The 256610-nt window shown below is 41.9% G+C and overlaps 1 protein-coding gene, 1 long non-coding RNA gene and 100 other non-coding genes across 104 annotated transcripts; 2 read left to right on the top strand and 100 right to left on the bottom strand.

Annotated features, from left to right (window-relative positions):
- Positions 1-9268: 9268 nt before the first annotated feature.
- Positions 9269-63373, top strand: dicer1 (dicer 1, ribonuclease type III). 2 transcript variants are annotated; one of them, XM_033643673.2, is made up of 30 exons: positions 9269-9424; positions 19824-19871; positions 20175-20288; positions 27496-27696; positions 30164-30326; positions 30534-30664; positions 31282-31416; positions 31520-31680; positions 31898-32066; positions 33701-34173; positions 36469-36601; positions 38158-38400; positions 38587-38741; positions 40076-40208; positions 40412-40487; positions 40591-40730; positions 42559-42738; positions 42873-43086; positions 43197-43350; positions 43477-43659; positions 44824-44929; positions 45355-45530; positions 45940-46702; positions 49205-49357; positions 50914-51549; positions 52571-52826; positions 59204-59472; positions 61448-61610; positions 61752-61827; positions 62885-63373. In XM_033643673.2, exons 4-30 carry the CDS (start codon positions 27583-27585, stop codon positions 63048-63050), a joined length of 5721 nt encoding a protein of 1906 aa, XP_033499564.1. In that variant the 5' UTR covers positions 9269-9424; positions 19824-19871; positions 20175-20288; positions 27496-27582; the 3' UTR covers positions 63051-63373. The 2 variants fall into 2 exon arrangements, with proteins under 2 accessions (XP_033499564.1, XP_033499565.1); XM_033643674.2 differs by lacking the exon at positions 20175-20288 and having other exon boundaries at positions 9286-9424.
- Positions 63374-93719: 30346 nt separating this feature from the next.
- On the bottom strand, positions 93720-93793 carry trnai-aau (transfer RNA isoleucine (anticodon AAU)). The gene has a single exon. It is a non-coding gene; the product is annotated as a tRNA-Ile (tRNA).
- A 6130-nt stretch (positions 93794-99923) lies between these two features.
- On the bottom strand, positions 99924-99997 carry trnai-aau (transfer RNA isoleucine (anticodon AAU)). Its single transcript has one exon. It is a non-coding gene; the product is annotated as a tRNA-Ile (tRNA).
- A 1108-nt stretch (positions 99998-101105) lies between these two features.
- On the bottom strand, positions 101106-101178 carry trnar-ucg (transfer RNA arginine (anticodon UCG)). The gene has a single exon. It is a non-coding gene; the product is annotated as a tRNA-Arg (tRNA).
- A 1121-nt stretch (positions 101179-102299) lies between these two features.
- Positions 102300-102373, bottom strand: trnai-aau (transfer RNA isoleucine (anticodon AAU)). The gene has a single exon. It is a non-coding gene; the product is annotated as a tRNA-Ile (tRNA).
- A 672-nt stretch (positions 102374-103045) lies between these two features.
- trnar-ucg (transfer RNA arginine (anticodon UCG)) lies at positions 103046-103118 on the bottom strand. Its single transcript has one exon. It is a non-coding gene; the product is annotated as a tRNA-Arg (tRNA).
- Positions 103119-104247: 1129 nt separating this feature from the next.
- Positions 104248-104321, bottom strand: trnai-aau (transfer RNA isoleucine (anticodon AAU)). Its single transcript has one exon. It is a non-coding gene; the product is annotated as a tRNA-Ile (tRNA).
- Positions 104322-105943: 1622 nt separating this feature from the next.
- trnai-aau (transfer RNA isoleucine (anticodon AAU)) lies at positions 105944-106017 on the bottom strand. The gene has a single exon. It is a non-coding gene; the product is annotated as a tRNA-Ile (tRNA).
- Positions 106018-108319: 2302 nt separating this feature from the next.
- trnai-aau (transfer RNA isoleucine (anticodon AAU)) lies at positions 108320-108393 on the bottom strand. Its single transcript has one exon. It is a non-coding gene; the product is annotated as a tRNA-Ile (tRNA).
- A 672-nt stretch (positions 108394-109065) lies between these two features.
- trnar-ucg (transfer RNA arginine (anticodon UCG)) lies at positions 109066-109138 on the bottom strand. Its single transcript has one exon. It is a non-coding gene; the product is annotated as a tRNA-Arg (tRNA).
- A 1129-nt stretch (positions 109139-110267) lies between these two features.
- trnai-aau (transfer RNA isoleucine (anticodon AAU)) lies at positions 110268-110341 on the bottom strand. The gene has a single exon. It is a non-coding gene; the product is annotated as a tRNA-Ile (tRNA).
- Positions 110342-111963: 1622 nt separating this feature from the next.
- On the bottom strand, positions 111964-112037 carry trnai-aau (transfer RNA isoleucine (anticodon AAU)). The gene has a single exon. It is a non-coding gene; the product is annotated as a tRNA-Ile (tRNA).
- Positions 112038-112702: 665 nt separating this feature from the next.
- On the bottom strand, positions 112703-112775 carry trnar-ucg (transfer RNA arginine (anticodon UCG)). The gene has a single exon. It is a non-coding gene; the product is annotated as a tRNA-Arg (tRNA).
- A 1121-nt stretch (positions 112776-113896) lies between these two features.
- On the bottom strand, positions 113897-113970 carry trnai-aau (transfer RNA isoleucine (anticodon AAU)). Its single transcript has one exon. It is a non-coding gene; the product is annotated as a tRNA-Ile (tRNA).
- Positions 113971-114642: 672 nt separating this feature from the next.
- Positions 114643-114715, bottom strand: trnar-ucg (transfer RNA arginine (anticodon UCG)). Its single transcript has one exon. It is a non-coding gene; the product is annotated as a tRNA-Arg (tRNA).
- Positions 114716-115844: 1129 nt separating this feature from the next.
- On the bottom strand, positions 115845-115918 carry trnai-aau (transfer RNA isoleucine (anticodon AAU)). The gene has a single exon. It is a non-coding gene; the product is annotated as a tRNA-Ile (tRNA).
- A 1108-nt stretch (positions 115919-117026) lies between these two features.
- trnar-ucg (transfer RNA arginine (anticodon UCG)) lies at positions 117027-117099 on the bottom strand. The gene has a single exon. It is a non-coding gene; the product is annotated as a tRNA-Arg (tRNA).
- A 1129-nt stretch (positions 117100-118228) lies between these two features.
- Positions 118229-118302, bottom strand: trnai-aau (transfer RNA isoleucine (anticodon AAU)). Its single transcript has one exon. It is a non-coding gene; the product is annotated as a tRNA-Ile (tRNA).
- Positions 118303-119410: 1108 nt separating this feature from the next.
- Positions 119411-119483, bottom strand: trnar-ucg (transfer RNA arginine (anticodon UCG)). The gene has a single exon. It is a non-coding gene; the product is annotated as a tRNA-Arg (tRNA).
- Positions 119484-120604: 1121 nt separating this feature from the next.
- On the bottom strand, positions 120605-120678 carry trnai-aau (transfer RNA isoleucine (anticodon AAU)). The gene has a single exon. It is a non-coding gene; the product is annotated as a tRNA-Ile (tRNA).
- A 665-nt stretch (positions 120679-121343) lies between these two features.
- trnar-ucg (transfer RNA arginine (anticodon UCG)) lies at positions 121344-121416 on the bottom strand. The gene has a single exon. It is a non-coding gene; the product is annotated as a tRNA-Arg (tRNA).
- A 1121-nt stretch (positions 121417-122537) lies between these two features.
- trnai-aau (transfer RNA isoleucine (anticodon AAU)) lies at positions 122538-122611 on the bottom strand. The gene has a single exon. It is a non-coding gene; the product is annotated as a tRNA-Ile (tRNA).
- A 665-nt stretch (positions 122612-123276) lies between these two features.
- Positions 123277-123349, bottom strand: trnar-ucg (transfer RNA arginine (anticodon UCG)). The gene has a single exon. It is a non-coding gene; the product is annotated as a tRNA-Arg (tRNA).
- A 1121-nt stretch (positions 123350-124470) lies between these two features.
- trnai-aau (transfer RNA isoleucine (anticodon AAU)) lies at positions 124471-124544 on the bottom strand. The gene has a single exon. It is a non-coding gene; the product is annotated as a tRNA-Ile (tRNA).
- Positions 124545-125209: 665 nt separating this feature from the next.
- On the bottom strand, positions 125210-125282 carry trnar-ucg (transfer RNA arginine (anticodon UCG)). Its single transcript has one exon. It is a non-coding gene; the product is annotated as a tRNA-Arg (tRNA).
- A 1121-nt stretch (positions 125283-126403) lies between these two features.
- Positions 126404-126477, bottom strand: trnai-aau (transfer RNA isoleucine (anticodon AAU)). Its single transcript has one exon. It is a non-coding gene; the product is annotated as a tRNA-Ile (tRNA).
- A 672-nt stretch (positions 126478-127149) lies between these two features.
- Positions 127150-127222, bottom strand: trnar-ucg (transfer RNA arginine (anticodon UCG)). The gene has a single exon. It is a non-coding gene; the product is annotated as a tRNA-Arg (tRNA).
- Positions 127223-128351: 1129 nt separating this feature from the next.
- trnai-aau (transfer RNA isoleucine (anticodon AAU)) lies at positions 128352-128425 on the bottom strand. Its single transcript has one exon. It is a non-coding gene; the product is annotated as a tRNA-Ile (tRNA).
- A 1108-nt stretch (positions 128426-129533) lies between these two features.
- Positions 129534-129606, bottom strand: trnar-ucg (transfer RNA arginine (anticodon UCG)). The gene has a single exon. It is a non-coding gene; the product is annotated as a tRNA-Arg (tRNA).
- A 1129-nt stretch (positions 129607-130735) lies between these two features.
- On the bottom strand, positions 130736-130809 carry trnai-aau (transfer RNA isoleucine (anticodon AAU)). The gene has a single exon. It is a non-coding gene; the product is annotated as a tRNA-Ile (tRNA).
- Positions 130810-131917: 1108 nt separating this feature from the next.
- On the bottom strand, positions 131918-131990 carry trnar-ucg (transfer RNA arginine (anticodon UCG)). The gene has a single exon. It is a non-coding gene; the product is annotated as a tRNA-Arg (tRNA).
- A 1121-nt stretch (positions 131991-133111) lies between these two features.
- On the bottom strand, positions 133112-133185 carry trnai-aau (transfer RNA isoleucine (anticodon AAU)). The gene has a single exon. It is a non-coding gene; the product is annotated as a tRNA-Ile (tRNA).
- A 672-nt stretch (positions 133186-133857) lies between these two features.
- On the bottom strand, positions 133858-133930 carry trnar-ucg (transfer RNA arginine (anticodon UCG)). The gene has a single exon. It is a non-coding gene; the product is annotated as a tRNA-Arg (tRNA).
- A 1129-nt stretch (positions 133931-135059) lies between these two features.
- On the bottom strand, positions 135060-135133 carry trnai-aau (transfer RNA isoleucine (anticodon AAU)). Its single transcript has one exon. It is a non-coding gene; the product is annotated as a tRNA-Ile (tRNA).
- Positions 135134-136241: 1108 nt separating this feature from the next.
- Positions 136242-136314, bottom strand: trnar-ucg (transfer RNA arginine (anticodon UCG)). Its single transcript has one exon. It is a non-coding gene; the product is annotated as a tRNA-Arg (tRNA).
- A 1121-nt stretch (positions 136315-137435) lies between these two features.
- On the bottom strand, positions 137436-137509 carry trnai-aau (transfer RNA isoleucine (anticodon AAU)). The gene has a single exon. It is a non-coding gene; the product is annotated as a tRNA-Ile (tRNA).
- Positions 137510-138174: 665 nt separating this feature from the next.
- On the bottom strand, positions 138175-138247 carry trnar-ucg (transfer RNA arginine (anticodon UCG)). The gene has a single exon. It is a non-coding gene; the product is annotated as a tRNA-Arg (tRNA).
- A 1121-nt stretch (positions 138248-139368) lies between these two features.
- Positions 139369-139442, bottom strand: trnai-aau (transfer RNA isoleucine (anticodon AAU)). The gene has a single exon. It is a non-coding gene; the product is annotated as a tRNA-Ile (tRNA).
- Positions 139443-140107: 665 nt separating this feature from the next.
- trnar-ucg (transfer RNA arginine (anticodon UCG)) lies at positions 140108-140180 on the bottom strand. The gene has a single exon. It is a non-coding gene; the product is annotated as a tRNA-Arg (tRNA).
- A 1121-nt stretch (positions 140181-141301) lies between these two features.
- On the bottom strand, positions 141302-141375 carry trnai-aau (transfer RNA isoleucine (anticodon AAU)). The gene has a single exon. It is a non-coding gene; the product is annotated as a tRNA-Ile (tRNA).
- A 672-nt stretch (positions 141376-142047) lies between these two features.
- Positions 142048-142120, bottom strand: trnar-ucg (transfer RNA arginine (anticodon UCG)). Its single transcript has one exon. It is a non-coding gene; the product is annotated as a tRNA-Arg (tRNA).
- Positions 142121-143249: 1129 nt separating this feature from the next.
- On the bottom strand, positions 143250-143323 carry trnai-aau (transfer RNA isoleucine (anticodon AAU)). The gene has a single exon. It is a non-coding gene; the product is annotated as a tRNA-Ile (tRNA).
- A 1108-nt stretch (positions 143324-144431) lies between these two features.
- On the bottom strand, positions 144432-144504 carry trnar-ucg (transfer RNA arginine (anticodon UCG)). The gene has a single exon. It is a non-coding gene; the product is annotated as a tRNA-Arg (tRNA).
- Positions 144505-145625: 1121 nt separating this feature from the next.
- trnai-aau (transfer RNA isoleucine (anticodon AAU)) lies at positions 145626-145699 on the bottom strand. The gene has a single exon. It is a non-coding gene; the product is annotated as a tRNA-Ile (tRNA).
- Positions 145700-146371: 672 nt separating this feature from the next.
- On the bottom strand, positions 146372-146444 carry trnar-ucg (transfer RNA arginine (anticodon UCG)). Its single transcript has one exon. It is a non-coding gene; the product is annotated as a tRNA-Arg (tRNA).
- A 1129-nt stretch (positions 146445-147573) lies between these two features.
- On the bottom strand, positions 147574-147647 carry trnai-aau (transfer RNA isoleucine (anticodon AAU)). Its single transcript has one exon. It is a non-coding gene; the product is annotated as a tRNA-Ile (tRNA).
- Positions 147648-148755: 1108 nt separating this feature from the next.
- On the bottom strand, positions 148756-148828 carry trnar-ucg (transfer RNA arginine (anticodon UCG)). Its single transcript has one exon. It is a non-coding gene; the product is annotated as a tRNA-Arg (tRNA).
- A 1121-nt stretch (positions 148829-149949) lies between these two features.
- On the bottom strand, positions 149950-150023 carry trnai-aau (transfer RNA isoleucine (anticodon AAU)). Its single transcript has one exon. It is a non-coding gene; the product is annotated as a tRNA-Ile (tRNA).
- A 672-nt stretch (positions 150024-150695) lies between these two features.
- trnar-ucg (transfer RNA arginine (anticodon UCG)) lies at positions 150696-150768 on the bottom strand. The gene has a single exon. It is a non-coding gene; the product is annotated as a tRNA-Arg (tRNA).
- Positions 150769-151897: 1129 nt separating this feature from the next.
- On the bottom strand, positions 151898-151971 carry trnai-aau (transfer RNA isoleucine (anticodon AAU)). The gene has a single exon. It is a non-coding gene; the product is annotated as a tRNA-Ile (tRNA).
- Positions 151972-153079: 1108 nt separating this feature from the next.
- On the bottom strand, positions 153080-153152 carry trnar-ucg (transfer RNA arginine (anticodon UCG)). The gene has a single exon. It is a non-coding gene; the product is annotated as a tRNA-Arg (tRNA).
- A 1121-nt stretch (positions 153153-154273) lies between these two features.
- On the bottom strand, positions 154274-154347 carry trnai-aau (transfer RNA isoleucine (anticodon AAU)). The gene has a single exon. It is a non-coding gene; the product is annotated as a tRNA-Ile (tRNA).
- Positions 154348-155012: 665 nt separating this feature from the next.
- trnar-ucg (transfer RNA arginine (anticodon UCG)) lies at positions 155013-155085 on the bottom strand. The gene has a single exon. It is a non-coding gene; the product is annotated as a tRNA-Arg (tRNA).
- A 1121-nt stretch (positions 155086-156206) lies between these two features.
- trnai-aau (transfer RNA isoleucine (anticodon AAU)) lies at positions 156207-156280 on the bottom strand. Its single transcript has one exon. It is a non-coding gene; the product is annotated as a tRNA-Ile (tRNA).
- A 665-nt stretch (positions 156281-156945) lies between these two features.
- Positions 156946-157018, bottom strand: trnar-ucg (transfer RNA arginine (anticodon UCG)). Its single transcript has one exon. It is a non-coding gene; the product is annotated as a tRNA-Arg (tRNA).
- A 1121-nt stretch (positions 157019-158139) lies between these two features.
- On the bottom strand, positions 158140-158213 carry trnai-aau (transfer RNA isoleucine (anticodon AAU)). Its single transcript has one exon. It is a non-coding gene; the product is annotated as a tRNA-Ile (tRNA).
- Positions 158214-158878: 665 nt separating this feature from the next.
- trnar-ucg (transfer RNA arginine (anticodon UCG)) lies at positions 158879-158951 on the bottom strand. The gene has a single exon. It is a non-coding gene; the product is annotated as a tRNA-Arg (tRNA).
- Positions 158952-160072: 1121 nt separating this feature from the next.
- trnai-aau (transfer RNA isoleucine (anticodon AAU)) lies at positions 160073-160146 on the bottom strand. The gene has a single exon. It is a non-coding gene; the product is annotated as a tRNA-Ile (tRNA).
- Positions 160147-160818: 672 nt separating this feature from the next.
- Positions 160819-160891, bottom strand: trnar-ucg (transfer RNA arginine (anticodon UCG)). The gene has a single exon. It is a non-coding gene; the product is annotated as a tRNA-Arg (tRNA).
- A 1129-nt stretch (positions 160892-162020) lies between these two features.
- trnai-aau (transfer RNA isoleucine (anticodon AAU)) lies at positions 162021-162094 on the bottom strand. The gene has a single exon. It is a non-coding gene; the product is annotated as a tRNA-Ile (tRNA).
- Positions 162095-163202: 1108 nt separating this feature from the next.
- On the bottom strand, positions 163203-163275 carry trnar-ucg (transfer RNA arginine (anticodon UCG)). The gene has a single exon. It is a non-coding gene; the product is annotated as a tRNA-Arg (tRNA).
- A 1129-nt stretch (positions 163276-164404) lies between these two features.
- Positions 164405-164478, bottom strand: trnai-aau (transfer RNA isoleucine (anticodon AAU)). Its single transcript has one exon. It is a non-coding gene; the product is annotated as a tRNA-Ile (tRNA).
- Positions 164479-165586: 1108 nt separating this feature from the next.
- On the bottom strand, positions 165587-165659 carry trnar-ucg (transfer RNA arginine (anticodon UCG)). Its single transcript has one exon. It is a non-coding gene; the product is annotated as a tRNA-Arg (tRNA).
- Positions 165660-166780: 1121 nt separating this feature from the next.
- On the bottom strand, positions 166781-166854 carry trnai-aau (transfer RNA isoleucine (anticodon AAU)). The gene has a single exon. It is a non-coding gene; the product is annotated as a tRNA-Ile (tRNA).
- A 672-nt stretch (positions 166855-167526) lies between these two features.
- On the bottom strand, positions 167527-167599 carry trnar-ucg (transfer RNA arginine (anticodon UCG)). The gene has a single exon. It is a non-coding gene; the product is annotated as a tRNA-Arg (tRNA).
- Positions 167600-168728: 1129 nt separating this feature from the next.
- trnai-aau (transfer RNA isoleucine (anticodon AAU)) lies at positions 168729-168802 on the bottom strand. Its single transcript has one exon. It is a non-coding gene; the product is annotated as a tRNA-Ile (tRNA).
- Positions 168803-169910: 1108 nt separating this feature from the next.
- Positions 169911-169983, bottom strand: trnar-ucg (transfer RNA arginine (anticodon UCG)). Its single transcript has one exon. It is a non-coding gene; the product is annotated as a tRNA-Arg (tRNA).
- Positions 169984-171104: 1121 nt separating this feature from the next.
- trnai-aau (transfer RNA isoleucine (anticodon AAU)) lies at positions 171105-171178 on the bottom strand. Its single transcript has one exon. It is a non-coding gene; the product is annotated as a tRNA-Ile (tRNA).
- Positions 171179-171843: 665 nt separating this feature from the next.
- Positions 171844-171916, bottom strand: trnar-ucg (transfer RNA arginine (anticodon UCG)). The gene has a single exon. It is a non-coding gene; the product is annotated as a tRNA-Arg (tRNA).
- Positions 171917-173037: 1121 nt separating this feature from the next.
- Positions 173038-173111, bottom strand: trnai-aau (transfer RNA isoleucine (anticodon AAU)). Its single transcript has one exon. It is a non-coding gene; the product is annotated as a tRNA-Ile (tRNA).
- A 665-nt stretch (positions 173112-173776) lies between these two features.
- On the bottom strand, positions 173777-173849 carry trnar-ucg (transfer RNA arginine (anticodon UCG)). The gene has a single exon. It is a non-coding gene; the product is annotated as a tRNA-Arg (tRNA).
- Positions 173850-174970: 1121 nt separating this feature from the next.
- Positions 174971-175044, bottom strand: trnai-aau (transfer RNA isoleucine (anticodon AAU)). The gene has a single exon. It is a non-coding gene; the product is annotated as a tRNA-Ile (tRNA).
- Positions 175045-175716: 672 nt separating this feature from the next.
- trnar-ucg (transfer RNA arginine (anticodon UCG)) lies at positions 175717-175789 on the bottom strand. Its single transcript has one exon. It is a non-coding gene; the product is annotated as a tRNA-Arg (tRNA).
- Positions 175790-176918: 1129 nt separating this feature from the next.
- trnai-aau (transfer RNA isoleucine (anticodon AAU)) lies at positions 176919-176992 on the bottom strand. The gene has a single exon. It is a non-coding gene; the product is annotated as a tRNA-Ile (tRNA).
- Positions 176993-178100: 1108 nt separating this feature from the next.
- Positions 178101-178173, bottom strand: trnar-ucg (transfer RNA arginine (anticodon UCG)). Its single transcript has one exon. It is a non-coding gene; the product is annotated as a tRNA-Arg (tRNA).
- A 1121-nt stretch (positions 178174-179294) lies between these two features.
- trnai-aau (transfer RNA isoleucine (anticodon AAU)) lies at positions 179295-179368 on the bottom strand. Its single transcript has one exon. It is a non-coding gene; the product is annotated as a tRNA-Ile (tRNA).
- Positions 179369-180040: 672 nt separating this feature from the next.
- On the bottom strand, positions 180041-180113 carry trnar-ucg (transfer RNA arginine (anticodon UCG)). The gene has a single exon. It is a non-coding gene; the product is annotated as a tRNA-Arg (tRNA).
- A 1129-nt stretch (positions 180114-181242) lies between these two features.
- trnai-aau (transfer RNA isoleucine (anticodon AAU)) lies at positions 181243-181316 on the bottom strand. Its single transcript has one exon. It is a non-coding gene; the product is annotated as a tRNA-Ile (tRNA).
- A 1108-nt stretch (positions 181317-182424) lies between these two features.
- trnar-ucg (transfer RNA arginine (anticodon UCG)) lies at positions 182425-182497 on the bottom strand. The gene has a single exon. It is a non-coding gene; the product is annotated as a tRNA-Arg (tRNA).
- A 1121-nt stretch (positions 182498-183618) lies between these two features.
- Positions 183619-183692, bottom strand: trnai-aau (transfer RNA isoleucine (anticodon AAU)). The gene has a single exon. It is a non-coding gene; the product is annotated as a tRNA-Ile (tRNA).
- A 672-nt stretch (positions 183693-184364) lies between these two features.
- On the bottom strand, positions 184365-184437 carry trnar-ucg (transfer RNA arginine (anticodon UCG)). Its single transcript has one exon. It is a non-coding gene; the product is annotated as a tRNA-Arg (tRNA).
- Positions 184438-185566: 1129 nt separating this feature from the next.
- Positions 185567-185640, bottom strand: trnai-aau (transfer RNA isoleucine (anticodon AAU)). The gene has a single exon. It is a non-coding gene; the product is annotated as a tRNA-Ile (tRNA).
- A 1622-nt stretch (positions 185641-187262) lies between these two features.
- trnai-aau (transfer RNA isoleucine (anticodon AAU)) lies at positions 187263-187336 on the bottom strand. Its single transcript has one exon. It is a non-coding gene; the product is annotated as a tRNA-Ile (tRNA).
- A 1622-nt stretch (positions 187337-188958) lies between these two features.
- On the bottom strand, positions 188959-189032 carry trnai-aau (transfer RNA isoleucine (anticodon AAU)). The gene has a single exon. It is a non-coding gene; the product is annotated as a tRNA-Ile (tRNA).
- Positions 189033-190654: 1622 nt separating this feature from the next.
- Positions 190655-190728, bottom strand: trnai-aau (transfer RNA isoleucine (anticodon AAU)). The gene has a single exon. It is a non-coding gene; the product is annotated as a tRNA-Ile (tRNA).
- A 2302-nt stretch (positions 190729-193030) lies between these two features.
- trnai-aau (transfer RNA isoleucine (anticodon AAU)) lies at positions 193031-193104 on the bottom strand. Its single transcript has one exon. It is a non-coding gene; the product is annotated as a tRNA-Ile (tRNA).
- Positions 193105-193769: 665 nt separating this feature from the next.
- On the bottom strand, positions 193770-193842 carry trnar-ucg (transfer RNA arginine (anticodon UCG)). Its single transcript has one exon. It is a non-coding gene; the product is annotated as a tRNA-Arg (tRNA).
- A 1121-nt stretch (positions 193843-194963) lies between these two features.
- trnai-aau (transfer RNA isoleucine (anticodon AAU)) lies at positions 194964-195037 on the bottom strand. The gene has a single exon. It is a non-coding gene; the product is annotated as a tRNA-Ile (tRNA).
- Positions 195038-195709: 672 nt separating this feature from the next.
- Positions 195710-195782, bottom strand: trnar-ucg (transfer RNA arginine (anticodon UCG)). The gene has a single exon. It is a non-coding gene; the product is annotated as a tRNA-Arg (tRNA).
- Positions 195783-196911: 1129 nt separating this feature from the next.
- Positions 196912-196985, bottom strand: trnai-aau (transfer RNA isoleucine (anticodon AAU)). Its single transcript has one exon. It is a non-coding gene; the product is annotated as a tRNA-Ile (tRNA).
- A 1074-nt stretch (positions 196986-198059) lies between these two features.
- Positions 198060-198132, bottom strand: trnar-ucg (transfer RNA arginine (anticodon UCG)). The gene has a single exon. It is a non-coding gene; the product is annotated as a tRNA-Arg (tRNA).
- A 1121-nt stretch (positions 198133-199253) lies between these two features.
- trnai-aau (transfer RNA isoleucine (anticodon AAU)) lies at positions 199254-199327 on the bottom strand. Its single transcript has one exon. It is a non-coding gene; the product is annotated as a tRNA-Ile (tRNA).
- A 672-nt stretch (positions 199328-199999) lies between these two features.
- trnar-ucg (transfer RNA arginine (anticodon UCG)) lies at positions 200000-200072 on the bottom strand. Its single transcript has one exon. It is a non-coding gene; the product is annotated as a tRNA-Arg (tRNA).
- A 1129-nt stretch (positions 200073-201201) lies between these two features.
- On the bottom strand, positions 201202-201275 carry trnai-aau (transfer RNA isoleucine (anticodon AAU)). Its single transcript has one exon. It is a non-coding gene; the product is annotated as a tRNA-Ile (tRNA).
- Positions 201276-203578: 2303 nt separating this feature from the next.
- On the bottom strand, positions 203579-203652 carry trnai-aau (transfer RNA isoleucine (anticodon AAU)). Its single transcript has one exon. It is a non-coding gene; the product is annotated as a tRNA-Ile (tRNA).
- Positions 203653-205526: 1874 nt separating this feature from the next.
- On the bottom strand, positions 205527-205600 carry trnai-aau (transfer RNA isoleucine (anticodon AAU)). The gene has a single exon. It is a non-coding gene; the product is annotated as a tRNA-Ile (tRNA).
- Positions 205601-206272: 672 nt separating this feature from the next.
- On the bottom strand, positions 206273-206345 carry trnar-ucg (transfer RNA arginine (anticodon UCG)). The gene has a single exon. It is a non-coding gene; the product is annotated as a tRNA-Arg (tRNA).
- A 1129-nt stretch (positions 206346-207474) lies between these two features.
- Positions 207475-207548, bottom strand: trnai-aau (transfer RNA isoleucine (anticodon AAU)). The gene has a single exon. It is a non-coding gene; the product is annotated as a tRNA-Ile (tRNA).
- Positions 207549-208213: 665 nt separating this feature from the next.
- On the bottom strand, positions 208214-208286 carry trnar-ucg (transfer RNA arginine (anticodon UCG)). Its single transcript has one exon. It is a non-coding gene; the product is annotated as a tRNA-Arg (tRNA).
- Positions 208287-209409: 1123 nt separating this feature from the next.
- trnai-aau (transfer RNA isoleucine (anticodon AAU)) lies at positions 209410-209483 on the bottom strand. Its single transcript has one exon. It is a non-coding gene; the product is annotated as a tRNA-Ile (tRNA).
- A 672-nt stretch (positions 209484-210155) lies between these two features.
- trnar-ucg (transfer RNA arginine (anticodon UCG)) lies at positions 210156-210228 on the bottom strand. Its single transcript has one exon. It is a non-coding gene; the product is annotated as a tRNA-Arg (tRNA).
- Positions 210229-230836: 20608 nt separating this feature from the next.
- LOC144467064 (uncharacterized) lies at positions 230837-236421 on the top strand. 2 transcript variants are annotated; one of them, XR_013493436.1, is made up of 5 exons: positions 230837-231107; positions 231850-231968; positions 235626-235797; positions 235885-235962; positions 236089-236421. It is a non-coding gene; the product is annotated as an uncharacterized LOC144467064 (long non-coding RNA). The 2 variants fall into 2 exon arrangements; XR_013493435.1 differs by lacking the exons at positions 230837-231107; positions 231850-231968 and having other exon boundaries at positions 235587-235797.
- The last annotated feature ends 20189 nt before the right edge of the window (positions 236422-256610 follow it).

Below are 256610 nucleotides of genomic sequence, written 5' to 3'. Positions count from 1 at the left end.
GATGCTGTTGGATAGGTTCAAACAAAGTGGATGTTGGGAATCAAATGTTGACTTGCTGGGAATTAATAGTGTTAATGTTAGTCGATTCAGGAAATGAAGGGAAAATAATTGATTTGCGGCACACTTTTTCAAAAAACATACTTTTTAATCTGTGGGTTTGGGGGAAGGTATTAAGTATTTTCAAGTCAAAGGCTCAAGTACAGGTGAAGTCATTGGTATTAGAGTCTGAGTTGAGTTGCAAGTCATTTTTGACTTTAAGTCATCAAATTTGTGACTCAAGTCTTACTCAAGTCCAAGTCATGTGACTCGAGTCCACACCTCTGCAAATTACTTTATAAATGTACTGTCTAGGGGACAGGCTTGTAAACATCAGCTGGGCTCAGTCTGCATATTGATTCAGCTGGATAGACTACATACTTGGTATTTAGTGTGGAAACAGGACACATCTTAGTTTGACAGGAATTTTAGTCAGTCCTCACTTCAACCAAGGGCTAGTTTAGTTTTCAGGTGTATCTGCAGCTGTAATTGTTCCCTGCAATGTCTATTGTAAGATGTGAAATAGACTAGAATTTCAGGTGTTACATTCATGCTAAAATTAAAACATATTCATGTATCATTTGGATGGTGACAAAACAAAGCTGGTGATTGTGAGATATGTTCCTCTGTCAAACCTGGCTATGTTGAGATCAAAACATGATGATTACAATCATCTCATGATCCCAGTTTTTAAAAAAAACAGAAAAAAAGGGCAGCCTTGGTCTTTACAAATTTAGAGTTAAGGTTAAAATTGACATACTGTGCATTAGGTAAGAATGAAAAACAATTCAACATTTTTTATAGGTTTAGGATTTAGATAAGAATTAGGTCTGAGTTAGGGCAAGGGTTAATCTATGCTTACAGTGGAACTTACAGTTACAGTTGCGTGCAAACGTTTGGGCACCCCTGGTCAAAATTTCCTGTGTATAGCTAAGCAAGTAAAAGATGACTTGATTTCAGTATTTCAAGCAAGATTATTTTTTATTTAAATTTTTTACAGTTTCAAAATAACAAAAAAGAAAAACGGCCTGAAAAGTTTGTGCACCCTGCATTGTCAGTACTTAGTAGTGCCCCCTTTGGCAACTATCACAGCTTATAAACGCTTTTGTAGCCAGCTCAGTCTTTCAGTTCTTGTTTGGGGACTGTTTGCCCATTCTTTCTGCAAAAGGCATCTAGTTCTGTGAGATTCGTAGACCATCTTGCATGCTGATGATCGATCCACCCCCGTGTTAAACAGTTGGACAGGTGTTCTTTTCATGAAATTCTGCACCTTTTTTTCTCCAAACATACCTTTGCTCATTGAGTCCAAAAATTTCTATTTTAACTTCATCAGTTCACAGGAGTTGTTTCCAAAAAGAATCAGACTAGTTTAGATGTTCCTTTGAAAACTTCTGACACTAGAATTTTTTGGTGAGGACACAGGAAAGGTTTTCTTCTGATGACTCTTCCATGATTGTCATACAGTATTTGTACACGTGTCACTGCACAGCAGAACAGTGCCCCACCCCTCGAAAGCCTGCTAAATCTTCCTGCAGGTCTTTTGCAGTCAGATGAGGGTTTTGATTTGCCTTTCTAGCAAACCTACGAGCAGCTCTCTAGTCTTCTTTGTCTTCCAGACCTCAGCTTGACCTCCACAATTCCTGTTAACTGCCATTTCTTAATTACATTATGAACTGAGAAATACTTCGCTGTCTTCTTGTAGCCTTCTCCTGCTTTGTTTTTATAAAGCTTTGAAATTTGCATCACATGGCCTTTTCTAACGATGACTGTCAACAAGCCAATTAAGGTTTGAGATCCTGGTGGAAGTTGTCTGAGAGTTCAGACGTCTCAGATGCCCAAACATTTGCATAGTGTTCCTTTCCTTTTTTCTCTCTAAAATTGTACAAAACAAAAATTAATACAATGATCTTGCTGAAAATGTTGAAAAGCATGTTTGATCTCTAACGTCATGCCTTTTGAAGATCAGCACATCTTCTACTCTTTTAAATATTCACAGTAAAATAACTTTTGACTAAGGGTGCCCAAACTTTTGTATGCCACTGTAAAATGAGAAAAAGGATTAGATTCAGGAGGCTCAATGTGCAAGAAAACGTGATCAAGTGCCCTCTAGGTTTGGAACTGTTTCACAATAAATGCATCAACTTACTGCAAGCTGGTGCCCTCTTTATTTATTTATTTTTGCCTCTGCCTCTCAGACAGCCTGAGACTGCAACTGCTGGGTAAAGTCACTCGCTGGTCAGAGTCCTAAAACACTATGGTAGTCCCTCAGAGTCTGGGATTGGACTTAAGGACAAAAGGATGATAGTTTAAGGTCTTTACAAGGATACAGTAGACTGTGTGACTGTGTGTGTGTGTGTTTGTGTGTCTCCAGTGACCATGGCCATCGTACCATACTAGCCTCCCCTACCACCAAAACACTGAAAGGCCTGACCTAGTAAAATTATATTAGCTTTTGTATTGGAACCTCTATTGTTGTAATTGTTTCAGCAGCACCAGTCAAGTGCAATAAAAAACCCTGTCTCTTCTTGTGTGTTTTGTTTTGACTTCTTAGGGTATTAGCAGAACCTAGATGTCTTTTGAATAGGTATAGCTATTTAAATACAAAGCGTAAAATGAATGAAACTGCATTAATCGATATTTTACATGAATAATGGGTCAGATGACTGTGTTATGTGAAAGGGGTCCCTTGTTGTGACTAAACCATAGAGAATGATCACCTGACACTGTTAAGTTCCCCTCAGATCTACTGAACTTTTTAGCCTCTTTTAGTTTATTGTTTTAGTTTTACAACCTTAAAGAAGTACTGTTTTGTTTCAGTCTTAGTGCTCTCATCATGATGGTTTCCAGCAGCAACAGTCGGCTGTTTTCAGTGAAAATGCTATGACAAATCCAATGTGCACTATCTGCTCAACAGCAAACAGCAGACAGACACAGCTAGAGAGCCTGTTTACACCTGGTACTGACATGCATATTGGGTGACCCAATCACAAGTGGACAGCTTTAAGTAAATCTGTTTACAGCTAGCATTTGAATGTGTCTCCACGTGTCTTGAGTGACCACTTGCGATTGGATCTCACTTCCCCGCTCAATGTGCAAATAAAAAATACATAATTTCATTCACAATCATTAGGACACTGCAGGAGTGTGAGCCCTATGCTGGGGACAGTAGGTGAGAGTCCGCCCACATACTGACCAGGCTAACTGTAAGCATTGCTTGTTACCTAATAGTGGCTAATGGGTTAAATGATGGAGTTGAGCCATTTTGGTGTTGGTGTGAGTTTGTTGGGACGGTTTAACAGGTGCTGCTGTCCACGCTTGCGCTAACCAGACAGAAATTGAACTGACATTTGCTGAGAGGACAGCAGCTCCGGGGACGGTCCTTCAGCTCTAACACCTGGGCTGCACTGCCTGCGTGAGCAGCGCGTGAGGGCTACTTTGCTGAATTACGGCTCCCACGCATGTGGTGTTAACACAGATAGCGCTGTTTCTGTGGCATCACTGCTGCAGTGCTGCCTGCTGAAGTAACTACTGTATTTCCACAATTAAAGGTTGGTACTCCACTCCTTGATGGAGCTCTGCAAGCCACCGCGTTGTCAACATGGTCATGCAAATATTTCAAAATAAAAAGCCTTGTGTTAACAAATGAAGGGGTTCTGTCCACAGACATGTTATCACAGCACTTTTTTTTAAACAGAAACACAAAGTGTTGAGTTAAAAACAAGTATTTAGATTTTTGAAGATGTTTTTGCTGCAAACTGCAAGCATCACATGGAAAAAAAAATCCAAGACTCCTATTCTCTAGCTCACGCAGGCAGTTTGGCAACTCTAACTGGTTAACATGGACACTGAAAAAATAATACAAGAGGTTCTGCAACATGCACTGCTCACACAGTCAGTGTGGCCCAGACATAAGTCTAACTGGTGGAATGGCAGCAACAGAAAGTTTGCTTATCTGGCAGGGAGTCAGAAAGCAGGGACATCAGCTGAGAAGACAGTCCTTCAATGTGACCCAGGACACATTAGCATACACACTGCTGAAAGACCCAGACCCACCTCCCAACAAAAGGTTGAAAGAACACGGAGTTGCTATTCCTTCAGCCTTTTTCTTTAAACCAAGAGCGCCATCTAGTGAGGTCAGAAAAAGAAAATGGTTCATGAGGCTTCATTTTGCCATTACTAGTTAATAAATGGTGTAAACAGGGCCACAGACAAGCTGGTGAGCATAAGATTTAAGATACACTTTGTTAATCCTTGAGGAGAAATTCATTTTTTCATTCTGTTGTCATATACACACAAGCCTGAAACACACACACATGCACAAGCAGGACTTATTGGGTGATATCAGGGTGAGGGGGCTGCCTTAGACAGGCACCCCAAATGCAATGCCTTGCTCAAGGCAAATTGGCACCAATTATCAAATTGCATTCAGTGATCTGCAGTCAAGCAGATAACATTCATAACTGAAATGAATTGTTATGAACTGTGGTTAAACACTTGTGATTTTCTTGTCCTTTATGATATCAAGGCTACCATGCCTTTAAACTGGTAACAGCAATTTGATCCACAGTCGTGTTTACATTTTTTGTTGTTATATTTGCTTTAATAAACTGAGATGAAGCTTATGGCTCCAAGTTGTTATTTTCCAGATTTCATTCTTCAATCTAAAGTTTGTCAATTTTTTTAATGTGAAATTGGTCTTAAATCCAGATCCAGTTCCAGGTAGTGTTAAATAGATTTGAGAGCACTGAGTCTGCCTCTCTAAAATGTACAGATTTTCTTATAGTTCAATACATACTGCACACGTATTCAAGGCACTTTGTGGGCCTGCTGACTGAGCAGCAATGTGCATGTATAGTAATGCTGCCACCTAGAGGACATCATGTAACACAGTCAGCAGCTTCAGCAGGGCTGAACAAATGTGTAGGCTAAAGCATCCAAAGTGATCTGTTCTACTGCTACACTGTGGCTGTGCAACCTGGGCCTGTTGGATTGGGGAAAAAATATCTTCCTTTTTCTTTTATCTGCCAATGCAAATGTGAGATATGTTCAAAGTATTCTCTTAACAATTTGTTGATAATCTCTCTAAGTTTTACCTCAACATCTAATTCAGATAGAATTCCTTAAAAAAAAAAGTTAAATTAACAGCCCGAAATACACTCACATGCACAAACAGGACCTACCTGCTTAAATAGAGAGATGTCAGAGCAAAGGGGCGGCCTTGGACAGGCGCCCATAGCAGTTTGGGGTTCGGTGCCTAGTTCTAGGGCACCTCAGCAGTGCCCAGGAGCTGGCACTCTCCAGCTGCTAGTCCACACTCTATATATGGTCCGGATGGGGACTTGAGCCGGCTACGCTTCCGTTCCCAACCCAAGTCCCGATGGACTGAGACACTGCCGCCCACGTAGGATTGGATGCTTCAGGGCTACAGTGGAAACACGGCATTTAACTGCTATCATTAGCTTAATGTACAGGAGTGAACATCAGCATTTACAGTACAGTATGATATTGTAGATAATATTATCTGCATTATCGTACAGAGTCTGTCTGTTAGGAATAAGTTGTGTTCTCACCGTGCTAGCCTCCTTACATAAATTTGAGACTACTCACTGAAAACAACATTTTAGGCATGCTTGATAAAATTACAACCAGCAACTGAGAATGCTTCACTTGTCTGTGGTAGCCATTGCACTGTTTTTTTGTTTGTTTTTGCAGTTGTGTGCCAGGTAGGTGCTGACTAATTGACTGATTTAATTAGACAATTTCAGGATAACACAATAAAGCCCTATGGCTTATTGCATTATGATCTCTTTGGGTATGGGGACATCTGTAAGTTAGGGGTATAAGACAGCAGATCTGACGTGGCAAGAATGACACACAAAAGTATTAATCATAAAAACAATAATACAATACAAATTCATACACACACATACAATACAAAATTGTGACCCATGCCTGTACTGTCAATTCATCAAGTTAAGGGCACAATCTTACACCATGCACAACTCTGTCTGAGAGACATGTTCCTGTACTTTCAACCACCCAAGGTTCTCAAAATGAGACGGGTCATGTTGAGTTCTCATAGAGGGATAAAGAATAACCCTAACTACCCTGTTTTGCTTATGAAACCAGCAGACTTAACAAGCGGGCCAGGAAGACCAAATGTGTCGTTGAATTGGAGCTTGACAGTCTGGAGGTGGACATGGGACAAGACCCTCAGACAACCTCTCTCACCCTCTCTGTGATGACCTGTGGCAAATGTGCAGCTCACTTAGTAGGACTATTCATCCAAGTACACATTGATTTATGCGCACTGCATTCACACTACACAACAAGAACTGTTGCTGTTGTTGCCCACCCGGGTTCCAAATTTGTTAAAATCCACATTACTGAACACTTCTCCTTTTCCGAGATAATCCATTGGCCTGGCAGGTGTGTCATATCAAGACACTGATTAAACAGCATCATTACTACACAGATTTTCCTCCGGATGGTCACAATAAAAGGCCACTCTAAAATGTGCAGTTTGATCACACAACACAATGCCACAGATATTGCACATTTGTTGGCATACTGGCTGTAGGGATCTTTACTAGAGCTGTTGCCCATAAAGTGAATGCTCATTTCATTTTCATAAACCATCTCCAATGTCATTTCCATGGATTTGGCAGTACATCCAACCATCCTCATAACCACACATGTTGATTACGCCGGCAAACTGACAGCAGTTGGACAGTAGCTTGTCATCATAATCAACTTTGGTGGTTGTGAAGCTGGTTGGAGTGTGAAATGAACATGAACATTCGGTTCACTTGCTTCAGCTCTAGTGGACATTCGTGCAGTCAGTGTAACAAAAAAAAAAAAAAGTGAAATCTGTGGTATTGAGTTATGCAATCAAAGTTTACATTTAAAGTGGTCTTTTATTGTGGCAGGCCACAACCCACCAAGTAATGATACTGTTAATTTCATTGTCACATGATCAAATGGAGACTTGACATTGGTTAGCATCAACACACATATTACCCAGAAATCATCATTGCATATTAACCCTCCTGAGACCCTGTTTCTTCATACGAGGATATCACATTTTGGGTTTACCGGATGTTGTACTTCATTCTACTTAACTTACACCTGTTGTCCTTGTTGATGGACACTTTTTTGTGCCATCTAGTGGTAGTAAGTGCACAATACATTAATCCATGTAAAAACAAGATGGCAGCCATCTCTGCAAAGCCAGTCTGCAGCCGATCCAGACACAAAAGTGGACGAGGATCAAAACCTGATCCAGTTTTATGGTAGTTAATTTATCGTTTATGGGGGTAAGCATATATTTTATAACATATTTTGCTATAGATTGTTACTGGCTGTCTAGATAGATAGATAGATACATAGATAGCCTATACATCGTCTGCAGTGTTGCACTACAACACCCCTACAACCATGCACCATCACCATGCACAGATATTTGTACAAAGCACAGATCATTGTGCACAAATGATGCATATGGCTTACATGCTTTAATGTACTGTATAAATGATCTTTTGATCTTTTGATTGCTTCAGACAAAGGACTCGTCTCTGTACTTGTTTTATTAGATCTTAGTGCAGCATTTGACACAATTGACCATCAAATTCTGCTACAGAGACTGGAACACTTAATTGGACCAATTTCCTGATGTTAAATTCAGACAAAACTGAAGTTATTGTTCTTGGCCCCAAACAACTCATAGACTCTTTATCTGATGACATAGTTTCTCTAGATGGCATTGCTCTGGCCTCTAGCACTACCGTATGAAACCTCGGAGTAATATTTGATCAAGATTTGTCTTTTAATTCTCATTTAAAACAAATCTCACGGACTGCATTTTTTCATCTGCGTAATATTGCGAAAATTAGGCCTATCCTGACCTGAAAAGATGCAGAAAAATTGGTCCATGCTTTTGTTACCTCTAGGCTGAATTACTGTAACTCTCTATTATCAGGTAGCTCTAATAAGTCTTTAAAAACTCTCCAGCTAATTCAGAATGCAGCAGCACGTGTACTAACAGGAACTAAGAAACGTGATCATATTTCTCCTGTTTTAGCTTCTCTGCACTGGCTCCCTGTAAAATACAGAATTGAATTTAAAATCCTACTGTTAACTTATAAAGCCCTAAATGGTCAGACTCCGTCACATCTTAGAGAGCTCATAGTGCCCTATTATCCCACCAGAACACTGCGCTCTGAAAATGCAGAGTTACTTGTGGTCCCTAAAGTCTCCAAAAGTAGATCAGGAGCCAGAGCCTTCAGCTATCAGGCTCCTCTCCTGTTAAATCATCTTCCTGGAGGCAGACACCATCTCCACATTCACATTCAAGACTAGACTTAAGACTTCCCTCTTTGATAAAGCTTATAGTTAGGGCTGGCTCAGGCTTGTCTTGTACCAGCCCCTAGTTAGGCTGACTTAGGCCTAGTCTGCCGGAGGACCCCCCTATAATACACCGGGCACCTTCTCTCTCTCTCTATCTCTCTCTCTCATGTCCTGTTACTGCATCTCACTAACTCGGCCATACTGCATGTCACTAACTCGGCTTCTTCGGCTTCGGCTTCCGTTAAAGGGGTTTTTTGGGGAGTTTTTCCTTATCCGCTGTGAGAATCCAAATGACAGAGGGATATCGTATGCTGTAAAGCCCTCTGAAGCAAATTGTTATTTGTGATATTGGGCTTTATAAATAAAATTGAATTGAAATTGAATATAATGTGTACACTGTATATGTAAGGCTTTGACTGTAATATGTGAATACACCCTCTGGGAAGTATTAAGGTCGTGGTATTTTCTTTTTTTTTCATATTTGTAATGCAGTAATCAACATATAGTCATGTGTTTAATTTATAATTGCTTTGCTCTACTTATCTGTTTATGATATATTTTATTTGAATGTCTGAGTGCCATTTAGCAAAAATCAAGTGTTCCTGCACCTCATGTTTTTTTTATAGATTTTTGTTTGTTTAATAATAAAATATAGAAATTCGTGCAATGTCAAGAACAGCTGCTAAAATAAAATAAAATCATATTATATGCAAGAGCAGTCCGACAACGGTTCCTTGAGTGTTTTCTCTTATGAGGCCGGTGGCGGTGGAGCTGTAACGTTAGAGACCTCCAGACTTTCAGCACATTACGAAGGGCATGGATTCTCGTTCACTTTAGTAGAACGGCGTGTCTGATTACGGATGGCATTTACGGAGTTTGCGTTAATGTTTTGGCGTAGCAGAGGCCCGGGTGAAAGGAAGTGGTCCCACCGTGAACAAGTAGCTACCAAATCGGGGCAGCAAGACTGAATGGCAGTGAGGATATCCAACGAATGATTTGAAGCATTTTTTGCCAAGACTATCAATTGAAACACATACCCCAGGTGAGATTATGTATCGAATGATATGATTCGTCTTTCTGGAATAACGTTTCTCTCCTGCATGTGTTGGCCTTGCTAGCTGTTAGCTAGCTAGCAAGCTGCCTGGCTGACATGGTGATGGTGCATGGTGGCTGCAGTCACTGTCCAGACGTTGTGTTGCGTTACACGCTGTAAATTTTTGGTGAAGCCATGTTTCAGTTCTTTGGAAGTCACTCAGTCGGGACCAAGCAAGTACACTCAGACATAACTACATGCCTTTGACCACTAAAATAGTCAGGTCATTAACGTTAACTGGTTTCAGACGGGCGCGATCCGTTTGATTTAACATTGGCTAGCCATGCTAGGTTAAGTTACCCTGTTGAACGCTGCAGGAGGGTTTCCATTGCAGTTATGTGGGTCTTTGCCCAGTCGGTAACGCAATGTCAGAGGCTAATAGGCTATCTGAGACATTATTTGGTTTCTCATTTGTACTAAGTCTTTCCTTACAGCATAGTATCGGCTCCCGTAAACAAGCTGATTTGTCGTTTGGTAACGTTAACGTTAGCGCCCAGTTGTTTGTTAATGTACGCTAGCGTCACCGGTTCATACTTGGCCACCAGTAATGAGGCCAAGGACCTTCAGAGGCTTTGTTGCTCTTTAATGTGTAGGTAATCTTCTCTGGCAGGCATCTCCAAATACGTGTTGTTTTAACACTATAGTTGTGTATTGACTCAGCTTCTTATCTATAACGTCAAATGCTTGGCAGAAACAGCTGCTTAGGGACTGTTCTTTACTTATCAGAGGAAAGGGGTGGCAGAGTTATGAGTGTTTTTTTTACCCTCCTCAAAGCCACAAATATTTTTCTCTTGAACCTCCCTGAGTTACTTCAGAAAAATGGAAAATGCACGACCCTTCCTCCACCAGAGAGTAGGTATTAGATTTTTAAAACTAATCCTTTGATGTGTAAATGTTAGAAGTTCACAGTTGGAGACGCAATCTTGGAGTTGTAAACAGCCCTGGTTTTTCCACTCTTGTGCATGCTGGTTAGTTTGTGCACGTGGTTTATTTTTGGCCATATTTTAAATGAGATGTGAAATAACGTGATATTGATGAAACATAACTATTTAGAGCTTAGATTTGGTTATTATTATTTTTAATCTGATGGAAATGTTTGTTGCACATGATCCAACAATAATTTCTGTTTTTATAGTGTCTGGTTTCTGGTCAGTAAAATAAATAGGAAATACAATACATTTAAATTTAAATTTGTATACCCCTCCCCTAAGCCAAAATGGAAAACATAAGTCCTCCCCAGTGTTTAAAAATGATTTAACATGCCTCCCCTTTTTGCACCTTCACCTCTTGCCTCATAAATAATGAACACTACCTTAGTTACTAATTAGCTAGCTAATGTCACTCACCATTTGCAAATCTTGTTGAAAATCCAACAGTATTTTCTATTTTTACTGTTTCTGGCTATGATAAATGGTGTCATTTTTTGGCTTTTTTTTATATTTAAAGAAAACATGCCCTTGAAAATGTAAAACACTGGAGAGGATTTATGTTTTTCATTTTGGCTCATAATCAACTGGTGAAAGTGATATGTAGGCTATATATGGCATGATACTTTATCATATGATTTGGCATAATGAAAGCATAGAGATTCAACAAGAGGGGTCCCAAAATGGATCCCTGTGGAACGGATTTGATGGATGACCGAGACCGATATATCCACCTTTTCCCCCCACCTTTTTTAGTGATCATCAAGTCTCTTCTGTAGTGTAATTAACATCATATTATGCATGCTTACTCTTATTTTGATGGCCCATTAGCAGATGGAGACATGAAATGCAATACTTTCTAATGTATGGAATATTAATTCATTGTGCAAATTAACAAAAAGCATGCTGGCTCTTCATTTTAAAGCCGATACTCGCCAGTACCGATGATGTGCCGATATTATCAGCATGTTGGTCGATCCCAATAGTTCATTTTAAGGCCAATATTGGGCGATACCACTGACCTACCAATATTATCAGCATGTTGGCTGATTTCAATATTTAATTTTAAAGCCTTTATCTTCCGACCCCGATATTATCATGTATCCCTACTGCCATAAAGACTGCCCTTCTTTAGGAATAACAATATTTTCTATTTTTACTGTTTCTGGCTATGATAAATGGTTTAACTTTTGGGGTTTTTTACTTAAAGAAAACATGCCCTTGAAAACTGGCAGTAAAATGAATACAAAATACAACCATTTAAAGTTTCATGCCCCTCTCCTAAGCCAAAATAAAAACACAAGTCCTTCCCCAGTGCTTAAAAATTATTTGACATGTCTGCACCTCCACCTCTTCCCACATAAGTAATGAACAGTCCCTTGCTTATTAACTAGCTAGCTAATGACTCTCTGTGGTCTTTGTTAGTAACTTGCAAATCCTGTTGAAAATCCAACGATAATTTCTGTTTTTACAGTTTTTGGTTATGATAAATGGTGTCATTTTAGCAAGTTTTAAAGAAAACATGTCTGAAGGCATGTTTTCTTTAAATATTGACAGTAAAATAAATACAAAATACAGCCATTTAAAGTTGGATGCCCCTACCCTGAGCCAAAATAAAGCTAGTCTTTCTTCAATGCTTCCATTTTTTTTTTTTTGAGTGTGCAGTTTTTCATTCATCTTCATATTTTCAGTTTGAGGAAGGAAGCTGCTGATACAGTGTTAACATAATGGATTAATTCTGTGTACTGTGTACAGGGAATTGTGGAAATGATCATACTGGCCCTGGGTTATAGGGTTAATAACAGCCATTGGGTATGATGCGGTGAAAATTAATAATTCTGGCTAATGTTGTGGACACTGAGTCCTGCATGCATGTCTAGCCTTGCATGATATAGCATGATATACCAGAGGAACTTTGCTCTTTTTCTGGCAGCTGCAGCCAACCTTGTTTCGAACTGTGGGACAGTGGCAGGTGTGTTGGCATGTCAATATGAGTTCACAGGTGAGAACGATTAAGTCATTCAAACCTGACGTTAGGATCAATTTAAACCCCTTTCAGACTAAAACTTAATAAATGTTCTTACAATTTGATATATTGCTAGATTTGATTGCATTTTGTTGCCATGGCAGTCAGTCTACTTTGAACCTAGTATTTCTGTAAGTCTTCCTGCAAGACTTAAGCCTGTATCCAGCACAGTCACATTAACAGATACACTGTCTATGCATAGTGTTATGGTAAATATTTGAACATACAAAGTACACCTCGTAGTGGAAGCTTCTTAAGATGTGAATACATTTCACATACATAGGCCAGCTGATTAGTTCTTATGCAAATATGTTTGCTAAACAAAATAGAGTGAGTCTGCCATTTATAAGGTAAGGAACAGAGGTTCTCATGTCTTCATGTCAGGTAGAGATGTTTGTGGAGTGACATAGAGATTAAGAACTGGCTGATGGTTTTATACTCTTGTTCAAGTGGCATGTTGTGTCATTGACTACGTTCACATGCACACTAACATTCCACCATTATTCAGAAGATGACAGTAGTCTGAATTTGATGCAGGTCGTGTAAACAGTATATTCCGTTTAGATATTCCGAGTTGGGCCTTTTTCTGAATATAGCATATTCCGATTAAGAAGTGGGATATGCTGGTATTATTTAGGTTTTAATAGCACTATTTGAACATGTATACAGCACATTGGGAATATGCTTCTTAATTGGGGTTATTACTAGGGATGTGCATGATAATTGTCTTAATGATTAAACATCCGACAGTTTGCAACGTATGGCCTGTCATTTACAGGAGGCATATATGTACTATGTATAATGCAACGCTTACATTTTTAAGACGGTGGTTGAAGGAATGAAAGAGCGAGGCTGTGCTCACATGGTCCAGCAAGTCAGCCACTGGTGGCAAACTATTTTGATGCAAAGAAGCAAAATGACAAGCGTTCCCTCTTTCATATGCTGATGTGATAAACAACATGTTAGGGTACGTCAATAGGAGTGTGCACAGCTGCATGTAAACAGGAGTATCAGTAGAATATTCATTTTCATTAGCCATGTAAACAGCTTAGTAGGAATGTTTTTTATTATTGCTGTCACTGCCATATGGATATTTACTGATATTTGCCACTGATGATTATGTTATGCCGCTAATGTGAGTGATTTTTTTTTAAAATTTTTCCCAAGGGGATAAATAAGTACTTCTTTTTCTTCTGCCATCATATACAGGTGGCGTGCCACTCTGTTTTAATGTGCAATGCCCACTTTTTAGTCGTATCTGTCTTTGACAAGTGGTTTGTAAACTGATGTTCAACCAGCATATGGCACATGAAAACGATATGCTACTGTTAGTGTTGGGGCGGATGTGGCTCAGGAGGTAGAGCAGGTCATCCTCTAATCCCCGGCTCCTTCCGTCAGCGTTTCAGAGTATTCTTGGGCAAGATACTGAACCCCAAATTGTTCCCTATTGCTGCACCCAATTGGTGTGTGAGTGTGTGTGAATGCTTAACAGATGGTGGCACCTTGTATGGTAGCCTTGGCCACCAGTTTATGAATGCGTGCATGGATGGGTGAATGTGGCATGTGGTGTAAAGGTGCTTTGAGTGGTTGGAAGACTAGAAAGGAGCTATACCATCCCTTAACCATTTATTGTCCTTCCAAATACTCATCATATGGGGCTAATAGCTATGGATATCAGAAAAGTATAGCATTCATCAATACTCTTTCAGTATAACATCATAGCATGAGCTCCAGGTTTAAAAAAAGCTTTTGCACAGCACCTGTCAGTGGAACATAAGTACCATGTTTTTAGATGGCACAAAGAAAGCACCTGCACACCATTCTGGCACTTTTCCAAATGCTTTGAAAATTGCAGTCATCAGGCCTCTCCTAAAGAAGGGGAGTCTTTATGGCACTAGGGATACACGATAATATCGGCATTGGAAGATAAAGGCTTTAAAATGAAATATTGAAATTGGGCAACATGCTGATAATATTGGTAGGTCAGTGGTATCGGCCAATATTGGCCTTAAAATAAACTCTTGGGATCGACCAACATGCTGACAATAATGGTACGTCAATGGTATTGGTGAGTATTGGCTTTAAAATGAAGAGCCAGCATGCTTTTTCTGAATCAGTATTACATACATTAAAAAGTATTGTATTTCATGTCTCCATCTGCTGGCGGACTATCACAATAAGAGTACATGTGATATGCTAGCAAAACACCAATAATAACAATAACAGTAATATCAGCGACATACCATTTAGAACCTGCATGTCACACTAAAACAAGAATGGCATACCATTAGCCACTGTTCAGTCTTGGTGCTGCTGGATATCCGAAGATCTTTTTATGCTTCCGCGCCGGCGATATCTGTATCATTATATTTTAGGGATGTCCATCTGTCTGTCAGATGTCCCATGCTTATGAACATGATATCTCAAGAACACCTCAAGGGATTTTCTTCAGATTTGGCACAAACGTACACTTGGGCTCAACAATGAACTGATTAGTTTTTGATGGTCATAGATCAAAGGTAAAGGTCAGTGTGACCTTGTCTGCTTCATTTTTGTGAATGCAGTATCTCAACAACGCCTCAGAGGAATGTCTTCAAATGTGGCACAGATGTTAGCTTGGACTCAACAATAAACTGATTAGTTTTTGGCGGTCAAAGGTCAAGGTCAGTGTGACCTTACACCTGTTTCATTGTTGTCATCCCAAGAACCCCTTAAGGGAATTTCTTTAAATTTGACACGGACGTCCACTTGGACTGAAGAATAAACTGATTGGCATTTGGTGGTCAAAGGTCAAGGACAGTATGACCTCACAAAATATGTGTTTGGCCATAACTCAGGATTTAATATGCTTATATGACAAAACTTCACACAAATGTCTAGTAGGATAAAATAATGAAGTGATGACATTTTATTTCCAAAGGGTCAAAGGTCAACTTCACTGTGACATCATAATGTTCTGCAAAAACACTTTTCTGACCATTACTCGATGTCATAACTTAGGAACAGAAGGTGAGATGTAGGGTTGTCACGATACTAAAATTTCAAACTCGATATCAATACCCAGGAAAATATTCAATACTGGATACCATTTTCGATACAGCAGCAAAAAATTAAGAGGCATGTCATTTTTTAAATAAAGATCAGAACAGTAACATCAATAATAACAACAAAAAATCCCCCCAAAATAAATAACAACCAGAAACAAGATCTGTCCATACAAATGTATTTATGTACAGCCCTGTTTATTTTCTGTGCTTCTGGTGAATTGGCACCATATTTTCATTGCTGATCAAATAGAGTTGTAGTTTAGGCTCAGGATGCTCCTGTTTCTACCTCACTATGTGATCAGAGAACCAGGGCTTATGGGAGAAACCAAACGTTTTTTCAGCTTCAATCTGTGACTTTACAGTTAACATAACTTCTCAGACACACATAATTGTGTTGTCCTGTTAAACTAACATTGTCTATTAATGTTACAGACGGGCATGACTGATAAAGTTTTCTACTTAGCTCCCACATTATCGTTAAGCTTCATTTTATTTTATTTTGATGCTGGCGACACCAGCTGCTCAGCTGCTAGTGAGGGGAGGGGCTGTACCTGCCGTCTGCAGCGTGCTGTGTTCACTTCACTAAATATTTCCAAAGAGCGCTTTTTCCTTTATCATTTTTGACCAAAACTGGCTGCTCTGATCCTCCTGCAGCCGCGCTGGCCGTATTACAGCAACAGAAATGTGTGCATGCATGCACAGCGACGACAACAAGCCGGGTTGCAGCGAGGGCTCTGTGCCTGCCAGACGCTGCCTGCACAGCACGTGTCTGTCGGACCCGTCGCACGCACCCGACAAGCGCTGAGGTGGCGTGCACTGTTAGTATCGATACTTTTGTAAATTAGTATTGTATCCGGATACAGGGTTTGAGTATTGATACTTTTGACAACCCTAGTGAGACGTTTGATCACACATTGAATTGGTGACACTAATCCTGAAATTGTGCTGATTGTATAGATTTTCTGTGTTGTCAGGGGGAAGATGTGTTTGAAGCATCCATGTTTTCACAGACAGGGATGCAAACTGTAAGAAAACTTTGACTTGTACAGGGAGGCATACAACCACAGGGCCGTAATTCTAGTTTTTATTATTATAATTATTATGGTATGGAGCAACAGAAGAAAGTGATTTTTTTTTTAAACGTTGGAGGATGAAAATCCGACAAAGTGCTCTCACCTACAAAAATAAACAGCATGTAAGGAAAACAGAATTTAACAGTCTAAGCTCAAATATGACGTACTGTCCATTTTTAAAGTCCTCTTATGGTTTTATTGCTGCTAAATGTAATGAGATAAGCAGCAAGATTCTGAAGGAAAAGAATGAATCATAGTACAGTAGTTGGGATGTGGCTATGTGGGTTGAATGGGTTAAAATGGTGACTTTTCTGGCACATTAGCACTTGGAAATAGGACAGTAATGTATCTTGGCATGGTGGCCACACATCAAACTGTGATGACACCTGTTGCTGCCGCCTGCTGTGTGCCACCGGCTACTTACCAGTTGTCAGTGTTGCATCATAGGTCCAGAATTTATAGTCATACATTTTTCACCAGGAGCTTGTTATTTTCTGGAACACTTTTGGTGGCAGCAACAAATTTATGTGACCTGCCTTTGTGGTTTTGATTAAATTGTCATACACGCCTGGTTATTATTACTTAGTTATATCACTCATGGTATTTTTGACAACTGAAACATAACAGATTTTGAAATTTTCATACCTGGGCTCTACAGTGAGCACGGTTACATGCGCACAATAATCAGACAACTGGGAATAATCAGGTAATGGTAATAATCTGATTTGACGCGTTTACGTGCACTTCAGTAATCTGATAATCAGAAAAACCTGGTTTACATGATTGAGTCCTTCAGTTGGATTTCTCCCCAAGTACATGACATAAAACTCAAACTTCCTGTTACAGTAGGTACTCATATCCTATCAAGTCATATATTTGCAAAATAAAGCACTCATCATGCTGACAGCTTATATTCTTACAGTACTGTTTGTTTTTATTATTAACAAATACATGTGAGAGCATTCTAATGTATAGTTTATCAATGTGGAGCCAATTTTACACACTTTGGGTAGATTCGGAGTAAAAGTACTGCAAAGTGCAATATACAAGTGTATTATATATAAACTTGTCACACAAAGTGCATAACATATAAGTAAGATAAAATAAAAGTGACAATTTAAACACTGAGAATATAAAAATATATTATTTTCTGTAAAATCTTTATATGAAAGGAAAGAAAAGCTGTCAGATTAACGTAGTGGAGTAGAAAGTACAATATTTCCCTCTAAAATGTAGTGGAGTGGGAGTATAAAATAGCAAAACCCGAAAGAAACCAGATTAAAGGGTATACATGCACCGAATAATCTGACTATTGGGGAAAAAGCTAGATGTGTTTATCTGATTTTTCATAATCAGATAATGGCTTTTATCTGATAAAGCCTATCGGATTATGCCGTTTACATGACCACTTGAATAATCAGGTAACTCCAGAAATCAGATAATGATCGGTTTGTTAGTGTGCATGTGAACGCGCTCAATGACCAACCAAAATCATGGTACTGGAATGATGAAGATATGTCTCCTCTGATTAAATTGTGATTTTGTAGTGCAGAAAATATGCAGCTCCAAGCAGCAGTAGCTTGGTCCTGGAGGTGGACTTGCTCACATCGCAGGCCACATTGAGGTTAAACCATACTGGGCTAGAGCTTTCCTTCTGAATTCAGGGTTTCACACACATTAATTTATTTGTGGTGCCCCGCCACGATTAAAACATCTGCTGCCACTAGGGCTGTCAACGAACATTCTAAATTCGAATTTAAATTCGAATTTGGAAAAAAAAATGGACCTTCAAATGTGAAAATTGCTATTCGATTGTGGAGGGGAAAAAAAAAAAAAAAACACCACCGCAGCTGTCCTCTTTTCAAGTGGGCGTTGGCCTTGGCCGCTGCACTGAACGCATTGCTTGACACATTCGCTCGCGGCTCGCGCAGAAAATAGACCAGACGCCAAAACGATCGCTGCAGGGCGCGAGCCGGCCACGGTGTGGATGACACAATCGGTTAACATGGGCGCCGAAAGGAAACTGGCTCCGCTTCGAGGCTATTCACAGCGCTTCCGCGGGCAGTGTGGCTCTGGCGTGACGGGTCAGAGAAGGGGGGCGAGCGAGAGGTCCACGGTCGTTGATAACGTAATGTTATAGATAATTGTTTTATGTGTTTTAATGTGTAGGTATGTAAATGTTTTCAAAGATGTTTATGTTGAAATAAAAATACCTACAAGTAGTTATGTTTCCTTGTATTAATACATATACAAGTATGTTTCCTTGTATTAGTTTGCCCTCTTGTGGACATAATGTGAAAAAAAAAATTTGAATGGTTCGATCCTATGAGTTATATTTAGAAGGAATATTCGAACGTCATTTTTGAGCAATTTTGACAGGTGTAGCTGCCACATTTTGATTTTCTATTTTTGGAGCTGTACCATTCAGTAGGCACACTGCTGGAATATATACCGTTCAGTTATTTATTGCTTTATTACTTATTGTTTTTTATTGCTCACAGCACAGAGAGTACTCTAGGCACAGACAGAGCAGCAGATCGCCAGGCGCAGTGAAAGTAAAACTTAACTGCTCATTGTGTTGGGTCTAAAGTCTGCTTTCACTCACAAACAGCTGCTCCTCTCATCCATCCATTTGATCTGATCAGCATCGATCGAATGAGCGATCAGTAAAAAAAAAAAAAAGTAGAGTTTCGCCTGTGCTGCGTTCACAGATCTGCAAAAACCTTCAAATTTTGAGAAGGGACACAGACTGATAAACAAGGACCCAAACTCCTCCAACCACCTCAGCTGTCACCACACCTAGATTCTAATTCTGTTGACAGCTTGAACATTTAAAATTTGAAGGCATCTACTGAATCAGTAGTGTGGTCCTGCTCTGATTCAATACATGTCTTTGTCAGAGAACTGACTTCAGAGCTGTCTCACTTCGTTTTGGCTCTTACCAAGAAACCATCAACTTCGATTTAAATAGCTGCTTGACTAAAGCGCCATAGATGAACATCAGGTTGCGTTATGTTTTTAATCACCATTAAATGTGAGTGGCTGCATTATTCTAAAGCCTGGTGTGTTTGCTGCACCAAGCTGACTGCTGGGATTGGTTACAGCTGTGGGGCTCAGCAGTACTCACAGTAGAGTCATGTGCTGTGGTGGCGATTTTGCGTTGTGTCAAAATGTGTTGAAAAGCTTGTCTCAGTCTGCTCAGTGCTACCTTCATCAGCATCTGGCACCCAGCAGTACCATACTGTTCTAATTCTGCTCTCTGCTTTGTTTGTGCAGAGCTGGAGGACCCAGTCACAATCCCTGCCACTTTCCATCTGTGTAAAGGTGAGATATTTTACCTGTGAGTGTAACAGTGCAATCACAGTATCAGCACAGCACTAACCCACAAAGTGTCTGTGGAAGCCAAGATAACTTGAATGCTTCCTACATTTTATATTCATGATTGAAGAGGTTCTGGTTTAGGCTCGTATTTATGTTGTTCAGCCTGTATCAGTTTCTATTGCTGCTTTCTACAGCCACAGTCACTTTTACATTGTCGTTTATTTACTGTTGTATTGACTTCTGTACACCCGTGCCATGTCTGAAATCCATGATTACATGCTGTATTCTGTGTTTGTGGTTTCTCAGGTCTGTTTCCAACTAAATGTGGGGAAGCATCAGGAGCATCAGATTAAGAGATATTTTATCATGAAGCCCAGATTAAGTGTTGTCTGCTTATCCAGAAAGTCTCAGTTATTACCTGTAAGTATATTTTCTAAGGCATTCATTCTGTTAGTTTAGTCCAGCCTATTCACCCAGGCTACGTTCACGTTACAAGCAAATGTGTCTCAAATCAGATTTTCGTTTGTTCTCACTAGGGTTGGGACTCGTTAGGATTTTAACGATTCCGATTCCTTACCGATTCCTTCTTAACGGTCCGATTCCTTACCGATTCCTCTTACCAATTCCTACATTATATTCATTATACTTGCTATACTTAAACAAGTAAACACAAATGCAATCATACAAATACAAAAACTTTATTCTAACTGTTGCACAGTACAATTAGATGAAAATACACATTTGTGTGTGGTGTGTATTTCAGATTTAGAGCTTGTATCATCTCCCTGAGAATATGTAACAACAAAAAGTGATTCTCTGATTTCTACAGTAACACTATTACCTCAAATTAACCACAACAATGTAATAAAAAATACTTATATGCATTCATGCTTGGGCACTGTTATTTACGTGACAACACCTGAACAGAACACACACACACATTGGCTGTTTGTTTCTATCTCTCCCCTCGCTGGAAGTGGACCTCCGGCCGCCCGCCTCCGCCTTGATTAAACGCTGAAAATTAAATAAAAGAGGGAGACAGGTGTCTCCTATTTTATCTTATTTTGTTATATTTCTATCTCTCCCCTCGCTGGAAGTGGACCTCCGGCCGCCCGCCTCCGCCTTGATTAAACGCTGAAAATTAAATAAAAGAGGGAGACAGGTGTCTCCTATTTTATCTTATTTTGTTATATTTCTACCACTCCCCTCGCTGGAAGTGTCGGACCTTCCGCCGCCCACTCTCGCCGCACGCTCCCGCCGCACACTCCCGCCGCACACTCCCGCCGCACGCTCCCATCTCAAACACGGAGGTCTCCCTCTCTGCTGAGCGCCCGGTGCATGCCCGGCCTGTTAAATAGCCTGTAACCATGACAACTGTGTGACACAAACTCAGTGCTTTAGTGATTAGATAATGTCGGGCTCGGTCGGGTTCGGACAGAAATATGTGGCCTGTGCCGCACTCTAATGGAAATGCACATGACGTTTTATTTTTTTTTATTTATTTTTTTTTAACAATCTAGGAATCGTTTGCAGGAACCGTTACACCAAATGTGATGGAACTTGACGGAACTTTGGACCCGGTTCCAAAAAAGAACCAGATCCGGATCCCAACCCTAGCTCTCACGTGAAACATATCGCATCTTTCAGAGTAGTGTGCACACACAAATCAAAATGTTTTCCATCAGATCTCGGCCACTTTCATATAGGGTCCTAAATCTGACATATATTTGATTTTTGCCATGTGACCGCTGTGAGAACGGTCATATTGGAATTCATGTGTGTTTTTCCGATACATCCATGTTTTTTCCATGTCAGACTTTACTACGCAGATGCAGATCACTCACCATACGGTCAGTACATTTACATGACATTAAAGAAAACTGATTCATTGTGTTAGTCTCACTAAAACCAGACCAAATCAAATTTCTCAAAGTTGGACTAACACACCCAGATACTGCAATTAGGAGTCAAATTATTCCTGTGTGTATACATGCAGTTGGACCAAAACTGGCTAAGGCGCTTTGCGCATACTCCGCACTTTCCGACCCTGGCTTTGACCTGGAAGTCAAATAGCATGAAATGCATAATAGAAGAAGAAACTGGTAACCACATGGCGAAATCTACATCCAGAGCCATGCATTTTTGGCCGAATGAGGAGACACAGTTCATGCTGTGTCAGCTGACAGAATTAAATATTTAACAGCACAGACAAAATGTACAGAGCTGTTAAGTTATCCGCCATGGTACCAGTTTGACTAGCTAACTGTAGCTAACTTTTTTGTTGGCTCTTTGTAGATGTAATGGGTCAACCGGAAAAAGGTCCAGTACTAACAAACTGAAAGGGGGCATATCGCCACCTATGGTAGCGGAGTCTGACATACTTCTGTAAATAAATCGATTCCCCTCCCATGCTTGTGTACTGGGACAAGGACAGTAGTCCAATTAAATGGCCTTGTTGAGCTATAACTGTAACTCCACTTAACTGTGCATGGATACGTACTAAGTTTTGGTACAGTCTGTTGAAGCTACAGAAAGCTGCTGTAAATATACTGCAGCTGCAGTAGGCCACCCCAGTCTCCAGCCAATAGAGACTGTCTGACTCTCTCTGACAGGGTCAGCTTGCCTACATGTTGTGACGTCACTAGGGCTGTAGTAAACCAAAGAAAATCTTAGTTGTACATAATCTGAAACTAGTTGTACATAATCTTAAACTAATCAATTAGTCGTAAGCATTTTTACTTCTGCGGTGGTGTGTCTGTGTCACTCTGCAGTTACTGAAAAAAATGAAAAACCCTCGCACACTGCAGGGCTCCTATTTAGTGAGATTTATTTCACCTAGTCTGCAGTTACACCTCCAAAACACTAGTTGGCGGTGGATGACTCTGTTAAGTTTTGTAAAGTTTAGTTGATTCAAAACACACGTTAAATATAGCTTAATAGAGACAATTTCAAATACAAGTACGCAAATCAGCTTCAGTATAAATTAGGGCTGCACAATTAATCGTAATAAAATCGTGATCTCGATTCATATGCATATGCGATCTAATTTTTCAATGATGGCGATTCTGCCGGCCCCGCCCGTGCCGGGAGTCGGGACATCTGCATGAAAACAAGCGCTCCCAACGATGCAGCGTTATACCACGTGATGCAGAGCGACAGCTGGCCGGCAGTTTGGAAAGCAGCGAGACGGGGGAAACACACTGCTCACTGTAGCCTCAGTTTGTGCCTCATACAGATCTGCTGGTGAAGTTAACTTAGCGTTAGCAAGCGTGATAAAAGACGGCAGAGAGGCGACGTGCAAATAAACCAAAGATTTATTAATTTTCTGTAGCAGTAAACACTAGGGATGGGTCACGATTTTCGAATTTTCGAATAGTCGTTTTATTTTGAAAAATCGTTTTTTTTTTAATGCGACTATTACTATTCACCGTCTTAATTCCCCCCTTTATTTGACATGCAATTCAGCTCCTAACCGCACGAGGGCAGTATAGGATTGCTACAGCGGTGTGAGATGGGCTACCAGCTAGTTTGATGCTCTTCTACAAACAGGAGAAACATGCAGAGACTACTACAGTCATCAAAAAGTTCCGTGTGGAACAACTTAGACAAAATAAACGAAAATGAGGTGCAGTGCAAACTCTGTGAGGCAAAGCTTGCGTATCACAAGTCTACAACAAGTATGCACAGTCATTTGAGAGCGAGGCACGCAGGAGGCGGCGATTATTCGAAAAATCGTCGAATAGTTGCCATGATTTTCGAATAGTGTTTTTGCTTGTGCTGCCCATCCCTAGTAAACACATGGGCTGATAACAAATGTGTTAACCAACTATGCTAAAGTTTTACAAGCTATTCAGGGCTGCCTATGATAACATTAACATGACAAACAGCAAGGCTACGGCAAGTTAACATACTGACACTCCTCAGACAGACAGACAGACACACACACACACACACACACACACACACACACACACACACACACACACCGGACAGCCTCTCAGTTCTTAGCCGCTAACGTTAGCTCATGTACAACACAGGTACCACACAAAAACTTTTACAAAGGGTCATAATGTGCTTCTAGTGACTGTCAAATTGCCAGCGAAAGTTGTTTACACTGCCTGCTCTCATGGGACAAAGATCCTCTTAGAAGAAAGACGGATCACTCTGCTCTGCCGCCAGAACAAAGTGGGAGGCAAAGATCCTCTCTGAGGAAGAGGGTTCACTTTGCTGCAGGGTTCACCAAAACATTTTTAGGGGGCCAAGCCCGAGGGGCCAAGCCCGAGGGGCCTAGGACCAGCGGTGCTAGGAACCCTATTGTTTTTGTAAAGATTTTTATTTTTATTCTTCCGTAGGTAAAAGTGGTGCTGCAGGCTAAACCGTGCAAGGGAGGGCGGTGCAATTTGGAGGGGTGGTCCAAACCCCTGCACGTACCTCAGACGCAAAAAAAACTCTGCCTGCAGGGGGCGCTATAACCTAGGCCAATGCGTTTTTGCCTATAGCTTCCACACCGTATGTTGCACATTCAAAAATCTTGTATCCCCAGCTTCCCTGAATAGAGCTGAATCACTTTGCTATAGGCCACACCCACTTGCGCCTAGGAAGTTTTTTCGCAAAATCGCGAAAACTGGAAAACCTACTTTTTCGAACTTCTCCTTGGGATTTTGTCCAATCTGCGTGAAACTTGACATATACACTCTTCTACTGGACCTGATCTACAGTTATCAAAAGAATTTTATTCGGTCAAAAAATGCGCAAATTATTAACAAACAAACTTCTGTAGCTACCTATAAAAATGCAAACTGTTGGATATCTCGGTCAAACTAAATGCTATTAACACCAAATTTGAGATCATTGGTTGGCATAAGACTGTGAGGGTATGAGCCGAATTTGGCGAATTTTGGCAACTAGGGGGCGCTACAAATATGGTAAGTTTATATCTCAGGTATGATGTAGGGCCAATTCTGAGGTCATATCTTGAAGTTGGTCATGACTGGTCAATGTGGGCGTGGCTTATTACAAGATAAACAACAAACATTAATTTCAGCTAAACTATTATGCTGAGGGCTTTGAAATTTTAAGGGTACATATAGAATAGGACACAGATCTTCCGTACCAAAAATTGCAGATGTACTCCACTAGGTGGCGCTATAACGGATGCAAACGCGTTTTTGCCTGCAACGTACACATTTTAAATGACACTTTCACAAACATTATATCCATGTGTTCCCTGGTTAGAGCTGGGTTTTCTGACACAGGCCCCGCCCACTTCTGCTTTACATTCTCTTTGCTAATTCGCCACATGTCCAAAACCTACTTTTTCGAACTCCTCCTACATTTTAAGTGCCACCTGCCTGAAAATTTGCACATAGAATCTCCAGATGTGTCTGATGAAAAGTTATCAAAAGAATTTTGGCACTCCAAAAAATGCGCTTGTTACAACCAAACCATCTTTTTTGCTAGCTAAAAATCACACATTGTTTCATATTTCGCTCAACGTAGATGCTTTCAGCATCAAACTTAAGTCACTCGTTCCCGAGGTCATCCAGAGGCTTTGTGCCAAATTTGTCGCAAATTGGTCTATAGGTGACGCTATAATGGATGCAAAGGCAGTTTTGCCTGTAACTTCCACATTTTAAATGACACATTCATAAACATGCGCTCGCCCAGAGCCTTGTCGTCCTTCGGGGACAACTTCCATGGGCTCCGCGGGACGCGGGGACCGAGTCGCACGGGGGGGCTTGGCCCCCATTCATAACTGCTTGCAGTTCTAGTTTTGTTTTTGTTTTTAATAAATTGAACACACATTAAAGAACATACAAGATCCTGTAGAGAATTAATACCTATAATACAATACGATAAACATTGTCAAATTAAATGAAGGAAGAGGATTTTTTAAAGGCAAATAAAATGCTGGGGATTTATGTAAAAATATACATAGAGACATATAAATAATTATATAATTAAAGATGTAGGCTATGTTAGGTGAATACTCCTGTCAAATGCATCGTGTTGAAACGTTTAATTTTGACTTAATTCCAGGCCTGGAATACCTGCCTCAGAAAAATGTCGTTCAACATTGATATTATTGTTAAAATTGTTCAAAAGCTGTAAGAGAAGACTGCCTCACTGTTCTGCATAAAATGTACGATTGTAGAATGTGGGGGACAGAGTGGTTTTGCCTCTGAGCCAGGAATGGGCGTAGTAACAGCACTGAATCAATGACTGTATAAACAGGACAGCTGGCAGGACGGGATCATGGGTGGCACAGGTGTGACAGTTTGATGACATGTTATGTGTGTGACCTACTGCTGGGAGATTTAAGAAGTAGCTGCTAGCAGTTAGCAGCTCCTCTGGCAGCAACTCAGCGTCTCTCCCTCACCTCTCTCGCTGTGCACACATGGGAGTCGGTGTAATGTAAACCATGTGACGCTCGCGGCTCGACAATGAACTACATATATGTAAATGTGCAATAGTTATGGTAGCATAACAACTTGTCGCAGGTTACACAGGTGATGATTAGAGGAGAAATGGCAGAGCATAAAGGTCCAGGTGGACAAAAAAAAACAACTCAGTAATTTGGGATTTTGCTAAATGAGAAGGAAATCACCCGTTGATTTATTTACATATGTATGTACATATATATATATATATGGATATATATATATATATATATATATATATATATATATATATATATATATATATATGTATATGTGTGTGTGTGTGTGTGTAAATGTGTGTATATGTATATGTGTGTGTATGTATGTGTGTATATATATATATATATATATATATATATATGTATATGTATATATATATATATATATATATATATATATATATATATATGTATATGTATATATATATATATATATATATCCCAGGGTAAATGTTTTGTATTTGGGAGCTGTTAAAATGTGTAATTTGTGGTAGATTTTATTTTGTTGTACTATTAATATTCTGAATCTCACTCTAAATAACTGTTGTTTACAAATGAAATGAGAGATCGTTTTTCTTTAGTTTTTACTAAATATTTGAAAGCAGACTGTTAGGTTGACATGTAAAACTGTATCACTTGTATCACTTATTTTGTTGCAATTCTGGGTTCTTCAGTTACTTTTTTTCTAATTTGTCATATCATTAAGAATATCGTTATCGCAAAAATACCTTGAAATATTATACTGATATTCTAGGGCCATATCGCCCACCCCTACTTCAAACATGAATGTGAACAATCTTGGCAAAAAAAGATCAGATCTGGGGAAATAATTAATGAGCATTAAGCCCTGTAATGTGAACGTAGTTTAAGTAATCTTATCTTTTAGCACTTTTGGTCTCAAGCTTGAAACAAGCTATTTTCAATCTCTAAACAAGCTATTTTCGATATCTCAACCAGATGTTTAGGCTGCAAGAAAGCTCAAAGCAAGGTGTTCTCACATTCTAAAGAGGCTCCAGACAAGTGGTTCTCAAGCTCTAATAAATCTCTAAACATTGTTCTAGGCACTGTGTCTAGTCAGTTAACTGTGACAGAAGGTCTTTGTCAAAGATGATGGAGACTGTGTGTGTGTAGACTGCTGTAACTACTGTCTACAGCACATTAACATAGCACTCTCATCTCCCCTGCCAGTGAATTTGTGAAAAGAAGAGGATGATGATATGAGATAAAGTGGACAACCGGAGGAGCCCAGCCCCCTCACCTCCATCTCTTTGAAGCATGGCAGGCCTACAGCTTGTCACCCCTGCCACTTCACCCATGGGGCCTTTCTTTGGCCTGCCATGGCAGCAGGAGGCTATCCACGATAACATCTATACACCTAGGAAATATCAGGTAAGAAGGCTGTTGTCTCTGGGTTTTCCCTGGAGGTTTCAAGACAAAGCTGGCAAAGGCTGGAGAACGTGGATGGCAGGCTCAGCTTACACAGTTTGTGCTCGCACCTTCAAGGGCCGTCTACACCAAGAATAATACCTACAACTATAACTACAAAAACACCATTTAAAAGATTGTCCTAACTGAACTGGATGGCTGAACAAACACCACAACTTAAACTACAACAACAGACAAACAATATTGGTGGGATCCCTTTCAAAGTGATATGATGAAGGACAGGACCACAGACAGCCAATCAAAATCCAAATTAATTTACAGGCAGTCACAGCTGTGCAGCCCTTTCTTGGCGCCAGTGTTTACACAATATCATTAATCAATGTGCATGCGTTATCGTTATAGCTAATGGTAATGTTCTCAGTGTGGACGGTCCTTTATAACATTTGCTTTTTTTTAAATCAACATGATGTGAGGGATTGGCTTTTTTTGTGGAGTACACCATCCCATCAGACGTCTTCCACAGCCGTGACTTTTAGGCCAACATGCCATGACCAGATAAACACTGTTAAAAAAAAATTAAGGAAACACTTAAATCACACATCAGATCTTTATGAACGAATTATTCAAGTTGAAAATCTTAAAGGAGCTATATGTAAGAAATCTAAAGCAAATAGATATAAAATCCTCCTAATATGTCACAGAGACTAAGGAATAATGTTCATATAATATACTGATCTCACCGACAACAATAGTACAGCCAGAATATTTGCATCTAAAAAATTTTTTTGCAGTCTGCAAATCATGTTTATGTTTTGAATTTGTGTTTTGGCCTGTTGCGCCACCCACCGCCGTCTACCAGTCACGCAGTCAGAGTAGAGTCTCAGCATCAGTTACAGTTACGACTACGACTACAGCAGCACGGCAAGCAGCATTAGCATTGTCCCAGTACATAGCATTAGCAGCCGGCTCCTCAGCTGTATCCCGGCAGCAGTGTTAGCAGTGTCCCGTTACATAACATTAGCAGCCGGCTCCTCCTCAACTGTATCCCGGCAGCAACGTTAGCAGTGTCCCGGTACATAGCATTAGCAGTCTCCTCAGCTGTATCCCAGCAGCAGCATTAGCAGTGTCCCGGTACATAGCATTAGCAGCCGGCTTCTCCTCAGCTGTATCCCGGCAGCAGCGTTAGCAGCAAAGAAGCCGGACTTGCTCGAACGGTCCGCTGGAAAACCGAAGATCAAGGACGCGGCGACACGGCCCTGCCACGGCAGCCGCCCGTGGGCAAACAAATCAGTCTCCAGCAACCTCGAATCTGTAGGGGAGGGGGGGGGGGGCAGACACGACTTGCGGCAGTATTTTGAATTTGAGTGCAGTAACCATTTTGGCCACATTCTTACATACAGCGCCTTTAACTGATGTACATTGTATAATATGTTGAGAACAAAATGACCTAATAATAATTATTATAATAATAATAGTATTACTAATAATAATAATGGTCAGTGGAAACCAAAATCAGTAACCCATCGAGGGCTTAATTCAAAATCACACCGAAAATCAAAGTAAAAATTAAAATCCCAGCCTGATCCAACTTGTGTGAATTTTGTCATTGGCAACTTATAATATGACTCAATAGTGTGTATGGCCCTCATGTGCCTGTATGCACTCCTGACAGTCTGTGGTGGTACTTGGCGGCGTTGGATGCACTGATACATAACATCACATAGGTGCTCAATTGGATTTAGGTCAGAGGGGAACAAGAGGGCCAGTCGATGGCATCGATGCCTTTGTCATCCTGGAACTGCCTTATCACTCTGGTCACATGAGGCCAGGCATTGTCCAGCACCGGGAGGAACCCAGGGCCCACTGCACCAGCGTAAGGTCTGACAGTTGCTCTGAGGACTTCATCCCAGTACCTAACAGCAGTCAGGGTAATGTTGGCTATGACATAGAGGTCTGTGCAACCCTCCAAGGATATGCCCCAGACCATCACTGACCCACAGCCAAACAGGTCATGCTGGATGATATTACAGGCAGCATAACATTCATTACGGTGTCTCCAGACTCTTCCCCGTCAGATATGCTCATTGTGAACCTGCTCTCATCTGTGAGGAGAACAGGGCACAGATGGGGACCTGCCAATTCTGGTGTTGTGATGTGAATGCCAATCGAGCTGCAAGGTGCTGGGCTGTGAGCACAGGTCCCACTAGAGGATGTTGGACCCCCATGTTCTTAACAAATTATACAATGTACATCAGTAAAGATCTTCAACTTGAATAATTTAGTCATCAAGATCTAATGTGTGAGTTAAGTGTTCCCTTAATTTTTTGGAGTAGTGTGTAAGAGAGAAAAATGGCAAATTTAGAGCGATTCATTGCTGTAGTTTTGTTCTCTTGGATTAGTATTGTATTCATTTGAGCGGACACTTTCCTTCCTCAGCTCACTGTCTGTGAACCTTTACTCTCTTCCACAGGTAGAACTTCTTGAAGCAGCTCTTGAACATAATACTATTGTCTGCTTGAATACTGGCTCAGGGAAGACCTTTATTGCAGTACTTCTAACAAAAGAGCTCTCCCACCAAATCCGTGGACATTACCAAGAAAATGCGAAGAGGACTGTTTTTCTGGTGAACACAGGTACCTGCAACACACAACACCAGCTGTTGTTTTTGATGCACCACAGAAGTTTCTATGTGCTTTTGGTGTGCCATTTTGTGAACTATAAAATACATTTTGAAAGTGGCATTGTTCATTCACCCAGCTCATTGCTCATGTAAATTGAAACCCATGGAATAATTAAACTTTTCGAAGTAGTTCATTGTTTGTGTGGTCTACATTGTCCAGCTTTGTCTGTAGTTCAGCAAGCAGCTGCAGTCAGGACTCACTCTGACCTCCAAGTGGGAGAGTACACAGATCTGGAGGAGACCTCAGCATGGACTGACCAACGGTGGAGTCAAGAGATAATCGAGAATCAGGTGTGCTTATCATTCTCATTGCCTTTGGCAATATTTGTCTTAATAAGTCAACACCAGCTTCATACTATAACCCAGATTCCAAAAAAAGTTGGGATGCTGTGTAAAACCTAAATAAAAATAGAAAACAATGATTTGCAAATCCTTTTTGTTTGTCTGTCCCTGGTAAAGTTATGTCAGGTTTAACAATAGGCAATGGTGGTTGATTAATACAGGTGGCCTTAGTGGTCTAGCTATAAAAAAAAAACATACACTATTAATGTTCGTTCCAATTTCAGCACAGTCACATGCACCATGATCAAGCAGCCACCTCAAAGGGTGCACAGTCCATCCGCATTTGGGTTACACTCAGTTCTGTACATTTTTCATATTTAGTTATTTTCATTACAATTATGTTGGATGTAAATTTTAAACTAGGTTTGAAAAGCCTTGTTGCATTGTTATACTGTGTTGTCCTATTGACTGACTAATCAAACTGTACATTGTGCATAGACTGACAACATGCGGTTTGACTCAGGACTCTTAAGTCGAATTGTTGACTTTCAGTGTCATAGTCAAACTGAATAATGCTATGGTCACTGTTGATAATAACATTCTTTTCACTCCTGTCACTTTTACAGGTGCTGGTCATGACTTGCCACATATTCCTGCACGTTCTGAGAAATAAAATCTTACCGTTGTCTAAAATCAACTTGGTGGTTTTTGATGATTGTCACCTGGCCATCACAGACCACCCTTACTGTGAGATAATGAAGGTGAGATTTTGGTTGCAAGTAAAATTCATGTTTCTTTGCAGGACTGGCAAACGCTTATTCCAGAGAATAGTGAATGACCTTGCTCTCCTTTCTCTCTCTGTAGCTGTTTGAGGGCTGCTCCTGCAGTCCTCGTATCCTGGGTCTCACAGCCTCCATTCTGAATGGGAAGTGTGACCCGTCAGAACTGGAGCAGAAGATCCAGAATCTGGAGAGAATCCTGAAGAGCAACGCTGAAACTGCCACTGACCTTGTGGTCCTGGACAGGTACTAAAAGTGATTATATACCAGAGGTGAACAACTTCATCTACAGATTTTTGAAAGTTACAACTAAATTTTGCAACAGCTTCATAAAATCACTCCATGAATGAAAATCAATGGCAGCAATAAATTGGCAGCCAGTAATAGTGACCCATAGATGTATCCTGAAGTCTAAACTTGTGCTGTTTTTTTTTTTTTTTTTTTTTTTTTCCCCCCCCCCCAGATATGCCTCCCAGCCCAGAGAAGTGGTGCTGGACTGTGGCCCCTATGTTGATAAGAGTGGCCTCTCTTCCTGCCTTCAGGCAGAGCTGGATGAAGCTCTCCACTTCCTGAATGACTGCAACATATCTGTTGCCAGAGAGGACCGGGACCCCACGTTCATCTCCAAACAGGTCAGAGCCGTGTCATTATTTGATCATATGATTTTCACTTTCTTTTATGCCTCCGCTCCAGTGATAGCCATGGCTGGAGGCATTATGTTTTTGAGTTGTCCATCCGTCTGTCCGTACGCAAGTACATCCGTCTGTCTGTCCGTCCATCCCGTCCTTGTGAACACAGTATCTCAAGAACACCTCAAGGGAATTTCTTCATATTAGGCACAAATGTCGACTTGAACTCAACAATAAAATGATTAGATTCTGGTGGTCATAGGTCAAGGTCACTGTGGCCTTGTCTGTCTTATTTTTGTGAATGTGAGATCTCTAGAACGTCTTCGGCAATATCTTAAAATTTGCCACATATATTCACTTGGACTTAACAATGAAGTGATTAGATTTTGGTGGTCCACGGTCAAGTCCATGTGACTTCATCTGTCTCAGTCTTGTGAACGTGATATCTCAAGAAAACCTAGAAGGTTTTCTTCAAATTTGGCACAAATTTTACTTGGACTCAACAATGAACTGACTGGATTTTGGTGGTTGAAGATCAAGGTCACTGTGACCTCATCCAGTGCATTCTTGTGAATGCAATACCTCAAGAAGGCCTTAATGGAATTTCTTAAACTTTGACTCAAACGTCCACTTGGACTGAAGAATAAACTATTTTGTGGTCAAAGGTCAAGGTTGCTGTAACCTCACAAACTATGTGTTGGCCATAACTCAAGAATTCATGTGCTAATTATGACAAAACTTCACACAAATGTCTGATAGGATAAAATAATGAAGTGATGACATTTTTTATCCAAAGGGTCAAAGGTCAACTTCATTGTGACATCATAGTGTTCTGCATAAAACACTTTTTCTGGCCATTATTCAGTGTCATATCTCAGGAATAAAAGGGGAGACATTTGATGAGATACTGATTTGGTGACACACACCTTGGGTTCCCACCTTGACACTGTGCTGACTGTATAGAGCTTCTGTGCTGTCGGGGGGGTCAACGGGTGTAAAGCATCTATGTTTTCACAGACGTCAATGTAAACTGTAAGAGAAAGTTGACTGGTGTGTGTAAAACAAATGTGTTGACTGAACTATACTTGGCTCTGATGCAGTTGCCTTTCTCTGTCTACAGTCACCATTCTGTAGCCTCGCTCAATGTCCCGCCCACAATACTATCTGATTAGTTACATGTCCTAAGTAATAGTGAAGGCTACTGTGCCACAGTGACCAAAGATCTTATAAACCAACTCAAAGCTCCATTGTTAGTCTTTCTCTTTTGTTTTCCCACTTTCTCTCTTTGTCGTACTTTGTTTGACAAGTTGTCCTAATCTTGATACTACCGTCAACAACTGAGTGCTCACAGTGTGAGTGAGTGCTGTAGAGAAGTTGTAGCAGCCTCAAGGCTTGCGTTTGACCAGTCAGTGATGCCATGGTAGTCCCTGGTTCGTTGGAAACTCCTGCCACTGAAGCACTGACTTATTGGTGAGAAGGAATTATGCGCTAAGTGCTAAATTTAGACCTATTTTCCTCAGGTCAATACGCAGTCATGCATCATGGGCTCATAAAAAGGTTGCTGGAAAGGTTCCTGAGGCTTTAAGTAAGAAGAAAACAAATCAAACTGCTGTTGACAGTGTCTCTGTCCTCTCCAGGTCCTCAGTGACTGCCTGGCCGTGCTGCAGGTGCTGGGACCCTGGTGTGCAGATAAGGCAGCAGGCATCATGGTGCGGGAGCTCCAGAAGTACATCAAACATGAGCAGGAGGAGCTCAACCGCAAGTTTCTACTCTTCACCGACACCATCCTGCGCAAAGTGCATGCACTCTGTGAGGAGCACTTCTCTCCTGCCTCGCTGGATCTTAAGTTTGTCACCCCCAAGGTCCTCCGGCTGCTCGAGATCCTGCATGAATACAAGCCCTTTGAGCGGCAGCAGTTTGAAAGTGTGGAGTGGTACAACAACCGCAACCAGGACAACTATGTGTCCTGGAGCGACTCTGAGGACGAAGATGAGGATGAGGAGGTGGAGGCCAAAGAGAGGCCCGAAGCCAACTTTCCCTCACCGTTCACCAACATCCTCTGTGGGATCATCTTTGTGGAGAGGAGGTACACAGCTGTCGTCCTCAATCGGTAAGTCTTTGTCATCTTCATGGTTGTTTGCCCTGTGCTGTGAGTTCTACTTACTATACACAGAAACATTGAATTTTCTTTAGTTTATCTAACTGTACTCAATGTGATGGTTGGTGGCCTTTAATGTGAAGTCACTAGCTTTTGTCTGTTGTCTTTTTTATGCCTCCATGCCAATGATAGCCGTAGTTGGAGGCATAATGTTTTGGGGTTGTCCTTTCATATGTCTGTACGTACATATATACATCCGTCGGTTCCATCCTTGGGAACATGTTATCTCAAGAATGCATCAAGGGAATTTCTTCAAATTTGACACAAACGTCTACCTGGACTTAAGAATACATTGGTTAGAATTTTGTGGTCAAAGGTCAAGGTAAGTGTGACCTCACAAAATCTGTTTTTGACCATAACTCATGAATTCATGTGCTAATTATGATAAAACTTCACACCAATATCTAATAGGATAAAATAATGAAGTGATGAGATTTTATATCCAAAAGCTCAAAAGTCAACTTTAATGTGACATCATAATGTTCTGCATAAAACACTTTTCTGGCCATTATTCAACGTCGTATCTCAGGAACAGAAGGGGAGACATTTGGTCAGATACTTAATTGGTGACACTAATCGTGGGTGCCCTCCTTGAAACTGTGCTGATTGTATAGATCTTCTGTGCTGTAAGGGGGAAAGATGTGTGTGATGGACAGTGTTGGGTAAGGGTTACTTTAAAAGTAATCAAAGTACGTTACTGCGTTACTTTTTAAAAAAAGTAACCAGTTACTTTACTGCATTACTCCCTGAGTAAAGTAACTCAGTTACTTTAAAAGTACTTCCAACGTTACTCCCTGAGAAAAGTAACTCAAGCACTTTTAAAGTACTTTTGAGTATTCTACATTTCCTATTGGGCAATGGACCACAGGGCACTAAGCCTACATTTTTTTGTCTCCAAAATTAAAGTTATGGACCACTTGTCCTTCACTGAGATCCAATTCTCCCTTCACAGCCATCACTTGGACCAGTAGAAACACAGAACGATCTGCTGCCGTAGACAACTGTATGACAACAACACCCCAGCATTTTTAATATTTCCTCTAGGGATGTTACCACACAGAGTAAAAGGGGGAAATGATGGTGTGAAACAGCAGAGGCACTTTGTCAACCCGCTGAGTTAACGTTACTGTCATTAGCATCAAGCTAACTAAACAATGGTACATCCTCACGGTCAGACATAAAGTAATAACATTAACAAATAGCGGCGGGGCTTTTACTCACCACAACTGCAGAGGCTCCCAGCTTCATTTGAAACAAACTACATTATAGACGGTCGGTTATTTATTAGTCCCTCTCTAAAGTTAACATATCGCACCGTCATTTCAAACTCAACACTTGTTTCAAATTAAAAGCCCCTTATAACCTCGGCTGAGAGAATCCCTTCATTTTCTAAATAGGCTTTTATTTTGAAACATTTGTCAGAACTTCCTGTGGAAGATACAGTAGCTTGAATGTTTACGTATGGCGCTTCAAATGTAGCTCCTGCCATCTGCTGACGCTTTTAGGTGACTACAACAACATGTCGGCTGGCACATGAACAGACACAGTGACTCAAATAGTGAAAGTAATAAAAATAGGACAAGAATAACCCGATGACATCACACACCCTGTGAAAGACGACCGGGGATAATTGGTGAGTACCAGCGTGTAGTGTGTACCAGACATAATGCAAGTCCTGAGTCTGAAATATGTCTGTCAGCGAGTCCTACTCCACCTATTTAGACTCCACCGTAGACAATGGCAGCATTTCTCTGACCACGTAGCGAGCCACAAGCTCCGTGGCTTCTTTCAGACTGATAGGTTTAACGTTATCTCCGTTATTAGAACCAAATGACAGCCGCTGCTGTTTCAGAACTGAAGGACCAGCGTTCTAAAAGTAACGGAAGTAACTGATGTCTTGTTTGAAAATGTACTTAAGTATTTGATTACTCAAACAGCAAACTAACACGTTAGGTTACTCGTTACTGCAAAAAGTAATCAAAGTACTCTAACGTGTTACTTTGTAACACGTTATACCCAACTCTGGTGATGGATCCATAATTACACAGACATGGATGTAAACTGTAAGAGAAACTTGACTGGTGCGTGGAGGCATACAACCGCAGGGCCGTAATTCTAGCTTAACTAGAGCCTTTTTAACACAGAACTCAAGAGGTCTGCTGTGAAACTTTATGCATGCAGAATAATTGACTAATTGATTTAAGAAGAATGATGGTCTCTGACATGCTGTGTGTGTTTCTTCCTCAGTCTGATCAAAGAGGCGGGGAAGCAGGACCCAGAGCTGGCTTACATCAGCAGCAACTTTATCACGGGTCACAGCATCGGCAAAAACCAGCCGCGGAACAAGCAGATGGAGGTGGAGTTCAGGAAACAAGAGGAGGTATACGGACAAAAAAGCGATGTGGACGTATTAGACAGTGGAGACACCAGCCTCTCTTTCGTATTGCCATTTACATACATGTCCATGTTTCAAACTCAATGTCACTACAACTTATGTCATATATGGATATACATACAGTTTCTGGCTGCTACATTGCTTTCCTGTGGTTTCTTGTCTTTCGTGGACAATTGAGTTACAGTACAATAAGGTTTTGATTTGGGATCAATAATTGTCTCCCTAACTCGAGAGTCAGCAGGCAGACATTTCTCCATTATCTGGCCAGGAGCAGCTGAGATTTTCACTACAATGTCAATAGCTGGTCCACCTTAACAGTTTACCTTAAGGCCCTGACACACCAAGCTGTTTATGGGCCGTCAGTCAGTGTTGGGCTGTTGGTGAGTATCTGTTGCTGTTGTCGGTGCAGTGTGTCCCGCACTGTTGGCCCCAACTGGAGCTAGTTGGCTTTTTTTCTCACAATTTAGCATAATGAATCTGCGTTGGCTAATGAAATCACTCTGATTGGCAGTTCAGCTCAGAGCACGAGCAGATAGATTCAAGTAAGAAATGTAAACAAAGAGCTAAAGTAGCGAGAGAGTGAGACCAAAACAAACTTGTTATTGGAGGTAAGATTGTTTTTCTTCACTGAGTGAAGTCAGTCACTGAGCTCTTTAGCAGAAACATTTCCTGATGGTTCGTGTTCTGGTTTACTGGTGCACGGTTAATATGCTCTGTTAGTGCAACATTCATTTGTGTTGTTAATGTGCTAATTGGCTAACTAGCGTCATGACAATATTTCAGTTTCCCTTTTTGGATGATGATTACAGACTACCGCCGTCTGCTGGTGTGGAGGGGTATGTCCTCACATGCAGGCGCAGAACATACACACTTGCTGGCTGTCAGTTTGGTGTGTTCATGTGCAACTTTTTGGCCGAGACATTGTGAAGTCAGGCAATTCGGCAATTCTCAGAAGTCGTATTAATGTGTCTGGGCCTTTAAAGGAACCTGAGAATGTCCATCTCGCACGGGGCGTCTAAACTGACAATTGAAACGCAAGTCAACACGGCATGTCAGCATGGCAGGATTTTCCGTTGCAGCAAAGCGTGACCGCGGTGAAGGCCCACAGTATTGTATGTATGCTACTGCGGTAATTTTATTCATCTCACAGGCTGATTTAGTGTAGCACGTGCAGTTTATAGACTGATGTCGCACTGTAGCCTAATTAACATACAGATTAAACAGAGTAGCAGCACAGTGTCTCTCTGTGTGTTGCTGGAGAACTTCTGGGTGAGTGCATGGGGCGGAGCTGTGCGGAGAGTGTGAGAGAGGAGAGATGCACAGTGGTATGCCTTATGTAACGCAATTTGAGTATTTCGATATGAATGGTATTGTGTAAATCAATATCTTGTTTGAAAATATATTGATATATGGTACCGAGTCATTATATCGCCCAGCACTAAAATGGCAAATAAAATAGTTTGGAACACATTTGTCAACATATTATCAAAGCAGTATCAAGACTCCGGCCTGTTTGTCCCCCACCTCCCCTTCTCTCGCAGGTTCTTCGCAAATTCCGGGCTCATGAAACCAACCTGCTGATTGCCACCAGCATCGTGGAAGAAGGCGTGGATATCCCAAAGTGTAATCTGGTGGTGCGGTTTGACTTGCCCACAGAGTACAGGTCCTACGTCCAGTCCAAAGGCAGAGCTCGAGCACCTGTCTCCAACTACATCATGCTAGCTGACAGTGAGAGAACCAAAGCTTTTGAAGAAGATCTCACTACCTATAAGGCCATAGAAAAGGTAACATTTTCTCTTTGTTTCTTAGAGTAAGTCAGTAGTTGGTTATTTGAATAGTGTTAGGAGGCATCTAGAAACTGTCAGTGTTAAGTTAGTTTCCAAACCTGTTTAATGAGGAGAAATCATATCTACTATTTGAAAGTGAAGAAGAGTGAGGTAGTGATGATGATCTCGTTTTACTTTGAGCAGATCTTAAGGAACAAGTGCTCCAAGTCAGTGGAGGTGAGTGAGTTTGAAGTGGAGCAGGTGATGGACGATGACAACATCCTCCCACCCTACGTGCTTCGATCTGAGGATGGAGGTCCCCGGGTCACCATTAATACAGCCATTGGACACATCAACAGGTATGGTGATGTATGTTTAAATCCTCAATTCTTTAAGCTACAGTAGGTACCTTTTTAAAAAAATTACTTCTGTCATATTTGCTGAACCAGCTACTATATTCTGACATGAGATCGATAATCTGTGATCAGAAATTAGGTTCCTTTGGTTTCCCCTTGTGCTCCTAATGGCATTTGCAAGAATCCACTGCGCTTGAATGAAAACAACAGATCAGAGCCAGGAGGAGTCTTTAACACACTATCAGTCACTGGTCGTGCACACGCTGCACAGCCCCTCTCCCCTGTGCATGCTCTCACTCAGTCAAGCTCAGTATCTTCAGTGCGCTGTGTCAGGAGGGGCTTTGCAAACACAGCTGAGAAACAGCAAATTTGGCACAAGAACTGATTAGAATTTGGTGGTCAAAGGTCAAGGTCACTGTGACCTGATGTAGGTCTCAGTCTCTTGAAAGAGATATCTCAAGAACACCTTGAGAGAATTTCTTAAAATTTGGCACAAACATCCACTTTGAGTCAAGGATGAACTGATTAGAATTTGGTGGTCAAAATTCAAGGTCACTGTGACCTCATCTGTCTCATTCTCGTGAAAGCAATATGTCAAGAACACCTTGAGGTCACTGTGACCTCACAATACACGTTTTAACCATAACTCAAGAATTTTTATGCTAATTATGAGAAAACTTCACACTAATGTCTAATAAGATATAATGATGAAGTGATGATTTGATATCCAAAAGGTCAAAGGTCAGCTTCACCGCGACATCATAATGTAAAACACGTTTTCTGGCCATTACACAATGTCCTATGTCAGGAGCAGGAGGAGACAAAGAGGAGACATTTGGACAGATACAGACATCGTCCTTAAGGTCAGCCATGTCTGTGAAAACATGGATGTAAACTGTAAGTGCAACTTGAAAGGTTTGCAGAGGCATACAACCACAGGGCCGTAATACTTTTGATCTCAGGCTTGGTTTAAGTCTTTCTTTTTAGTTTGCTTTTCATTATCAGGTCTTTTGTTTACTTGTCTTTGCCATGTATGCTGTTGTTGGCAGCGCAGTGTGCACAAGCAGTGATCGAGACTGTGTTAGTCTCCTTCTGGCTCTGATGGGATATTTTTGTTCAAGTGCAGTGGATACAGGAGCCAGAGCAATCTGATTTCATAGATTTCATAGATTATCTGTCTTATTTACTTCTGTTAGGATATAGTGAAAGTTTAAGACAGTATGACAGTTCCTTTTTTAATAAAAAATTATCTACTGTAGCTTTAAGAAAAGAACATGAACAAACAAAAATCAGCTTTAGAAAAGTGTTGTTAATGTCTTACTTGCTCTGGTGCTCAGGTACTGTGCTCGGCTGCCCAGTGACCCATTCACCCACTTAGCACCCAAGTGTAAAACTACTGAGAAGCTGGATGAACGCTTCCAGTCCACACTCTACTTACCCATCAACTCCCCTCTGCGAGTTCCTGTTAAGGTGAGGAAGAAGAAATTTTAATGAATTTTAATGCACAAGCACTTAAGTAGGTGTGTCCCGAATGTTCATCAGTTCCCCCAACCTTTAACACTGCACTGTTAATACACACTAACACAGTGAACTGTTTCTAGCCTCCCTCCTGGAATTTACTCAGACTGAATCATATTCCTTCCTCTGTTATTAATGTGTCATTGTCTTTACAGGGTCCTACAATGAATTGTGCCAGACTGGCAGAGAAAGCAGTTGCACTAGTATGTTGTGAGAAACTCCACAAAATAGGTAAAACCAGAATTGAAATTTTGCAAATGCATGATTAGGAAACTTACTCACCATCAGCCTCCACAGATATCTGAGCATGTTTATTTTACTTCCTTCTCACCAGGTGAGCTGGACGATCACTTGATGCCGGTGGGAAAGGAGACAGTGAAGTATGAAGAGGAGCTGGACCTTCATGATGAGGAGGAGACCAGCGTACCAGGCCGGCCTGGCTCTACCAAGAGGAGGCAGTGCTACCCTAAAGCCGTAAGAAAGTCATTCTGCTAACGCCTCATTCATTAAAGCTCACTGTCTGATCACAGTTCACTGACTCTCATTGAATGCTGAGGATAAGCATCTCAACACAAAATACAGTGTTCATACTAGGGATGCTGTGATCCAGATCGCGGCTCGAAAATATGCTGTGATCCAGCCAAAAAACGTATCGCACTGCAGGGGAAAAGTGCGATACTAGCACTCCATTCCAGAAATCCGCTCCAGCTTTTCCATCCAGTACTTAATTGTAACACACGAAGAAGAGAGGAGAGCGGGAGGGGGAGGTTACGTGATAACAACAACCGGGTGAAAAACAGCGTGGATAGTTGAAAAAAATGTCAGCGGTGTGGCAGTACTTCCTTCTGAAAAACGGAAAAGATGGAATGGCCGAATGCAGAACGTGTATTAAACGTATAAACGTGTAAAAATTTAAATATCTAATAAATGGTTCACGTTTTGTCATAATAACCTACTGTTGTGGACTATTCATCTCGGGAAGTATGTTATTCTCATTTTGAGTAATAGCACTTGATCAAGCCTTTTCTATTATTCCACATTACAAAATAAGTACTAAAAAAAGTGAACCTATTGGTCAGAACAGAGAGAGAGAAATATGCGCTGGTATCGGATTGGTACTAGGGCTGTGGTATCGGTATCAGGTCGAGAGTGAAAAAGTTGGATCGCAGCATCCCTAGTTCATACAATTTCTTTTCATGGTTTGTTTCATGGGACAAACCTGAAATTCTTTTGACTAGTGATGCTTCCATATGGATTTTTTCAACCGATGCCGATAACCCATAATTACCTGCTTCTTATGGCTGATAACCGATAATTTCACATTTTTGTATTTTAAAAAGAAGTGTATAACCTGTTAACTATTGTTAACACAACAAAAGCAAAGAACAGTCGAAAAAGAGGGAGCTTGTCTGGGATATTGTCAAATGGCCTACCCTCAACTCCCCTGTGCCCATATAACCCTACACTACAGATGAACATAATAAATGCAAGGATGTGAAAGTAAAATGACTTTTTAGTCAGTATTACATTTATAGTTAATGGTAAGAGAGAGGGAATTTGTGAAGCCCAGTGTTACTGTGTAATTATCTGGTGTGTCAGTAAAGTGTATAAACTACCCTGCAGAGTGGAGTCTCTACTAACAGAGACAAACGGTGACAGGTGACTCATATCAACGGGATTGAATGCGCATCAGCAGGTCTGTGTTACATCTGGTGTATGAAATATTTTTTTCGTCACGCTGCATTTTTTTAAATGCACTCGCCATCTCATTGTCCTGTGATAGACTGGCCTACAGCTACCAAATAGAATAGTGGTCGGCTTTTGATTCACCTCACACATTAATTCTCAACTCAGACAAACAAGCTGCTGTGTCTCACACTATAAATGCTCAACCAAAAGGGGTTTCCTCAGGTGAAAAACACCACGCTTATACTTTTTCCTTAACTGTTCCCCTGAGAATTCTTGGAACCTTGGTGCTATCTACAAACCAGCCCGCATTTCCACCAGTTTTGAGTTAAACCATTATAATCAAGGATTCATCATGAACAGAAAGCATTGCACAGTGCACAATGGACATAAATCGTAGTAGCAAGATGGCAGATCGCATTGATTACCTGAGATCTGGTATTAATTACAGATATTTGTTTTATCTCAAAAACAAGCATGGGTCAATTATTAAGGATAGTCAGTCTACATTTATTTATTTAAGTTTGTCTGACTATTCATGTCAGAAACAGTGAACATATAGAATGCTCCTGAACTTTGTAAATAGTCCGTCCCTTTTCTTTTTTGTCCTCTCCAGATACCAGAGTGTCTGCGGGACAGTTATGCTGTACCCGAGCAGACTTACTACCTATATGTGATTGGGATGGTCCTCACCACCCCTCTCCCTGATGAGCTCAACTTCCGCAGAAGGAAGCTCTACCCACCGGAGGACACCACCAGGTGCTTCGGCATCCTGACTGCCAAACCTATACCTCGAGTATGTCACCTGGTTAAAACCTCCTTGTGTTCTCTCAAACATGTTTCCACTTCTTTTACTCACTTACCATAAGAAAGAAGTGGCTCCAGCAGTGTCCTCTCACCATTGGTTATGGATGCTTTCTGTCTGTCCAGATTCCCCATTTCCCGGTGTACACCCGATCGGGTGAGGTGACCATCTCCATCGAGCTGCAAAAGTCTGGTTTCACGCTCACCACCGCCCAGCTCGACCTCATCACCCGCCTGCACCAGTACATCTTCTCCCACATCCTCCGCCTGGAGAAACCTGCACTGGAGTTCAAGCCCACGCTGGCTGACTCGGCTTATTGCGTTCTACCTCTGAATGTTGGTGAGTAGAATCACTCAGTCAGGCTTGGTGGATGACTTTTTCAGATGTGTGGACATGCTTATGATATTCCTTCCATTATCCTCTCTGTGCTGCTTCATTGGTTTGTTCAGTTGGGGACTCCAACACACTAGATATGGATTTTAAGTTCATGGAGGACATTGAGAAGTCTGAGGCCCGCACTGGCATTCCTACCACTCAGTACACCAAGCAGAACCCCTTCACCTTCAAGCTGGAGGACTACCAGGATGCTGTCATCATTCCAAGGTACCACTGCACCATATGAGCATACTGCACTTTGACTGTGTATAAATGCTTCTGATTTTTGAGGAACAAACTGACTTGGAAAGTGATTCGAGCTCCATAATGACCATCACACTGCTTCTCTCCCAGGTATCGTAACTTTGACCAGCCTCATCGCTTCTATGTTGCCGATGTGTACACAGACCTGACGCCGCTCAGTAAGTTTCCTTCACCAGAGTATGAGACGTTTGCTGAGTACTACAAAACCAAGTACAACCTGGACCTGTCCAACCTGAACCAGCCGCTTCTGGACGTAGACCACACCTCCTCCAGGTCAGCAGCAGTGGAATCATGACAGTTAAATAAAGCTGTAGATCCCTCTCCATTTTCTATCAGTGGCATGTGGTGGTCTCACTGATAGAAATTTACAAAGCTCTAGCTTACTGTTTTTTGTCTTTTTTCCTGAGTTTGTTCAAAAGAACAGGTTTTACACATCATCTGTTTCCAGGTGCTAAGGAGTACTACTGCATATGTGGGAAGAAGTAGCGTAAAACCTTTATTGTCTCCAGACGGAGCTGTGTGAAGTCTGGTAAATATTATCAAATGATGTGACTGAGTCAGTTAAAATGTTTACATGCACAGTTAAATCGAGCTAAGGTTAGAGGGAATTGATTTTTTGACCAAAGTATGTCCACTATGATAGGTGGCAACATGCCACTTTTCAGCTTGTTAGTATTGGACCTTTTTCCGGTTGACCCATTACATCACAGACCAAACAACTGACAAGCAAGTTAACTACGGTGAGCTAGTGGAAAAAAGGCACCATGGTGGAAAACTTTACAGCTCTGTACATTTCGTCCAATCCATAATGCACAGCTCTGGATATAGATTTTGCCATGTTGCTACAGGCTTCTTCTTCTATTACGCATTTAATGCTGTTCAACTTCGGGGTCAAAGCACGGGCTGGAAACTGTGAAACATGCGCAGAGCGCCTAGGCCAGTTTGGGTGTGATTGACTGTATACAGGCAGGAGTAATTCAGCTTCTAGTCGCATCGTCTGTGTGTTAGTCCGACTTTGAGAAAATTCGATTTGGTACAATTTCAGTCAGACTAACATGTTTACATGTATTTTAAAAGTCTGATTATAGTCAGATTTACATAATAAATCAATATTCTCTAATGTCATGTAAATGTAATGTCGGTTTGGTCCGAAGACTACAAGTTTGAAAAGTAAAAAAATCTGGAGGTGTGGAGTTTGAAAGAAATAAGCTTAACATAAGAGATGAGCAGCGGTGGCTCAAAACGTGACGACTTCAGCCTGTCGCTGAGCACACCTGATATTATGACAGAACTGAGGGGTTAATAAATTGTGGGTCTTGTCTTCTGGTGTGATTAGCATTAGCTAAATTTTACTGACAGCACTTAAGCATCCCTCATTGTACACAAATTGCATTTGAACTGGTATTAAGTTTAGACTCTTGTTTCTTCTTCTCTCAGACTGAACCTGTTAACCCCTCGGCATCTGAACCAGAAGGGCAAAGCCCTACCACTCAGCAGTGCAGAGAAGAGGAAGGCCAAGTGGGAGAGTCTACAGAACAAACAGGTACTCTCTGCTGCTATGGTCACACTGATAGAAGCACCGGGGTGAACCACACAGTGATTTGATGTTTGATAAACCTTCATGCTCATGAATCTATTAGTTAAACCTTCCTGGTTTACATTTTATGCACTTATCAGCACCTGAAACAATTCACCTGCACCAACATAGACCTTTCCATTTCTTAATGCTGTCTGAATGCCCACTTAGACCCTGTTAAGTCGAGTCTAGCCTAGTTTGCATCAGTCTGTCTTTATTATGCATTCATAATTTTCTATCTTCTGAGCATTCTGAGGCAGATGTCTCCATCTTTAAGTAAATAAATAAATGAAGTCAGCTGCGGTGAGTCTGTGTGAACGTTACCTTTACTACAGAAATGACTTTCAGCTACATCACCTTCCATACATTGTGTACTGTGTTGTGTTTGTCAGATCCTGGTTCCAGAGCTGTGTGCCATCCACCCCATCCCCGCCTCTCTGTGGAGGAAAGCAGTGTGTTTGCCCAGCATCCTCTACCGCCTCCACTGCCTTCTAACCGCTGAGGAGCTTCGAGCCCAGACAGCCAGTGAAGCTGGAGTGGGAGCCCAGACCCTCCCCCCTGACTTCAGGTCCCTGTTACATACTGTACACTACACAACATATAACATCAGTGTTAAATAAAAATGAGTCACTCTCAGTTATTCCATTTGCTGAATCAGGATTTTTCTTGAATAGTGAAACAATGGCCTCACACCATTATACTCTAATGTAACACTATAACTGCATACAGGTATTTTATGCGTAATCGCTACAATACAGCATATGAAGTATGCTGGTAGTGCTTTTTGCAACTGGACAGCCATGTGCACTGAAAGAAGGCAGGATGATACAGACAGATCAAAACATGCCTGAACCACTGCTGACAGGAGAGATATAAGTCTTTTTCTGCACTCTCGTCAAGATTTTGTTCATTTGTAGGTATACTTAACCAAAACAGTTTCCTAACATTCTAATATAAATATGTTGTGTATGTGGCAGATATCCAAACCTGGACTTTGGCTGGAAGAGATCTATTGACAGCAAAACGTTCATCTCCTGTCCCGACTCCTGTAGCGAAGATGGGGAGGGCCACTGTAAGCACCAAGAGACTGTAACCCCTGAAACCAATTCCCTGACACATCCAAGTAGTCACCACTCTTCTTTGCCCGAGCAGGGGCCTCTCGCGGCCCTTGAGCAGCAAGAAGACACATGCACGAGGAACCTAACCAACGGCACTGCCCTAGTCAGCGACTGCGATGACGACGGCCACCGACATGAGCACCTTCACCAACATGACAATTGCCAACGCTCCCAGCCCAGCTCCCCTGGGCTGCAGAGCCCTGAATCAATACAAACCACTACCTCAGTTCCTGTGCAGCCCTCTCACAGCTTGAAGAAGCCCAGCTCCAGTCCTCCACAGCCTAGTGATGAATGTACACCAGGGAGGACCTCAGACCACGCAAATAAAGCTACCTCATTCTGCAACCAGGCAGCCACAGGTCCCAGTGTTCCCACAGCACCTTCTCTTCTTGTCGCTGTCCCTCAGCACAGAGCCCAGGTAGGAGACTCCCCCAAAAGCCTGGGGCCAAACCCAGGCCTCATCCTGCAGGCCTTGACCCTATCAAATGCCAGTGACGGCTTCAACCTGGAGCGGCTGGAGATGCTAGGAGACTCTTTCCTTAAGCATGCCATCACCACATACCTGTTCTGTACCTACCCTGACGCTCACGAGGGACGACTAAGCTACATGCGCAGCAAGAAGGTAAGTACTTTTTCGCTTTAAGCTGCTATTACCAAAGACTGTGACATGGTTTTTCAGGAGCTTTAGTCCTTTGTCCTTATTTTGTGGCTTTCATCAGTGGATGGAGTTTGCTCATTTGCTATGAAGATTACATACGCAGGTTACATGAAAACACTGACACCATGTCAATGGAACAAACTTCAAGACATGTCTGAAAGTTCCGCCCCAAAAAAATTAAACCAATAAATAACTGAAAAACTGAGACATTTACATTAGCCCATGTAAATATTAATGTATTATTATAAACATAATCTTTCTTGCTTGTTGAATTATATATTTGCACATAATTTATAATTGCACTTAAAAGGACATTCATCTGATCTGCTGTGCACTGACTAAAAGCCTCACAGTTGCACTTTCAATTTATTGGAATAAGTTGATTAGAAAAGACAAATCAAATGTTGTCTTCATTATTAGTAACAAATTAAGGCCCAGACACACCAAACTGACTTCAGAGAAGGAGAACATGTGGCGACGAAGGCCAGCTGTTGCGTTGCTTCATGCTGCCTGTGTCTCAGCCAAAAAAGTTGCACTTGAACATGTTTCAAAAACTACAGTCAACGGGCAACTAACACATACGCTCTGTGCCTGTCTGACAGGCAATAACTCTCTATAGCAGCAGACAGCAGTAGTGTTTAATAGACATTAAAAAAAGAAAAGGTAATTACAAACCATTTCTGCTGAAGAGCTCAATGGCTGTAAATGTAATCTTACCTAATATAACATGTTTGTTCGATTAGGACCAGACTGTGTCTAATTTTCCAAACCTTCCTGAAATTTCACTTGGGTTAATGGTATATGATGGTATTCGTGTATAGTGCAACCCCCCATCCCCATGGGTAAGTTTGTTACGTTTTCCTTATTAAACAGAGAATTACAACCGTGCACCTTCTATATTTCCCTCTTCCACCGAACTGAGACTAACATTGCCTTGTTACCTCATTCTAAAACACATGTCATTCAAACTTGACAGAAACAAAATAAAACTCACCAAAACTGTCTTGATTGTCAGTCATCTAGTTAGTTAGTCCACTGTTCCAACAATCACCAACTCTGTTTTGGTCAAAAGAAATCTGTAGTTCACCCAGTTAGATGGGAAAAAATGCTGGTTTTCCCTGCGGTCTCTCTCTCTGCTGTAGCTGGCCAGCTGCAGTAATGTTATCCCCACCTCCCAACAGCCTGACTCCCAGTGTCTGTCAGCTCAGCTTCCTGTTCCACCTGTAGAGACCAGAGACTGACCTCTGGTGGTGCGTGATGTGCACTACATGCAATGAGTTTAATAGAAAGAGGAGTGCCTGTATTTTTGATGGTATTGAAAATCATACTGTTGGGATTTTTATATACCCAGGCTGGTAGACTGTCATATCGTGATGGCGCCCAAGCCTAGTTATGATCTCACACCTTCTTGACTCTGGCTGTTTGTTTTCTTTCCTCACTTCTCTTTCTCTTCCGAACTGCCAATTAGAGTGATTTCATTCACCAATGGGCTCCCTCATCTCTGATGTCAATTCAGCCTGCTGAATTGGCCAAAAAACAGCCTAGACAGGGCAACTAGTGCCAACGGCGCCAGACATAATGTAAAGCCTAGGTCAACAGATGCTCACCGATGGCCTGATATTGACCAAAGCCTGACGGTCAGCTTGGTGTGTCAGGGCCCATACATCGTCCTTTCCAGGAACTAGAGTTGGGGGAAAAAATTGATACAGCATAGAATCACAATTTTTATGTGTGGCAATACCGTATATTGATTTTTATTTTTATTTTTTATTATATACATTTTTAATTCTACAAGTAGAAATTTAACTTGTGGTGGCCTACTAGAATAATAGAATCAATTAATTTCTCAGTTCACTAGATACATTTTGCTGCAATAAAAATCATCGAAGTGAGATGGACAGACTAAAAACTTTCTGTCTTATTAGATAAAACAGATGTTGATTAAGTTTTCCTTAAGGGACACAAATTATGGTTGAAAAAAGGTAATATATCGCAATATATTTTATCGCATTCCTCGACACATTTGTTGATCATGATCATGATATCCCAGTAATATTGCATCGTGACAGAAGTATCATGAAAATATCGTATTGTAGGGCCTCTGTTGATTCCAGCACATCTCAGGTACCCTCCTAAGAAATCAGAGTTGCATATCAGTATCTTTCTAGGAATTATTAACAACTATAGGGTCCATAAAATAAAGTGTTATCTACTGTTGTATGCACTGCTCTGCAACCGAAAGTTGCTGCACAGTGGCACAACATGCAAATGGGTTATTCATTCATTCAATTACTCCGTACAGCTTCTGATTGATCTCCACTTAGTTTTCATTAGTCTCATTTATTATCCAGAAAATGATTGCACTTGATTGTTGTATAAAAGCTAACTTTTCTAATTCTGCAGTATACAAGTGATGATGGTGTGTTCAGATGTCAACTCATCCCTCTGTGCTCTGCTCATGTCTAGGTGAGCAACTGTAACCTGTACCGTCTGGGGAAGAAGAAGGGACTCCCTAGCAGGATGGTGGTGTCCATATTCGACCCCCCTGTTAACTGGCTGCCTCCTGGCTATGTGGTCAACCAGGACAAGAGCAGCATAGACAAACTGGATTCAGAGGAGGTCAGTGTACTTCCTGCTTCTCTCTGACTTCTTACTGCATTGCTGTATACACCTGCTTCTTTGACGAGCTCCATTAGGGTTTGGGATTTAAATAAAAATTGTCAGCAGGTATGTGGAAGGGTTAGACCTTAGACTTTGATAAAGCTGGTGGTTAGTGAAGGGGCATTCACAGTATAGTATTTTTTTAATTCCTTCATGCATTTACTTCTGTCATGGATGCTGTCAGTGTTATGATGTTATCAGGCCACTAGAGGACAGGCTTCCACCTGCTCTGGCAATACACCATGTTTGCATTATGGTGTGAAGTCCCACAGCCATTGAGTCTAGACTCTACTCCTACTTTACTATAATAAATGTTATAATTAAAAGTAAAAAATATATGCAATGCTTTTACACTAAGATGATGTTGATAATGCACTTTGTATGATAAAGCAGCTTGAAATGTGTTAAAAAGACAATAACACAGTTACAGGGGAAGAATTTAGTCAGAAAGAGAAGGCAGACAATTTATCAGTTCATCCTAACCCAGTTTAATAACACACCACTGCATATACATTTAATGACTGTCACCCTTATGAAGTACAGGAATTAAGGTTTGTACTAACAAATTTACAGGAACAACCAGAACAACACCTCTGTAGGGTTGGGTGTGGGGCTGAAATGATTCCTCTAGAACTGAATTTGACTAAATAAAACTCATCACTCTTGGTTTAATCTATATAACTATATACAGCGCACTGTGTTTGGTGTTTTTTGCCTTTCTCTTAAGCGGAAAAGTGATGGTAGGGTGCTGGGGAGCGCTTCATTATAGCACTTAATAAAAAAGCGCTCCCAGTGCTTTTTTAAACGACATGCTCCGCATGAGTATGTTTCTATGACAACAATATCTTGACGCTAACATTAGCTAGGTAGCCAATGTAATGCTACATTAACAGGGGGTTGACTGCACAGTGAACAACAAGCTTACTAAGCCAACCATGATAATCAAACGGCTCCCAAAAAATGAACTTTTCTTTACCTGCTGTGACAGCAGACAGTAGCTCAGCTAAAGAAATGGCAGCTAATGTCACTGGTGCCTTTCTGAAAGGCTCAGAAATTTCCAACTAGATGCACTCAAAGCAGCTGCACAAAAAAGGCAGACTCTTTGGCTGACAGAGCTGAGAGCAGCCAATCAGGAGAGACCCTTTTGGGTGGTTGCTTGGCTGGTGACTGTACTTTGACTATAAGAAGGCCATAAATAATGTGTTGAGAAAAACATCTGTAACAGCGTTGAGTATTTTAGAAAACAATAAAATATTTATAGATAAGAAAAAGCAGGAATTACAAACACAAGTTGAGTGCAAACGTATGTTGAATCTTTGTAATCTGAGTTTTACTCGACATCTCTACTACATGAGGACTCATTGGAACTCCTACATCAGGGAGGTTCAGGTTTAATGAAGACAACTAAATGTGTGATAACAACTCTTCAGATCGATTCTTAATCATGACTATGTCTTTGTAATTTCCTTTTTAATTGAACTCTGCTTTTCTTCCTGTTTGTTTCCATCCTCCAGGCCAAAGAGGAGCTTCTGGCCAACGGGCAGTCTGGAAATGACTACGATGAAGATGATGAAGAGGGTGAGGATGTAGATGAGGATGGTGAGCTGCTGCTGAAGGATGAGCCAAAAGATGAAGTCAACATGGAGGACGATCTGGAGTATTACAAGGAGCACATCAAGTTCATCGACAACATGTTGTTGGGATCTGGAGCGTTTGGTAAGAAGATCTCCCTGAGCGGCTTCCCTCCATCTCTCACCCCGGCCTCGGGCTCCTCTCCCGCCATGGAGTCTCCATACGAGTGGAAGGCTCCCAAGAAGCCCCTCCACCCCACCACAGCCCACTACCCCTCAGAGCCGGTGCCCAGCGGGCCCTCTGCCGAGGAGTTTGACTACAGCTCGTGGGACGCCATGTGCTACCTGGATCCCAGTAAAGCTGGGGAGGAGGACGACTTCGTGGTGGGTTTTTGGAATCCGTCTGAGGAGAACTGCGGCGCTGAGCTCGGCAAACAGTCAATATCTTACGATCTGCACACGGAGCAGTGCATCGCTGACAAAAGCATCGCTGACTGTGTGGAGGCTCTGCTGGGCTGCTACCTGACCAGCTGTGGAGAGAGAGCAGCCCAGATGTTCCTCTGCTCACTGGGCCTCAAGGTGAGCTGGGAATTCCCACAGTGTTGCGTTTCTATACTGTATGATTAAGCACAATATGTAGACAAGTGACACATTTAAAGAGATAAGGAAGTAGGGATGCACCGAGTATTCGGTAACCAAATATATTCGGCCAGATATTGCAAAAAAACACACATTCGGTATTCGGTGGAATAAGTTAAAAGCAAGGCCGAATAATAGCGGCGTTTTGATAACGCAATCAAACGGTGTGCCGTGACGGGCGGAATAAAATGTCGGCAGTGTGGCGATCAGCCCGTCACCACACTTGCATTTGCGACTAAAAATAGTTTTGAGTGAGCAAAATAGGCTTAAATCATTCAGCACGCTGTGCAAGCAGCCTACAGATTTCAACCAGCAGCAGAAACAAAAGGCGAATCCCATCGGTTGTGGGTTGAACGGGGGTCACAGACACAGACAGTAATGTATTCCTGTCAAATACGGCGGCCATTGGCTTACCGGCGAGGAGAAGTCGGTTCCAATAATATCCTCTTCTTGGCGTCATGACTGCCCAGAAGTACCTGAACAGCCGAGCCAGCCGAACACAGGTATGTGACGTGTCAGAGGAGAAACGAGCCGTTAACATTACTCTTTCTGGCAGTAACGTACGTGGTATCGTACAGCGGGATCCAATTTTGGTACCGTGACAACACTAATCTGGAGGGGGTTCATCTGCAAAAACTAATGAAAAACTAAACAATGATATTCGGTATTCGGTACTCGGTATTCGGCCAAGCGTTTAATAATATTCGGCTTCGGCTTCGGCCACAAATTTTCATTTCGGTGCATCCCTATAAGGAAGATTCATAGCTAAGGCATGGATAGCAAGGCATCCTTAGTGACAAAGCAAGCTTTATAAACTGCCAGCAGGGCCCTACCAAGCAGCCATCAGGCTCATAGTGTATAACAGATAAGCTCGTATGGAGATGCTCCTCTAAAGCAATGTTTGTCAAAACTTTCTGCGAGGATTTACATAAGTATTAAGAGTTGTTTTTGATGAACGCAGGTGTTACCACTGGAGAGAGGGACCCTGACAGGAGCAGTGGTGCAGAGCAGTCAGAACATAGCCATCGATCTGTGCTACGGCTGGCTGAAGATCCCGCCGCGCTGCTTACTGGACCATCCAGACGCAGAGAGAACTCTCAACCACCTCATCTCTGGCTTTGAGAACTTTGAAAGAAAGATCAACTACACCTTTCAGAACAAGGCTTACCTCCTGCAAGCCTTCACCCACGCTTCCTATCATTACAACACCATTACAGGTCAGACTGCACTCCACAGCATCAGGATACTTTTTTCAGTGTTTACTGCACAGTTCAGGCTATTTTTCGTGTTATTTACAGTACACATCAGAATAATGTGTCTGTGAATTAGAGGTATCATCTGGGGGGGAATGAAGAAGTTGGCAGAAGTTGGAGCTGGGTGAATTGGTCATCCATCAATCCACTGGAATTGATCATTGCACAATATTATTATTGTGATATGTTTTATTTTGTCTTAGGGGAGGGGCACACAAATTTAAATGGTTGTATTTTGTGATAATTTTAGTATTGATAATTGTATTGGTACAGTGTATATTGACGGCGTTAAATGTCATTTTGTGTGCGTGTGTGTGTTTGTTGATGAAATTGATGAAGCAGTAAAAAGGGAGAATGAGTTGGAACAAGAGGAACAGTCAAAGTGGAAAGAGTAAAGGGTGTTCACTAAATGTACATTTACACTAAATTGAAACTGATTGTACCACATATGCCAGTTCTTACATAGATATTAGATTTGCAGTGACCAACTGTCAGATGGAACTGTTGTGTAGCTGATTGAACCCACTGTCAAAACTAGTTTTCTAATGTATGTACAAGAGGTATTGTTTGATATTGTCAACACATCAGACCTGCCACTTGATCAGAAAGCATTTAAATAATGATCTAAATTGGGGATATATTGTCTCTTACTTTAAACAAAAAACACAGCATACCTCAAACTACAAAATGCTACAGCAGTAACTAAATGAACAAAATATTTTCATTAGATTAGCATGGATACCACACATTTAGCCAGGTATGCAGATGACAGTAAAACCAAGTCATAGCTACATTTATGGATTTAAATAAATCCTTTGGCTTCCTGAAACTATTGTTTTTGGAGGTTATGTCAGAGTTTGTGATGCTGCAGTCACTTTAACTTTTGACTTAACAGCACTACAGATGTTTCATAGCTACTCATTTACACATTACTGAAGTCTTTACTGACAAAAACACTTCCTCATTTTTAATTTTGAAACCCAATTTATTAAATCATTGGTTTGAAACATGCTTAACGTTACTAAGAACTTAGAGAGGACTTTACACAAAAACCTTGTAATGGATTCCTGAATAGCTGTTGCAAATCCTGATGAATCTGAGCCCAGTATTCACTCTCCTTTTAGCGCTGGTTTGGTTTCTACTAAATTTTGACAAAGTATGGAATTAGATTTAAGTTATTTCTCGGCCTGAACAAGTAGAGTAACAAAAGAAAAGACTTGCTCAGACTTAGTTACTCCCGTTCCTATTGGAACATTGGGCGACGAGTCCCTTCCATTTGCCCAGGTCCCTAGTGACCCTCCTTGCACCATGCCAGCTGACACCCATCTCCCTTAGGTCTTTCTTAAACGTCTTTCTCCATGTCTTCTTTGGCCTCCCTCTCTTCCTCTTGCCGCCCTCAGGCGTCCAGTCCATTGCCACAGTCGCTGGTCTCCCTCTTCGCAGTCAGAGTACGTGTCCAGCCATTCTTCTTCTCCTCTCAGAGACTGTGTCAGACGGTAGTGCCACCCCTGCCCTTCTCATCACCTCATTGTTGGTGATGTGGTCTCGCCATGAGATCCTCAAGATGATTCTGAGGCATTGTCAGTGGAAGACATCCAACATGTTGGTAATACTGCAGTCCTCATCCACGTCTCACAGGTGTAGGTTGCTGTTGGAATGACCACTGACATATACAGGCGTAGCTTGATGGTCGTAGTGATAGCTTTGGACGACCATATGTTGCGGAGCCGTTGGAACACTCCTGCAGCTTTGCCGATTCTCGTTCGTACATCTTTCTCCACGTCTCCTGTACCACCATGTTACTGCCAAGATGCAGGAAGTTCTCGTCGTACTCGATGTCATACTCACCTAGAGTGAGTGGTGGGTGGTGTTCATCCTGTCCGACGAACATGGCCTTGGTCTTCTCGTGGCTGACCTGTAGACCAACCTTTGTTCCGTGCTCTTGGAGATTGCTGGTCATCTCCTGGAGTGCAACGTGGGTATGACTAATCAGAGCCAGGTCAGCCGCAAAGTCCAGGTCATGCAGTCTGCCCTGTCCCCACTTGATGCTGAAGTTCGTCCCAGCGAGGATCTTCCTCATTGCAAAATCAATAATGATAAGGAAGAGCAAGGGTGACAGGATGCAACCGTGTCTTACAACGGTCACAATGTCAAAGTCATCGGTTGTGCCGCTGCTGGTTCTGACACAACAAGTGGAGTTAGGGTACAGGGCCCTGAAGATGTTCACGTATTTGGACAGCACGCCATACAGCTGGACAATCTGCCATAGTGATTCCCGGTGAATGCTGTTGAAAGCTTTCTTGAAATCAATGCAGTTGATTATATTGGCACTGTTTTATGATGTTGCAAAGAGTGAAGATCTGTTCAGAGCAGGACCGTCCCTTTTGGAAGCCAACTTGCTTTCCCTTAGGACGTTAACCACCTCGGTTTTTTAGGCGTTGGAGCAGAACACTGCAGAATACCTTGCCAGGGATAGACAGCAGTGTGATGCCCTGCCAGTTGTTGCAGCACACTGTGTTTGGTGATTTTTAACCTTTCTCCTTTAACCTGCTCCTAGAGCTGGTTAGCTCTCGCATGATCCCGTACAGTGTCCTCATATTGTTCTTCTATCCTGCCTCCTGTGCCTCCCTTTTTAGCCATCTTCCCTAGTCATTTCTGTAGCTCTTTTTCACTTCCTTGTTTAGGCGCCTGTACTCCTCATCTTCTATTCTCCATCTCCGGAGCCTTCTCTTCTGTTATCTTCTTATCTTGGCCATCTTCCTTTCATCAATCAATTTTCATGTCCCGTCTGTTATCTATCTTTCCTTGTTGGAACCCCTTCTTCTTCCGAAGACTGTCTCCTTAGTCTCAGAAATGGCTCGGGAGAACAAGCCCCACTGCTTATGAGTTGGGCAAAGAAATTTTTTTTTTCCCAGATTGTTGCCCAAACGAAATTGGAAATTCTAAAATAAAAATGACCATACAAGTAGAGTGTTTTTCGTGTGTGGAGCAGGCAGGCAGCACAGCCAAAATATTCACCCCTGATTGAGAATGTGCAGGCCAGAGCAAGCTTGATGTTGTCAGAGCAAGGCAAGAAGTATGGTAGGGATGTACAATATTGGAGTTTTGTACATATCTGACATGTGGCTATATAACAGTTTAACTGGCTGATAAGATATGCTGTTGTTGATATATCCACTTTTTTCCCCATTATCAAGTCTCTTCTGTAGCGGAATGAACATCATATTTTGCATGTGTACTCTTATGGTGATGGCCCATCAGCAGATGGAGACATGGTATTCAGTACTTCTCTGTGTATGTTATATTCATTCATTGTGCAAAATAAGAAAAAGCATGTTAACCAATTCTGATCATTCTTTCATTTTAAAGCCAATATTGGCCGATACCAATGATGAGCCGATATTACCGTGCATCCCTAAAGTATGGTATGCTACTGAATGTGCACTCCTTCATGGAGCTGCCTCCACTGCCTCTGTACGTCGCAGCCCACAAAACAGCTCTGCCCTAAGTGCCTTAAAACTGAACCAAATCCAGACATTCATGACCAAGAGAGTTTGAAGACGTTGCTGCAGTATCTTTAGCATCACAGATAACCAAATATAAAAGTAGTCTAGCATTTACACCTACAGGTAATTCACAGTCACCAATTAATCTAACATGCATGTCTTTGGACTGTGGGAAGAAGCCGGAGCACCTGGAGGAAACCCACGCTGACACAGGGAGAACATGCAGACTCTGCACAAAAGGGCTCCCCCACCCTGGGTTTGACACTGCCAACCACTGCACCTCTGAGTAGATTTAAAATTTGTGGATAACAATAATATATTAATAATTCAATATGTTAAGGGACAATAATATGAACATAGGTTGCAGTGGTTAGTGAACTTCCCCTCTGGGCAGAGATGTCTTGTCTGGTTGTGTAGTTATTTGACAAGATATTAGCATGCATAGTCAGAATGTAGCGTACATGTTAACAGTTGGATTTTAAACCCATTTATTTACATAATAAACTAGCTATTGTACTCAGATGTCAAATGTGCTCAAAAAATCTGCAGAGAAGTCTGATAATCTACAGTACAGGCCAAAAGTTTGGACACACCTTCTCATTCAATGCGTTTTCTTTATTTTCATGACTATTTACATTGTAGATTCTCACTGAAGGCATCAAAACTATGAATGAACACATGTGGAGTTATGTACTTAACAAAAAAAGGTGAAATAACTGAAAACATGTTTTATATTCTAGTTTCTTCAAAATAGCCACCCTTTGCTCTGATTACTGCTTTGCACACTCTTGGCATTCTCTCCATGAGCTTCAAGAGGTAGTCACCTGAAATGGTTTCCACTTCACAGGTGTGCCTTATCAGGGTTAATTAGTGGAATTTCTTGCTTTATCAATGGGGTTGGGACCATCAGTTGTGTTGTGCAGAAGTCAGGTTAATACACAGCCGACAGCCCTATTGGACAACTGTTAAAATTCATATTATGGCAAGAACCAATCAGCTAACTAAAGAAAAACGAGTGGCTATCATTACTTTAAGAAATGAAGGTCAGTCAGTCCGGAAAATTGCAAAAACTTTAAATGTGTCCCCAAGTGGAGTCGCAAAAACCATCAAGCGCTACAACGAAACTGGCACACATGAGGACCGACCCAGGAAAGGAAGACCAAGAGTCACCTCTGCTTCTGAGGATAAGTTCATCCGAGTCACCAGCCTCAGAAATCGCAAGTTAACAGCAGCTCAGATCAGAGACCAGATGAATGCCACACAGAGTTCTAGCAGCAGACCCATCTCTAGAACAACTGTTAAGAGGAGACTGCGCGAATCAGGCCTTCATGGTCAAATAGCTGCTAGGAAACCACTGCTAAGGAGAGGCAACAAGCAGAAGAGATTTGTTTGGGCCAAGAAACACAAGGAATGGACATTAGACCAGTGGAAATCTGTGCTTTGGTCTGATGAGTCCAAATTTGAGATCTTTGGTTCCAACCGCCGTGTCTTTGTGAGACGCAGAAAAGGTGAACGGATGGATTCCACATGCCTGGTTCCCACTGTGAAGCATGGAGGAGGAGGTGTGATGGTGTGGGGGTGTTTTGCTGGTGACACTGTTGGGGATTTATTCAAAATTGAAGGCACACTGAACCAGCATGGCTACCACAGCATCCTGCAGCGACATGCCATCCCATCCGGTTTGCGTTTAGTTGGACAATCATTTATTTTTCAACAGGACAATGACCCCAAACACACCTCCAGGCTGTGTAAGGGCTATTTGACCAAGAAGGAGAGTGATGGAGTGCTGCGGCAGATGACCTGGCCTCCACAGTCACCGGACCTGAACCCAATCGAGATGGTTTGGGGTGAGCTGGACCGCAGAGTGAAGGCAAAGGGGACAACAAGTGCTAAACACCTCTGGGAACTCCTTCAAGACTGTTGGAAAACCATTTCAGGTGACTACCTCTTGAAGCTCATGGAGAGAATGCCAAGAGTGTGCAAAGCAGTAATCAGAGCAAAGGGTGGCTATTTTGAAGAAACTAGAATATAAAACATGTTTTCAGTTATTTCACCTTTTTTTGTTAAGTACATAACTCCACATGTGTTCATTCATAGTTTTGATGCCTTCAGTGAGAATCTACAATGTAAATAGTCATGAAAATAAAGAAAACGCATTGAATGAGAAGGTGTGTCCAAACTTTTGGCCTGTACTGTATGTGTAGAAAAGAATGGAATTTTAAATGGGACATGTGTATGAACTCTGTGCTGAAAATGTACCTGTCTCTAGCTAATAAATGCTCCTCTGTATTTACCAGCTAGTCTTTAACTGAGCAGATAGCGTGCGGTTGCTTTGTCAGAGCTTTGTCACTGAAACCAGGCTGATGAGAGTAAAATATCATGGAAGAATAACATGCTCAGTAGAGCTGAGGGAAACTGCAGTTTTGGTGCCATTACAAGTGACACCTTTCATATATTTTATCCATTGGTAGTTAGTGCTCAAATGTACTCATCTACCCACAAATCTGACTGTGTGTTTTTATGCCTCCACGCTAGTGATAGCCATGGCCAGAGGCATTTTATGTTCTGTGAAAAACCACTTTTCCTGCGATTACTCAATTTTATATCTCAGGAACAGAAGGGGAGATATTTGGTCAGATACTGAATTGGTGACACTAATCTTGGGTGTCCGCCTTGGAAATGTGCTCATTGTATAGATTGTCTGTGCTGCCGCGAGGAAGATGTGTGTGAAGCATCCATGTTTTCACAGACATGGATGTAAACTAACTTTAACTTGATTGGTTTGAGGAGGCATACAACCACAAAGTGGTAATTCTAGTTTTCTTTCCTCTTCAGATTGTTACCAGCGGCTGGAGTTCCTTGGTGATGCAATTCTAGACTACCTCATAACAAAGCACCTTTATGAAGACCCGCGGCAGCACTCTCCTGGCGTGCTGACCGACCTGCGCTCAGCACTCGTCAACAACACCATCTTTGCCTCTCTGGCCGTCAAGTACGACTACCACAAGTACTTCAAGGCCATCTCACCTGAGCTTTTCCACGTCATCGATGACTTTGTGCAGTTTCAGCTGGAGAAGAACGAGATGCAAGGCATGGACTCTGAGGTGAGTTCTGTTTCTGCCAGAAACACAGCTAGCATTAGTACTGAACAACAAAGCCCTGTAGCAAGAAACCTAGTCTCTGCTGTTGTCATTTTTTCCCCCCCGAAAATAATAGTCCGTATTCACAAAGATCTGCCCGAGTAACAAGGCTGTCAGCTTTTATGAATCTGTTTCATATTCCAATGAGTTCAGCAGTGAAGAGAAAATGCAGTTGGATTTAATTTGCCTGGAAATGGCTATCTTGGCACTAGATCTCCTCTCATTCTGCTGGAGAGGTACTCTTTGCCTGAGGGACAGCAGGCACATACACAAACATACAGCTGAAACAAAAACAGAAACATGCTGCAGTAATATGCGTAACAACAACATGATGAAGCTGCAAATGCAGCATGCTTTCCTCAAAGATTTTCATTTAAATAAATGTCTGTTAAGTTACTATCGCTTAATGAGGTAACAGTATGGCCCTGGGTCTCAGCTGATGTCTGTGGAAAAAATGCCGTATCAAGTTAATGCTAATGCAAACCCAACACTTCCTACTGCTGCAGCTTCACACTAATAAAACATTTCACTGGCAAAACATAAGTTGACTTTTGTTATGAAGGGGTCACAAGAAATGCAGTGTGTTTTGCAATGAGCTTCACACTTACCACTGTCATTCATTAAAATGCATGGACTACACAAGACAAGGGCCATTTTCGGCATTTGTTGACAGCAGATTTGTTTTAAATATCACAGGGAGTGAGGGAAAAGTCAGGAGCAGCCACAATGAGCAGTTAGATGAAGAACTGCAGGCAATAAGCTGCACACCTCCAACAACTCCTTTCACTGTGCCCTACTGTCTGCAGACTCATGCTGTGTGCAGCAAAAGGCCTGACGTCTTTATTAAACTGACAATAGTTTGTTTAGCAGCTCCCAGAATTGTGTGACCTGTTGTATTAAACTACATCTGCTGTTCCCACCAATAACTACAGGTGTCGACAAATCAACCAGGATGGAAATCATAGAGATCGCCACTTTAACAGTCAGACTGTCAGTGGATGATGTGGGTGGAGAATGTTGATAGGCTCATATTTGATTCTTTTATAAAAGGTTTACGGAGTAATTTTAAGCTACAGTTGGTAAGTTTTATAAAAAATACTTTTATCATATTTGCTGAAGCTGTCATTATAATTACCAAGCACTAAATGAGACAGATAGTCTGTGAAAAAAAAATCATAGTCCTCTGCCTACTCTATTGTCTTGTAGCATTTCTAATAACTTTATTGCATGTAAAGGAAACAACCAGGCACAGGGTTTTTAAAGTAAAACTGAGCAGAGAGTTATTTTCTTCACCGCAGAAATATTTTAATTTGGTTAATGCTGCAGCGTGTCGGTCAGGCAGTTTACATGCTGATCGCTGCTCCTATCAATGTTATTCTCTAAGTGATGCCGTAAAGAAGTACTCACAATATACTTCACGTTCGCTACACAAATGTAATTATTTACACATTAAATTAAAACAAGCTTGCAACTGCTGTTTTTTGTGAAGATGAATTAGTGCAAGTTTACTTAAGCTCATCTGCGCTGTAGACTGTCGGGGTGCTACACTGACTTTCAACATCATGTCACGTCAACATCATGTTATGAACAAAGATTTACATTAGCGATTATTGACATAGGGAATCAATGCAGAATTGTCCACGTCCGCATCACGATGCATCTAAGAATCAATTTTTCCCCCACCCCTACTGAATAAGTAACTGATGTAAAAAGAAGTAACCACTGCTACATTTTTCACAGGCCTCCAGGCTGCTTTCTACTGTTTACTAACCTGTTTTCCAGCATTTGTCATGTCAAATGTGGGACACCAGTAAAAAAAAAAAAAGAAGAAAAGACAGTAAGGCAGCTGGTTTACCCCTGTTTAAATTGTGTGTGTGTGTGTGTGTGTGTGTGTGTTATTATTGCATCAGCTAACAGCTTGGTGTGTTTTTGTAATCAGCTGCGACGCTCTGAAGAAGATGAGGAGAAGGAGGAGGACATCGAGGTCCCTAAGGCCATGGGGGATATCTTTGAGTCACTAGCCGGAGCAATCTACATGGACAGCAGGATGTCATTGGAGACGGTGTGGCAAGTGTATTATCCAATGATGAGGCCACTTATAGGTGAGGAAGAGTGAAAGTACATTTATTTACTGATGTTCTTTTTAGTCATGATTGTTGAACAGTTCATGCAGGTTAGCAAACACTGTAAGTCTATGGATGTTTTTTTTGTACCTCACCTCTCCACCCCCTCACCACTTCCAGAGAAATTCTCTGCCAATGTGCCACGCTCTCCCGTGAGGGAGCTGCTTGAGATGGAACCAGAAACTGCCAAGTTCAGGTAAGAGATCAGCGCTTACACTTGTCTATATTAAGTGGCTGCTTCTGCTGTCACATTTCTCATATGGAAATATGGAATAGGCCGATGTCGATTTTCTCCTTCCTCACTTAGACAGAAAGTCCTGTGCTGATTAAATCTATGTTTATTAAATGTAAATGCAAACTATCCAGTGTAGTCTGCCTTTGGCGAGGGGGAGGAGGGCTCTCTGCATCAGCTGTGTGCTTGGCCAGCAAGTGGTATTTGGGCTCGACGTACTCCGGTGGTTACTCATTTACATACAGACATACAAACCTGTATCAAAAGTTACTACAATATTGGGAAAACTTATCTCTGATGGAATATTGACAGGAATTAATCTGCTCAAAATTCACCCAAATCGCTCAATTTACACAAACTTAAGGAAAAGGAAAAAGGTTGGGAACCACTGGTATACAAAAATAATACTGCTACTTAAAGTTTGTTTTCAACATAACACCTTAATGAAATGCACTTAAACAAATATATCTGTGACACATAAAGGCAATTTATTATTTTGGCAGGTAAAAATATTCTTGGCCAGTGGATTTTTTTCATCTACCAGTCCTGTTAGCAGATGAGTCAAAAAGTTAATGTCAGACAGTGTATACATTATATGAACCCCTGTAAGATTTTTAATGTGAAATCTCAGTGTTGAATTATTTATATTAACTTAACAGCAGTTCAAAAAGTAAAGCAAAGTGAAAGTAACTGGAAATAACTACTTTTTTTTTTCATTAGAAAGATATTTTGTGCTGTAAATAATTACAAGAACAGTTTGAGATAACAGAAAGGAAACAGACTGCAATGATGTCAATTATTAGAACAGACTACAAAGCACAACTTCTGATGGAATTAGTGTTGTGGAAATATACATCATACTGAATTTATCAAGACAACAGGTATGTGTTTGAAGACTCTGCATGATACAGTGAACGGAGGAAATTTAGAACAAAGGTCTGTCTCTTACATCACTTTCCTCACAGAGACTGTATGATATACAGCGTTTGAAACCCTTTTGCTCCTTTTCCTCTGTGTGCAGCCCTGCAGAGAGAACGTATGATGGGAAGGTCCGGGTGACAGTGGAGGTCGTCGGTAAGGGCAAGTTCAAAGGAGTCGGCCGCAGCTACCGGATCGCCAAGTCGGCCGCAGCGCGACGAGCTCTGCGCAGCCTCAAAGCCAATCAACCTCAGGTCCAAAACAACTGAGCTCCTCCTCCGAGCTCTCAGCATTAGCATCTAAGCTATTGACGCTAACGGAGAAAAAGCAACATCGGCTTTCCAACACAGCGCGACGCTAGCCCTGCATCTTCAGCCTGTGACAGCACAACCAAGGCAGCCAGGGAACACTGTGTGGAGACGCAACAAAAGAAGCAGACTTATCTCTCAACAGATTTCACATCGGATCTTTTACCTTTTTTTTTTTTTCTTTATTTGCGCAAACACAATCTTTGCTTTCCCCCTCTGCTTTGTGTAATCACATGAGTGCTTTATTAACGTTTAGCAAAGTGTTTAAAAAAAAAAAAAAAAAAGGTCAGGTCGCAATGTCTATTCCTCATCGTTTTTGTTTTTTGTTAACCTCTATGTCGATGAGACGAGGCTTATGCTTATTGTGTAGTATTAGATTGTATATAGTTCAATCAAAGGTGTAAATCAAAGTATGTAGGAAAAAAAACAACAAAAAACGCTAAACTCCTCAGCCTGTGCACTAGTGCCAGTCAGTTTCAAAGCGGTTTTGAAAACGCTAATGGCAGACATGGCTAACAGATACCACTGGAGCAAAAACCTGGTGGCACTTCTGTCTGAAATCTGTCTTGAAATGGTATTCTTAATCATTTTTGCACTTATTCCATTAGGGTCTGTTACTTTGAGAGTTGTGTGGTCACATTGACACCAAAATCATATACGTAGCAAAGTATATAAATATATATAAAAAAGAATAAGATACATGAATGATATTCTTGGCCTTGGATGCTAAGGCTCACCCTCATATCCTGCAAAACGGATAGGAATTTCAACATTCCCAGTTACTGTAATTTAAACTAGTTTTTAACCGCACTTGAGGTTGCATGTTCTTGTAGCTTATGTATAAACCACGACAACTGGATTGCTTCTATAAATGTTCTAAATCTATGGATATATCTAGAGTGTGTGAGAGCGAGATTTGATGTTAATGGCATTATCTTGACGATTTGGTTTAACATGTTTTGATACCAAGAATGGATGGAATTGAATTAGTCATTCTTGCGCACTAAATGTCTTTCCACGGAGCGAATCATCCAGTTTTGATATAAGAAGAGAAAGACATATCACAAGTTCAATATGCTGCAGACTTTTCTACATTGGATACTCGTGTAAGACACAGAATCTTTTCAAATACAGTCTTTGTGAAAAAGGCCAATTCATTTCAACACACTAGTGTTCCTCACATCCCGTACCTACCAAAGCTATAACAGATGTGACACTATGAGGTTGAAGTCAATTCCTAGGGATAAGGATACCAGCCTTTTTTTTTCGTGGTTCCGATAAATTTTGCTTCTCGCTAAATGTCCTTTTTTTTCTCATCAATAAGCCCTTTTTTTTCACTTGAATACCTCAGTTAATTGCATGCATTTTCTTGTCTTTATATTTTTTTCTTTTTTGTTTGGTGCTATGTTTTTGTATTAAGCTTGAATTTCTCATCTTTTTTGCACTGTAACTATAATACCTCTTTATTTGACCTTTTTTGAATGATTGGAAATCTGTTTGATTCGGTTGTCCCATTCGTCAGCCATCACGCTGCAGAGGAGGAGCTGCGTCGTCGTCTCTTCCCCCTCCCATACTCGAGGTTGACACTGTGTGGGGGGGCAGGAAATGTAATCTCTGCACATAAGCCTAACTTCTTTTTTCCTCATTCACTAGCTATTAATTTCATCAGTTGAGAATCTGTTTTTGAATTGTGGGTAAAAACAAACAGAGGATTGATTGATCAGATGGGTAGAGGCTTGTAGAGGTAATCAGATTGCACTCTTAAACTTTTCTCTGACATTAACGCCAAAATATAGGCAGAGGGGAGTATACTTGACTGATTTCTACAAAATTATCTTCATAAATAATGCTTGGAAGAGACACGTACCTGTGTGGTTTGTAAACTGTGTTAATATAGCTATCTGAAATCAAATTCACAGTCATATAATCCTACCCGCAGGTGCTTCTACCTCAAAAGACAGTGCACTCGCCGTTCATTTGTGGACAAAACTGCAATTCAGCTCAGTAACTCTCTGACAGTGACATGCTGTAGTCCTTTTACTGTGATAACTTTACCGGCTACGTCACATATCTGTCACTGAGTCGACATTCCCTCACAGTAATTTGTGTCTCATGTCTTGAATAGAAACAAAACTCAGTGCCTTCTCTGTGGGAGATCAGTGTCAGCACAGACTAGATTTCAATCAGTTAATCCAAATTTGAGTTAAGAGAGTAGAGATATTCCCTGCCTCATACTGTTTGTTAAACTACACTTTGGGACCTATGACAATAAAAAAAAGTCAACTGACCCAACAGCAGCTGAGCCCAAATTCCTACAAAGTAGTTGCAGTTAAAGATTCTCGTGCTTTGTCGAAGGTTGGATAATCAACCAGGCAAAACAAGCACAAACTTGCTTAATGGCCCAGGACCCTTTGAGGGACCAAAGGGACCTGGTTACGGATTAGCAAACCCTAGGATAGCAAAGGAATAGCCTGCCTTACTCTTCCTCCTATTGGCTTACCCTGACGTTCTTACCCCAACCAATCCCTCTTGTCTTGCGTAAACCGAACCAGTCTAACCAATGAAGGCAACAAGTACTAGCCAGTTGCATGGAGCGTAGGGCGGCTCATTCATGCAAATTTGCTTCCTGGTTCACTATGTGGCACCAGTAAAGCAAAAAATTAACTCGAGATCAAGGGACCTTGAGGGGACACCTGCATTATTATTGTTTAGGGCCCCATGTTGTATAGGTGACCATTGTCAACTTTAACGGCCTGAAACATTTCAGTTTATATTGTGCTTAAAGGGTGCATTTCCCTAAATAATTGTGTTTAAAGAAGTTACCACAAACACTTACTGGTGAGTACATGATGCACAGAGTGAAAGAAACGGAGGGCAGTAGGGGGCCCGTAGTTATACTTTTTGCCCCCACAGAGGCTTAATCCGGTCTTGATGGTGCCTCCAGTTTGTCTAAAATAGGCAGCTTATCCATCCCCCAAACATGTGATTTAACAACTTCCATTTGCCAGATGATCTCAGCATTTCTGCAGGGTGAACAGTGTTAATATGTTAATTAAAAGCATAAACATGAAGATATCATTTGAAAGGCCTAGAGTGAAATAACTGTGCATGGTGGAGACAAAGTCAAGCTGACAGAAGACTGTTTTCAGGTGCTGTTAGTTCCACAATAACATTCAGCACAGGCTAGAGACCTGTAGCAAGCTAACACCAATATAGACAGGAAAGTTAAACCCAAGACCCACTTTGGGTCAGGTTCTCAGGCTGCAGTCAAGAATGAAATGTTAGCTAATAAGTATGGGTAGACGTGGCAGACTGTCACTTTTTGATTCTAGGCTTATTTATTCTCCCTTTATGTACGAAAATGGATACATCCGTTTCAAACATTGTGAACGTCACTGCCCTCATACTTCCATGTGTCCTTTGTGATGGCATGGATACAGCCAATAGATGGCACTAGAGGGAGAAAGTTTCACACAACAACTACGAGGTGACAGTGGAGGAGGTCGTATTATTGTACCGTTTAACAGAGGCAGTGTTGTAGATGGGGGTGGTCAGTGCACTCATTAAATAAATCCCAACATGTGGACAGAGAATTCTTTTAACTATTTTCACCATGTGTTACTGTTTATTATTATATATTACTGATTCATTCTGTTCCGTCTTTATGTAAATGTTTCAGTTGTCTCCTACGGACGTATCTGGCTTGAAATAAGCTACACTGCCTCCATGATCTCCAGTAGTACAAGGGATGCACGATAATATCAGCACGTCATTGGGCGATACTGATTTTACAATGAACTATCAGAATGCACAATGAATGAATATTACATACATTGTAAAGTATTTTTATTTCATGTCATCTGTGGGTGGGTTGTCACGAAAAGAGTATACATGCATAATATGATGTTAATTCCTCTACAGAAGAGACCTGATGTACACTAAAATTAGGTGGGGAAAAAAGTGGATATATGGGTATCGGTTATTGACCAAATAAGTTCTTATGTATTGGCGTAACAGATATTGGCAAAAAAAAAATCCAATATTGTGCATCCCTAAGTGGTACAGCTGCGTTTTGCCCGTAACTGCAAGCTATCAGAATACGTGTACAAATACAGACAAAATGACAGCAGAGGATGGACAGAAAACTCTGCCCATCTCCGTATGTAACATTTAGCATAAATGAGCCTCAGCCTTAATTTGTCTTCTCTAGGGCTTGATGTTGTTAAAAAATTACAATACTAGTACCAATACCAGTATCCTCTGTGTTATACAGGTACCAATTGGGTGCTTCATTTGATACTTTTCTCTACTTCATTCAATACTAATCATATGAATGGAAGCATGCAGTTGCATAAAATACCGCCAGACACCACAGGCATGTAGCATAGCTATACTTTGGAACGTTTTGGTGGCATTTCAGCATGCTCAACTGCTAAGTCTGTCAAATACATTGTGATAGACTTCGCTACATGAGCTGTAGCTTCTGAGGTAGTGGGCCAATCACACGTTGCATTAAATCAAAGAATGCTTGTGGTGACTGGCTGCAAGCGAAACCATACAAACACTCATTTTTCTTTCCAGATCTGGGTAAAAAAAACCCAAAGGATTCAATGCAGGTATTGTTTGACTAGGTGTCGGTACTCCATACCTTTAAGGTATCAACTGAAATAACTCAGTACCAAGGAGTATCAAAACATCTCCAGTCAAATGATACCTGCATTCTTTCCTTTTTGTGCCGGGGGTCTGATCCCGGGCTGTCCTGACTTCCCTTTGGATTAGCAAACTTTCTGTTGCTGCCATCACCAGAGCTGCTGTCCTCCAAACAAATGGGCAATTCAAGTGTCAATATCACTTTAAGAGTATTGTTATTGGTACTGATACCCTAATTTTTTTTAAAAAACACCCAGCCCTACTGCAGAAGTTTCAATACAACTTGGTACTGCATTGTTTCAATACCCAGCCCTACAGTTCTCTGTGTCCCTCAGTGTGTCTCAGAGTTGACAAACTGTATGTGAAATTACAGCTCTAGCATTCAAGTTCATGATGTTAATTTCAAATTTGTTAAGTTGGTCCATGTAAAAGAAAAGCATCAGTGTAAATCCAGTCTTTTTTGGGATTTTTGTCATTTGCCTGCAGCTAAATGTCTCTCAGATCTCTCTTTGGGTGCCATACTTTTGATACTTTGGGTCCGACAGATAACCATGGGAACACTGAAGTGTGAATCTTTGAAATTCTTCATGTTAAAAATCAATGTGAAGTCAGTTACCCCATGAAACTTAAGTACATCTTCTACAATCAGTTAAAAAGAGTGCAATTTGTCATTATTTCTCAAGTCTACAGACACACAGGAAACCCTTAAATGTGGGATGTGCATTTAGTTTTCCCCCATTAGTGAGACGTTGCCAGACTTGGAGTGTATCTGTACAACCAGTCATACACCCTCCAACACACACACACACACACACACACACACACACACACACACACACGCAGCCATTAGACTTTTCCACCGATTCAACACACTAATTATGTGTAAGTCTCTAGGAGGGACGGCGGGGGGCGGGATTACAAAAAAAAGAATGTGAAATCACTCATACGGTGCCACACCCACTCTGTTTTTGTCTGTGACTGATGAAAATAAGGATCACCATTAATCTTGTCATCAATATCCAACAGCCTCGTATGTTGGTTTTTTTTTTTTAATTGAGGAGGGAGGTGTGTGTGTGGGAGTGCTGAAGTTGAGGTAGTCCTACGTTATTCAGAGCGGACTATGTTTTCTCGTACTGGCAATTATGTTTTCTTTTTTTTCTTTTCGTTTTGTACATGTAGCACAATTGAGCATTGCACTTGGGCGCCATACTTTACCTCATGTCAGAGTGTGAAAGGGAGTGAAAGATGGAGGAGAAAAAAAAGAAGTGTATATATGATGCCGTAATGTTAAGAGGACTAACTTGTGGTTCAGGCTTTGCTGCTGTTTCAATTGCTGGTATTACACAAACCTATTTAAAGAGAGAGTAAAGGGCTATGGGAGGGGAGACAAAATGTGCCTGCAGGTTATCATCTGACAAATACACTGTAAAAAAGTCTCTGCAATTTGGGGCTAAAATGTCTGGACACCGACGTCCTGCCTTACACAGCTGTTTGGAAATGAATTGTCAAACTAGCAAGTCCAATCGTGACTTGAATGATGAACTGACACTCTTGGTTTAATTCTTCTCTGACTACTTTGATATGGACATGTCATTCAAGTGATTCTCCCAGCCTCTTTTTTCGTCCTGTGGTGTGTTAGTTTGGAACACAAGAAAAACCTCCCCCAGCCCTTTATTAGGAACTTAAAGGAAAAATCCACTCAAACTTGCGTCTGTACTTTGTGATAAATCACAGGCCATAATGATGTCACATCACGTGCTGTATCAGTGTTCATACTCGTCTTTAACAGGCCAAGTCAATTTATACACCAGTTTGTGAATTCCTGTGAACTGGGACTGTCTGCATATAAATGCAGATATCTGATAAATTAAAAAATAAAGAAAAACACTGATATAAAACTAAATCATCATCAGATCATAGCCAAAGGCTTCCAAGATTGCATTTAGGCCAAGGCATTCAACTTCTTTTACTAACCACATGGACTCTTTACCTGCCGCACAAATATGATTGTTTAATACTACTCAGATGACAAAAGGAACCCATAATGTTTCAGACACCAAAGTCTTCTCTCTTTGCCCACAGAATCTTGTTGCCCACAAAATCTCATAGCCTACAGAATCTTGTTGCTTACAGATTCTCGTTGCCTACAAAATCTCATAGCCTACAGAATCTTGTTGCCCACAGTATCTTGTCCCATTGCCCACAGAATCTACATTCATATGCAGAATCTGTTTATAGCATGGATGCATAAAGAGAACTGGATACAGTGTTGGAGGCAGGATCTCGGTCATTCCTACGAAATTTGCTCAGTTGTGCACATAGCCAAAAAGGTTCATCTGCCATGCATGAAATCACTCAGATGAGAGCTAGTGCCCATAGAGCAGGCTTACTAGAGACTTCCGCAGGCCGAGCTGGCTACCTTTGGTTTAGCGCTCTTTTAACTTAAATGCGGATAAAAAGATTTAATCACCTGGCTCTTGTAGACTTTCAAAATGTTATTGTGCCGAATGGATCAGATCCCAGTTGTGAGAAAAGTCATATTGAGGGGGTTGTAAAGTTCAAAACATTTTAAAATTTATCCCCAATTCCCAGACGTCTCTTCCGCCATGTAAATCAATGGGGAAAAATCTTTCTGGGCTGTAGGGTATCATGTGACTGTGATTTTACACTATTTAGCCACTAAAAAAGTTGGCATCAAAGCCCAGCTCACTTCCAGGGGGCCTGGTTTACAGAAGTTGCTACAAAACGTATGAAATCAAAGACATGCAGGATCATTTTTTGGCTTAGTGCTGCTACCGGTGGCCAGAAGTTAAATAAAGAAGACTACTGCTTTATTTGGCAATTCAACACTGTAATATATCTTCATGTTTGTTTCAACCATAAGAAGAGACCTGTCATGGTCTTACACAATCCCAACACGTCATTTTCAACATTCCTCTAACAAATTTTATGAGTTGATGTCTGTGTTCAGGGAGACAGTGATGTAAAATTGTGACACTAAGTACGACAGTCCTGGATCCAAGCTAGCAACATCCACAACCAGTGGAAACATTAGGTTTACATGCAGTCCGTTATCCGATTACATATATTTGATCCTAATTTAAATCAGTTTGACTTGGTGTTGTTTGACGTTTTAAGTTAGCAACTGTCAAACCTAATCTGAAATACATCCACTGTGATTCAAAAGTCCTTAGATTGCTTTTACTTATTTTAGGAACTGTATCTGGATGTGATGTCATGTGATGTCATTTGGCCTGGCATTCACAGGAACTGAAAAACCACCAAACCACCAAAAAAATCACCAAACCAGAAAATGAAGCCTATGCCTGTCTGTTTTCCAACAGTAGGGGTGTTTTAGGGTGGATTTTTCCTTCAAGTTTGTGTTCAAGTGTGATCAGTGCTAACAGAGAACTGAAATGCCTTTGATAAACAATTAAAGTGGGGTGGGGAGGGAAGATATTGGTCTCATAAAACCAGCTTAAAGCACCAACAGTGACTGTTTGCAGGGGGGGGGGGAGTAGGGGGTGAGGCAAGGGGTGGGCATGGTCACTGAGCAGCAGAACACCAGCAGAGTGGAATTGAACAGATGGAGTGATGAACTGTTTATCAGTATGGGGAATTATGGGCCATCACAACCTGCAGCAAATGTTTAAGGGACATTGGAATAGAAATTGAACTCCTCACTCATACTGTATACCGTGCTGCAGTGGTTTGCGGTCTGCACCTTATGGATCACAAATACCTTTATTTTTTTTTTTTGTTTGGATTTTTTTTTTCTTTTAATTTTTCTTTTTTTTTATATATAATTGTAGCCCAGTATATCTACAATAAAAGTAATGGTATGGTCATTCATCCTTGGTCCTGTGCAATTATTTCATACATATACATAAATAATAAAATAAATTGAACTGTGTATTATGTCTTGGCAACTATTGGCAATATTTCTAAGGTTCCCAAGGCCATTAAGATATTAAAAAAATGTTTACCAGGCCTGAAAATGCTTGGGAATTGAGAGAATGTCTTGGAAAAGTTTTGAATATATATTGTTTTGGCTATTACCATAAAATTTAAGTTAGTTCAAGCTCAGCAGGCGTTAAACAGCTAACTATAGCTCAAGTGAGTAGTCAACAATCCAGTTTTATACTTTCAAAGAACTTATAAACATTACTGCTTGGCAACGAGACTAGGCGTCTAATTAAGACAGGCTTTTGTCAAAATGTGTAGACACCAGGCTAGAAAAGGAATGGGTATTTAATTGACCTATGGCTAAGCCACGCCCCCCTCCACTCACTCAAACTATCAACATTCAGTGACTGGCGCTATGGCAGGTGTCACAGCACACGGCATGTTGCAAGAGGCAATTGATGATTTTTGGAGACATAACGATCAGATGTCATTGAGAAGTAACCAGAAGGGCCTAAACTATGCATTGGAGGGATATATTCATCATTTTATTGTTGAGAAGGTCGATGAAAAGCTTAAATTACAAACCAAAATTTACAGGTCACAGTGTACGTTTGTGAACTGCATCTCGTTGCCGTCGCCATCAAAGACAACAAGTTCAAGTGCCACTTAAGTTAAGGTTTTTGGCTCAGAATATGAGAAAAGGATAACGGCCTTTTTACCATCTTTACCAAGAGTGTCTCTCCGTTAGTTTGGTGCTACAGTATTTACACTAAATCATTCAGCATAACGTTTGCCAACCTTTGTTATCTCTGCGATTACAGCTAAATTAATGAAGCTAAGCTCCAGAAGTTAACGTTAGCTTAACTAGAGCCCTTTGGACAACAGCTAACAATGTACGATCACCAAAGTACAAAACTAGAACAAAATAGGCTAATGAACTCCCAGCAAACAAGGTGAAATGATGAACAACGCAGCTAGGAGCTAACGTTAGGCTAACTTTAGCTAACGTTAGCTAGAGATGTTAAAGATAACTTTATATTTCTTTCCAGCAAAGTTACAATATGTTGGCTCAAACACAATGTTGACTTACCTTAGAACAGATGTAGACATCATTGTTAATCTTATTCACGTTGAGCTGATGTTGTGGTCTAATGTTACCGCACAACTTTATCCAAAGGAGACACTTTTCTCGGTTGAGATGTGGTTTAGGAAAGGGTAAAAAATATAAAATACACACCCAGCCTCTCAGGATACCTTGTGTCAGAGTTGCATGTACGGGTGCGTATCTATGTTTCCAGGGTTCTATGTTCCCCACTTAACCCTGCAAAATAGGTTCTATGTTCCCTGCTTACACAAAAAAGGTTCTATGTTTCCCGCTCATCCAACCTTTTTGTGTAAGCGGGGAACATAGAAGCTTTTTTGCAGGGTTAAGTGGGGAACATAGAATGTCCGAGTGTATGAAAATGGCTATACGCACTGTGATTGTGTTTGAGGGCGGGGCTTAGCCATAGGTCAATTGGGACAAGGCTTTTAATTAAAGTTTTACAGTATTTAAAACAATGGTTCCCAACTGGCGGGTTGCAGTCTGCCCTTCAGAATGGCATGTCAAGTTTAAAAAAAAACACTCTTTATTGGCTAGTAGCTCAGTCCATAGGGACTTGGGCTGGGAACCGGACGGTCGCCGGTTCAAGTCCCCGTCCGGACCAAATGCGGAGCGTGGACTGGTGGCTGAAGAGGTGCCAGTTCACCTCCTGGGCACTGCTGGGGTGCCCTTGAGGAAGGCACTGAACCCCCCAACTGCTCGGGCGCCTGACCAAGGCAGCCCCCCTCACTCTAACATCTCTCCACTTTGTGCATGTATAGGTCCTGTTTGTGCATGTGTGTGAATTTCGGAACTGTGTTAATGACAACGGAGTGAAAAAAAAAATGAATTTCCCCTCAGGGGGATTAATAATGTAAATTAAATTAATTAAATTATTATTAAGTTAGGGTGACCATATTTTGATTTCCAAAAAAGAGGACATTCGGCCGGCCGCGACACAGCCTACTTAAATGATACTCGCAGTTTACTCAAAGATGCCTTATCATTTTAATATATTTAAAATTTATATGTATGGATAGAAAATTCAGTTATATTACAAAATAATATCTCGCAAAGACAGAAATTCAGATAGGCCCCAACAGGGGACACATACACACACTAGAGTGTGGCGATCCGAGCCCGACGGTACTCAACGGGTCGGGCCTGGTTTGGTTAAAAATGTAGCGATAAATTGTATCGGGCTCGGGTCGGATTCGGTCAACTTTCAGTGAAAATGTAGTGTAAAAATAAATAAAATCCTATTGTCTGTCCTGTTTATTGCTTGGGCACTGTTATTTATGTGACAACACCTGAACATAGCACACACAGACACACATTGGCTGTTTGTTTCTACCTCTCTCCTCGCTGGAAGTCTCGGACCTCCGGCCGCCCGCCTCTGCCTTGATTAAACGCTGAAAATAAAATAAAAGAGGGAGACAGGTTTTTCCTATTTTATCTTATTTTGTTTTATTTCTCCCTCTCCTCTCGCTGGAAGCGTCGGACCTCCTGCCTCCCGCTCCCGTCTCAAACACGGAGGTCTCCCTCTCCGCAGCTGAGCACCCACAGCGCACGCCCAGCCTGTTAAATAGCCTGTAACCGTAACAACTGTGTGACACAAACTCAGTGCTTTGGTCATTAAATAATGTCGGGCTCGGTTCGGGTTCGGACAGAAATATGCGGCCCGTGCCGCACTCTAACACACACACACAAACACACGGAAAACCGGACATTATCATCAGTTTATAAAAAAAAAAACGGACGCCCCGGACGGGACGTGAAAAGTGGACATGTCTGGGCAAAAGAGGACGTTTGGTCAGCCTAATTAAGTACAGTGAACATAGACATATATACATAGACGCCGCATTGACTGCCGCTGCCTGTTGGAGCCGACGTCCTCGCCGGCCGCCATCTTGGATGGGTCTCGCTTCGCCTCCACAGTGCATTCACTTCTATTGAGGAAGGATCTGTATGCACAAGTAAAATAGAATAACTCGCTGAATTTTCAACTGATTTTCACGAGGTTTGGTTTGTTACAAACGGCACACATGTAGTTATGATACAGGATGCTTTCGTACATTAAAAATGCGGGATTTCATGCTTTAATACTTTCTGCAGATAGCAACAGCAAGTTATTTGTCACAACACAGTGCTTTTATTCACCTCAACCCCAGACTGGGATAAATATATATATATATGTATATATATATATATATATATATATATATATATATGTATATATATATATATATATATATATATATATATATAGTATTTATATGCTGTATAAACATACTGTATAAACACCATATACACAATACAAAACACAGTATAGCATATTATGTATGGCATAATATGTAGATCTGAGGTTTGCTCAAACTGTCAGCTCCTTTAAATCAGGGCTAAAAACACTATTGTTTACTGAAGCGTACTCTTAGATTAAATACTTACCTGCTGTATTCTGCTGCCCGTACTTTTTAACTACACACTGCTGATTTATGCCTTTTATTATTTTACTTCTTTTCTTATCCTGACGGTTCAATGTATTGAGCCTGTTTTTATTTTATGTTACTGTATTTTATTATTATCACTATCATTCTCAATTTCTATTTCCCTTTTCAATCGACTGTTTTTATTGTTTTAAATTGTGTCTTGTTGCTTTTAATGTCTCTGTAAAGCACTTTGAATTACCTTGTGTTGAATTGTGCTATACAAATAAACTTGCCTTGCCTTGCCTAGCACACCTTTGTGCACATATTCACTTTTCCACCAGCTGTGCTGCAAATATCCCCTGCTGCTCATCCTTCTGTATCTTTTTTCAAATTATCTTGACCACAGTCCCATTTTCATAGTTATAATACCAATACCAAAATTAATTTCAGTGTTTATGTAAATACTGAAAATGTTTTTTACTACTTTTGAGGGATCACAGCAGTCAGTGTAATAAGAATAACTTTACTAATCCCCGAAAAGAAAATTTCAAAGAAGTCTGTAAGATCATCTATTTAACAAAGAATTATTAAGTCTGATGGCTGTGGGTATAAAAGAGAGTGAGTGTGTGTGAGAAATAAACTCAATCAACAATAGAGCTTTTTCTTTATTAAAATATATTAATAAATTTATTAATATGCTATACTATGTTTTGTATTGTGTATATTGTGTTTATACAGTGTATATATATGTGTGTGTATATCTATATCTATCTATAGCCTATAGGCTATATATATATATATATATACATACATACATATATATATATATATATATATATATGTATATATGTATCCATCCCACTCTGGGGTTGAGGTGAATAAAATAACTGTGTTGTGACCTAAATAACATGCTGTTGCTATCTGCAGGAAGTATTAAAGCATGAAATCCCGCATTTTTAATGTACGAAAGCATCCTGTATCATAACTACATGTGTGCCGTTTGTAACAAACCAAACCGCGTGAAAATCAGTTGAAAATTCAGCGAGTTATTCTATTTTACTTGTGCATACAGCTCCTTCCTCAATAGAAGTGAATGCACTGTGGAGGCGAAGCGAGACCCATCCAAGATGGCGGCTGGCGAGGACGCACTCAGGCAGTTGATGCGGTGTCTATGTATATATGTCTATGACAGTGAATATCCAGTACAGCCTTTATTTTTAAGTCTCGTTTCCTGCTGTAGAGTGAGTGACTAAGGGACAGCCAGTATGACACTGAAAGTATTAAACTGTCTGTACTTTGATATATTGACTAAAGAAAAATCTGGACCCCGATGATCAACTAGTTGGGAACCACTTGTTTAAAATATGCTCATAAAAATCCCAAAACATGTCTAATGTTGCATAAAATATGATCTTTGTATTATTTATTTAAATTCTAGTGCTGCACACCGACTGCTGAGATGTCACTAGTATCACCTGATACACACAGACCAGACCGGCATAACACCATCGCCAACTCTGGGCCCCCTTTTGTATGAAAGAAAAGTGCTGTATTAAGGAGAGAAAGAGGAAAATGCCAAAAAACTGCTGTGTAGTGGGTTAACCAAGGCTTTCACACTGAGACTTGTGGCAGATGACATATGTTAATATTCAGTATCAGTGTGCCAAATGTCTAAATGATGCTGGTTATAGTTACTACCGATGAACAGCCAGCTTGAGTGGGAGCCTGCTGCAGTACAATCAGACAACACAGCCTCCAAACAAATCTCAGCCTGTAGGTCAAACAGTGACTATTAACACTGTTTTTTTACGTACAACACTTTAACATCTCTAGCTAACGTTAGCAGTGGAAAAAAAATCTCACATTCCTTTGAAAGATGAGTAAAGGTTGATAATTAATTTTGTCTAAAACAAAATGTACGCACCTACTGTTGATGCTTTATACATACATAACAAATTATTCTAATTTGTATATACTACTATATATACAGTAATTAATATACAATTATAAAGCAGCATAGAGGAATGGTTTTGTATAGATAAAACAGACAAAATTAATTAGGCATCAACCTACAGTATACTTTTACAGCTGCATTGAAACCTCAAAATAATATGTACAAAGCTCTCAAAATGCCTTTAAATGATCTCACAACACACAAAAAACAAATATGCAAACGTTACTTAAAGTTTAAGAGCACAAACACTTAAAGGGCCAGTGTGTAAAATGGGTTGAAAACAGTGACATCAGTGGTCAAATTCTAGATTGCAGGGCTCACTCGCTCACCCCTCCTGTCGGGTAAATGACGGTGGCCTCATAGGGACAAAAAAACCTTGCAGGAGTAGGTCTATCTAGCGACGAGGTGAATATTTATTTAGAAATCTAAACCATGTTACGATATTGTAATGAATCCCTCATGAGCAGGAGACCAGAGTAGCGTTCGGGAAAAAGGCCAGTTTATTTGAGCACTCGAAAAACTCTGGTAACACTCCAGGGGGTAAAAGACTCCGTCCCAAACTCTGACTCTTCTAGCGTAACACACACACTTCATACACACATACTCATTTGCCATACTGAGTGGGGACCCCCTCCCCTCTCTGCTCCACCAATCTCCAGCCCGCACACTGACTGACAGCGTAGCCTGTAAACAGAGCTCAGCTGTTTATTTAGCCTAGCAATATCTCCGGACTATAGTAGCTGCAATGGACGACTTTGAACGCGATTTTGAAGAGTTTCTTGTAGCAGACACAGACCCAGAGCCATACCTGTTTGAGCCAGAGCACACAGATGAGGAACTCCATGTGTTTGATGCTGAGCGGGCGAGAAGAGAGGCTGAATGCACAGAATGGGATTCGGTGCTATTGCTACCATCGTTGGGGAGATATATCATCAGGAGGAAAAGCGCCGCAGAGAGTGCATCACAAGGAGTGAAGTTGCATCTTCTTTTCCTCGCAGATGATGGTTCGGGTTCATTCTCTCCTGTTGCATGGTAAGTGTGGTCCATTCGCAAACTTTATAACTAAAAAAACTTTTCACTACTCTCCATCGATGAACTACTAACACTCTCTGCTGTTTCCTCCTCCTTCTTCCTTCCTTCCGCTGTCTTCTTCATTGGTTTATTTATACACGCGAAACGCATTCTCTGGCTCGCTGGATTGTCCGCTCGGTCTGCCGTACATACATGGCGGCGCAAGATGGCGACCTCTCTAAAGCAAGGCCCTTGCTATATATAAAAGCATAATTATAAGGCTACGAAAACCAAACGAATTTTATTTTATAGCGATTATACACTTGTATAAACATATTAATGGGTAGAATATTCAGATTCAGATTCAGATTGACAATAAACCATGCCAAATATTACACACTGGCCCTTTAACATACATACATGAAAAGAGCGGGGGAAATCGATCTTCTTCTTCTTCTTCTTCTCCTCCTTCTTCTCCTTCTCCTTCTTCTTCTGAGTGCAATCCCAGTGTCAATTGGGAAAAAGCGCCACCAACATCCAATGTAGCGGTCGGGAGGTGTACTGCGCATTGAAACAGGGACTTTTTTTGTTTTGGCTCCAAGGGCGTAGGTTTGATTTTCACATTGGTAGGGACATAAAAGTGCTCCATGGCGGCAACCTGTACGTTGGTGATTTTTTAAATCACAATTTGCCTCACAGGGCTTTACAGCATATGACATCCCTCTGTCCTTTGGACCCTCACAGCGGATAAGGAAAAACTCTCCAAAAAAACCCCTTTAACGGGGAAAAAAAACGGTAGAAACCTCTAAATACAAGAATGTCTTGGTTAATGTATTCTCTAATGTTATCAGTTACATGAATATACACTGATAACTTCACCACATCTGTCCGTATGTGCTTCCCAGGGTAAACTATAATAATAATAACAGTATACTCCGAAGGGGCTTAACTTCAGTACCAGCCTGCGGTCTGCAGTTGGGTTGGTAACAGAGTCCTGCAGGGTCCAGTTTTCAAGATCTGCCCCGAGCCGACCCAGCGATGTACAAACCTGCACCCGAACCGCAAACCCGTGCATCAGGCCAATTAGTACCGCAACCCGGTCCAACCCATTGAAACAAGACCTGTTACCCGGATTTAAAGTAATCATATTGGGTCATATTGGCTGAATATTGAAGAGCACATCACCACAGTTAAGGTGCCAGTAAGTAAACAACGACCTGAATGAAGCAGCTCTCACAATAAAAACCTGACTTCAGCTCCATCATCAACCCTCTGTGTTCTTCTCCCATACGAGTGTAAAAGCACTCGTTTGTTACGTTTAATGCTTTTAAACTTTTAATCTCTGTAAAGGAACTTTACATGTGTAATAATAGACTTACTTTCTGTCCAGAGCGACGTTCAGCAGTTACGAGCCGTCACGTGTTTTTAGAATCCATCGAGGAGAGAAGTAATCCATCAGGGAAACACTTCAGAAACATTATAAAGTGATAGCTGTACGTTTTATCCACTTATTTCTCAAATACCTAAATAATTATTTACTGTTTTGGAAGCGGCGCTTGTTAGACGGTGGCAGCCATGTTGATTCTGTCATCCAATCACAAATTGTTTTATTAGATGGTGAAACGCGTGTAAACAGCTGAACCAATGACCGTTGCGAAATAGTGGAGGCAATCCTCAGAGAGTAAATAATGACCAAGATAGTTATCTGTAGTTTACCGAACTAATGACTGATGTGTTTATCTAAAACCCGCAATCCAACCCGCATGTTATTTTTTCCACCCAGATCCGAACCCGGGAAAAAATGTTTTTTAAAAACCACCCGCAAATCAGCTGTTTTTGCGGGTACCCCCCGTCTCTCTTCCATTTCCTTCTGTCTCTCTTCCTGCCTCTCCTCCTCCATCTCCTCCATCTCCTCCAGTCTCTCTACTACTTGTCATCTGACAAAAAATATATTGATGCAAGACATGTGAACAGTGGGACAATCTGAGATGCAACAGTCATAGATTTTGATTGTTGTAGCCTGAGGAAAACATACTGTATGTTTTACAATTGTGTAATTCATTAAACAACATCTGAATGTATATAGGCTAAAGAACAGCCATAATGTCACACAAATTAGTCAGCTTCATCATGTTAAACATAAATAAAGTAAATCAACAAAAATGTAAATGCTCCAAAATCATTATAATACAACTGTGTGCAAAATGTTGCACTTACACCCAATATCTATTACATAAATATGACTCAGTGTTGGTGTTTTTACTGGGAGCAGTGGATCTCTGTTCTCCTAAGTCTCTCCTTCACACACCATGGATGCTGAAGACTGTCACTGAAGGAGCTATTATTTATAGTGTTTACACTTTATTTATTCAGACTGTTTCTATCATGTCTTCTTACTGCAAACATTAATTTGAACTGTGTCATCACTACATGACATCTATGATTGCTGATGGAACATGTGAAGTGGAATTTCATGTTCTCTGGCATATAATATTGATCTAGTAGTTGCCAAACTTAGCTCAGCTAGTAGGCTATTAGCTCATTAGCATCTCATTATCTAGCAAAGAGTTGCCAAGGAACGCCATTCAGTTAGCCTAACATTAACAGGTGTTTGAAGCTTATTTATTGAACCAACCGACTCACCGTTCACACTCGGCGCTCCGCTGTGGAGCGTCTAACGGTGACGCGCGTTTATGTGTCGTTCCATCACGAAATGCCGTGAGTTGTACGGTGACGCGCACCCACAAAGTCAGTGGAGAGAGCGGGGCTGGGGAGGACCAATCACAAGTTACCAAAATACGGTAGAGCCAATCGATGAGCAATACGAGATTAGAGGCGGGACGTATGGTAGACACCAACGACTGTTAACCCTTTGTGTACCATATTGAGCGGACGTCGACGGCCAGCTCAGAGGGACACTTCAGCGTGAGACATCGGGGGTGTGGCGTGAGAGCGTGTGAAGCCAATCAAATGCGTGTGTCTCCAGGCCAATGCGTGAGAGTTGGCAGCCCTGCACGGTGACCCCTCTCTCCAGTTCTGCTGTATTAACACTGGGTTTAAAGCCTCTGGAAACCCAAATCCACAATAGCCTTCTAACTATGTAATTTAGGGTCTTATGTACATAATATTAAATATGTATAACAATTAGAAATCAGTTTCCATCCAAATTCGAAATATCTGTCTTTTAAGTTTCTGTACATTCCTGAAATTGGGTTTGATTTGGCCGTGGTTATCTCTGAGATTTATTACGCAATAAATTGCAAACCAATCATAAATCATCAGTCAGTTGTCTCATCCCGCCCCCCAGTGGCAGCGCAACAAAACCTTTCTGCTCCAGCTAGATCTCTTTGAGTCTGAGCCAACTTGTCTTTCTAGTCTGATGTTTAGAAAATACAGATCGTAAACTGGCTGAACCATTCGGCTGCGACCCAGCGGAGGCTCTGCCTCCGGCGGGCTCCCAGCAGCACTCGAATCAGGTTGACTGGCTCCAGAGCCCGGACAATCCGAGCCTTTGCAGCTCGTGGAGCTGCAGGAAGAGGCGGCTTGTGAGTGGCCGGGCTTGCCCCCCAGGCCCGGTGCCAGTGTCGGCTCGTGGGGAGGGGACGTCATGTGCACCCTTCCTCACCCCTAACCCCAACCCCAAGCAGTTAGCTTTGCTACGCATAAACATATCCCCAGTCGCGGAGGTGATGCTGCGGGAAACAACACAATTTTAGCCGGAGGGGAACATTATTTGAGGCGGGCAAATACTTATACACAACGCCAGAGAGACGGCGGGCCGGCACCGGTCTCTCCCGCTTTGACGGTCGGTGTGTGTGTCAGAGTAAAGACATATTTAATCTATTAAGACTGGATGTGTTTGAATGAAAAAGGCTATTATCAGAAAAATGGAGCAGATTTATGTTTTCAATGAAAACGTATCTCAGTGAAGAAAGGCAAAGCGCTAGCCTCCCGTTGTCATTCATATCAGCTAACAGCCGGGCTCCACCAGGCACGTCTGCAGCGCGAGTCCCGTAGCAGCTCGCCCCCCTGTTAATCAATTACAGTGGCTCCACCGGCAATGGGAGCGGCACGACATCTCTATTTTACGCCGCTCTTCTATTGTTTATCCGTGACACTGCGTCCGTGGCGGACATTTGAAAGGGAGTAGATGACAAACAGTACAGTAAACTTGTATATAACTCAAATATATGTAATAACTTAGGTGGAAAATGCTTTAACATTTCATGCAGCCTACGTGCAGCCTCTCGGCTCAGCAAACGGTAAACAACCCCGCTGGCTTCTCTACGTGTCGCTTCCGTACGCAGTCAGTGGAGCCCAAATGAATACACCGCAACGCTACGCTCTGTATGTTTGCAGCCGGTGGAGCCCAGCCATAACATTGCGTGTAAAAGTTATGCTAACTATTCTACGAAGTAACATTAATATGAATCACGAAACATTTTGAAACTTACCATTCAGTGACCACCTGAAAGGAATCATTTTCAGCTTCTGCTTCGTCCTCTGAATCATTAGAGGGCTCAAACATGTACAGCTGGATTAAATTTGTGGCAGCCATTGCTGAGCCAGGGACCTGTCAATCAAAACGAGGGAGCTGTCAATCAGAGTGTTATCTGCCACGCCCCCTCTGTCCTGGCAAGTGGTCTAAACAGCAAAATGAGCTGTTTTTAAACCAGGTTTTCTAATAGTTATTAATGGTTATTTTCACTCAGACTTTTGTGGATGATTAATGAGACACTCGACTTTGATATAATATATGCATTTTTACTATTTCAAGCTGTGTTTCCACAGGCTTTAATATATTTTGCTTCCATTTCTCTGCCCTGCTCTACTCTACTTCAATGCTGCTTAGCTCTCTCTCTACTCTACCAGTAGATTACCACATCCACCTGTTGCACAAAATGCACACAGCAGTGTTTCCCCTAGGATGGAGTTGTAACAGCGGAGGTGAAGCACACACATGAAAAATAATTTTCACATGCGTTAAACTTTTTTGTATGCTTGCAAAGCACAGCCTGCTGGGATGTTTCTATGTATCTACTGGCACCAGAAGGGCTCTTTAGGACTAAGTTCAATTCAATTCAATTTTATTTATAAAGCCCAATATCACAAATCACAATTTGCCTCACAGGGCTTTACAGCATACAACATCCCTCTGTCCTTAAGACCCTCACAGCGGATAAGGAAAAACTCCCCAAAAAAAACCCCTTTAACGGGGGAAAAAAAAAACGGTAGAAACCTCAGGAAGAGCAACTGAGGAGGGATCCCTCTTCCAGGACGGACAGACGTGCAATAGATGTCGTACAGAACAGATCAGCATAATAAATTAACAGTAATCCACATGACACAATGAGACAGAGAGAGAGAGAGAGAGAGAGAGAGAGAGAGAGAGAGAGAGAGAGAGATGCAGGTAATGACAGTAGCTTACAACAACATTAATGAAAGTAATAATATTATAGTTATAGTTCTGGCTACTGTGGTACAATATGTTGAAAGTATGTATTAATATCAGACAGCATACTTGTGTGACAATAGTCATATGTGTATAATAACAGTAGAAGTATGACTAATGACTAATGATGGCAGCAGCAGCAGGAGGCATCTGGCAGGACCACGGCAGCAGCACAACCACACACGTCACACTGTCCAGGCACCGCTGCGGTATGAGTTATTCTGAGAGACAGTGGAGCACAAAGGCTCCGGAGAAGAAGCCGAGTTAGTGACATCCAGAATGGCCGAGTTAGCAAGATGCAGTAATAGAATACGAGAGAGAGAGAGAGAGAGAGAGAGAGAGAGAGAGAGAGAGGGAGAGAGAGGGAGCCCGGTGTATTATAGGGGGTCCTCCGGCAGACTAGGCCTAAGTCAGCCTAACTAGGGGCTGGTACAGGGCAAGCCTGAGCCAGCCCTAACTATAAGCTTTATCAAAGAGGAAAGTCTTAAGTCTAGTCTTAAATGTGGAGACGGTGTCTGCCTCCCGGACCGTAACAGGAAGATGATTAAGACTAAGTACATACAGTACATGTGTGCACAGTAATGAGCAGGTGAAATGTCTGTCTAGCTTACATATGAAGTGTCTCAAAATTTAGGAACATACAATTTTATTGAATATAATAAAGTAAAAAGTCACTTGACATGCTGCTGTTTTGTGCTATGACCTATTTCAATCAATCAATCAATTTTATTTATAAAGCCCAATATCACAAATCACAATTTGCCTCACAGGGCTTTACAGCATACGACATCCCTCTGTCCTTAGGACCCTCACAGCGGATAAGGAAAAACGCCCCCCAAACAACCCTTTAACAGGGGAAAAAAAATGGTAGAAACCTCAGGAAGAGCATATTTAAGTGCTTGAAGTTGTTATTTACGTGACAAAGCTTGAACGCAACACAAGCTCTGCACAAGTGCTGTGCTGCGCTGCTGTGCGAGCAGCGTGTTTGTCTGTGCGTAACAGCATTCTGTTGCTGGTTATTTACACAGTGTCCATAACAATAACTTTGTCAGCTGACAACTGCACCGGGCTCGGGTCAGGTTTTGGCAGGAAAATGTGGCCCGAGCCGCTCTAGCGTGCTCACCTGTGTGTGTGGCGGAACTCTGCTGTGTGCGATACAGAGAGCAGAGCAGAATTGTTAACGCATGACCGTGTAGAGACAGAAATGACACGATGACATAACACCATAAATAGTATACTGTTATGTTATTATATGAAGCGCCCACAGCGTCCTGTGGGCAGGACATTGTTACACAGCGTGTGCCTGTGACTTCAGGCAGAGAGACCGCTGCATCAGAGCAGAAGGAGCACATTTTAAAATACATTTATTTTATCAATTAGTTATTAACTTTTAATATTTTTAGCAACTTGCCCAATTGGGCAAGTGAGTTGTTAGTTTACATGCCCGACCTTGAGTTTTATTTGCCCCGGGCAATCGGGCAATCGGGCAATCGGGCAATCCTTATTGTTGAGCCCTGCATCTAATCAATATCTCTCCAAAAATCATCAATTGCTTCCTGCGAAATGCCGTGTACTGTGACACCTTCCATAGCGCCCTGTCACTGAATGTTGATAGTTTGTCCGAGTGAGTGGAGGGGGGTGTGGCCACTGTTGCCAACTCCTCAGTAAGAAAAGTAGCTATTGACTGTCCTAAAAGTCGCTAAATGACGTCATCACCTAATTTGCATAATTGTCCATATGCATGTAATTGTAATGGCTGCTGTAGGAGAGAGGAATAACGTCGTGGGAGAGACAAAAACTGAGTAAAAAAAACACCCTGAATATGTTTAGAACTACAAATGAACCTTCTTTCAGTGATTTATATTAGACAAAGAAAATTTTACATTTATATCCCGCCCTGACTGTAAACCAAGTCAGGATCAGCCAGCAGCAGTTCCGCATATGCGTGATTCACTTGCAGTCTGGATGTGGAGGGGTTAACATGTCCTGCTCTGACTGCTGCTGGGAGGGAGGACTGGGCCGTCTGTGAGTGCTTTGGGGCGAGGGAAAGGCCCCAAAGTCGCTAAGTTGGCAACACTGGGCGTAGCTTAGCCATAGGTCCACTGTTCTTGTCCCAGTATACAAGCAAGGGAGGGGAATCAATTTATTGACCAAAGTATATCTGAATCCGCTATGATGGGTGATATGCCCCCTTTCAGCTTGTTAGTACGTTACCTTTTTGCGGTTGACCTATTACGTCACAGATCAAACAACTGACAAACAAGTTAGCTAAGGTTTGCAGCTATGTACATTTTGGCCATCCAAAAGTTTTGGCTTCCAGGTCAAAGCCCGGGGCGGAAACTGTGGAGCATGTGCAGAGCGCCTAGGCCAGTTTGGATCCAATTGACTGTATACATGCTGGAGGAATTCAACTCTCAATCGCATTATCTGGGTGTGTCGAACTTTTAGAAGGGGGGGGGGTCACAGCTACTGTAATGCTGTGTTACCAGTGTTCACACAGACACCATTGCTTCAGAGCTGCCTGCTGCTACTCCACACATATATGGAGTCATGCAGCCACTTCATTATCAACAACATGGTCCTGCAAATATTTCACAATAAAAAGCCTTGTGTTAAAAAATCTTGAGATTTTGTCCACAGAAACATTGTCAAGGGACTTTTATGTTGAAACGGAAACAGGAAGTGTTGAGTTAAAAATAAATACTTGTATTCATTTCATGTCATTAACTGATATAAACACTGAAACTGTAGTGAAAGATGGTACAGTGTCATTATGAGTGTCAAAATACCATTTTTACTGCCTTTTTTTTCTGAAAAAGTGTGTCGTGAAAAAAAATAGGTGAACCACGAGACTGCTATTGTGTAGATGTTCTGCAGCTGAGCAGCAACCAAGCCCACCTGTGGTCCAGGCGTTAGCTGTCTGTCAGTGAACTGCACAGGCTAACGTTACCTTTTTCTAACTGGAGATCTCATCACCACTGATTCCTGTTTAAATTAAGGATGAAGAAGCTCACTCTGATGCTCTGGATATGCGATTTTCCTTCCACTACTCATCAACAACAATCCCACTCTGGAAGGTATCCCGCCATCTGCTGGTTTGACCAGGTCTGATTCAAAACCGTTGTTTCTGGTGGACTTCAAACCCTGGACACGGAGGTAGAGCAAAAATACTGGGTCCAGGAGATGTCTCTGTTCGTCTGTGAAGTGTTGAGTTTAAGTGTAAAGTCGTCATTAGACCGAGCAGTGCTAACAAAACAAGGTAGCCCCCCATTGTTTTTGTTTCCAGCATGTGCTCATTACACAAAGCAACAATAAGCATAGGCAATTCAAGAAGATTACATCATCATTTTCCAAATGCTCCATTTTACACGTCCACACAAATAAACAGAAAACAGAGTTTTGATAAATCTTTAACTTATAGGGTGTTTTAAAAAATCTTTGTTTTAGTTACCTAAAACTCTGTTTGCATGTGGACGAGAGGCCCAACGTAGAGGAAAATATCCGTTTACAAAAATATCTGGATACGCATCCACCTTATTCCTGAGGGCACTACAGTAGAAATGGTTATGGGCGCAACTTCCAGTGAGATAGTGAAAGTAGCAGTAAGCTAGTTAGTCCCATAGACTATCTGTGGTTAGTCCTAGTAGCTACTCTTGGTGGCTAACTGCCAATGCTGGTTCTTTTCAGAAGTAATTTGCCTTCAGTTTAGCAAATACTGATGTTTTTTTTAACAAAATTTAACTAATGTTAATTTAGCATTTTATAAAATGTCTTTGCGGAGCTCTGGTACCTGTTGCACTGTCCATGTCTGTAACGACTAACAACCAGTCTAAGCTAAATTTTTGTCTTCAGCAACTGTGTGTTGAACATGTAACCACAACAAAAAGGGATTGTTCCTGTTGCCTAAGGTACCATTGATATGAGAAATAAAACCACAAGAGTTTCACGAGACATAGCGAAAAAGTCTTGAATCGGAATTTGCAGAACATGACATCTAGACAGACAGGTCCGTCACTCAATGTCAGTACATGATATCCCTGTCTTTCCCCATCTGACTTCATTCTCAACCTACATTAGAAAATTGCTCTTTATAAAATATACTCAGCAACCTACTTTGACATATGTATACTGCTCAAAAAATAAAGGGAACACATAAACATCAAAGTGGCTGTTTCAAAGTCAATCAAACTCCTGCGATTAACCTGTCCAGTTAAGAAGCAATACTGATTGTGAATCAATTTCACTTGCTGTTGTGCAAATTCAATACCCTGGAAATCCAGAGTTCTCACTAGAGCACAATTTGAATTTGCTCAGCGAGTCACTCTGGCAATCAGTAATGATGCTCATTACCCATGCCGTTGGAGCCAAGCTGCACCAATCACATGGGTGTATCTGATATAGGCGGGCCAGAGGCGAGCTAAACAGATGACGACAGCGCTGCGACGACGAAGTCCGGAATCAGTCAGTTAACATTGCAAGATGGCTACGGATGAACACCAGCTGTCTGAAACGGCTTTGGCCGCTACAATGAATGAGTTAGACTTGGCTTTTTCTCTAAAACAGGAACAGAAGACGGCGCTCGAATCTTTCCTTTGCAAGAAGGATGTTTTTGCTGTTTTGCCGACCAGATACGGCAAGAGTCTAATCTACCAGTTAGTTCCGCTGGTAGCTAAGCTCTGGATACGTCACCCCGTGTATTGTTCTGATTGGTCGTAGTGTTATCCAATTGCGTGCAGTGATATTTTCAAATGCATGCTTGGTGCCGCCCCTCGAGTTGGGCCATTTTCATAGCCAGACCCTAAATCTTTCTAGATTTGGGTCTGGATTTCCAGGCTACAAATTCAACAGACAACAGGATGAAAGGAAAGACAATTACCAAGACAACCCCTATTTAGGAATGGTTTTGCAGGCGGTGGCCAGTGACCATTTCCCTCTCTGCGTCCTTTCTGGTTGATTCTAGTTTTGCATTTTTCCAGTGCCCTCACTACTAGTGGTATCATGAAGCGGTATCTGCAGCCCACAGAAGTTGCTCAGGTAATGCAGCTACTCCAGGATGGCACATCCATATGCACAGTGGCCAGAAGGTTTGTGTCTCCCAGCACAGTGTCAAGAGCATGGAGGAGACACCAGGAGACATGCCACTACACCAGGAGAGGTGGAGGGGGCCGTAGAAGGGCAACAACCCAGCAGCAGGACCGCTATCTGCTTCTTTGTGCAAGAAGGAACAGGAGAAGCACTGCCAGAGCTCTACAAAATGACCTCCAGCAGGCCACTCGTGTGCATGTTTCTGCCCTAACTGTCAGAAACAGACTCCATGAGGATGGCATGAGGGCCCGACGTGCACAAATTGGGCCTGTCATCAGGCCAACCACGTGCTAGCCAGAGGTACCCTGACTGCTGTTAGGTACTGGGATGAGATCCTCAGACCTATTGTCAGACCATATGCTGGTGCAGTGGGCCCTGGTTTCCTTCTGATGCATGACAATGCCCTGCCACATGTGGCTGGAGTGTGTCAGCAGTTCCTGGATGACAAAGGCATTGATGCTATTGACTTGCCCACCCGTTCCCCAGACCTGAATCCAATCGAGCACCTTTGGGACATCATGTATCGTAGCATCCACCGCAGCCACATCGCACCACAGACTGTTCAGGAGCTGACTGATGCCCTGATCCAGGTCTGGGAGGAGATCCCCAAGGATCCATCAGGAGCATGCCCAGATGTTGTAGGGAATGTATACAGGCATGTGGAGGCCATACACATTACTGAGCTGCATTATGGGTTGTCCTGAGGAAATTCACAGTTGGATCAGCCTGTGATCTGATTTTTCCACTTTGATTTTGGGTATGATTCTGAATCCAGTCCTAAATGAGTTAATGATTTTGGTTTCCATGGATTGCTCTTACATTATTTTGTTCTCAAAAACACTATGTAATCAATAAAGATTTTCATCTGGATTATTTCATTCATCGAGATCTGGGATGTGTGATTTAAGTGTTCCCTTTATTTTTTTTGAGCAGTGTATTTAGTCATTAAGGTTGAGAATGTGTAACTGTTTTACCGTACTTCCTTTACATCATATAAAAAAATTAATGCCAAAAGTTATTTCTTTTACTACTACTTTATATTACTATTTCTGAAGTCTGTTGCTAAATTCAGCAACATGTTTTGCTCAGAACAGTTTTTAATAAATCAGAAGTAAAAAAAAAACGTGTAAACTGCGTCTTTAACACAGACAAGCGGAGGATTAGCTGAGAAACATCACATTTATTCATTTTACATGGAGCTACAATTAATACTGAATTATGTTAAATGTTTGCTGAATGTGTTTGTATCTCTTAATAAGTCATCAGAAATCAGAAATCATCTGTAGAAGGAGCAGGTGTTTACCTTAAACTAGCTCAGGCCATGTTAAAGTTAACAATATTCTAACAGAACAAGGCAAGCTAATTGCTAGAGTGCTCGGTTGAAAAGGAAAAATAAACAATGTTTTGAGATGGCTGTCAGAGATGGCAGAGGTATGATCACATAATCCTGTTTGAGCTACAACAGGTGCAGTGTTCCATATTTTACTTTCCAGTTGCTCTTGGAAAGAAGAATAGAGTACTGTAAACAAACTGTCACCATTGGAAATCGCCGGTTTCAGTTCAACGCCGGAAGTTGCACCCATAATTCATGCAAGGTGTCATGGGGGCCAGGAATAAGGTGGATAGACAGGGCCTAAAACTGAACTGAAAGTGAACCGTATCTGTGCTCTCTTTTTTTAGTGTTTGCAAAGTACTTAGAAAACAACTGGACAAATGAGATAGTTCTGCACAAGATGTGTGAGAGTTTGGTCACGGATGTTTTGATACAGTTTTTATGTTGTTAAACGTGGTCCCCAACCGATCAATAAATCAGTTGGTCTATGTTTGGCATTTATCCATGGAGACATGCAAGAAAAACAAGGTTTCATGACAATTTCAAGGTAACACTAAGCATGACTTAGTGATTTACAAATTGTCATATTATGGGTGAGCACCCTTAAACACACCCTTGTGACTAACCAGGGTTTGTTTACACTAGCCTGACTTCTTGATTCTTTACAACTCTTTTTATTTGTCTTAGCATTTTAGGGCTTCTTGTCAGTGTTACATTGAAAGTTAAGAGCTGCAGAACAAGCAAGTAAATGCACTGTGAGTTGAGACAGGTTTGTAAAACTGCTGTCTCCATGGTCAACAATAAACATTCAAACTGAAGACCCAATTAATAAAAAACTGAAGAATACTGTAATATAAAATCTGGACAGTATTTACGACAACACATGCAGGAATGAAACAGCCACAATCTCCAATGAACTTGTTGCAATGTACTGATTAAGGTCTACATATGTAGGTATATTCTCTTTTCTATTTATAAAACAAAACAAACAATATAACTACTCATTCTCATTTCATTTATAATTCTACAACCATTTCATTGTATATTGTATATATTTCAGATTGTCTACTTTAATATTTTATCTTATTTTATTTTAATGTCTACTTTAATATTTTATTTTATTTTATTTTATTTTAATGTCTACTTTAATATTTTATTTTATTTATTTCGTTGTCTATTTTAGTATTTATTTATATCTTCATCTTTATCTCTTGTTTCCATTCATGCTGTATTTCTATTTCTACTTTGCACGGAGCACTGGAACAAAAACAATTTCCCCCCAGGGATTAGTAAAGTATTCTGAATCTGAATCTGAATTTTCATGATGCTTCAAATCCATGTCTTCTGGGCATGTTGAAGTGCTCAGTAGAGAGACCTGTTTTCACTCCTTCAGCTGTGTGTGAGCACAGCATGCCCATCATCTGCTCACTTCCTGCAGTCTGCTGGCTCTGAGGCTTGTCAGCAGCACCCACTATATTGGCTCTGTCTGAGGTGCCTGCTGACTATACACCACGGCAATGTAAGCAGGACAGCAGCTTTAGTGTCCCCTGGAGACCAAACAGCTGAATCAGTAAGAGAGCAGGTTCACCAAGAGGTTTAAATTTCAGTCTGGACTATACACACTTACAGTTAACTCATTTTTCCAGCTGTAGCCAATGATGCTCGTTTGACATTCACAGTTATTGATCTTTTCCATTACTAAAACTCATTATCATAAAATGTTATGAAGAATGTGAAGTTATGTCATCCTGTTTGGGGTGGGGGCGCCATCTTGTGTGGTATGTGCACTGTTAATCTCTGTTACCAAAGTGTATGAACTCAGTACAAAACAAGAGTTTACAATGTCTCGGTGAGTGGATGTAGTGCATTGGGGTCTGTAATCTAGCCTTAAGCTGCCCAGTCATATGGATCTATGTCATTTTTCATGATTAGTTTGTTCAAATACTGTTGCTTGAACACCATACCAGGCATAAGTAACAGAGCACAGTCCTCACAAGATGATGCCTAAGTCAGAAAAACAAAACAAAACAAAACAGAGCATCACATCAGCTTCACAATCTCTATTTTATCCTTCTTATATTTATCTTAAAAGTTGGAGTTATCAACTAAAATAAAATGATTGAGTCCTTTAATATTTTATTTCATTTTGGATCCACACTGGTAGTTAATTTGTTGTGTTTGGGAAACAATCTAAATAGTGCACTAACCACATGACACTCCTTTTTCACCTTGGGAGAAATTCCCAGACTCCCTTAAATAATTGCTGAGTTTTGTGGGTTATTAAAGTAGGGCAAACTTTATAAACATGCTGAAACGCTGTCTGACAATTTCTTGGTTAGCCTATTAGTCTTGTAAATTCAACAAATGTAACACATTAAGTTGTTCCTTTCTTTGAATTAAAAAAAAATCACTCCAAACAAATCCAGTTTGTCCCAGTGTGTTGCAGTACCAGCTTGTAGAATAAAATTACAACAGAATAGAATTAAAAGATTTGTCAACCAATAAGACAAGTATTTGCACGCATTTTCCTGTAAATGATCTCATTTGCTAAACTGCTCATGTTGCATGGGAATGTGAGAGAAATGAATGTCTACTTCCTTTACTAATCAAACAAAAAGGGATTCAAACTTTTTACCTTCTGATCTGAAGTCAGGCGTCTTGTCCAACATGGTGTTGTGGAGATAACCTAAAAGAAAAGCCAAACAAAAGTACGGGCGCTGGTGAAGAGTCGAGATAGAGAGAGAGAGCGCGGCGTCAGCCAGCACTGTTTATATCCGTCCACGTACCGGGCCCAGGTGCTCGCGATCAGGATAATGAATCGATAAGCTGTTTACCTCAGGAGAAAGACAATACAACAACATGTCACCAATTACTTCATCACAGACAGCATGACAACCCGCTGAACCAACCCACGCAGCCAAGCAGGGGCAGTCACACCACAGGGGCAGTTTCTTGGTCTTTTTTGGTAGCAAAATAAGAAACCAAACAAAAGAGACTCCATTTGGGACTGTTAGTAAGGTGGGGTCACCTTCCAAGTTAGCATTAGGAAATTAATTCAATTGGTGGATCACTCACATTGCATGGGAATGTTAATAGAATTAATGCCTACATTCTGTTCTGATCAGGCAAGAGCTTCCAGCCACAAAGGAACAGGAATCCTCAATACTCTGATTCGAAGTTAGACGCCTTGTCGATTAGGCCACGTGGTCCCACAAAATTTAGTGTTTATGCTTGAAAAGTTCCATGGTTTAGCTGCTAAGTAGGAGATAGCTAACCATTGTCATGAAGGCAAACTGTATGGCTGCTGGTTCGTTAGCTTCTGTGGGGGGGAAATTACCTGAATTGGTAGACCGCGTATGAGAGACTTTGTGGAACGAATACCCACCTCCTACAGAATATTTGTTTTCTGCAGAGCAGCGTATGCCTTCTTCTATCAAACACTGCATCATAGCCTGGGAGGTTGAAATGTCACATTTGTTTTTAATCATTGGCCAGTATGGGGATAAAGCCTTGACCTTGACGTTTTTGGCAGCACACTCTAACCATCTGAGGCAACGGCTTCCCAGGTTGGTGTCAGTGGAGGGGAATCACTTTAATTTGAGGACCGCTCGCTTCTCATGGGAGACTGAGTGGACTTAATGCCCAAGGTCTCCACAGAATAATCTTCTTATATCAATGTCTGTAGAGAAAACTGAGCCATGGAGCTCATTAAGCATTAGTTCTTGTCATTGGCCAGTATGGGGAGTGAACCCATGACCTTGGCGTTATTAGCACCACGCTCTAACCATCTGAGCTAACCGGCCATGTTTTGAAGACTGTTGGTTGTAAAACGTTTCTCAAACTGCCAAGACAGAGTACAAAAGGATGTAGCTCCATTTGGGATATGCAGTGAGGTGGGAAAACCTTCCAGGTAAGAGTTGGTAAAGGGGAATGACTAATTGGTAAACTGCACATGTTGCATGGAACTGTTAGAGAATTGAATGTCTACTTTCTTTACTAATCAGGCCAGAGCTTTCAAACAAAAAGGGATTCAAACTTTTCACCATCTGATAGTCATCAGACCTAAGGTCCTGACGTGCTGACGTATTGCGGTAAGCGAGCTGTGTCATTTCCGGTGTTTCTGTGACAGTGTCTCTGTACTGCTCTGGTGAATTCTGCTAGCCTGCTTTCTCACCTCAGTTGCTTTAACGCTGCTTTAACGTCTACTTCAAGTCATAACCCACACTGGTTCTGTTTAAGCACTTATAGCTCTCCTTCTTTCTACGACTTTCTCGCTAATCTCTTAGCTGTTGTTTGCACGCTCTTAGCCTTGTTAGCTACTTTAGCTTAGCCATGGATTCTCCTTCTCCTGCTCTTTCTTGCCCGGTGTGCCAAATGTTCAGTTATGCCTCTGCCTCCTTTAGCGACAGTGGTAATTGTAATAAGTGTAGCTTATTTGCTGCGTTGGAGGCGAGGCTTAGTGAATTAGAAGCGCGGCTCCGCACCATGGAAAACCATTCAGTAGCTGCGGTAGTTAGCCAGCCCCCTGTAGCCGGTGCGGAGCCACATAGCATAGCCTTAGCCTCAGCTAACTGTCCTCCGGTAACTCCCGTTCAGCCGGGAGGTTGGGTTACGGTTCGCCAGAAGCACAGCTCCAAGCAGAATCCCACGGCTCACCACCAGCCTGTTCACGTTTCCAACAGCTTTTCCCCACTCAGCGACACACCCGCTGAGGATAAAACTCTGGTTATTGGCAGCTCTATTCTGAGGAACGTGAAGTTAGCAACACCAGCGGCCATAGTCAAATGTATCCCTGGGGCCAGAGCGGGCGACATTGAATCAAATTTAAAACTGCTGGCTATGTGATGACATGTTTAGCCGCATGTCATCATTTAACCGCTGGCTGTCCAGGTGGTGTCCAGCAAACGATGTGGGTTTTGTTAATAATTGACAAACTTTCTGGGGAAAACCTGGTCTTATTAGGAGAGACGGCATTCACCCCACTTTGGATGGAGCTGCTCTCATTTCTAGGAACCTGGCAAATTTTATTAGTAATTTAAATCCCTGACAACCCAGAGTTGAGACCAGGACAGAGAGTTGCAGTCCTAAACGCCTCTCTGAGCTTCTAGTTCAGTTACCCAGCCATAGTTTTCATAGTTTTATACAAAAGATGTCTGTCCCCCGACCACCTAAATTATTTAAATCTAAAATTAAACAAAGAGGAGTTGTGCATAACAACCTCATAAAAATTAAAACCTCTTCTGTGACAGAAAGACAAAACAGGAGAATTAAATGCGGACTGTTAAATATCAGGTCTCTATCGTCTAAAGCAGTGTTAGTAAACGAATTAATATCAGATAATAATATTGATTTACTCAGTCTCACTGAAACCTGGCTGTGTCAAGATGAATATGTTAGTCTAAATGAGTCCACTCCTCCCAGTCATAATAATACCCACATTCCTCGAGGCAGCGGCCGAGGAGGGGGAGTTGCAGCCATTTTTAACTCTAGTCTGTTAATCAGCCCTAAACCTAAACTAGATTATAATTCATTTGAAAGCCTCGTTCTTAGTGTTTTACATCCGACCTGGAAAACCTCGCAGCCACTTTTATTTGTTATAGTGTACCGTGCTCCTGGCCCGTATTCTGAATTTGTATCTGAATTCTCAGAGTTTTTATCCAGTTTAGTTCTTAAATCAGATAAAGTTATTATTGTAGGCGATTTTAACATTCATGTCGACGTTGATAATGACTCCCTGGCTACCGCGTTTATCTCATTAATAGACTCCATTGGCTTCAGTCAGGGTGTACATGAACCCACTCACTGTTTTAACCATACCCTCGATCTAGTTCTGACGTATGGAATTGAAATTGATAACCTAAAAGTCTTTCCACAGAATCCCTTGCTATCAGATCATTATCTGATTACTTTTGATTTCTTTTTACTCGATTACACGCCACTCAGCAACAGTTACTATACTAGATGTTTATCAGATAGTGCTGTCACAAAATTTAAGGAAAAGATTACTTCGTCGTTAAATTCAATACCAATACCTTCAGTAACAGAGGTTTCCCGTGCCGACTTTAACCTCTCCCAAATTGATCATTTTGTTGATAGCGCCGTAGGCTCGCTGCGAACAACGCTCGACTCTGTAGCTCCTCTTAAAAAGAAGTTAACAAAGCAAAGAAAGTTTGCTCCTTGGTATAACTCTCAAACCCGTAGGTTAAAACAAATATCGCGAAAATTTGAAAGGAATTGGCGATTAACCAAACTGGAAGAATCTTGTTTAATCTGGACAGACAGTCTCAAAACTTATAAGAGGGGCCTCCGCAATGCCAGAGCAAACTATTACTCAGCATTAATAGAAGAAAACAAGAACAACCCCAGGTTTCTTTTCAGCACTGTAGCCAGGCTGACTGAGAGTCAAAGCTCTATTGAGCCTTGTATTCCTTTAGCCCTTAGCAGTAATGATTTTATGAGCTTTTTTAATGACAAAATTCTAACTATTAGAGGCAAAATTCATGACCTCCTGCCCTCAGATGGTAGGCCTACCTATCTAACCTCAAACACAGCTGTAGAATCTAATATATATTTAGATTGCTTCTCCCCAATTTCTCTTCAAGAATTGACCGCAGTGATTTCTTCATCTAAATCATCAACGTGTCTCTTAGACCCCATCCCAACTAGGCTACTTAAGGAGGTCTTTCCTTTAGTTAACACTCATATATTAGATATGATCAATATATCCCTATTAACAGGCTATGTACCACAGTCTTTTAAGGTAGCTGTAATTAAACCTCTCCTAAAAAAGCCCACCCTGGATCCAGAGGTGTTAGCCAACTATAGACCAATATCTAATCTTCCCTTTATGTCAAAGATCCTTGAGAAACTAGTCGCAGACCAGCTGTGTGATTTTCTCCAGGATAATAATTTATTTGAGGAATTTCAGTCAGGATTTAGAGTGCATCATAGCACTGAGACAGCTCTAGTTAAAATTACAAATGACCTTCTGATTGCTTCAGACAAAGGACTCGTCTCTGTTCTTGTTTTATTAGATCTTAGTGCGGCGTTTGACACAATTGACCATCAAATTCTACTGCAGAGACTGGATCACTTAATTGGCCTAAAAGGTTCAGCACTAAGCTGGTTTAAATCTTATTTATCTGATCGTTTTCAATTTGTTGACGTTCGTAATGAATCATCCTTACGTACCAAAGTTTGTTTTGGAGTTCCGCAAGGTTCTGTGCTCGGACCAATCCTATTTACTCTATATATGCTTCCTTTAGGTAACATCATTAGAAATCACTCTATAAATTTCCATTGTTATGCGGATGATACACAGTTGTATTTATCGATGAAGCCTGAAGAAAGTAATCAATTAACTAAACTCCATAACTGCCTTAAAGACATAAAAAATTGGATGAGCACCAATTTCCTGATGTTAAATTCAGACAAAACTGAAGTTATTGTTCTTGGCCCCAAACAACTCAGAGACTCTTTATCTGATGACATAGTTTCTCCAGATGGCATTGCTCTGGCCTCTAGCACTACCGTAAGAAACCTCGGAGTAATATTTGATCAAGATTTGTCTTTTAATTCTCATTTAAAGCAAACCTCATGGACTGCATTTTTTCATCTGCGTAATATTGTGAAAATTAGGCCTATCCTGACCCGAAAAGATGCAGAAAAATTGGTCCACGCTTTTGTTACCTCAAGGCTGGATTACTGTAACTCTCTATTATCAGGTAGCTCTAGTAAGTCCTTAAAAACTCTCCAGCTAATTCAGAATGCAGCAGCTCGTGTACTAACAGGAACTAAGAAACGAGATCATATTTCTCCTGTTTTAGCTTCTCTGCACTGGCTACCTGTAAAATCCAGAATTGAATTTAAAATCCTACTGTTAACTTATAAAGCTCTAAATGGTCAAGCTCCGTCATATCTTAGAGAGCTCATAGTGCCATATTATCCCACCAGAACACTGCGCTCTGAGAACGCAGGGTTACTCGTGGTCCCTAAAGTCTCCAAAAGCAGATCAGGAGCCAGAGCCTTCAGCTATCAGGCTCCTCTCCTGTGGAATCATCTTCCTGTTACGGTCCGGGAGGCAGACACCGTCTCCACATTTAAGACTAGACTTAAGACTTTCCTCTTTGATAAAGCTTATAGTTAGGGCTGGCTCAGGCTTGCCCTGTACCAGCCCCTAGTTAGGCTGACTTAGGCCTAGTCTGCCGGAGGACCCCCTATAATACACCGGGCTCCCTCTCTCTCCCTCTCTCTCTCTCTCTCTCTCTCTCTCTCTCTCTCTCTCACTCTCATCCTATTACTGCATCTTGCTAACTCGGCCATTCTGGATGTCACTAACTCGGCTTCTTCTCCGGAGCCTTTGTGCTCCACTGTCTCTCAGAATAACTCATACCGCAGCGGTGCCTGGACAGTGTGATGTGTGTGGTTGTGCTGCTGCCATGGTCCTGCCAGATGCCTCCTGCTGCTGCTGCCATCATTAGTCATTAGTCATACTTCTACTGTTATTATACACATATGACTATTGTCGCACAAGTATACTGTCAGATATTAATACATACTTTCAACATATTGTACCACAGTAGCCAGAACTATAACTATAATATTATTACTTTCATTAATGTTGTTGTAAGCTACTGTCATTACCTGCATCTCTCTCTCTCTCTCTCTCTCTCTCTCTCTCTCTCTCTCTCTCTCTCTCTCTCTCTGTCTCATCGTGTCATATGGATTACTGTTAATTTATTATGCTGATCTGTTCTGTACGACATCTATTGCACGTCTGTCCGTCCTGGAAGAGGGATCCCTCCTCAGTTGCTCTTCCTGAGGTTTCTACCGTTTTTTTTCCCCGTTAAAGGGGTTTTTTTTTGGGGAGTTTTTCCTTATCCGCTGTGAGGGTCTTAAGGACAGAGGGATGTCGTATGCTGTAAAGCCCTGTGAGGCAAATTGTGATTTGTGATATTGGGCTTTATAAATAAAATTGATTGATTGATTGATTGATCTGAAGTCAGACGGCTGGTCCGTTAGGCCATGTCCTCCCTAAGAAGTTATTAATTTATACAATTAAAAAGTTCCATGGGTTTATCTGACCCGTAGAAGATAGCAAACCATTGTCATTAAGAAAAGCTATATATCTTATAGTTTCAGAACCTGACACATGGAGGTCAGGACACATGGATTCTTATCTAAGGGCAGTATGGGGATTGAAACCATGACCATGGCATCATTAGCATCCCACTCAAACCACCTGGGTAATCAGCCGATGTCTTCTTTGTTGCAAAATCTGCCTCAGAATTGAAGCACAAACATTTAGTTTGGTGGCCAACAGTGGAGGGGAATTACCTTAATTGATGGATCTCTCACGGTCCATGGGAGGAGTTAGTAGCCTTACTAACGTGGCCTTATTAGGCCACGTGGTCCCACAAAATTTAGTGTTTATACTTGAAAAGTTCCATGGTTTAGCTGCTAAGTAGGAGATAGCTAACCTTTGTTATAAAGACAAACTGTATGGCTGCTGGTTCGTTAACTTCTGTGGGGGGGAAATTACCTGAATTGGTAGACCGCGTATGAGAGACTTTGTGGAACGAATACCCACCTCCTACAGAATATTTGTTTCCTGCAGAGCAGCGTATGCCTTCTTCTATCAAACATTGCATCATAGCCTGGGAGGTTGAAATGTCACATTTGTTTTTAATCATTGGCCAGTATGGGGATAAAGCCTTGACCTTGACGTTTTTGGCAGCACACTCTAACCATCTGAGGCAACGGCTTCCCAGGTTGGTGTCAGTGGAGGGGAATCACCTTAACTTGAGGACCGCTCGCTTCTCATGGGAGACTGAGTGGACTTAATGCCCAAGGTCTCCACAGAATAATCTTCTTATATCAATGTCTGTAGAGAAAACTGAGCCATGGAGCTCATTAAGCATTAGTTCTTGTCATTGGCCAGTATGGGGACTGAACCCATGACCTTGGCGTTATTAGCACCACGCTCTAACCATCTGAGCTAACCGGCCATGTTTTGAAGGCTGTTGGTGGTAAAACTTTTCTCAAACTGCTAAGACAGAGTACAAAAGGATGTAGCTCCATTTGGGATATGCAGTGAGGTGGGAAAACCTTCCAGGTAAGAGTTGGTAAAGGGGAATGACTAATTGGTAAACTGCACATGTTGCATGGAACTGTTAGAGAATTGAATGTCTACTTTCTATACTAATCAGACCAGAGCTTTCAAACAAAAAGGGATTCAAACTTTTTACCATCTGATCTGAAGTCAGACGCCTGGTCCGTTAGGCCATGTCCTCCCTAAGAAGTTATTAATTTATACAATTAAAAAGTTCCATGGGTTTATCTGACACGTAGAAGATAGCAAGCCATTGTCATTAAGAAAAGCTATATATCTTATAGTTTCAGAACCTGACACATGGAGGTCAGGACACATGGATTCTTATCTAAGGGCAGTATGGGGATTGAAACCATGACCATGGCATCATTAGCATCCCACTCAAACCACCTGGGTAATCAGCCGATGTCTTCTTTGTTGCAAAATCTGCCTCAGAGGCCGTTTACACGTTGCCGGCTATTTTCATAAACGGACATTTCACCGTCTCCGTTTTCAAAAAGATCTTCGTTTACACTTACCCGTGTATATATACACAAGAGCATGCCAAACCTGTAGGTGGCAGTGTAACGAGAAGCTCAAGCCTTCCATGTATCCATTGTCACCATAGCAACATAGGTCGCACTTTTTACACAGGCGCAAGTTCCGGCGCATACTGTGACGTGGGCTGCCTATAACTCCGTTTATCTGCGTTTATCTCAGTTTACATGCAAACGCGCAACCGGAGTTTTCCAAAATCTCCACTCTGGCCGGAGTTTTTAGAAAGACTCGTTTTCAGAGGAGAAATCTCCGTTTGCGTGTAAACGAAGGGCACAAACGAAGGAAGATGTCTCCGTTTATCAAAATCACTGTGTACGTGTAAACGGCCTCTCAGAATTGAAGCACAAACATTTAGTTTGGTGGCCAACAGTGGAGGGGAATTACCTTAATTGATGGATCTCTCACGGTCCATGGGAGGAGTTAGTAGAATTGATGCCTATATTGTGCTCTCATTAGGTAAGAGCTTCCAACCACGAAAGGACTTGAACCCTTAATCTTCTGATCCGAAGTCAGACACCTTGTCCATTAGGCCACGTGGTCCCACATTTCATGTTTACAAATTGAAAAGTTCCATGGTTTAGCTGCTAAGTAGGAGATAGTTTACCACTGTAGCAAAGACCAACATATAGCTTGCGTCTGTGGAGGGGAATAAGGTTGAATGGTAGATGGCAGTCTTGCATTTGAGACTCACTGGAGGTTACGCCCACATTCTCCATAAAAATTCTTTCCTGCAGAGCATCTTCTCATATCAACCTTTATATCAGAGCCTGAGAGATGGAGGTGATGACAAATACATTCTTATCTATGGCTGGTATGGGGATTGATCCCATGATTGTGACATTACTAGTGCCTTACTCTAACCATCAGAGGTAACTGGCCAGTTTCTTGGTCTTTTTTGGTAGCAAAATAAGAAACAAAACAAAAGAGACTCCATTTGGGACTGTTAGTAAGGTGGGGTCACCTTCCAAGTTGGCATTAGGAAATTAATTCAATTGGTGGATCACTCACATTGCATGGGAATGTTAATAGAATTAATGCCTACATTCTGTTCTGATCAGGCAAGAGCTTCCAGCCACAAAGGAACAGGAATCCTCAATGCTCTGATTCGAAGTTAGACGCCTTGTCGATTAGGCCATGTGGTCCCACAAAATTTAGTGTTTATGCTTGAAAAGTTCCATGGTTTAGCTGCTAAGTAGGAGATAGCTAACCATTGTCATAAAGGCAAACTATATGGCTGCTGGTTCGTTAGCTTCTGTGGGGGGGAAATTACCTGAATTGGTAGACCGCGTATGAGAGACTTTGTGGAACGAATACCCACCTCCTACAGAATATTTGTTTCCTGCAGAGCAGCGTATGCCTTCTTCTATCAAACATTGCATCATAGCCTGGGAGGTTGAAACGTCACATTTGTTTTTAATCATTGGCCAGTATGGGGATAAAGCCTTGACCTTGACGTTTTTGGCAGCACACTCTAACCATCTGAGGCAACAGCTTCCAGGTTGGTGTCAGTGGAGGGGAATCACCTTAACTTGAGGACCGCTCGCTTCTCATGGGAGACTGAGTGGACTTAATGCCCAAGGTCTCCACAGAATAATCTTCTTATATCAATGTTTGTAGAGAAAACTGAGCCATGGAGCTCATTAAGCATTAGTTCTTGTCATTGGCCAGTATGGGGATTGAACCCATGACCTTGGCGTTATTAGCACCACGCTCTAACCATCTGAGCTAACCGGCCATGTTTTGAAGTTTGTTGGTGGTAAAACTTTTCTCAAACTGCCAAGACAGAGTACAAAAGGATGTAGCTCCATTTAGGATATGCAGTGAGGTGGGAAAACCTTCCAGGTAAGAGTTGGTAAAGGGGAATGACTAATTGGTAAACTGCACATGTTGCATGGAACTGTTAGAGAATTGAATGTCTACTTTCTTTACTAATCAGGCCAGAGCTTTCAAACAAAAAGGGATTCAAACTTTTCACCATCTGATCTGAAGTCAGACGCCTGGTCCGTTAGGCCATGTCCTTCCTAAGAAGTTATTAATTTATACAATTAAAAAGTTCCATGGGTTTATCTGACACGTAGAAGATAGCAAACCATTGTCATTAAGAAAAGCTATATATCTTATAGTTTCAGAACTTGACACATGGAGGTCAGGACACATGGATTCTTATCTAAGGGCAGTATGGGGATTGAAACCATGACCATGGCATCATTAGCATCCCACTCAAAACACCTGGGTAATCAGCCGATGTCTTCTTTGTTGCAAAATCTGCCTCAGAAATGAAGCACAAACATTTAGTTTGGTGGCCAACAGTGGAGGGGAATTACCTTAATTGATGGATCTCTCACGGTCCATGGGAGGAGTCAGTAGATTTAATGCCTATATTGTGTTCTCATTAGGTAAGAGCTTCCAACCACGAAGGGACTTGAACCCTCAATCTTCTGATCCGAAGTCAGACGCCTTGTCCATTAGGCCACGTGGTCCCACATTTCATGTTTACAAATTGAAAAGTTCCATGGTTTAGCTGCTAAGTAGGAGATAGTTTACCACTGTAGCAAAGACCAACATATAGCTTGCTTCTGTGGAGGGGAATTAGGTTGAATGGTAGATGGCAGTCTCGCATTTGAGACTCACTGGAGGTTACGCCCACATTCTCCATAAAAATTCTTTCCTGCAGAGCAACATACATCTTCTCATATCAAACTTTATATCAGAGCCTGAGAGATGGAAGTGATGACACATAGATCCTCATCTATGGCTGGTATGGGGATTGATCCCATGATTGTGACATTACTAGTGCCTTACTCTAACCATCAGAGGTAACTGGCCAGTTTCTTGGTCTTTTTTGGTAGCAAAATAAGAAACCAAACAAAAGAGACTCCATTTGGGACTGTTAGTAAGGTGGGGTCACCTTCCAAGTTAGCATTAGGAAATTAATTCAATTGGTGGATCACTCACATTGCATGGGAATGTTAATAGAATTAATGCCTACATCCTGTTCTGATCAGGCAAGAGCTTCCAGCCACAAAGGAACAGGAATCCTCAATGCTCTGATTCGAAGTTAGACGCCTTGTCGATTAGGCCACGTGGTCCCACAAAATTTAGTGTTTATGCTTGAAAAGTTCCATGGTTTAGCTGCTAAGTAGGAGATAGCTAACCATTGTCATAAAGGCAAACTGTATGGCTGCTGGTTCGTTAGCTTCTGTGGGGGGGAAATTACCTGAATTGGTAGACCGCGTATGAGAGACTTTGTGGAACGAATACCCACCTCCTACAGAATATTTGTTTCCTGCAGAGTAGCGTATGCCTTCTTCTATCAAACATTGCATCATAGCCTGGGAGGTTGAAATGTCACATTTGTTTTTAATCATTGGCCAGTATGGGGATAAAGCCTTGACCTTGACGTTTTTGGCAGCACACTCTAACCATCTGAGGCAACGGCTTCCCAGGTTGGTGTCAGTGGAGGGGAATCACTTTAATTTGAGGACCGCTCGCTTCTCATGGGAGACTGAGTGGACTTAATGCCCAAGGTCTCCACAGAATAATCTTCTTATATCAATGTCTGTAGAGAAAACTGAGCCATGGAGCTCATTAAGCATTAGTTCTTGTCATTGGCCAGTATGGGGATTGAACCCATGACCTTGGCGTTATTAGCACCACGCTCTAACCATCTGAGCTAACCGGCCATGTTTTGAAAGCTGTTGGTGGTAAAACTTTTCTCAAACTGCTAAGACAGAGTACAAAAGGATGTAGCTCCATTTGGGATATGCAGTGAGGTGGGAAAACCTTCCAGGTAAGAGTTGGTAAAGGGGAATAACTAATTGGTAAACTGCACATGTTGCATGGAACTGTTAGAGAATTGAATGTCTACTTTCTATACTAATCAGACCAGAGCTTTCAAACAAAAAGGGATTCAAACTTTTTACCATCTGATCTGAAGTCAGACGCCTGGTCCGTTAGGCCATGTCCTCCCTAAGAAGTTATTAATTTATACAATTAAAAAGTTCCATGGGTTTATCTGACACGTAGAAGATAGCAAGCCATTGTCATTAAGAAAAGCTATATATCTTATAGTTTCAGAACCTGACACATGGAGGTCAGGACACATGGATTCTTATCTAAGGGCAATATGGGGATTGAAACCATGACCATGGCATCATTAGCATCCCACTCAAACCACCTGGGTAATCAGCCGATGTCTTCTTTGTTGCAAAATCTGCCTCAGAGGCCGTTTACACATTGCCGGCTATTTTCATAAACGGACATTTCACCGTCTCCGTTTTCAAAAAGATCTTCGTTTACACTTACCCGTGTATATATACACAAGAGCATGCCAAACCTGTAGGTGGCAGTGTAACGAGAAGCTCAAGCCTTCCATGTATCCATTGTCACCATAGCAACATAGGTCGCACTTTTTACACAGGCGCAAGTTCCGGCGCATACTGTGACGTGGGCTGCCTATAACTCCGTTTATCTGCGTTTATCTCAGTTTACATGCAAACGCGCAACCGGAGTTTTCCAAAATCTCCACTCTGGCCGGAGTTTTTAGAAAGACTCGTTTTCAGAGGAGAAATCTCCGTTTGCGTGTAAACGAAGGGCACAAACGAAGGAAGATGTCTCCGTTTATCAAAATCACTGTGTATGTGTAAACGGCCTCTCAGAATTGAAGCACAAACATTTAGTTTGGTGGCCAACAGTGGAGGGGAATTACCTTAATTGATGGATCTCTCACGGTCCATGGGAGGAGTTAGTAGCCTTACTAACGTGGCCTTGTTAGGCCACGTGGTCCCACAAAATTTAGTGTTTATACTTGAAAAGTTCCATGGTTTAGCTGCTAAATAGGAGATAGCTAACCTTTGTTACAAAGACAAACTGTATGGCTGCTGGTTCGTTAGCTTCTGTGGGGGGGAAATTACCTGAATTGGTAGACCGCGTATGAGAGACTTTGTGGAACGAATACCCACCTCCTACAGAATATTTGTTTCCTGCAGAGCAGCGTATGCCTTCTTCTATCAAACATTGCATCATAGCCTGGGAGGTTGAAATGTCACATTTGTTTTTAATCATTGGCCAGTATGGGGATAAAGCCTTGACCTTGACGTTTTTGGCAGCACACTCTAACCATCTGAGGCAACGGCTTCCCAGGTTGGTGTCAGTGGAGGGGAATCACTTTAATTTGAGGACCGCTCGCTTCTCATGGGAGACTGAGTGGACTTAATGCCCAAGGTCTCCACAGAATAATCTTCTTATATCAATGTCTGTAGAGAAAACTGAGCCATGGAGCTCATTAAGCATTAGTTCTTGTCATTGGCCAGTATGGGGATTGAACCCATGACCTTGGCGTTATTAGCACCACGCTCTAACCATCTGAGCTAACCGGCCATGTTTTGAAGGCTGTTGGTGGTAAAACTTTTCTCAAACTGCTAAGACAGAGTACAAAAGGATGTAGCTCCATTTGGGATATGCAGTGAGGTGGGAAAACCTTCCAGGTAAGAGTTGGTAAAGGGGAATAACTAATTGGTAAACTGCACATGTTGCATGGAACTGTTAGAGAATTGAATGTCTACTTTCTATACTAATCAGACCAGAGCTTTCAAACAAAAAGGGATTCAAACTTTTTACCATCTGATCTGAAGTCAGACGCCTGGTCCGTTAGGCCATGTCCTCCCTAAGAAGTTATTAATTTATACAATTAAAAAGTTCCATGGGTTTATCTGATACGCAGAAGATAGCAAGCCATTGTCATTAAGAAAAGCTATATATCTTATAGTTTCAGAACCTGACACATGGAGGTCAGGACACATGGATTCTTATCTAAGGGCAATATGGGGATTGAAACCATGACCATGGCATCATTAGCATCCCACTCAAACCACCTGGGTAATCAGCCGATGTCTTCTTTGTTGCAAAATCTGCCTCAGAGGCCGTTTACACGTTGCCGGCTATTTTCATAAACGGACATTTCACCGTCTCCGTTTTCAAAAAGATCTTCGTTTACACTTACCCGTGTATATATACACAAGAGCATGCCAAACCTGTAGGTGGCAGTGTAACGAGAAGCTCAAGCCTTCCATGTATCCATTGTCACCATAGCAACATAGGTCGCACTTTTTACACAGGCGCAAGTTCCGGCGCATACTGTGACGTGGGCTGCCTATAACTCCGTTTATCTGCGTTTATCTCAGTTTACATGCAAACGCGCAACCGGAGTTTTCCAAAATCTCCACTCTGGCCGGAGTTTTTAGAAAGACTCGTTTTCAGAGGAGAAATCTCCGTTTGCGTGTAAACGAAGGGCACAAACGAAGGAAGATGTCTCCGTTTATCAAAATCACTGTGTACGTGTAAACGGCCTCTCAGAATTGAAGCACAAACATTTAGTTTGGTGGCCAACAGTGGAGGGGAATTACCTTAATTGATGGATCTCTCACGGTCCATGGGAGGAGTTAGTAGAATTGATGCCTATATTGTGTTCTCATTAGGTAAGAGCTTCCAACCACGAAAGGACTTGAACCCTTAATCTTCTGATCCGAAGTCAGACACCTTGTCCATTAGGCAACGTGGTCCCACATTTCATGTTTACAAATTGAAAAGTTCCATGGTTTAGCTGCTAAGTAGGAGATAGTTTACCACTGTAGCAAAGACCAACATATAGCTTGCGTCTGTGGAGGGGAATAAGGTTGAATGGTAGATGGCAGTCTCGCATTTGAAACTCACTGGAGGTTACGCCCACATTCTCCATAAAAATTCTTTCCTGCAGAGCATCTTCTCATATCAACCTTTATATCAGAGCCTGAGAGATGGAGGTGATGACAAATACATTCTTATCTATGGCTGGTATGGGGATTGATCCCATGATTGTGACATTACTAGTGCCTTACTCTAACCATCAGAGGTAACTGGCCAGTTTCTTGGTCTTTTTTGGTAGCAAAATAAGAAACAAAACAAAAGAGACTCCATTTGGGACTGTTAGTAAGGTGGGGTCACCTTCCAAGTTGGCATTAGGAAATTAATTCAATTGGTGGATCACTCACATTGCATGGGAATGTTAATAGAATTAATGCCTACATTCTGTTCTGATCAGGCAAGAGCTTCCAGCCACAAAGGAACAGGAATCCTCAATGCTCTGATTCAAAGTTAGACGCCTTGTCGATTAGGCCATGTGGTCCCACAAAATTTAGTGTTTATGCTTGAAAAGTTCCATGGTTTAGCTGCTAAGTAGGAGATAGCTAACCATTGTCATAAAGGCAAACTATATGGCTGCTGGTTCGTTAGCTTCTGTGGGGGGGAAATTACCTGAATTGGTAGACCGCGTATGAGAGACTTTGTGGAACGAATACCCACCTCCTACAGAATATTTGTTTCCTGCAGAGCAGCGTATGCCTTCTTCTATCAAACATTGCATCATAGCCTGGGAGGTTGAAACGTCACATTTGTTTTTAATCATTGGCCAGTATGGGGATAAAGCCTTGACCTTGACGTTTTTGGCAGCACACTCTAACCATCTGAGGCAACAGCTTCCAGGTTGGTGTCAGTGGAGGGGAATCACCTTAACTTGAGGACCGCTCGCTTCTCATGGGAGACTGAGTGGACTTAATGCCCAAGGTCTCCACAGAATAATCTTCTTATATCAATGTTTGTAGAGAAAACTGAGCCATGGAGCTCATTAAGCATTAGTTCTTGTCATTGGCCAGTATGGGGATTGAACCCATGACCTTGGCGTTATTAGCACCACGCTCTAACCATCTGAGCTAACCGGCCATGTTTTGAAGTTTGTTGGTGGTAAAACTTTTCTCAAACTGCCAAGACAGAGTACAAAAGGATGTAGCTCCATTTAGGATATGCAGTGAGGTGGGAAAACCTTCCAGGTAAGAGTTGGTAAAGGGGAATGACTAATTGGTAAACTGCACATGTTGCATGGAACTGTTAGAGAATTGAATGTCTACTTTCTTTACTAATCAGGCCAGAGCTTTCAAACAAAAAGGGATTCAAACTTTTCACCATCTGATCTGAAGTCAGACGCCTGGTCCGTTAGGCCATGTCCTCCCTAAGAAGTTATTAATTTATACAATTAAAAAGTTCCATGGGTTTATCTGACACGTAGAAGATAGCAAACCATTGTCATTAAGAAAAGCTATATATCTTATAGTTTCAGAACTTGACACATGGAGGTCAGGACACATGGATTCTTATCTAAGGGCAGTATGGGGATTGAAACCATGACCATGGCATCATTAGCATCCCACTCAAAACACCTGGGTAATCAGCCGATGTCTTCTTTGTTGCAAAATCTGCCTCAGAAATGAAGCACAAACATTTAGTTTGGTGGCCAACAGTGGAGGGGAATTACCTTAATTGATGGATCTCTCACGGTCCATGGGAGGAGTCAGTAGATTTAATGCCTATATTGTGTTCTCATTAGGAAAGAGCTTCCAACCACGAAGGGACTTGAACCCTCAATCTTCTGATCCGAAGTCAGACGCCTTGTCCATTAGGCCACGTGGTCCCACATTTCATGTTTACAAATTGAAAAGTTCCATGGTTTAGCTGCTAAGTAGGAGATAGTTTACCACTGTAGCAAAGACCAACATATAGCTTGCTTCTGTGGAGGGGAATTAGGTTGAATGGTAGATGGCAGTCTCGCATTTGAGACTCACTGGAGGTTACGCCCACATTCTCCATAAAAATTCTTTCCTGCAGAGCAACATACATCTTCTCATATCAAACTTTATATCAGAGCCTGAGAGATGGAAGTGATGACACATAGATCCTCATCTATGGCTGGTATGGGGATTGATCCCATGATTGTGACATTACTAGTGCCTTACTCTAACCATCAGAGGTAACTGGCCAGTTTCTTGGTCTTTTTTGGTAGCAAAATAAGAAACCAAACAAAAGAGACTCCATTTGGGACTGTTAGTAAGGTGGGGTCACCTTCCAAGTTAGCATTAGGAAATTAATTCAATTGGTGGATCACTCACATTGCATGGGAATGTTAATAGAATTAATGCCTACATCCTGTTCTGATCAGGCAAGAGCTTCCAGCCACAAAGGAACAGGAATCCTCAATGCTCTGATTCGAAGTTAGACGCCTTGTCGATTAGGCCACGTGGTCCCACAAAATTTAGTGTTTATGCTTGAAAAGTTCCATGGTTTAGCTGCTAAGTAGGAGATAGCTAACCATTGTCATAAAGGCAAACTGTATGGCTGCTGGTTCGTTAGCTTCTGTGGGGGGGAAATTACCTGAATTGGTAGACCGCGTATGAGAGACTTTGTGGAACGAATACCCACCTCCTACAGAATATTTGTTTCCTGCAGAGTAGCGTATGCCTTCTTCTATCAAACATTGCATCATAGCCTGGGAGGTTGAAATGTCACATTTGTTTTTAATCATTGGCCAGTATGGGGATAAAGCCTTGACCTTGACGTTTTTGGCAGCACACTCTAACCATCTGAGGCAACGGCTTCCCAGGTTGGTGTCAGTGGAGGGGAATCACTTTAATTTGAGGACCGCTCGCTTCTCATGGGAGACTGAGTGGACTTAATGCCCAAGGTCTCCACAGAATAATCTTCTTATATCAATGTCTGTAGAGAAAACTGAGCCATGGAGCTCATTAAGCATTAGTTCTTGTCATTGGCCAGTATGGGGATTGAACCCATGACCTTGGCGTTATTAGCACCACGCTCTAACCATCTGAGCTAACCGGCCATGTTTTGAAAGCTGTTGGTGGTAAAACTTTTCTCAAACTGCTAAGACAGAGTACAAAAGGATGTAGCTCCATTTGGGATATGCAGTGAGGTGGGAAAACCTTCCAGGTAAGAGTTGGTAAAGGGGAATAACTAATTGGTAAACTGCACATGTTGCATGGAACTGTTAGAGAATTGAATGTCTACTTTCTATACTAATCAGACCAGAGCTTTCAAACAAAAAGGGATTCAAACTTTTTACCATCTGATCTGAAGTCAGACGCCTGGTCCGTTAGGCCATGTCCTCCCTAAGAAGTTATTAATTTATACAATTAAAAAGTTCCATGGGTTTATCTGACACGTAGAAGATAGCAAGCCATTGTCATTAAGAAAAGCTATATATCTTATAGTTTCAGAACCTGACACATGGAGGTCAGGACACATGGATTCTTATCTAAGGGCAATATGGGGATTGAAACCATGACCATGGCATCATTAGCATCCCACTCAAACCACCTGGGTAATCAGCCGATGTCTTCTTTGTTGCAAAATCTGCCTCAGAGGCCGTTTACACATTGCCGGCTATTTTCATAAACGGACATTTCACCGTCTCCGTTTTCAAAAAGATCTTCGTTTACACTTACCCGTGTATATATACACAAGAGCATGCCAAACCTGTAGGTGGCAGTGTAACGAGAAGCTCAAGCCTTCCATGTATCCATTGTCACCATAGCAACATAGGTCGCACTTTTTACACAGGCGCAAGTTCCGGCGCATACTGTGACGTGGGCTGCCTATAACTCCGTTTATCTGCGTTTATCTCAGTTTACATGCAAACGCGCAACCGGAGTTTTCCAAAATCTCCACTCTGGCCGGAGTTTTTAGAAAGACTCGTTTTCAGAGGAGAAATCTCCGTTTGCGTGTAAACGAAGGGCACAAACGAAGGAAGATGTCTCCGTTTATCAAAATCACTGTGTATGTGTAAACGGCCTCTCAGAATTGAAGCACAAACATTTAGTTTGGTGGCCAACAGTGGAGGGGAATTACCTTAATTGATGGATCTCTCACGGTCCATGGGAGGAGTTAGTAGCCTTACTAACGTGGCCTTATTAGGCCACGTGGTCCCACAAAATTTAGTGTTTATACTTGAAAAGTTCCATGGTTTAGCTGCTAAATAGGAGATAGCTAACCTTTGTTATAAAGACAAACTGTATGGCTGCTGGTTCGTTAGCTTCTGTGGGGGGGAAATTACCTGAATTGGTAGACCGCGTATGAGAGACTTTGTGGAACGAATACCCACCTCCTACAGAATATTTGTTTCCTGCAGAGCAGCGTATGCCTTCTTCTATCAAACATTGCATCATAGCCTGGGAGGTTGAAATGTCACATTTGTTTTTAATCATTGGCCAGTATGGGGATAAAGCCTTGACCTTGACGTTTTTGGCAGCACACTCTAACCATCTGAGGCAACGGCTTCCCAGGTTGGTGTCAGTGGAGGGGAATCACTTTAATTTGAGGACCGCTCGCTTCTCATGGGAGACTGAGTGGACTTAATGCCCAAGGTCTCCACAGAATAATCTTCTTATATCAATGTCTGTAGAGAAAACTGAGCCATGGAGCTCATTAAGCATTAGTTCTTGTCATTGGCCAGTATGGGGATTGAACCCATGACCTTGGCGTTATTAGCACCACGCTCTAACCATCTGAGCTAACCGGCCATGTTTTGAAGGCTGTTGGTGGTAAAACTTTTCTCAAACTGCTAAGACAGAGTACAAAAGGATGTAGCTCCATTTGGGATATGCAGTGAGGTGGGAAAACCTTCCAGGTAAGAGTTGGTAAAGGGGAATAACTAATTGGTAAACTGCACATGTTGCATGGAACTGTTAGAGAATTGAATGTCTACTTTCTATACTAATCAGACCAGAGCTTTCAAACAAAAAGGGATTCAAACTTTTTACCATCTGATCTGAAGTCAGACGCCTGGTCCGTTAGGCCATGTCCTCCCTAAGAAGTTATTAATTTATACAATTAAAAAGTTCCATGGGTTTATCTGATACGCAGAAGATAGCAAGCCATTGTCATTAAGAAAAGCTATATATCTTATAGTTTCAGAACCTGACACATGGAGGTCAGGACACATGGATTCTTATCTAAGGGCAGTATGGGGATTGAAACCATGACCATGGCATCATTAGCATCCCACTCAAACCACCTGGGTAATCAGCCAATGTCTTCTTTGTTGTGCCTCAGAATTGAAGCACAAACATTTAGTTTGGTGGCCAACAGTGGAGGGGAATTACCTTAATTGATGGATCTCTCACGGTCCATGGGAGGAGTTAGTAGAATTGATGCCTATATTGTGTTCTCATTAGGAAAGAGCTTCCAACCACGAAGGGACTTGAACCCTCAATCTTCTGATCCGAAGTCAGACGCCTTGTCCATTAGGCCACGTGGTCCCACATTTCATGTTTACAAATTGAAAAGTTCCATGGTTTAGCTGCTAAGTAGGAGATAGTTTACCACTGTAGCAAAGACCAACATATAGCTTGCGTCTGTGGAGGGGAATAAGGTTGAATGGTAGATGGCAGTCTCGCATTTGAGACTCACTGGAGGTTACGCCCACATTCTCCATAAAAATTCTTTCCTGCAGAGCATCTTCTCATATCAACCTTTATATCAGAGCCTGAGAGATGGAGGTGATGACAAATACATTCTTATCTATGGCTGGTATGGGGATTGATCCCATGATTGTGACATTACTAGTGCCTTACTCTAACCATCAGAGGTAACTGGCCAGTTTCTTGGTCTTTTTTGGTAGCAAAATAAGAAACAAAACAAAAGAGACTCCATTTGGGACTGTTAGTAAGGTGGGGTCACCTTCCAAGTTGGCATTAGGAAATTAATTCAATTGGTGGATCACTCACATTGCATGGGAATGTTAATAGAATTAATGCCTACATTCTGTTCTGATCAGGCAAGAGCTTCCAGCCACAAAGGAACAGGAATCCTCAATGCTCTGATTCGAAGTTAGACGCCTTGTCGATTAGGCCATGTGGTCCCACAAAATTTAGTGTTTATGCTTGAAAAGTTCCATGGTTTAGCTGCTAAGTAGGAGATAGCTAACCATTGTCATAAAGGCAAACTATATGGCTGCTGGTTCGTTAGCTTCTGTGGGGGGGAAATTACCTGAATTGGTAGACCGCGTATGAGAGACTTTGTGGAACGAATACCCACCTCCTACAGAATATTTGTTTCCTGCAGAGCAGCGTATGCCTTCTTCTATCAAACATTGCATCATAGCCTGGGAGGTTGAAACGTCACATTTGTTTTTAATCATTGGCCAGTATGGGGATAAAGCCTTGACCTTGACGTTTTTGGCAGCACACTCTAACCATCTGAGGCAACAGCTTCCAGGTTGGTGTCAGTGGAGGGGAATCACCTTAACTTGAGGACCGCTCGCTTCTCATGGGAGACTGAGTGGACTTAATGCCCAAGGTCTCCACAGAATAATCTTCTTATATCAATGTTTGTAGAGAAAACTGAGCCATGGAGCTCATTAAGCATTAGTTCTTGTCATTGGCCAGTATGGGGATTGAACCCATGACCTTGGCGTTATTAGCACCACGCTCTAACCATCTGAGCTAACCGGCCATGTTTTGAAGTTTGTTGGTGGTAAAACTTTTCTCAAACTGCCAAGACAGAGTACAAAAGGATGTAGCTCCATTTAGGATATGCAGTGAGGTGGGAAAACCTTCCAGGTAAGAGTTGGTAAAGGGGAATGACTAATTGGTAAACTGCACATGTTGCATGGAACTGTTAGAGAATTGAATGTCTACTTTCTTTACTAATCAGGCCAGAGCTTTCAAACAAAAAGGGATTCAAACTTTTCACCATCTGATCTGAAGTCAGACGCCTGGTCCGTTAGGCCATGTCCTCCCTAAGAAGTTATTAATTTATACAATTAAAAAGTTCCATGGGTTTATCTGACACGTAGAAGATAGCAAACCATTGTCATTAAGAAAAGCTATATATCTTATAGTTTCAGAACTTGACACATGGAGGTCAGGACACATGGATTCTTATCTAAGGGCAGTATGGGGATTGAAACCATGACCATGGCATCATTAGCATCCCACTCAAAAAACCTGGGTAATCAGCCGATGTCTTCTTTGTTGCAAAATCTGCCTCAGAAATGAAGCACAAACATTTAGTTTGGTGGCCAACAGTGGAGGGGAATTACCTTAATTGATGGATCTCTCACAGTCCATGGGAGGAGTCAGTAGATTTAATGCCTATATTGTGTTCTCATTAGGTAAGAGCTTCCAACCACGAAGGGACTTGAACCCTCAATCTTCTGATCCGAAGTCAGACGCCTTGTCCATTAGGCCACGTGGTCCCACATTTCATGTTTACAAATTGAAAAGTTCCATGGTTTAGCTGCTAAGTAGGAGATAGTTTACCACTGTAGCAAAGACCAACATATAGCTTGCTTCTGTGGAGGGGAATTAGGTTGAATGGTAGATGGCAGTCTCGCATTTGAGACTCACTGGAGGTTACGCCCACATTCTCCATAAAAATTCTTTCCTGCAGAGCAACATACATCTTCTCATATCAAACTTTATATCAGAGCCTGAGAGATGGAAGTGATGACACATAGATCCTCATCTATGGCTGGTATGGGGATTGATCCCATGATTGTGACATTACTAGTGCCTTACTCTAACCATCAGAGGTAACTGGCCAGTTTCTTGGTCTTTTTTGGTAGCAAAATAAGAAACAAAACAAAAGAGACTCCATTTGGGACTGTTAGTAAGGTGGGGTCACCTTCCAAGTTAGCATTAGGAAATTAATTCAATTGGTGGATCACTCACATTGCATGGGAATGTTAATAGAATTAATGCCTACATCCTGTTCTGATCAGGCAAGAGCTTCCAGCCACAAAGGAACAGGAATCCTCAATGCTCTGATTCGAAGTTAGACGCCTTGTCGATTAGGCCACGTGGTCCCACAAAATTTAGTGTTTATGCTTGAAAAGTTCCATGGTTTAGCTGCTAAGTAGGAGATAGCTAACCATTGTCATAAAGGCAAACTGTATGGCTGCTGGTTCGTTAGCTTCTGTGGGGGGGAAATTACCTGAATTGGTAGACCGCGTATGAGAGACTTTGTGGAACGAATACCCACCTCCTACAGAATATTTGTTTCCTGCAGAGTAGCGTATGCCTTCTTCTATCAAACATTGCATCATAGCCTGGGAGGTTGAAATGTCACATTTGTTTTTAATCATTGGCCAGTATGGGGATAAAGCCTTGACCTTGACGTTTTTGGCAGCACACTCTAACCATCTGAGGCAACGGCTTCCCAGGTTGGTGTCAGTGGAGGGGAATCACCTTAACTTGAGGACCGCTCACTTCTCATGGGAGACTGAGTGGACTTAATGCCCAAGGTCTCCACAGAATAATCTTCTTATATCAATGTCTGTAGAGAAAACTGAGCCATGGAGCTCATTAAGCATTAGTTCTTGTCATTGGCCAGTATGGGGATTGAACCCATGACCTTGGTGTTATTAGCACCACGCTCTAACCAGCTGAGCTAACCGGCCATGTTTTGAAAGCTGTTGGTGGTAAAACTTTTCTCAAACTGCTAAGACAGAGTACAAAAGGATGTAGCTCCATTTGGGATATGCAGTGAGGTGGGAAAACCTTCCAGGTAAGAGTTGGTAAAGGGGAATGACTAATTGGTAAACTGCACATGTTGCATGGAACTGTTAGAGAATTGAATGTCTACTTTCTATACTAATCAGACCAGAGCTTTCAAACAAAAAGGGATTCAAACTTTTTACCATCTGATCTGAAGTCAGACGCCTGGTCCGTTAGGCCATGTCCTCCCTAAGAAGTTATTAATTTATACAATTAAAAAGTTCCATGGGTTTATCTGACACGTAGAAGATAGCAAGCCATTGTCATTAAGAAAAGCTATATATCTTATAGTTTCAGAACCTGACACATGGAGGTCAGGACACATGGATTCTTATCTAAGGGCAATATGGGGATTGAAACCATGACCATGGCATCATTAGCATCCCACTCAAACCACCTGGGTAATCAGCCGATGTCTTCTTTGTTGCAAAATCTGCCTCAGAGGCCGTTTACACGTTGCCGGCTATTTTCATAAACGGACATTTCACCGTCTCCGTTTTCAAAAAGATCTTCGTTTACACTTACCCGTGTATATATACACAAGAGCATGCCAAACCTGTAGGTGGCAGTGTAACGAGAAGCTCAAGCCTTCCATGTATCCATTGTCACCATAGCAACATAGGTCGCACTTTTTACACAGGCGCAAGTTCCGGCGCATACTGTGACGTGGGCTGCCTATAACTCCGTTTATCTGCGTTTATCTCAGTTTACATGCAAACGCGCAACCGGAGTTTTCCAAAATCTCCACTCTGGCCGGAGTTTTTAGAAAGACTCGTTTTCAGAGAAGAAATCTCCGTTTGCGTGTAAACGAAGGGCACAAACGAAGGAAGATGTCTCCGTTTATCAAAATCACTGTGTACGTGTAAACGGCCTCTCAGAATTGAAGCACAAACATTTAGTTTGGTGGCCAACAGTGGAGGGGAATTACCTTAATTGATGGATCTCTCACGGTCCATGGGAGGAGTCAGTAGATTTAATGCCTATATTGTGTTCTCATTAGGTAAGAGCTTCCAACCACGAAGGGACTTGAACCCTCAATCTTCTGATCCGAAGTCAGACGCCTTGTCCATTAGGCCACGTGGTCCCACATTTCATGTTTACAAATTGAAAAGTTCCATGGTTTAGCTGCTAAGTAGGAGATAGTTTACCACTGTAGCAAAGACCAACATATAGCTTGCTTCTGTGGAGGGGAATTAGGTTGAATGGTAGATGGCAGTCTCGCATTTGAGACTCACTGGAGGTTACGCCCACATTCTCCATAAAAATTCTTTCCTGCAGAGCAACATACATCTTCTCATATCAAACTTTATATCAGAGCCTGAGAGATGGAAGTGATGACACATAGATCCTCATCTATGGCTGGTATGGGGATTGATCCCATGATTGTGACATTACTAGTGCCTTACTCTAACCATCAGAGGTAACTGGCCAGTTTCTTGGTCTTTTTTGGTAGCAAAATAAGAAACCAAACAAAAGAGACTCCATTTGGGACTGTTAGTAAGGTGGGGTCACCTTCCAAGTTAGCATTAGGAAATTAATTCAATTGGTGGATCACTCACATTGCATGGGAATGTTAATAGAATTAATGCCTACATCCTGTTCTGATCAGGCAAGAGCTTCCAGCCACAAAGGAACAGGAATCCTCAATGCTCTGATTCGAAGTTAGACGCCTTGTCGATTAGGCCACGTGGTCCCACAAAATTTAGTGTTTATGCTTGAAAAGTTCCATGGTTTAGCTGCTAAGTAGGAGATAGCTAACCATTGTCATAAAGGCAAACTGTATGGCTGCTGGTTCGTTAGCTTCTGTGGGGGGGAAATTACCTGAATTGGTAGACCGCGTATGAGAGACTTTGTGGAACGAATACCCACCTCCTACAGAATATTTGTTTCCTGCAGAGTAGCGTATGCCTTCTTCTATCAAACATTGCATCATAGCCTGGGAGGTTGAAATGTCACATTTGTTTTTAATCATTGGCCAGTATGGGGATAAAGCCTTGACCTTGACGTTTTTGGCAGCACACTCTAACCATCTGAGGCAACGGCTTCCCAGGTTGGTGTCAGTGGAGGGGAATCACTTTAATTTGAGGACCGCTCGCTTCTCATGGGAGACTGAGTGGACTTAATGCCCAAGGTCTCCACAGAATAATCTTCTTATATCAATGTCTGTAGAGAAAACTGAGCCATGGAGCTCATTAAGCATTAGTTCTTGTCATTGGCCAGTATGGGGATTGAACCCATGACCTTGGCGTTATTAGCACCACGCTCTAACCATCTGAGCTAACCGGCCATGTTTTGAAAGCTGTTGGTGGTAAAACTTTTCTCAAACTGCTAAGACAGAGTACAAAAGGATGTAGCTCCATTTGGGATATGCAGTGAGGTGGGAAAACCTTCCAGGTAAGAGTTGGTAAAGGGGAATAACTAATTGGTAAACTGCACATGTTGCATGGAACTGTTAGAGAATTGAATGTCTACTTTCTATACTAATCAGACCAGAGCTTTCAAACAAAAAGGGATTCAAACTTTTTACCATCTGATCTGAAGTCAGACGCCTGGTCCGTTAGGCCATGTCCTCCCTAAGAAGTTATTAATTTATACAATTAAAAAGTTCCATGGGTTTATCTGACACGTAGAAGATAGCAAGCCATTGTCATTAAGAAAAGCTATATATCTTATAGTTTCAGAACCTGACACATGGAGGTCAGGACACATGGATTCTTATCTAAGGGCAGTATGGGGATTGAAACCATGACCATGGCATCATTAGCATCCCACTCAAACCACCTGGGTAATCAGCCGATGTCTTCTTTGTTGCAAAATCTGCCTCAGAGGCCGTTTACACGTTGCCGGCTATTTTCATAAACGGACATTTCACCGTCTCCGTTTTCAAAAAGATCTTCGTTTACACTTACCCGTGTATATATACACAAGAGCATGCCAAACCTGTAGGTGGCAGTGTAACGAGAAGCTCAAGCCTTCCATGTATCCATTGTCACCATAGCAACATAGGTCGCACTTTTTACACAGGCGCAAGTTCCGGCGCATACTGTGACGTGGGCTGCCTATAACTCCGTTTATCTGCGTTTATCTCAGTTTACATGCAAACGCGCAACCGGAGTTTTCCAAAATCTCCACTCTGGCCGGAGTTTTTAGAAAGACTCGTTTTCAGAGGAGAAATCTCCGTTTGCGTGTAAACGAAGGGCACAAACGAAGGAAGATGTCTCCGTTTATCAAAATCACTGTGTACGTGTAAACGGCCTCTCAGAATTGAAGCACAAACATTTAGTTTGGTGGCCAACAGTGGAGGGGAATTACCTTAATTGATGGATCTCTCACGGTCCATGGGAGGAGTTAGTAGAATTGATGCCTATATTGTGTTCTCATTAGGTAAGAGCTTCCAACCACGAAGGGACTTGAACCCTTAATTTTCTGATCCGAAGTCAGACGCCTTGTCCATTAGGCCACGTGGTCCCACATTTCATGTTTACAAATTGAAAAGTTCCATGGTTTAGCTGCTAAGTAGGAGATAGTTTACCACTGTAGCAAAGACCAACATATAGCTTGCGTCTGTGGAGGGGAATAAGGTTGAATGGTAGATGGCAGTCTCGCATTTGAGACTCACTGGAGGTTACGCCCACATTCTCCATAAAAATTCTTTCCTGCAGAGCATCTTCTCATATCAACCTTTATATCAGAGCCTGAGAGATGGAGGTGATGACAAATACATTCTTATCTATGGCTGGTATGGGGATTGATCCCATGATTGTGACATTACTAGTGCCTTACTCTAACCATCAGAGGTAACTGGCCAGTTTCTTGGTCTTTTTTGGTAGCAAAATAAGAAACAAAACAAAAGAGACTCCATTTGGGACTGTTAGTAAGGTGGGGTCACCTTCCAAGTTGGCATTAGGAAATTAATTCAATTGGTGGATCACTCACATTGCATGGGAATGTTAATAGAATTAATGCCTACATTCTGTTCTGATCAGGCAAGAGCTTCCAGCCACAAAGGAACAGGAATCCTCAATGCTCTGATTCGAAGTTAGACGCCTTGTCGATTAGGCCATGTGGTCCCACAAAATTTAGTGTTTATGCTTGAAAAGTTCCATGGTTTAGCTGCTAAGTAGGAGATAGCTAACCATTGTCATAAAGGCAAACTATATGGCTGCTGGTTCGTTAGCTTCTGTGGGGGGGAAATTACCTGAATTGGTAGACCGCGTATGAGAGACTTTGTGGAACGAATACCCACCTCCTACAGAATATTTGTTTCCTGCAGAGCAGCGTATGCCTTCTTCTATCAAACATTGCATCATAGCCTGGGAGGTTGAAACGTCACATTTGTTTTTAATCATTGGCCAGTATGGGGATAAAGCCTTGACCTTGACGTTTTTGGCAGCACACTCTAACCATCTGAGGCAACAGCTTCCAGGTTGGTGTCAGTGGAGGGGAATCACCTTAACTTGAGGACCGCTCGCTTCTCATGGGAGACTGAGTGGACTTAATGCCCAAGGTCTCCACAGAATAATCTTCTTATATCAATGTTTGTAGAGAAAACTGAGCCATGGAGCTCATTAAGCATTAGTTCTTGTCATTGGCCAGTATGGGGATTGAACCCATGACCTTGGCGTTATTAGCACCACGCTCTAACCATCTGAGCTAACCGGCCATGTTTTGAAGTTTGTTGGTGGTAAAACTTTTCTCAAACTGCCAAGACAGAGTACAAAAGGATGTAGCTCCATTTAGGATATGCAGTGAGGTGGGAAAACCTTCCAGGTAAGAGTTGGTAAAGGGGAATGACTAATTGGTAAACTGCACATGTTGCATGGAACTGTTAGAGAATTGAATGTCTACTTTCTTTACTAATCAGGCCAGAGCTTTCAAACAAAAAGGGATTCAAACTTTTCACCATCTGATCTGAAGTCAGACGCCTGGTCCGTTAGGCCATGTCCTCCCTAAGAAGTTATTAATTTATACAATTAAAAAGTTCCATGGGTTTATCTGACACGTAGAAGATAGCAAGCCATTGTCATTAAGAAAAGCTATATATCTTATAGTTTCAGAACTTGACACATGGAGGTCAGGACACATGGATTCTTATCTAAGGGCAGTATGGGGATTGAAACCATGACCATGGCATCATTAGCATCCCACTCAAACCACCTGGGTAATCAGCCAATGTCTTCTTTGTTGTGCCTCAGAATTGAAGCACAAACATTTAGTTTGGTGGCCAACAGTGGAGGGGAATTACCTTAATTGATGGATCTCTCACGGTCCATGGGAGGAGTTAGTAGAATTGATGCCTATATTGTGTTCTCATTAGGAAAGAGCTTCCAACCACAAAGGGACTTGAACCCTCAATCTTCTGATCCGAAGTCAGACGCCTTGTCCATTAGGCCACGTGGTCCCACATTTCATGTTTACAAATTGAAAAGTTCCATGGTTTAGCTGCTAAGTAGGAGATAGTTTACCACTGTAGCAAAGACCAACATATAGCTTGCGTCTGTGGAGGGGAATAAGGTTGAATGGTAGATGGCAGTCTCGCATTTGAGACTCACTGGAGGTTACGCCCACATTCTCCATAAAAATTCTTTCCTGCAGAGCATCTTCTCATATCAACCTTTATATCAGAGCCTGAGAGATGGAGGTGATGACAAATACATTCTTATCTATGGCTGGTATGGGGATTGATCCCATGATTGTGACATTACTAGTGCCTTACTCTAACCATCAGAGGTAACTGGCCAGTTTCTTGGTCTTTTTTGGTAGCAAAATAAGAAACAAAACAAAAGAGACTCCATTTGGGACTGTTAGTAAGGTGGGGTCACCTTCCAAGTTGGCATTAGGAAATTAATTCAATTGGTGGATCACTCACATTGCATGGGAATGTTAATAGAATTAATGCCTACATTCTGTTCTGATCAGGCAAGAGCTTCCAGCCACAAAGGAACAGGAATCCTCAATGCTCTGATTCGAAGTTAGACGCCTTGTCGATTAGGCCATGTGGTCCCACAAAATTTAGTGTTTATGCTTGAAAAGTTCCATGGTTTAGCTGCTAAGTAGGAGATAGCTAACCATTGTCATAAAGGCAAACTATATGGCTGCTGGTTCGTTAGCTTCTGTGGGGGGGAAATTACCTGAATTGGTAGACCGCGTATGAGAGACTTTGTGGAACGAATACCCACCTCCTACAGAATATTTGTTTCCTGCAGAGCAGCGTATGCCTTCTTCTATCAAACATTGCATCATAGCCTGGGAGGTTGAAACGTCACATTTGTTTTTAATCATTGGCCAGTATGGGGATAAAGCCTTGACCTTGACGTTTTTGGCAGCACACTCTAACCATCTGAGGCAACAGCTTCCAGGTTGGTGTCAGTGGAGGGGAATCACCTTAACTTGAGGACCGCTCGCTTCTCATGGGAGACTGAGTGGACTTAATGCCCAAGGTCTCCACAGAATAATCTTCTTATATCAATGTTTGTAGAGAAAACTGAGCCATGGAGCTCATTAAGCATTAGTTCTTGTCATTGGCCAGTATGGGGATTGAACCCATGACCTTGGCGTTATTAGCACCACGCTCTAACCATCTGAGCTAACCGGCCATGTTTTGAAGTTTGTTGGTGGTAAAACTTTTCTCAAACTGCCAAGACAGAGTACAAAAGGATGTAGCTCCATTTAGGATATGCAGTGAGGTGGGAAAACCTTCCAGGTAAGAGTTGGTAAAGGGGAATGACTAATTGGTAAACTGCACATGTTGCATGGAACTGTTAGAGAATTGAATGTCTACTTTCTTTACTAATCAGGCCAGAGCTTTCAAACAAAAAGGGATTCAAACTTTTCACCATCTGATCTGAAGTCAGACGCCTGGTCCGTTAGGCCATGTCCTCCCTAAGAAGTTATTAATTTATACAATTAAAAAGTTCCATGGGTTTATCTGACACGTAGAAGATAGCAAGCCATTGTCATTAAGAAAAGCTATATATCTTATAGTTTCAGAACTTGACACATGGAGGTCAGGACACATGGATTCTTATCTAAGGGCAGTATGGGGATTGAAACCATGACCATGGCATCATTAGCATCCCACTCAAACCACCTGGGTAATCAGCCAATGTCTTCTTTGTTGTGCCTCAGAATTGAAGCACAAACATTTAGTTTGGTGGCCAACAGTGGAGGGGAATTACCTTAATTGATGGATCTCTCACGGTCCATGGGAGGAGTTAGTAGAATTGATGCCTATATTGTGTTCTCATTAGGAAAGAGCTTCCAACCACGAAGGGACTTGAACCCTCAATCTTCTGATCCGAAGTCAGACGCCTTGTCCATTAGGCCACGTGGTCCCACATTTCATGTTTACAAATTGAAAAGTTCCATGGTTTAGCTGCTAAGTAGGAGATAGTTTACCACTGTAGCAAAGACCAACATATAGCTTGCGTCTGTGGAGGGGAATAAGGTTGAATGGTAGATGGCAGTCTCGCATTTGAGACTCACTGGAGGTTACGCCCACATTCTCCATAAAAATTCTTTCCTGCAGAGCATCTTCTCATATCAACCTTTATATCAGAGCCTGAGAGATGGAGGTGATGACAAATACATTCTTATCTATGGCTGGTATGGGGATTGATCCCATGATTGTGACATTACTAGTGCCTTACTCTAACCATCAGAGGTAACTGGCCAGTTTCTTGGTCTTTTTTGGTAGCAAAATAAGAAACAAAACAAAAGAGACTCCATTTGGGACTGTTAGTAAGGTGGGGTCACCTTCCAAGTTGGCATTAGGAAATTAATTCAATTGGTGGATCACTCACATTGCATGGGAATGTTAATAGAATTAATGCCTACATTCTGTTCTGATCAGGCAAGAGCTTCCAGCCACAAAGGAACAGGAATCCTCAATGCTCTGATTCGAAGTTAGACGCCTTGTCGATTAGGCCATGTGGTCCCACAAAATTTAGTGTTTATGCTTGAAAAGTTCCATGGTTTAGCTGCTAAGTAGGAGATAGCTAACCATTGTCATAAAGGCAAACTATATGGCTGCTGGTTCGTTAGCTTCTGTGGGGGGGAAATTACCTGAATTGGTAGACCGCGTATGAGAGACTTTGTGGAACGAATACCCACCTCCTACAGAATATTTGTTTCCTGCAGAGCAGCGTATGCCTTCTTCTATCAAACATTGCATCATAGCCTGGGAGGTTGAAACGTCACATTTGTTTTTAATCATTGGCCAGTATGGGGATAAAGCCTTGACCTTGACGTTTTTGGCAGCACACTCTAACCATCTGAGGCAACAGCTTCCAGGTTGGTGTCAGTGGAGGGGAATCACCTTAACTTGAGGACCGCTCGCTTCTCATGGGAGACTGAGTGGACTTAATGCCCAAGGTCTCCACAGAATAATCTTCTTATATCAATGTTTGTAGAGAAAACTGAGCCATGGAGCTCATTAAGCATTAGTTCTTGTCATTGGCCAGTATGGGGATTGAACCCATGACCTTGGCGTTATTAGCACCACGCTCTAACCATCTGAGCTAACCGGCCATGTTTTGAAGTTTGTTGGTGGTAAAACTTTTCTCAAACTGCCAAGACAGAGTACAAAAGGATGTAGCTCCATTTAGGATATGCAGTGAGGTGGGAAAACCTTCCAGGTAAGAGTTGGTAAAGGGGAATAACTAATTGGTAAACTGCACATGTTGCATGGAACTGTTAGAGAATTGAATGTCTACTTTCTTTACTAATCAGGCCAGAGCTTTCAAACAAAAAGGGATTCAAACTTTTCACCATCTGATCTGAAGTCAGACGCCTGGTCCGTTAGGCCATGTCCTCCCTAAGAAGTTATTAATTTATACAATTAAAAAGTTCCATGGGTTTATCTGACACGTAGAAGATAGCAAGCCATTGTCATTAAGAAAAGCTATATATCTTATAGTTTCAGAACTTGACACATGGAGGTCAGGACACATGGATTCTTATCTAAGGGCAGTATGGGGATTGAAACCATGACCATGGCATCATTAGCATCCCACTCAAAACACCTGGGTAATCAGCCAATGTCTTCTTTGTTGTGCCTCAGAATTGAAGCACAAACATTTAGTTTGGTGGCCAACAGTGGAGGGGAATTACCTTAATTGATGGATCTCTCACGGTCCATGGGAGGAGTTAGTAGAATTGATGCCTATATTGTGTTCTCATTAGGAAAGAGCTTCCAACCACGAAGGGACTTGAACCCTCAATCTTCTGATCCGAAGTCAGACGCCTTGTCCATTAGGCCACGTGGTCCCACATTTCATGTTTACAAATTGAAAAGTTCCATGGTTTAGCTGCTAAGTAGGAGATAGTTTACCACTGTAGCAAAGACCAACATATAGCTTGCGTCTGTGGAGGGGAATAAGGTTGAATGGTAGATGGCAGTCTCGCATTTGAGACTCACTGGAGGTTACGCCCACATTCTCCATAAAAATTCTTTCCTGCAGAGCATCTTCTCATATCAACCTTTATATCAGAGCCTGAGAGATGGAGGTGATGACAAATACATTCTTATCTATGGCTGGTATGGGGATTGATCCCATGATTGTGACATTACTAGTGCCTTACTCTAACCATCAGAGGTAACTGGCCAGTTTCTTGGTCTTTTTTGGTAGCAAAATAAGAAACAAAACAAAAGAGACTCCATTTGGGACTGTTAGTAAGGTGGGGTCACCTTCCAAGTTGGCATTAGGAAATTAATTCAATTGGTGGATCACTCACATTGCATGGGAATGTTAATAGAATTAATGCCTACATTCTGTTCTGATCAGGCAAGAGCTTCCAGCCACAAAGGAACAGGAATCCTCAATGCTCTGATTCGAAGTTAGACGCCTTGTCGATTAGGCCATGTGGTCCCACAAAATTTAGTGTTTATGCTTGAAAAGTTCCATGGTTTAGCTGCTAAGTAGGAGATAGCTAACCATTGTCATAAAGGCAAACTATATGGCTGCTGGTTCGTTAGCTTCTGTGGGGGGGAAATTACCTGAATTGGTAGACCGCGTATGAGAGACTTTGTGGAACGAATACCCACCTCCTACAGAATATTTGTTTCCTGCAGAGCAGCGTATGCCTTCTTCTATCAAACATTGCATCATAGCCTGGGAGGTTGAAACGTCACATTTGTTTTTAATCATTGGCCAGTATGGGGATAAAGCCTTGACCTTGACGTTTTTGGCAGCACACTCTAACCATCTGAGGCAACAGCTTCCAGGTTGGTGTCAGTGGAGGGGAATCACCTTAACTTGAGGACCGCTCGCTTCTCATGGGAGACTGAGTGGACTTAATGCCCAAGGTCTCCACAGAATAATCTTCTTATATCAATGTTTGTAGAGAAAACTGAGCCATGGAGCTCATTAAGCATTAGTTCTTGTCATTGGCCAGTATGGGGATTGAACCCATGACCTTGGCGTTATTAGCACCACGCTCTAACCATCTGAGCTAACCGGCCATGTTTTGAAGTTTGTTGGTGGTAAAACTTTTCTCAAACTGCCAAGACAGAGTACAAAAGGATGTAGCTCCATTTAGGATATGCAGTGAGGTGGGAAAACCTTCCAGGTAAGAGTTGGTAAAGGGGAATGACTAATTGGTAAACTGCACATGTTGCATGGAACTGTTAGAGAATTGAATGTCTACTTTCTTTACTAATCAGGCCAGAGCTTTCAAACAAAAAGGGATTCAAACTTTTCACCATCTGATCTGAAGTCAGACGCCTGGTCCGTTAGGCCATGTCCTCCCTAAGAAGTTATTAATTTATACAATTAAAAAGTTCCATGGGTTTATCTGACACGTAGAAGATAGCAAACCATTGTCATTAAGAAAAGCTATATATCTTATAGTTTCAGAACTTGACACATGGAGGTCAGGACACATGGATTCTTATCTAAGGGCAGTATGGGGATTGAAACCATGACCATGGCATCATTAGCATCCCACTCAAAACACCTGGGTAATCAGCCGATGTCTTCTTTGTTGCAAAATCTGCCTCAGAAATGAAGCACAAACATTTAGTTTGGTGGCCAACAGTGGAGGGGAATTACCTTAATTGATGGATCTCTCACAGTCCATGGGAGGAGTCAGTAGATTTAATGCCTATATTGTGTTCTCATTAGGTAAGAGCTTCCAACCACGAAGGGACTTGAACCCTCAATCTTCTGATCCGAAGTCAGACGCCTTGTCCATTAGGCCACGTGGTCCCACATTTCATGTTTACAAATTGAAAAGTTCCATGGTTTAGCTGCTAAGTAGGAGATAGTTTACCACTGTAGCAAAGACCAACATATAGCTTGCTTCTGTGGAGGGGAATTAGGTTGAATGGTAGATGGCAGTCTCGCATTTGAGACTCACTGGAGGTTACGCCCACATTCTCCATAAAAATTCTTTCCTGCAGAGCAACATACATCTTCTCATATCAAACTTTATATCAGAGCCTGAGAGATGGAAGTGATGACACATAGATCCTCATCTATGGCTGGTATGGGGATCGATCCCATGATTGTGACATTACTTGTGCCTTACTCTAACCATCAGAGGTAACTGGCCAGTTTCTTGGTCTTTTTTGGTAGCAAAATAAGAAACCAAACAAAAGAGACTCCATTTGGGACTGTTAGTAAGGTGGGGTCACCTTCCAAGTTAGCATTAGGAAATTAATTCAATTGGTGGATCACTCACATTGCATGGGAATGTTAATAGAATTAATGCCTACATCCTGTTCTGATCAGGCAAGAGCTTCCAGCCACAAAGGAACAGGAATCCTCAATGCTCTGATTCGAAGTTAGACGCCTTGTCGATTAGGCCACGTGGTCCCACAAAATTTAGTGTTTATGCTTGAAAAGTTCCATGGTTTAGCTGCTAAGTAGGAGATAGCTAACCATTGTCATAAAGGCAAACTGTATGGCTGCTGGTTCGTTAGCTTCTGTGGGGGGGAAATTACCTGAATTGGTAGACCGCGTATGAGAGACTTTGTGGAACGAATACCCACCTCCTACAGAATATTTGTTTCCTGCAGAGTAGCGTATGCCTTCTTCTATCAAACATTGCATCATAGCCTGGGAGGTTGAAATGTCACATTTGTTTTTAATCATTGGCCAGTATGGGGATAAAGCCTTGACCTTGACGTTTTTGGCAGCACACTCTAACCATCTGAGGCAACGGCTTCCCAGGTTGGTGTCAGTGGAGGGGAATCACCTTAACTTGAGGACCGCTCACTTCTCATGGGAGACTGAGTGGACTTAATGCCCAAGGTCTCCACAGAATAATCTTCTTATATCAATGTCTGTAGAGAAAACTGAGCCATGGAGCTCATTAAGCATTAGTTCTTGTCATTGGCCAGTATGGGGATTGAACCCATGACCTTGGCGTTATTAGCACCACGCTCTAACCAGCTGAGCTAACCGGCCATGTTTTGAAAGCTGTTGGTGGTAAAACTTTTCTCAAACTGCTAAGACAGAGTACAAAAGGATGTAGCTCCATTTAGGATATGCAGTGAGGTGGGAAAACCTTCCAGGTAAGAGTTGGTAAAGGGGAATGACTAATTGGTAAACTGCACATGTTGCATGGAACTGTTAGAGAATTGAATGTCTACTTTCTATACTAATCAGACCAGAGCTTTCAAACAAAAAGGGATTCAAACTTTTTACCATCTGATCTGAAGTCAGACGCCTGGTCCGTTAGGCCATGTCCTCCCTAAGAAGTTATTAATTTATACAATTAAAAAGTTCCATGGGTTTATCTGACACGTAGAAGATAGCAAGCCATTGTCATTAAGAAAAGCTATATATCTTATAGTTTCAGAACCTGACACATGGAGGTCAGGACACATGGATTCTTATCTAAGGGCAATATGGGGATTGAAACCATGACCATGGCATCATTAGCATCCCACTCAAACCACCTGGGTAATCAGCCGATGTCTTCTTTGTTGCAAAATCTGCCTCAGAGGCCGTTTACACGTTGCCGGCTATTTTCATAAACGGACATTTCACCGTCTCCGTTTTCAAAAAGATCTTCGTTTACACTTACCCGTGTATATATACACAAGAGCATGCCAAACCTGTAGGTGGCAGTGTAACGAGAAGCTCAAGCCTTCCATGTATCCATTGTCACCATAGCAACATAGGTCGCACTTTTTACACAGGCGCAAGTTCCGGCGCATACTGTGACGTGGGCTGCCTATAACTCCGTTTATCTGCGTTTATCTCAGTTTACATGCAAACGCGCAACCGGAGTTTTCCAAAATCTCCACTCTGGCCGGAGTTTTTAGAAAGACTCGTTTTCAGAGGAGAAATCTCCGTTTGCGTGTAAACGAAGGGCACAAACGAAGGAAGATGTCTCCGTTTATCAAAATCACTGTGTACGTGTAAACGGCCTCTCAGAATTGAAGCACAAACATTTAGTTTGGTGGCCAACAGTGGAGGGGAATTACCTTAATTGATGGATCTCTCACGGTCCATGGGAGGAGTCAGTAGATTTAATGCCTATATTGTGTTCTCATTAGGTAAGAGCTTCCAACCACGAAGGGACTTGAACCCTCAATCTTCTGATCCGAAGTCAGACGCCTTGTCCATTAGGCCACGTGGTCCCACATTTCATGTTTACAAATTGAAAAGTTCCATGGTTTAGCTGCTAAGTAGGAGATAGTTTACCACTGTAGCAAAGACCAACATATAGCTTGCTTCTGTGGAGGGGAATTAGGTTGAATGGTAGATGGCAGTCTCGCATTTGAGACTCACTGGAGGTTACGCCCACATTCTCCATAAAAATTCTTTTCTGCAGAGCAACATACATCTTCTCATATCAAACTTTATATCAGAGCCTGAGAGATGGAAGTGATGACACATAGATCCTCATCTATGGCTGGTATGGGGATTGATCCCATGATTGTGACATTACTAGTGCCTTACTCTAACCATCAGAGGTAACTGGCCAGTTTCTTGGTCTTTTTTGGTAGCAAAATAAGAAACCAAACAAAAGAGACTCCATTTGGGACTGTTAGTAAGGTGGGGTCACCTTCCAAGTTAGCATTAGGAAATTAATTCAATTGGTGGATCACTCACATTGCATGGGAATGTTAATAGAATTAATGCCTACATCCTGTTCTGATCAGGCAAGAGCTTCCAGCCACAAAGGAACAGGAATCCTCAATGCTCTGATTCGAAGTTAGACGCCTTGTCGATTAGGCCACGTGGTCCCACAAAATTTAGTGTTTATGCTTGAAAAGTTCCATGGTTTAGCTGCTAAGTAGGAGATAGCTAACCATTGTCATAAAGGCAAACTGTATGGCTGCTGGTTCGTTAGCTTCTGTGGGGGGGAAATTACCTGAATTGGTAGACCGCGTATGAGAGACTTTGTGGAACGAATACCCACCTCCTACAGAATATTTGTTTCCTGCAGAGTAGCGTATGCCTTCTTCTATCAAACATTGCATCATAGCCTGGGAGGTTGAAATGTCACATTTGTTTTTAATCATTGGCCAGTATGGGGATAAAGCCTTGACCTTGACGTTTTTGGCAGCACACTCTAACCATCTGAGGCAACGGCTTCCCAGGTTGGTGTCAGTGGAGGGGAATCACTTTAATTTGAGGACCGCTCGCTTCTCATGGGAGACTGAGTGGACTTAATGCCCAAGGTCTCCACAGAATAATCTTCTTATATCAATGTCTGTAGAGAAAACTGAGCCATGGAGCTCATTAAGCATTAGTTCTTGTCATTGGCCAGTATGGGGATTGAACCCATGACCTTGGCGTTATTAGCACCACGCTCTAACCATCTGAGCTAACCGGCCATGTTTTGAAAGCTGTTGGTGGTAAAACTTTTCTCAAACTGCTAAGACAGAGTACAAAAGGATGTAGCTCCATTTGGGATATGCAGTGAGGTGGGAAAACCTTCCAGGTAAGAGTTGGTAAAGGGGAATAACTAATTGGTAAACTGCACATGTTGCATGGAACTGTTAGAGAATTGAATGTCTACTTTCTATACTAATCAGACCAGAGCTTTCAAACAAAAAGGGATTCAAACTTTTTACCATCTGATCTGAAGTCAGACGCCTGGTCCGTTAGGCCATGTCCTCCCTAAGAAGTTATTAATTTATACAATTAAAAAGTTCCATGGGTTTATCTGACACGTAGAAGATAGCAAGCCATTGTCATTAAGAAAAGCTATATATCTTATAGTTTCAGAACCTGACACATGGAGGTCAGGACACATGGATTCTTATCTAAGGGCAGTATGGGGATTGAAACCATGACCATGGCATCATTAGCATCCCACTCAAACCACCTGGGTAATCAGCCGATGTCTTCTTTGTTGCAAAATCTGCCTCAGAGGCCGTTTACACGTTGCCGGCTATTTTCATAAACGGACATTTCACCGTCTCCGTTTTCAAAAAGATCTTCGTTTACACTTACCCGTGTATATATACACAAGAGCATGCCAAACCTGTAGGTGGCAGTGTAACGAGAAGCTCAAGCCTTCCATGTATCCATTGTCACCATAGCAACATAGGTCGCACTTTTTACACAGGCGCAAGTTCCGGCGCATACTGTGACGTGGGCTGCCTATAACTCCGTTTATCTGCGTTTATCTCAGTTTACATGCAAACGCGCAACCGGAGTTTTCCAAAATCTCCACTCTGGCCGGAGTTTTTAGAAAGACTCGTTTTCAGAGGAGAAATCTCCGTTTGCGTGTAAACGAAGGGCACAAACGAAGGAAGATGTCTCCGTTTATCAAAATCACTGTGTACGTGTAAACGGCCTCTCAGAATTGAAGCACAAACATTTAGTTTGGTGGCCAACAGTGGAGGGGAATTACCTTAATTGATGGATCTCTCACGGTCCATGGGAGGAGTTAGTAGAATTGATGCCTATATTGTGTTCTCATTAGGTAAGAGCTTCCAACCACGAAAGGACTTGAACCCTTAATCTTCTGATCCGAAGTCAGACACCTTGTCCATTAGGCCACGTGGTCCCACATTTCATGTTTACAAATTGAAAAGTTCCATGGTTTAGCTGCTAAGTAGGAGATAGTTTACCACTGTAGCAAAGACCAACATATAGCTTGCGTCTGTGGAGGGGAATAAGGTTGAATGGTAGATGGCAGTCTCGCATTTGAGACTCACTGGAGGTTACGCCCACATTCTCCATAAAAATTCTTTCCTGCAGAGCATCTTCTCATATCAACCTTTATATCAGAGCCTGAGAGATGGAGGTGATGACAAATACATTCTTATCTATGGCTGGTATGGGGATTGATCCCATGATTGTGACATTACTAGTGCCTTACTCTAACCATCAGAGGTAACTGGCCAGTTTCTTGGTCTTTTTTGGTAGCAAAATAAGAAACAAAACAAAAGAGACTCCATTTGGGACTGTTAGTAAGGTGGGGTCACCTTCCAAGTTGGCATTAGGAAATTAATTCAATTGGTGGATCACTCACATTGCATGGGAATGTTAATAGAATTAATGCCTACATTCTGTTCTGATCAGGCAAGAGCTTCCAGCCACAAAGGAACAGGAATCCTCAATGCTCTGATTCGAAGTTAGACGCCTTGTCGATTAGGCCATGTGGTCCCACAAAATTTAGTGTTTATGCTTGAAAAGTTCCATGGTTTAGCTGCTAAGTAGGAGATAGCTAACCATTGTCATAAAGGCAAACTATATGGCTGCTGGTTCGTTAGCTTCTGTGGGGGGGAAATTACCTGAATTGGTAGACCGCGTATGAGAGACTTTGTGGAACGAATACCCACCTCCTACAGAATATTTGTTTCCTGCAGAGCAGCGTATGCCTTCTTCTATCAAACATTGCATCATAGCCTGGGAGGTTGAAACGTCACATTTGTTTTTAATCATTGGCCAGTATGGGGATAAAGCCTTGACCTTGACGTTTTTGGCAGCACACTCTAACCATCTGAGGCAACAGCTTCCAGGTTGGTGTCAGTGGAGGGGAATCACCTTAACTTGAGGACCGCTCGCTTCTCATGGGAGACTGAGTGGACTTAATGCCCAAGGTCTCCACAGAATAATCTTCTTATATCAATGTTTGTAGAGAAAACTGAGCCATGGAGCTCATTAAGCATTAGTTCTTGTCATTGGCCAGTATGGGGATTGAACCCATGACCTTGGCGTTATTAGCACCACGCTCTAACCATCTGAGCTAACCGGCCATGTTTTGAAGTTTGTTGGTGGTAAAACTTTTCTCAAACTGCCAAGACAGAGTACAAAAGGATGTAGCTCCATTTAGGATATGCAGTGAGGTGGGAAAACCTTCCAGGTAAGAGTTGGTAAAGGGGAATGACTAATTGGTAAACTGCACATGTTGCATGGAACTGTTAGAGAATTGAATGTCTACTTTCTTTACTAATCAGGCCAGAGCTTTCAAACAAAAAGGGATTCAAACTTTTCACCATCTGATCTGAAGTCAGACGCCTGGTCCGTTAGGCCATGTCCTCCCTAAGAAGTTATTAATTTATACAATTAAAAAGTTCCATGGGTTTATCTGACACGTAGAAGATAGCAAACCATTGTCATTAAGAAAAGCTATATATCTTATAGTTTCAGAACTTGACACATGGAGGTCAGGACACATGGATTCTTATCTAAGGGCAGTATGGGGATTGAAACCATGACCATGGCATCATTAGCATCCCACTCAAAACACCTGGGTAATCAGCCGATGTCTTCTTTGTTGCAAAATCTGCCTCAGAAATGAAGCACAAACATTTAGTTTGGTGGCCAACAGTGGAGGGGAATTACCTTAATTGATGGATCTCTCACGGTCCATGGGAGGAGTCAGTAGATTTAATGCCTATATTGTGTTCTCATTAGGTAAGAGCTTCCAACCACGAAGGGACTTGAACCCTCAATCTTCTGATCCGAAGTCAGACGCCTTGTCCATTAGGCCACGTGGTCCCACATTTCATGTTTACAAATTGAAAAGTTCCATGGTTTAGCTGCTAAGTAGGAGATAGTTTACCACTGTAGCAAAGACCAACATATAGCTTGCTTCTGTGGAGGGGAATTAGGTTGAATGGTAGATGGCAGTCTCGCATTTGAGACTCACTGGAGGTTACGCCCACATTCTCCATAAAAATTCTTTCCTGCAGAGCAACATACATCTTCTCATATCAAACTTTATATCAGAGCCTGAGAGATGGAAGTGATGACACATAGATCCTCATCTATGGCTGGTATGGGGATTGATCCCATGATTGTGACATTACTAGTGCCTTACTCTAACCATCAGAGGTAACTGGCCAGTTTCTTGGTCTTTTTTGGTAGCAAAATAAGAAACCAAACAAAAGAGACTCCATTTGGGACTGTTAGTAAGGTGGGGTCACCTTCCAAGTTAGCATTAGGAAATTAATTCAATTGGTGGATCACTCACATTGCATGGGAATGTTAATAGAATTAATGCCTACATCCTGTTCTGATCAGGCAAGAGCTTCCAGCCACAAAGGAACAGGAATCCTCAATGCTCTGATTCGAAGTTAGACGCCTTGTCGATTAGGCCACGTGGTCCCACAAAATTTAGTGTTTATGCTTGAAAAGTTCCATGGTTTAGCTGCTAAGTAGGAGATAGCTAACCATTGTCATAAAGGCAAACTGTATGGCTGCTGGTTCGTTAGCTTCTGTGGGGGGGAAATTACCTGAATTGGTAGACCGCGTATGAGAGACTTTGTGGAACGAATACCCACCTCCTACAGAATATTTGTTTCCTGCAGAGTAGCGTATGCCTTCTTCTATCAAACATTGCATCATAGCCTGGGAGGTTGAAATGTCACATTTGTTTTTAATCATTGGCCAGTATGGGGATAAAGCCTTGACCTTGACGTTTTTGGCAGCACACTCTAACCATCTGAGGCAACGGCTTCCCAGGTTGGTGTCAGTGGAGGGGAATCACTTTAATTTGAGGACCGCTCGCTTCTCATGGGAGACTGAGTGGACTTAATGCCCAAGGTCTCCACAGAATAATCTTCTTATATCAATGTCTGTAGAGAAAACTGAGCCATGGAGCTCATTAAGCATTAGTTCTTGTCATTGGCCAGTATGGGGATTGAACCCATGACCTTGGCGTTATTAGCACCACGCTCTAACCATCTGAGCTAACCGGCCATGTTTTGAAGGCTGTTGGTGGTAAAACTTTTCTCAAACTGCTAAGACAGAGTACAAAAGGATGTAGCTCCATTTGGGATATGCAGTGAGGTGGGAAAACCTTCCAGGTAAGAGTTGGTAAAGGGGAATAACTAATTGGTAAACTGCACATGTTGCATGGAACTGTTAGAGAATTGAATGTCTACTTTCTATACTAATCAGACCAGAGCTTTCAAACAAAAAGGGATTCAAACTTTTTACCATCTGATCTGAAGTCAGACGCCTGGTCCGTTAGGCCATGTCCTCCCTAAGAAGTTATTAATTTATACAATTAAAAAGTTCCATGGGTTTATCTGATACGCAGAAGATAGCAAGCCATTGTCATTAAGAAAAGCTATATATCTTATAGTTTCAGAACCTGACACATGGAGGTCAGGACACATGGATTCTTATCTAAGGGCAGTATGGGGATTGAAACCATGACCATGGCATCATTAGCATCCCACTCAAACCACCTGGGTAATCAGCCGATGTCTTCTTTGTTGCAAAATCTGCCTCAGAGGCCGTTTACACGTTGCCGGCTATTTTCATAAACGGACATTTCACCGTCTCCGTTTTCAAAAAGATCTTCGTTTACACTTACCCGTGTATATATACACAAGAGCATGCCAAACCTGTAGGTGGCAGTGTAACGAGAAGCTCAAGCCTTCCATGTATCCATTGTCACCATAGCAACATAGGTCGCACTTTTTACACAGGCGCAAGTTCCGGCGCATACTGTGACGTGGGCTGCCTATAACTCCGTTTATCTGCGTTTATCTCAGTTTACATGCAAACGCGCAACCGGAGTTTTCCAAAATCTCCACTCTGGCCGGAGTTTTTAGAAAGACTCGTTTTCAGAGGAGAAATCTCCGTTTGCGTGTAAACGAAGGGCACAAACGAAGGAAGATGTCTCCGTTTATCAAAATCACTGTGTACGTGTAAACGGCCTCTCAGAATTGAAGCACAAACATTTAGTTTGGTGGCCAACAGTGGAGGGGAATTACCTTAATTGATGGATCTCTCACGGTCCATGGGAGGAGTTAGTAGAATTGATGCCTATATTGTGTTCTCATTAGGTAAGAGCTTCCAACCACGAAGGGACTTGAACCCTTAATTTTCTGATCCGAAGTCAGACGCCTTGTCCATTAGGCCACGTGGTCCCACATTTCATGTTTACAAATTGAAAAGTTCCATGGTTTAGCTGCTAAGTAGGAGATAGTTTACCACTGTAGCAAAGACCAACATATAGCTTGCGTCTGTGGAGGGGAATAAGGTTGAATGGTAGATGGCAGTCTCGCATTTGAGACTCACTGGAGGTTACGCCCACATTCTCCATAAAAATTCTTTCCTGCAGAGCATCTTCTCATATCAACCTTTATATCAGAGCCTGAGAGATGGAGGTGATGACAAATACATTCTTATCTATGGCTGGTATGGGGATTGATCCCATGATTGTGACATTACTAGTGCCTTACTCTAACCATCAGAGGTAACTGGCCAGTTTCTTGGTCTTTTTTGGTAGCAAAATAAGAAACAAAACAAAAGAGACTCCATTTGGGACTGTTAGTAAGGTGGGGTCACCTTCCAAGTTGGCATTAGGAAATTAATTCAATTGGTGGATCACTCACATTGCATGGGAATGTTAATAGAATTAATGCCTACATTCTGTTCTGATCAGGCAAGAGCTTCCAGCCACAAAGGAACAGGAATCCTCAATGCTCTGATTCGAAGTTAGACGCCTTGTCGATTAGGCCATGTGGTCCCACAAAATTTAGTGTTTATGCTTGAAAAGTTCCATGGTTTAGCTGCTAAGTAGGAGATAGCTAACCATTGTCATAAAGGCAAACTATATGGCTGCTGGTTCGTTAGCTTCTGTGGGGGGGAAATTACCTGAATTGGTAGACCGCGTATGAGAGACTTTGTGGAACGAATACCCACCTCCTACAGAATATTTGTTTCCTGCAGAGCAGCGTATGCCTTCTTCTATCAAACATTGCATCATAGCCTGGGAGGTTGAAACGTCACATTTGTTTTTAATCATTGGCCAGTATGGGGATAAAGCCTTGACCTTGACGTTTTTGGCAGCACACTCTAACCATCTGAGGCAACAGCTTCCAGGTTGGTGTCAGTGGAGGGGAATCACCTTAACTTGAGGACCGCTCGCTTCTCATGGGAGACTGAGTGGACTTAATGCCCAAGGTCTCCACAGAATAATCTTCTTATATCAATGTTTGTAGAGAAAACTGAGCCATGGAGCTCATTAAGCATTAGTTCTTGTCATTGGCCAGTATGGGGATTGAACCCATGACCTTGGCGTTATTAGCACCACGCTCTAACCATCTGAGCTAACCGGCCATGTTTTGAAGTTTGTTGGTGGTAAAACTTTTCTCAAACTGCCAAGACAGAGTACAAAAGGATGTAGCTCCATTTAGGATATGCAGTGAGGTGGGAAAACCTTCCAGGTAAGAGTTGGTAAAGGGGAATAACTAATTGGTAAACTGCACATGTTGCATGGAACTGTTAGAGAATTGAATGTCTACTTTCTTTACTAATCAGGCCAGAGCTTTCAAACAAAAAGGGATTCAAACTTTTCACCATCTGATCTGAAGTCAGACGCCTGGTCCGTTAGGCCATGTCCTCCCTAAGAAGTTATTAATTTATACAATTAAAAAGTTCCATGGGTTTATCTGACACGTAGAAGATAGCAAGCCATTGTCATTAAGAAAAGCTATATATCTTATAGTTTCAGAACTTGACACATGGAGGTCAGGACACATGGATTCTTATCTAAGGGCAGTATGGGGATTGAAACCATGACCATGGCATCATTAGCATCCCACTCAAAACACCTGGGTAATCAGCCAATGTCTTCTTTGTTGTGCCTCAGAATTGAAGCACAAACATTTAGTTTGGTGGCCAACAGTGGAGGGGAATTACCTTAATTGATGGATCTCTCACGGTCCATGGGAGGAGTTAGTAGAATTGATGCCTATATTGTGTTCTCATTAGGAAAGAGCTTCCAACCACGAAGGGACTTGAACCCTCAATCTTCTGATCCGAAGTCAGACGCCTTGTCCATTAGGCCACGTGGTCCCACATTTCATGTTTACAAATTGAAAAGTTCCATGGTTTAGCTGCTAAGTAGGAGATAGTTTACCACTGTAGCAAAGACCAACATATAGCTTGCGTCTGTGGAGGGGAATAAGGTTGAATGGTAGATGGCAGTCTCGCATTTGAGACTCACTGGAGGTTACGCCCACATTCTCCATAAAAATTCTTTCCTGCAGAGCATCTTCTCATATCAACCTTTATATCAGAGCCTGAGAGATGGAGGTGATGACAAATACATTCTTATCTATGGCTGGTATGGGGATTGATCCCATGATTGTGACATTACTAGTGCCTTACTCTAACCATCAGAGGTAACTGGCCAGTTTCTTGGTCTTTTTTGGTAGCAAAATAAGAAACAAAACAAAAGAGACTCCATTTGGGACTGTTAGTAAGGTGGGGTCACCTTCCAAGTTGGCATTAGGAAATTAATTCAATTGGTGGATCACTCACATTGCATGGGAATGTTAATAGAATTAATGCCTACATTCTGTTCTGATCAGGCAAGAGCTTCCAGCCACAAAGGAACAGGAATCCTCAATGCTCTGATTCGAAGTTAGACGCCTTGTCGATTAGGCCATGTGGTCCCACAAAATTTAGTGTTTATGCTTGAAAAGTTCCATGGTTTAGCTGCTAAGTAGGAGATAGCTAACCATTGTCATAAAGGCAAACTATATGGCTGCTGGTTCGTTAGCTTCTGTGGGGGGGAAATTACCTGAATTGGTAGACCGCGTATGAGAGACTTTGTGGAACGAATACCCACCTCCTACAGAATATTTGTTTCCTGCAGAGCAGCGTATGCCTTCTTCTATCAAACATTGCATCATAGCCTGGGAGGTTGAAACGTCACATTTGTTTTTAATCATTGGCCAGTATGGGGATAAAGCCTTGACCTTGACGTTTTTGGCAGCACACTCTAACCATCTGAGGCAACAGCTTCCAGGTTGGTGTCAGTGGAGGGGAATCACCTTAACTTGAGGACCGCTCGCTTCTCATGGGAGACTGAGTGGACTTAATGCCCAAGGTCTCCACAGAATAATCTTCTTATATCAATGTTTGTAGAGAAAACTGAGCCATGGAGCTCATTAAGCATTAGTTCTTGTCATTGGCCAGTATGGGGATTGAACCCATGACCTTGGCGTTATTAGCACCACGCTCTAACCATCTGAGCTAACCGGCCATGTTTTGAAGTTTGTTGGTGGTAAAACTTTTCTCAAACTGCCAAGACAGAGTACAAAAGGATGTAGCTCCATTTAGGATATGCAGTGAGGTGGGAAAACCTTCCAGGTAAGAGTTGGTAAAGGGGAATGACTAATTGGTAAACTGCACATGTTGCATGGAACTGTTAGAGAATTGAATGTCTACTTTCTTTACTAATCAGGCCAGAGCTTTCAAACAAAAAGGGATTCAAACTTTTCACCATCTGATCTGAAGTCAGACGCCTGGTCCGTTAGGCCATGTCCTCCCTAAGAAGTTATTAATTTATACAATTAAAAAGTTCCATGGGTTTATCTGACACGTAGAAGATAGCAAGCCATTGTCATTAAGAAAAGCTATATATCTTATAGTTTCAGAACTTGACACATGGAGGTCAGGACACATGGATTCTTATCTAAGGGCAGTATGGGGATTGAAACCATGACCATGGCATCATTAGCATCCCACTCAAACCACCTGGGTAATCAGCCAATGTCTTCTTTGTTGTGCCTCAGAATTGAAGCACAAACATTTAGTTTGGTGGCCAACAGTGGAGGGGAATTACCTTAATTGATGGATCTCTCACGGTCCATGGGAGGAGTTAGTAGAATTGATGCCTATATTGTGTTCTCATTAGGAAAGAGCTTCCAACCACGAAGGGACTTGAACCCTCAATCTTCTGATCCGAAGTCAGACGCCTTGTCCATTAGGCCACGTGGTCCCACATTTCATGTTTACAAATTGAAAAGTTCCATGGTTTAGCTGCTAAGTAGGAGATAGTTTACCACTGTAGCAAAGACCAACATATAGCTTGCGTCTGTGGAGGGGAATAAGGTTGAATGGTAGATGGCAGTCTCGCATTTGAGACTCACTGGAGGTTACGCCCACATTCTCCATAAAAATTCTTTCCTGCAGAGCATCTTCTCATATCAACCTTTATATCAGAGCCTGAGAGATGGAGGTGATGACAAATACATTCTTATCTATGGCTGGTATGGGGATTGATCCCATGATTGTGACATTACTAGTGCCTTACTCTAACCATCAGAGGTAACTGGCCAGTTTCTTGGTCTTTTTTGGTAGCAAAATAAGAAACAAAACAAAAGAGACTCCATTTGGGACTGTTAGTAAGGTGGGGTCACCTTCCAAGTTGGCATTAGGAAATTAATTCAATTGGTGGATCACTCACATTGCATGGGAATGTTAATAGAATTAATGCCTACATTCTGTTCTGATCAGGCAAGAGCTTCCAGCCACAAAGGAACAGGAATCCTCAATGCTCTGATTCGAAGTTAGACGCCTTGTCGATTAGGCCATGTGGTCCCACAAAATTTAGTGTTTATGCTTGAAAAGTTCCATGGTTTAGCTGCTAAGTAGGAGATAGCTAACCATTGTCATAAAGGCAAACTATATGGCTGCTGGTTCGTTAGCTTCTGTGGGGGGGAAATTACCTGAATTGGTAGACCGCGTATGAGAGACTTTGTGGAACGAATACCCACCTCCTACAGAATATTTGTTTCCTGCAGAGCAGCGTATGCCTTCTTCTATCAAACATTGCATCATAGCCTGGGAGGTTGAAACGTCACATTTGTTTTTAATCATTGGCCAGTATGGGGATAAAGCCTTGACCTTGACGTTTTTGGCAGCACACTCTAACCATCTGAGGCAACAGCTTCCAGGTTGGTGTCAGTGGAGGGGAATCACCTTAACTTGAGGACCGCTCGCTTCTCATGGGAGACTGAGTGGACTTAATGCCCAAGGTCTCCACAGAATAATCTTCTTATATCAATGTTTGTAGAGAAAACTGAGCCATGGAGCTCATTAAGCATTAGTTCTTGTCATTGGCCAGTATGGGGATTGAACCCATGACCTTGGCGTTATTAGCACCACGCTCTAACCATCTGAGCTAACCGGCCATGTTTTGAAGTTTGTTGGTGGTAAAACTTTTCTCAAACTGCCAAGACAGAGTACAAAAGGATGTAGCTCCATTTAGGATATGCAGTGAGGTGGGAAAACCTTCCAGGTAAGAGTTGGTAAAGGGGAATGACTAATTGGTAAACTGCACATGTTGCATGGAACTGTTAGAGAATTGAATGTCTACTTTCTTTACTAATCAGGCCAGAGCTTTCAAACAAAAAGGGATTCAAACTTTTCACCATCTGATCTGAAGTCAGACGCCTGGTCCGTTAGGCCATGTCCTCCCTAAGAAGTTATTAATTTATACAATTAAAAAGTTCCATGGGTTTATCTGACACGTAGAAGATAGCAAACCATTGTCATTAAGAAAAGCTATATATCTTATAGTTTCAGAACTTGACACATGGAGGTCAGGACACATGGATTCTTATCTAAGGGCAGTATGGGGATTGAAACCATGACCATGGCATCATTAGCATCCCACTCAAAACACCTGGGTAATCAGCCGATGTCTTCTTTGTTGCAAAATCTGCCTCAGAAATGAAGCACAAACATTTAGTTTGGTGGCCAACAGTGGAGGGGAATTACCTTAATTGATGGATCTCTCACAGTCCATGGGAGGAGTCAGTAGATTTAATGCCTATATTGTGTTCTCATTAGGTAAGAGCTTCCAACCACGAAGGGACTTGAACCCTCAATCTTCTGATCCGAAGTCAGACGCCTTGTCCATTAGGCCACGTGGTCCCACATTTCATGTTTACAAATTGAAAAGTTCCATGGTTTAGCTGCTAAGTAGGAGATAGTTTACCACTGTAGCAAAGACCAACATATAGCTTGCTTCTGTGGAGGGGAATTAGGTTGAATGGTAGATGGCAGTCTCGCATTTGAGACTCACTGGAGGTTACGCCCACATTCTCCATAAAAATTCTTTCCTGCAGAGCAACATACATCTTCTCATATCAAACTTTATATCAGAGCCTGAGAGATGGAAGTGATGACACATAGATCCTCATCTATGGCTGGTATGGGGATTGATCCCATGATTGTGACATTACTAGTGCCTTACTCTAACCATCAGAGGTAACTGGCCAGTTTCTTGGTCTTTTTTGGTAGCAAAATAAGAAACCAAACAAAAGAGACTCCATTTGGGACTGTTAGTAAGGTGGGGTCACCTTCCAAGTTAGCATTAGGAAATTAATTCAATTGGTGGATCACTCACATTGCATGGGAATGTTAATAGAATTAATGCCTACATCCTGTTCTGATCAGGCAAGAGCTTCCAGCCACAAAGGAACAGGAATCCTCAATGCTCTGATTCGAAGTTAGACGCCTTGTCGATTAGGCCACGTGGTCCCACAAAATTTAGTGTTTATGCTTGAAAAGTTCCATGGTTTAGCTGCTAAGTAGGAGATAGCTAACCATTGTCATAAAGGCAAACTGTATGGCTGCTGGTTCGTTAGCTTCTGTGGGGGGGAAATTACCTGAATTGGTAGACCGCGTATGAGAGACTTTGTGGAACGAATACCCACCTCCTACAGAATATTTGTTTCCTGCAGAGTAGCGTATGCCTTCTTCTATCAAACATTGCATCATAGCCTGGGAGGTTGAAATGTCACATTTGTTTTTAATCATTGGCCAGTATGGGGATAAAGCCTTGACCTTGACGTTTTTGGCAGCACACTCTAACCATCTGAGGCAACGGCTTCCCAGGTTGGTGTCAGTGGAGGGGAATCACTTTAATTTGAGGACCGCTCGCTTCTCATGGGAGACTGAGTGGACTTAATGCCCAAGGTCTCCACAGAATAATCTTCTTATATCAATGTCTGTAGAGAAAACTGAGCCATGGAGCTCATTAAGCATTAGTTCTTGTCATTGGCCAGTATGGGGATTGAACCCATGACCTTGGCGTTATTAGCACCACGCTCTAACCATCTGAGCTAACCGGCCAGGTTTTGAAAGCTGTTGGTGGTAAAACTTTTCTCAAACTGCTAAGACAGAGTACAAAAGGATGTAGCTCCATTTGGGATATGCAGTGAGGTGGGAAAACCTTCCAGGTAAGAGTTGGTAAAGGGGAATAACTAATTGGTAAACTGCACATGTTGCATGGAACTGTTAGAGAATTGAATGTCTACTTTCTATACTAATCAGACCAGAGCTTTCAAACAAAAAGGGATTCAAACTTTTTACCATCTGATCTGAAGTCAGACGCCTGGTCCGTTAGGCCATGTCCTCCCTAAGAAGTTATTAATTTATACAATTAAAAAGTTCCATGGGTTTATCTGACACGTAGAAGATAGCAAGCCATTGTCATTAAGAAAAGCTATATATCTTATAGTTTCAGAACCTGACACATGGAGGTCAGGACACATGGATTCTTATCTAAGGGCAGTATGGGGATTGAAACCATGACCATGGCATCATTAGCATCCCACTCAAACCACCTGGGTAATCAGCCGATGTCTTCTTTGTTGCAAAATCTGCCTCAGAGGCCGTTTACACGTTGCCGGCTATTTTCATAAACGGACATTTCACCGTCTCCGTTTTCAAAAAGATCTTCGTTTACACTTACCCGTGTATATATACACAAGAGCATGCCAAACCTGTAGGTGGCAGTGTAACGAGAAGCTCAAGCCTTCCATGTATCCATTGTCACCATAGCAACATAGGTCGCACTTTTTACACAGGCGCAAGTTCCGGCGCATACTGTGACGTGGGCTGCCTATAACTCCGTTTATCTGCGTTTATCTCAGTTTACATGCAAACGCGCAACCGGAGTTTTCCAAAATCTCCACTCTGGCCGGAGTTTTTAGAAAGACTCGTTTTCAGAGGAGAAATCTCCGTTTGCGTGTAAACGAAGGGCACAAACGAAGGAAGATGTCTCCGTTTATCAAAATCACTGTGTACGTGTAAACGGCCTCTCAGAATTTAAGCACAAACATTTAGTTTGGTGGCCAACAGTGGAGGGGAATTACCTTAATTGATGGATCTCTCACGGTCCATGGGAGGAGTTAGTAGAATTGATGCCTATATTGTGTTCTCATTAGGTAAGAGCTTCCAACCACGAAAGGACTTGAACCCTTAATCTTCTGATCCGAAGTCAGACACCTTGTCCATTAGGCCACGTGGTCCCACATTTCATGTTTACAAATTGAAAAGTTCCATGGTTTAGCTGCTAAGTAGGAGATAGTTTACCACTGTAGCAAAGACCAACATATAGCTTGCGTCTGTGGAGGGGAATAAGGTTGAATGGTAGATGGCAGTCTCGCATTTGAGACTCACTGGAGGTTACGCCCACATTCTCCATAAAAATTCTTTCCTGCAGAGCATCTTCTCATATCAACCTTTATATCAGAGCCTGAGAGATGGAGGTGATGACAAATACATTCTTATCTATGGCTGGTATGGGGATTGATCCCATGATTGTGACATTACTAGTGCCTTACTCTAACCATCAGAGGTAACTGGCCAGTTTCTTGGTCTTTTTTGGTAGCAAAATAAGAAACAAAACAAAAGAGACTCCATTTGGGACTGTTAGTAAGGTGGGGTCACCTTCCAAGTTGGCATTAGGAAATTAATTCAATTGGTGGATCACTCACATTGCATGGGAATGTTAATAGAATTAATGCCTACATTCTGTTCTGATCAGGCAAGAGCTTCCAGCCACAAAGGAACAGGAATCCTCAATGCTCTGATTCGAAGTTAGACGCCTTGTCGATTAGGCCATGTGGTCCCACAAAATTTAGTGTTTATGCTTGAAAAGTTCCATGGTTTAGCTGCTAAGTAGGAGATAGCTAACCATTGTCATAAAGGCAAACTATATGGCTGCTGGTTCGTTAGCTTCTGTGGGGGGGAAATTACCTGAATTGGTAGACCGCGTATGAGAGACTTTGTGGAACGAATACCCACCTCCTACAGAATATTTGTTTCCTGCAGAGCAGCGTATGCCTTCTTCTATCAAACATTGCATCATAGCCTGGGAGGTTGAAACGTCACATTTGTTTTTAATCATTGGCCAGTATGGGGATAAAGCCTTGACCTTGACGTTTTTGGCAGCACACTCTAACCATCTGAGGCAACAGCTTCCAGGTTGGTGTCAGTGGAGGGGAATCACCTTAACTTGAGGACCGCTCGCTTCTCATGGGAGACTGAGTGGACTTAATGCCCAAGGTCTCCACAGAATAATCTTCTTATATCAATGTTTGTAGAGAAAACTGAGCCATGGAGCTCATTAAGCATTAGTTCTTGTCATTGGCCAGTATGGGGATTGAACCCATGACCTTGGCGTTATTAGCACCACGCTCTAACCATCTGAGCTAACTGGCCATGTTTTGAAGTTTGTTGGTGGTAAAACTTTTCTCAAACTGCCAAGACAGAGTACAAAAGGATGTAGCTCCATTTAGGATATGCAGTGAGGTGGGAAAACCTTCCAGGTAAGAGTTGGTAAAGGGGAATGACTAATTGGTAAACTGCACATGTTGCATGGAACTGTTAGAGAATTGAATGTCTACTTTCTTTACTAATCAGGCCAGAGCTTTCAAACAAAAAGGGATTCAAACTTTTCACCATCTGATCTGAAGTCAGACGCCTGGTCCGTTAGGCCATGTCCTCCCTAAGAAGTTATTAATTTATACAATTAAAAAGTTCCATGGGTTTATCTGACACGTAGAAGATAGCAAGCCATTGTCATTAAGAAAAGCTATATATCTTATAGTTTCAGAACTTGACACATGGAGGTCAGGACACATGGATTCTTATCTAAGGGCAGTATGGGGATTGAAACCATGACCATGGCATCATTAGCATCCCACTCAAAACACCTGGGTAATCAGCCGATGTCTTCTTTGTTGCAAAATCTGCCTCAGAAATGAAGCACAAACATTTAGTTTGGTGGCCAACAGTGGAGGGGAATTACCTTAATTGATGGATCTCTCACGGTCCATGGGAGGAGTCAGTAGATTTAATGCCTATATTGTGTTCTCATTAGGTAAGAGCTTCCAACCACGAAGGGACTTGAACCCTCAATCTTCTGATCCGAAGTCAGACGCCTTGTCCATTAGGCCACGTGGTCCCACATTTCATGTTTACAAATTGAAAAGTTCCATGGTTTAGCTGCTAAGTAGGAGATAGTTTACCACTGTAGCAAAGACCAACATATAGCTTGCTTCTGTGGAGGGGAATTAGGTTGAATGGTAGATGGCAGTCTCGCATTTGAGACTCACTGGAGGTTACGCCCACATTCTCCATAAAAATTCTTTCCTGCAGAGCAACATACATCTTCTCATATCAAACTTTATATCAGAGCCTGAGAGATGGAAGTGATGACACATAGATCCTCATCTATGGCTGGTATGGGGATTGATCCCATGATTGTGACATTACTAGTGCCTTACTCTAACCATCAGAGGTAACTGGCCAGTTTCTTGGTCTTTTTTGGTAGCAAAATAAGAAACCAAACAAAAGAGACTCCATTTGGGACTGTTAGTAAGGTGGGGTCACCTTCCAAGTTAGCATTAGGAAATTAATTCAATTGGTGGATCACTCACATTGCATGGGAATGTTAATAGAATTAATGCCTACATCCTGTTCTGATCAGGCAAGAGCTTCCAGCCACAAAGGAACAGGAATCCTCAATGCTCTGATTCGAAGTTAGACGCCTTGTCGATTAGGCCACGTGGTCCCACAAAATTTAGTGTTTATGCTTGAAAAGTTCCATGGTTTAGCTGCTAAGTAGGAGATAGCTAACCATTGTCATAAAGGCAAACTGTATGGCTGCTGGTTCGTTAGCTTCTGTGGGGGGGAAATTACCTGAATTGGTAGACCGCGTATGAGAGACTTTGTGGAACGAATACCCACCTCCTACAGAATATTTGTTTCCTGCAGAGTAGCGTATGCCTTCTTCTATCAAACATTGCATCATAGCCTGGGAGGTTGAAATGTCACATTTGTTTTTAATCATTGGCCAGTATGGGGATAAAGCCTTGACCTTGACGTTTTTGGCAGCACACTCTAACCATCTGAGGCAACGGCTTCCCAGGTTGGTGTCAGTGGAGGGGAATCACTTTAATTTGAGGACCGCTCGCTTCTCATGGGAGACTGAGTGGACTTAATGCCCAAGGTCTCCACAGAATAATCTTCTTATATCAATGTCTGTAGAGAAAACTGAGCCATGGAGCTCATTAAGCATTAGTTCTTGTCATTGGCCAGTATGGGGATTGAACCCATGACCTTGGCGTTATTAGCACCACGCTCTAACCATCTGAGCTAACGGGCCATGTTTTGAAAGCTGTTGGTGGTAAAACTTTTCTCAAACTGCTAAGACAGAGTACAAAAGGATGTAGCTCCATTTGGGATATGCAGTGAGGTGGGAAAACCTTCCAGGTAAGAGTTGGTAAAGGGGAATAACTAATTGGTAAACTGCACATGTTGCATGGAACTGTTAGAGAATTGAATGTCTACTTTCTATACTAATCAGACCAGAGCTTTCAAACAAAAAGGGATTCAAACTTTTTACCATCTGATCTGAAGTCAGACGCCTGGTCCGTTAGGCCATGTCCTCCCTAAGAAGTTATTAATTTATACAATTAAAAAGTTCCATGGGTTTATCTGACACGTAGAAGATAGCAAGCCATTGTCATTAAGAAAAGCTATATATCTTATAGTTTCAGAACCTGACACATGGAGGTCAGGACACATGGATTCTTATCTAAGGGCAATATGGGGATTGAAACCATGACCATGGCATCATTAGCATCCCACTCAAACCACCTGGGTAATCAGCCGATGTCTTCTTTGTTGCAAAATCTGCCTCAGAGGCCGTTTACACGTTGCCGGCTATTTTCATAAACGGACATTTCACCGTCTCCGTTTTCAAAAAGATCTTCGTTTACACTTACCCGTGTATATATACACAAGAGCATGCCAAACCTGTAGGTGGCAGTGTAACGAGAAGCTCAAGCCTTCCATGTATCCATTGTCACCATAGCAACATAGGTCGCACTTTTTACACAGGCGCAAGTTCCGGCGCATACTGTGACGTGGGCTGCCTATAACTCCGTTTATCTGCGTTTATCTCAGTTTACATGCAAACGCGCAACCGGAGTTTTCCAAAATCTCCACTCTGGCCGGAGTTTTTAGAAAGACTCGTTTTCAGAGGAGAAATCTCCGTTTGCGTGTAAACGAAGGGCACAAACGAAGGAAGATGTCTCCGTTTATCAAAATCACTGTGTACGTGTAAACGGCCTCTCAGAATTGAAGCACAAACATTTAGTTTGGTGGCCAACAGTGGAGGGGAATTACCTTAATTGATGGATCTCTCACGGTCCATGGGAGGAGTTAGTAGAATTGATGCCTATATTGTGTTCTCATTAGGTAAGAGCTTCCAACCACGAAAGGACTTGAACCCTTAATCTTCTGATCCGAAGTCAGACACCTTGTCCATTAGGCCACGTGGTCCCACATTTCATGTTTACAAATTGAAAAGTTCCATGGTTTAGCTGCTAAGTAGGAGATAGTTTACCACTGTAGCAAAGACCAACATATAGCTTGCGTCTGTGGAGGGGAATAAGGTTGAATGGTAGATGGCAGTCTCGCATTTGAGACTCACTGGAGGTTACGCCCACATTCTCCATAAAAATTCTTTCCTGCAGAGCATCTTCTCATATCAACCTTTATATAAGAGCCTGAGAGATGGAGGTGATGACAAATACATTCTTATCTATGGCTGGTATGGGGATTGATCCCATGATTGTGACATTACTAGTGCCTTACTCTAACCATCAGAGGTAACTGGCCAGTTTCTTGGTCTTTTTTGGTAGCAAAATAAGAAACAAAACAAAAGAGACTCCATTTGGGACTGTTAGTAAGGTGGGGTCACCTTCCAAGTTGGCATTAGGAAATTAATTCAATTGGTGGATCACTCACATTGCATGGGAATGTTAATAGAATTAATGCCTACATTCTGTTCTGATCAGGCAAGAGCTTCCAGCCACAAAGGAACAGGAATCCTCAATGCTCTGATTCGAAGTTAGACGCCTTGTCGATTAGGCCATGTGGTCCCACAAAATTTAGTGTTTATGCTTGAAAAGTTCCATGGTTTAGCTGCTAAGTAGGAGATAGCTAACCATTGTCATAAAGGCAAACTATATGGCTGCTGGTTCGTTAGCTTCTGTGGGGGGGAAATTACCTGAATTGGTAGACCGCGTATGAGAGACTTTGTGGAACGAATACCCACCTCCTACAGAATATTTGTTTCCTGCAGAGCAGCGTATGCCTTCTTCTATCAAACATTGCATCATAGCCTGGGAGGTTGAAACGTCACATTTGTTTTTAATCATTGGCCAGTATGGGGATAAAGCCTTGACCTTGACGTTTTTGGCAGCACACTCTAACCATCTGAGGCAACAGCTTCCAGGTTGGTGTCAGTGGAGGGGAATCACCTTAACTTGAGGACCGCTCGCTTCTCATGGGAGACTGAGTGGACTTAATGCCCAAGGTCTCCACAGAATAATCTTCTTATATCAATGTTTGTAGAGAAAACTGAGCCATGGAGCTCATTAAGCATTAGTTCTTGTCATTGGCCAGTATGGGGATTGAACCCATGACCTTGGCGTTATTAGCACCACGCTCTAACCATCTGAGCTAACCGGCCATGTTTTGAAGTTTGTTGGTGGTAAAACTTTTCTCAAACTGCCAAGACAGAGTACAAAAGGATGTAGCTCCATTTAGGATATGCAGTGAGGTGGGAAAACCTTCCAGGTAAGAGTTGGTAAAGGGGAATGACTAATTGGTAAACTGCACATGTTGCATGGAACTGTTAGAGAATTGAATGTCTACTTTCTTTACTAATCAGGCCAGAGCTTTCAAACAAAAAGGGATTCAAACTTTTCACCATCTGATCTGAAGTCAGACGCCTGGTCCGTTAGGCCATGTCCTCCCTAAGAAGTTATTAATTTATACAATTAAAAAGTTCCATGGGTTTATCTGACACGTAGAAGATAGCAAGCCATTGTCATTAAGAAAAGCTATATATCTTATAGTTTCAGAACTTGACACATGGAGGTCAGGACACATGGATTCTTATCTAAGGGCAGTATGGGGATTGAAACCATGACCATGGCATCATTAGCATCCCACTCAAAACACCTGGGTAATCAGCCGATGTCTTCTTTGTTGCAAAATCTGCCTCAGAAATGAAGCACAAACATTTAGTTTGGTGGCCAACAGTGGAGGGGAATTACCTTAATTGATGGATCTCTCACGGTCCATGGGAGGAGTCAGTAGATTTAATGCCTATATTGTGTTCTCATTAGGTAAGAGCTTCCAACCACGAAGGGACTTGAACCCTCAATCTTCTGATCCGAAGTCAGACACCTTGTCCATTAGGCCACGTGGTCCCACATTTCATGTTTACAAATTGAAAAGTTCCATGGTTTAGCTGCTAAGTAGGAGATAGTTTACCACTGTAGCAAAGACCAACATATAGCTTGCTTCTGTGGAGGGGAATTAGGTTGAATGGTAGATGGCAGTCTCGCATTTGAGACTCACTGGAGGTTACGCCCACATTCTCCATAAAAATTCTTTCCTGCAGAGCAACATACATCTTCTCATATCAAACTTTATATCAGAGCCTGAGAGATGGAAGTGATGACACATAGATCCTCATCTATGGCTGGTATGGGGATTGATCCCATGATTGTGACATTACTAGTGCCTTACTCTAACCATCAGAGGTAACTGGCCAGTTTCTTGGTCTTTTTTGGTAGCAAAATAAGAAACCAAACAAAAGAGACTCCATTTGGGACTGTTAGTAAGGTGGGGTCACCTTCCAAGTTAGCATTAGGAAATTAATTCAATTGGTGGATCACTCACATTGCATGGGAATGTTAATAGAATTAATGCCTACATCCTGTTCTGATCAGGCAAGAGCTTCCAGCCACAAAGGAACAGGAATCCTCAATGCTCTGATTCGAAGTTAGACGCCTTGTCGATTAGGCCACGTGGTCCCACAAAATTTAGTGTTTATGCTTGAAAAGTTCCATGGTTTAGCTGCTAAGTAGGAGATAGCTAACCATTGTCATAAAGGCAAACTGTATGGCTGCTGGTTCGTTAGCTTCTGTGGGGGGGAAATTACCTGAATTGGTAGACCGCGTATGAGAGACTTTGTGGAACGAATACCCACCTCCTACAGAATATTTGTTTCCTGCAGAGTAGCGTATGCCTTCTTCTATCAAACATTGCATCATAGCCTGGGAGGTTGAAATGTCACATTTGTTTTTAATCATTGGCCAGTATGGGGATAAAGCCTTGACCTTGACGTTTTTGGCAGCACACTCTAACCATCTGAGGCAACGGCTTCCCAGGTTGGTGTCAGTGGAGGGGAATCACTTTAATTTGAGGACCGCTCGCTTCTCATGGGAGACTGAGTGGACTTAATGCCCAAGGTCTCCACAGAATAATCTTCTTATATCAATGTCTGTAGAGAAAACTGAGCCATGGAGCTCATTAAGCATTAGTTCTTGTCATTGGCCAGTATGGGGATTGAACCCATGACCTTGGCGTTATTAGCACCACGCTCTAACCATCTGAGCTAACCGGCCATGTTTTGAAAGCTGTTGGTGGTAAAACTTTTCTCAAACTGCTAAGACAGAGTACAAAAGGATGTAGCTCCATTTGGGATATGCAGTGAGGTGGGAAAACCTTCCAGGTAAGAGTTGGTAAAGGGGAATAACTAATTGGTAAACTGCACATGTTGCATGGAACTGTTAGAGAATTGAATGTCTACTTTCTATACTAATCAGACCAGAGCTTTCAAACAAAAAGGGATTCAAACTTTTTACCATCTGATCTGAAGTCAGACGCCTGGTCCGTTAGGCCATGTCCTCCCTAAGAAGTTATTAATTTATACAATTAAAAAGTTCCATGGGTTTATCTGACACGTAGAAGATAGCAAGCCATTGTCATTAAGAAAAGCTATATATCTTATAGTTTCAGAACCTGACACATGGAGGTCAGGACACATGGATTCTTATCTAAGGGCAATATGGGGATTGAAACCATGACCATGGCATCATTAGCATCCCACTCAAACCACCTGGGTAATCAGCCGATGTCTTCTTTGTTGCAAAATCTGCCTCAGAGGCCGTTTACACGTTGCCGGCTATTTTCATAAACGGACATTTCACCGTCTCCGTTTTCAAAAAGATCTTCGTTTACACTTACCCGTGTATATATACACAAGAGCATGCCAAACCTGTAGGTGGCAGTGTAACGAGAAGCTCAAGCCTTCCATGTATCCATTGTCACCATAGCAACATAGGTCGCACTTTTTACACAGGCGCAAGTTCCGGCGCATACTGTGACGTGGGCTGCCTATAACTCCGTTTATCTGCGTTTATCTCAGTTTACATGCAAACGCGCAACCGGAGTTTTCCAAAATCTCCACTCTGGCCGGAGTTTTTAGAAAGACTCGTTTTCAGAGGAGAAATCTCCGTTTGCGTGTAAACGAAGGGCACAAACGAAGGAAGATGTCTCCGTTTATCAAAATCACTGTGTACGTGTAAACGGCCTCTCAGAATTGAAGCACAAACATTTAGTTTGGTGGCCAACAGTGGAGGGGAATTACCTTAATTGATGGATCTCTCACGGTCCATGGGAGGAGTTAGTAGAATTGATGCCTATATTGTGTTCTCATTAGGTAAGAGCTTCCAACCACGAAGGGACTTGAACCCTTAATTTTCTGATCCGAAGTCAGACGCCTTGTCCATTAGGCCACGTGGTCCCACATTTCATGTTTACAAATTGAAAAGTTCCATGGTTTAGCTGCTAAGTAGGAGATAGTTTACCACTGTAGCAAAGACCAACATATAGCTTGCGTCTGTGGAGGGGAATAAGGTTGAATGGTAGATGGCAGTCTCGCATTTGAGACTCACTGGAGGTTACGCCCACATTCTCCATAAAAATTCTTTCCTGCAGAGCATCTTCTCATATCAACCTTTATATCAGAGCCTGAGAGATGGAGGTGATGACAAATACATTCTTATCTATGGCTGGTATGGGGATTGATCCCATGATTGTGACATTACTAGTGCCTTACTCTAACCATCAGAGGTAACTGGCCAGTTTCTTGGTCTTTTTTGGTAGCAAAATAAGAAACAAAACAAAAGAGACTCCATTTGGGACTGTTAGTAAGGTGGGGTCACCTTCCAAGTTGGCATTAGGAAATTAATTCAATTGGTGGATCACTCACATTGCATGGGAATGTTAATAGAATTAATGCCTACATTCTGTTCTGATCAGGCAAGAGCTTCCAGCCACAAAGGAACAGGAATCCTCAATGCTCTGATTCGAAGTTAGACGCCTTGTCGATTAGGCCATGTGGTCCCACAAAATTTAGTGTTTATGCTTGAAAAGTTCCATGGTTTAGCTGCTAAGTAGGAGATAGCTAACCATTGTCATAAAGGCAAACTATATGGCTGCTGGTTCGTTAGCTTCTGTGGGGGGGAAATTACCTGAATTGGTAGACCGCGTATGAGAGACTTTGTGGAACGAATACCCACCTCCTACAGAATATTTGTTTCCTGCAGAGCAGCGTATGCCTTCTTCTATCAAACATTGCATCATAGCCTGGGAGGTTGAAACGTCACATTTGTTTTTAATCATTGGCCAGTATGGGGATAAAGCCTTGACCTTGACGTTTTTGGCAGCACACTCTAACCATCTGAGGCAACAGCTTCCAGGTTGGTGTCAGTGGAGGGGAATCACCTTAACTTGAGGACCGCTCGCTTCTCATGGGAGACTGAGTGGACTTAATGCCCAAGGTCTCCACAGAATAATCTTCTTATATCAATGTTTGTAGAGAAAACTGAGCCATGGAGCTCATTAAGCATTAGTTCTTGTCATTGGCCAGTATGGGGATTGAACCCATGACCTTGGCGTTATTAGCACCACGCTCTAACCATCTGAGCTAACCGGCCATGTTTTGAAGTTTGTTGGTGGTAAAACTTTTCTCAAACTGCCAAGACAGAGTACAAAAGGATGTAGCTCCATTTAGGATATGCAGTGAGGTGGGAAAACCTTCCAGGTAAGAGTTGGTAAAGGGGAATGACTAATTGGTAAACTGCACATGTTGCATGGAACTGTTAGAGAATTGAATGTCTACTTTCTTTACTAATCAGGCCAGAGCTTTCAAACAAAAAGGGATTCAAACTTTTCACCATCTGATCTGAAGTCAGACGCCTGGTCCGTTAGGCCATGTCCTCCCTAAGAAGTTATTAATTTATACAATTAAAAAGTTCCATGGGTTTATCTGACACGTAGAAGATAGCAAGCCATTGTCATTAAGAAAAGCTATATATCTTATAGTTTCAGAACTTGACACATGGAGGTCAGGACACATGGATTCTTATCTAAGGGCAGTATGGGGATTGAAACCATGACCATGGCATCATTAGCATCCCACTCAAACCACCTGGGTAATCAGCCAATGTCTTCTTTGTTGTGCCTCAGAATTGAAGCACAAACATTTAGTTTGGTGGCCAACAGTGGAGGGGAATTACCTTAATTGATGGATCTCTCACGGTCCATGGGAGGAGTTAGTAGAATTGATGCCTATATTGTGTTCTCATTAGGAAAGAGCTTCCAACCACAAAGGGACTTGAACCCTCAATCTTCTGATCCGAAGTCAGACGCCTTGTCCATTAGGCCACGTGGTCCCACATTTCATGTTTACAAATTGAAAAGTTCCATGGTTTAGCTGCTAAGTAGGAGATAGTTTACCACTGTAGCAAAGACCAACATATAGCTTGCGTCTGTGGAGGGGAATAAGGTTGAATGGTAGATGGCAGTCTCGCATTTGAGACTCACTGGAGGTTACGCCCACATTCTCCATAAAAATTCTTTCCTGCAGAGCATCTTCTCATATCAACCTTTATATCAGAGCCTGAGAGATGGAGGTGATGACAAATACATTCTTATCTATGGCTGGTATGGGGATTGATCCCATGATTGTGACATTACTAGTGCCTTACTCTAACCATCAGAGGTAACTGGCCAGTTTCTTGGTCTTTTTTGGTAGCAAAATAAGAAACAAAACAAAAGAGACTCCATTTGGGACTGTTAGTAAGGTGGGGTCACCTTCCAAGTTGGCATTAGGAAATTAATTCAATTGGTGGATCACTCACATTGCATGGGAATGTTAATAGAATTAATGCCTACATTCTGTTCTGATCAGGCAAGAGCTTCCAGCCACAAAGGAACAGGAATCCTCAATGCTCTGATTCGAAGTTAGACGCCTTGTCGATTAGGCCATGTGGTCCCACAAAATTTAGTGTTTATGCTTGAAAAGTTCCATGGTTTAGCTGCTAAGTAGGAGATAGCTAACCATTGTCATAAAGGCAAACTATATGGCTGCTGGTTCGTTAGCTTCTGTGGGGGGGAAATTACCTGAATTGGTAGACCGCGTATGAGAGACTTTGTGGAACGAATACCCACCTCCTACAGAATATTTGTTTCCTGCAGAGCAGCGTATGCCTTCTTCTATCAAACATTGCATCATAGCCTGGGAGGTTGAAACGTCACATTTGTTTTTAATCATTGGCCAGTATGGGGATAAAGCCTTGACCTTGACGTTTTTGGCAGCACACTCTAACCATCTGAGGCAACAGCTTCCAGGTTGGTGTCAGTGGAGGGGAATCACCTTAACTTGAGGACCGCTCGCTTCTCATGGGAGACTGAGTGGACTTAATGCCCAAGGTCTCCACAGAATAATCTTCTTATATCAATGTTTGTAGAGAAAACTGAGCCATGGAGCTCATTAAGCATTAGTTCTTGTCATTGGCCAGTATGGGGATTGAACCCATGACCTTGGCGTTATTAGCACCACGCTCTAACCATCTGAGCTAACCGGCCATGTTTTGAAGTTTGTTGGTGGTAAAACTTTTCTCAAACTGCCAAGACAGAGTACAAAAGGATGTAGCTCCATTTAGGATATGCAGTGAGGTGGGAAAACCTTCCAGGTAAGAGTTGGTAAAGGGGAATGACTAATTGGTAAACTGCACATGTTGCATGGAACTGTTAGAGAATTGAATGTCTACTTTCTTTACTAATCAGGCCAGAGCTTTCAAACAAAAAGGGATTCAAACTTTTCACCATCTGATCTGAAGTCAGACGCCTGGTCCGTTAGGCCATGTCCTCCCTAAGAAGTTATTAATTTATACAATTAAAAAGTTCCATGGGTTTATCTGACACGTAGAAGATAGCAAGCCATTGTCATTAAGAAAAGCTATATATCTTATAGTTTCAGAACTTGACACATGGAGGTCAGGACACATGGATTCTTATCTAAGGGCAGTATGGGGATTGAAACCATGACCATGGCATCATTAGCATCCCACTCAAACCACCTGGGTAATCAGCCAATGTCTTCTTTGTTGTGCCTCAGAATTGAAGCACAAACATTTAGTTTGGTGGCCAACAGTGGAGGGGAATTACCTTAATTGATGGATCTCTCACGGTCCATGGGAGGAGTTAGTAGAATTGATGCCTATATTGTGTTCTCATTAGGAAAGAGCTTCCAACCACGAAGGGACTTGAACCCTCAATCTTCTGATCCGAAGTCAGACGCCTTGTCCATTAGGCCACGTGGTCCCACATTTCATGTTTACAAATTGAAAAGTTCCATGGTTTAGCTGCTAAGTAGGAGATAGTTTACCACTGTAGCAAAGACCAACATATAGCTTGCGTCTGTGGAGGGGAATAAGGTTGAATGGTAGATGGCAGTCTCGCATTTGAGACTCACTGGAGGTTACGCCCACATTCTCCATAAAAATTCTTTCCTGCAGAGCATCTTCTCATATCAACCTTTATATCAGAGCCTGAGAGATGGAGGTGATGACAAATACATTCTTATCTATGGCTGGTATGGGGATTGATCCCATGATTGTGACATTACTAGTGCCTTACTCTAACCATCAGAGGTAACTGGCCAGTTTCTTGGTCTTTTTTGGTAGCAAAATAAGAAACAAAACAAAAGAGACTCCATTTGGGACTGTTAGTAAGGTGGGGTCACCTTCCAAGTTGGCATTAGGAAATTAATTCAATTGGTGGATCACTCACATTGCATGGGAATGTTAATAGAATTAATGCCTACATTCTGTTCTGATCAGGCAAGAGCTTCCAGCCACAAAGGAACAGGAATCCTCAATGCTCTGATTCGAAGTTAGACGCCTTGTCGATTAGGCCATGTGGTCCCACAAAATTTAGTGTTTATGCTTGAAAAGTTCCATGGTTTAGCTGCTAAGTAGGAGATAGCTAACCATTGTCATAAAGGCAAACTATATGGCTGCTGGTTCGTTAGCTTCTGTGGGGGGGAAATTACCTGAATTGGTAGACCGCGTATGAGAGACTTTGTGGAACGAATACCCACCTCCTACAGAATATTTGTTTCCTGCAGAGCAGCGTATGCCTTCTTCTATCAAACATTGCATCATAGCCTGGGAGGTTGAAACGTCACATTTGTTTTTAATCATTGGCCAGTATGGGGATAAAGCCTTGACCTTGACGTTTTTGGCAGCACACTCTAACCATCTGAGGCAACAGCTTCCAGGTTGGTGTCAGTGGAGGGGAATCACCTTAACTTGAGGACCGCTCGCTTCTCATGGGAGACTGAGTGGACTTAATGCCCAAGGTCTCCACAGAATAATCTTCTTATATCAATGTTTGTAGAGAAAACTGAGCCATGGAGCTCATTAAGCATTAGTTCTTGTCATTGGCCAGTATGGGGATTGAACCCATGACCTTGGCGTTATTAGCACCACGCTCTAACCATCTGAGCTAACCGGCCATGTTTTGAAGTTTGTTGGTGGTAAAACTTTTCTCAAACTGCCAAGACAGAGTACAAAAGGATGTAGCTCCATTTAGGATATGCAGTGAGGTGGGAAAACCTTCCAGGTAAGAGTTGGTAAAGGGGAATAACTAATTGGTAAACTGCACATGTTGCATGGAACTGTTAGAGAATTGAATGTCTACTTTCTTTACTAATCAGGCCAGAGCTTTCAAACAAAAAGGGATTCAAACTTTTCACCATCTGATCTGAAGTCAGACGCCTGGTCCGTTAGGCCATGTCCTCCCTAAGAAGTTATTAATTTATACAATTAAAAAGTTCCATGGGTTTATCTGACACGTAGAAGATAGCAAGCCATTGTCATTAAGAAAAGCTATATATCTTATAGTTTCAGAACTTGACACATGGAGGTCAGGACACATGGATTCTTATCTAAGGGCAGTATGGGGATTGAAACCATGACCATGGCATCATTAGCATCCCACTCAAAACACCTGGGTAATCAGCCAATGTCTTCTTTGTTGTGCCTCAGAATTGAAGCACAAACATTTAGTTTGGTGGCCAACAGTGGAGGGGAATTACCTTAATTGATGGATCTCTCACGGTCCATGGGAGGAGTTAGTAGAATTGATGCCTATATTGTGTTCTCATTAGGAAAGAGCTTCCAACCACGAAGGGACTTGAACCCTCAATCTTCTGATCCGAAGTCAGACGCCTTGTCCATTAGGCCACGTGGTCCCACATTTCATGTTTACAAATTGAAAAGTTCCATGGTTTAGCTGCTAAGTAGGAGATAGTTTACCACTGTAGCAAAGACCAACATATAGCTTGCGTCTGTGGAGGGGAATAAGGTTGAATGGTAGATGGCAGTCTCGCATTTGAGACTCACTGGAGGTTACGCCCACATTCTCCATAAAAATTCTTTCCTGCAGAGCATCTTCTCATATCAACCTTTATATCAGAGCCTGAGAGATGGAGGTGATGACAAATACATTCTTATCTATGGCTGGTATGGGGATTGATCCCATGATTGTGACATTACTAGTGCCTTACTCTAACCATCAGAGGTAACTGGCCAGTTTCTTGGTCTTTTTTGGTAGCAAAATAAGAAACAAAACAAAAGAGACTCCATTTGGGACTGTTAGTAAGGTGGGGTCACCTTCCAAGTTGGCATTAGGAAATTAATTCAATTGGTGGATCACTCACATTGCATGGGAATGTTAATAGAATTAATGCCTACATTCTGTTCTGATCAGGCAAGAGCTTCCAGCCACAAAGGAACAGGAATCCTCAATGCTCTGATTCGAAGTTAGACGCCTTGTCGATTAGGCCATGTGGTCCCACAAAATTTAGTGTTTATGCTTGAAAAGTTCCATGGTTTAGCTGCTAAGTAGGAGATAGCTAACCATTGTCATAAAGGCAAACTATATGGCTGCTGGTTCGTTAGCTTCTGTGGGGGGGAAATTACCTGAATTGGTAGACCGCGTATGAGAGACTTTGTGGAACGAATACCCACCTCCTACAGAATATTTGTTTCCTGCAGAGCAGCGTATGCCTTCTTCTATCAAACATTGCATCATAGCCTGGGAGGTTGAAACGTCACATTTGTTTTTAATCATTGGCCAGTATGGGGATAAAGCCTTGACCTTGACGTTTTTGGCAGCACACTCTAACCATCTGAGGCAACAGCTTCCAGGTTGGTGTCAGTGGAGGGGAATCACCTTAACTTGAGGACCGCTCGCTTCTCATGGGAGACTGAGTGGACTTAATGCCCAAGGTCTCCACAGAATAATCTTCTTATATCAATGTTTGTAGAGAAAACTGAGCCATGGAGCTCATTAAGCATTAGTTCTTGTCATTGGCCAGTATGGGGATTGAACCCATGACCTTGGCGTTATTAGCACCACGCTCTAACCATCTGAGCTAACCGGCCATGTTTTGAAGTTTGTTGGTGGTAAAACTTTTCTCAAACTGCCAAGACAGAGTACAAAAGGATGTAGCTCCATTTAGGATATGCAGTGAGGTGGGAAAACCTTCCAGGTAAGAGTTGGTAAAGGGGAATGACTAATTGGTAAACTGCACATGTTGCATGGAACTGTTAGAGAATTGAATGTCTACTTTCTTTACTAATCAGGCCAGAGCTTTCAAACAAAAAGGGATTCAAACTTTTCACCATCTGATCTGAAGTCAGACGCCTGGTCCGTTAGGCCATGTCCTCCCTAAGAAGTTATTAATTTATACAATTAAAAAGTTCCATGGGTTTATCTGACACGTAGAAGATAGCAAACCATTGTCATTAAGAAAAGCTATATATCTTATAGTTTCAGAACTTGACACATGGAGGTCAGGACACATGGATTCTTATCTAAGGGCAGTATGGGGATTGAAACCATGACCATGGCATCATTAGCATCCCACTCAAAACACCTGGGTAATCAGCCGATGTCTTCTTTGTTGCAAAATCTGCCTCAGAAATGAAGCACAAACATTTAGTTTGGTGGCCAACAGTGGAGGGGAATTACCTTAATTGATGGATCTCTCACAGTCCATGGGAGGAGTCAGTAGATTTAATGCCTATATTGTGTTCTCATTAGGTAAGAGCTTCCAACCACGAAGGGACTTGAACCCTCAATCTTCTGATCCGAAGTCAGACGCCTTGTCCATTAGGCCACGTGGTCCCACATTTCATGTTTACAAATTGAAAAGTTCCATGGTTTAGCTGCTAAGTAGGAGATAGTTTACCACTGTAGCAAAGACCAACATATAGCTTGCTTCTGTGGAGGGGAATTAGGTTGAATGGTAGATGGCAGTCTCGCATTTGAGACTCACTGGAGGTTACGCCCACATTCTCCATAAAAATTCTTTCCTGCAGAGCAACATACATCTTCTCATATCAAACTTTATATCAGAGCCTGAGAGATGGAAGTGATGACACATAGATCCTCATCTATGGCTGGTATGGGGATCGATCCCATGATTGTGACATTACTTGTGCCTTACTCTAACCATCAGAGGTAACTGGCCAGTTTCTTGGTCTTTTTTGGTAGCAAAATAAGAAACCAAACAAAAGAGACTCCATTTGGGACTGTTAGTAAGGTGGGGTCACCTTCCAAGTTAGCATTAGGAAATTAATTCAATTGGTGGATCACTCACATTGCATGGGAATGTTAATAGAATTAATGCCTACATCCTGTTCTGATCAGGCAAGAGCTTCCAGCCACAAAGGAACAGGAATCCTCAATGCTCTGATTCGAAGTTAGACGCCTTGTCGATTAGGCCACGTGGTCCCACAAAATTTAGTGTTTATGCTTGAAAAGTTCCATGGTTTAGCTGCTAAGTAGGAGATAGCTAACCATTGTCATAAAGGCAAACTGTATGGCTGCTGGTTCGTTAGCTTCTGTGGGGGGGAAATTACCTGAATTGGTAGACCGCGTATGAGAGACTTTGTGGAACGAATACCCACCTCCTACAGAATATTTGTTTCCTGCAGAGTAGCGTATGCCTTCTTCTATCAAACATTGCATCATAGCCTGGGAGGTTGAAATGTCACATTTGTTTTTAATCATTGGCCAGTATGGGGATAAAGCCTTGACCTTGACGTTTTTGGCAGCACACTCTAACCATCTGAGGCAACGGCTTCCCAGGTTGGTGTCAGTGGAGGGGAATCACCTTAACTTGAGGACCGCTCACTTCTCATGGGAGACTGAGTGGACTTAATGCCCAAGGTCTCCACAGAATAATCTTCTTATATCAATGTCTGTAGAGAAAACTGAGCCATGGAGCTCATTAAGCATTAGTTCTTGTCATTGGCCAGTATGGGGATTGAACCCATGACCTTGGCGTTATTAGCACCACGCTCTAACCAGCTGAGCTAACCGGCCATGTTTTGAAAGCTGTTGGTGGTAAAACTTTTCTCAAACTGCTAAGACAGAGTACAAAAGGATGTAGCTCCATTTAGGATATGCAGTGAGGTGGGAAAACCTTCCAGGTAAGAGTTGGTAAAGGGGAATGACTAATTGGTAAACTGCACATGTTGCATGGAACTGTTAGAGAATTGAATGTCTACTTTCTATACTAATCAGACCAGAGCTTTCAAACAAAAAGGGATTCAAACTTTTTACCATCTGATCTGAAGTCAGACGCCTGGTCCGTTAGGCCATGTCCTCCCTAAGAAGTTATTAATTTATACAATTAAAAAGTTCCATGGGTTTATCTGACACGTAGAAGATAGCAAGCCATTGTCATTAAGAAAAGCTATATATCTTATAGTTTCAGAACCTGACACATGGAGGTCAGGACACATGGATTCTTATCTAAGGGCAATATGGGGATTGAAACCATGACCATGGCATCATTAGCATCCCACTCAAACCACCTGGGTAATCAGCCGATGTCTTCTTTGTTGCAAAATCTGCCTCAGAGGCCGTTTACACGTTGCCGGCTATTTTCATAAACGGACATTTCACCGTCTCCGTTTTCAAAAAGATCTTCGTTTACACTTACCCGTGTATATATACACAAGAGCATGCCAAACCTGTAGGTGGCAGTGTAACGAGAAGCTCAAGCCTTCCATGTATCCATTGTCACCATAGCAACATAGGTCGCACTTTTTACACAGGCGCAAGTTCCGGCGCATACTGTGACGTGGGCTGCCTATAACTCCGTTTATCTGCGTTTATCTCAGTTTACATGCAAACGCGCAACCGGAGTTTTCCAAAATCTCCACTCTGGCCGGAGTTTTTAGAAAGACTCGTTTTCAGAGGAGAAATCTCCGTTTGCGTGTAAACGAAGGGCACAAACGAAGGAAGATGTCTCCGTTTATCAAAATCACTGTGTACGTGTAAACGGCCTCTCAGAATTGAAGCACAAACATTTAGTTTGGTGGCCAACAGTGGAGGGGAATTACCTTAATTGATGGATCTCTCACGGTCCATGGGAGGAGTCAGTAGATTTAATGCCTATATTGTGTTCTCATTAGGTAAGAGCTTCCAACCACGAAGGGACTTGAACCCTCAATCTTCTGATCCGAAGTCAGACGCCTTGTCCATTAGGCCACGTGGTCCCACATTTCATGTTTACAAATTGAAAAGTTCCATGGTTTAGCTGCTAAGTAGGAGATAGTTTACCACTGTAGCAAAGACCAACATATAGCTTGCTTCTGTGGAGGGGAATTAGGTTGAATGGTAGATGGCAGTCTCGCATTTGAGACTCACTGGAGGTTACGCCCACATTCTCCATAAAAATTCTTTTCTGCAGAGCAACATACATCTTCTCATATCAAACTTTATATCAGAGCCTGAGAGATGGAAGTGATGACACATAGATCCTCATCTATGGCTGGTATGGGGATTGATCCCATGATTGTGACATTACTAGTGCCTTACTCTAACCATCAGAGGTAACTGGCCAGTTTCTTGGTCTTTTTTGGTAGCAAAATAAGAAACCAAACAAAAGAGACTCCATTTGGGACTGTTAGTAAGGTGGGGTCACCTTCCAAGTTAGCATTAGGAAATTAATTCAATTGGTGGATCACTCACATTGCATGGGAATGTTAATAGAATTAATGCCTACATCCTGTTCTGATCAGGCAAGAGCTTCCAGCCACAAAGGAACAGGAATCCTCAATGCTCTGATTCGAAGTTAGACGCCTTGTCGATTAGGCCACGTGGTCCCACAAAATTTAGTGTTTATGCTTGAAAAGTTCCATGGTTTAGCTGCTAAGTAGGAGATAGCTAACCATTGTCATAAAGGCAAACTGTATGGCTGCTGGTTCGTTAGCTTCTGTGGGGGGGAAATTACCTGAATTGGTAGACCGCGTATGAGAGACTTTGTGGAACGAATACCCACCTCCTACAGAATATTTGTTTCCTGCAGAGTAGCGTATGCCTTCTTCTATCAAACATTGCATCATAGCCTGGGAGGTTGAAATGTCACATTTGTTTTTAATCATTGGCCAGTATGGGGATAAAGCCTTGACCTTGACGTTTTTGGCAGCACACTCTAACCATCTGAGGCAACGGCTTCCCAGGTTGGTGTCAGTGGAGGGGAATCACTTTAATTTGAGGACCGCTCGCTTCTCATGGGAGACTGAGTGGACTTAATGCCCAAGGTCTCCACAGAATAATCTTCTTATATCAATGTCTGTAGAGAAAACTGAGCCATGGAGCTCATTAAGCATTAGTTCTTGTCATTGGCCAGTATGGGGATTGAACCCATGACCTTGGCGTTATTAGCACCACGCTCTAACCATCTGAGCTAACCGGCCATGTTTTGAAAGCTGTTGGTGGTAAAACTTTTCTCAAACTGCTAAGACAGAGTACAAAAGGATGTAGCTCCATTTGGGATATGCAGTGAGGTGGGAAAACCTTCCAGGTAAGAGTTGGTAAAGGGGAATAACTAATTGGTAAACTGCACATGTTGCATGGAACTGTTAGAGAATTGAATGTCTACTTTCTATACTAATCAGACCAGAGCTTTCAAACAAAAAGGGATTCAAACTTTTTACCATCTGATCTGAAGTCAGACGCCTGGTCCGTTAGGCCATGTCCTCCCTAAGAAGTTATTAATTTATACAATTAAAAAGTTCCATGGGTTTATCTGACACGTAGAAGATAGCAAGCCATTGTCATTAAGAAAAGCTATATATCTTATAGTTTCAGAACCTGACACATGGAGGTCAGGACACATGGATTCTTATCTAAGGGCAGTATGGGGATTGAAACCATGACCATGGCATCATTAGCATCCCACTCAAACCACCTGGGTAATCAGCCGATGTCTTCTTTGTTGCAAAATCTGCCTCAGAGGCCGTTTACACGTTGCCGGCTATTTTCATAAACGGACATTTCACCGTCTCCGTTTTCAAAAAGATCTTCGTTTACACTTACCCGTGTATATATACACAAGAGCATGCCAAACCTGTAGGTGGCAGTGTAACGAGAAGCTCAAGCCTTCCATGTATCCATTGTCACCATAGCAACATAGGTCGCACTTTTTACACAGGCGCAAGTTCCGGCGCATACTGTGACGTGGGCTGCCTATAACTCCGTTTATCTGCGTTTATCTCAGTTTACATGCAAACGCGCAACCGGAGTTTTCCAAAATCTCCACTCTGGCCGGAGTTTTTAGAAAGACTCGTTTTCAGAGGAGAAATCTCCGTTTGCGTGTAAACGAAGGGCACAAACGAAGGAAGATGTCTCCGTTTATCAAAATCACTGTGTACGTGTAAACGGCCTCTCAGAATTGAAGCACAAACATTTAGTTTGGTGGCCAACAGTGGAGGGGAATTACCTTAATTGATGGATCTCTCACGGTCCATGGGAGGAGTTAGTAGAATTGATGCCTATATTGTGTTCTCATTAGGTAAGAGCTTCCAACCACGAAAGGACTTGAACCCTTAATCTTCTGATCCGAAGTCAGACACCTTGTCCATTAGGCCACGTGGTCCCACATTTCATGTTTACAAATTGAAAAGTTCCATGGTTTAGCTGCTAAGTAGGAGATAGTTTACCACTGTAGCAAAGACCAACATATAGCTTGCGTCTGTGGAGGGGAATAAGGTTGAATGGTAGATGGCAGTCTCGCATTTGAGACTCACTGGAGGTTACGCCCACATTCTCCATAAAAATTCTTTCCTGCAGAGCATCTTCTCATATCAACCTTTATATCAGAGCCTGAGAGATGGAGGTGATGACAAATACATTCTTATCTATGGCTGGTATGGGGATTGATCCCATGATTGTGACATTACTAGTGCCTTACTCTAACCATCAGAGGTAACTGGCCAGTTTCTTGGTCTTTTTTGGTAGCAAAATAAGAAACAAAACAAAAGAGACTCCATTTGGGACTGTTAGTAAGGTGGGGTCACCTTCCAAGTTGGCATTAGGAAATTAATTCAATTGGTGGATCACTCACATTGCATGGGAATGTTAATAGAATTAATGCCTACATTCTGTTCTGATCAGGCAAGAGCTTCCAGCCACAAAGGAACAGGAATCCTCAATGCTCTGATTCGAAGTTAGACGCCTTGTCGATTAGGCCATGTGGTCCCACAAAATTTAGTGTTTATGCTTGAAAAGTTCCATGGTTTAGCTGCTAAGTAGGAGATAGCTAACCATTGTCATAAAGGCAAACTATATGGCTGCTGGTTCGTTAGCTTCTGTGGGGGGGAAATTACCTGAATTGGTAGACCGCGTATGAGAGACTTTGTGGAACGAATACCCACCTCCTACAGAATATTTGTTTCCTGCAGAGCAGCGTATGCCTTCTTCTATCAAACATTGCATCATAGCCTGGGAGGTTGAAACGTCACATTTGTTTTTAATCATTGGCCAGTATGGGGATAAAGCCTTGACCTTGACGTTTTTGGCAGCACACTCTAACCATCTGAGGCAACAGCTTCCAGGTTGGTGTCAGTGGAGGGGAATCACCTTAACTTGAGGACCGCTCGCTTCTCATGGGAGACTGAGTGGACTTAATGCCCAAGGTCTCCACAGAATAATCTTCTTATATCAATGTTTGTAGAGAAAACTGAGCCATGGAGCTCATTAAGCATTAGTTCTTGTCATTGGCCAGTATGGGGATTGAACCCATGACCTTGGCGTTATTAGCACCACGCTCTAACCATCTGAGCTAACCGGCCATGTTTTGAAGTTTGTTGGTGGTAAAACTTTTCTCAAACTGCCAAGACAGAGTACAAAAGGATGTAGCTCCATTTAGGATATGCAGTGAGGTGGGAAAACCTTCCAGGTAAGAGTTGGTAAAGGGGAATGACTAATTGGTAAACTGCACATGTTGCATGGAACTGTTAGAGAATTGAATGTCTACTTTCTTTACTAATCAGGCCAGAGCTTTCAAACAAAAAGGGATTCAAACTTTTCACCATCTGATCTGAAGTCAGACGCCTGGTCCGTTAGGCCATGTCCTCCCTAAGAAGTTATTAATTTATACAATTAAAAAGTTCCATGGGTTTATCTGACACGTAGAAGATAGCAAACCATTGTCATTAAGAAAAGCTATATATCTTATAGTTTCAGAACTTGACACATGGAGGTCAGGACACATGGATTCTTATCTAAGGGCAGTATGGGGATTGAAACCATGACCATGGCATCATTAGCATCCCACTCAAAACACCTGGGTAATCAGCCGATGTCTTCTTTGTTGCAAAATCTGCCTCAGAAATGAAGCACAAACATTTAGTTTGGTGGCCAACAGTGGAGGGGAATTACCTTAATTGATGGATCTCTCACGGTCCATGGGAGGAGTCAGTAGATTTAATGCCTATATTGTGTTCTCATTAGGTAAGAGCTTCCAACCACGAAGGGACTTGAACCCTCAATCTTCTGATCCGAAGTCAGACGCCTTGTCCATTAGGCCACGTGGTCCCACATTTCATGTTTACAAATTGAAAAGTTCCATGGTTTAGCTGCTAAGTAGGAGATAGTTTACCACTGTAGCAAAGACCAACATATAGCTTGCTTCTGTGGAGGGGAATTAGGTTGAATGGTAGATGGCAGTCTCGCATTTGAGACTCACTGGAGGTTACGCCCACATTCTCCATAAAAATTCTTTCCTGCAGAGCAACATACATCTTCTCATATCAAACTTTATATCAGAGCCTGAGAGATGGAAGTGATGACACATAGATCCTCATCTATGGCTGGTATGGGGATTGATCCCATGATTGTGACATTACTAGTGCCTTACTCTAACCATCAGAGGTAACTGGCCAGTTTCTTGGTCTTTTTTGGTAGCAAAATAAGAAACCAAACAAAAGAGACTCCATTTGGGACTGTTAGTAAGGTGGGGTCACCTTCCAAGTTAGCATTAGGAAATTAATTCAATTGGTGGATCACTCACATTGCATGGGAATGTTAATAGAATTAATGCCTACATCCTGTTCTGATCAGGCAAGAGCTTCCAGCCACAAAGGAACAGGAATCCTCAATGCTCTGATTCGAAGTTAGACGCCTTGTCGATTAGGCCACGTGGTCCCACAAAATTTAGTGTTTATGCTTGAAAAGTTCCATGGTTTAGCTGCTAAGTAGGAGATAGCTAACCATTGTCATAAAGGCAAACTGTATGGCTGCTGGTTCGTTAGCTTCTGTGGGGGGGAAATTACCTGAATTGGTAGACCGCGTATGAGAGACTTTGTGGAACGAATACCCACCTCCTACAGAATATTTGTTTCCTGCAGAGTAGCGTATGCCTTCTTCTATCAAACATTGCATCATAGCCTGGGAGGTTGAAATGTCACATTTGTTTTTAATCATTGGCCAGTATGGGGATAAAGCCTTGACCTTGACGTTTTTGGCAGCACACTCTAACCATCTGAGGCAACGGCTTCCCAGGTTGGTGTCAGTGGAGGGGAATCACTTTAATTTGAGGACCGCTCGCTTCTCATGGGAGACTGAGTGGACTTAATGCCCAAGGTCTCCACAGAATAATCTTCTTATATCAATGTCTGTAGAGAAAACTGAGCCATGGAGCTCATTAAGCATTAGTTCTTGTCATTGGCCAGTATGGGGATTGAACCCATGACCTTGGCGTTATTAGCACCACGCTCTAACCATCTGAGCTAACCGGCCATGTTTTGAAGGCTGTTGGTGGTAAAACTTTTCTCAAACTGCTAAGACAGAGTACAAAAGGATGTAGCTCCATTTGGGATATGCAGTGAGGTGGGAAAACCTTCCAGGTAAGAGTTGGTAAAGGGGAATAACTAATTGGTAAACTGCACATGTTGCATGGAACTGTTAGAGAATTGAATGTCTACTTTCTATACTAATCAGACCAGAGCTTTCAAACAAAAAGGGATTCAAACTTTTTACCATCTGATCTGAAGTCAGACGCCTGGTCCGTTAGGCCATGTCCTCCCTAAGAAGTTATTAATTTATACAATTAAAAAGTTCCATGGGTTTATCTGATACGCAGAAGATAGCAAGCCATTGTCATTAAGAAAAGCTATATATCTTATAGTTTCAGAACCTGACACATGGAGGTCAGGACACATGGATTCTTATCTAAGGGCAGTATGGGGATTGAAACCATGACCATGGCATCATTAGCATCCCACTCAAACCACCTGGGTAATCAGCCGATGTCTTCTTTGTTGCAAAATCTGCCTCAGAGGCCGTTTACACGTTGCCGGCTATTTTCATAAACGGACATTTCACCGTCTCCGTTTTCAAAAAGATCTTCGTTTACACTTACCCGTGTATATATACACAAGAGCATGCCAAACCTGTAGGTGGCAGTGTAACGAGAAGCTCAAGCCTTCCATGTATCCATTGTCACCATAGCAACATAGGTCGCACTTTTTACACAGGCGCAAGTTCCGGCGCATACTGTGACGTGGGCTGCCTATAACTCCGTTTATCTGCGTTTATCTCAGTTTACATGCAAACGCGCAACCGGAGTTTTCCAAAATCTCCACTCTGGCCGGAGTTTTTAGAAAGACTCGTTTTCAGAGGAGAAATCTCCGTTTGCGTGTAAACGAAGGGCACAAACGAAGGAAGATGTCTCCGTTTATCAAAATCACTGTGTACGTGTAAACGGCCTCTCAGAATTGAAGCACAAACATTTAGTTTGGTGGCCAACAGTGGAGGGGAATTACCTTAATTGATGGATCTCTCACGGTCCATGGGAGGAGTTAGTAGAATTGATGCCTATATTGTGTTCTCATTAGGTAAGAGCTTCCAACCACGAAGGGACTTGAACCCTTAATTTTCTGATCCGAAGTCAGACGCCTTGTCCATTAGGCCACGTGGTCCCACATTTCATGTTTACAAATTGAAAAGTTCCATGGTTTAGCTGCTAAGTAGGAGATAGTTTACCACTGTAGCAAAGACCAACATATAGCTTGCGTCTGTGGAGGGGAATAAGGTTGAATGGTAGATGGCAGTCTCGCATTTGAGACTCACTGGAGGTTACGCCCACATTCTCCATAAAAATTCTTTCCTGCAGAGCATCTTCTCATATCAACCTTTATATCAGAGCCTGAGAGATGGAGGTGATGACAAATACATTCTTATCTATGGCTGGTATGGGGATTGATCCCATGATTGTGACATTACTAGTGCCTTACTCTAACCATCAGAGGTAACTGGCCAGTTTCTTGGTCTTTTTTGGTAGCAAAATAAGAAACAAAACAAAAGAGACTCCATTTGGGACTGTTAGTAAGGTGGGGTCACCTTCCAAGTTGGCATTAGGAAATTAATTCAATTGGTGGATCACTCACATTGCATGGGAATGTTAATAGAATTAATGCCTACATTCTGTTCTGATCAGGCAAGAGCTTCCAGCCACAAAGGAACAGGAATCCTCAATGCTCTGATTCGAAGTTAGACGCCTTGTCGATTAGGCCATGTGGTCCCACAAAATTTAGTGTTTATGCTTGAAAAGTTCCATGGTTTAGCTGCTAAGTAGGAGATAGCTAACCATTGTCATAAAGGCAAACTATATGGCTGCTGGTTCGTTAGCTTCTGTGGGGGGGAAATTACCTGAATTGGTAGACCGCGTATGAGAGACTTTGTGGAACGAATACCCACCTCCTACAGAATATTTGTTTCCTGCAGAGCAGCGTATGCCTTCTTCTATCAAACATTGCATCATAGCCTGGGAGGTTGAAACGTCACATTTGTTTTTAATCATTGGCCAGTATGGGGATAAAGCCTTGACCTTGACGTTTTTGGCAGCACACTCTAACCATCTGAGGCAACAGCTTCCAGGTTGGTGTCAGTGGAGGGGAATCACCTTAACTTGAGGACCGCTCGCTTCTCATGGGAGACTGAGTGGACTTAATGCCCAAGGTCTCCACAGAATAATCTTCTTATATCAATGTTTGTAGAGAAAACTGAGCCATGGAGCTCATTAAGCATTAGTTCTTGTCATTGGCCAGTATGGGGATTGAACCCATGACCTTGGCGTTATTAGCACCACGCTCTAACCATCTGAGCTAACCGGCCATGTTTTGAAGTTTGTTGGTGGTAAAACTTTTCTCAAACTGCCAAGACAGAGTACAAAAGGATGTAGCTCCATTTAGGATATGCAGTGAGGTGGGAAAACCTTCCAGGTAAGAGTTGGTAAAGGGGAATAACTAATTGGTAAACTGCACATGTTGCATGGAACTGTTAGAGAATTGAATGTCTACTTTCTTTACTAATCAGGCCAGAGCTTTCAAACAAAAAGGGATTCAAACTTTTCACCATCTGATCTGAAGTCAGACGCCTGGTCCGTTAGGCCATGTCCTCCCTAAGAAGTTATTAATTTATACAATTAAAAAGTTCCATGGGTTTATCTGACACGTAGAAGATAGCAAGCCATTGTCATTAAGAAAAGCTATATATCTTATAGTTTCAGAACTTGACACATGGAGGTCAGGACACATGGATTCTTATCTAAGGGCAGTATGGGGATTGAAACCATGACCATGGCATCATTAGCATCCCACTCAAAACACCTGGGTAATCAGCCAATGTCTTCTTTGTTGTGCCTCAGAATTGAAGCACAAACATTTAGTTTGGTGGCCAACAGTGGAGGGGAATTACCTTAATTGATGGATCTCTCACGGTCCATGGGAGGAGTTAGTAGAATTGATGCCTATATTGTGTTCTCATTAGGAAAGAGCTTCCAACCACGAAGGGACTTGAACCCTCAATCTTCTGATCCGAAGTCAGACGCCTTGTCCATTAGGCCACGTGGTCCCACATTTCATGTTTACAAATTGAAAAGTTCCATGGTTTAGCTGCTAAGTAGGAGATAGTTTACCACTGTAGCAAAGACCAACATATAGCTTGCGTCTGTGGAGGGGAATAAGGTTGAATGGTAGATGGCAGTCTCGCATTTGAGACTCACTGGAGGTTACGCCCACATTCTCCATAAAAATTCTTTCCTGCAGAGCATCTTCTCATATCAACCTTTATATCAGAGCCTGAGAGATGGAGGTGATGACAAATACATTCTTATCTATGGCTGGTATGGGGATTGATCCCATGATTGTGACATTACTAGTGCCTTACTCTAACCATCAGAGGTAACTGGCCAGTTTCTTGGTCTTTTTTGGTAGCAAAATAAGAAACAAAACAAAAGAGACTCCATTTGGGACTGTTAGTAAGGTGGGGTCACCTTCCAAGTTGGCATTAGGAAATTAATTCAATTGGTGGATCACTCACATTGCATGGGAATGTTAATAGAATTAATGCCTACATTCTGTTCTGATCAGGCAAGAGCTTCCAGCCACAAAGGAACAGGAATCCTCAATGCTCTGATTCGAAGTTAGACGCCTTGTCGATTAGGCCATGTGGTCCCACAAAATTTAGTGTTTATGCTTGAAAAGTTCCATGGTTTAGCTGCTAAGTAGGAGATAGCTAACCATTGTCATAAAGGCAAACTATATGGCTGCTGGTTCGTTAGCTTCTGTGGGGGGGAAATTACCTGAATTGGTAGACCGCGTATGAGAGACTTTGTGGAACGAATACCCACCTCCTACAGAATATTTGTTTCCTGCAGAGCAGCGTATGCCTTCTTCTATCAAACATTGCATCATAGCCTGGGAGGTTGAAACGTCACATTTGTTTTTAATCATTGGCCAGTATGGGGATAAAGCCTTGACCTTGACGTTTTTGGCAGCACACTCTAACCATCTGAGGCAACAGCTTCCAGGTTGGTGTCAGTGGAGGGGAATCACCTTAACTTGAGGACCGCTCGCTTCTCATGGGAGACTGAGTGGACTTAATGCCCAAGGTCTCCACAGAATAATCTTCTTATATCAATGTTTGTAGAGAAAACTGAGCCATGGAGCTCATTAAGCATTAGTTCTTGTCATTGGCCAGTATGGGGATTGAACCCATGACCTTGGCGTTATTAGCACCACGCTCTAACCATCTGAGCTAACCGGCCATGTTTTGAAGTTTGTTGGTGGTAAAACTTTTCTCAAACTGCCAAGACAGAGTACAAAAGGATGTAGCTCCATTTAGGATATGCAGTGAGGTGGGAAAACCTTCCAGGTAAGAGTTGGTAAAGGGGAATGACTAATTGGTAAACTGCACATGTTGCATGGAACTGTTAGAGAATTGAATGTCTACTTTCTTTACTAATCAGGCCAGAGCTTTCAAACAAAAAGGGATTCAAACTTTTCACCATCTGATCTGAAGTCAGACGCCTGGTCCGTTAGGCCATGTCCTCCCTAAGAAGTTATTAATTTATACAATTAAAAAGTTCCATGGGTTTATCTGACACGTAGAAGATAGCAAGCCATTGTCATTAAGAAAAGCTATATATCTTATAGTTTCAGAACTTGACACATGGAGGTCAGGACACATGGATTCTTATCTAAGGGCAGTATGGGGATTGAAACCATGACCATGGCATCATTAGCATCCCACTCAAACCACCTGGGTAATCAGCCAATGTCTTCTTTGTTGTGCCTCAGAATTGAAGCACAAACATTTAGTTTGGTGGCCAACAGTGGAGGGGAATTACCTTAATTGATGGATCTCTCACGGTCCATGGGAGGAGTTAGTAGAATTGATGCCTATATTGTGTTCTCATTAGGAAAGAGCTTCCAACCACGAAGGGACTTGAACCCTCAATCTTCTGATCCGAAGTCAGACGCCTTGTCCATTAGGCCACGTGGTCCCACATTTCATGTTTACAAATTGAAAAGTTCCATGGTTTAGCTGCTAAGTAGGAGATAGTTTACCACTGTAGCAAAGACCAACATATAGCTTGCGTCTGTGGAGGGGAATAAGGTTGAATGGTAGATGGCAGTCTCGCATTTGAGACTCACTGGAGGTTACGCCCACATTCTCCATAAAAATTCTTTCCTGCAGAGCATCTTCTCATATCAACCTTTATATCAGAGCCTGAGAGATGGAGGTGATGACAAATACATTCTTATCTATGGCTGGTATGGGGATTGATCCCATGATTGTGACATTACTAGTGCCTTACTCTAACCATCAGAGGTAACTGGCCAGTTTCTTGGTCTTTTTTGGTAGCAAAATAAGAAACAAAACAAAAGAGACTCCATTTGGGACTGTTAGTAAGGTGGGGTCACCTTCCAAGTTGGCATTAGGAAATTAATTCAATTGGTGGATCACTCACATTGCATGGGAATGTTAATAGAATTAATGCCTACATTCTGTTCTGATCAGGCAAGAGCTTCCAGCCACAAAGGAACAGGAATCCTCAATGCTCTGATTCGAAGTTAGACGCCTTGTCGATTAGGCCATGTGGTCCCACAAAATTTAGTGTTTATGCTTGAAAAGTTCCATGGTTTAGCTGCTAAGTAGGAGATAGCTAACCATTGTCATAAAGGCAAACTATATGGCTGCTGGTTCGTTAGCTTCTGTGGGGGGGAAATTACCTGAATTGGTAGACCGCGTATGAGAGACTTTGTGGAACGAATACCCACCTCCTACAGAATATTTGTTTCCTGCAGAGCAGCGTATGCCTTCTTCTATCAAACATTGCATCATAGCCTGGGAGGTTGAAACGTCACATTTGTTTTTAATCATTGGCCAGTATGGGGATAAAGCCTTGACCTTGACGTTTTTGGCAGCACACTCTAACCATCTGAGGCAACAGCTTCCAGGTTGGTGTCAGTGGAGGGGAATCACCTTAACTTGAGGACCGCTCGCTTCTCATGGGAGACTGAGTGGACTTAATGCCCAAGGTCTCCACAGAATAATCTTCTTATATCAATGTTTGTAGAGAAAACTGAGCCATGGAGCTCATTAAGCATTAGTTCTTGTCATTGGCCAGTATGGGGATTGAACCCATGACCTTGGCGTTATTAGCACCACGCTCTAACCATCTGAGCTAACCGGCCATGTTTTGAAGTTTGTTGGTGGTAAAACTTTTCTCAAACTGCCAAGACAGAGTACAAAAGGATGTAGCTCCATTTAGGATATGCAGTGAGGTGGGAAAACCTTCCAGGTAAGAGTTGGTAAAGGGGAATGACTAATTGGTAAACTGCACATGTTGCATGGAACTGTTAGAGAATTGAATGTCTACTTTCTTTACTAATCAGGCCAGAGCTTTCAAACAAAAAGGGATTCAAACTTTTCACCATCTGATCTGAAGTCAGACGCCTGGTCCGTTAGGCCATGTCCTCCCTAAGAAGTTATTAATTTATACAATTAAAAAGTTCCATGGGTTTATCTGACACGTAGAAGATAGCAAACCATTGTCATTAAGAAAAGCTATATATCTTATAGTTTCAGAACTTGACACATGGAGGTCAGGACACATGGATTCTTATCTAAGGGCAGTATGGGGATTGAAACCATGACCATGGCATCATTAGCATCCCACTCAAAACACCTGGGTAATCAGCCGATGTCTTCTTTGTTGCAAAATCTGCCTCAGAAATGAAGCACAAACATTTAGTTTGGTGGCCAACAGTGGAGGGGAATTACCTTAATTGATGGATCTCTCACAGTCCATGGGAGGAGTCAGTAGATTTAATGCCTATATTGTGTTCTCATTAGGTAAGAGCTTCCAACCACGAAGGGACTTGAACCCTCAATCTTCTGATCCGAAGTCAGACGCCTTGTCCATTAGGCCACGTGGTCCCACATTTCATGTTTACAAATTGAAAAGTTCCATGGTTTAGCTGCTAAGTAGGAGATAGTTTACCACTGTAGCAAAGACCAACATATAGCTTGCTTCTGTGGAGGGGAATTAGGTTGAATGGTAGATGGCAGTCTCGCATTTGAGACTCACTGGAGGTTACGCCCACATTCTCCATAAAAATTCTTTCCTGCAGAGCAACATACATCTTCTCATATCAAACTTTATATCAGAGCCTGAGAGATGGAAGTGATGACACATAGATCCTCATCTATGGCTGGTATGGGGATTGATCCCATGATTGTGACATTACTAGTGCCTTACTCTAACCATCAGAGGTAACTGGCCAGTTTCTTGGTCTTTTTTGGTAGCAAAATAAGAAACCAAACAAAAGAGACTCCATTTGGGACTGTTAGTAAGGTGGGGTCACCTTCCAAGTTAGCATTAGGAAATTAATTCAATTGGTGGATCACTCACATTGCATGGGAATGTTAATAGAATTAATGCCTACATCCTGTTCTGATCAGGCAAGAGCTTCCAGCCACAAAGGAACAGGAATCCTCAATGCTCTGATTCGAAGTTAGACGCCTTGTCGATTAGGCCACGTGGTCCCACAAAATTTAGTGTTTATGCTTGAAAAGTTCCATGGTTTAGCTGCTAAGTAGGAGATAGCTAACCATTGTCATAAAGGCAAACTGTATGGCTGCTGGTTCGTTAGCTTCTGTGGGGGGGAAATTACCTGAATTGGTAGACCGCGTATGAGAGACTTTGTGGAACGAATACCCACCTCCTACAGAATATTTGTTTCCTGCAGAGTAGCGTATGCCTTCTTCTATCAAACATTGCATCATAGCCTGGGAGGTTGAAATGTCACATTTGTTTTTAATCATTGGCCAGTATGGGGATAAAGCCTTGACCTTGACGTTTTTGGCAGCACACTCTAACCATCTGAGGCAACGGCTTCCCAGGTTGGTGTCAGTGGAGGGGAATCACTTTAATTTGAGGACCGCTCGCTTCTCATGGGAGACTGAGTGGACTTAATGCCCAAGGTCTCCACAGAATAATCTTCTTATATCAATGTCTGTAGAGAAAACTGAGCCATGGAGCTCATTAAGCATTAGTTCTTGTCATTGGCCAGTATGGGGATTGAACCCATGACCTTGGCGTTATTAGCACCACGCTCTAACCATCTGAGCTAACCGGCCAGGTTTTGAAAGCTGTTGGTGGTAAAACTTTTCTCAAACTGCTAAGACAGAGTACAAAAGGATGTAGCTCCATTTGGGATATGCAGTGAGGTGGGAAAACCTTCCAGGTAAGAGTTGGTAAAGGGGAATAACTAATTGGTAAACTGCACATGTTGCATGGAACTGTTAGAGAATTGAATGTCTACTTTCTATACTAATCAGACCAGAGCTTTCAAACAAAAAGGGATTCAAACTTTTTACCATCTGATCTGAAGTCAGACGCCTGGTCCGTTAGGCCATGTCCTCCCTAAGAAGTTATTAATTTATACAATTAAAAAGTTCCATGGGTTTATCTGACACGTAGAAGATAGCAAGCCATTGTCATTAAGAAAAGCTATATATCTTATAGTTTCAGAACCTGACACATGGAGGTCAGGACACATGGATTCTTATCTAAGGGCAGTATGGGGATTGAAACCATGACCATGGCATCATTAGCATCCCACTCAAACCACCTGGGTAATCAGCCGATGTCTTCTTTGTTGCAAAATCTGCCTCAGAGGCCGTTTACACGTTGCCGGCTATTTTCATAAACGGACATTTCACCGTCTCCGTTTTCAAAAAGATCTTCGTTTACACTTACCCGTGTATATATACACAAGAGCATGCCAAACCTGTAGGTGGCAGTGTAACGAGAAGCTCAAGCCTTCCATGTATCCATTGTCACCATAGCAACATAGGTCGCACTTTTTACACAGGCGCAAGTTCCGGCGCATACTGTGACGTGGGCTGCCTATAACTCCGTTTATCTGCGTTTATCTCAGTTTACATGCAAACGCGCAACCGGAGTTTTCCAAAATCTCCACTCTGGCCGGAGTTTTTAGAAAGACTCGTTTTCAGAGGAGAAATCTCCGTTTGCGTGTAAACGAAGGGCACAAACGAAGGAAGATGTCTCCGTTTATCAAAATCACTGTGTACGTGTAAACGGCCTCTCAGAATTTAAGCACAAACATTTAGTTTGGTGGCCAACAGTGGAGGGGAATTACCTTAATTGATGGATCTCTCACGGTCCATGGGAGGAGTTAGTAGAATTGATGCCTATATTGTGTTCTCATTAGGTAAGAGCTTCCAACCACGAAAGGACTTGAACCCTTAATCTTCTGATCCGAAGTCAGACACCTTGTCCATTAGGCCACGTGGTCCCACATTTCATGTTTACAAATTGAAAAGTTCCATGGTTTAGCTGCTAAGTAGGAGATAGTTTACCACTGTAGCAAAGACCAACATATAGCTTGCGTCTGTGGAGGGGAATAAGGTTGAATGGTAGATGGCAGTCTCGCATTTGAGACTCACTGGAGGTTACGCCCACATTCTCCATAAAAATTCTTTCCTGCAGAGCATCTTCTCATATCAACCTTTATATCAGAGCCTGAGAGATGGAGGTGATGACAAATACATTCTTATCTATGGCTGGTATGGGGATTGATCCCATGATTGTGACATTACTAGTGCCTTACTCTAACCATCAGAGGTAACTGGCCAGTTTCTTGGTCTTTTTTGGTAGCAAAATAAGAAACAAAACAAAAGAGACTCCATTTGGGACTGTTAGTAAGGTGGGGTCACCTTCCAAGTTGGCATTAGGAAATTAATTCAATTGGTGGATCACTCACATTGCATGGGAATGTTAATAGAATTAATGCCTACATTCTGTTCTGATCAGGCAAGAGCTTCCAGCCACAAAGGAACAGGAATCCTCAATGCTCTGATTCGAAGTTAGACGCCTTGTCGATTAGGCCATGTGGTCCCACAAAATTTAGTGTTTATGCTTGAAAAGTTCCATGGTTTAGCTGCTAAGTAGGAGATAGCTAACCATTGTCATAAAGGCAAACTATATGGCTGCTGGTTCGTTAGCTTCTGTGGGGGGGAAATTACCTGAATTGGTAGACCGCGTATGAGAGACTTTGTGGAACGAATACCCACCTCCTACAGAATATTTGTTTCCTGCAGAGCAGCGTATGCCTTCTTCTATCAAACATTGCATCATAGCCTGGGAGGTTGAAACGTCACATTTGTTTTTAATCATTGGCCAGTATGGGGATAAAGCCTTGACCTTGACGTTTTTGGCAGCACACTCTAACCATCTGAGGCAACAGCTTCCAGGTTGGTGTCAGTGGAGGGGAATCACCTTAACTTGAGGACCGCTCGCTTCTCATGGGAGACTGAGTGGACTTAATGCCCAAGGTCTCCACAGAATAATCTTCTTATATCAATGTTTGTAGAGAAAACTGAGCCATGGAGCTCATTAAGCATTAGTTCTTGTCATTGGCCAGTATGGGGATTGAACCCATGACCTTGGCGTTATTAGCACCACGCTCTAACCATCTGAGCTAACTGGCCATGTTTTGAAGTTTGTTGGTGGTAAAACTTTTCTCAAACTGCCAAGACAGAGTACAAAAGGATGTAGCTCCATTTAGGATATGCAGTGAGGTGGGAAAACCTTCCAGGTAAGAGTTGGTAAAGGGGAATGACTAATTGGTAAACTGCACATGTTGCATGGAACTGTTAGAGAATTGAATGTCTACTTTCTTTACTAATCAGGCCAGAGCTTTCAAACAAAAAGGGATTCAAACTTTTCACCATCTGATCTGAAGTCAGACGCCTGGTCCGTTAGGCCATGTCCTCCCTAAGAAGTTATTAATTTATACAATTAAAAAGTTCCATGGGTTTATCTGACACGTAGAAGATAGCAAGCCATTGTCATTAAGAAAAGCTATATATCTTATAGTTTCAGAACTTGACACATGGAGGTCAGGACACATGGATTCTTATCTAAGGGCAGTATGGGGATTGAAACCATGACCATGGCATCATTAGCATCCCACTCAAAACACCTGGGTAATCAGCCGATGTCTTCTTTGTTGCAAAATCTGCCTCAGAAATGAAGCACAAACATTTAGTTTGGTGGCCAACAGTGGAGGGGAATTACCTTAATTGATGGATCTCTCACGGTCCATGGGAGGAGTCAGTAGATTTAATGCCTATATTGTGTTCTCATTAGGTAAGAGCTTCCAACCACGAAGGGACTTGAACCCTCAATCTTCTGATCCGAAGTCAGACGCCTTGTCCATTAGGCCACGTGGTCCCACATTTCATGTTTACAAATTGAAAAGTTCCATGGTTTAGCTGCTAAGTAGGAGATAGTTTACCACTGTAGCAAAGACCAACATATAGCTTGCTTCTGTGGAGGGGAATTAGGTTGAATGGTAGATGGCAGTCTCGCATTTGAGACTCACTGGAGGTTACGCCCACATTCTCCATAAAAATTCTTTCCTGCAGAGCAACATACATCTTCTCATATCAAACTTTATATCAGAGCCTGAGAGATGGAAGTGATGACACATAGATCCTCATCTATGGCTGGTATGGGGATTGATCCCATGATTGTGACATTACTAGTGCCTTACTCTAACCATCAGAGGTAACTGGCCAGTTTCTTGGTCTTTTTTGGTAGCAAAATAAGAAACCAAACAAAAGAGACTCCATTTGGGACTGTTAGTAAGGTGGGGTCACCTTCCAAGTTAGCATTAGGAAATTAATTCAATTGGTGGATCACTCACATTGCATGGGAATGTTAATAGAATTAATGCCTACATCCTGTTCTGATCAGGCAAGAGCTTCCAGCCACAAAGGAACAGGAATCCTCAATGCTCTGATTCGAAGTTAGACGCCTTGTCGATTAGGCCACGTGGTCCCACAAAATTTAGTGTTTATGCTTGAAAAGTTCCATGGTTTAGCTGCTAAGTAGGAGATAGCTAACCATTGTCATAAAGGCAAACTGTATGGCTGCTGGTTCGTTAGCTTCTGTGGGGGGGAAATTACCTGAATTGGTAGACCGCGTATGAGAGACTTTGTGGAACGAATACCCACCTCCTACAGAATATTTGTTTCCTGCAGAGTAGCGTATGCCTTCTTCTATCAAACATTGCATCATAGCCTGGGAGGTTGAAATGTCACATTTGTTTTTAATCATTGGCCAGTATGGGGATAAAGCCTTGACCTTGACGTTTTTGGCAGCACACTCTAACCATCTGAGGCAACGGCTTCCCAGGTTGGTGTCAGTGGAGGGGAATCACTTTAATTTGAGGACCGCTCGCTTCTCATGGGAGACTGAGTGGACTTAATGCCCAAGGTCTCCACAGAATAATCTTCTTATATCAATGTCTGTAGAGAAAACTGAGCCATGGAGCTCATTAAGCATTAGTTCTTGTCATTGGCCAGTATGGGGATTGAACCCATGACCTTGGCGTTATTAGCACCACGCTCTAACCATCTGAGCTAACGGGCCATGTTTTGAAAGCTGTTGGTGGTAAAACTTTTCTCAAACTGCTAAGACAGAGTACAAAAGGATGTAGCTCCATTTGGGATATGCAGTGAGGTGGGAAAACCTTCCAGGTAAGAGTTGGTAAAGGGGAATAACTAATTGGTAAACTGCACATGTTGCATGGAACTGTTAGAGAATTGAATGTCTACTTTCTATACTAATCAGACCAGAGCTTTCAAACAAAAAGGGATTCAAACTTTTTACCATCTGATCTGAAGTCAGACGCCTGGTCCGTTAGGCCATGTCCTCCCTAAGAAGTTATTAATTTATACAATTAAAAAGTTCCATGGGTTTATCTGACACGTAGAAGATAGCAAGCCATTGTCATTAAGAAAAGCTATATATCTTATAGTTTCAGAACCTGACACATGGAGGTCAGGACACATGGATTCTTATCTAAGGGCAATATGGGGATTGAAACCATGACCATGGCATCATTAGCATCCCACTCAAACCACCTGGGTAATCAGCCGATGTCTTCTTTGTTGCAAAATCTGCCTCAGAGGCCGTTTACACGTTGCCGGCTATTTTCATAAACGGACATTTCACCGTCTCCGTTTTCAAAAAGATCTTCGTTTACACTTACCCGTGTATATATACACAAGAGCATGCCAAACCTGTAGGTGGCAGTGTAACGAGAAGCTCAAGCCTTCCATGTATCCATTGTCACCATAGCAACATAGGTCGCACTTTTTACACAGGCGCAAGTTCCGGCGCATACTGTGACGTGGGCTGCCTATAACTCCGTTTATCTGCGTTTATCTCAGTTTACATGCAAACGCGCAACCGGAGTTTTCCAAAATCTCCACTCTGGCCGGAGTTTTTAGAAAGACTCGTTTTCAGAGGAGAAATCTCCGTTTGCGTGTAAACGAAGGGCACAAACGAAGGAAGATGTCTCCGTTTATCAAAATCACTGTGTACGTGTAAACGGCCTCTCAGAATTGAAGCACAAACATTTAGTTTGGTGGCCAACAGTGGAGGGGAATTACCTTAATTGATGGATCTCTCACGGTCCATGGGAGGAGTTAGTAGAATTGATGCCTATATTGTGTTCTCATTAGGTAAGAGCTTCCAACCACGAAAGGACTTGAACCCTTAATCTTCTGATCCGAAGTCAGACACCTTGTCCATTAGGCCACGTGGTCCCACATTTCATGTTTACAAATTGAAAAGTTCCATGGTTTAGCTGCTAAGTAGGAGATAGTTTACCACTGTAGCAAAGACCAACATATAGCTTGCGTCTGTGGAGGGGAATAAGGTTGAATGGTAGATGGCAGTCTCGCATTTGAGACTCACTGGAGGTTACGCCCACATTCTCCATAAAAATTCTTTCCTGCAGAGCATCTTCTCATATCAACCTTTATATAAGAGCCTGAGAGATGGAGGTGATGACAAATACATTCTTATCTATGGCTGGTATGGGGATTGATCCCATGATTGTGACATTACTAGTGCCTTACTCTAACCATCAGAGGTAACTGGCCAGTTTCTTGGTCTTTTTTGGTAGCAAAATAAGAAACAAAACAAAAGAGACTCCATTTGGGACTGTTAGTAAGGTGGGGTCACCTTCCAAGTTGGCATTAGGAAATTAATTCAATTGGTGGATCACTCACATTGCATGGGAATGTTAATAGAATTAATGCCTACATTCTGTTCTGATCAGGCAAGAGCTTCCAGCCACAAAGGAACAGGAATCCTCAATGCTCTGATTCGAAGTTAGACGCCTTGTCGATTAGGCCATGTGGTCCCACAAAATTTAGTGTTTATGCTTGAAAAGTTCCATGGTTTAGCTGCTAAGTAGGAGATAGCTAACCATTGTCATAAAGGCAAACTATATGGCTGCTGGTTCGTTAGCTTCTGTGGGGGGGAAATTACCTGAATTGGTAGACCGCGTATGAGAGACTTTGTGGAACGAATACCCACCTCCTACAGAATATTTGTTTCCTGCAGAGCAGCGTATGCCTTCTTCTATCAAACATTGCATCATAGCCTGGGAGGTTGAAACGTCACATTTGTTTTTAATCATTGGCCAGTATGGGGATAAAGCCTTGACCTTGACGTTTTTGGCAGCACACTCTAACCATCTGAGGCAACAGCTTCCAGGTTGGTGTCAGTGGAGGGGAATCACCTTAACTTGAGGACCGCTCGCTTCTCATGGGAGACTGAGTGGACTTAATGCCCAAGGTCTCCACAGAATAATCTTCTTATATCAATGTTTGTAGAGAAAACTGAGCCATGGAGCTCATTAAGCATTAGTTCTTGTCATTGGCCAGTATGGGGATTGAACCCATGACCTTGGCGTTATTAGCACCACGCTCTAACCATCTGAGCTAACCGGCCATGTTTTGAAGTTTGTTGGTGGTAAAACTTTTCTCAAACTGCCAAGACAGAGTACAAAAGGATGTAGCTCCATTTAGGATATGCAGTGAGGTGGGAAAACCTTCCAGGTAAGAGTTGGTAAAGGGGAATGACTAATTGGTAAACTGCACATGTTGCATGGAACTGTTAGAGAATTGAATGTCTACTTTCTTTACTAATCAGGCCAGAGCTTTCAAACAAAAAGGGATTCAAACTTTTCACCATCTGATCTGAAGTCAGACGCCTGGTCCGTTAGGCCATGTCCTCCCTAAGAAGTTATTAATTTATACAATTAAAAAGTTCCATGGGTTTATCTGACACGTAGAAGATAGCAAGCCATTGTCATTAAGAAAAGCTATATATCTTATAGTTTCAGAACTTGACACATGGAGGTCAGGACACATGGATTCTTATCTAAGGGCAGTATGGGGATTGAAACCATGACCATGGCATCATTAGCATCCCACTCAAAACACCTGGGTAATCAGCCGATGTCTTCTTTGTTGCAAAATCTGCCTCAGAAATGAAGCACAAACATTTAGTTTGGTGGCCAACAGTGGAGGGGAATTACCTTAATTGATGGATCTCTCACGGTCCATGGGAGGAGTCAGTAGATTTAATGCCTATATTGTGTTCTCATTAGGTAAGAGCTTCCAACCACGAAGGGACTTGAACCCTCAATCTTCTGATCCGAAGTCAGACACCTTGTCCATTAGGCCACGTGGTCCCACATTTCATGTTTACAAATTGAAAAGTTCCATGGTTTAGCTGCTAAGTAGGAGATAGTTTACCACTGTAGCAAAGACCAACATATAGCTTGCTTCTGTGGAGGGGAATTAGGTTGAATGGTAGATGGCAGTCTCGCATTTGAGACTCACTGGAGGTTACGCCCACATTCTCCATAAAAATTCTTTCCTGCAGAGCAACATACATCTTCTCATATCAAACTTTATATCAGAGCCTGAGAGATGGAAGTGATGACACATAGATCCTCATCTATGGCTGGTATGGGGATTGATCCCATGATTGTGACATTACTAGTGCCTTACTCTAACCATCAGAGGTAACTGGCCAGTTTCTTGGTCTTTTTTGGTAGCAAAATAAGAAACCAAACAAAAGAGACTCCATTTGGGACTGTTAGTAAGGTGGGGTCACCTTCCAAGTTAGCATTAGGAAATTAATTCAATTGGTGGATCACTCACATTGCATGGGAATGTTAATAGAATTAATGCCTACATCCTGTTCTGATCAGGCAAGAGCTTCCAGCCACAAAGGAACAGGAATCCTCAATGCTCTGATTCGAAGTTAGACGCCTTGTCGATTAGGCCACGTGGTCCCACAAAATTTAGTGTTTATGCTTGAAAAGTTCCATGGTTTAGCTGCTAAGTAGGAGATAGCTAACCATTGTCATAAAGGCAAACTGTATGGCTGCTGGTTCGTTAGCTTCTGTGGGGGGGAAATTACCTGAATTGGTAGACCGCGTATGAGAGACTTTGTGGAACGAATACCCACCTCCTACAGAATATTTGTTTCCTGCAGAGTAGCGTATGCCTTCTTCTATCAAACATTGCATCATAGCCTGGGAGGTTGAAATGTCACATTTGTTTTTAATCATTGGCCAGTATGGGGATAAAGCCTTGACCTTGACGTTTTTGGCAGCACACTCTAACCATCTGAGGCAACGGCTTCCCAGGTTGGTGTCAGTGGAGGGGAATCACTTTAATTTGAGGACCGCTCGCTTCTCATGGGAGACTGAGTGGACTTAATGCCCAAGGTCTCCACAGAATAATCTTCTTATATCAATGTCTGTAGAGAAAACTGAGCCATGGAGCTCATTAAGCATTAGTTCTTGTCATTGGCCAGTATGGGGATTGAACCCATGACCTTGGCGTTATTAGCACCACGCTCTAACCATCTGAGCTAACCGGCCATGTTTTGAAAGCTGTTGGTGGTAAAACTTTTCTCAAACTGCTAAGACAGAGTACAAAAGGATGTAGCTCCATTTGGGATATGCAGTGAGGTGGGAAAACCTTCCAGGTAAGAGTTGGTAAAGGGGAATAACTAATTGGTAAACTGCACATGTTGCATGGAACTGTTAGAGAATTGAATGTCTACTTTCTATACTAATCAGACCAGAGCTTTCAAACAAAAAGGGATTCAAACTTTTTACCATCTGATCTGAAGTCAGACGCCTGGTCCGTTAGGCCATGTCCTCCCTAAGAAGTTATTAATTTATACAATTAAAAAGTTCCATGGGTTTATCTGACACGTAGAAGATAGCAAGCCATTGTCATTAAGAAAAGCTATATATCTTATAGTTTCAGAACCTGACACATGGAGGTCAGGACACATGGATTCTTATCTAAGGGCAATATGGGGATTGAAACCATGACCATGGCATCATTAGCATCCCACTCAAACCACCTGGGTAATCAGCCGATGTCTTCTTTGTTGCAAAATCTGCCTCAGAGGCCGTTTACACGTTGCCGGCTATTTTCATAAACGGACATTTCACCGTCTCCGTTTTCAAAAAGATCTTCGTTTACACTTACCCGTGTATATATACACAAGAGCATGCCAAACCTGTAGGTGGCAGTGTAACGAGAAGCTCAAGCCTTCCATGTATCCATTGTCACCATAGCAACATAGGTCGCACTTTTTACACAGGCGCAAGTTCCGGCGCATACTGTGACGTGGGCTGCCTATAACTCCGTTTATCTGCGTTTATCTCAGTTTACATGCAAACGCGCAACCGGAGTTTTCCAAAATCTCCACTCTGGCCGGAGTTTTTAGAAAGACTCGTTTTCAGAGGAGAAATCTCCGTTTGCGTGTAAACGAAGGGCACAAACGAAGGAAGATGTCTCCGTTTATCAAAATCACTGTGTACGTGTAAACGGCCTCTCAGAATTGAAGCACAAACATTTAGTTTGGTGGCCAACAGTGGAGGGGAATTACCTTAATTGATGGATCTCTCACGGTCCATGGGAGGAGTTAGTAGCCTTACTAACGTGGCCTTATTAGGCCACGTGGTCCCACAAAATTTAGTGTTTATACTTGAAAAGTTCCATGGTTTAGCTGCTAAGTAGGAGATAGCTAACCTTTGTTATAAAGACAAACTGTATGGCTGCTGGTTCGTTAACTTCTGTGGGGGGGAAATTACCTGAATTGGTAGACCGCGTATGAGAGACTTTGTGGAACGAATACCCACCTCCTACAGAATATTTGTTTCCTGCAGAGCAGCGTATGCCTTCTTCTATCAAACATTGCATCATAGCCTGGGAGGTTGAAATGTCACATTTGTTTTTAATCATTGGCCAGTATGGGGATAAAGCCTTGACCTTGACGTTTTTGGCAGCACACTCTAACCATCTGAGGCAACGGCTTCCCAGGTTGGTGTCAGTGGAGGGGAATCACTTTAATTTGAGGACCGCTCGCTTCTCATGGGAGACTGAGTGGACTTAATGCCCAAGGTCTCCACAGAATAATCTTCTTATATCAATGTCTGTAGAGAAAACTGAGCCATGGAGCTCATTAAGCATTAGTTCTTGTCATTGGCCAGTATGGGGATTGAACCCATGACCTTGGCGTTATTAACACCACGCTCTAACCATCTGAGCTAACCGGCCATGTTTTGAAGGCTGTTGGTGGTAAAACTTTTCTCAAACTGCTAAGACAGAGTACAAAAGGATGTAGCTCCATTTGGGATATGCAGTGAGGTGGGAAAACCTTCCAGGTAAGAGTTGGTAAAGGGGAATAACTAATTGGTAAACTGCACATGTTGCATGGAACTGTTAGAGAATTGAATGTCTACTTTCTATACTAATCAGACCAGAGCTTTCAAACAAAAAGGGATTCAAACTTTTTACCATCTGATCTGAAGTCAGATGCCTGGTCCGTTAGGCCATGTCCTCCCTAAGAAGTTATTAATTTATACAATTAAAAAGTTCCATGGGTTTATCTGATACGCAGAAGATAGCAAGCCATTGTCATTAAGAAAAGCTATATATCTTATAGTTTCAGAACCTGACACATGGAGGTCAGGACACATGGATTCTTATCTAAGGGCAGTATGGGGATTGAAACCATGACCATGGCATCATTAGCATCCCACTCAAACCACCTGGGTAATCAGCCGATGTCTTCTTTGTTGCAAAATCTGCCTCAGAGGCCGTTTACACGTTGCCGGCTATTTTCATAAACGGACATTTCACCGTCTCCGTTTTCAAAAAGATCTTCGTTTACACTTACCCGTGTATATATACACAAGAGCATGCCAAACCTGTAGGTGGCAGTGTAACGAGAAGCTCAAGCCTTCCATGTATCCATTGTCACCATAGCAACATAGGTCGCACTTTTTACACAGGCGCAAGTTCCGGCGCATACTGTGACGTGGGCTGCCTATAACTCCGTTTATCTGCGTTTATCTCAGTTTACATGCAAACGCGCAACCGGAGTTTTCCAAAATCTCCACTCTGGCCGGAGTTTTTAGAAAGACTCGTTTTCAGAGGAGAAATCTCCGTTTGCGTGTAAACGAAGGGCACAAACGAAGGAAGATGTCTCCGTTTATCAAAATCACTGTGTACGTGTAAACGGCCTCTCAGAATTGAAGCACAAACATTTAGTTTGGTGGCCAACAGTGGAGGGGAATTACCTTAATTGATGGATCTCTCACGGTCCATGGGAGGAGTTAGTAGCCTTACTAACGTGGCCTTATTAGGCCACGTGGTCCCACAAAATTTAGTGTTTATACTTGAAAAGTTCCATGGTTTAGCTGCTAAATAGGAGATAGCTAACCTTTGTTATAAAGACAAACTGTATGGCTGCTGGTTCGTTAACTTCTGTGGGGGGGAAATTACCTGAATTGGTAGACCGCGTATGAGAGACTTTGTGGAACGAATACCCACCTCCTACAGAATATTTGTTTCCTGCAGAGCAGCGTATGCCTTCTTCTATCAAACATTGCATCATAGCCTGGGAGGTTGAAATGTCACATTTGTTTTTAATCATTGGCCAGTATGGGGATAAAGCCTTGACCTTGACGTTTTTGGCAGCACACTCTAACCATCTGAGGCAACGGCTTCCCAGGTTGGTGTCAGTGGAGGGGAATCACTTTAATTTGAGGACCGCTCGCTTCTCATGGGAGACTGAGTGGACTTAATGCCCAAGGTCTCCACAGAATAATCTTCTTATATCAATGTCTGTAGAGAAAACTGAGCCATGGAGCTCATTAAGCATTAGTTCTTGTCATTGGCCAGTATGGGGATTGAACCCATGACCTTGGCGTTATTAGCACCACGCTCTAACCATCTGAGCTAACCGGCCATGTTTTGAAGGCTGTTGGTGGTAAAACTTTTCTCAAACTGCTAAGACAGAGTACAAAAGGATGTAGCTCCATTTGGGATATGCAGTGAGGTGGGAAAACCTTCCAGGTAAGAGTTGGTAAAGGGGAATAACTAATTGGTAAACTGCACATGTTGCATGGAACTGTTAGAGAATTGAATGTCTACTTTCTATACTAATCAGACCAGAGCTTTCAAACAAAAAGGGATTCAAACTTTTTACCATCTGATCTGAAGTCAGACGCCTGGTCCGTTAGGCCATGTCCTCCCTAAGAAGTTATTAATTTATACAATTAAAAAGTTCCATGGGTTTATCTGATACGCAGAAGATAGCAAGCCATTGTCATTAAGAAAAGCTATATATCTTATAGTTTCAGAACCTGACACATGGAGGTCAGGACACATGGATTCTTATCTAAGGGCAGTATGGGGATTGAAACCATGACCATGGCATCATTAGCATCCCACTCAAACCACCTGGGTAATCAGCCGATGTCTTCTTTGTTGCAAAATCTGCCTCAGAGGCCGTTTACACGTTGCCGGCTATTTTCATAAACGGACATTTCACCGTCTCCGTTTTCAAAAAGATCTTCGTTTACACTTACCCGTGTATATATACACAAGAGCATGCCAAACCTGTAGGTGGCAGTGTAACGAGAAGCTCAAGCCTTCCATGTATCCATTGTCACCATAGCAACATAGGTCGCACTTTTTACACAGGCGCAAGTTCCGGCGCATACTGTGACGTGGGCTGCCTATAACTCCGTTTATCTGCGTTTATCTCAGTTTACATGCAAACGCGCAACCGGAGTTTTCCAAAATCTCCACTCTGGCCGGAGTTTTTAGAAAGACTCGTTTTCAGAGGAGAAATCTCCGTTTGCGTGTAAACGAAGGGCACAAACGAAGGAAGATGTCTCCGTTTATCAAAATCACTGTGTACGTGTAAACGGCCTCTCAGAATTGAAGCACAAACATTTAGTTTGGTGGCCAACAGTGGAGGGGAATTACCTTAATTGATGGATCTCTCACGGTCCATGGGAGGAGTTAGTAGCCTTACTAACGTGGCCTTATTAGGCCACGTGGTCCCACAAAATTTAGTGTTTATACTTGAAAAGTTCCATGGTTTAGCTGCTAAATAGGAGATAGCTAACCTTTGTTATAAAGACAAACTGTATGGCTGCTGGTTCGTTAACTTCTGTGGGGGGGAAATTACCTGAATTGGTAGACCGCGTATGAGAGACTTTGTGGAACGAATACCCACCTCCTACAGAATATTTGTTTCCTGCAGAGCAGCGTATGCCTTCTTCTATCAAACATTGCATCATAGCCTGGGAGGTTGAAATGTCACATTTGTTTTTAATCATTGGCCAGTATGGGGATAAAGCCTTGACCTTGACGTTTTTGGCAGCACACTCTAACCATCTGAGGCAACGGCTTCCCAGGTTGGTGTCAGTGGAGGGGAATCACTTTAATTTGAGGACCGCTCGCTTCTCATGGGAGACTGAGTGGACTTAATGCCCAAGGTCTCCACAGAATAATCTTCTTATATCAATGTCTGTAGAGAAAACTGAGCCATGGAGCTCATTAAGCATTAGTTCTTGTCATTGGCCAGTATGGGGATTGAACCCATGACCTTGGCGTTATTAGCACCACGCTCTAACCATCTGAGCTAACCGGCCATGTTTTGAAGGCTGTTGGTGGTAAAACTTTTCTCAAACTGCTAAGACAGAGTACAAAAGGATGTAGCTCCATTTGGGATATGCAGTGAGGTGGGAAAACCTTCCAGGTAAGAGTTGGTAAAGGGGAATAACTAATTGGTAAACTGCACATGTTGCATGGAACTGTTAGAGAATTGAATGTCTACTTTCTATACTAATCAGACCAGAGCTTTCAAACAAAAAGGGATTCAAACTTTTTACCATCTGATCTGAAGTCAGACGCCTGGTCCGTTAGGCCATGTCCTCCCTAAGAAGTTATTAATTTATACAATTAAAAAGTTCCATGGGTTTATCTGATACGCAGAAGATAGCAAGCCATTGTCATTAAGAAAAGCTATATATCTTATAGTTTCAGAACCTGACACATGGAGGTCAGGACACATGGATTCTTATCTAAGGGCAGTATGGGGATTGAAACCATGACCATGGCATCATTAGCATCCCACTCAAACCACCTGGGTAATCAGCCGATGTCTTCTTTGTTGCAAAATCTGCCTCAGAGGCCGTTTACACGTTGCCGGCTATTTTCATAAACGGACATTTCACCGTCTCCGTTTTCAAAAAGATCTTCGTTTACACTTACCCGTGTATATATACACAAGAGCATGCCAAACCTGTAGGTGGCAGTGTAACGAGAAGCTCAAGCCTTCCATGTATCCATTGTCACCATAGCAACATAGGTCGCACTTTTTACACAGGCGCAAGTTCCGGCGCATACTGTGACGTGGGCTGCCTATAACTCCGTTTATCTGCGTTTATCTCAGTTTACATGCAAACGCGCAACCGGAGTTTTCCAAAATCTCCACTCTGGCCGGAGTTTTTAGAAAGACTCGTTTTCAGAGGAGAAATCTCCGTTTGCGTGTAAACGAAGGGCACAAACGAAGGAAGATGTCTCCGTTTATCAAAATCACTGTGTACGTGTAAACGGCCTCTCAGAATTGAAGCACAAACATTTAGTTTGGTGGCCAACAGTGGAGGGGAATTACCTTAATTGATGGATCTCTCACGGTCCATGGGAGGAGTTAGTAGAATTGATGCCTATATTGTGTTCTCATTAGGTAAGAGCTTCCAACCACGAAAGGACTTGAACCCTTAATCTTCTGATCCGAAGTCAGACACATTGTCCATTAGGCCACGTGGTCCCACATTTCATGTTTACAAATTGAAAAGTTCCATGGTTTAGCTGCTAAGTAGGAGATAGTTTACCACTGTAGCAAAGACCAACATATAGCTTGCGTCTGTGGAGGGGAATAAGGTTGAATGGTAGATGGCAGTCTCGCATTTGAGACTCACTGGAGGTTACGCCCACATTCTCCATAAAAATTCTTTCCTGCAGAGCATCTTCTCATATCAACCTTTATATCAGAGCCTGAGAGATGGAGGTGATGACAAATACATTCTTATCTATGGCTGGTATGGGGATTGATCCCATGATTGTGACATTACTAGTGCCTTACTCTAACCATCAGAGGTAACTGGCCAGTTTCTTGGTCTTTTTTGGTAGCAAAATAAGAAACAAAACAAAAGAGACTCCATTTGGGACTGTTAGTAAGGTGGGGTCACCTTCCAAGTTGGCATTAGGAAATTAATTCAATTGGTGGATCACTCACATTGCATGGGAATGTTAATAGAATTAATGCCTACATTCTGTTCTGATCAGGCAAGAGCTTCCAGCCACAAAGGAACAGGAATCCTCAATGCTCTGATTCGAAGTTAGACGCCTTGTCGATTAGGCCATGTGGTCCCACAAAATTTAGTGTTTATGCTTGAAAAGTTCCATGGTTTAGCTGCTAAGTAGGAGATAGCTAACCATTGTCATAAAGGCAAACTATATGGCTGCTGGTTCGTTAGCTTCTGTGGGGGGGAAATTACCTGAATTGGTAGACCGCGTATGAGAGACTTTGTGGAACGAATACCCACCTCCTACAGAATATTTGTTTCCTGCAGAGCAGCGTATGCCTTCTTCTATCAAACATTGCATCATAGCCTGGGAGGTTGAAACGTCACATTTGTTTTTAATCATTGGCCAGTATGGGGATAAAGCCTTGACCTTGACGTTTTTGGCAGCACACTCTAACCATCTGAGGCAACAGCTTCCAGGTTGGTGTCAGTGGAGGGGAATCACCTTAACTTGAGGACCGCTCGCTTCTCATGGGAGACTGAGTGGACTTAATGCCCAAGGTCTCCACAGAATAATCTTCTTATATCAATGTTTGTAGAGAAAACTGAGCCATGGAGCTCATTAAGCATTAGTTCTTGTCATTGGCCAGTATGGGGATTGAACCCATGACCTTGGCGTTATTAGCACCACGCTCTAACCATCTGAGCTAACCGGCCATGTTTTGAAGTTTGTTGGTGGTAAAACTTTTCTCAAACTGCCAAGACAGAGTACAAAAGGATGTAGCTCCATTTAGGATATGCAGTGAGGTGGGAAAACCTTCCAGGTAAGAGTTGGTAAAGGGGAATGACTAATTGGTAAACTGCACATGTTGCATGGAACTGTTAGAGAATTGAATGTCTACTTTCTTTACTAATCAGGCCAGAGCTTTCAAACAAAAAGGGATTCAAACTTTTCACCATCTGATCTGAAGTCAGACGCCTGGTCCGTTAGGCCATGTCCTCCCTAAGAAGTTATTAATTTATACAATTAAAAAGTTCCATGGGTTTATCTGACACGTAGAAGATAGCAAGCCATTGTCATTAAGAAAAGCTATATATCTTATAGTTTCAGAACTTGACACATGGAGGTCAGGACACATGGATTCTTATCTAAGGGCAGTATGGGGATTGAAACCATGACCATGGCATCATTAGCATCCCACTCAAACCACCTGGGTAATCAGCCAATGTCTTCTTTGTTGTGCCTCAGAATTGAAGCACAAACATTTAGTTTGGTGGCCAACAGTGGAGGGGAATTACCTTAATTGATGGATCTCTCACGGTCCATGGGAGGAGTTAGTAGAATTGATGCCTATATTGTGTTCTCATTAGGAAAGAGCTTCCAACCACGAAGGGACTTGAACCCTCAATCTTCTGATCCGAAGTCAGACGCCTTGTCCATTAGGCCACGTGGTCCCACATTTCATGTTTACAAATTGAAAAGTTCCATGGTTTAGCTGCTAAGTAGGAGATAGTTTACCACTGTAGCAAAGACCAACATATAGCTTGCGTCTGTGGAGGGGAATAAGGTTGAATGGTAGATGGCAGTCTCGCATTTGAGACTCACTGGAGGTTACGCCCACATTCTCCATAAAAATTCTTTCCTGCAGAGCATCTTCTCATATCAACCTTTATATCAGAGCCTGAGAGATGGAGGTGATGACAAATACATTCTTATCTATGGCTGGTATGGGGATTGATCCCATGATTGTGACATTACTAGTGCCTTACTCTAACCATCAGAGGTAACTGGCCAGTTTCTTGGTCTTTTTTGGTAGCAAAATAAGAAACAAAACAAAAGAGACTCCATTTGGGACTGTTAGTAAGGTGGGGTCACCTTCCAAGTTGGCATTAGGAAATTAATTCAATTGGTGGATCACTCACATTGCATGGGAATGTTAATAGAATTAATGCCTACATTCTGTTCTGATCAGGCAAGAGCTTCCAGCCACAAAGGAACAGGAATCCTCAATGCTCTGATTCGAAGTTAGACGCCTTGTCGATTAGGCCATGTGGTCCCACAAAATTTAGTGTTTATGCTTGAAAAGTTCCATGGTTTAGCTGCTAAGTAGGAGATAGCTAACCATTGTCATAAAGGCAAACTATATGGCTGCTGGTTCGTTAGCTTCTGTGGGGGGGAAATTACCTGAATTGGTAGACCGCGTATGAGAGACTTTGTGGAACGAATACCCACCTCCTACAGAATATTTGTTTCCTGCAGAGCAGCGTATGCCTTCTTCTATCAAACATTGCATCATAGCCTGGGAGGTTGAAACGTCACATTTGTTTTTAATCATTGGCCAGTATGGGGATAAAGCCTTGACCTTGACGTTTTTGGCAGCACACTCTAACCATCTGAGGCAACAGCTTCCAGGTTGGTGTCAGTGGAGGGGAATCACCTTAACTTGAGGACCGCTCGCTTCTCATGGGAGACTGAGTGGACTTAATGCCCAAGGTCTCCACAGAATAATCTTCTTATATCAATGTTTGTAGAGAAAACTGAGCCATGGAGCTCATTAAGCATTAGTTCTTGTCATTGGCCAGTATGGGGATTGAACCCATGACCTTGGCGTTATTAGCACCACGCTCTAACCATCTGAGCTAACCGGCCATGTTTTGAAGTTTGTTGGTGGTAAAACTTTTCTCAAACTGCCAAGACAGAGTACAAAAGGATGTAGCTCCATTTAGGATATGCAGTGAGGTGGGAAAACCTTCCAGGTAAGAGTTGGTAAAGGGGAATGACTAATTGGTAAACTGCACATGTTGCATGGAACTGTTAGAGAATTGAATGTCTACTTTCTTTACTAATCAGGCCAGAGCTTTCAAACAAAAAGGGATTCAAACTTTTCACCATCTGATCTGAAGTCAGACGCCTGGTCCGTTAGGCCATGTCCTCCCTAAGAAGTTATTAATTTATACAATTAAAAAGTTCCATGGGTTTATCTGACACGTAGAAGATAGCAAACCATTGTCATTAAGAAAAGCTATATATCTTATAGTTTCAGAACTTGACACATGGAGGTCAGGACACATGGATTCTTATCTAAGGGCAGTATGGGGATTGAAACCATGACCATGGCATCATTAGCATCCCACTCAAAACACCTGGGTAATCAGCCGATGTCTTCTTTGTTGCAAAATCTGCCTCAGAAATGAAGCACAAACATTTAGTTTGGTGGCCAACAGTGGAGGGGAATTACCTTAATTGATGGATCTCTCACAGTCCATGGGAGGAGTCAGTAGATTTAATGCCTATATTGTGTTCTCATTAGGTAAGAGCTTCCAACCACGAAGGGACTTGAACCCTCAATCTTCTGATCCGAAGTCAGACGCCTTGTCCATTAGGCCACGTGGTCCCACATTTCATGTTTACAAATTGAAAAGTTCCATGGTTTAGCTGCTAAGTAGGAGATAGTTTACCACTGTAGCAAAGACCAACATATAGCTTGCTTCTGTGGAGGGGAATTAGGTTGAATGGTAGATGGCAGTCTCGCATTTGAGACTCACTGGAGGTTACGCCCACATTCTCCATAAAAATTCTTTCCTGCAGAGCAACATACATCTTCTCATATCAAACTTTATATCAGAGCCTGAGAGATGGAAGTGATGACACATAGATCCTCATCTATGGCTGGTATGGGGATTGATCCCATGATTGTGACATTACTAGTGCCTTACTCTAACCATCAGAGGTAACTGGCCAGTTTCTTGGTCTTTTTTGGTAGCAAAATAAGAAACCAAACAAAAGAGACTCCATTTGGGACTGTTAGTAAGGTGGGGTCACCTTCCAAGTTAGCATTAGGAAATTAATTCAATTGGTGGATCACTCACATTGCATGGGAATGTTAATAGAATTAATGCCTACATCCTGTTCTGATCAGGCAAGAGCTTCCAGCCACAAAGGAACAGGAATCCTCAATGCTCTGATTCGAAGTTAGACGCCTTGTCGATTAGGCCACGTGGTCCCACAAAATTTAGTGTTTATGCTTGAAAAGTTCCATGGTTTAGCTGCTAAGTAGGAGATAGCTAACCATTGTCATAAAGGCAAACTGTATGGCTGCTGGTTCGTTAGCTTCTGTGGGGGGGAAATTACCTGAATTGGTAGACCGCGTATGAGAGACTTTGTGGAACGAATACCCACCTCCTACAGAATATTTGTTTCCTGCAGAGTAGCGTATGCCTTCTTCTATCAAACATTGCATCATAGCCTGGGAGGTTGAAATGTCACATTTGTTTTTAATCATTGGCCAGTATGGGGATAAAGCCTTGACCTTGACGTTTTTGGCAGCACACTCTAACCATCTGAGGCAACGGCTTCCCAGGTTGGTGTCAGTGGAGGGGAATCACTTTAATTTGAGGACCGCTCGCTTCTCATGGGAGACTGAGTGGACTTAATGCCCAAGGTCTCCACAGAATAATCTTCTTATATCAATGTCTGTAGAGAAAACTGAGCCATGGAGCTCATTAAGCATTAGTTCTTGTCATTGGCCAGTATGGGGATTGAACCCATGACCTTGGCGTTATTAGCACCACGCTCTAACCATCTGAGCTAACCGGCCATGTTTTGAAAGCTGTTGGTGGTAAAACTTTTCTCAAACTGCTAAGACAGAGTACAAAAGGATGTAGCTCCATTTGGGATATGCAGTGAGGTGGGAAAACCTTCCAGGTAAGAGTTGGTAAAGGGGAATAACTAATTGGTAAACTGCACATGTTGCATGGAACTGTTAGAGAATTGAATGTCTACTTTCTATACTAATCAGACCAGAGCTTTCAAACAAAAAGGGATTCAAACTTTTTACCATCTGATCTGAAGTCAGACGCCTGGTCCGTTAGGCCATGTCCTCCCTAAGAAGTTATTAATTTATACAATTAAAAAGTTCCATGGGTTTATCTGACACGTAGAAGATAGCAAGCCATTGTCATTAAGAAAAGCTATATATCTTATAGTTTCAGAACCTGACACATGGAGGTCAGGACACATGGATTCTTATCTAAGGGCAGTATGGGGATTGAAACCATGACCATGGCATCATTAGCATCCCACTCAAACCACCTGGGTAATCAGCCGATGTCTTCTTTGTTGCAAAATCTGCCTCAGAGGCCGTTTACACGTTGCCGGCTATTTTCATAAACGGACATTTCACCGTCTCCGTTTTCAAAAAGATCTTCGTTTACACTTACCCGTGTATATATACACAAGAGCATGCCAAACCTGTAGGTGGCAGTGTAACGAGAAGCTCAAGCCTTCCATGTATCCATTGTCACCATAGCAACATAGGTCGCACTTTTTACACAGGCGCAAGTTCCGGCGCATACTGTGACGTGGGCTGCCTTCGTTTACGCGCAACCGGAGTTTTCCAAAATCTCCACTCTGGCCGGAGTTTTTAGAAAGACTCGTTTTCAGAGGAGAAATCTCCGTTTGCGTGTAAACGAAGGGCACAAACGAAGGAAGATGTCTCCGTTTATCAAAATCACTGTGTACGTGTAAACGGCCTCTCAGAATTGAAGCACAAACATTTAGTTTGGTGGCCAACAGTGGAGGGGAATTACCTTAATTGATGGATCTCTCACGGTCCATGGGAGGAGTTAGTAGAATTGATGCCTATATTGTGTTCTCATTAGGTAAGAGCTTCCAACCACGAAAGGACTTGAACCCTTAATCTTCTGATCCGAAGTCAGACACCTTGTCCATTAGGCCACGTGGTCCCACATTTCATGTTTACAAATTGAAAAGTTCCATGGTTTAGCTGCTAAGTAGGAGATAGTTTACCACTGTAGCAAAGACCAACATATAGCTTGCGTCTGTGGAGGGGAATAAGGTTGAATGGTAGATGGCAGTCTCGCATTTGAGACTCACTGGAGGTTACGCCCACATTCTCCATAAAAATTCTTTCCTGCAGAGCATCTTCTCATATCAACCTTTATATCAGAGCCTGAGAGATGGAGGTGATGACAAATACATTCTTATCTATGGCTGGTATGGGGATTGATCCCATGATTGTGACATTACTAGTGCCTTACTCTAACCATCAGAGGTAACTGGCCAGTTTCTTGGTCTTTTTTGGTAGCAAAATAAGAAACAAAACAAAAGAGACTCCATTTGGGACTGTTAGTAAGGTGGGGTCACCTTCCAAGTTGGCATTAGGAAATTAATTCAATTGGTGGATCACTCACATTGCATGGGAATGTTAATAGAATTAATGCCTACATTCTGTTCTGATCAGGCAAGAGCTTCCAGCCACAAAGGAACAGGAATCCTCAATGCTCTGATTCGAAGTTAGACGCCTTGTCGATTAGGCCATGTGGTCCCACAAAATTTAGTGTTTATGCTTGAAAAGTTCCATGGTTTAGCTGCTAAGTAGGAGATAGCTAACCATTGTCATAAAGGCAAACTATATGGCTGCTGGTTCGTTAGCTTCTGTGGGGGGGAAATTACCTGAATTGGTAGACCGCGTATGAGAGACTTTGTGGAACGAATACCCACCTCCTACAGAATATTTGTTTCCTGCAGAGCAGCGTATGCCTTCTTCTATCAAACATTGCATCATAGCCTGGGAGGTTGAAACGTCACATTTGTTTTTAATCATTGGCCAGTATGGGGATAAAGCCTTGACCTTGACGTTTTTGGCAGCACACTCTAACCATCTGAGGCAACAGCTTCCAGGTTGGTGTCAGTGGAGGGGAATCACCTTAACTTGAGGACCGCTCGCTTCTCATGGGAGACTGAGTGGACTTAATGCCCAAGGTCTCCACAGAATAATCTTCTTATATCAATGTTTGTAGAGAAAACTGAGCCATGGAGCTCATTAAGCATTAGTTCTTGTCATTGGCCAGTATGGGGATTGAACCCATGACCTTGGCGTTATTAGCACCACGCTCTAACCATCTGAGCTAACCGGCCATGTTTTGAAGTTTGTTGGTGGTAAAACTTTTCTCAAACTGCCAAGACAGAGTACAAAAGGATGTAGCTCCATTTAGGATATGCAGTGAGGTGGGAAAACCTTCCAGGTAAGAGTTGGTAAAGGGGAATGACTAATTGGTAAACTGCACATGTTGCATGGAACTGTTAGAGAATTGAATGTCTACTTTCTTTACTAATCAGGCCAGAGCTTTCAAACAAAAAGGGATTCAAACTTTTCACCATCTGATCTGAAGTCAGACGCCTGGTCCGTTAGGCCATGTCCTCCCTAAGAAGTTATTAATTTATACAATTAAAAAGTTCCATGGGTTTATCTGACACGTAGAAGATAGCAAGCCATTGTCATTAAGAAAAGCTATATATCTTATAGTTTCAGAACTTGACACATGGAGGTCAGGACACATGGATTCTTATCTAAGGGCAGTATGGGGATTGAAACCATGACCATGGCATCATTAGCATCCCACTCAAAACACCTGGGTAATCAGCCGATGTCTTCTTTGTTGCAAAATCTGCCTCAGAAATGAAGCACAAACATTTAGTTTGGTGGCCAACAGTGGAGGGGAATTACCTTAATTGATGGATCTCTCACGGTCCATGGGAGGAGTCAGTAGATTTAATGCCTATATTGTGTTCTCATTAGGTAAGAGCTTCCAACCACGAAGGGACTTGAACCCTCAATCTTCTGATCCGAAGTCAGACGCCTTGTCCATTAGGCCACGTGGTCCCACATTTCATGTTTACAAATTGAAAAGTTCCATGGTTTAGCTGCTAAGTAGGAGATAGTTTACCACTGTAGCAAAGACCAACATATAGCTTGCTTCTGTGGAGGGGAATTAGGTTGAATGGTAGATGGCAGTCTCGCATTTGAGACTCACTGGAGGTTACGCCCACATTCTCCATAAAAATTCTTTCCTGCAGAGCAACATACATCTTCTCATATCAAACTTTATATCAGAGCCTGAGAGATGGAAGTGATGACACATAGATCCTCATCTATGGCTGGTATGGGGATTGATCCCATGATTGTGACATTACTAGTGCCTTACTCTAACCATCAGAGGTAACTGGCCAGTTTCTTGGTCTTTTTTGGTAGCAAAATAAGAAACCAAACAAAAGAGACTCCATTTGGGACTGTTAGTAAGGTGGGGTCACCTTCCAAGTTAGCATTAGGAAATTAATTCAATTGGTGGATCACTCACATTGCATGGGAATGTTAATAGAATTAATGCCTACATCCTGTTCTGATCAGGCAAGAGCTTCCAGCCACAAAGGAACAGGAATCCTCAATGCTCTGATTCGAAGTTAGACGCCTTGTCGATTAGGCCACGTGGTCCCACAAAATTTAGTGTTTATGCTTGAAAAGTTCCATGGTTTAGCTGCTAAGTAGGAGATAGCTAACCATTGTCATAAAGGCAAACTGTATGGCTGCTGGTTCGTTAGCTTCTGTGGGGGGGAAATTACCTGAATTGGTAGACCGCGTATGAGAGACTTTGTGGAACGAATACCCACCTCCTACAGAATATTTGTTTCCTGCAGAGTAGCGTATGCCTTCTTCTATCAAACATTGCATCATAGCCTGGGAGGTTGAAATGTCACATTTGTTTTTAATCATTGGCCAGTATGGGGATAAAGCCTTGACCTTGACGTTTTTGGCAGCACACTCTAACCATCTGAGGCAACGGCTTCCCAGGTTGGTGTCAGTGGAGGGGAATCACTTTAATTTGAGGACCGCTCGCTTCTCATGGGAGACTGAGTGGACTTAATGCCCAAGGTCTCCACAGAATAATCTTCTTATATCAATGTCTGTAGAGAAAACTGAGCCATGGAGCTCATTAAGCATTAGTTCTTGTCATTGGCCAGTATGGGGATTGAACCCATGACCTTGGCGTTATTAGCACCACGCTCTAACCATCTGAGCTAACGGGCCATGTTCTGAAAGCTGTTGGTGGTAAAACTTTTCTCAAACTGCTAAGACAGAGTACAAAAGGATGTAGCTCCATTTGGGATATGCAGTGAGGTGGGAAAACCTTCCAGGTAAGAGTTGGTAAAGGGGAATAACTAATTGGTAAACTGCACATGTTGCATGGAACTGTTAGAGAATTGAATGTCTACTTTCTATACTAATCAGACCAGAGCTTTCAAACAAAAAGGGATTCAAACTTTTTACCATCTGATCTGAAGTCAGACGCCTGGTCCGTTAGGCCATGTCCTCCCTAAGAAGTTATTAATTTATACAATTAAAAAGTTCCATGGGTTTATCTGACACGTAGAAGATAGCAAGCCATTGTCATTAAGAAAAGCTATATATCTTATAGTTTCAGAACCTGACACATGGAGGTCAGGACACATGGATTCTTATCTAAGGGCAATATGGGGATTGAAACCATGACCATGGCATCATTAGCATCCCACTCAAACCACCTGGGTAATCAGCCGATGTCTTCTTTGTTGCAAAATCTGCCTCAGAGGCCGTTTACACGTTGCCGGCTATTTTCATAAACGGACATTTCACCGTCTCCGTTTTCAAAAAGATCTTCGTTTACACTTACCCGTGTATATATACACAAGAGCATGCCAAACCTGTAGGTGGCAGTGTAACGAGAAGCTCAAGCCTTCCATGTATCCATTGTCACCATAGCAACATAGGTCGCACTTTTTACACAGGCGCAAGTTCCGGCGCATACTGTGACGTGGGCTGCCTATAACTCCGTTTATCTGCGTTTATCTCAGTTTACATGCAAACGCGCAACCGGAGTTTTCCAAAATCTCCACTCTGGCCGGAGTTTTTAGAAAGACTCGTTTTCAGAGGAGAAATCTCCGTTTGCGTGTAAACGAAGGGCACAAACGAAGGAAGATGTCTCCGTTTATCAAAATCACTGTGTACGTGTAAACGGCCTCTCAGAATTGAAGCACAAACATTTAGTTTGGTGGCCAACAGTGGAGGGGAATTACCTTAATTGATGGATCTCTCACGGTCCATGGGAGGAGTTAGTAGAATTGATGCCTATATTGTGTTCTCATTAGGTAAGAGCTTCCAACCACGAAAGGACTTGAACCCTTAATCTTCTGATCCGAAGTCAGACACATTGTCCATTAGGCCACGTGGTCCCACATTTCATGTTTACAAATTGAAAAGTTCCATGGTTTAGCTGCTAAGTAGGAGATAGTTTACCACTGTAGCAAAGACCAACATATAGCTTGCGTCTGTGGAGGGGAATAAGGTTGAATGGTAGATGGCAGTCTCGCATTTGAGACTCACTGGAGGTTACGCCCACATTCTCCATAAAAATTCTTTCCTGCAGAGCATCTTCTCATATCAACCTTTATATCAGAGCCTGAGAGATGGAAGTGATGACACATAGATCCTCATCTATGGCTGGTATGGGGATTGATCCCATGATTGTGACATTACTAGTGCCTTACTCTAACCATCAGAGGTAACTGGCCAGTTTCTTGGTCTTTTTTGGTAGCAAAATAAGAAACCAAACAAAAGAGACTCCATTTGGGACTGTTAGTAAGGTGGGGTCACCTTCCAAGTTAGCATTAGGAAATTAATTCAATTGGTGGATCACTCACATTGCATGGGAATGTTAATAGAATTAATGCCTACATCCTGTTCTGATCAGGCAAGAGCTTCCAGCCACAAAGGAACAGGAATCCTCAATGCTCTGATTCGAAGTTAGACGCCTTGTCGATTAGGCCACGTGGTCCCACAAAATTTAGTGTTTATGCTTGAAAAGTTCCATGGTTTAGCTGCTAAGTAGGAGATAGCTAACCATTGTCATAAAGGCAAACTGTATGGCTGCTGGTTCGTTAGCTTCTGTGGGGGGGAAATTACCTGAATTGGTAGACCGCGTATGAGAGACTTTGTGGAACGAATACCCACCTCCTACAGAATATTTGTTTCCTGCAGAGTAGCGTATGCCTTCTTCTATCAAACATTGCATCATAGCCTGGGAGGTTGAAATGTCACATTTGTTTTTAATCATTGGCCAGTATGGGGATAAAGCCTTGACCTTGACGTTTTTGGCAGCACACTCTAACCATCTGAGGCAACGGCTTCCCAGGTTGGTGTCAGTGGAGGGGAATCACTTTAATTTGAGGACCGCTCGCTTCTCATGGGAGACTGAGTGGACTTAATGCCCAAGGTCTCCACAGAATAATCTTCTTATATCAATGTCTGTAGAGAAAACTGAGCCATGGAGCTCATTAAGCATTAGTTCTTGTCATTGGCCAGTATGGGGATTGAACCCATGACCTTGGCGTTATTAGCACCACGCTCTAACCATCTGAGCTAACCGGCCATGTTTTGAAAGCTGTTGGTGGTAAAACTTTTCTCAAACTGCTAAGACAGAGTACAAAAGGATGTAGCTCCATTTGGGATATGCAGTGAGGTGGGAAAACCTTCCAGGTAAGAGTTGGTAAAGGGGAATAACTAATTGGTAAACTGCACATGTTGCATGGAACTGTTAGAGAATTGAATGTCTACTTTCTATACTAATCAGACCAGAGCTTTCAAACAAAAAGGGATTCAAACTTTTTACCATCTGATCTGAAGTCAGACGCCTGGTCCGTTAGGCCATGTCCTCCCTAAGAAGTTATTAATTTATACAATTAAAAAGTTCCATGGGTTTATCTGACACGTAGAAGATAGCAAACCATTGTCATTAAGAAAAGCTATATATCTTATAGTTTCAGAACTTGACACATGGAGGTCAGGACACATGGATTCTTATCTAAGGGCAGTATGGGGATTGAAACCATGACCATGGCATCATTAGCATCCCACTCAAACCACCTGGGTAATCAGCCGATGTCTTCTTTGTTGCAAAATCTGCCTCAGAAATGAAGCACAAACATTTAGTTTGGTGGCCAACAGTGGAGGGGAATTACCTTAATTGATGGATCTCTCACGGTCCATGGGAGGAGTCAGTAGATTTAATGCCTATATTGTGTTCTCATTAGGTAAGAGCTTCCAACCACGAAGGGACTTGAACCCTCAATCTTCTGATCTGAAGTCAGACGCCTTGTCCATTAGGCCACGTGGTCCCACATTTCATGTTTACAAATTGAAAAGTTCCATGGTTTAGCTGCTAAGTAGGAGATAGTTTACCACTGTAGCAAAGACCAACATATAGCTTGCTTCTGTGGAGGGGAATTAGGTTGAATGGTAGATGGCAGTCTCGCATTTGAGACTCACTGGAGGTTACGCCCACATTCTCCATAAAAATTCTTTCCTGCAGAGCAACATACATCTTCTCATATCAAACTTTATATCAGAGCCTGAGAGATGGAAGTGATGACACATAGATCCTCATCTATGGCTGGTATGGGGATTGATCCCATGATTGTGACATTACTAGTGCCTTACTCTAACCATCAGAGGTAACTGGCCAGTTTCTTGGTCTTTTTTGGTAGCAAAATAAGAAACCAAACAAAAGAGACTCCATTTGGGACTGTTAGTAAGGTGGGGTCACCTTCCAAGTTAGCATTAGGAAATTAATTCAATTGGTGGATCACTCACATTGCATGGGAATGTTAATAGAATTAATGCCTACATCCTGTTCTGATCAGGCAAGAGCTTCCAGCCACAAAGGAACAGGAATCCTCAATGCTCTGATTCGAAGTTAGACGCCTTGTCGATTAGGCCACGTGGTCCCACAAAATTTAGTGTTTATGCTTGAAAAGTTCCATGGTTTAGCTGCTAAGTAGGAGATAGCTAACCATTGTCATAAAGGCAAACTGTATGGCTGCTGGTTCGTTAGCTTCTGTGGGGGGGAAATTACCTGAATTGGTAGACCGCGTATGAGAGACTTTGTGGAACGAATACCCACCTCCTACAGAATATTTGTTTCCTGCAGAGTAGCGTATGCCTTCTTCTATCAAACATTGCATCATAGCCTGGGAGGTTGAAATGTCACATTTGTTTTTAATCATTGGCCAGTATGGGGATAAAGCCTTGACCTTGACGTTTTTGGCAGCACACTCTAACCATCTGAGGCAACGGCTTCCCAGGTTGGTGTCAGTGGAGGGGAATCACTTTAATTTGAGGACCGCTCGCTTCTCATGGGAGACTGAATGGACTTAATGCCCAAGGTCTCCACAGAATAATCTTCTTATATCAATGTCTGTAGAGAAAACTGAGCCATGGAGCTCATTAAGCATTAGTTCTTGTCATTGGCCAGTATGGGGATTGAACCCATGACCTTGGCGTTATTAGCACCACGCTCTAACCATCTGAGCTAACCGGCCATGTTTTGAAAGTTGTTGGTGGTAAAACTTTTCTCAAACTGCTAAGACAGAGTACAAAAGGATGTAGCTCCATTTGGGATATGCAGTGAGGTGGGAAAACCTTCCAGGTAAGAGTTGGTAAAGGGGAATAACTAATTGGTAAACTGCACATGTTGCATGGAACTGTTAGAGAATTGAATGTCTACTTTCTATACTAATCAGACCAGAGCTTTCAAACAAAAAGGGATTCAAACTTTTTACCATCTGATCTGAAGTCAGACGCCTGGTCCGTTAGGCCATGTCCTCCCTAAGAAGTTATTAATTTATACAATTAAAAAGTTCCATGGGTTTATCTGACACGTAGAAGATAGCAAACCATTGTCATTAAGAAAAGCTATATATCTTATAGTTTCAGAACTTGACACATGGAGGTCAGGACACATGGATTCTTATCTAAGGGCAGTATGGGGATTGAAACCATGACCATGGCATCATTAGCATCCCACTCAAACCACCTGGGTAATCAGCCGATGTCTTCTTTGTTGCAAAATCTGCCTCAGAAATGAAGCACAAACATTTAGTTTGGTGGCCAACAGTGGAGGGGAATTACCTTAATTGATGGATCTCTCACGGTCCATGGGAGGAGTCAGTAGATTTAATGCCTATATTGTGTTCTCATTAGGTAAGAGCTTCCAACCACGAAGGGACTTGAACCCTCAATCTTCTGATCCGAAGTCAGACGCCTTGTCCATTAGGCCACGTGGTCCCACATTTCATGTTTACAAATTGAAAAGTTCCATGGTTTAGCTGCTAAGTAGGAGATAGTTTACCACTGTAGCAAAGACCAACATATAGCTTGCTTCTGTGGAGGGGAATTAGGTTGAATGGTAGATGGCAGTCTCGCATTTGAGACTCACTGGAGGTTACGCCCACATTCTCCATAAAAATTCTTTCCTGCAGAGCAACATACATCTTCTCATATCAAACTTTATATCAGAGCCTGAGAGATGGAAGTGATGACACATAGATCCTCATCTATGGCTGGTATGGGGATTGATCCCATGATTGTGACATTACTAGTGCCTTACTCTAACCATCAGAGGTAACTGGCCAGTTTCTTGGTCTTTTTTGGTAGCAAAATAAGAAACAAAACAAAAGAGACTCCATTTGGGACTGTTAGTAAGGTGGGGTCACCTTCCAAGTTAGCATTAGGAAATTAATTCAATTGGTGGATCACTCACATTGCATGGGAATGTTAATAGAATTAATGCCTACATCCTGTTCTGATCAGGCAAGAGCTTCCAGCCACAAAGGAACAGGAATCCTCAATGCTCTGATTCGAAGTTAGACGCCTTGTCGATTAGGCCACGTGGTCCCACAAAATTTAGTGTTTATGCTTGAAAAGTTCCATGGTTTAGCTGCTAAGTAGGAGATAGCTAACCATTGTCATAAAGGCAAACTGTATGGCTGCTGGTTCGTTAGCTTCTGTGGGGGGGAAATTACCTGAATTGGTAGACCGCGTATGAGAGACTTTGTGGAACGAATACCCACCTCCTACAGAATATTTGTTTCCTGCAGAGCAGCGTATGCCTTCTTCTATCAAACATTGCATCATAGCCTGGGAGGTTGAAATGTCACATTTGTTTTTAATCATTGGCCAGTATGGGGATAAAGCCTTGACCTTGACGTTTTTGGCAGCACACTCTAACCATCTGAGGCAACGGCTTCCCAGGTTGGTGTCAGTGGAGGGGAATCACTTTAATTTGAGGACCGCTCGCTTCTCATGGGAGACTGAGTGGACTTAATGCCCAAGGTCTCCACAGAATAATCTTCTTATATCAATGTCTGTAGAGAAAACTGAGCCATGGAGCTCATTAAGCATTAGTTCTTGTCATTGGCCAGTATGGGGATTGAACCCATGACCTTGGCGTTATTAGCACCACGCTCTAACCATCTGAGCTAACCGGCCATGTTTTGAAAGCTGTTGGTGGTAAAACTTTTCTCAAACTGCTAAGACAGAGTACAAAAGGATGTAGCTCCATTTGGGATATGCAGTGAGGTGGGAAAACCTTCCAGGTAAGAGTTGGTAAAGGGGAATAACTAATTGGTAAACTGCACATGTTGCATGGAACTGTTAGAGAATTGAATGTCTACTTTCTATACTAATCAGACCAGAGCTTTCAAACAAAAAGGGATTCAAACTTTTTACTATCTGATCTGAAGTCAGACGCCTGGTCCGTTAGGCCATGTCCTCCCTAAGAAGTTATTAATTTATACAATTAAAAAGTTCCATGGGTTTATCTGACACGTAGAAGATAGCAAGCCATTGTCATTAAGAAAAGCTATATATCTTATAGTTTCAGAACCTGACACATGGAGGTCAGGACACATGGATTCTTATCTAAGGGCAATATGGGGATTGAAACCATGACCATGGCATCATTAGCATCCCACTCAAACCACCTGGGTAATCAGCCAATGTCTTCTTTGTTGTGCCTCAGAATTGAAGCACAAACATTTAGTTTGGTGGCCAACAGTGGAGGGGAATTACCTTAATTGATGGATCTCTCACGGTCCATGGGAGGAGTTAGTAGAATTGATGCCTATATTGTGTTCTCATTAGGTAAGAGCTTCCAACCACGAAGGGACTTGAACCCTCAATCTTCTGATCCGAAGTCAGACGCCTTGTCCATTAGGCCACGTGGTCCCACATTTCATGTTTACAAATTGAAAAGTTCCATGGTTTAGCTGCTAAGTAGGAGATAGTTTACCACTGTAGCAAAGACCAACATATAGCTTGCGTCTGTGGAGGGGAATAAGGTTGAATGGTAGATGGCAGTCTCGCATTTGAGACTCACTGGAGGTTACGCCCACATTCTCCATAAAAATTCTTTCCTGCAGAGCATCTTCTCATATCAACCTTTATATCAGAGCCTGAGAGATGGAGGTGATGACAAATACATTCTTATCTATGGCTGGTATGGGGATTGATCCCATGATTGTGACATTACTAGTGCCTTACTCTAACCATCAGAGGTAACTGGCCAGTTTCTTGGTCTTTTTTTGGTAGCAAAATAAGAAACAAAACAAAAGAGACTCCATTTGGGACTGTTAGTAAGGTTGGGTCACCTTCAAAGTTGGCATTAGGAAATTAATTCAATTGGTGGATCACTCACATTGCATGGGAATGTTAATAGAATTAATGCCTACATTCTGTTCTGATCAGGCAAGAGCTTCCAGCCACAAAGGAACAGGAATCCTCAATGCTCTGATTCGAAGTTAGACGCCTTGTCGATTAGGCCACGTGGTCCCACAAAATTTAGTGTTTATACTTGAAAAGTTCCATGGTTTAGCTGCTCAGTAGGAGATAGCTAACCATTGTCATAAAGGCAAACTGTATGGCTGCTGGTTCGTTAGCTTCTGTGGGGGGGAAATTACCTGAATTGGTAGACCGCATATGAGAGACTTTGTGGAACGAATACCCACCTCCTACAGAATATGTGTTTCCTGCAGAGCAGCGTATGCCTTCTTCTATCAAACATTGCATCATAGCCTGGGAGGTTGAAACGTCACATTTGTTTTTAATCATTGGCCAGTATGGGGATAAAGCCTTGACCTTGACGTTTTTGGCAGCACACTCTAACCATCTGAGGCAACGGCTTCCCAGGTTGGTGTCAGTGGAGGGGAATCACCTTAACTTGAGGACCGCTCGCTTCTCATGGGAGACTGAGTGGACTTAATGCCCAAGGTCTCCACAGAATAATCTTCTTATATCAATGTTTGTAGAGAAAACTGAGCCATGGAGCTCATTAAGCATTAGTTCTTGTCATTGGCCAGTATGGGGATTGAACCCATGACCTTGGTGTTATTAGCACCACGCTCTAACCATCTGAGCTAACTGGCCATGTTTTGAAACGTGTTGGTGGTAAAACTTTTCTCAAACTGCTAAGACAGAGTACAAAAGGATGTAGCTCCATTTAGGATATGCAGTGAGGTGGGAAAACCTTCCAGGTAAGAGTTGGTAAAGGGGAATGACTAATTGGTAAACTGCACATGTTGCATGGAACTGTTAGAGAATTGAATGTCTACTTTCTTTACTAATCAGGCCAGAGCTTTCAAACAAAAAGGGATTCAAACTTTTTACTATCTGATCTGAAGTCAGACGCCTGGTCCGTTAGGCCATGTGCTCCCTAAGAAGTTATTAATTTATACAATTAAAAAGTTCCATGGGTTTATCTAACACGTAGAAGATAGCAAACCATTGTCATTAAGAAAAGCTATATATCTTATAGTTTCAGAACCTGACACATGGAGGTCAGGACACATGGATTCTTATCTAAGGGCAGTATGGGGATTGAAACCATGACCATGGCATCATTAGCATCCCACTCAAACCACCTGGGTAATCAGCCGATGTCTTCTTTGTTGCAAAATCTGCCTCAGAATTGAAGCACAAACATTTAGTTTGGTGGCCAACAGTGGAGGGGAATTACCTTAATTGATGGATCTCTCACGGTCCATGGGAGGACTCAGTAGAATTGATGCCTATATTGTGTTCTCATTAGGTAAGATCTTCCAACCACAAAGGGACTTGAACCCTCAATCTTCTGATCCGAAGTCAGACGCCTTGTCCATTAGGCCACGTGGTCCCACATTTCATGTTTACAAATTGAAAAGTTCCATGGTTTAGCTGCTAAGTAGGAGATAGTTTACCACTGTAGCAAAGACAAACATATAGCTTGCTTCTGTGGAGGGGAATTAGGTTGAATGGTAGATGGCAGTCTCGCATTTGAGACTCACTGGAGGTTACGCCCACATTCTCCATAAAAATTCTTTCCTGCAGAGCATCTTCTCATATCAAACTTTATATCAGAGCCTGAGAGATGGAGGTGATGACAAATAGATTCTTATCTATGGCTGGTATGGGGATTGATCCCATGATTGTGACATTACTAGTGCCTTATCATCACTGACTCCGGTTGAGTTTTAAAACTCCGGAGTTGCGTTTGACTGTCTTGGTTGTAACGTTACACTCGCTCTCCTCTTCCGTGTATCTAACGTTACCTTGCCAACAGCTACGTCTATCATAGACGTAATGAGGACGTAATGGAGGAGGGGGGAGTAGGCATTTGGAGGGAGGTGGAGTTGTGGATGTTCAAACTGTGTTGTGCTGTGTGAAATGCAAGAAGGGTAAGAGTAGCTTTAATGCCTGTAGCAGTATGATATGCTGCTGTGGCTGAATGCAGGCGAGCCTTGAATAATTTTGAATAGTTTTGAATAAAATCTGATTTTCATGTAGGTGCAATCTCACAGCAGAAAAACACACTTGGAAGCAGCTTAAAATGAAATATAAAAACATCACTCAAACAGGTAAGGCATATTTGACTTGGCCATGACTGTACCTTTCTTTAGTTTGATTCATATTTGATTTATTAAACAAAGTAGCTTAAATAACCTGTCATTCAGTGGCTATTTCATTATGTACTGTAGGCCACTAGTAATTTAATACCCCCAAAAATACTGTTTCAACTTGTATGTCCTCTTGCCTAATATCCTGCTTAGTAATATTCGAGTTCTACTCAGCCAACATAAAGAAGGCAGAGGCCGCAAAACGTCACCAACATCATATAAAAAGCTACTATTCCCAAAAAAACGTAGCCCGATGCACATTTGCTCTGATGAAAACGCACGTCCGTGTTGTGTCAGATTTGATATGCGTGGCCGGTAAATGATAGAGCCTAATGAAAAAACGGTAGGGGAGAGTGGGGTGAGATGTGCCAGTTTTTACTTGAGGTGACTTTAAAGAGAGGGCATGGCAGTAATGCGTACAACTAAAATATGTACATATATTTCAGGATGTGGGGCATCCCTGGGAACAACCACTTTGGATCTTAAATAAACTGTTTAAAAAATATGGCTTTCCAAAAAAAAGTGGTCTCGTGGCACAATTTGCCCCTGATGCGGAGTGAGTTGTGCCTTTGGAGAAAATATGTTGGGGTAAATTGTGCCATTGATTATTGAAGTAAAACAGAACATTTTCATCTAATATACTGTAATGCTGTATCAAAGCAAGACAAATTCAATACCAAATTACTTAATAAAGCTTTTTTTAATAACATCAAATGCCAATTTTAGCAGTAGATAACATGTTGAATACATGAAAGATAGGCTAGAAGTAGGTCTACATAATATTTAACATTTTCAGAATAAAATTAAGTTAAACCTGAAGAAAATCAACTGCAATTCTCAGAACCAGGCTACAACACAACATGCCACTTGTCAATGCTGCAATATTCTTCAACAAGGCCTATTTAAAATGTTAAGAACAAGATGAAATTAAAAATGAAGGCTCCAGGTCATAAATGTCGACTCCTGGCCAGTAGAGTGTGTGTGTGTGTGTGTGTGTGTGTGTGTGTGTGTGTGAGTGTGAGTGTGAGTGTGAGAGAGAGAGAGAGAGAGAGAGAGAGAGAGAGAGAGAGAGAGAGTGTGTGTGTGTGTGTGTGTGTCTGATGGCTCAAAAGCTGCAATCTTCAACAAGGCCTATTTACAGACCTTCCCCTGTTGCACCTCTCTCACTGCTCTGTCCAACTCCATAAGAGGGGTTGAACCCCTGTCTGTCCTTTTGTAAAGGCATGGCATTATGGCTTTTGGTCTAAAATCAAAAATGTCACATCATTTTAGTGATAAAATAAAATAATTCAATAATTACAATAAAATAATATGTTAATCATAATCATCAGTGGGGATGAGTTGTGCCACTGGCACAACTTAACCCAGGCCTTTTGGCACAAATCACCCCATCCCCACCATTTTAGCAAACTTGTATCATCCAGCAGTTTAGAGCTAACATCATGCTAACAGTATAGCCTCATATTGTAGCTTACTAAAGTACTAACTCATGTATGAAATGTTTTCAAACTTATCTATAATTGTTCAGACACAACAATCAATAAACCATGATCATAAAAAAATCACTTTGAATGGCAAAAAAACAGTTTTTTGGACTTAAATCTGCTTACCTCTTGTGCCATGTGCCTCTTTTCTCCACAGGCTGAGTAAAATAGATGCCTCTTCAAAAATATGAGGTCACATGACCAATTTCTTCTATGGTTTTCTAGAAACAAGGGGTGGCACAACTCTCCCACTGGCACAAATCACCCCACTCTCCCCTACCGTTCAAACAGATATTCATTGGGGAAGACAGCACATCTAAACGGGTTCTGAAGATCCTCTCCCGACGTAAAGCATTGTGAATTAATTCTGCCTCGATATCGATCACATTTCCTACATACGAACAACCCATGTGTGTCTGCCAGCTTGCTTCAGGCTCAGCAGTAGGGAGGAGACAGGGTGAACTCAGGGTTTCTTATAGAAAACCTGCCAGCGAGCAGGTTAGGTTCACAGAGTCAGTTGCCATGGTGATTGACTCAGATTTGACTTACCTCTCTGTCTGGAACTGAAAACCCAGAGTTTCCCTCATTTCAGGGTTAACATAGCTACTCAGAGTTTTCACTAAACCTGCTTTCTGGAATACCCCACAGGTATGCACATCTTAGTGTTTACATTCGGCTCTAACAATAGCCTGTTAGCCCGGGTACTAAACACCTCACCTGTCCGTTTTTCGTTGCAGACCCTGAACGTATCACCAGCGCACCAGATAGGCCTACCAGATACAGTGCAGAGCCTCCTCGTCTTTCTCCTCTCACTGAGAGGACGACCGCCGATCGGGACCTGTGGTTGAACTCTCTGAACGTTAAGATAAGTTCGGGAAAACTGCTGCTTCGCCTACCCTCGGTGTGCGGTGGCTGCTTTGCCTGGGGCTGCTCTGTCGCCCTGCTACATAGACTACAGCTGCTGTGCTCGCTGCTATCTGCTTCGCTCGCCGCTTGCTGCCGCTGCTGCTGCTGCTTACTATTGTGACTGTCTTCTTCAAGTCACTGCTCGGCCCCCGGTCCTCCGGCGTCAGGCTTTGTCTCCTAGCGGCGGGCTTCAGTGGCAGTTGCCCAGTCGGGACTGTGTGTGTGTGTGTGTGTGTGTGTGTGTGTGAGTGAGGGTGTGTGTGTGTGTGTGTGGGTGCATGGTATTTTTGAGTGCATGGTATTCTTTTAAATTTGTTGGTCACTTATTTAGTTTTCATCTCAATGAAATGATTATGTTCATTTGTTGATTTAGTATCTCTGGCCAGAGGCCCTTTTCTTTGTTTACTCTTTGTTTTTTTGTTGTTTGCTAAGTTGTTAATAATGAAATCGTTTAATTGATTTTTGTTTCATAATTTCTATTGAGTTTCAGTCCTAGGCTGTTAATACTTTTAGTTTTTTTTGTGTTTGGACATCTGTTATTATACTTTTTTTATAAGGGATTTACATCAGTTTATATTGTGTTAAACTAATTGTGTTCTCCCCTCTCCCTGTAGTCGCTGAGAGCCAACGGTGGTGGCAGTGTCCCGGGTGGTTGTTTCCCTTCGTTTGCTGTGTGATCCTGGTTTTGGTTTTCTATGCTGTGTGAGTGTCACATACCAGTGGGGTGCTCCTCATTTATTTTAGACTTCCTTCCCCCAGTTTGCCCTTCACTGTCAGTAAGCCTCAGCCACTGGAGCAGGGTGTAACAATTTAGTTCTTTTAAATCATTTTTAACATATTTTGTGACGAACAATTAAATAAATTTGGTAATATTTGTTAAACTTAGAACCACGTCTCCTGCTCTTCCTTGTACAACTTACCTGTGTGCCTTTCCATTTCTATTTCTTATTTAAAACTCCTGGGGTGAAATTCTCAGAGTGGTGTTGTCGGTTTTCTTTTCAAATTTCACAAGGTTAAATCTTTGCAATAACCCTTTATCTCCCTCATACTGCCACACCTATATTCTGTTCTGATCAGGCAAGAGCCTCTAGTTATGAAGGAACATGAATCCTCAATCCTCTGATTTGAAGTTAGATACCTGTTTTAGCTGCTAAGGAGGAGATAGCTTACTACTGTAGTAAAGGCAAACATATAGCTTGCTTCCCATGTGAGACTGAGTGGACTTAATGCCCACATTCTCCTTAATATATTTGTTTTCTACAGAGCAGTAAACATCTATTTATATCAAACTTTGTTTCAGAACCTGACACATGGAGCTCAGGACACATGGGTTCTTATCTAAGACCAGTATGGGGACTGAAACCATGACCTTGGCTTTATTATTATCACACTCAAACCATCTGGGTAATCAGCCGAAGTCTCTTATGTTGCAAAAATTGAACTCAGAATAAAGAAAACGGGCACGCAATTTAGTATGTTTTATTTAGTGGTCTGGCTAGTGTTAGTGGAGGGGGATTTTGTTCTGTCTCTGTACACTACTGACAATGAGCGGTTTTGTCGTTAAGCTCTGGATTCCCACTGACGGCGACAATAAGTTTGTTCTCCGTTTCACATTCTGGGCGATATCAGGAAAATGACAACATACGACATAAAACGACATAACATCACGCAAAGTTTTTGCTGAAGTTTAAGTTTGCTCCACAGTTCAACTCATGCAGAAGCATATTCACATCATTGCACTGACTTTATATGTCATCACACCATGCAAAAAATCACTTTTTGAACACACCTTAAGACAGCATGAATCATGTAACCCACAAAACTGTCAATAACGTGACCCTAGTGGTCACAGACTGCCTGGACACCCTTGACAGGAACAGCTTACTGTTTTGGTAGTCGTGACCATCTGGGCAGCTGGGACATAATTCTAATGTGGCTGCTGTCTATTGCCCCAGCCAAGCAAAACCATTGCCGAAGGCAAACAAACTTTGAGAGGACAGCCACCATCTCACCCACCGTCCTATGGCTGACCCTGTGGACAGTCAAAAGAGGCCTATCAAAATCCCTGGAGACAACCCCATAAGCAGAGCAACTGGCCAGCCACATCAAGAACACCAGAGTCTCCAAAGTCGGGCCCTGTCCACCCTGCCTCTCCATCTCCAGGGCCACCAGGAACAGCTGTTGCAAACTCAGTTTGTGGTGTAGATTTAAATATGGTAGTCTGACCTTAAGTGTGTTGATTTGGAAGTCTGAACAGTATTTGGTTTTGCCTGCTTATATGAATTAAATAAATGAAACAAACCTTTAAAAAAAGAGGGGAAAAAAGCTCAGAGTCAGGAAGTTCAAAACCTGACACACCAATGCATTCAAATACTTCAAAATATGTAGTTGAAGCCTTCAGCACTGCAGGTGACAGCAGCTCTGCAGATGGCTGTCAGAGATCAGGATTAGAACAGCAGAAAGGATTCAGGTGAAGAACGGGCCGATTTATGAGAGAATCGCCAAAGGACTGACTAGCCTACACGTTTTGTTACTTGCTCACGCCCCCCATTGCCCCAAAAAAGGCACATTCTGTATAAACAAATTAGGTAGGCGCCATTTTGCCGCACTCCCCGATTTTGTTTTTATGCTGCCAATGCTGAAAAAAGACTGATTGGGCTTTCCTGCAAATTTGCACAATTCCTATCTAAAAAGGGCTATTGGCTGAGAACTGGTGTTCAAGTTTCTCAGCATACAACCATTTAGCTTCCATCACCGCCTTTCTAAACCTGTACTTTGACTCTTTAAACCTCTTCTTGTCCCCACTCCTGAATGCCTCTTCCTTCAGCCGCCTCAACTGTCTGAGTTTAGGACTAAACCAGGGTTTGTCATTGTTATACCTCACCATGGTACGTGATAGTATACAGCAGTCCTCACAGAAGCTGATGTATGATGTCACAGCCTCTGTGTTCTCATCTAGACTATTGGTGGCGGTCCTGAAAACATCCCAGTCAGTGGTGTCCAAATACGCCTGAAGATCCTCCGCAGCATCACTGCTCCACTTCTTAGATGACCTCACAACAGGTTTACAGAGCTTTAACTTCTGCCTGTATGAGGGAATCAGGTGGACGGTGTTGTGGTCAGAGTGGCCCAGTGCAGCGCAGGGGCGGCATGATAGGCGTTGACAGTTATTCTTCTCTCTGGTCGGAAATTTTCTAAACTGTTGGTATTTGGGGAGTTCATGGGTGAGGTTACTTTTGTTAAAGTCACCAAGGACAATAACTAAGGAGTCTGGGTAAGTCCGCTCCACACACAGTACCTGGTCGACGAGCGTGCGCTGTGCCTCTTGCACGTTGGCTCTGAAAAGTTGGAAGCCTGCCTGCACAGTATGAGACCATTTGTACTTGCGTGTTTTAAATAATAATGTTGCTGTCATACAGCATGTGTTTGTGAAGTACTGATCATACGAGCCTATCCCAATTGGGCTAGTTTACTTAACAAATCAAATCCAGATTGACTACACAATTCTTACGCGTGACATGGATTGTATGGGTGGTGATGTATTTCCTGGTCGGTCTGAGTCAAAGGTCCCAAGCTGATTTGTATTCCCACATAGCTCCTGATTCAAACTGCGATCTCTTGCAGTCATTAGGTGCTCCAATTGTCTCCTAATCAGAGTTGGGTTAGAGTACTTTCATTACTTTTTGCAGTAATGAGTAACCTAACGCGTTAGTTTGATGTTTGAGTAATCAAATACTTAAGTACATTTTCAAACAAGACATCAGTTACTTCCGTTACTTTTAGAACGCTGATCCTTCAGCTCTGAAACAGCAACGGCTGTCGTTTGGTTCTAATAACAGAGATAACGTTAAACCTATCAGTCTGAAAGAAGCCACAGAGCTTGTGGTTCGCTATGTGGTCGGAGAAATGCTGCCGTTGTCTATGGTGGAGTCTAAATAGGTGGAGTAGGACTCGCTGACAGACATATTTCAGACTCAGGACTTGCATTATGCCTGGTACACGCTACACGCTGGTACTCACCAATTATCCCCGGTCGTCTTTCACGGCATGTGTGATGTCATCTGGTTATTCTTGTCCTATTTTTATTTCACTATTATTTGAGTCACTGTGTCTGTTCATGTGCCAGCCGACATGTTGTTGTAGTCACCTAAAAGCGCCAGCAGATGGCAGGAGCTACATTTGAAGCGCCATAAGTAAACTATCAAGCTACTGTATCTTCCACAGGAAGTTCTGACAAATGTTTCAGAATAAAAGTCTATTTAGAAAATGGAGGGATTCTCTCAGCTGAGGTTATAAGGGGCTTTTAGTTTGAAATGACGGTGCGATATGTTAACTTTACAAAGACAACGGAGCGGATAAAAAGTAAATATATAAACACACAGAGGGATTAATAAATAACGGACCGTCTATAATGTAGTTTCTTTCAAATGAAGCTGGGAGCCTCTGCAGTTGTGGTGAGTAAAAGCCCCGCCGCTTTTTGTTAATGTATTTACTTAATGTCTGACCGTGAGGATGTACCATTGTTTAGTTAGCTTGATGCTAATGACAGTAACGTTAACTCAGCGGGTTGACAAAGTGCCTCTGCTGTTTCACACCATCATTTCCCCCTTTTACTCTGTGTGGTAACATCCCTAGAGGAAATATTAAAAATGCTGGGGTGTTGTTGTCATACAGTTGTCTACGGCAGCAGATCGTTCTGTGTTTCTACTGGTCCAAGTGATGGCTGTGATGGGAGAATTGGATCTCAGTGAAGGGCAAGTGGTCCATAACTTTAATTTTGGAGACAAAAAAATGTAGGCTTAGCACCCTGTGTGGTCCATTGCCCAACAGGAAATGTAGAATACTCAAAAGTACTTTAAAAGTGCTTGAGTTACTTTTCTCAGGGAGTAATGTTGAAAGTACTTTTAAAGTAATTGAGTTGCTTTACTCAGGGAGTAATGCAGTAAAGTAATATAATACATATATATTACATATTACCAGTTACCTTAATTTTACAGTTACTTTTAAAGTTACTTTACAATATTACTCTCTGTGTAGAGTAATAAGTTTCTTATTACAGTACATTTGTGGTACTTTGACCAAAATGCACACAGAAGAACTAATGTTCATTTTAAATGGATGAGGGTCATGTTGTTACAGCAGCTAGTCAGAAGTACAGAAGCTCCAGTTTATTACAGTTCATTTCAAATCTAGTGCTGCACATGTCTGACCCGTTCATGCATTCACATACAGTGCTTACCACTTTGTATTAAAATCAACTACTTATATTAATAATAGCGCGATGATATAGAGCAAGTAAATAGCCTAAACCTTTTTAAATAAATGAATAGCCTTGGACAAAGGGAGGGTCAGGCAGAGGATCAAAGTCTAGGCTAATCATTATGAGATATGGATCAATATTTGTGGGCCTATGATATGAAACACAATAAACAAATGTTGAGGTTAGCAAAACAATCTGAATGCCGTGTGAGTCAGTCACTATGACTAATTAACTTATAAAATTAGTCTTTTTTTTACATTCACATTCCTGCACACATTTTAACATTTACATTCCTTCACTCATTCTTTATACATTTACACTTGTTCATACATTTACAGTCCTTCACACACTCTTTGTACATTTACATTCCTTCAGACATTTAAAGGGCCAGTGTGTAATATTTGGCATGGTTTATTGTCAAATCTGAATCTGAATATTCTACCCATTAATATGTTTATATAAGTGTATAATCACTATAAAATAAAATTCATTTGGTTTTTGTAGCCTTATAATTATGCTTTATATATATTTTATATATATATATATATATATATATACACATACATACACACACACATATATATATATATATATACAGTACAGGCCAAAAGTTTGGACACACCTTCTCATTCAATGCGTTTTCTTTATTTTCATGACTATTTACATTGTAGATTCTCACTGAAGGCATCAAAACTATGAATGAACACATGTGGAGTTATGTACTTAACAAAAAAAGGTGAAATAACTGAAAACATGTTTTATATTCTAGTTTCTTCAAAATAGCCACCCTTTGCTCTGATTACTGCTTTGCACACTCTTGGCATTCTCTCCATGAGCTTCAAGAGGTAGTCACCTGAAATGGTTTTCCAACAGTCTTGAAGGAGTTCCCAGAGGTGTTTAGCACTTGTTGTCCCCTTTGCCTTCACTCTGCGGTTCAGCTCACCCCAAACCATCTCGATTGGGTTCACGTCCGGTGACTGTGGAGGCCAGGTCATCTGCCGCAGCACTCCATCACTCTCCTTCTTGGTCAAATAGCCCTTACACAGCCTGGAGGTGTGTTTGGGGTCATTGTCCTGTTGAAAAATAAATGATCGTCCAACTAAACGCAAACCGGATGGGATGGCATGTCGCTGCAGGATGCTGTGGTGGCCATGCTGGTTCAGTGTGCCTTCAATTTTGAATAAATCCCCAACAGTGTCACCAGCAAAACACCCCCACACCATCACACCTCCTCCTCCATGCTTCACAGTGGGAACCAGGCATGTGGAATCCATCCGTTCACCTTTTCTGCGTCTCACAAAGACACGGCGGTTGGAACCAAAGATCTCAAATTTGGACTCATCAGACCAAAGCACAGATTTCCACTGGTCTAATGTCCATTCCTTGTGTTTCTTGGCCCAAACAAATCTCTTCTGCTTGTTGCCTCTCCTTAGCAGTGGTTTCCTAGCAGCTATTTGACCATGAAGGCCTGATTGGCGCAGTCTCCTCCTAACAGTTGTTCTAGAGATGGGTCTGCTGCTAGAACTCTGTGTGGCATTCATCTGGTCTCTGATCTGAGCTGCTGTTAACTTGTGATTTCTGAGGCTGGTGACTCGGATGAATTTATCCTCAGAAGCAGAGGTGACTCTTGGTCTTCCTTTCCTGGGTGGGTCCTCATGTGTGCCAGTTTCGTTGTAGCGCTTGATGGTTTTTGCGACTCCACTTAGGGACACATTTAAAGTTTTTGCAATTTTCCGGACTGACTGACCTTCATTTCTTAAAGTAATGATGGCCACTCGTTTTTCTTTAGTTAGCTGATTGGTTCTTGCCATAATATGAATTTTAACAGTTGTCCAATAGGGCTGTCGGCTGTGTATTAACCTGACTTCTGCACAACACAACTGATGGTCCCAACCCCATTGATAAAGCAAGAAATTCCACTAATTAACCCTGATAAGGCACACCTGTGAAGTGGAAACCATTTCAGGTGACTACCTCTTGAAGCTCATCGAGAGAATGCCAAGAGTGTGCAAAGCAGTAATCAGAGCAAAGGGTGGCTATTTTGAAGAAACTAGAATATAAAACATGTTTTCAGTAATTTCACCTTTTTTTGTTAAGTACATAACTCCACATGTGTTCATTCATAGTTTTGATGCCTTCAGTGAGAATCTACAATGTAAATAGTCATGAAAATAAAGAAAACGCATTGAATGAGAAGGTGTGTCCAAACTTTTGGCCTGTACTGTATATCTCTCAAGGGCCTTGCTTTAGAGAGGTTGCCATCTTGCGCCGCCATGTATGTAAGGCAGCCCGAGCAGACAATCCAGCCAGCCAGAGAACGCGTTTCGCTTGTATAAATAAACCAACGAAGACAGCAGGAGGAAGGAAGGAGGAGGAGGAAACAGTAGAGAGTGTTAGTAGTTCGTCGATAGAGAGTAGTGAAAAGTTTTTTTAGTTATAAAGTTTGGGAATGGACCACACTTACCACGCAACAGGAGAGAATGAACCCGAACTGTCATCTGCGAGGAAAAGAAGACGCAACTTCACTCCTTGTGATGCACTCTCTGCGGCGCTTTTCCTCCTGATGATATCTCCCCAACGATGGTAGCACCGAATCCCATTCTGTGCAGCAAAATGGGAGCGGAGGATTCAGCCTCTCTTCTCGCCCGCTCAGTGTACTCCGGCTCTCATCTGTATGCTCCGGCTCAAACAGGTATGGCTCTGGGTCTGTGTCCGCTACAAGAAACGCTTCAAAATCGCGTTCAAAGTCGTCCATTGCAGCTACTATAGTCCGGAGATATTGCTAGGCTAAATAAACAGCTGAGCTCTGTTTACAGGCTATGCTGTCAGTCAGTGTGCGGGCTGGAGATTGGTGGAGCAGAGAGGGGAGGGGGGGTCCCCGCTAGGTATTGTAAACAAGTATGTGTGTATGAAGTGTGTGTGTTACGCTATAAGAGTCAGAGTTTGGGACGGAGTCTTTTACGTGCTACCCCGTGGAGTGTTACCGGAGTTTTTGGAGAGCTCAAATAAACTGGCCTTTTCCCCGAACGCTCCTCTGGTCTCCTGCCCATGAGTGATTCATTACAATATCGTAACATGGTTTAGATTTCTAAATAAACATTCACCTCGTCGCTAGATAGACCTACTCCTGAAAAACTCATGTCTGCGCAAGGCTTTTTGTCCCTACGAGGCCACCGTCGTTTACCCGACGGGAGGGGTGAGCGAGTGAGCCCTGCAATCTAGAATTTGACCACTGATGTCACTGTTTTCAACCCATTTTACACACTGGCCCTTTAATACAATTTATACATTTACATTCCTTCCTGAATTCTTTTCACATTTACATTTCTTCATGCATGCAGAAAGGCATGAAGAAATGTAAATGCAAATGAGAGGGCTGTCCAAAGTGTGTCATGGGGTGAACTTTTTGCCTATTGGTTGATTGACACCTGAGTGCATGGATCGACTATACATGCCTTGCTCCCCACAGCCACAGCCAGCTTAGAGTGAACCTCAGAGAACTGTGATGGCTGGGGCCGCTAGAGGCTCGGTCTCTGAACTTCTCAGAGAGGCAGCAGAGAGGTTGGAGGAGTTGGAGCATGGTAAGTATGAAATACTGAAATGTGACTGAAATGCAGACAGGTTGGAGGAGTTTAGTGATGGGCAAAGCAGTTCTTTAGATGTTACTGAATCACTAGAATCAGTTCATTAAAAAGATTCGTTCAAAAGATTCGTTCACCGAATCGTTCAGTGCTTGGCAGGAGGAGCCCTGACTGTGTACTGTGTAGTCCGACTCACTGAACTGATACACAGCTGAGCTGCTGCTGCGTCTGCCCTGCATTGGTAAGTCTCATTACTGGCCAGCCTAACGTTTTCAGTTTGTTTATCCGGAAACTAAGTCTGTTAAAACAATGGGGAGGTGTGTGATTGTGTTCATGTGGCTTGACTCCTGGCTACATTAGCCGTTAGCTTGGAGAAAATGGTTCCTCTGAAAGTGTATTACTGAGAAGAAATGATTTGAATCCCTCAGGGATCGGGGTTACGTCATTCACCGAGTGATTCGTTCACCGAGTGATTCATCACGCTGTAGGCAGTCCCTCCCTGCACCCTGGCTGCCTCATGAGTGATTCATCATTCGCACGGACCAAATCGGCAGTTCCACTCCCAGCCAGCACGCAGATTCATTCTTTTGAACGATTCGTTCGCGAACGACAACACTGGAGGAGTTGGAGCGCGGTAAGTATGAAATACTGAAATGTGATGTTTTTTTCTTGCGTCTGTTGAAGATTTCTTGACTTACTTTCTTCATACACAACATCCACTGCGGATGCAACGCATGGAGGGGCGGGAAGTCAGAGGAGCACGAGCACCTGTAAGTTTGCTAACGCTAAGCTCTTGGGGGTTTCATTTCCTCGAGCACAGGTTAGCTAAGCTAACCCATGGATTAACCCAACTGTGGTGCTTTCACACATATTAGTGCGCTGTCTTGGTCCACACCTGCAAAATTGATACATTTCAGTTCTTAAGGTTCGCGTTTACACACATTTGTTTTCGGTCCAAATGCCGCAATACTTGCGGAGAGTCATGACGACTGACCAAGAAAAGATGCAAAAGCGACTGGATGCGCTTACGAGTTAGGAGAAGTAAACTGAAACCATGGAGACACAACTACGCGGATCTGTAGTGGCGTTGGTCACTGTATTCTACATGTTTTGTTCCACTTTCAGCAAATTATACAGTTTGTGCTCTGAAAAAAAAATTTTTCACATGCGTTCTAGAAGTCGTGGATTTGCAGAAACTGATTACATACAATGTACATGAACCATTACAGAGAAGGTCTCAACTAACATTTTTTTTATTTGTGTTCTCAGCATAGTGTAGTTAGTTACAGCACCATAGTTTGGTTAATCCATGGGCTAGCTTAACTAAACTGTGCTAGTGGAAATGAAACCCCTGAGAGCTGAGTGTTAGCAAACTTACAGGTGCTTGTGCTCCTCCGCCTCCCCTCCCCTCCATGCGTTGCGTCCGCAGTGGAAGCTGTGTATGAAGAAAGTAAGTCAAGAAATCTTCAACGGACGCAAGAAAAAACATCACATTTCATACTTACCGCGCTCCAACTCCTCCAACATGTCTGCTGCCTCTCTGAGAAGTTCAGAGACCGAGCGTACAGCGGCCCCAGCCATCACAGTCCTCTGAGGTTTCCTCTAAGCTGGCTGTGGCTGTGGGGAGCAAGGCATGTATAGTCGATCCATGCACTCAGGTGTCGATCAACCAATAGGCAAAAAGTTCACCCCATGACACACTTTGGACAGCCCCCTCATTTCTTCATGCATTCATTCTGCATGCATGAAGAAATGTAAATGTGAAAAGAATTCAGGAAGGAATGTATAAATTGTATTAAATGTGTGAAGGACTATAAATGTACAAAGAATGTGTGTGGGAATGTGAACGTAAAAAGAAAAGACACATTTTATCAGTTAATTAATGCCTACATTTATTTTTTTATGCATTTTGGTGCAATTTAATGGCATATTTAATTGACTCATTTATTATTTATGTATTTATTTTTAATTGGCAGTTCCAGTCCTCCATAGGTAACACATTATGTGACATTGTAAATGTAATAACATCACCCAAATCCTGTTGGGAACGCTTTATATTAGGCTAGTTTGTTACTGCTAAAACATAAAAAAAAAATTACTGTAATGAGTTACTTTTGTAGCATGTTACCCCCAACACTGCTCCTAATGGTGCCTTAAATGATCCAGATTGGAAAAAGGACAAGATGTTGAAAAGTATGGTACATAGAGCTAATTTTTCAAAGTGTTTTTTAATTTCTGTGATTCGTTCTGAAGCCTGAAGACAATTCTTGTTCCTAGCTTTAGTTGCTGGCTTCACTGACACCTGATCTCACAACAGCTTCAGCCTCTACAATGAAAACCAGTGCAAACCAGAAGTAGATGAGAATTAAGCACTTATTCCTCAGGTGAAGGGCTCATTGCATGGGTCAAACAGTCGCAGTAAAAAATCAAAAAATGCAAGGCTCCTTCAAAAACACACCAAGGCACACTGTAAAGTCTGTAAAGTTAAAATGCCTTTATTTTACATGGCAAAATGAATCAAAAAAGAGTTAAAAAATGACCAACGCGTATCGACCAACATAGGTCTTCATCAGGGTCAGACAGGAGTAACTTGCACACCTATGCTGTGTTACACTGATGAGTTCAGTAGGCGGGAAGTTCCCTGTTAAGGCACACACCCACTGGCCAGACACCAAGTGTATCCAAGTGAAAAAATGAGGGTGGGGAACAAAAAAAAAAAAAAACACAAAGAAGAAAAGAGAAATGTAAAAAAATAAATAATAATAATAATAATAATTTAAAAAAAAAAAAAAAGAGGAGAAGAAACAAAACTAGGGAGGAAGGGGAATGAAAAGAAGTGGAAAAGTGAGAAAAGGGAATAAATGTAATGTGGCTATCAATTCAGGATGGACCTGCCCTGCGTTCCAAATCGCATACTTCTCCTATATACTTTTAGTATGTACTGCAGCTGCCCTTAAAAAGTATGTAGTGTAGTATGCAGTATGCATGCAGTATGCATACTATTGGGACACACTACATCCGCCATCACATCGCTCCCTGAACTCCGACCCTCTTGCTCACTTCCGCCGCCGTCCGTAGCGCCACATTTGAATATTTTATGTTGTTGTACTTCGGAGATGCAGCAAATCTCCTCTCGTCGAGCCCGCCAGAGCTGTGCATACCGTTGGAGGTGCCAGAGAGCTCTGTTGCTGTTATGTTGTCATGTATGTTGTTGTTTCTAATAAACAGTCCCAAGCCTATTATTAGTGACCTGTCTATTGAACTAGTCACCAGTAGGCATATTAACCCCCTTCACACACAGCTCTCTGTTGCTGGCAGATGTTTGTTGTTAAATATATTTACAGCTGTGCAGCTGCTGGCACTATATTCTGTCTGCACATGAGGCAGCCTTACATTCACATTACTTTTATTTGTAGTGTAACATACCTGCACATTCTTACTACATTACTTAATATGTGTTTGACTTTTACTATTCATATATTTACTAGTCTATACTGCTCATACCTGGCCCATAGTGTATTCATATTTAGTCATATTCATTCATTATTTATACCACACTTACACCACTGCCTGTACTGGTAGAATCTTCTATATTGTAGTCATAGTTGAACCCTAACACTGATTATACTACAATCACAGTAAAAGTTGAATGTTGTAACCGTGTTCTTGCAAAACTGTATGATATGTGACAGTATATAATCAGATCATTGCAGTCCTAATATGTAGTGTCTTAGTATCTCAAATTAAATAAACCATGTATGAAAGAAGTGTGGGCGTTGGTTGTACACGCAGCTCAGTGTGACGTAACTTCCGCTGCACAAAGGATTGTGGGTCAGAATGGCCAAAGAAGTATGCTGACATGCATACTGCGAAATGTGACCGGATGTAGTAGAACATCCTGGTACTTTTGGCATACTGCATCTGTCTTTTTCTGGCATACTAAATAGTATGGTAGTATGGGTATTGGAACGCAGGGCTGATCACTTCTTTTTGTACACATGGTAAATTCCTGCTAATTACCTATCAACCATAGCTATCAACAGTTCCACATTCTACATATGTCAACACTTTTACATAATTCATTTCATTAACATTTTTACAAAAAGGGAGAAAAATCAATGTCATCATTGAGGCCAGGGTATTTCGTTGCTTTTAGTTGCACGATCCAAAAGGTTTCACGTTGAAGGAGCCTTTTTAAGCGATCACCTCCTCTGATGTCCTTTTCAACCACTTCCAACACTATGACCTTCAGTGTATTTGGGTTGTCATGTCCAGCTTCCACATAATGTAATGCCATGGCATAATCAAGATTCTTTGTGCGAATGGCATTCTTATGTTCTGCAACTCTGTCTCTCAACCTTCTTTTTGTTCGTCCAATGTAAAAACAACCACATGGACATTCCAGTTTGTAAATAACGTATGTGGTGTTACAGTTTGCAAAATGTCTCATATGGTATATGCGGCATGTACTGTCATCTTGAAAATGATTGATTTTTACCACATTTTCACAATGATTACAACTACCACATCGGAAAGTTCCTCGTGGCGTTTGTAGCCAGGTCGTTCGTGGGGGAGGAGGAAGGTAGCTCTGTACCACTCTGTCTCTCAGAGTTGGTGCACGATTGAATGAGAACATTGGTGGTTCTTTGAACAGTGGTTGGAGAGATGTGTCACTCTGAAGAATATTCCAGTTGCATTTAATGATATTCCTTATTTGAAATGCTTGTTTACTGTATTGTGTAACAAAATATATTTGATGACTGAGGTGTTTTCTTTTTCGTTTGGAGCAACTGTTTTCTATTTAAGGACTTTGCTCTTTGAAGAGATTTTTCCACTGTATTCTTTTTGTATCCTCGCTCAGTGAAACGGTTTGCCATATCTATAGCCTTGTCATCAAATTCTTCCTCTGTGTCACAGACACGTCTTAGTCGCTGGAACTGACCAAATGGAATGTTATCTATAAGGGTCTTGGGATGGAAACTGTTAGCCCTTAAGATCGTATTCCGATCTGTGACTTTTCTGTAAATGGTTGTGTGTAGATCACCATCATCTGTTTTCATGATTCTTAAATCTAGGAAATTGATGTCCTTCTTGCTGTATTCCAGAGATAGTTTCAAACTCTTGTTGGTATTGTTCAAATATTTATGAAAATCAAGTACTTCGTGTTCTTCACATTGCATAAAGAATATCAAATCATCTATGTATCGTCCAAACCATTTTATTTTATCCAGATAGGGATTGACAGAGCTCCAAATGAATTTATCTTCCCACACTCCTAGAAACAGGTTGGCATACGATGGGGCATAGGTTACGCCCGTTGCTGTGCCCCGTGTCTGTCTGTAAAGCTGTTCCTGAAAGAGAAATGTATTATTCTCCAATGTCCATCTTGTGAGTTCAACAATAAAATCTGTTGGAGGAAATGGCTCATCTCTCATTTGTAGGAAATGTTGAATGGCTTCTAAACCTTCTTTATGATCAATATTCGTGTATAATGATTCCACATCCATTGTGATCATATATGCATCTCCAATATTTTTTTATTTCATCAATCTTATTTAACACTTGAGTAGTGTCCTGAATGTAAGACTGTAAAGTTAAAATAAAAGGTTTGATGTGGTGATCAATAAATTTTGAAATTGGCTCCAAAATTGAGCCATTTCCGCTAATGATAGGTCTGCCAGGTGGATTTAGTAAATTTTTATGAATCTTTGGCAACATGTAAAAACAAGGCAGTCTTGGATTTTTTTCTAGTAGGAAAGTATGTTCATTCTCTGTGATCCAGTGTTCTGCTTTTGCCTTATTCAACATTTCCATCAGTTGGCGTTGCAGATCCTTCCAAATGAATTATGTAAAAGTGTTGACATATGTAGAATGTGGAACTGTTGATAGCTATGGTTGATAGGTAATTAGCAGGAATTTACCATGTGTACAAAAAGAAGTGATCAGGTCCATCCTGAATTGATAGCCACATTACATTTATTCCCTTTTCTCACTTTTCCACTTCTTTTCATTCCCCTTCCTCCCTAGTTTTGTTTTCCTTCTCCTTTTTTTTTTTTTTTTTTTACGTTTCTCTTCTTTGTTTTTTTTTTTGGTTCCCCACCCTCATTTTTTCACTTGGATACACTTGGTGTCTGGCCAGTGGGTGTGTGCCTTAACAGGGAACTTCTCGCCTACTGAACTCATCAGTGTAACACAGCATAGGTGTGCAAGTTACTCCTGTCTGACCCTGATGAAGACCTATGTTGGTCGATACGCGTTGGTCATTTTTTAACTCTTTTTTGATTCATTTTGCCATGTAAAATAAAGGCATTTTAACTTTACAGACTTTACAGTGTGCCTTGGTGTGTTTTTGAAGGAGCCTTGCAGTTTTTGATTTTTTACTGCGACTGTTTGACCCATGCAATGAGCCCTTCACCTGAGGAATAAGTGCAAAATACCTGAAGTATCCAAAGAGCACCTGTATTGTGACCAACAGAAGGACCCAGCAGCGCTTCCACTCTGTTGTCTAGATGAGAATTAAGCTTTGATTGAAAGCCTTAGAGTGTGTTAGTGAATAGGAAAATGAGCTGGCAGCACCTGCTTAGGCAGATAATCAACACAATGTCAACTTTGTGTGATGCTGCGACTGCTGCTGTTTTGTTTGTGCCAAGGTCGCTGTGTGGAGACATTCACCACCCTCCGTCTGAACAGGTCCTCCTCCACCCCTCAAATGCTCTTCCTTTTCCCCTCTGTCTGATGAGACGCAAATATTGAAATGAGGTTTGGGTGTTGGAGGCTTGGGTAGCAGCATGGGAACGGTGGGCGAGGTGCTACATAATTAAAAATATCATTTCAGCTCCTGCTCGGCCTATTTTCATTCAGCATTACCACCTCTCCACAGGTAAATTGTTCCCTGTACTCCTGCGATGATGGTAATGAGCAGTGGTTAGGTCTGACACCACGTCTCTTTGATTTAACCTAAATGAGAAATATGCCATCAACGGGGGGGGGGGGGGGGACTCAATCATAGCGACTTTAAATATGATATGAGCCCAGCTGAACTAGAGGGGGTGAATCACAGTGAAAGTATGATATTAGGTTGGCTGATAGAAAGGGATACTCACACCATCAGGTGTGTGCGTGTGTGTTATCACTTGAGTCAACTCTACTGGAGAAAAAAAAAAACCTTATTATGCAGATAATAATATGTCCAAAACATATCAGCTTTGATGTTGGCTCTGGCCTCGTTCTCATGGACCGCAAACTGTTACTACATTTCACTCTCACGGCATTTCAATTAATTGTACACTTCATTCAAACACAAGAAAAAAAATATGATTCGATCTCCTCCCACGAGAAGTGTATTCATCTGAGAAGACAATTTATGGACTCAGACCTGAAACTCTCTGATGTCAAACCTCCATTAACCAGAAATCCAACAATGATATCAAAAGAAGTTTTCTTTTCTTTTTGCTTTTTGTTAAAGAGATTGTCAAGTGTATTTAAAACGCCATGGCTTCCCACACTTGAAAAAGGAAGGACTTGACCAGACACAGGATTTCACTCATTCTTCAGTTTTTTTAACCAGTAACAAGGAAGGTGAAAAACCTTTAAACACAAAAGAATAAAACCAATGTGAATAAAATTCAGCATTTTCCATCAAACAAGGTAAGTACATTTAAACACATTTTTCAGGTAAGTGCATTTAATTAGGTAAAAGTATATTTTAAACATTCATTAACTATTATTTCATTATATATTATAAATCAATCCAGGTAAGTAATGTGTAAAATTAGGCATTGTATAAACAGAAACCTAGTTCTACTTTTAGAACCATTTACTTTTAAATTAACCCATTTTACCTTATGTTTTAACCTAAATTTTATACAGATTTCATACAGACTTTAGATATGACATGTATTTTTATCACAATTTTAATCTAAACACTCACTTTTTAACTTAAGTGAAACCTAGTATTTTAAATTGATTTTACTGTAGATTTTAACACAATTTTTGAACAGAAATACTTTTATTTTTATACATAAATTAAATATTTTCCCTTCGAATGTTAAAGCAAAATTTGCTATATTTTAAATACTAGCCTATTTGTGCACTTTAATTTATCTATTTAAACAAGGTTTTGAGCAAACTAATTGGGACACTATTTGCTTTACAAATTAAACATATTTCATGATAAATAAGGTAGGTAACCCAAAGAACCGAAATAGGCACAAATTAAATATCTAAATATTTTAGCCAATTACAAGGACAGCTGCTAACTTTAAACTCTACCCACATAAACAATGTTAAACTCAATCAGTAACAGACAGCACAATTCATTTGCCCAAATAAAATACTTCAACACAGCCAGAGTCACAGCCACAGTCCAGTTAACATGAGCTCACCGGTAGCCCTTTTGGTTTGAGTCCTTTTCCCATGCGTTTGATCTGTGAAGTGCTTCTTTAGTGAATGTGTCTGCTGTCCTCAGCTCCGTTGCACACAGCCGAATGACTGGTGTGTCGTTTATTGTTCTGAGCTCAAGGTGTGTGCTGCTAATTAGTCTGATTGCTCTCACCTGTTGAGGCGCACCGTGGAGCAGCACGCGCGCCCGCCGCCACGCGCATGAAGCAGCACGCGCGCCCGCCGTTACGCACACGGAGCAGCACGGCCGCTGTCACACTTCCAGGCAGATAGCCGCAACAGAGATCAAAGCACCAACCCCTTAATAGTAAGTAGTAAGTTGCTTTTAAAGTTTTGGCCTGGAGAAGTCCATTTCTGAGTGTTCTTGCTTGAAATGAGATCATGTTATCACACTCGTCATCACCGGCTAAGATCAGCAGGACTCATTGGAGGAACAAGCCTATCAGGGGAAGAAGACAACACAAAGGGAGAAACAGCTGACGAAGGAGGTGACCTTTACATTCAGTCTATTATCTATGAAATGTTGATGACTAAAGGTAGATGTATAATTGTGCGTCAGCTCTCCTCAGAGCCTACACTGTAGCCTATGCACGTGACCTTTGCCATTGCAAGCATTTATACTTGTTGTATCTGTGTCACTCTGCAGTTACACCTCCAAAAGGCCCATCAGCAGTGGGGTTTCTGTTTAGTGAGTTTGATTTAGTAAAAACACAAAATTAAACATGGTTTAATAGTGACAATTTTAAACACAAGTGCACAAACTGGCTTCACTATTTTCCCCACAAATATAACATGCTAATGTTATTAGCAAAGGCCTGTGGCATTTTATATTGTATAGGCTAAGTTAGTCTAGCTATTGCTATTGCTATTGCTATTAGCATCAGCAACATTTAACAAAGGTAAAATTATAGAATTTGGCCCCATTACAACTCACAAGGTTCACCAACAAAACAACTGTCCTATACTGAACACAGCTTCCCCGTATATACAACATGCTAAAGTTATTAGCATAAGCCTATGACATTTTACATTGTATAAATTAGCATAGCAGCTAGCAGCTAGTTTGTGCTCTACTCATATGAAGCCTGGATAAATCACAGAGAGGACTTAAAATGCTATTTTGTGGGGGCTTTATTTTCACAATTGATTGTTTCTTACCTGTAAAATAAAAGTAAATAAAAGTTGTGTTTCAACTGAGGGAAATGGTTTTCTCTGCACAAAAATAAATAGGAGGTCCGCATCACCATGACGTGCAGTTACATTTCTGGGGAGGTGCATCAAGCTACGCTGTAGGCTACTTGTCTACACAGGGCCTACGGTGCAGGAATGGTGTTGATTCAACACAGAATGTAAGTAACTCAGTGTAATTGTGTGTACATAAATACATCTATGTATGCTAATTTAAGTGCAATAATACCTGCACACACATTTGTATGTGCTATAGGGCATTGTGCAATATAAACTAGCACTTTATAAACCTGTGCAATCAGGCAGTGTGCAATTCAATTAGCACTTTAACATGGGCAATGTGCAATAATATTACCCCTTAAAAACCATCGCACCTTAGCCCTCGAGCACTTAGCACATCGCACTTTAATTTAGCACTAAAGCACTTTCAACTGGTCCCCCAATTCTTGGTCTATCGTGTCCGTACTACTGTTTGCTATATGTTTGTTTATTTGTCATTGTTGTTTTGTTTTTATTTTTGATTAGTTAAACATCTACCTGCCAATGGACTGAGGATGGAAATTAGCCATTGGCTATAATCCTACATATTTACATTTAATGTTCATCAATATGTACTGTCCCTGTTTAAATAAATAGATGAAAAAAAAAACAAAAACAACTATAAACCCTGCTTAAAGTCAAGGCCACTTTTCATTCTCACACCTATTTTAAAACCAGTTCCACATTGTAAAATTGGACTGTTAATTATTTATGAGGTTGGAGGGGGTGGTGCAAAACTAGGGAGTCAAATATGTTTTTAAGCACTGGGGAGGGACCAGTGTTTTTTTATTTCGGCTTAAAGGAGGGACATACAACTTTAAATGGTTGTATTTTGTATTTATTTGAAACACCACCGGAACACCAAAACCTGCCAGTGGGTTTGAAGGGCATGTTTTCTTTAAATTAACCAAAATCACTCTTAAAAGTTTTTGCCAGAATTTCATATTTCCAATGGTCCTTGAACACATCATGTGAGAGAAACACATGCCATCAGAAAACAACCATATCTAAGCTTGAAATAGTGATATTTCATTAAAACTCTTCATCAACTCTTAAAATAAAAGAAAAAATCAAATTCTGTGCTCTTGTGCATAACAAGAGTGGAAAAACCAATTGTGTTTTTAAATTCCAGGATTTTCTTTTCAACTTAAAACTCTTAACTTTAAAATATGAAAGGGTACGTTTTTAAAATAATAATAATAATAACTTCCACCACGCTAGTTTACTGGCTACTGCCACTGTTGTGTGCAGTTTATCTGGGAAATGGTCACTGTGCACATGTAGTTTAGTATGTTTAGGGTCGATTTATGTTGGAAGGAAGAGTCATGCATTTTCCCCCAGTCACTCAGGGAGGCTCAAGGAAAAATATTTGAGGCTTCAGGTAGGGTCATGATAAAGAACAACAAAAAAGAGGTCACTCCTCAGCAACCCCCCTCCTCTAACAAACAATGAACAGTCCCTTAATTATTTACATATTCCAATGAATACATTCCTGCCAGTGGTTTCACACTATTCCACTGATCTATCTCAGACTGTGTTTATGCAAACATTATACATTACACATTACAGGGCTCAAGACGATTTTGGGCCCGATATCCCCCTCCTGACAATGGTCAGCAAAGCCGATTTTTCAAAGGTCTAGTGCAGCATTAATTTCACTGATGAATAATTTTCTTTATAGTATTGGTCAACAACATTTTCTCATTGATGAAAACAAGATGGTTGTGATGATGAAAACTAAGACAGAATGTGAATCTACTACTGTCAGTATTTTTGAAGCCGAAATGTAATTGCAAGAAGTTAAAAGTTAACATTAGTTAATAAACAAACACTGTGCATGACTTAACGTCAGAACCACAACAAGGCTGTTAACCCACGTTTGGCGTGATGACCTCCGGTGTTTCCACTAGGATGGAGTTGTAGCAGCGGAGGTGAAGCACGCGCATGAAAAAAAAATTTCACACGCGCAAAACTTTTTGTACGCTTGCAAAGCACAGTCTGCTGGGATGTTTCTATGTATGTACTTGCACCAGAAGGGCTATTTAGGACTAAATACATAGAGTACATTTCTGCACAATAATGAGCAGGTGAAATGTCTGTCTAGCTTACATATGAGGTGTCTCAAGATTTAGGAAAATACAATTTTATTGAACATAATAAATGACCTATTTAAGTGCTGGCAGTTGTTATTTACGTGACAATGCCTGAACGCAACACAGGCTCTGCTCCAACCGAGTGAGCGGCACTGCTGTGCGAGCAGTGTGTTTGTCTGTGTGTAAAAGCAGTCTGTTGATGGTTATTTACACACATTCCATAACAATAACTATGTCAGTTAACAAACTGTGCTGGGCTCAGGTCGGGTTTAGTCAGGAAAATGCGGCCCGAGCCATGCTCTAGCGTGCTCACCTGTGTGTGTGTGCGCGAACGTGTCTGTGTGTGCATCAAGGCAGAACGCTGTGAGCAGAGGAGAATTGTTAACGCGTGACCATGTAGAGACAGAAATGACACGATGACATAACACAATAAATAGTATATTGTTATGTTATAATATGAAGCGTCTGTCGCGCAAAATAATATAACTTTAGTTTATGAAGAGATAAGACGGAGCCCTCTCCTCTTATATGCTTTACTCAGTGGCGGTGTGCCAGTGCTAGTTGCATATAGGGGAAACACTGCATTCTGTAGTCTCATTTAGCCAATTGTTTGCAACTGCCCTTTTTAAGACACATGAAAGCATCAAAATTCACAGTGGGATATTTACTGATGTATTTTACGTCGTAGAACAAAACATGAGAGTCTCTTAAGCTTTTGTTAACCACAGTCCTTATTTCAGACATCTAATCAGAAACCCATTCAAAAAACCCATTATCTCTGACTTGAGGGAACTGGGAGTGCTACAATGCTAACTTATACAGTATCTGGCTTTAAGGGCTTATTCCTGGGGCACTCTATTGGCCAGCTGGTAGCAGTACATGGGCCCGGGCTGGAAAGTCAACTAGCATGCCTTTGCTGCATGTCGTCTCAGTAACAGTACAGAAATGTCAATGTCTGTGAAAAAGAGAAGATCAGACTTATGGATAAATTCCACAATTGATATTAAGGAAAGCGAGACCCTTTGTAAACCATATGGATTGAGCATCACTGGTAAAAACACAATGAATTTGCAGAAAAGTCATCCCAAAATTCATGTTAAGGTAAGCTAAGGTAGCACACCATTTTTTTTTTTTTCAAGATGATTTTTTCTTTCTTTCCTTTTTTTTAACCAGCTAACTTACGTTGGTATGTTTTTGCTAAATCTGAAACGTGAAAAATCTGAAATCTGAACAATTAAAGCTGCTGTCCTGTCTGGCTGTCCTGTAATGTTACCGATTTCAAAAGTGAATGATCCAGACTAGCATTGCTATTATCTGTCGTATATTAACAGTTTGATATGGTAATGATAATAAGTTTCACTTCCCTCACACTGAAAGAAATATGTTTAAAAAGAAGAATGCGGGTTTGAATAAATATAGTATAACATTACTTAATGTTAGTGTCACAGTGCGCATGTGCCATTCTCACACTTAACTCAGTAAATTTATACACACCCTGCCTCTCCACCACACCTACCTGCCAGGCTATTACCTGTCATTTGGTCCACCACACCCACCTCATCAAGCCAACTCTGCTCACCTGTGGCTCATTACTCCCTGCCACTATAAATACTCCAGCTTCACAGACTAGTGTAGCCAGATTGGTCTTTGTCATTCCATGCAAGACTTTCTGATGTGTGTTCCCAGACTGCTTTCCCATTGCCGACCTCACCTGCCTCTGACTCTGCTGCTTTGCCTGTTCCCTGGTAAACCACTCAGCCCTCAGCCCTCAGCCCTCAACCAAGAGCTTTGCTTCCATGTTCTTGGTTTCTGTTTGCCTGTTCCCTGGGGCTGATTGCCAATCAGCTCTGCGTATGTTGTGAGTTTACCTGTTCTGCTGCCTGTGATTTCCTGTGCTGTGGATTACCTCGCTGTGTGGCTGCACATTCTGTCTTTGTGTGTGCAGTGCTGCATCTGCTCATTGTCACCACTGGTTCCTCGACCCCTCATCAGTTCCGCCCCACCTACAGTTGGCTTCTCACAGGTGTGTTGGTTTTCCTCGTGGGTACACCTGGTATTGGATCCTATTCTCATCTGACATCACCTCCTGTCTGCTCCGTTATGATACCGCTGCACATTATTGAACTGTTTGCTGTTTGTGTACATCCAGCAGATACCAGAGACTCTCCTGCTTCTGGACTAAACCTGTGCCCCGGGAAGCCTCAAGCCTAGGAGTTAATCTTGGTGGCTGCTTCACTTGCCTGTTTTTTTTCTGTGTGTTGCAAGTGGCTTCATTAACAACTGTTGAATGAATGAATGAAATTTTATTTTCGTGTCTGGCTGCCAAGACAGCCCATCCCTAATGGGATTATGCAGACACATTTTAAACAAAACATTTTCCTGTGCCATCACGCCAACAGAGTAGTAAACATGACATATACGCAAGCTGCAAATAATGATCAATAAAAATAAGTAAAACAAAATAAAAAGGACAATCTTTAGAGCCACGATCTGTGTGCATAAGTTGCTTGCTTTCTTCTGTTTCACACGTTATGGATATAACTGGATATTGCAAATATATGATTATCAAATAACCATTTAATTATTTGGTTATCCTAGGACAGACCTACATGTATTAATACTTTGTCAAAGAGTGTTTCTCTTAGGTCATTGTAGAATGGACAATACAGCAAAAAGTGAGTTTCATTCTCTACTTCACCGAGCTCACAGTAGTGACATAATCTTTGATCTTCTCAGTCCTACTGTAGCGTCCTGTCTCAATATGTAGCGGTAATATCCCAAAGCAAAACTGAGCATACAGATCTTTGGCTCTTAGATAAATTATACATATCTTTCACATTCATACACTTCTTTAAACAAACAGTATGTGCGTAATTTTGGTTTATGATTAATTTCATCCAGCCAATTACTTTTAGATTTTGTCAAAGCAAATTCTTTAAACACCCCCACATCCACTTTCTGTCTGTTGCTATAGAGATGTTGAAGCCCATGCTCCTGAAGCAGATCATATATCTCTAACGCCCATTCTCCTTCCACTGAGAGATCCCACATGAAAATCTTCCTCGCCATTCTATCATCAAAGATCAAGCATTCTATTCCACAAGTTTATCATATTTACCTTCCACCTGACTTCACACGGTACCCATCCCATGTCACCATTAACGGCAGATATAGGGACAAATTTATGGACACCTAGAAAGTATTTTTGTGCCCTATTGTGCACACTTACACTTTTATTATAGTATCTAAACCCCCATACTCCTGAGGAGTAGTCCAGAATAGGACAGACACATGCCTGATACCAATGGCTATATGTAGCATAACCCATATTTCTTAAAGTCTTAGTTTTCCCTATGATACCTCCTAAAGCTCTACTGGCAGAGTCTGCTAACACTGATGTCCCATGTAAAAATGACGTGTTCATCCAGGAAAAGGCCCAAATATTTGTACTTATCGGTATATTTGAGTTTATCACCAACACAGAATTGAAATTAACTTCTTTTCCATTCTTTTCTACTCCATAATCTCTGTCTTTTTTGGATTGATAGAAAGGCGCCATCTTTTGCACCATTTTTCGGCACATATGTTAACATTTTTTACATCTCTATTTCATTTTCTGCCATCAATATTATATCATCTGCATAAATCAGGGTGCTGAGTTTCACTTCCCCACATGTTATCCCCAACTCCAGCTGTTTTATTTCTTTCGCTAAATCATTAATAAAGTTAAAAATTGTCCCTCTGTTTGTGGTGCTGCTATTGGGTTCAAACTCCACCCGTGACAGTTACACACCTGGTGGGAGAAAGAAGCAGAAATTTAGTAAAGAGAGTTAGAGACAACTTGGGGCTGTGTGTGCCATGTGTATGAGTGAGAGGTGGGTGGAAGAGAAAAACCTGATTTTATTTTCCCTCATATTCAACATCACAGATACAAAAGACATTCAATGACAAGGATGGGTCACAGAGTGCAAAGAAAGCTGGTGCATTCCAGCAGAATATTCCAACAGCCCTTCTTATAGAACAACAGAACTGGGAGGAATCCACAGCAAATGGAGTGGGTGCTCACAGGATTACGATGAGCAAAACTGAAATAAGCAATCTGATGAGAAGTATTATGAAGATGAAAGACAAAAATCTGGCTGCTGCCCTAAGAGAATCTATTGGCATTGACTTGTGGGGTGTCGTGAGGCTTCATGGTAAGGTCCCGTTGTGTTTTCCAACACTCCAATACCTCCCAGTTCTAGTCATGTGCAGCATCTGTTTCCAAGAAAATATTCAAGCAAAGATAAAAAAATAAAAACTTTCGATAACTCAATGACAGACGACACATAGAGTGATGATGGCCTTTCAAATGAGACCATGCATGTACATGTACTAAAAATGGAACAAGAACAGCTTTCACTTGACTTTGGATATGCCTTGGATAGGTGTTTTCTGAATTTTCAGATACTTAAGATGCTTAATAATTAGAATTTTTTGGCTGTGTTAAACTTTTTAGGTACCATCATGTTGACATGGATATGCAACAGACCCCCTGTGAGGTGCATTCCTTGCAAGTTGTGGTCCACATGGTGCCAAAGGTGGCATCTGTTAAGAGAGTCATTGAAAAAGTGAGGTCAGTGGTAAAGCTCTTTGACAAGTCCTCTATTGCAACACAGAGACCAGTGTGGCCTTATTGTTGTGAATGACTCCCCTAAACGCTCAACATGGTCACACACCTCCTCAAAGTGAAAGACTCAGTTTATCAAATCACAAATGACATGGGATGGACACCTTGCTTCCTAGTGAATGGCAAGACTCCATTGCAGGACCTACTGCTGCATTTTGTGGGACATACTCTCCAGAGTGACACCATTTCCATGTCCCTGGTGGTCCCTGCCCTCTTTGATCTGCTCAGCCACTTTGCTGATTTTGAACAGAACACTAGCTACCAAGATCTTGCCACTCTTGCACAGAAAATTAAAGGAAATTTGAGCCTGCCTTTTACTTGGCTGTTAGATCCAATTGATGAAAAGTTCCACTTACAGCAGCTGCCCGCGTTGTTAACCGTACTCTCTGTGAAGCTCTTGTTGATGTAGCTGATGACAATATTCAGGAGCTGCTAAAACAAGTAAAGGACTTTGTGCCCAGATCCTCTTAGCCACACACAACATGAGGATCTGTCTAAAGATAACACAGAAGAGGGGAATGTGGAGGAACTGAAAGCAGCACTATTTTCATCAAAGCAGCCAGTCTTTAGGTTTCTTTCAAAATGCTGCATAAGGCCCAGACAGAGGATGCCTGACCACCAGCATGAGGCAGCAAAGCAGAAAGTATAAGGAAGAGCTTTTACAACCCACCACAGATGATACAGGAACAGACTTTGACTGGCAAAGACTGACACTAATTATCACAAAAACTTTTGCTTTAGACCTGTTGACCATACCAGCTTCTCATGCCTTTTGCAGAGAGGGTATTCAGTATCACAGGTGACCTAACCAGAGGCTGGTACAATTAAGCAAGGGTCACATTGGCACAAAGTGCTTTCCTTAGAAATATTAGAAACAAATAGAACTGTTGTAGTCACTGCTGCTGACAGCACATCCTAGCAATAACATGCACAATCTCATTGTAAGCTACTGGTTTGTTGTTTTAGTTTAATGTGATAACAGTAACAGTGAACAGTAAATTATTGATAGTTCTTTGAGAAACAAGACCAACCCAAAATTATTTTACTGGAAACCATGAAGTTGTTCTTAATTTACATTTTCATGGACTAATGGCATTGCTGCTATTATAAAATTTAATGTAATCAGTCTGTAACATTCAATTACATTGCCCGTGTTAGCTGTTGCAAAAAGCACGAGCCAAATCTATTTAACTTTACTGACTTCATTTTTAACAGAGGACTACTGGAATGTTTTATAATCAGGTGGGTACTAAGTGCAATAACATTACTGCCAATACAGTTTTTCCTTTTAATTTAGTTTAGTTTAGTTTCACTTATGCATAAAGAAAGAAGAATGTCATATGACAGTTCAACAATTCTTTATGTAGGCTACTCATATTTAAGATATTTTTTTGGGCATTTTTTGCCTTTAATGGACAGGACAGTCAAGTGTGGAAGGGGGAGAGAGAGAGGGGATGACATGCAGCAAAGGGCCACAGGCTGGACTTGAACCCAGGCCGCTGCGGCAACAGCCCTGTACATGGGGTGCCTGCTTTTAGAGAAGTCAAAAAATCAAATTAAGTTCACGGAGGATGACATGACTTCACTGAAAAGCAATGTGGTGTCTTTACAACAGTCTATGATGGTAAGAGTCACAGCAAGAACCTTGAAAACTGCAGCAGGAGAGACTGTCAGGTTGAAGGAAGGTGCTGCAGGCAACCTCAAATCTTTGGTCAGAGGGCTGGAGTGAGATTTTACCTTGTGACGTAATATCTGCTTGTGTGTGCGTAGTCATGAACATATGTGGACACGGCGGCATGCACATGTTGCAAACAGAAGAAACTAGTATACGTTTACATATTCATATCTATAGGCCTAAGCCCCACATACGTCCATTGACATTCAATATTTGTTTTACGGTGCAGATCAAGGTCAGTTTCAGCAATCTGATGGTAGCTTAAAAAATCCAGTAATATGTCCTGTTGTGACAAAAAGAAATATTTCAAGGGGGGTTCCTGAGAAAATTTTGAAAATTCACGTGGCGAAATCATGCAATTTCATACAGAAATAGATAAATTTAAGGACTTTCAATGACCTGTGTACATTTATGCATAAAGAAATTCAGCAGACTCATTTAACAAAAAGTTTTTTCATCATAAGTGTGTATTCAGGCAGGGCACATGGTTTCATAACACAGTTCAATTAAATTCATCGGCAATTTGCTTACCTTGCACAGTTCCAACCAGCAATGTATCAATGACAGGTGACTTCCTACACTAGCTGGATGTCCACTGGATCCGTCACATGCGCGATCTGGCCGAGGCGTAGGTGCTGGAGCTAATCTAGTCAATGTAAGCTGCTCCACCAGAAGCGCCATGGCGCGTCCTAGCCGTGGCGTACAGTGGAAGCGGCGCCAATTCCAGCCACTCACGTGTGCGCTGCTATAGTTCCAGTGGACACTGATGGCCGGCACAAATCGGAGCCAAATCGCGCACGCAGCGGATCCAGTGGACATCCAGTATGCGGTCTGGTCAAGCCAAACAATGGGCTGGATGTATTAAAAAAAAAAAAAAAGGACTCGGTGACGGTGATGATGGAGTGAGATTTCTTAAACGGGCGTGAGAGAGTGACATTGATGGTGAAAGAGTGACAGTCACACCAGATGCGTGAGAGTTGGCAACCCTGTCGGCACCAAAGATGGCAGGGCAAAGATTGACAGAGCACACTGAACAACTGGCCCAACAACTGACAACCACTCCACACTGGTGGTAACAAAGCTTCATAACTTAAGCTACAAACAGAAGGTTCTTCTGTTGGTAAAGGAAAATTGGCAGGTCTGCTAATTTGTTAATTATATCTCTTGCATTTGGTGCAGTTTAGTGCCATCTATTGGCCTTGTTCAAAAGCAGCTTAGTGACTAAATAAAGTTATCTGGTTTGACTTAGCCATCTTGTCAGATGCCTCACAGGTGGAAAGGAGTGTCTCACAAACCTCCTCCATCTATGGAGCTTTTTTCCTATCTTTATTCAAGAGAGGGGTATATCAATTTGAGAGCATTATTTATTGATTTCACGTTCAGATTTTGTAATATTGTCCCTCAAATGGGATGGCAGTAGCTCAGTCCATAGGGACTTGTGTTGGGAATCGGAGGGTCACCTGTTCAAGTCCCCATCCGGACCAAATATGGAGCATGGACTGGTTGCTGGAGAGGTGCCAGTTCACCTGCTTGTGCATGCTTTAATTTTAGAGTGTCCCGTCCTGGCGGTTACATAATCACGGCAGCTTCCATTTTGTTGTTAGTTGTTGCCTAACAACAGTGTTCACGTACCATACACCACCATACACGTAGCTGGATCCTGGGACTATTTATACAGATATTTATCCAGAAGATTAATCACGTTTAGACAGAGTTTATTGAGCTGTTGATATTCATTTTGACATCCGAATTGGCTTGAGTTGAGCTAGTGGTTGTATCAGTGTTGGAAATTATTATTTGTTCACCTGCCACTGTAGCTGCTGGATTCCAAAATCTACCAGCCACTCAATGGGTTTCCATTGTTTTGTTTTGTTTTTTACCAGTAAGTAAAGAAAATCTAGCAGCCACTCGCATATTTCACCAGTATTTGGCTTGTGGCTGGTGCTAATTTCCAACCCTGGGTTGTATTTTGTTTGATGTTCTCCATGACTGACAGTTTCTAGTCTCCCAAACATTAAAAGGCACGTACTGCACTTTATTACATTAACTATCTGATACCAAAATGGCATCCTGCCTCTGTAGGGGACAGACCAGCTGAGTGGAGCTGCGCTTTATATTTCCACTATGTTAGCCTATGATTATTAGTCATTAGTAACTCAAGACGAAATATTAGCTTGATTGTGCCTGGTACTCTGAAGGCATAGCACGCTAACAGCAGACATGCATTATTAGAAGAGAAACTAAGTCGAGTGATTGTTGTGTGCTTTGAGCGTTGGACCACAGCAATTGGTGTGTCGGTTTAAATTAAACACTGATCACGTCAGGGTCCTCCATCTGAGTATCATGTTTACACTGCAAATCATGAAGCACCACAGCAGAGGGATTGGCACTGACATTTGGAGGATTTGATTTTTTGTGTGTGTGTATGTGTGTGTGTGTGTGTGTGTGTGTTTGGCTAACTGCCTTTACTCAGTGATTTCATCTTGTTTAAAAGAATGTCAGACTTTGAGGAAATAAGCAGTTATTGCAAAAGGGAGATTATGTGTTAACACTCATTAACTTTTTCTTCTTGTAATGTTAAGTGTATTTCAAATGCGTACAGACCAAGTTATTTGCATTTGAAGAAGAAATAATATCACAAGAGCTCTCAGATCAGTTGCTCTGTGTAAAGACTGTGGAGGGTGGGAGGGATTTGGTTGCGTAGTATTCTACAGCTGCAAAGTTTAGTTCGGACAAATCAAGCTTTGGTTCGGAAGCATGTTGTTAGCACTAGTGAATGTATCCACTCAGGATCAATAAAGTCTTATTATGAATTTATACTGTTTAAGATTTTTAGTTTTTTTCTATAGTAACTAAGGGAGCTGGAGTCCGGAAATAAGAGGTGGACCAGACGATACCTCAAGCATAATTGAGGATTTAACACACAGCCAACACACAATATAGGAAAGGGGAAAAAAAAGATTAATCATCTGAGAATATAAAGTCACAGTGAGTGCTCCCAGCAGAACATCATGAGGCCAAAACCTCCGAAGCCTTGGGATATACATCATGGTGTAACTTGTATTGTTGTGTTGTTGTTCATGTAAATATGAGATCAATTATTAAAAATCAGAGTGTCACTTCTTCCATAGATGCTCAACCATTTTCTTCAGTCCCCTACCAAACAGCTCATGAAAATGTTTAGTGGTAGCTTTAAAATAGTCTTTTTTTTTTTGGAAGCTCCAGTTTATATGGGGTAAGTTCCTGCAGTGGAAAAGGGTACAAGTTTGGTCAACACTGGTCCAAAAGAGGGTATATCTTGCTCAGATTATCATGAAATTTTCTGTGTATATGCACTGTCACCATTAATGATTTCAGTAACCCACTGACCTCTTGCTTAGCACCATTGTGGAGCCAAAATCTCTGCTTTCATGAAAGAATCAAAAGAATCCAAATGTAATTGGTCTAACAGAGCCGAGCACTATGGTGAGAGAATGGAAGGGGGCCTGTGCTTCATGGTGAATAGGACTTGTGTGACAGTGGGAATGTGAGGTGCTGTCTGGTTCCATAGGCGGCACTGGGGGGGAGCTTGGAGGTGCTTCAGCACCCCCAAAGAAGCCCATAGTACCCAGTAACCTGGCATTCTTGACCATAAACACCAGGAGGACCAAAGATCTGGACGCAGATAAAATCATCGATGCCTTTGCCAGCAATCACAATAACAGACGCATCGTTCTTCTGTAAAGACATCTAGTGGTGAGTAACAATATATTAGCCTGCCATAGGCACAGTACAGGGATTATTTTTTTTATTATACTCTGGCATAGTCGATAGTGTTGCTGTGTTGCGTTGGTGTGGGCCATTTCAAGGCCAAGGACAGTGTCCGTGATCAACCACACCTTGGTTGTTCTTTTGTATTGCTCAGTGTGTGTATTATGGCCCGTGAAAATATGCACTCTCTCTCTGTCTGTGTCTCTGTCTCTGTCTGTCTCTCTCTCTCTCTCTCTCTCTCTCTCTCTCTCTCTCTCTCTTTCTCAGGTGCTGCTATATCCAGGGTTGCCTCGATGATTGTGGAGCCCAGCAAAATTAAAATAAAGATGTGTTGTTCAAAGATGGTTCTTGTTGGTGGTCCCTCTAATTCCACAATGTGCATGATTTTTTGTTGATTTGGACGCATGCTTATATTGGTAGGCTATATCCACAACTCCTTAGCACCTCCAATTAATAGTCAAGCTCCCCCCCAGCACCTCCAGTAAAAATCATCTGCCGCTGCCACTGATCCCTGCTATATGCCATTCAAAAGCGACCGCAGAGCAGAGTCAATCAGTATGTTTACATGACATCAGAGAAAATCAGTTTATTGTGTTAGTCCGACTAAAACCAAACTTTTAAAATACATGTAAACGTGTAATGTCTACAAATGTCTATAGGATAAAATAATGAAATGATGTCAGTTTATAGCCAAAAGGTCAAAGGTCAAAGTCACTGTGAAATCATAATGTTCTGCAAAAACACTTCTCTGGCCATTATTCAACTTCATATCTGAGGAACAGATTCTTAATAGGTGACACTAATTTTGGGTGTGTACCTTGAAACTGTGCAGACTATTTTCTGTGCTGCCTGGGGAAAGATGTTTGTAAAACATTTAAGAGTATGTAGCTTCTTTGCAGCAGCATCCTTATTTGAAGCATTGTCAACTGTTATGGACACATCTGAGTCTGGGAAAACATGGATGTAAACTATAATTTGACTGGTTCACAGGGGAATACATCCATGAGGCAGTAATTGTAGTTAGGACTGCACTGCTAGCCATTACCATTTGGCTCAGGCACCACCATGTGCAATCCTGGTCCAGACTAATAATGTAGTATATTGCTAAGTGAAGAATATTTTGTGTATATGTCCTGTGATTCAGTTCAGCTTCAAAATAGGATTGGGTCGTCTTTGGCCCATGCTTCATCTTTCCACCAAGTTGAAAATCGGGCCAGGAGTTTTTTTTCCCTATCCTTGCTGACAAACAGACAAATGCAATACCAGTACATGACGGAGGTAATGAGCAGATTTTTGTTCCCTCGAGGATGAATGATTTCTATTCTGGACACTTCTTTAGCTTTCCCCAAGCCTGACCCTCAAGCTGAAATTTCAGCTTTACACCTAAGATACCTCAGCCCATTGTCCGTACACATTATCTTTACAGTGGACCATGCTGCAGTGAATGATTTACAATCAGTGCCAATGTGGGGGGTAAGGGGGTTGCAATACTGTACAGATACAAAGTAAGGGTGTGAAGGTCAACCCAACAGTTAATATATCAAACCATAATCATGATTTAATCCTAAACTTCACCAGCTGTTTTAGTTGCCCAACATTAATCACCAATCAGCCAATAACCATTTGATTCCCATGACCACAGTCTTTCCCTAACCATTAATATAAAGTTGCCATGTGTAGAAATGGAAATGATTTTAAAAAACTTGCTAAAATATGTTGTCATTGAATCCTTGGATTCACTCAATCTTTCAGTGTCATTACTCTATCTGGTGACAGGGTTGGATATCTCTCGTATTAACTCCAGCGTTATAAAATTTGCTCGGGACATTTATGCATCCATGCTCTTGTTACAATCCCATACACTGTCGTCTTACTCCTCTGTCAAGGCAAACATTAGATCATAGGACATTGTTTATTTTGTAGAACAATTTCCTACTGTGGAAGGTAATGAACACTGCAGTAGGGGACAGCATGGCTCTAAAATGTACCATTTTCTACTTCACATGCTGAACCGTTCATAAAACTAAATCACACGGGGAAGCACAGAAATGTGATTAGCTGTTAACAGCCGATGACTGCATAAAGTTAAGCTGTGGACATCTTTTCTTGGCCATCCACACATTGGCTGATCTCCCATGGTCACTGAGCTCTGTAGGATATAACAGGACTCCCAGTGACTCGTTGATCAAGCGTGACATGTTGCTTTAAGTGTGAGTGAGTCATGAAATGGACCGTGAAGGGAAAGGGATGAAGACTCACTGCGTTTTTACCTCAAATATAAAAACTGAAGGTAAACCCTTGGAATTTGGGTCTTGCTTGTGGTGACTGCTTAGGCTGATGAAGATGAGATGGAGGTAGTGGTCCAGATGGTTCTGCTGAGCGTCTCAGTGACATCGATACCACCATAGATAAGCCACAGCATCTCCTTCTGCAGAAAAACCACAGCAGTCCACGTCGAGCTGTTGTGATTGGTAATACGGTACAGCTGTGACCATGAAATCAGGACTTAGTGTAATTAGTCACTTTGAAGCAGAGATTTAATACCAAAATCTTCGACAAAATACCAGGGAATCTGGTGCTACTTAATGATAATCTGATATCCAAGCCTCCCGTCTCATGTATTTTCCTTCTTAACAACCGTGCCATTTTGGAGCAGAGATGGGACCTGGGTTCCATTTGGACCGTCTGTTCACGAGCCAGACAGAAATGCCACGGTGCAATACCCTCAATTCCTATTTGTATGAGGGAGCCCAATATGACACATGCACTTTTTGAAAGAAAAATAAGGAGCATAAGTATAATATTACAGTGTTATTAGGGTGGCTTTTCCCCTGCTGTAAATACCTCTGTACTGGCCCCATACAGCTTTAGCATTGAGTTGACTTGCAGTGGTATATTTGCATGAGGCCTTTTGACAGATGGCATGCAGGCAACAGAAGTCAGGGTGGTAACATATTTCTTTTAGTGTTTCTTTGCTTTATATATTTCTAAACTCTTTCAGTGTACGAGTACATTTTATATTGCAGTCTGCGCATTTTATATTTTAAAGCTGTGCTAATCAAAACTTTTAATGGTAACAGTGGATCAAATAACTATCTGTAATGTGACAGGGGTCCGTATTAGTAATAGTCTCACAGAGAATTACCAACTCCACAGTTCACTCAGCTCTGTGGAACTCCTTAGGTACCCTGGTTTCAGACTTCTGAGGCGCCACCCACATCTCTGATTTGTATAGCTTGCTGCCTTGCTATATTCATGATAAAACATTTGCTTATGGTCGTCAGATTCCTCAAGCTAAATTCAAGTTACAACAGCAGATCAAGGTCTGGTTATGTGAAATATGACAGCTAAAGTAGCTTGGAAAATAGTGATATGGGTAGTTAAAGGGAAAATTTGCTGATTTCCAACCAGCTCTGTCGTTACAGTGTGGGCATTAGGTATGGGCACTATCTATTTTTTTATACCTTCATACCTTTCTGAAACTTTACCAGGGTATGCAGTTTATGATGATATTTGTGTGTGTCACTACCTACCAGACTTTGTTACTTTTTGCAAGCTCTCTGAGCTTTATTATTCTTATAAATTAACAATAAACTCACAAAATGTCAAGAAAGGTAAAATTCTTACACCTGTTTGCCATATAACACAGAAAATATACAACCATACACCTTCTGAATTTAAGTGTCTCTTATTCACCGAGCTACAAATAAGCTTAATTGCTTTGTTATCTCAAAGTAAAACACACTTAACTCCAACTTGACAGAAACAAAGCAAAACTCACCAAAACCATCTTGGATTGTCTTGTTGGTCATTTAGTTAGTCAGTTAGCCCACTGTTCCAACAATCTACAACCCTGTATGGGTTGAAATGAATCCTTAATTCACCATATGTGAAAATATGTTGCTTTCCTGGCAGTCTGTATGCTGTTGTGGACTGGCTGTTTACAGCCCTGTAATGTTATTCCCTCCACTCACAGTCAGCTCAGCTGCCTGTTGCACCAGACTGACCTCTGGTGGCATGTGATGTGCACTACATACAAAACATCCTAATTGCAGTATAAGGTTAACAGAAAGATGGGCATCTGTATTTTTAATAGAATTGAAAATTGTTTCGTCAGGATTTCTAATTACCCTGGTAAACCGTAATGACATGATGCTGCCTATATCTAGTGTGCAGTGTGTGCTGATGAATGGTGTTTGGCTTCCCCCCTTGCCACCACAGTGCTGCCAGATTACAGATAAGCAAGAGGCTCCACAGTGCAATGACAAAGAGTTTCCTTTAAACAGCTGTAGTGACTTAAATTTAGTCTGTGACTGTTGGTAAAAATAGATAAACACAGGGAAGGCATACACATGTTCACAGAACACAATACATAAAGGTCAGCTGTACTTTGTACCAAGTCACCAATTTGAAGCTTTCACAACAAACGAAGCTTTCCCGCATTGTGTTTACTTGCTTCATTCTAGCGGTCTTCAAGCATGAAAGCTAGTGACTGGAAACTCTTCTGTTGCTCCACTGGCTGAGCAAAAAGACCATGTGAAAGTTTGGTTTCTGTTTGTCCTCTCCATTCTATTTATAATGCATTTGTTCCTACACAGCAATGAGTTGGGTTTAGCACAAAATAATAACGTTAAACAACAAAGATTCAGGGCTTTGCTTAAAACACTGGGGACCACCACTTTGTCAGTGATTTCAGCGTCAGACACCTGATGCCAAAAGCCACCTTTCACAGTGGTATGATCAAGACTGGGTGGCGTCAGTATGTAATGCGGGCAGATGTAACCTTTTGGCATTGTTATGATACACTGCCAGTTGGCTGTACCACACTTGTGGCGGTGGTATGATACATGGCCAGGCGGCATCAGTATCTATTGTGGGCCAACATAACCTTTCGCTTTGTTATGATATGCCACTTAAAGGCTGGACAGCACCTGTTGCGACAGTATTATACACAGCCGGCTGGTATCAGGTTAAAATGCTGCCAGTATTGACGTAATTAAGAAGCTGAAAAGTAAACTTGCACCGATTAATCGGCAGTGCTTGGAATTGGGCCGATTTTCATGTGATTGGCCATGACCTGGTACCAGCCAGTCAGTCTAAAATATGCCGATTTAAAACGTCGGTCAAATTTCCGCCACGCCGCATGATTGACATTGTGTAACATCAGCAGCGCACACACACGCACATGTGCAACTCACAGCTTGGGCGATGTGAGGAAGTGAAACATGGGCGGCTTCTCACTTTAATCATTCATGCACGCACATCAAAAGAGAGAAGGAGAAAGTTGTTAATTGTCCGTGTTGAATTTAATTGTGGAGCTCTCACTGCTGCACTGTGCCGCTTGAAACTGACGAGGTGCATGTCAGCGTGCCGAAGAATGTGCACCTTTTTTCTTGTTGTTAAAATAAGAATGCCTGTCACACTGCACTTTGTAGATGTGAAGACCTGTGTGAATTTTCCACAGGAAATATTTTTACTTTTTTATCTATTCAAGAAATTACCCACAAATGCTATACACCAAGAATTATCATTTTATTTATCTATGTTTTTATTTATATATGCCTTTTTTACTTGTTTATTTTAATACTCTGCCTGAAGTTATATGTGGGCAAAAAGGAAAATGTTCCTTAACCTGTGTCACTGTTTTTGTTTGTTTGAGATGATTATTGAAAAGCTGGTTGTATCATGGTTAAAATGCTCTAATAAAGGAAAAATAGATAATATTGCAATATCTTGTGTGCTGTAAAGTGGTTTGAAAAAAATGAAATCGGAATCGGGCAAAACAGGAATTGGCCGTCCAAACTCTCTGCAAATCGGAAATCGGGATTGGCCCAAAAAATTGTAATCGGTGCAAGTCGTCTACTGAAAAGTCCATATATAGTGGTGTACTGGTCCAACAAACCCCATACTTTCACCTGGATGTTTGGTGTTCACTTTCTATATGCTTATTGTAAACCTAACCACAAGTTTTTGTTGCCTAAAGCTAACCATGTGTTTTTGTTGACGCCCCAGTGTTGGAACGCCAACAACAGATGTGGAATGATACCTAGCACCTTATATGTAGATATGAAAAGCCACAGAGTGGCAATATGTGACAGTGTGGGATGAGCATTTGTAAGACACGTTTGTAAGACCACACCTGGCACCACCTACAGTCAGAGGGACAAAGACATACTGATTGGTTTGGGGATATCAAAATAACTCATCCTCAATGAAAAAAAAGTTTCCAGCAGCTGTTCCGAGTGAAAAACACATAATTCCACTGTAAGGATTTTACTTTTTAAAACTGCATGACAGACAGACAAAATTAGCAACTAACTGGTACAGAAAATGTAACATTTAGCAGTTAAAGAGCCAGATATTTTGTCAAACCAGAGCTAAAAGATGAGTGAATACCGGTCTTATCAGGTGGACACAAACCAACATACCCTTATACAACTGTTATGATATCCTATGAATTAGCACCCCAAGAATTATATTACATCCTTAATGTAAAGTTTCATAATAAACAATTTAAGCAAGTGGAGTTTCTGTGGTTAGATTTAGGAAAAGAAACATGGTGAGGGAGTACCTTAAAATAACCCAAGTTTACACGGTTCCGTGTGTTTTGTGACCGACTCACTGCCCCAACCTACCTCTTAAGTGGACTGCTCAGAACCGCTTCCTTCTTTACTTCCATCAGCACAATGGTCATGTGATTGCAGCCTTCCAGCAAACATGGATTATGCACAAATTACTGGCTCATCATTATGTGGAATATGTACAACTCTTGGTGCATTACATTTCATAGGAAAACATTGCATGAGAACAGCCTGCACAAACATGAATCCAAATGTGTGCTAATGTTGCTGTGTCTGCTGGATGTGTAAATAGGCAACTGTTTGCTTACATGTTAGCATTAAGAACTTTAATAATATGTTGATGTATCTTTAAGAATGAATGCAGCTTTAAGGCCCTGACACACCAAGCCAACAATTGGCCATCAGTCAAGGTTGGGCCATTGGTTAGCCTCTGTCAACTAGTAGGTGCAGTTTGTCCCACACCGTCGGCCCCTGCCAGCTTTTTGCTTTTCTTTTTTGTTGGCCGATTCAGCATTTTTAATTGGCGTCAGAGATGGCAAATCCAGTAGGCGAATGAAATGATTCAATGACTCTGATTGGCAGTTCAGCTCAGTTTGTTACATGATATAAGATTATTTTTCTTTATCCATCAAGCCCTTCAGCAGAAATGTTTCCTGATGGTTTGTGTTATTATTCACTGGTACACTGTAAATTTGCTCTGTTCTCTCAACACTGAATTGTGTTGTTAATGTGCTAATTGGCTAACTAGCATCAAGATGGTCTTGCGGTTTCCCTTTTTGAATGATGATTACAGACTACTGCCACCTGCTGGTGAGGAGAGTCATTTCCTATCAAGTAGGCACAGAACATAAACTGGTTGGCTGTCAGTTGTAGTTCTTGCAGTGTGTTTATGTGCAACTTTTTGGCCAAGACACGGTGATGTTAGGCGATGCAGCAGAGGGCCTTCATTGCTACTACTTCTTGAAGTTGACTTGTTGTGTCTGGGCCTTTAAAGCATAAAAGATAAAACATCAGTGAAAGAGTTATATTGACATTATATGCTAGTCTTCTTGGCAAAAAAGTAGCCTCATGTAGATTTTAGGTTTTTGCATAAATGTGACAATAAATATGAGCAGCTCAAATTTATCCAAAACTTAATGGAGGAGTTTTAGATTTTACAGTTTTACAATTCCAATTTTCAGAAACAAACAGCCTTGTTTTGCCTTTGTGCTCTTTGCACTTTTCTCCTTTTGGAGGCTATCAAGATAAATTGTTTCAGACAAAGTAATCCCTCTAAACTCGCAACTGGTTGTTTGTGCAATATCCCTAAACTGCATCAAAGCTAATTTGGCCGACAGTGACTCTCCACCGGCGATGTAAGCTGAGACCCCGCTGGCCGATGATGAGGCATAAACGGACCAAATCAAGGCTCCACTTTGGGCTGAACTGGCTCAAGCCTCTCAGCTTTCACCCTCAGCTGTTTAATGCCTTCCCGGAGCAGCCGGGGCAAAGCTGCAGTGCGGGGAGGCCCTTAATGAAGTGCTTTCAGAAGGAAAGGCTTTTCAGGCTTTTCAGGTCTCGCAACGCTCCTAACAACCCCCCTTTGAGTCCAGAATAAGAGAATTAGCTAAGCCTTGTCCAGGCCCCCACCCCACACCACCCTAAACACCAAACTTACAGACCCCCACACCACCCTTCTCAAATCCCTCTTCCCATTCATTTTCCCCCTCCAGTGCTGTCCATGTTTAATGAAGCTGTGATATATTTATGGCCAGCCAAATCCCGCTCTAATCCTACCCCTGATAATAACAGCTCGGTAACTGTTTTCCTTAAACATGCTTCATGGGCACTGGCTGGAGACACGCAGGCCCTGGCTCTGTGGATATTACTCACTAACCTAATTTGCACTTGCTGTGTGTAATGCACACCGATGTACAGAGGGAGGGGAGGTAGCAGAACAGGTCAGCGGCAAGCTGCTGGAGTGTGGGGGGGTGGGGGCTCTGAAAAAAAGGGGGTCCTGTTTGCGTCACCAAATGGGCACCTCGAGAGGTTGAGGGGGCAAAGGCAACAGCAGGGCTACCTCGGCGAGTAACGAGGTGTTGCTGGACCTGTTTTTTAGAGTCGAATTACATCAGAGCTCATGAGAGCCATTGTAAACATGAATACACCGCACTGCGCTCCAAAACGATATTTGAGAGAAAACAATAATATGCCTGTACAAAAATGACGTAAAGGCATTAATACTGTGTTTTAAAAAACATTCTGAAATTTCTGTTGGCAGAGATAGAGGTGATTTAACGTTTTATTCTCCACTATAAACAAAAATGTAATGGACATAAACATGTCACTGCTCAGCCAGTGCTCACACCACTGATATGATGCAGGGGAGACTTTGCTCAACTTCTAGAGTAAGACTCTTACGTTTAAGGCCTGGTTAACAGACACAAAGTAAAATAAAAGGGCTGATAGAAATACCTGAGTGTGATTTATACCTGCCATCCCATGGGATCACATTATCTTTACAATCACATATTACACAAGATCCCAAGGTCCTTTGGAATATCTCAATTTGGGAATATTGCAGCCATGCACAACATTATTGGGCATGAAATGTTACAAAAGCATCCTACTTAAGTAAAGTTTAAGGGTAAAAAACAGTTTTAAGAGATTTAATGAAGGAGCCTGTTGAGTTTCATTCTCCCTCGCCACCAGAGATGGTACATAATACCTACATTTTCATCTAATAGATATTACATATCTTCTCTGGCTGTCAGGGGAAATTCATAGAACCACAGTTACATTTTGTAACTCTTAATTGTATGTGAAATATTTGATTTAAGGTAAAAAAAAAAAAAAAAAAAAAAAAGACTGGTTTGACATCATAATTGTCATCATAATAAAAGCCTAAATAATGTAAGTTTTCGTAATCGAGACTAAAGGAAAAAGACTAAAGTGAGGGAAACAGCCCAATTTTAAGGGTCATTTACCCAGATCAGGGGTAAGCAACTTGTGGATTCAGAGCCACATGCCATTGGTGTAGGCCTAAACAAATTCATACATTCTCCAATTCTAGAACTGCGTAGCCTATGCACCTATGCACCTTTTTGAAAGCTCTTTTACACGTATCTCATTGTTGATAGGCTAATTTAGACTAAATAGGCTTGTTTTGTGGCTCCAGGCAGATTTTTTTTTTTATTATTTTTGGTCAAAAATGTCTCTGTTGATAGTTAAGCTTGCTGACCTCCTAGCCAGATTATTTAAAAAACAATAATAAAATAAAACAAAAAATTCTCAGTTACCTCCAGTGGTATCTATGCACACATTACGTTTTGAGATAGGCCTATCTGTCTCTGAGATTTCTGCCTCCACCCCAATACAATGAGGTTACTAATTTTGTGTAATTTGATCAAACTGACCCTTAAAGGCAAACGGGTCTGAGTTAAAGGATTTTCTTGAGCAACCTGGGGCTTGTTTTTGTGGTTTTGATTATAATTTTTGTCAACAAATATTGCAAATAAAATAACAACCACCAAGCATTCAGAACATGTTTCCAGAGAGACAGAATGAGAGAGAAAGAGAGAGAGAGAGAGAAAACATGCTTTTTCTTAAAGGAATAAAGTTTGAAAAATGAATGGATAGGACAAATTCAAAAATAAAGCATTTCAAAACAAGTTGTTACTCCAGTGTTTTACAATTCAGAACATCAAAAGAATGCTCTTGAGCCACAGTGTAAATGTAAATGATATTATTGTCATTTTAAGAACATTGTATGGCTCTCATATAGTGATAATATAATAGCATAATATTAATGATAATAATAAACTTAATTTATATAGGGCCTTTCAAAAACAAGTTTACAAAGTGCTTTACAGACAACAAACAAAATACAAAGTCAAATAAATAAAAGAGACAATGAATATAAATTTGAGGATAAGCAAGTTAATGAAGACATAAAGCAAACACACACACACACACACACACACACACACACTCATGTAAAAAAATGCCATGTCAACACAATGGGTAATATCATATGATTCATGGACATAAGTCAAAACCTCAATAAGGCGATAGTGTGGCTGTTGTCCATTAGAGTTTGTAGAACTGCATTGCGGTAGTTTACTGTACATTTGCAGTTTTACAGTGTAACAGATGACGTTAATGGGTGCATTCTCCTTGAGAGCTGGGCTTGTTAACCTGTCTCCTCATGTTTGCACGGCTCTGTGCAGTCTGTCCACTGTGTCCAGCAGAGTCAGTGTGTCCCCACTTCTTAGTAATTAAGCTGGTGGTGTAAGATGTTATCATAACCCAGAACCGTCTGAATTTAAAAAGGAAAAAAAACAACAACTTTAATTCAGTAAAGGCTGGCCTGGTTTAGAATAACAGATCTGATTTGATGTAAGCCTGACTTGAGGGCAGCAGGCTCATTGGTTCTCTGAAGGTGAAACTTTCACACCTGAGCTGTCAGTGAAGTGAGAGAGAGAGGGCGAGACAGCATCGGCTTCCCTCGCAACATCAGCGCTGGTCGTGTGGCCGCCTGAGAACTCACAGAGTCCCTCTCTGTGGACTGTTGGTGCCATTTCAGGCATGCTGTTTATTTTCACCATTTCACACAAGAATTTTAATTCATTTCATCGTCCTTTCATTTTTCTCGGCGACGCTGACCGTTGTTTAAGGATACCTCAGCTCCCTGGGCAATTACTGTGTCAGGAAGAGTGAGCTTAAACATCTGCAGCCGTTGAGGGAGATTTAGCTGTCCCTTGAAAGCTCCTCCATCTGAACCAGTGTTATGTATAGAGCTCTGTGCAAACCACTCATCTCTGTCATCACATTAGAGATGGACTGATGGTGATTTAACCTGGTGAAATGCATAAAATCATGTATTTTTCTCAAAAATAATAAAAAAAATCCTCTTACCTTAAAATAATGCTGTTTGGCTTTTATCTGCAGAACAACACCTCTGGTGAAAATGTTCCACAAGCCTTTTATTTGCCAAGCCACGGCCAGAGACTGAGTGTGGATTAGCATTCTTAGCTGAGAAATACCTCCCTATTACCCTTTTACACTGTGACAATTTCTGGGGCGATGCTTTCGGAGTATTTCTTTGTTTAAGCTCTGTGCCTCTCCTATAAGAGCGATTCAGCCCAACGCACATGGGCAGTGTCAGCCGTAATTAGCTTTGACAGGGGCATTTAGTGGTTGTAATTCAAATCTAATTCAGAACATCTTAACCCTGAAGTCTGTCAAGATGCTTGAAATGCACTGGAACACTCATGGTCCCAATCAGGTCTGCGTTTGTGTGGCAGCACGTTGATGTGTCAACAAGGCCAGTTAGAAAAACAGGCACAGAAAACTCATTTACAGTACAGAGCCGGATGGGTTCAGTGCAGCAAAATGTGGACTGTTTAAATCCCCCCTACAGAAAAAAAGGAACATAAATACTGATAAATCTGCTTCAGATTTTGGCCCTGCCACAGTGATTACCTTTAATGCAGGAACCTTTTAACCTTCATACTTCATGCCACCTTTTGAACTCATGTGCAATACAACAAAACATCATCTTTGGTTGTGGAAAAGAAAACACACGGAGGTCTGGTTGAAAGAGAGGAGCAGGGGGGAGAGTGGGAACAGGGCTGACCTTCAGCTGAGGAGACTCCTGGACCTTGAACAGTTTGGAGCTTTGTAATCTGTTTGAACTGCACATATTGCACTTAGCCTCCTGTGAGGAACACTTTGTTGTACAGTTAAGTTTTGAATTTGGTAAATAATTCTACTTTTGATTCATTTTCTGTAATCCTCGGCTTCTGTCCCAGACAAGTCAGGGATATGATCCTACATATAAATAGGTGCATTCATTGTTTACTCTTTCTACTAACCTGGAAACAGTGAAAATGTTCTTAAAGCTTACTAAGGTCAAGCAAAGTGCACTCTCCATTCTAACTTTACAGAGAGCCTGTGGTTGAAGAATGTTTAGCCTTGGCTGAGGTTGAATGAACTTACAAGAAACTGCATTACAT

The sequence above is a fragment of the Epinephelus lanceolatus genome, chromosome 15, assembly GCF_041903045.1.
Source record: "Epinephelus lanceolatus isolate andai-2023 chromosome 15, ASM4190304v1, whole genome shotgun sequence".
NCBI classification, from domain to species: Eukaryota; Metazoa; Chordata; class Actinopteri; order Perciformes; family Serranidae; genus Epinephelus; species Epinephelus lanceolatus.
This window is presented reverse-complemented; position numbering and strand designations above follow the sequence as displayed.

Coding starts and splice junctions, on each gene's coding strand:
- dicer1 (XM_033643673.2), top strand. CDS start 27,583: ATGGCAGGCCTACAGCTTGTCACCCCTGCCACTTCACCCATGGGGCCT. Junction 27,697..30,163: donor ATACACCTAGGAAATATCAG/GTAAGAAGGCTG, acceptor TCTCTTCCACAG/GTAGAACTTCTTGAAGCAGC. Junction 49,358..50,913: donor ACAAACTGGATTCAGAGGAG/GTCAGTGTACTT, acceptor TCCATCCTCCAG/GCCAAAGAGGAGCTTCTGGC.